We start from the raw sequence: 235,919 nt of genomic DNA, 5'->3' as shown, positions 1-235,919 counted from the left end.
TTAAGCCACAGTGTCCACAGTGGCAACTGACTTGTTAACACATTATTTGGATGCCTTTCTCTCTGTCTCACATCTCTATTTTCTTTTTTTTTTTTTTTTCCTTTTCCAAGACGGAGTTTTGCTCTGTTGTCCAGGGTGGAGTGCAATGACGCGATCTCAGTTCACTGCAACCTCCACCTCCCAGGTTCAAGCGATTCTCTTGCCTTGACCTCCCAAGTAGCTGGAATTACAGGTGCCTGCGACCACACCTGGCTAATTTTTTGTATTTTTAGTAGAGACGGGGTTTCACTGTATTGGCCAGGCTGGTCTCAAACTCCTGACCTCAGGCGATCCACCTATCTAGGCCTCCCAAAGTGCTGGGATTGCAGGCATGAGCCACTGTGCCCAGCCACATCTCTACTTTCTTGCCTGTGTTTCTTTACTTGTCAAATAAAACATCTGGGAAGTCTTGTCTAAAAGTCTGTTTTCTGGGGCTGCTCAAACTAAGACAAAAGACCCGAGACATGTGCTCCCCTTTCATAGTGTTTTGCTGTTGCTGAGAAGTAGTTTCCTAGCCAGGAACTACAGTTCCCATCCTCTTTACAATTGGTGGGGTCATGGGACTGAGTTATGGCCAATAGAGTATAGGTAAAGTGATGTTTGTCACATCTGAGCTTGATCGAAGGAAATTTCTTGCACTACCTTCCACTCTCTTCCTTATTCTGTCATTTGAATATCAACACAGAGCAATCTTGGAAGCCACGTATTGAAATTGGCAGAACCTCTCTCATCCTGGATCTCTGAATAACTGAATGGACCTATGAAAGTGAACTACCTGCTCCCACCCTAACAAATCACCACGATTGCTGCCAGATGGGCTTTATATGACTAAGAAGTCAACTCCTATTGTGTTAAACCATTAATATTTTGGAGCTTTGCTATTATAGCAGTCAGTGCTATTTGTGAGACACTATTTTCCAACCTTGTGTTAGAATGTTGGACAAGAAAAAGTGATCTCTGCCCTCATAAGACCCTACTTCCTTTCAAATGTATGAATAAGTGAAAGGAGAGCCAGGACAGTTAAATCCAACAAATTCTGAACTTGGAAACAGTTTAAACAAACATGGTGCCCTATGCCGTTATTACTTCAAGATGCCTTGGAAAGGGGAAAGTGTGAAATTGCTCCAGAGACAAATGTCAGAGGCCACATGAGAAACAGCACGGACTATGGAAGCAGGCTGCCTAGTTTGAATGCCAGCTTGGACACCTACTAGCCACCTGACCTTGGGCAAGTCACTGGTTAACCTCTCTGTGCTTCACTTTCTCTCTCCTACAAAAAGGGGATGGCAGTAGCCCTGTGGGGTTACTATCATTTAACATTTGGGAAGCACTTAGCACGGTGCCTGGTACACAATTAATAACAAACCTATAAATCCCAAGTTTTCCAAAGACCATCTTTGCCATGAAGTTTTTAAACTGTTTTCCACCATACAAGCATCTAACCTTCTGCTTCACTATTTATGAGAGCCTGTACCAAAGCGCAGAAATGACTTTAGCACTTTGGATGTCCTATCTTTGCAATATGACTTTGTCCCAGTACACACGAAGTTTTCAGAGTTTGATCTAATCTAGGGTCGGGGCACAGTGGCTCCTATTGGATTTAGGCTGTGTTAGTTTTAGGTGGATAATTAACCTTAGAAGGAATGATCACCTCTGGACTTTATTTGGTTTTTGTCCATAGGCCTGCATAGGAGGTTGCTTAACCCAGTTTTGAGACATTTGTGTGCATTTATTGATCTGTTTGATTTTTTGAGCCCAATATTATAGCAGACACTGTTTTCCAACCTTGTATTAGAATATTGGACAAGAAAAAAGTGATCTCTGCCCTCATAGACCCTATTTCCTTTCAAATGTATGAATAAGTGAAGGGAGAGCCAGGACAGTTAAAGATGAACCACTCGGCACATGGCCAGGGGGAATCTGGCTTTGCCTGAGCAGAGGGTCACTGCTGGCTTACAGAGAAACCAGCCGAGCTGATGGCAGTCTCAGGGCTGGAAAAACAGAAGTGGAGGCAAGATCCCATTGAGAAGGGAGGAGCAGAGAACTAAGCTTGACAAAGGGCCAGTTTTCTCAAGATACTTGGCATAATTTGAAGTTCCATGGAATAGGAGATAAAAAGATAATGCCACACCTTGAAGAGGCTCCAATAAATATATCAAGTATATGAGTTTCCTGTTACTACTGTAACAAAACTTAGTATCTTACAGTTTTGGAGGTCAGAAGTCTGAAGTGGGTCTCATTGGGCTTAAATCAAGATGTCAGCAGGGCTGAGTTCCTTTCTGGAGGCTCTGCTTCTACATTTAAAGAACCCTTGTGATGATATTGGCCCACCTGGATAATCAAGCAATACATTTCTCAATAAACCATGAGTTGAATAAGAAATCACAATAAAATTAGAATATATTTTGAACTGAATAACCGTGAAGTTACAATATATCAAGAAAAGGAATGCTTATAGGGAAATTTATAGCCTTTATCACATACAATGGAGAAGAGAGGCTGAAAAATCAATGACCTTAACTGCCTTAAAAGAAAAAAAAAAAAGCAAGAGAGGCCAGGCATGGTGGCTTACAGCTGTAATCTCAGCACTTTGGGAGGCCAAGGCAGGCAGATCACTTGAGGCCAGGAGTTCGAGACTGGCCTGAACAACATGGTGAAACTCCATCTCCACTAAAAAAAAAAAAAAAAAAAAAAAAAAAAAAAAAAAAAAAAAATTAGCTGGGTGCTGTGTGTCTAATGCCTATAATCCCAGCTACTCAGGAGGCTGAAGCAGGAGAATCACTTGAACCCAAGAGGCAGAGGTTACAATGAGCCGCAATCATGCCACTTCACTCCAGCCTGAGCGATAGAGCGAGACTCTGTCAAAAGAAAAAAAAAAGAGGAGAAGGAGAAGAAGAAAGAAAGAAAGAAAGAAGCTAGAGAAAGGCCAAAACTCAAAGAAAGTCAACAGAGCAGAAATCAATGAAATAATAAATGAATGTACAATAGAGAAAAACAGCAAAGCCAAGGTTGATTCTCTGAAAAGATTAATGAAATAAGTAAAATCCTGTCAATACTAATCAAGGAAAGTAGTAAACATAAATCACTAATATCAGCAATGAAAATACTAAATACCATATACTAAAAATGTCAAAGGATAAGATCATGAATGATTTTATATCAATAAATTTGAAAATTAGATAAAATGGACAAATTTCTTAAAAAATAAACTTACCAATATTGAAACTTGAAGGATCATAAAACCTGGATATTTCTCTAGCTATTTAAGAAACTCAGTCTGTTATCAAAAACTTTTCCACAAGTAAAACTCTAAACACAGGTGGCTTCACTGGTGAGGCCTTCCAAACATTTAAGAAAGAAAGAACGCTATTCTTGCACAGTATCTTCCAGAGACTAAGAAAAGAAGTAGCATATTCCAATTCATTTTATGAGCCATTAAAACCTTGAAACCAAACTTTTAGTGACATTAAGATAAAGAAAACTGTAGAATGATTTCTCTCACGAACACAAATGCAAAATATCCTAAAAAAAAAAAGTAATCAAGTTCAGCAATATGTAAAAAAATGTTATACGTAATAGCCAAGTGGGGTTTATTCCAGGAATGTAAGAGTAGTTCAACATTTAAAAATCAATTAAAGGAGTCCAGCGTGGTGGTGCACCACTGTAGCCCCAGCTACTTGGGAGGCTGAGGAGGGAGGATCACTTGAGCCTAGGAGGTGGAGCCTTCACTGAACTATGATCCCACAGCTGCACTCCAGCCTGGGCAATAGAGCAGGACCCAAGCAAGAGAGAAGGGAAGGGAAGGGGAGGGAAGGGAAGGGGAGGGGAGGGGAAGGGAGGGGACAGAAAAAGGAAAGAGAAAGAAGCGGGAGGCTGAGGCAGGAGAATGGCGTGAACCCCGGGGGGCGGAGCCTGCAGTGAGCCGAGATCGCACCACTGCACTCCAGCCTGGGTGAGAGCGAGACTCCGTCTCAAAAAAAAAAAAAAAAAAAAGAAAGAAAAAGAAAGAAAGAAAAAAAGAGAAAGAAAGGATAAGAGGAGTTTACCACATTAACATAAAAGGGAATCATATGAGTATCTTAGGTGCAGAAAAAATACTTGACAAAATGCAACACCCATTCATGATTTTTAAAAAATTTAGGCAACCCAGGAAGGAAGGAAAGTTCCTTAATATGGTTAATAATATTTAAAACAAAACAAAACACCAGCAAAAATTTTGCATAATGGAGAATTATTGAAAACTTTCCCTATCACCCTTCTACTCAATATTGTATTAATAGTTTGGCAGTAACTATTCAAGCTGAGCATACATCTGCTTCATGATGTATGGGGAAACCCTGCAGTGATGCATCCCTAAGTGCACGAAAAGACATGTAGTAAAATGTAATGTGAGTTCTAGCCAGTGCAGTAAGTCAAGAGGAAAGAGATTCCTAAGGATCTGAAAGGAAAAAGCAAAACTGACGTTATTCATATAAGATATAAGGATGCGCATAGGAAGGAAGCAATTCCAACTAATAAGACAATTCAGCAAGATCACTGGATTCAAGGTCAATATACAAAAACCAATTGTTTTTTTCAGATACCAGCAACAGACAAAAAATAAAGTTAAAATTATATTCACAGCAGCACTATCCTTAAGAGCCCAACTGAAGACTACAACGATCAGGAGGAAAGATAAAATGTGCTGCATACACAGTGTAGAGTGTGCAACGCTGAGAATGAATAAAGGGCAACTATACACAACATAGGTGAATCTCACACATAGCATCTCCAGTGAAAGAGGCCAAACACAGAATTGTATGTATGATATGATTCCGTCTGCATAAAGCTCAAAAATCAGCAGAATTAGTCTGTGTGTTAGAAGTCAAGATAATGGGTACCTTTGTGGGAAGGGGTTGTGCCAGCTTTGTTAACGTTTTGTTTCTTGATGTCGGTGCTGCTTATGTGGATGTGTTCATTTGATGATAATTAAGCCGTACATTTATTTAGAACATGTGACGTTCTATGTATATTTATTATACTTTAATTAAAAGTTCTTAAAATTGTATTTAAATTAAGACTTTCCCCAGGCGGAAGTCACAGACTTGAGCAGGATCGGGCTGCAGGCGCGAGGAGAGGCCGCCCTCTCTGGGTTCAGCGCTTCACCTGACCTTGGCCTCCTAGAGCAGAGGGCTGCTGCGGACAATGTCATTTGGGTTGAGTTTCCGAGAGGACCCAGGAGTGGTCCATTCTCTCGATGGAGACCCCTTTGGGAGGAAGAATCTGAGCATCCTTGAGAATTGTGTTCAAAACGTTGGGTATATGAGAGCGCGTGCTTTCCTGGGGAAGAGTCCACAGTTTTCACACTATGGACAGCCCTCGAATCCCTAAGCTTTTGTGTTTTTGAGATGTTTAGGAGCTGCTGGGCTAGATGAGGGTCCGGGGGTCAGAAATCTGCGTATAGCAACTCACCTGGGACCCCGCGCAGATCTCTCTCTGGGTTGTAAAGCTGCCAGACTAGTGCCTTCCGAAGCTGCTCAGGTTCCGGGGTGCTGGGCAGCGGGCGGGAGAGAGGCTCGTATCTTGCAGCCCTCCGGTCCCGGGGAGGGCACAAGCTGCTCGCTGGCTGCCCCACGGGAGGAGTGCGAGGAGTGGCGAGAGCTATCTGCCCTGGTGGGCGAACCTTTCCCAGGAGGCGCTGTTTGCTCCGGTGGGGTAAAGCCGGACGAGGCGCGAGAGTGGGGTGGGTGACGCGCGCCAGCCACGGAGAATGAGGCTCGCTCTCTGCGCCCCGCTGTGCGCGGGGGCCCTGGGTGAGTGAGCGCTGGGAGTCGAGGTGGGGCCGGTGCTGCAAGGTGCTCCGGGGAGGCACTGGGTGCCAGCAGCGGGTTGGTCACAGCGGGACCCTGCGCGACAACCGGACAGCCAGCGGGCCTGCGGGGCTGCGATGCACCCCTAAAAGTGCTTTCTCCACGCCGGCGCGCCTGACACTTAGGTCCTCGTAGAAACCCCATTGACTAGGGAGAGGATTGCAGACTATAACTAGCTGGCTAAATCCTGTCTGCGGCTTGATGTTGTACACACCCAGATGAGCCGAGAATGCTTTTCACATCTTTAAATGGTTGAAAGGGAAAGGCCAGGCGCGGTGGCTCAGGTCTGTAATCCCAACACTTGGGGAGGCCGAGGCGGTGTATCACCTGATGGCAGTTCCACACCAGCCTGGCCAACATGATGAAACCCCGCCTCTACTAAAAATACAAAAATTAGCCGGGTGTGGTGGCGGACGACTGTAGTCCCAGCTACTCGGGAGGCTGAGGCATGAGAATCTCTTGAACCCAGGAGAGGGAGGTTGCAGTGAGCCGAGATCACACCACTGCATTCCAGCCTGGGCCACAGAGTGAGACTCTGTCAAAAAAAAAAAAAAAAAAAGATTGAAGGGGAAATCAAAAGAGCAATATTATGTGACATGAAAATTATATAAAATTCAAATTTCAGCGTCCATAAATAAAATTTTATTAGAATGCAATCATGATCATTCGGTTAAATATTGTCTATATGACAGCTTTCAGGCTTGTCCAAGTCAAATATCCCTAAGTTTAAAACATTTTATTTGGGAAGCAAGAATTGAAATTCTAAGCATACACACAGACTGGGTGGTCTTCTATATGTCCAAAGGACAAAGAGAAGATTGGAGGTTTCATAGAAAAGGAGAAATATTCTTCTAGAAAGTTCATTGGCAAAAGTAAAATTTTGGAGAACTGGCAAGTCCTGACTAGTGAGGGACCATAACAGGTAAAATTAGCCTTAGAGTCACAGCAGGTTTCAGCAGCTGTTAACTACAGCTGGTCTCAGGTTACAGCAGGCAGTTTCAGCAGCCAGGCTTGCGAAGAATTTCACATGTGGAGCAATGCTATGTGCCCTGAGTGTTTTTTTTGCCCCTGACTTCTCACTGTATTTTAGTTGGGTATGACAAAAATAACCCACTTCTGTATGATCAACTTTCACAGGCTTCAAGGTCAGAGTTGAGTAGTTGCCACAGAGACTAAAATATTTACTCTTTAGCCCGTGACAGAATAAGTTCATGACCCCTGTACTAGAGGCTGTTGATCTCGTTTACAGTGAAAGAAATGGGGTTAGAGGAGAGAAGGGATTTTTTTCCCCCCTGGGGCTTAAGGGTTATTATTAAGTGAGGGGGAGGAGCAGGCAGGACACATGTCAGGTGTGCCTAAGGTCTAACCAGAAGGGTTTTTCTCGCCTCAAACTGGACAGTGCTTCCAGTACTTTTATCATACAACAGAGAGGTAGAGAGATGTAGGGAAAAAACAATCACCGTAGAATGAGATCCACCTGTCACTCACTGCTGTGTGACTCTGAGCTCTCCCTTGACATCTCTGAGCTGGTTTCATTCACTAATAATGCGTTTTCACAACAAACACACAATTACTGTGAAAATGAGATACTGTGTCTACTGGCATGCAGAGCTCTAGGCACAGGTGAGTTACACTGGTAAAAGTCTGCACATAAATGCAAGGGTCCCCTTCCTGTTTTGCGAGGGTGAGCTCCTCCAGGGCTCTTAGCGGGGTGATTTGAGGAAGGGAGTGATGCAAAGACAATGAACTCATGCATGTGAAGAGCCCTCCCTGGCTCAGCAACTGTTGGTTCTGTCCAGCCCTGGTTCTGTCATGTCTGAGGCTGTTGTAAATAATTTCTGGGGTAGGGTATCTTATGTGGGGTGAGGGGTGAAGGGCAGAGCAAGAGGAAGGCAGGAAGGGAAGGGGATGCTGTGGTGGCCCCTCCCTGGCTCAGCACGGCCATGTGGGGCCACATAGGGAGCTCTGCTGGGGCTAGGGAAAGCTGGAAGGCAGAGCACAGTTGTAATTCAACTGCAGTCACAAGGAAACCCAGAGTGCAGCCCCACTGGGATCGTTCCCAAATTCTTCTTGAATAGGGCTTGTGCTGTTTGTTCTTCCTCTGTCTCTTGTCCTGGCAATGTCAGGCTACGACCAAAAGTTCATTTTCCCAATTCACCCTGTGTTTACAAACTAGAGACAAGAGCTGCCCATTTCAGCCTCCTCATTCACCTTCCCTCCTTCTTGGCTGCTGGACCAGGCCAGAGTCTGGGATATGCTTTCTTCAAAGCTCAGTGTTCTAGTCAAATAAGAACTATTCTGGTGGCAAATGACAGAAAATGCAAAGTAGCTTGAAGAAAATAGACCAAAGGGAAGGGGGCAGTTATTAGTATGCCCTGCAAGAGCCAGGAGCCAAGGGCTCAGACAGCCTGTACCTCCACCTTGGCCTCCACCTCCTTTCTCAGCTTCTTGCCCTTGCTTAAGAACTTTCTCTATTCGGTGAGCATCAGCAGCTTTCCCGTTTCAGGATCAGTCTGAAATATTCACAGTGGGCTCTGATTACCTCTGCTTTAAATTGTCATATGGCCGGTGCTTTTAGTGAGTGACCTAGTCTAGGTTACTTGACTCTGGCTTAGCTTGCTTGCACATACTTTCTCTTTCTTTTAAAAATCATTTATTGGCCGGGCGCGGTGGCTCACGCCTGTAATCCCCGCACTTTGGGGAGCCAAGGTGGGTGGATCACGAGGTCAGGAGTTCAAGACCAGCCTGGCCAAGATGGTGAAACCCTGTCTCTACTAAAAATATAAAATTAGTCAGGCGTGGTGGCGGGTGCCTGCAATCCCAGCTACTCGGGAGGCTGAGGCAGGAGAATCGCTTGAACCTGGGAGGCAGAGGTTGCAGTGAGCCAAGATCATGCCACTGCACTCCAGCCTGGGCAACAGAGCAAGACTCTGTCTCAAAAACAAAAAACAATAAACAAACAAAACACAACAACAACAAAAGTCATTTCTTTTTTTTTTTTTTTTCTTTTTTATAGAGACAGGATCTGTCTCTGTCACCCAGGCTGGAGTGCAGTGGTGTGATCATAGCTCACTGCAACCTCAAACACCTAGGCTCAAGCAATCCTCCTATCTTACCCTCCTCAGTAGCTAGGACTACAGGTGTGCATCACCATGCCCAGCTAATTTAAAAAAATTTTTTTTATTATAATACTTTAAATTCTGAGATACAAGTGCAGAACGTGCAGGTTTGTTACATAGATATACACATGCCATGGTGGTTTGCTGCACCCATCAACCCGGTCATCTATATTAGCTATTTCTCCTAATGCTATCCCTCCCCTAGTCCCCCACCTCCCAACAGGCTCCAGTGTGTGCTGTTCCCCTCCCTGTGTCCATGCATTCTCATTGTTCAACTCCCATTTATAAGTGAGAACATGTGGTTTTGGCTTTCTGTTCCTGTGTTATTTTGCTGAGAATGATGGTTTCCAGCTTCATCCATGTCCCTGCAAAGAACATGAATTCATCCTTTTTTATGGCTGCATAATATTCCATGGTGTATATGTGCCACATTTTCTTAATCCAGTCTATCACTGATGGGCATTTGGGTTGGTTCCAAGTCTTTGCTCTTGTGAATAGTGCTGCAATAAATATATGTGTGCATGTGTCTTTATAGTAGAATGATTTATACTCCTTTGGGTATATACCCAGTAATGGGATTGCTGGGTCAAATGGTATTTCTGGTTCTAGAACCTTGAGGAATCACCACACTGTCTTCCACAATGGCTGAACTAATTGACACTCCCACCAACAGTGTAAAAGCATTCCTATTTCTCCACATCGTCTCCAGCATCTGTTGTTTCCTGACTTTTTAATGATTGCCATTCTAACTGGCGTGAGATGGTATCTCATTGTGGTTTTGATTTGCATTTCTCTAATGACCAGTGATGTTGAGCTTTTTTTCATATGTTTGTTGGCTGCATAAATGTCTTCTTTTAAGAAGTGTCTGTTCATATCCTTTGCCCACTTTTTGATGGGGTCGTTTGCTTTTTCTTGTAAATTTGTTTAAGTTCCTTGTAGATTCCGGATATTAATCCTTTGTCAGATGGATAGATTGCAAAAATTTTCTCCTATTCTGTAGGTTGCCTGTTCACTCTGATGATAGTTTCCTTTGGCCCAGCTATTTTTTTTTTTTTTTTTTTTTTTTGAGATGGAGTCTCACTCTGTCACCCAGGCTGGAGTGCAGTGACATGATCTTGGCTCGCTGCAACCTCCACCTCCCGGGTTCAAGCGATTCTCCTGCTTCAGCCTCCTGAGTAGCTGGGATTACAGGTGGGCACCACCACACCTGGCTAATTTTTATGTTTTTAGTAGAGCTGGGGTTTCACCATGTTGGTCAGTCTGTTCTCGATCTCCTGACCTCATAATCCACCCTCCTCAGCCTCCCAAAGTGCTGCGATTACAGACATGAGCCACCACACCTGGCAAGCCCAGCTAACTTTTAATTTTTTAAATTTTTGTAGAGATGGAGTCTCACCATCTTGCCCAGGCTAGTCTTGAACTCCTGGGCTCAAGTGATTCTTCTGCCTCAGCCTCCCAAAGTGTTGAGATTACAGGTGTTAGCCACTGCACCTGGCCTTTAAGTTATTTTTATTGAGTATGATTTACCTATAGTATAATACCATGCACTCAGTTAAAGTATACATATAGTTCAGTGAATCTTCGCAAATATAACTATTCACATAATTATCACCAAGATAAATGACATTTTCATCACCCCCAAAATGCCCCCAGTCATTCCTACTTTCTGCCACTATAGATAAGTTTTGTCCTTTCTAGGATTTCACCTAAGGGGAATCATACACTATATTGTGCTTTGGCTTTTTTTTTTTTTACTCAACATAATTATTTTGAGATTCATCCATGTTCTTGTATGTAGCATGCTTCATTGCTTTTTATTATTGGGTAGTACTCTATTGAATGGCTTTATCACAGCTTATTCACCCATTCACTTGTTGATGGATGTTTAGATTGTCTCCCATTTGGGGCTATTATGAATAAAGCTGCCATGAACATTAGTGGACAAGTCTTTGGGAGGACATGTATTTTCATTTCTTTTGGTTAAATATCTAGAATTACTGGGTTATACTGGTAAGTGTATGTTCAACTTGACTTTGAGTAGTTGTGCCATTTTACATTCCCACCAGCAGCATATAAGAGTTTCAGCTGCTCCATGTCCTGCTGGTGCTTGGTGGTTTCAGTCTTTTCACAGTTAGCCATTCTAATAGGTATGCATTCTAATAGGTATGTAGTGAAATCAATCTCTATGTGGTTTTAATTTACATTTCTCTGGGGACTCATGATGTGAGGCTCTTTCATGTTCTTATTGGCCATTCCTATATCCATATATAGTCTTTTATGATGTTTCTATGTGAAATTTTTCTCCATTTTTTTTAAATGATGGGAGGCTTCCTGGCTGTTACTCACACTTTTTTTTCTTTTTCTTTTTTTTCTTTCTTTTTTTGGAGATAGGTTCTCACTATGTTGCCCAGGCTGGAGAGCAGTGGCAAAATCATGGCTCACTGCAGTCTCGACCTCCTAGGCTCAAGAGATCCTCCCACCTAAGCCTCCTGAGTAGCTGGAACTAGAGGCACATGCCACCACACCTAGCTAGTTTTTTATTTTTTGTAGAGACAAGTCTCACTATGTTGCCCAGGCTGGTCTCAGACTCCTTGGGCTCAAACAATCCTCCGGCCTCAACCTCCCTAGCAGCTGGGATTGTAGGCACACAGTATGGCATCCAGCTACTCTGCACCTTTTATTTCTTTTCTTTTTTTTTTTTTTTTTTGACATAAGTACAGTGGTGACTGAAAATACTGACTTCCAAAAAAGGCCTTATCTTGACATTCCACACAAAGGCACATGGCCTGCATAATTCCATGCCGTCGGTTGTACTTCTTACCCTGTCTTGCCACTACTGAAGATGTTTTCAAGTAAATTTGAAGGGCTCTATTTGTCCCTTTCATCACTGGCATGGGATTCTGTGTAAGGTATCTTCTGTACTATTTCTTTTAATATTTCCTACCTATAGACAGTTAAAAGGCAGTATAGGTTTTGGAGTCAAACAGACCCAGATGGTTCAAATGTTAAGTTGAACTCCAGTTATTTAATTCCCTGACAGTTTTTTAAAAAAATCTCATCTCTAAAACAGGGTACAATAATAACTGTGAAAATTAGAGGGAAGAAACACTGCCTGACATATGGGAGCTCAGCCAAAAATGGTAGCTGTTATTGTTGTAAACTTCACCTTCTAGAGTTCATTTAAATAATGTTTTGCCTAAATACTACAGATTCATAAACAGCATTTTGCCTTTCTAGTGCTCTCTACACTAATTATTGCAGCTTCCAATGCCAGTGAACTAAAGTCACTGATTTTAATGCCCCCGCAATTAGTACCATGTAAGCTTTGAGTCACCGAAGTTAAGACACTGACTAGGATCTGAGGTTCCAAGATGGCAAAATAGGAATAGCTCCAGTCTACAGCTCCCAGCATGAGCTATGCAGAAGACAGGTGATTTCTGCATTTCCAACTGAGGTACCAGGTTCATCTCACTGGGCCTTGGTGGACAGTGGGTGCAGGACAGTGGGTGCAGCCCATGGAGCATGAGCTGAAGCAGGGTGAGACATCACCTCACCTGGGAAGTGCAAGGGGTTGAGGAATTCCTTTTCCTAGCCAAGGGAAGCCGTGACAGATGGTACTTGGAAAATTGGGTCACTCCCACTCTAATACTGCGCTTTTCCAACGGTCTTAGCAAACGGCACACCAGGAGATTATATCCTGCACCTGGCTCAGAGGGTCCCACACCAACGGAGCCTCGCTCATTGCTAGCACAGCAGTCCGAGATTGAACTGCAAGGCGGCAGTGAGGCTGGGGGAGGGGCGCCCCTCATTGCTGAGGCTTGAGTAGGTAAACAAAGTGGCCCAGAAGCTCGAACTGGGTGGAGCCCACTGCAGCTCAAAGAGGCCTGCCTGCCTCTGTAGACTCCACCTCTGGGGGCAGGGCACAGCTGAATAAAAGACAACAGAAACTTCTGCAGACTTAAATGTCCCTGTCTGACAGCTTTGAAGAGAGTAGTGGTTCTCCCAGCACGGAGTTTGAGATCTGAGAACAGACAGACTGCCTCCTCAAGTGGGTCCCTGACCCCCGAGTAGCCTAACTGGGAGGCACCTCCCAGTAGGGGCCGACTGACACCTCATATGGCTGGGTGCCCATCTGAGATGAAGCTTCCAGAGGAACAATCAGGCAGCAACATTTGCCATTCTGCAATATTTGCTGTTCTGCAGCCTCCACTGGTGATACCCAGGCAAAAAGGGTCTGGAGTGGACCTCCAGCAAACTCCAATGGACCTGCAGCTGAGGGTCCTGACTGTTAGAAGGAAAACTAACAAACAGAAAGGACATCCACACCAAAACCCCATCTGTACGTCACCATCATCAAAGACCAAAGGTAGATGAAACCACAAAGATGGGGAGAAACCAGAGCAGAAAAGCAGAAAATTCTAAAAATCAGAGCGCCCTTTCTCCTCCAAAGGAATGCAGCTCCCCACCAGCAATGGAATAAAGCTGGACAGAGAATGACTTTGATGAGTTCAGAGAACAAGGCTTCAGATGATTGGTAGTAATAAACTTCTCCAAGCTAAAGAAGGATGTTCAAACCCATTGCAAAGAAGCTAAAAACCTTGAAAAAAGGTTAGATGAATGGCTAACCAGAATAAACAGCATAGAGAAGACCTTAAATGACCTGATAGAGCTGAAAACCATGGCACGAGAACTACGTGACATATGCACCAGCTTCAGTAGCCGATTTGATCAAGTGGAAGAAAGGGTATCAGTGATTGAAGATCAAATGAATGAAATGAAGTGAGAACAGAAGTTTAGAGAAAAAAGAGTAAAAAGAAATGAACAAAGCCTCCAAGAAATATGGGACTATGTGAAAAGACCAAATCAATGTCTGATTGGTGTACCTGAAAGTGACAGGGAGAATGGAACCAAGTTGGAAAACACTCTTCAGGATATTATCCAGGAGAACTTCCCCAACCTAGCAAGGCAGGCCAACATTCAAATTCAGGAAATACAGAGAATGCCACAAAGATACTCCTCAAGAAAAGCATCTCCAAGACACATAATTGTCAGATTCAAGTTGAAATGAGGGAAAAAATGTTGAGGGCAGCCAGAGAGAAAGGTCAGGTTACCCAGAAAGGGAAGCCCATCAGACTAACAGCTGATCTCTCGGCAGAAACTCTACAAGCCAGAAGAGAGTGGGGGCCAATATTCAACATTCTTAAAGAAAAGGATTTTCAACCCAGAATTTCATATCCAGCCAAACTAAGCTTCCTAAGTGAAGGAGAAATAAAATCCTTTACAGACAAGCAAATGCTGAGAGCTTTTGTCAACACCAGGCCTGCCTTATAAGAGCTCCTGAAGGAAGCACTAAACATGGAAAGGAAAAAGCGGTACCAGCCACTGCAAAAACATGCCAAATTGTAAAGACCATCGAAGCTAGGAAGAAACTGCATCAACTAACAAGCAAAATAAGCAGCTAACATCGTAATGACAGGATGAAATTCACACATAACAATATGAACCTTAAATGTAAATGGGCTAAATGTTCCGATTAAAAGACACAGACTGGCAAATTGGATAAAGAGTCAAGACCCATCAGTATGCTGTATTCAGAAGACCCATCTCACATGCAGAGACACACATAGGCTTAAAATAAAGGGATGGAGGAAGATCGACCAAGCAAATGGGAAACAAAAACAAAGCAGTGGTTGCAATCCTAGTCTCTGATAAAACAGACTTTAAACCAACAAAGATCAAAAGAGACAAAGAAGGCCGTTACATAATGGTAAAGGGATCAATTCAACAAGAAGAGCTAACTATCCTAAATATATATGCACCCAATACAGGAGCACCCAGATTCATAAAGCAAGTCCTTAGAGACCTACAAAGAGACTTAGACTCCCACACAATAATAATGGGAGACTTTAACACCCCACTGTCAACATTAGACAGATCAACGAGACAGAAAGTTAACAAGGATATCCAGGAATTGAACTCAGCTCTGCACCAAGCAGACCTAATAGACATCTACAGAACTCTCCACCACAAATCAACAGAATTTACATTCTTCTCAGCACCACATCGCACTTATTCCAAAATTGACCACATAGTTGGAAGTAAAGCACTCCTCAGCAAATGTAAAAGAACAAAAATTATAACAAACTGTCTCTCAGACCACAGTGTAATCAAACTAGAACTCAGGATTAAGAAACTCACTCAAAACTGCTCAACTACATGGAAACAGAACAACCTGCTCCTGAATGACTACTGGGTACATAATGAAATGAAGGCAGAAATAAAGATGTTCTTTGAAACCAATGAGAACAAAGACACAATATACCAGAATCTCTGGGACATATTCAAAGCAGTGTGTAGAGGGAAATTTATAGCACTAAATGCCCACAAAAGAAAGCAGGAAAGACCTAAAATTGACACCCTAACATCACAATTAAAAGAACTAGAGAAGCAAGAGCAAACGCATTCAAAAGCTAGCAGATGGCAAGAAATAACTAAGATCAGAGCAGAACTGAAGGAGATAGAGACACAAAAAAACCCTTCAAAAAATCAATGAATCCAGGAGTTGGTTTTTTGAAAAGATCAACAAAATTGATAGACCACCAGCAAGACTAATAAAGAAGAAAAGAGAGAAGAATCAAATAGACGCAAAAAAAATGATAAAGGGGATATCACCACCAATCCCACAGAAATACAAACTACCGTCAGAGAATACTATAAACACCTCTACACAAATAAACTAGAAAATCTAGAAGAAATGGATAAATTCCTGGACACATACCCCTCCCAAGACTAAACCAGGAAGAAGTTGAATCTCTGAATAGACCAATAACAAGCTCTGAAATTGAGGCAATAATTAATAGCTTACTAACCAAAAAAAGTCCAGCACCAGATGGATTCACAGCCAAATTCTACCAGAGGTACAAAGAGGAGCTGGTACCATTCCTTCTGAAACTATTCCAGTCAATAGAAAAACAGGGAGTCCTCCGTAACTCGTTTTATAAGGCCAGCATCATCCTGATACCAAAGCCTGGCAAAGACACAACAAAAAAAGAGAATTTTAGACCAATATCCCTGATGAACATCAATGCAAAAATCCTCAATAAAATACTGGCAAACCGAATCCAGCAGCACATCAAAAAGCTTATCCACTATGATCAAGTGGGCTTCATCCCTGGTTTAACATACGCAGGTCAATAAACTAATCCATCATATAAACAGAACCAAAGACAAAAACCACATGATTTTCTCAATAGATGCAGAAAAGGCCTTTGACAAAATTCAGCAGCCCTTCATGCTAAAAACTCTCAATAAATTAGGTATTAATGGGATGTATCTCAAAATAATAAGAGCTATTTATGACAAACCCACAGCCAATATCATACTGAATGGGCAAAACTGGAAGCATTCCCTTTGAAAACTGGCGCAAGACAGGGATGCCCTCTCACCACTCCTATTCAACATAATTTGGAAGTTCTGGCCAGCGAAATCAGGCAGGAGAAAGAAATAAAGGGTATTCAATTAGGAAAAGAGGAAGTCAAATTCTCCCTGTTTGCAGATGACATGATTGTATATTTAGAAAACCCCATCGTCTCAGCCCAAAATCTCCTTAAGCTGATAAGCAACTTCAGCAAAGTCTCAGGATACAAAATCAATGTGCAAAAATCGCAAGCATTCGTATACACCAATAACAGACAAACAGAGAGCCAAATCATGAGTGAACTCCCATTCACAATTGCTTCAAAGAGAATAAAATACCTAGGAATCCAACTTACAAGGGATGTGAAGGACCTCTTCAAGAACTACAAACCACTACTCAATGAAATAAAAGAGGACACAAACAAATGGAAGAACATTCCATGCTCTTGGATAGGAAGAATCAATTTCGTGAAAATGGCCATACTGCCCAAGGTAATTTATAGATTCAATGCTATCCCCATCAAGCTACTAATGACTTGCTTCACAGAATTGGAAAAAACTAAAGTTCATATGGAACCAAAAAAGAGCCTGTATTGCCAAGACAATCCTAAGCCAAAAGAACAAAGCTGGAGGCATCCCGCTACCTGACTTCAAACTATACTACAAGGCTACAGTAACCAAAACAGCATGGTACTGGTACCAAAAGAGAGATATAGACCAGGCCGGGCGCGGTGGCTCAAGCCTGTAATCCTAGCACTTTGGGAGGCTGAGGTGGGCGGATCACGAGGTCAGGAGTTCGAGACCATCCTGGCCAACATAGTGAAACCCTGTCTCTACTAAAAATACAAAAAAATTAGCAGAGCGTGGTGGCGGGCGCCTGTAGTCCCAGCAACTCGGGAGGCTGAGGCAGGAGAATGGTGTGAACCCGGGAGGCAGAGCTTGCAGTGAGCCAGGATGGTGCCACTGCACTCCAGCCTGGGGGACAGAGCCAGACTCTGTCTCAAAAAAAAAAAAAAAAAAAAAAAAAAAAAAAAAAAAGAGATATATAGACCAATGGAACAGAACAGAGTCCTCAGAAATAATACCACACATCTACAACCATCTGATCTTTGACAAACCTGACAAAAACAAGCAATGGGGAAAGGATTCCCTATTTAATAAATGGTGCTGGGAAAACTGGCTAGCCATATGTAGAAAGCTGAAACTGGATCCCTTCTTTACACCTTATACAAACATTAATTCAAGATGGATTAAAGACTTAAATGTTAGACCTAAAACCATAAAAACCGTAGAAGAAAACCTAGGCAATACCATTCAGGACATAGGCATGGGCAAGGACTTCATGTCTAAAACACCAAAAGCAATGGCAACAAAAGCCAAAATTGACAAATGGGGTCTAATTAAACTAAAGAGCTTCTGCACAGCAAAAGAAACTACCATCAGAGTGAACAGGCAACCTACAGAATGGGAGAAAATTTTTGCAATATACCCATCTGACAAAGGGCTAATATCCAGATTCTGCAAAGAACTTAAACAAATTTACAAGAAAAAATCAAACAGCCCCATCAAAATGTGGGCAAAGGATATGAACAGACACATCTCAAAAGAAGACATTCATGCAGCCAACAGACACATGAACAAATGCTCATCATCACTGGCCAACAGAGAAATGCAAATCAAAACCACAGTGAGATACCATCTCACACCAGTTAGAATGGCCATCATTAAAAAGTCAGGAAACAACAGGTGCTGGAGAGGATGTGGAGAAATAGGAATATTTTTACACTGTTGGTGGGATTGTAAACTAGTTCAACCATTGTGGAAGACAGTGTGGTGATTCCTCAAGGATCTAGAACTAGAAATACCATTTGACCCAACCATCCCATTACTGGGTATATACCCAAAGGACTGTAAATCATGCTGCTATAAAAACATATACACACATATGTTTATTGTGACACTATTCACAATAGTAAAGACTTGGAACCAACCCAAATGTCCATCAATGATAGACTGGATTAAGAAAATGTGGCACATATACACCATGGAATACTATGCAGCCATAAAAAAGATGAGTTCATGTCATTTGTAGGGACATGGATGAAGCTGGAAACCATCATTCTGAGCAAACTATCGCAAGGACAGAAAACCAAACACCGCATGTTCTCACTCATAGGTGGGGATTGAACAATGAGAACACTTGGACACAGGATGGGAAACATCACACATCCGGGCCTGTTGTGGAGTGGGGGGAGGGGGGAGGGATAGCATTAGGAGATATACCTAATGTAACTGACGAGTTAATGGGTGCAGCACATCAACATGGCACATGTATACGTATGTAACAAACCTGCACGTTGTGCACATGTACCCTAGAACCTAAAGTATAATTAAAAAAAAAATGATACTGACTAAATCACTAGGCCCTACCTACGAGGTTAGGAAGCTTTCTTTCTTGCTTCCTTTTTGAGGCGAGATTCACATAACAAAATTTAACCATTCCAAAGTGTACAAATCAGTGGTATTTAGGGCATTGGAAATGTTGTACGACCACCACCTCTATCTAGTTCCAAAACATTTTCACCACCCTAAAAGAAAACCACATACCCATTAAACAGTCAGTACCCATTTTCATCACCCCCTAGCACATGTCAACCACCAATTAATTTCCTTCCTGTCTCTATAGATGTACCTAGTCTAGATATTCATATAAATGGAATCATATCGTGGGTAGCCTTTTGTGTCTGGCTCCTTTCACTTAAGTTGGAGTTTTTGAGGTTCATTTACACTGCAGCATGTAGCAGTACTTCATTCTTTTCATGACAGAATAATAGTCCATCATCTGGCTATTCCTCATTTTGTTCTTGCATTCATCTGTTGATGCACATTTGGGCTGTTTCCACTGTTCAGCTATTGTGAATAGTGCTGCTGTGAACATTCGTGTGCATGTGTTTCTTTGAGTCCCTGTTGTCAATTCTTTTGGATATATACCTAAAAGTGAAATTGCTGTACTATATGCTAATTCTATGTTTAACATTTGGTGGAATCTTTTGGCTTTTTTAGCTGAGGGGTGGGGCAGAATCAAGAAATGGGCCCAGAGAATTCATGTGAGCCAGGCAGCCTATGGAATTTGTGTGTACCCTTCTCAGCTGACCGTTTATCTTGTCTTTAACCTCTTCTGCCAGCACAGAAGAGTGAGTGCTGTGGGTCCCTTACACCTCTGGCTTCTCTCCCCTAGGGCTGTGCCTGGCCGCTCCTGAGAAAACTGGAAGATGGTGTGCCATGTCAGATCACGAGGCCACGAAGTGCACCAGTTTCCGAGACAATATGAAAAAAGTGTTTCCAGCAGATGGTCCCCTTGTCACCTGCATGGAGAGAATGTCTTCCCTTGAGTACATTAAGGCCATCACAGTTAAGTCACTGCTGCCTAAAACAGAGTGGAAGAAAGCCTATACTTTCATTTTGTTTTTCTGCACTTGCTGTTGTTTATTGCTTTCTCCCCACGGGAACCAGACCATGCTTTAGAGGAGAAAGAAACAAGCCAAAGATCTGAAAATGCAAGGACTGTGGGTAGAGAAAAATGTAGCTGCTCAACATTCATTGATAGCAAAAATCATAATCCTAATCATAATTAAACAACTAATAGAGAAGGCTTCAATCTCAGTAAAATACCTATGTCAAGCAAAGCTAGCATTACATTGAAAGAGAATCTATAAAGACTCAGAAATAAACAAGAAGCTCTAGTGTCAGTATTATTGCTAAACGTTTTTGGAAGTTAGTGCAATAAGATAAAAAATGCATATAAGATAGAAGAAACAAACAAAAACACTAATATTATCAGATGGTGGAATGCCTAGAAAATACAGTAGAATCAAGAGAAACGTTGCTATAATTATTTATTAATGAATACATTAGTTTGGCAAAAGATAAATATATCATAAAGTCGTTTTCATATACCAACAATTGTTAATTGTGAAAAAAAATCCCAAAATTGTTATCTCATTTACATTTAAAATAATAAAAAGAAAAATATTTCTGGAAAAATATTATATGAGAGATCTTCAAGGCTTTTACAAATATAATATAGGCTGGGTGTGGTGGCTAACACCTGTAATCCCAGCACTTTGGGAGGCCAAGACGGGTGGATCACTTGAGGCCAGGCACTCGAGACCAGCCTGGCCGACATGGTGAAACCCCATCTCTAGCCATTTAGAAAAATACAAAAATTAGCCTGGCATGGTGGCACACACCTGTAGTCCCAGCTACTTGGGAGTCTGAAGTAGGAGAACCTGGAGGCAGAGGTTGCAGTGAGCCAAGATTGTGCCACTACACTCTAGCATGGGCAACGGAGTGAGACTCTGTCTCAAAATAAATAAATAAATAAAATAATAAATAAAATATAAAACTCTGTAACAAGTGAATAATATTTATTAACAAATGAAAACATATGCTGTATTCCCAGATGGAAAGACTAAATATCACATACTTGCATACCCTCCCAAAGTTAACTCATAAATTTAGTATAAGTTTAATCAAAATACAGCCTTTTTAAAAGAGTCAATAAAATATTTATAAAGTCTTGAGAAAAAGTACATGCATGAAATTTTAAAGCTGTATTATGAAAAAGAAAAGTAGCAGGGGAGTGGCTGAGTCCTACCTAAAACTATACCATATTTAAATAACAGTGTTACACAGGACAGGATACTGGCACATATTTAGAAGACCCAGAAGAGAACAAAATTCAGATACATTGTCAGCTTTCTGTATATCCATTCAACTATCTAATTATCTACGTGATATGATATAGATGCAAACTGTGATAGGCACGAGGGTCCTAGGCTTAATAAATTTAGGTAAGATACAAGTAGATTTGTTCTTTAAATCAAATTAAATTGAATTTTTATTTGACAAATAATAATTGTACATGTTTATGGGGTAAATGTGGTGTTTTGATACATGTATACTAGATTTAGATAAGTATAATAAGGCAAACTTGCCAAACAAATGGCTGAGAAAGGAGTCTTTAGTTGGACAACTGGGTAGCCATTCAGAAAAAATAATCAAGTGAGCTTCTTAATCCATTCACCAAAATAAATTCCCAGCTTGACTCAACTTGATTAAAAGACATAGACATAACTAGATAAATTACAAAAGTAGACAAATTTGGAAATGTAAAAAATTTTAAACCGTGACAAAGAAATGTTTTTAAAAAGCCCTAAGCATGCCAAAAAAAAATCACATTAGCTATAACAAAACCACAAACTATATAAAGATGTCATTTAAACTTATAAGAAATGCTGAAGAATAAAAAAACTATAAACAAGCCATTTGCAGAAAAGACATTACAACTAGGAATATTAACAATAAAGGAAAAATGTTCATCCGTTTTAATAAACAAAGAAATGCAAATAAAACCATTCTAAAAGTAACAGTTTATATTTAGTAATGTAATGACATTTCTAAAGTGATAACACTTCTCACTGGTAGGTTTGCAGTGAAATTGGTATGCATTGCTATTGGCATTATAAATCATACATTTCTATATCATTTCTGGAAACCAATTCAGAAATATTCTGTAAAGGTCATAAAGATGTGCATAAATTTTCATCTATTTTTGTAACGTGTGTGTGTGTGTGTGTGTGTGTGTGTGTGTGTGTATGTGTTTATGGGAAGAGAGAGGGAGAGATTTGTTAGAGGAGTTTGACCTTATACAGTTGTGGGTGCTAGTTAAGCAGTCTCTATAAGACTGTTGTCTTTTCGCATCTGTTATTAGGGTTTGCAAAGGAGTCAGTCAGGTAAGAAAGATATACGTAAAGTGGAGGCCATAATCATGAGCTGGAGCCCACAGGATGGACTGAAACCCATGTCAATTCTCGCTGCTTCTCATCTTGATGGTGTTCACAAGGCCCAGCGGCCTTCTTGCCCTTTTACCTGTATACTGAATCTCTCCTTTTCTTAAGGTAATTCATGACAGTTTCTGATGCATGCATTTAATAGGGTCCTAACTTTATATACAAACACATAGATACAAATATACATATATATATATGAATATATAGTAAAATATTTATAAGACAAAGTGGGATGGGGGAAAAGGGAGGCATACAGAAACATAATAGTAAATTCAGAAAAACTCAAGTTGCTTTAAATGTCAATTAACAAATGAATAAAAAGAATGATTTCCATGATGGTTAGGGAAATGATCCAACCTCATTGTGGAGAAGAGGCTATGAAGTTGCTTGCTTCTTGAAGGAAGGGACTTTTGGCTGACAGATCCCTGCCAAGGGAATCCACATTTGAGAATGCCAAACCTGACTTCTTATGGATGGAAATATTCTACAATGCATTCACTCACGTACCCAACAAATGTTTATTGAACACCTACCTGTGCTAGGTGCTCCTCTAGGTGCTGGGATTGAGTAGGGAATAGAACTGACAAACATGCCTCCACCTTCATGGAGCTTACATTCCAAAGGGGAGGACAAACAATAAACAGAGTTTGTCACATGGTTGATAAGGGCTCAGAAGGAAAACAAAGTGGCATCCAGCATACATGAGGTGGTAGTTTGAAGACTGTGGTCAGGGAAGGCCTCACTGAGGAGATGACATTTGAGCAGTGACGTGATGGAGGTGAAGGAGGCTTGAGTCATGCAAGTGTCTATTGAGCAAGTGTCTCTGGCAGAGGGTTAGAGGAGTCTTTCTCAGAGGTGATGGGCATCATGCATGGTTTGATCCCTTCTCTTTCAGGCAAATGAAGCAGATGCTATGACCATTGATGGAGGTTTAGTGTTTGAGGCACGCCTGGCCCCCTACAGCCTTAAGCCCATCATGGCAGAAATCTTGAGTCAAAAGACAGTGTGTTCTCCCTGGGGACCAGTGTCTCTGGTCCGACACTGCAGCAATATTGGGTGTGGGTGGCAGGGGCCCTGTCAGCATTACACTTAGTAGGGAACAAAGTTGCTAGAGCTCTTTGGATTGAAGGAGGCTGTCTCTGATGCTAACTCCTGAGGGCTGGGAAATCGGCTCTTCCTGGGCGACTGTAAACTTTGCACATTTTGATAGAAACTCCACTGGTGCTGCTGGCTGTAGGGTATCTCCAGCCTGAGAGGTGAGTGCTGTCCGGAGTCCATTGCTCACCCAGTGGGGTCTCACCCATGGGAGGCCCCTCTCTGGAGACACACAGGACCTGACTGCCCCTTCCTTGTGCTAACCCTGCCTGGGCAACAGAACACGGGCCTGGGTTTATGGTGAGGAGAGGTTTGGGGGAGTCTAAGAATGAGGCTTTGCCTCTTTCTCATACTTGTCCATTAGTGTCATTGTGTCATCAGTGTGTGTGAGCACAGCTGGCCTCAGTCTGACTCTTGCAGGGCCCTGGCATATCCCTGGGATGCCCCTGCATCCTTCCTCTCACAGCTTTACTTCGTGTTTGAGCTGCAGGGAGAACTGCTGTTGGGAAAATGGGGAAAAGGAGAAAAGCCCTCAGGGAGAAGCAGTAACATCACAATGGCTGGGCGCTGAAGCTCTCCCTAAGTGCGCTCCACTCAGCAGGCCCTGTAATAGCTGGTGCCCTCGAGGATCCTGTCTCCACTGGCTTGGAGGGACTAGCAGAAAAAAGAACTAGTGTTTATTGCCTTGAAAAGGGACGGTGTTCTCTCTCCTGTCAAGGGCTTTTTTTCTTTTTCTACCCACTTGGAGGGGGATGGTGAGGTGCTAGCATCCCCAGAGTTCTACATGGTACGTGCTCCAGAAGATCAGTGACAATATGGCATCTTCCTTTGGCCCTTCCTCCTTTCTGCTCCTTTGCAGATCCACAAACCCATCATTATGTCATTGCCATGGTGAAGAGGGCACCAACTTCCAGCTGAGCCAGCTCCAAGGCAAGAAGTTCTGCCACATGGGCCTGGGCTGGTCTGCTGGATAGAACATCTCCATTAGGACACTGCTTCCCCCTAGCTGCCTTTGAAACCGATGAGCCAGCTGGGGCTGGGTGTGCCCAGGCAGGGCTCCTGCACTGGTCACCCACATGGGCTGTGCTGGAGTCACACTGTCACTGTGAAGTGCATGTGTCCACGGCCTCCAAGATGGAGTGAGGGTAACCTGCTTTAAACATGCACTGGCTGGGTGTGTGCACCAGGAACTCCTGGGAGCTGGCAGCTGAGTCTTCTCTGAGGAAAGGTGTCAGTCCCACCTTCCTCCTTATCCCTAGTCGCTTGGCTTGACAAGGGCCATCACTGAGGCCCACTAAGAAAAGCCACCTCCCTCCCAGCTTCCCAGAAAGGCTCACTGGGGATTCTAGACACACTGCTGGCACTCAGGCCTACATGCCTTAGGTGAGGGCTTGGGACATGGGCAAGGAAAGGGTGACTGGGCTGGCGCTAGGACTTTTTGTGTTCTCCAGGCTCCCTGTTCAGTTATGTTGAGGCACAGTAAGCCTAGGGTGATTTTTCAGCCCTTGAACGATGATGGCCAGATCTTTTTGAACTCTGCAAAAGTACATCTTTTTGAGTCCGGCCAACCTCTGCAGTGTTGATGTCTGACTGTGACAGGGACAAGTGATCGCAGGGACCTGAGAAGGGCTACAGCCTGGATCGCAGCTCTGGCCATGCTTTGCCCTTTCTGGGAGTGATCACTTGCCTCAGTGTCAGGTGCTACTGGACATCCATCTGGGCAGCTGTGCAGTGGCTGGTAGCCCACCTCCTACCCCCTTCTCGACAAGCTGTCCCAACTTTCCCAGAAGGCATATCCCATAAGCTATCACAGCCTCTGGATACACAAGGGGAGGTTGAGGGGGAGGCGTTTCTTGAGGTAAAGAAGGACTGTTGGGGTTTGGCTGACGTGCAAGTGTTCCTGCTGTGTTTAGAGTTCAGCCTGGCCCCTTCGAGCCTCCGTGTGGGTGAGTTAGCAGAGCTGTGTGCCACTGGGACTGAAGTCTTGGTTCACTGTAGGTCAGCAGCTCTCACACCCTGCAGCGGACAAGCTGGGGAACTTTCCTGTGGGTTCCATCACCCCATGAGTGTGATGCCTAAACCCATAGGGACCCTGGGCCACGCACTCCCTCCGGCATGGGCATTGCCAGCCACCTCCAGCAGGCTGCACTGGCTGGCCCCTGCACACCCACTTCCTCAGCCAGTCCTGGGAGGTGTGTGCAGATGCATGGGCTCTCAGTGAGGGCCACTCTCTTACACACCTGTACGACCTGGAGGCCCCAGCCAGCTCATGCCCTGGGGTCCATGTCTCTGTGTTGAGCAGCAGCGGCCAAGTTCTTCTCCAGCAGCTGCATCCCCTATGAGGACATGAAGAAGTTCCCCCGCCTGTGTCAACTGTGTGCAGGGAAAGGGACAGACAAGTGTGCCTGCTCCTCCCAAGAACCGTACTTTGGCTACGCAAGAGCCTTAAGTGAGTGAGACCCCACTGCTCTTCCTCCTCAGCCTGACGTTGGGGAGACAAAGACACAGAGAGTGAACAGGGCCCACCCCAGGCTACCTAGAGCATCGGTGAGAAGTCTGGGGTCCCAGGTGCCTCCCATGGCCAAGCCTTGCTCCTAACCATCCACAGAGCACTCTTCTGTGTGGGAGCCCCTGGCCTCCCCAGAGCTTGGGGTCTGCCCGTGTTACCCTCCTAGACAAGGGAATGCTGGGGAGACAGACTCATGTCTAGGACTCTCAGATCTACAGACATGGGTCTGGGCTTTCGGCAGAGCCAAAGGCCAGGAACTCCCAGCTCACAACTTTCTGCTGAGCTGCTTCTTGTGTGTGCCTCTCCCCATCTCCCTCTCAGCCCCCTTGCAGGCAACTCTGCACACTCCATGCTCCATAAGAGAAATAGCTACTACTCCAAAGCTATCCAAAGTTTATTAGTCTCCATGTAAAGGCTTTAAGCCTTTAGTTTCTTTGTTTTTTGTTTTTTGGTTTTTGTTTTTGTTTTTTTTATTTCAACCTGTTGCTTTTGGCTGCTTTCTAAGAAGAAAATGAGGGTCCTTCTTTCCCATCCTGCCTCCTCAGAGTTGTCTGTTTGGTGACTTCCAGGGATCCTGGCTGCTTTTGGCCTGGGCTTGGCTGTGGGGTTCAAAGGCCCTTCAGACAAAGCCGTCACCTCTGTGAGGACAGACTGATACTCAGGAACTCTGGGCAAAGCCCTGTGAGCCAGCAGTCCGGGCTGACCCTCAGAGGGGCTGCATGGGGGAGAAGTGAGGCCTGTGCCTGACTGTGGCTCTCCTGTCAGGTGTCTGAAGGATGGTGTGGACCCCACCCTAGCCAGAGGAGCTGGTTCTTTTTTTTTTTTTTTGAGATGGAGTCTCCCTCTGTCACCAGGCTGGCTTACTGCAACCTCCGCCTCCCGGGTTCAAGCGATTCTCCTGTCTTAGCCTCCCGAGTAGCTGGGACTACAGGCACATGCCACCACACCCAGCTAATTTTTGTATTTTTAGTAGAGAGAGAGTTTCACCATGTTGCCCAGGATGGTCTCGATCTCTTGACCTCGTGATCCACCCACTTCAGTCTCCTAAAGTGCTGGGATTACCGGCATAAGCCACCATCTCTAGATATAAGTTGCCTTATATCTAGAGATGGGTGAAGCTCATTAATGCCACAGGAGAGTTTCTTTTTTTTTTTTTTTTTTTTGAGATAGAGACTCGCTCTGTTGTCCAGGCTGGAGTGCAGTGGCGCAATCTCGGCTCACTGCAAGCTCCACCTCCCGGTTTCACGCCATTCTCCTCCCTCAGCCTCCTGAGTAGCTGGGACCACAGGCGCCCGCCACCTCACCCGGCTAATTTTTTGTATTTTTTTTTTTTAGTAGAGACAGGGTTTCACCGTGTTAGCCAGGATGGTCTCGATCTCCTGACCTCGTGATCCGCCCGCCTCGGCCTCCCAAAGTGCTGGGATTACAGGCGTGAGCCACCACGCCCGGCCTGACACAGGAGAGTTTCTATGCAAGCATTTCTGTTACAGTAATTCCCCCTTATCCATAGTATCACTTCACACAGTTGGACTTGTGGCCAACCAAGGTGCAAAAATGTTACATCACTACTCTTGCACCTTGGGGCCATTACTAAGTAAACTAAGAGTTACTGGAACACAAACCCTTTGATACCACAGTGGTGGGTTTGATCACTGAGAAGGCTACTAAGTAACTAACAGGCGGGTAACGTAGACAGAGTGGATACAGCGTTGACAAAGGGAGGATTCACATCCTGGGAGGGACAGAGCAGGACAGTGCAAGATTCTATCACACTATCAGAACAGCAGGCAATGTAACACTTGTGAATTGCTTATTCCTGGCACTTCCCATTTATGTAGCAGTGCCTTCACAAGAAGGGTGAGTGCCGTATAAGAAGATATTTTGAGAGAGAGGCCATATTCACTTAACTTTTATTACAGTATATTGTTATAATTGTTCGATTTTGGCTGGGCAGAGTGACTCAGGCCTGTAATCTCAGCACTTTGGGAGGCTGAGGCAGGAGAATCGCTTAAGCCCAGGAGTTGGAGGCTGCAGCGAGCTATGATCACGCCACTGCCCTCCAGCCTGGGCAACAAAGCAAGACCCTGTCTCGAAAAAAAATGGTTCTATTTTTATTAATTATTGTTGTTAATCTCTTACTGTGCCTAATTTATAAATCAGACTTTATCATAAGTATGTATGTATAGGTAAAAAAATACTGTATTAGGGTTTGGTACTATCTGTGATTTCTGGCATCCACTGTGGGTCTTAGAACATATTCCCCTTGAATAAGGTGGGACTGCTGTGTTTGTTCTTTCTTTAGTGCTCAGTTTGATTCATCTATAAATCTACTAAACAAATTTTATGAACATTTAAACAATACTTACCATCTAATAAAACAAGTTGTAATCAATTCTCTTAGTCATTGAAATTTCAAATTTAATCACATTCTCCTGAACATTTCATTATAAATGTCTCTCGACTTCTTCAGGCACCTTAAGCAAAACATACAAATTATTGTAAATATTTCAGAACTTATTGGCACATCTGCAATTAAATCTGTTACAAAAGCATTATTGCCATGGACAAAAATGTATTTCTTCTTCTTTTTTTTTTTTTTTTTTACATTTAAGAAAAAAACCCAAACTCTTTCAGAATTTTGGACAGTTAACCACAAACAAACAAAATATTTCAGACTAATTGAGTTTCCAGATTCTGGGTCTTATAACAAATTAAATTTCTATCAGATACAGAACATTCGAAACATTTGAAATACAGGTATATATTCACTGTGCGAAGCTCATTTTTATAATAAATGTCTGCTACCTGAGGAGAATTTTAGGTCCTCGCTTTTTACATGGGTCCCCGTTCCTTACAACCTAATGTCTTTCCTAACATGAAATTGACTTCAGTGTCCTTTGTTCCCTTGTTCAGTTATTCACAATTCACTGTCTCCTCATTATTACACATTGACTACAATTATTTCTCATTATTCCACTGGTTTGTTAGCATTTTGGCATTGATGCATGTCTTATTATCCACAATTTTAATTAGTGGGGTCACCTGTGGGTCTCATCAAATTATTATTATTACACATTGACTACAATTATTACTCATTATTACACTGGTTTGTTAGCATTTTGGCAATTGATGCATGTCTTATTATCCACAATTTTAATTAGTGGGGTCATCTATGGGTCTCATCAAGTTGTTCCAAATAATTATTATGTACTTTGGATGCTCAAGTTACCACATTTAATGATAGTGGCAGCATCTTCTATCTCCCCCTGACGTATTTCAAAACATCCTCACTTTATGGAAACAACAGATTGTCCCAGACCATCTTGATTTACCTTTGCCCAAAGTCGCTTGTGTGCTATTTTGTAAGATCTCTTCTTCTCTGGTAGGAGAATGCCATGAGACTATGACAATGAATGGGGACAGAGAGCCCTGGGCTGCTGCTGCCCCCCCTGGGCCTTTGAGTGGCCAAGGTGGAAAAGTGATTTCTTTCTGAAGCCATTAGGTCATATTGATTCTCTAAATTTAATTCTAACATTACTAAATCATTTTGAAATTTATCTTTTAATGTAAAGATTTAAAACGTATTTTCTCTAGAATTAAAATTGTAATCACTCACAGGAGCCCTGGTAACACTCTTTCTCTTTCAGTTTGAGATTTTATCAACCCCAAAGACCATCTGATGCAGGAGAATAGGGAATTAGGGTAATCAAGGGTTAAGGCATAAGCAATAGGGCAGCAGGTGTAGTCAGTTAGTTCTAGGCAAGATTAGGCAGCATATAGGCCACATCCTCGCTCCTGTGATAACAAGACTGTCTCCACTTCAGCCTCTAATTGGCCATGGGCCAGTCCTTCATAGGGTATAACCAATTGGAGGCTTCTAAACAGCACCTGGGGTGTTACCAAATTCTTTTTGCTTAATAAAAACCCTAAAGAACACTGTGATCAAGGCTCTTGAGCTGCTGGCTGGAGCCTGCTCCCACTCTGTGGAGTGTACTTTCACTTCAATCAATCTGCACTTTCATTGCTTCTTTCATTGCTTCATTCTCTTGTTGCTTCGTTTGTGCATTTTCTTCAATTCTTTGTTCAATGTGCCGAGAACCTGGACAACTCACAGTCAAGACTTTCCATCCAGTAACACATCTGTATTCGTTTTCTAGGACTGCTGTAGCAAAGTTCCATGAACTGGGTGGTTTAAGCAACATAAATGTCTTGTCCGGTACCTCTGGAGGCTAGAATTCCAAGATCATGATGTTGGCAGGGTTGGGTCCTCCTGAGAGCTGTGAGGAGAATCTGTTCCAGGCCACTCTCCTCGCTTCTGGTGGTTTGCTGCTGATCTGGTGTTGCTTGACTCACAGACACGTCACTCCAATCTCTGCCTTTATATTCACATGGCCTGTGTGCATGTCTTCTGTGTCCAAACTCCCCCTTTTCATGAGGACACCAGTCATATTGGATTAGGGGTCCACCCTATCCCAGTGTGACTGCATCTTAACTAATTACATTTTCAAGGTCCCTATTTCCAAATAAGGTCACATTCTGAGGTAATGTGGATTAGGACTTCAATATATGAATTTATTGAACCCACAACACTTTTCAATACCTAGACAATGGAATCAAAGAGCCTGTTTTCCTCATAGGGTCTTTCTGGTTCGTCTTTGTACCTACAGGTTACCCTGACTGGGCCCCTAGACCTCCTTCCATCTCTCAACCCTCTCACCTTTCCCCAGCAGGCTCTGCATCAAAGGGAATGTGGCCCCTTTAGTGGGGGACCTGGGCTGTCCTGGCATGGTAATGCGTCAGCCCCAGACTAGTTACCTTAAGTCTCTGAGTCTCAGTTTCCTCATCTGCAAAAAGGGATAATCATATTACTGGCCTCTCCAAGTTGTTGTGAGGATTAAATGCAACAGAGCCTGGAGAGCCTTCAGCAAGTCTTTGATGAGCTATGAGTGCACATTACACATTTGCTGTCACCATTCCTATTAGCAGAGCCAGGCAGTTGGAGGGCCCTGGGCCAGGCACACCACCCAGCCCTGTGTCTACCTGCAGTGAGATTGTGAACCAGCTGTTTCACTCCTGAGGACTCTAGTCCTTATCTGTATAAAATGTTTTTGGAAAAAAATTCTCTCTCAGTCCTCTTCAGGCCACATATTTGATGTTTCGGTGAGGGGCATGGGTCATCCTAACTATGGCTCCTGGCTCTCCTGTGTTAGGCTCACCTGGGCTTTCCTTCCCCAGAGAACCTGGCAAACAAGGCTGACAGGGACCAGTATGAGCTGCTTTGCCTGGACAACACCCGGAAGCCGGTAGTTGGATACAAGGACTGCCATTTGGCCTGAGTCCCTTCTCGTACTGTCATGGCCTGAAGTGTGGGTGGCAAGGAGGACTTGATCTGGAAGCTTCTCAACCAGGTCCAGGTATGCCCACCTGCCATCCTCCCCTCTGGCTTAGTGCTCCCTGCTTGGATTTGGAGGGAGGTTAACTTCCTTGCCTTCTTGTCACTCTGGAAGTCCTGGTATGTTCAGGGTACAGTGGGAGCCATGCCACATGTGATCCTCTTCACTGACAAGCTGCTCAGTCTGTATGTATTATATACAGTGGAGGAATAAAACCTCGTCTGGAACCACGAACCTGGTGGACTGAAGACTCTCTGCAGAAGTTCTTCTTGTCCCATTTAATTATTTTTCATTCTAAACGGGTCCTCAGGATGAGCTCACATGCCCCTCTTCCTCCACAAAGTCCTCCCCTGTCATCCCATGGCATGTGATCCTCCCCTCCTGACAACTCTGCCAATGCTCTCTCCTTAGCACTGGGGGATTCAGAGATGAACTAGGCAAAGACTTGTCTTGAGTCATTCACAGATGAGTGTGGGAGGCACATGAGTATGGATTCTTTTTTTTTTTTTTTTTTTTTTTTGAGACGGAGTCTCGCTCTGTCACCCAGGCTGGAGTGCAGTGGCGTGATCTCGGCTCACTGCAAGCTCCGCCTCCCGGGTTCACGCCATTCTCCTGCCTCAGCCTCTCCGAGTAGCTGGGACTACAGGCGCCCGCCACCACGCCCGGCTAATTTTTTGTATTTTTAGTAGAGACGGGGTTTCACCGTGGTCTCGATCTCCTGACCTCGTGATCCGCCTGCCTCGGCCTCCCAAAGTGGAGTATGGATTCTTACCCGATGGAATTGCACTACCTCATGGACATGGATGGTGTCCTTTGTGGAGGACAAAGGGACTGATTTGCAGGGTGTATCTGGGAAAGTTCCTGGGCCCTGGGGAGTAACTGTGTGCATCCTAAGGAGGGGGGTGGGGGTTGTCAGGGAGGGCAGCAGGTGACATTTCATGTAGAGTCGCTGCAAAAGCAAACACCAGCCAGCCACTTGAAAGAGCACGTGGGTAGGTGCTGCTGTGAGCTATGTCAGGAGTGGCTTTGGGCCAGTCAATAGGAGTCATAGGCAAAGAGCCCTTTGATTTTTGGAGGCCAGAAAGGGGAAGGGACCATTTGGTGTCCCACAGCTGGTCCTTCAGTGGCAGGCTTGGCGTAGGGAGAAGAGCTCAGGAAATCTGATCGCAGCCCATGGTGCTGGATCACCATCCTCTTCAGGATGGAGACCGCCACGGGTGCTTAGGCTGATCAGATGGCCTGAGGGTGAGGCAGCCTTTGCTGAACTGCCCCATGGGAACACAGAGCCGCAGTCCACAGTGGAAAGGGATGGATCAGGGGGGTGGCCCCTGGCAGTTTCCTTGAGGCCACACCAGGCAGACAAGCTGGGATCTGAGGAGAGCTTTCCCTTACCATGAGCCAGGGATGCTGGGGACCTTGGCCACTGTCTTCACCCTCAGCCACTCATATCTTGCTTTATGTTTCCCTTGTCTGTTTTGGGGTTTGTTTTACCTTTACCTCTATGCCATCCTCCTTCTTTCACCATCTCTTTTGTCCTTTGAACAGAAACATTTTGGAAAAGACAAGTCATCAGAATTTCAGCCCTTTGGCTCTGCTCACGAGACAGATCTGCTGTTTACTGATGCTGCCCGTGGGTTTTTAATGGTCCCACCTAAGATGGATGCCAAGCTGTACCTGGGATATGAGTATTTTTCTGCGACTCAGGACCCTAAAAGAGGTATGTAAGGTCCCGGGAGGGACCTGGCCAGCTTGGGCAGCAGGGTGGGGTGGGGCCATCATGGGAGGCTTTCCAGGTGCCTGCAAGCTTCACCCAAAGTTTATTGGCCTGCAGAACCCAAGGGAACTACTAACTGCATTGGGTTAATGAGGGGGTTTTCTGTGATTAGAAAAGGGCTTTGAAGGCCTTCATATTCTAGACAACTTGAAGTCATGATGGCCCTATCTCCTTTTTATTAGCTGGGGTCATCCCACCCAGGGTGGATCTATGCGACATGGAGTATAAAAATAGTCCGTCCTAAACTGAAGTGGGAACGTGGCCACTACCACCATCCAGAGGTTTCTGGGCTGGCCATCCACTGGATCTCTATGGTTTATTTCTTCCTTCTTTCCTTCTAGCTTTGCCCTCCATTTAGTCAACCAGTAGGTATTTGTATCTACAGAAGGGCAGCCACTGTATTAGACATGGGCATATGGTGGTGAGCAAAGGCACTGGGTGAGGGGAGAGCAAGCAGGCCCACCCAGAACAGAACTCGTAACTGCCAAGTGGGGCATGCTTCCTGGATGGGGAGCCCAGTCTTGCAAGAGAAAACCCCAGAAGGCCCTGAGCTGGGCTGGTGCTCAGAGAGGCCTCCCTGGGGAGGTGATGCCTGAGGAGCTGAAGTCAGAAGCAAGGGGAAGCTCTGTCTTCACTGATTTTTCTGAGAACTGAGTTTCCCATTTCTCCTGGAGGGTGAAAGGCAGGAATTAGCAGTGTCGTGGGAATGAGCCATGTCAGCTCTGCTGCTGCCAGTGAGGGCCTCATTGGACAGCCACTCTGCAGCACTAAGCTCCCAGACCCACCTGGCGCTTCCTTTGGATCCCTCCACCCCGCCTAGATGTGGAAGACTCCCGAGGGTGCGGTGGTGCGCAGTGCGCCACCATGAGGGCCAAGTGTGATGAGTGGAGTGCTGTGAGTGGTGGTGCCCTGGCGTGCACCATGGAGGAGATCCCAGAGGACTGCATCACTGCCATCACAGTTGGAGGGCCCTGCTTTTAAGGCTGGGCTCAGACACTCAGACACACAGCACTTCTGCCAAATCTGGCATTGAAGATCTCCTTCCCAAATGCCTCTTCCTCAGCCTCCAGGATAAGGACACCTGTTGTGTGCTGCCTCCCACCCACCCCACAGGCCCCTCCAGCTCTGGGCAGGGCAGAAACACAGAGCCAGTCCAAGAGCTGGACTCCTGGGGGGCTCAGCTCTGGAGTCCAGTTAGCTCGGGGGAGTGTCTTGCCTAGGAGTCCCAGGAAGTAGGGTGACATTCCAGGCTATGGTCAGGGCTACTGTGAATTGTGAAAGCACATCAACCTTTTCAATCCTTTAATTGTAAGTTTATTTTTTCTGGTTATAAAATATTACAATAAATAGATAAAAATAGGGCTGTAGTGAGCCATGGTCACACCATTGCACTCTAGCCTGGGTGACAGAACAAGACCCTGTCTCTAAAAAAATCAGAAATTAAAAATAAAATCATTCACAACATCGTCACTCAGAGATCATGTGATGATGATCTCTGAGTGACAAAGTTGTGAATGATTTTATTTATTTTATTTATTATGATCTCTGAGCGATGAAATTGTGTTGTTATTAACTTTATGAGCAGAACTATTTTTGTGATTAGGAAAAAATAAACTTATAAATAAAGAATGAAAATTTGACAAACTTAGAAGACTATGCAACCGTTTCATATTGTTTTGTTTAACTTGAGAAGACCCTCATCTTGGTAAACTTTCCCAGCACCAATTCCTAAGATTAAGATCTTGATGGTTATGTAGTCTCCTAAATGTGTCAATTGTAAGGATTAAGTAAATCTGAGTACTTATAACATTGCCTGGCATATAGTTAGCAGTACGTAAGTGTTAGCTGTTATTATTATTCAAAATCCCAGGGACAGTTGGTATATTTTCTTAAATAATGAAACACTCATTTAAATAATGGCTATGTAATATTCCACCAAGTATGTTGGCCTCCATTTAACCAACTTCTCAGTATTTATATTTGAGTTATTTCCAAATCCTTTGCTATTATAGACAATGTGGGATTGAAAAATCTTTGTATCTATAAATGCCTATATTGCTGAGTATATCTTCAATATTAATGGTAACTAATTTTTCTGGAGTTACTGTGTGCCAAGCATGTTTATGAGCTCTTAAACTGTATTACTCATTTAATCTTCATGATAAACCTATGGGGTATAATTTTTACCCAACTTATGGATGAAAAAAATGTAAATAGCATAGTATTGAGGGAAATGCGCTTTGGGGTAGACAGATCTTGGAGGCCATCTGGAATAGTGGTTACAAGGAATTAAATTGCCTAGGTTTAAGTCTTAGCGGCTGTTGATTGGACAAACTTAACCTCTCTGCTTTCATTTATAAAAGAGGGGAAATTCTAGTATCTAGCTTATTGAAGTTTGTGAGGAATATATGAGGTAATCACTGGGAAGTGTTTAGAAAGGAGCCTGGCACATAATAAGGCTTGGTAAGTTTTTGCTGCTGTAGTCGCTGTTTTTAAATTTCTAGAAGGGTAGTGAAAAGGTCAAAAGCAAAGAGCGTGTATGTGCATGTTTTTATCTTGGTGACCTTATCTATAAATATACATTTTTTACTCTATTAGAAAAATTAATTGATTAAAATAATAAGTGAATTATTAGTGTATTATCTAGAGAAATGAATTATTTATTGAAAATCTGTGTTGTGCCAGGCACTGAGTACAGTGCTAGTGGGTTTATGGGAACAAATTTGAACTCCATTATCTGGAAGAAACGTATCCCATAGAAACAGGTTAAATGCATTTCCTGAGTCTGGCCATGTTAATCGTTGAGTTGAGTGACTATAGTCACAAAGAAGGAGTGGTGAGGTCATGTCCAGGATGCAGCATGGGTCTCATCAGAGGACACAGAGATGTCCAGGGGGCATGACCTGGGTTGGAACTTGTTCCCAGGTCAACAGGCCAAGAGTATGTCCAGTTTTTTAAACCCTGTGTTTATATGGCAGAGCTTTGAGTGATCCACAATTGGTTAATCACAAGGATGTTTACATGAAGCCAATGAAATGAGAACCTCTGAGGGTCAGAGGACCAGGAGACAGCTATTGTGCTATTGGAGCTATTGGTTCTATTGATTTGTTTCTTAACTTCAGAAAGGAGAAGCTAATGCCATGAGCTTGGATGCAGGATTCATCGGCATAGCAAGCAAATGTGGTCTGGTGCCTGTCCTGGCAGAGAGCTACAGTAAGTGGAGGGGAGTGTCCGTCTGCATTTTTTCTGTCCACAGTTCCCCTGAGCTGTGGGCATAGAAAGATGAGGAAGTAACTTAGTTGAGTGTTGAGATAATAACTATTGTTGGAGTGTACAGGGCTACTAGAAAAAAAAATCTCCCTCTCCTGGAGCCAGAAACAATTAAGATATAGACAAAGGAATTAGGCAGAAAGAGATCAAAATAACACCTTTACTTCTGAGATTGTGATACTGGAGTGTGTGATGTAGAGCTGGCATGGGGCTGCAAGTTGCCCTTACCTTAAAGTTGCCCACTAGTTCAGGAAAACGGGTCTGATGGCTTATGCCATGACTAAGGGCAAAGGGAGACACCTTTTACCATAGGTGAGAAGACCCAAACAACTCTCTCCCCATTGTCTTCAAGAAAGAAAGAGGAGCTGAGCCACATGTGCTCATGATCCTTCACCCAGATGCACTGGGTGGTTGAGAAGGTGGGGCTGCAAGGTCATGTTCTTTAGTGGGGATCCATCCACATGGAAAAATGAAGCCGGCGTAAAAGAGGGTTTCCCTAATATCATTGATTTAGGGAAGAGACCTCAGATTTAGCAGAGACCTCATCTGCTACATTATCTTTCAAAACAAAACAACTCTGTGAGGTAAATAGTGGTATCTCCATTTTATAGCTGTAAAAACTGAGGCTTAGAAAAGATAAGTGATGGGTCGGGTGTGGTGGCTCATACCTGTAATCCCAGCACTTTGGGAGGCCAAGGTGGGTGGATCACGTGAGGTCAGGAGTTCGAGACCAGCCTGGCCAACATGGCGAAACCCTGTCTCTACTAAAAATACAAAAATTAGCTGGGCATGGCAGCAGGCGCCTGTAATCCCAGCTACAGGGAGGCTGAGGCAGGAGAATCGCTTGAACCTGGGAGGCGGAGGTTGCAGTGAGCTGAGATCGTGCCATTGCACTCCAGCCTGGGCAACAACAGCAAAACTCCATCTCAAAAAAAAAAAAAAGGATAAGTGATGTTTCCATTGTAGAATAAAGACTGAATCCAGATCTTTCTGACTCCCTGGACTGGGTTCTTTACCTCCCGTATAGCAAAAATAATGATTGCCTACCACAGTCTAAGACTCTGAAGGGAAGCAAGATATCAGGATGACTTATTACACAGCTAATGCAAAGGGATATGACCTCTCCCTCTCTTCCCCTTCAATGAGCACCTCCACTTTCTTTGCCTGCATCTGCTAGAGTACTGGGGAGATTTTGGAATGGAACCTATGTTCAAATACGAAAGAGCAGAAGAGGGTAAAATGGACTTGCAGAACCTTAACCCACTGATACCCAGTGATACCTTGCTCATATTATTATTGACTATTGAGACTGAGAAGCTCCTGACTTTGGATGGAGTAATGTGAGGGTTTAATGTCATGTACCTTGATTGTTTTTCTTTTTCTTTTTAGAGCAGTTTAGGTCTAAGTGTGTGAATTTACCCATGGAAGGTGAGTTAGAATCAGTAACACTGGCTCAAAGGTAAAGGCCCATTGTTGGGGAGAGGAAAGCTTAAAAACAAATAAAAATGACTGGAGGTGGAAAAAAATTCACAGTTAATGGTTAATATGCAAATCTATCCTGGGATGTAATAATACTATTTGCAGGGTACTTTATAGTTGGCAAAGGACTCCTGTTTGCACTATTCCTGTTCCCTCTTCTCAGCAACCCTGGAGTATGTGGGCATTGTTGTCTCATGTTATGGAGCTGGAGTCTGAGACTCAGGGACTGTGTGACTTGCCCAGGGCCACACAGCCAGGAGGCGGCTGCACCTGGGTTTGAGAAGAGGGGGAATGGCTGGAAACCCCAGGCCCTTCCTGGCACCACGCGCCTGAGCACATGCCGCCTGCCCATCTCTGTGTGAAGGTCCACACCGGGGCCCATTCCTGGCATTTCTGGGCTAAGTAGAGACCTCATGAGAGAAGGAGATTCATAGAGGCTGATAATGAAGATGAGGAGGAAAATAAAATCCACCTTTCAGCTTTTAGCCAGCTGGAGCTTGATTGCAGAGGAGTTGATCAGTCTTTAGAGTAGAAGACCACCACTAGGGGGCAAGTTTCTCCATTTTGTGCCTCCAGATAAGCAGAGAGGGTCTGTCTCTAGTACCTACTCCTGGAAAATGGATACAGCAGTGGTTCTCAGGTGTGGTCTCTGGACCAGCAGCATCAGCATCCCCTGGGAGTTTGTTGGGAACAAAAATTCTGGGGCTCCATCCTAGATCTGAGTCGGAAGCTCTGAGACTGGGGCTAGCAATCTATGTTTTAACAAATTTAACGCACATTATGGTTTGAAAACTGCTGTGATAGAGAATCCTGAAGTGAAAACCAAGTGCACACTTGGGTTTAGAGTTTCTTCTGAGGCAGGAGGGCTGGGGAAGGTGAGGAATTTGGAGCATCACAGCACAAGGAGCTGTGGTCTCTGTCCCCTGCTGAGCATTGGGTCATAGGACCCTGCACTGCCCACCCTGCACAAAGGCCACTGGAATGCAAAGTGGAGGCATCATTTCCCTGCTCACCTGCAGCAGCTCTCCTTCCTGTGTGGCAGGACCCCAGCCCAGGGATATGCTGTACCTCATCCCTCTCTGCTGCCATGGCTGAGAAGTCTTCTCTAAATTGTGTCTTCATCCCTAATCCTAAAGTCCAGCAAACAACCTTCTATCTGCTATGTATTCTATTCTGATCATTTATAATCAGAAACAACCCTAACTGCTTCAACAGTAGTTGACATTTTCAGAAACTGCAATGATACACAAATGTAGATCAACAAGCATGCTTAGAGGACAGTTTAGACACCGGCAGAGTGGCTGACTGTGATGGAGAAGGTGCCATCTGAGTAGAGAGGGGGAGGGTTAACCTTAGAGTCACACACACACACACACACACACCACACACACACACACACACACGCATGGAAAGGTGGATGACAATAATGAATCCCATAGGTACAGAAATAGTGGCATTGAAGGAAGGCACTATGACAGCATTTAGCTACCAGACTGGTGTCATGGACTGCAGTGTGGTAGACAAGGGCTTGCCATGGCCTCAGGAGAACCTGCTTCACTGGTTCTAGCATCACTGCTGGAAAGCCACCTCCCTAACCTGCCCTTCCCGTTCCTGACGTGCCTACGCTCATATCTGCACCTCTGATCCCCATCAGTCACTCTAGGAGGGCAGGAGGAGTTCCACTGCCACCATTTAACTAAAGAAAAATTTAGGCTCCTAGATGATAAGGACGTGTCTGAGGTCACTTAGGAAGGACAAGACAGACCTTCTACCTGCCACGTTGACTCCCAACTTCTCCAAGTTTGAATTTGTAGAGACCTGATCTACAACACAGAGGAAGGGTGTATATGTGGGGGAAGTGGGGAGTGGTGAGCCACATTATCTTCTAATTCTAAGAATTTATGATTCAAATCTTATTATTCTTTTCAGTTTGCAGTTCAAGCCTTACTCAACAAGCACAATTCAGTTATATAATATTGCGACTGGAATAAATGAAATATTCGTGGTATTCTCATTAGAATCAGGAGCAAGGCAAGAATACCCACTTTCACCAAAGATATTCAGCATTACATTGGAAGTAAATGCAGTAAGATAAGAAAAAGAGTTGGGTTTTTTAAATATTGGGAAAGAGAAGAGAGATTAAATTGTCATTATTAGAAAATATTATTGTAAACCTAGAAAATCAGAGACTTAACATTAAAAAATTACTCATTAAAGCTTTCTTTTGAACTTACATTCAACATAAAAACTTAAACAAGTGCATACTCATAATTACAAACATTTATAGAAATAAATGGGTTTTAATAGGGGAAAATGGGCCACAATAAAAATACTTACCAGCATAGATATGATACATCCATATACAATAAGATATAACTTAGATTCAGCCAAATAACAGAATGATGTAGCCATATCTATCACTACTGAATCAAAGAAGTGTCCACAATATATTATTGAGGAGGAATAAAGCAACTCACAGAAAATAATGCAGCAAGACTCTGTCTCAAAAAAAGAGAAAATAATACATAGCAAGAATGTATTGAACAAGTACAGTGTATGTAAATATATGTGGGTGCATGTATGTAGACATAGCTAGGGAGCAGTAGTGTTAGTCTGTTTGGCTCGGTACCTAATAATGATAGGTATCAGGAGGGTCCTCTACTAGAGTAACATGAGGGGTTCAAGATATTCCCTCTCCCCAGGGAGAGTGACAGGCAGGGGCTAGCAGCAGTAGCTCTTAAATATATTTTCAGAGTGCCCTGGAGGTATGAAAATAGTATCTTGGCACCCCTCCAACTAATATATGTATGTAAATATGTGTGTACAAACATATATATATAATTTATAATGTATATATTTATAAATATGTATACTTATATGTATATATGTATAAATACATAGTATATAAGTAAATATTATATGAATATATTTAAATGTATAGGATTTTTTTTTTTTTTCTGAAAGAGCAACTTGCTGCCAGCGAAATCTCCTCTGAGATGGTCTTGCTGTCTGCTTGAAAGGACAGACAGAGTGCATCACTGAGGGGTTAGTAAAGAAATGAAGCACTATTTTAAGCAGGAAGGGATTTAATACAGGGAATTAAGTGTTAACAAAAAGTGGACACTAGGTTCCTGGAATGACTCCCACCCATAGTGAAACAGAGCTGACTCCCTAGGAGACCTACTACCCGCAAGACCTCTACTACAACAGTGATTTCAAGACACATCCTGTAGCTGTGACCAAGGGATAGGAAGCCAGAATTGATAGTGGCTGTTGCTGCTGCATTTGCTATAATAGCTTCTAATCCTCTAGGAGGGAGAAGGGATACTAGAGATCTGGACAGAAAAGCCTAACATCTCCAAGACTTTATTTCCTAGCAGAAAAGAGGTGAGGGGGAAGGGAAAGACCTCTATGTGACTTCCACCTTCCAAATTTCACACATCCTAATTTACATTAAGAACACAGCTGCAAGGAAACATTGAAAGTGTGGTTTCCATATTTCCAGCCAAAAGAGGGACAGGATGGAAATGGAGAATACCAGCTCTAGCATAGCCACCATATAGAGATGGCATTTAACGGCCCGGTGCAGGAGGGCTGGCCAGATCTCACTGGATCGTACATTCTTCATCCTCCTTCCCCTTCTCTCCCTGAAAAAGAAGAAATTGCCTCTTGGTATTTCAATTTCTAGGCTATTATGTCATGGCTGTGGTTAAGAAATCAGATGCTGATGTCACCTGGAACTCTCTTTGAGGCAAGAAGTCCTGCCACACTGCAGTTGGCATTTCTGCAAGCTGGAACATCCCCATGGGCTTAATATACAATCAAACTGGGTCCTGTAAATGTGGTAAGTATGTTCTGGGAGGTGTTCTGGCAGTTCATTCCCTGTGCCTGTGCCTGGGAAAAGGAGAAATTCAGTTTGATGAATGGCAGAAAATGCCATAAATGGGTGGTGGGCTTAAGAGCTTGACAGAAATTGTGGGCGAGCCTCACATCTCCTTGAGCAGGTCCTCCTCTTTCTAATCCTTTTGCTTCTGAGGGGAATATCTTGGCCCAAAGGGCAGATCTCAGGGAAATAGCTCTATCCTTGGTGTCTCACAAATGGCTCAGGGAACAAACCTGGGTTCGCAAAGCAAGACTGGGCTGGATGTGTTGGTGCGCATGAGTGTGTTGTTTTCACATATAAACCGAAATGGCTGCCTTCTTAATTGGAAACCTTCCACCAGTAAGTCCTGGAGTGCTGTTTTTCATGTTCATCCTCATCTCTCCCATCCAAGCACTAACCAGGCCCGACCCTGCTTAGCTTCCAAGATCAGACAAGAGCAGGTGCATTCAGGGTGGTATGGCCGTAGACCATCCTCGTCTCTCTTAGATGCATTCATCATTTCAGCTATACGCATGCCACTACCTAGGAGGCTCCTGCCCCTCTGCTTTCTCCAACTCCCTGAAAATCCCAGCCCTGACTGAACCTTATTACCTGCTCTCTTTTTAACCTGAGCAGCTGAACACAGCTGGAGAGTGTCACAGGGCAGCAGAGCAGTTTGTGTCACTGGAATGCTTCAGGCACTGTCATTGGTGTGCCCCCAACATTTACAAGTGCCCCCACCACTTCTCTGCTCCACATGCCACATTTCCCAGTGATTCTCCTAATGTCCTAATTGTCAACACGCCTCAAACCCACACCATCTACCACCTTTCTCAGCAGACCATTTCACCTGCACCTGCAGGAGACAATGAAACCATCAGAGAAGTTTCCCTTAACAACTCCCTGCCAAAACTGTGGGCCTCCTGGGGGCTGCACCTCCCCACCTCCTCCCTCCCCAGCCAATCCCTCCACCTGCGCTGGGGTGTGGGTCACTCCCATGTTCCCTTCCATGGTCTCAACCCTCAGTTATTACTTCTCCTTCTGGTGTGTCCAACAATTTTTCTCAACAAGTAAACCCACCCAATGTTTCCCATCTTTAAAACTGCACCCCCCGACCCACCCAACATTCTCCTGCAGCTCCTGCCTTCCTTCCGTCCTTCTCTTTACGGTCAGAGTGATCAAATTGTGGTTGGAACCACTCCCCTTCCACTCACTCCTCAACTCCCTGTCACCTGGCTCCTCTGCCTCACTCCACAGGAAGGATTCTGGTCAAGCCACCAGTGGCCTCCATACTGCTCAGTTGGAAGGATGTGCTTCCGTTGCTTCCCCCATGACCTCTCAGCAGCATTTCCTCATATCGCCCTAAAATAATATCTCCTGGCTTTTATGAAAACACACTGGCTTGGTTTTTCTTCTACTCTCACAATGTCCCCATTTCCCAATCTAGTTAAGAAATGTTTGCGTTGCTAAATGAAACTCTTTCCCACTCTCAACAGAATCCCCAAGCACTCACATCCATGCCCACAGCCTTGATTGCCATCCAAAGGGGTGTTACACATACAAAGCTAGGCACGTGATAAGCACTAGGTAAATGCCTTTTATCTATCTCTGTGTTGATAATTGTCAAATTCTTATCCCCAGCACAGATCTCTCCTTAGCCTCCAGACATGTATGTATTGAACTGCCTATTTCACATCTCTGGACGGATATCTCAAAAGCACACTAAGCTCATCCTCTTCAAAACTGAATGCACCATCCCTGCTGAGCCTGGTCCTTTTCTAGAACTACCTGGCGTGCTGGAGGACCCTACAGTCCATCCCCTTGTGCCCGCTGGAAGCCTCATCCTCCACACAGCCATCCATCTCCAGGGGTGCCAATTTCTCCTCCTTCCACTCATCTCCCTCCCCTTTGTGCTCCTCTAGCCCCAGCTGCCCTCATTTCCCCTGAACTTCTCCAGGAGTCTGCCACCCGAACTCCACATCTGCTCTGTTTTCCATCCACCCTGTTGCCAGGCCAATCTTTGCAAAGTGCAGATATGACCATATCCAGCTTACTGCCCCTGGCCCAGCATTGTCTAAAACCCTTCAGAGACTTCTCATCTCTCTAAGGATAAAGAACAAAACTTATGACAGTAAAAGGGTCTGGACCCTGCCCCCCACTGCACTCACCACCATTTTCTTGGTGGTTTAGTCCTGATGGCCTCCATGAGGCTCTCTGTGCCGTGCCTCCACCCCACCCCAACACAGGCCTGTGCAGATGCTGGTCCCCTGTCTGGAGGGCTCTTCCCCTTCACCCTTCACTTGGGTAACTCCTACTCACTCTTCACGTCTCGGCTTAAACGTTCTCCCTGACCCCTAGGGCTGCAAGGGGCTCTTTTACTGTAGCTTCATGGAACCCTATAATTTTTTCCCAGAGCAAAGAGGGAAACATGAATTTACTGGTGTGGTTACTTGAGTTCTGACTATCGCCCTACAGGCTGCAGGTTTTCAAGAGGGCAGAGCCTGTGTCTGATTTCCTCATGGAGGTGCCCTGGAGCCCAGCACAAGGCTTGGCAGCTGTGCCTCTCTAGACTCTTCCTGGACTTGAAGCTGTGATGGCACACCTCGTGAAAAAGGGCAACGGCAGCAGAGCCCAGAAAACATGTGCTCCAGGTTCCGCGAGCCAGGACATCTCTTTTGTCCCCTCACTGTTAAACTCTGTGTCCATCTTTCGATGCCTCTGCCCTGTGCTGGGATGGAGTAGACCTCTGTGAGCTCACAGGCCCTTGATCCAACTTGAGTCAGTTCCCCTTTACTTAGCTCCAGCTGGAACCTTTTTTTTTATTTTTTTATTTTTTTTTTGAGACGGAGTCTTGCTCTGTCACCCAGGCTGGAGTATAGTGGTGCGATCTCGCTCACTGCAAGCTCCGCCTCCCAGGTTCATACCATTCTCCTGCCTCAGCCTCCCAAGTAGCTGGGACTACAGGCACCCGCCACCATGCCCGGCTGATTTTTTGTATTTTTAGTAGAGACAGGGTTTCACCATGTTAGCTGGGATGATCTCGATCTCCTGACCTCGTGATCCACCCGCCTCAGCCTCCCAAAGTGCTGGGATTACAGGCGTGAGCCGCCGCACCTGGCCCCTTTTTTTTTTTAATTCCATAAAGTCTTGCTTTTAATAATATGTTACAAATAACTGAATGTGTCTTTATCAGGCAATTTTGGGGACAGAATCTGAGGCTTTCTTGCTAACACAGGCAGGGAGGGCTGATCCTGACCTCTGGTTGTCCTTTCTCGCAGATAATTTCTTCAGTTGCAGTTGTGCCCCTGGGTCTAATCCGGATTCCCCTCTCTGTGCTCTGTGTGGTGGCAGGTGCAATCCTGCCCACACATGGGCTCACAACAGCCAGGAGAGGTACTACGGCTCCAGTGGGGCTTTCAGGCAAGTAGTGTCTGTGCACCACCTTTCTCTTTGCACCAACCCAGTACATTTCTTGTCCTCTCACTTTTTCCATCATCCCAGCATCTGGCTGCTGCATTTGGAAGGAGCCAGAATCTAGGAAACAGAACTACTGCAAACTTTGAATGGCTCCAATGACTCAAGTCCAGCTCTTCTCTAGGGCACTCTCCTGCAGACCCAGATGATTTAGGGCACCTTAGGGCACGTAGGGAGAAGCAAGAATGATGGCGGCAGAGTCACGACTGTAATTCTACTTTTGCCACTTTCTTATGTGTGATTGTGGACAAGTCAAGAATCCACCAGAGTCTTGGTTTAAAGTCACAGGAGGGACACCAGACACCTCACTTCTTACACTTGGCTGGTGAGTATATTTTAAAAATAGATATTCCTGGGCTCCTCCATCCATTCAAGAAATATTTATTGAGCACCTAATAGGTATTGTTCTAACTAGAGGTGTTACAGCAGTTAAGCTGTTACCAAACATGGGTTCTTGGGCTCTCAATGCAATAGAAATTGTCATAAGGCCAAGATAGTTTTCCCAGACAAGGCTTTGTTGGAGCTTATGCCCAGGAATGTGGGAGGCAACACAAGAGAGAGAGAATTTTCTGGCTGGCTCCCCAGAGGGCGTTGAAAAGGAAATTGTAAAGGGGCCGTGGTGAGAAAGGAGTGATGTCTAGGAATGTAGAGGCAGGGAACTTTTAGCACCTCCACAGTTTGATGACATGCTTCTTCATGCATCGCATGTCTTATAAGCATGTTACATCTCCACCCCCAGGTGTGATTTTTAGTATTATAATGAAGCTAAGGTTAAGGATCAGTCATTCTCCTGGCCTGCGTGCATGTGAGATAGTAAGATTTATCGTGGGAGCTGCTGCTTTTAGCTTCCTCAGGGTCTGGCAGTCAGCAGGTATGGCTCCTTGAGCAAGGTTTATGTTGCAAGGTCTGCAAGGTCTGGTTGGGGTCCCTGCCACCCATGGGGCCTCCCCTCTACCAGTTTGCAGTGAGGTCCTTGGTGGGGTATGGGGGGTACCAAGTCCTGTCCCTCCTCGTCTCAAAGCCACACATAACACCTGTCCCTCCCCTGCTCCCAGTCTTCTGGGGAAAGTAGGACAACAGCACATAAATAAAGGGCAGAATACTTTCCAACTGTAAGTGCTACTGAGGAACCAAGGGAGGCGATGCAGCAGCAACCAGTTTTAGAAATTTTAGAAAAGGTGGTCAGGGCAGGCCTCAGCAGGCAGAGGGGTCATGTGGGAATCAGGCCTGAGAAAACCTGGAGGAGGAGCAACCTAGGATGAAGGAACAGCAAGCACAAAGGCATGGGGGCAGGGCAAGTCATGCTGTGTGGAGGCCAGAGAAGAAGGTCTATAGATGAGGGCACAGAGAGAGAGGCACTGGCTGTCTTGGAGCCCTGTTGGCCTGGCTAAGGACATAGATTTAACTCTAGGTATTGTGGGCAGTGCTGGACCTTTGAGGAAGCAGGGCAGTGCTGTATGAATGAGTTATGTGAACAATGTATGAGGCTCTAGAAATTTCTCTGTTATTCATAGACAGCAGGGTATTCCACTACCAGAATACTTTGTCCTGCCCTCTCCAAAGTTTTCTCTCTTTCATAAGCCATGCATAAATTACATATTTTCACAGATCTACAACAACATATACTGTTATTACATTAAATCTGGATGAAATCGCTTAATTTTTCTTTACATCAGAAGGTGCTTTGGTGTTAGGCTTGATGATCTGTCTAGAACCACAGCTTCTTCCAAAATGAACATACACATAAAAAGCAGTCTTAGCTTCAAACCTCTCATTCTCCCCATCTCCTACCTGTCTTACCTGTCTTTTCACTTCCTTGAGTTTTGTTTGTTTGTTTGTTTGTTTTTTTAAGATGGAGTCTTGCTCTGTCACTTAGGCTGGAGTGTGGTGGTGCGATCTCGGCTCAATGAAACCTCTGCATCCTGGGTTGAAGCAGTTTTCCTGCCTCAGCCTCCCAAGTAGCTAGGATTACAGGTGCCCACCACCATGCCCAGCTAATTATTGTATTTTTAGTAGAGACAGGTTTTCACCATGTTGGCCAGGCTGGTCTCGAACTCCTAACCTCAGGTGACCCACCCGCCTCGGCCTCCCAAAGTGCTGGGACTACAGGTGTGAGCCACCACACCCGGCCCTTTAAGTTTCTTGACTCCTCTAGCCATTCACTCCTGCTGACCTGTGATCTATCGGTCCTGCACCTTTCCCCTTGGCCTTTTTTTCCATCCTTTCCTAGCATACATTTCACAATCAACCATGCCTGCACTTCCAGGCTGGCTGGCTTCCCTTTAAGTGATGAGGACCTTGTTAAATGAGCCATGTATCTCTAGTCCTCCCACTACCCCATTTCTCCTAGAAGACAATTCCATAATTTCTCCTCTCCTTAAGCCTCCAACACTTCTTCCCCCACCTTTCATACCTTTGTTTCCTATTTCTCCTAAGAAAAGAAATCGAAAGATAAATTCTACAACACCCCACTGCCATATCTACCCACATGCCAGCATTTGTGGCCCTACACACTGCCTTCCCTCCTCTTACTGGGGTGACCTGGCTGTCTCCTCGCTAAGTCCTGTCCTGCACCTGTTCAGGATTGTTGCCCTGGCAGTTCTCCCTTTTTCTGCGGCAGCGTCAAATCTTCTTCTCTACTAGATCATTTCCATCATCATACAAAACATGCTGCTATGTTTTTCCATCTGAAACACAAATAACTAAGTAAAACCTCCACCTCACTTTCCTCTCCCATTTCTCCTCTTCTTTTTACAACAAAATTCCTTAAAAGAGTTAAATATCTTTGCTGACTCAAATTTCTCTCCTTTAAATCTCCCCAGGACCCAGTTTAAGAATCTGTTCAGGCCCCAAACCCCCAGCATGCAGTTGGTTTTATTATTGTTTTTCAGTGATCTACAGAAAATATACCTCTTTATTGTCAGAGTATGGGCAGGCTACTCCCACCACTCCAACCCCCTTGGTACACCACCGACCGCTGTGGAGATGAAACTACACCAGTGACCTCTGTTGCTAAATCGAAAGGCCAGTTCTTGGTCCTTGTGTTGTTGCAGGATTTTTAAAGAATCAGCTTACACACTCTTTAATTTATTTTAATTCATGTTCCAGTGTTAATTGATCTACCAGCATCACTGGCAACCCCCATCACTTCCTCCTCTTGGATTTCTTCCTTGGCTTCCGGAATACCACACTCTCTTGGATTCTCCCCTCCCCCTCCTGACACTGCACCTCAGTCTCTTTTGCTGGTTCTGCCCACTTCCCCAGCCTCTACATGCTGGCATGACTCAGGGCTCTGTACTTGGAATTCTTCTCTCTGCCTGCCCATTCTCTTGGTGGTTTTATCTCTGTATGCTGACGATTCCCAAATTTACATTCTAGTTCTGACATTTTCCTGAAACCCCAGACTTGTAGATCCAGCTGCCTACTGGCTGTTTCCACTTGGATTTCTAACCACCATCTCAAACTTAAACGTCCAAAACTGAGCTCCTGAAACTCCATACACTCCCACCCAAATGCTACATCCTGTAGTCCACCTCATCTCAGTTAAGGGCAACTCTGTTTTTCATTTTGGAAAAAATGTCAATACCTTGCTGCTTTCTATGCCTGCCCTTGTTCTCTCACACCCCATATCTCGTCCATCACCAAATTATATTGGCTGTACCTTCTCAAGGTATCCAGAATCAATCTCTCTGCTCATCTCCACTGATACCATGCTGATCTAAACCACCATCTTCTCTCCCCACATTTTTATCATAGCCCCTTAACAGGTCTCCATGCATCTGTCTTGTCCCACTCTCCTCCACAACACATGAGCCGAAGTGATTCTGTTAAACCTAAAGCATTACATTAATACTTCTCTGCTCAAAGCCCACCAGTGATTTCCCATATCACTCAGAGTAAAAGTTAAGGTGGCTCTTTGATCTATAAGGTTCTTTGTAATCTAAGAGGCCTTCGCAACCTCATCTCCTACTTCTTTCCCCGTGCACTCTCTGTTCCAGTAGGCTTGGCATCTCAGCTGTTCCTCCAAGACCTCAGGCACACTCCTGCCCCGGGGACTTCGCACTTGCTCCTACCCCCATCTGGAGTGCTTGTCTTCCTCGGATCATCGTGACTAGTTTCCTCATTTTATTTAGGATTTCTCAGGGCAGACTTTCCTGGCCACTCTGTAATTTTAAACCTATAAACACACATGCTTGCACATACCCTTGCCAATACTTCATATCCCCCTTTCTTGCGTTATGTTTTCTTTAGCACTTATTACTCTCTAGCTTACTACATATTTTATCTACTTACCTTGCTTCATGTCTCTTCTTCTATAAAATGAACAAGGACCCCATTGTTTGTAAGTGAGAAAACCTCATGTGAAGCAGCTTACACCAAGGGCACTGTCTTGACAGGTGCTCTGGGTGCTCCCTCCTTGAAATGGCTGATACCTGAGCCTAGGAGGCCAACGAAAATGCTTTAAGGGTAGGGTTGCCACATACAATTCAGGATGTCCAGTTAAATTAGAATTCCAAATAGACAACACATGCTTTTTTAATATAAGGGGATACACCCTGCCTCTCCCGTCTGCTTGTCTTTCTCTGCACATCTGCCTCATTTTTCTTCTTCCCTGCAGGGTGGGTTTTGGTTTCTCAGGCTACCTGGAGGGAAATGTTTGCAACCAGCAGTCCCAATGTTGTTACAGTTCATCGGTTGTAAAGGAGCAGTCAAACAAAGACCATAGCGTATTCGTCCCAATGCTCAGGAAGGGGGATTGACACCACAGTCTGGGTGAAAGCTTCCTGTTCACACAACTCATGCAGTGAAGTCACATTGTAGGGTGACAGCTGCCTCCACTGTGACCACATGGATTGAGGCGGCCGGAGTGGGGGGAGTCGGTTCTCAAAAACGTAACAATGCTTGAGGGACCAAACAAGAACTGAATACACAAAGGGAATTTTGTTTTCCTAGATACAAAAATCACATTATAATGATGTAATAATGGTTTAAAGATGGTTTAAGTGCAAGAATGACAAATAAGTGGAAAAGAATTGAGGTCCAAGAGAGATTCATGGATACATTGCCATTAATTTGTAACAAAGGTGACATTTCAAATCACTGGGGAAAGAATGAACTTGAGAGGTCCAATAAAATATGTGCCAAGAACTGGCCCCTGTGTTCCCTGATGGGAGCACGTTTAATCATGAGTGAGTCCTGGATGCTGGATGGGCAAGGGTCCAGGAGAGTGGTGGGAAGGTGTGCTGATGGTGAGTGAGGATGATTTCTTTTAGGTATTTGTATGAGTGGGGAAGAGAAGCCCATTGCTGGAGAACAGGGTGGGATAAATGCAGGGTTTATTGTTTTTGTAAAATGAAATGACATATAAATGTGATGAAAAGAGCCCAGTGAACAGGGAAAGGTTCTAATTGAATAAGATAAAGTGTATAGCTGTAGCAGAAAGTTGCCGAGAGTGAGGGCAGGGTCCCTGGTGAGGACATGTTTGCTGGGAGGGAGACCTTCCCTCCTCTGTACCTGGACGGCAGAAGAGGGCACTGGAAGATGCAGGCTGGCAGATCTGTTGGAGGGATGCTGAGAAAAAGCCACATAATGATTTCTGTGTTTTCTCTGGGAAGCAGAAGCACAGGTCAGTGTATGAATGTTGTGGGGTAGGGGGATGTGGAGAGGCAGAAGTTTGTGGAAAGTGGGAAAATGTTTGCTCTACAGAGCAGGGAGGCAGCTGTCTAAAGCAGTGGTCCTCATGCTTGAGCACGGATCAGAATCTCCTGGATGTCTTGTTAAGGCACAGGTCCCTGGGCCCCACCTCCAGAGCCCCAGAATTTGCATTTCCAACAAGTTTCCAGCCAACACTGATGCTGCTGGTTCCTCACCTCCAACTTTGAGAACCATTAGTCTAGAGTAGAGAAAGGAAAGCAGGAACGCTGAGGTGAAGTTAAAGATCAGGAAGGTTTCTTTTTGTTTACCTACCTTGCCCTGAGATGCAGACACATCTAAGACAAGGGATCATGCTCATTCAGGACTGGGATTCTATGAAGGGGCATGAAGGAAAGAAATAGTGTGGTGGAGCTTAGGAAACGTGAATGGGAGTGATTGATCCTAGCTAGGTATAGAGGGACCTGAAGATAGGAGAGAAAACTGGAGAGGTGCTCCTGACAATTGCTAGCCATTTCCAACCAAGTGTCATAACACTGATTTTTGATGTGCTCAGCATTTCTTACAAAGAATGTACCTTGAACCCAGAGAAACATTTTTCATGGGATTAGGGGAACAAATGTATGGTGATATACATTCACTTCATTAATCCTGAGTAGACATAGGAGTGTGATAAAATTCCTGCAAAATCACCTTTCATGCTGATTTTAATCTCCGATATTGTGAGTTTGGATCCAATCGGAGAGTCATCCCTTGCATATCCCTGTTAACGGGAGAACACAAGCACCTCCTCTGGAGAGACTAATTAGTATTTAAAATAAGGACCCAAACAATGGTTATCCATAATAGAAATAAGTAAGCAGTTTTCTTTGTCCATGACGTTTTCCCCTCTAATTCCCAGGGATTGCATGGGCATTGCAGGTGTTGGCGTGGAAGTGTTGGGCATGTGGGGAAGGGGTATGAGGCTCAAAGTGTGTCCCTCTTGGTGTCTCCCTCCCACTCCTGTAGTATAGTAAAAGTCAGGTACTGTGATACTCCCAGCTTTGTTCTTTATGCTCAGGATTGTTTTGGCTATTTGGGGTCTTTAGTGATTCCATATAAATTTTACAATTTTTTTTCTACTTCCATGAAGAATGCCATTGTTATTTTGAAAGGGATTACATAAATTCTATAGATTGCTTTGTGTAGTATGGCCATTTTTACAATGTTAATTTTTCCAATCCATGAACATGAGATGTCTTCCCATTTATTTGTGTCCTCAATTTTCTTCATCACAGTTTTATAGTTTTTAGTGTAGAGATCCTTCACCCCCTTGATTAAGTTTATTCCTAGCTATCTTTTTTGGTAGCTATTGTAAATGGAATTATTTTCTTGATTTCTTTTTTAGTTTATTAATGGGTATAAAAATGATACTGATTTTTGTATGCTGATTTCATATTCTGCAACTTTACTAAATAGTTTATTAGCTCTAACTAATAGTTTTTTTGATGGAGTTTTTAGGGTTGTCTTTATATAGGATTATGACTCCTCCAATGATAATTTGACTTCCCTCTTTCCAAATTGGATGCCTTTTCCCTATTTTTTCTCCTTCCTAACTGCTGTTGCTAGTATTGCCAATACTAAGATGAATAGAAGTGGTGAAAGTGGGCATCCTTGATCTCTTCCTGATCTTAAAGGGAAAGGTTTCAGCTTTTCCTCATTCAGTATGATGTTAGCTATAGGTCTGTAATAGATAGTCTTTATTGTGTTGAGGTACATACTTTCTATACTTAATTTGTTTTTCTATACTTAATTTGTTGAGTTTTTATCATGAAGTAAGGTTGAATTTTATCAAATGCCTTTTTTGTGTCTATTCAAATAATCATATGGTTTTTGTCTTTTATTCTATTAATGTGGTGTATCTCATTTGTTGATTTATCTATGTTAAATCATCCTTGCATTTCTGGGATGAATCCCACTTGATTATAGTGAATGATCTTTTTAATGTGCCATTTGATTTCATTTACTAGCATCTTCTTGAAATTTTTGTATCTATATTCATTAAAGGTGTTGATCTGTAGTTTTCTTTTATTGTTGTGTCCTTGTCTGGTTTTGGAATCAGGATAATTCTGGCCTTACAAAATGAGTTTGAAAATATTCTCCCCTCTTCAATTTTCTGGAATAGTTGGAGGATAATTAATGTTACTTCTTCTTTGAATGTTTAGTGGAATTTAGCAGTGAAGCCATCGGGTCCTGGGCTTTTCTTTGATGGAAGATTTTTTATTACTGATTCAATTTTCTCACTTATTACTGTCTGTGCATATTTTCTATTTCTTCTTAATTTAATCTTGGTAGGTTTTATGTGTACGGTAATTTACCTATTTCTTCTATGTTATCAAATTTGTTGGCATATAATTATTCATAATAGTCTCTTATGATCTTTCATATTTCTGTGGTATCAGTTATAATGTCTCCTCTTTCATTTCTGATTTTATTCATTTGAATCTTCTCTTGTTTTCTTGATTTAGCTAAAGGTTTCTCAAGTTTGTTTACCTTTTCAAAAAACCAAATGTTTGTTTTGTTAATTTTTTTGAATTGTTTCTTTAATCTCTATTTCATTTATTTCTGCTCAGAGTTTTATTATTTTCTTCCTTCTACCAATTTCAGATTTAGTTTGTTCTTGTTTTTCTAGTTCCTTGAGGTGCACAGTTAGGTTGTTTATCAGAAATCTTCTTTCTTGATGTAGATGTTTATTGCTAAAAATTTCCCTCTTAGAACTGCTTTTGCTGTGTCTCACAGGTTTTAGTATGATGTGCTTCCATTCTCATTTGCCTTAAGGAATTTTTAAATTTTCCTTTTTAATTGCTTCATTGACTCACCAGTTGTTTAGAAGCATGATGTTTAATATATATGTAAAGATTCTGAAGTTTTTCTTACTGTTGATTTTTAGTTGTATACCATTGTGGTTAGAAAAAATACTTTGCATGATGTCTGTCTTCTTAAATTTGTTAAGACTTGTTTTGTGGCCTAATGTGATATATCCTGGAGAATGTCCCATGTGCAGTTGAGAAGAATGCATACTCTGCAGCTGTTGGATGGAATGTTCTGTAAATATCTTTTAGGCCCATTTGATCTATGATGCAATTAAAGTCTTTTTTCTTTTTGCTTACTTTTTGTCTAAATAATCTGTTCATTGTTGGAAGTTGAGTGTTGAAGTCCTCTATTATCACTGTATTACAGTTTGTCTCTCAATTTAGGTGTAATAATATTTGCTTTATATATTTGGGTGCTCCACTATTGGATGCATATCTACTTACAATCGTTATATCTTCTTGTTGAATTGTTCCCTTCATCATTATCATCATTATATAATGACCTTCTTTGTCTCTTTTTATAGGTTGTTTTTGTTGTCGTTGCTGTTGTTTGAGACAGGGTCTGGATGTGTCACCCATGCTGGAGTGCAGTGATACAATCTTGGCTCACTGCAACCTTTGCCTCCTGGGGTCAAGCCATCCTCCCACCTCAGCTTCCTGAGTAGCTGAGACTACAGATGCTTGCCACCAAGCTCAGTGAATTTTTTTGTATTTTTTGTGGAGACTGGGTTTCACCATGTTGCACAGGCTGATCTCAAACTCCTGAGCTCAAGCAATCTCCCTGCCTTGGCCTCCCAAAGTGCTGGGATTACAGGTATGAGCCACCATGCCTGGCCTCTTTTTACAATTTTTGGCTTAATGTCTGTTTTATCTGATGTAATATGGCTACTTCTGCTTGCTTCTGGTTTCTATTTGCGTGGAATATCTTTTTCCATCTTTTCACTTTCAGTCTATGTATGTCTTTAATAGTGAGATGAGTCTTTTGTAGAGAGCACATAGTTGAGTCTTATTTACTTAGCCACCCTATATCTTTTAATTTGAGAATGTAACCCGTTTACATTCAAAGGCTGTTATTAATAGATAAGAAGTTACTCCTGACATTTTTGTTAATTGTTTTCTGGTAGTTTTGTAGATTCTTTGTTTCTTTATTCCCTTTTTTTTTTTTGTTTACTGCTGTGGTTTGGTGGTTTTCTGTGGTTTCTCTTTCTTATTTGCGTATCTGTTGTAATTTATTTATTTGTGGTTACCATGGGGCTAATGTGAGTCTTGTAAGTATAATTGACAATTTTAAGCTGATAGCAACTTAACTTTGGCTGCATAAAAGTACTCATTTTCCCTCCCACAGTTAATATTTTTGTTGCCCTAATTTACTTCTTTATCTATGATGTGTTCCTCAGCCACTAATTGTAGTTGTTTTTTAACCATTTAACTTTAAATCTTCATACTAGAAGATTCAGTTTTACATAGCACCATTATACCACCATTATATCACTGAGTATTCTTAGTTTGATTTATGAAATTACTCCTACTGGTAAGTTTTATATTTTAATGTGTTTTTAATGACAGTAATTATCATCCTTTTGTTTCTTGTTGTAGCACTCCTTTAAACATTTCTTGTGAGGCTGGTCTTAGCGGTGATGAATTCTCTTAACTTTTGCTTGTCTGTGAAGGACTTTATTTCCTCTTCATTTCTGAGGGATAACTTTGTGGGACATAATATTCTTGGTTGACAGTTTTTTTTTTCCTCTCAGCACTTTGAATATGTCATGCCATTCTCTCCTGGTCTGCAAAGTTTCTGCTGAGAAATATGCTGATAGTCTGATAGGAATTCCCTTATATGTGACTTGACACTCTTCTCTTGTGGCTTTTAGAATTTTCTCTGTCTTTGACTTTTGACAGTTTGATTATAACATTCCTCAGAGAGAATCTTTTTGGGTTGAATCTAGTTGGAGACCTTTGGGTCTCCTGAATCTGGATGTTCATATCTCTTACTATATTTGAGAAGTTTTTAGCTATTATTTCATTAAATTGGTTTTCTGTGACTTTCTTAATCTCTTCTCATCTGATATTTCTTTTTTTTTTTTTTTTTTTTTTTTTGAGATGGAGTCTCACTCTGTCACCCAGGCTGGAGTGCAGTGGCATGATCTCAGCTCACTGCAAGCTCTGCCTCCTGGGTTCACATCATTCTCCTGCCTCAGCCTCTCCGAGTAGCTGGGACTATAGGCGCCCGCCACCATGCCCAGCTAATTTTTTTTTTTTTGTATTTTTAGTAGAGACGGGGTTTCACCGTGGTCTCAATCTCCTGACCTCGTGATCCACCCGCCTTGGCCTCCCAAAGTGCTGGGATTACAAGCATGAGCCACCGCGCCTGGCCCCTCATCTGATAGTTCTATAATGTGAATATCTGTTCACTGAATGGTGTCCTGTAAGTACCATAGGGTTTCTTCATTCCTTTTTATTCTTTTTTTTTTTCTCTCTGACTGGGTTACTTTAAAATAGCTATCTTCAAGTTCAGAACTTCTTTCTTTTGCTTGATTTAGTCTGTTGATGAAGCACTTAATTGTATTATTTTATTCATTGAATTTTTTCACTTCACAATATCTGTTTGGTTCTTTTATATGATATCTCTTTGTTGATTTTTTTCATTCAGATCATGAATTGTTTTCCTGATTTCATTGAATTGTTTGTCTGTGTTCTCTTGTATCCCACTGAGCTTCCTTAAGATCAATATTTTTAAATTTCTTTTCAGGTATTTTGTAAATTCCCCTTTCTTTGTGGCCTCTTACTGGACATTTATTGTGGTGTCATATTCTCTTGCTTTTTCATGTTTCTTGTGTCCCTACATTGATATCAGCACATCTAGCGAAATGAGCTCCTATCTCAAGCTCCTTATCTACCCAGTGAGCTACCAGATTGACTCTTCCAGTTCATTTAGTTGCCAGAGCTGAAGAACCCAGCAGAAGGCAGATCTTCTCTCCAGCCTAGAACTCAGTCCTAGAGAGGACAGGAAGGGCCTCTGGCTCATGAGCTTCCTACCCAGGAGTTTCTGGGGACAGGACCTCACTCCTTCTGGAAATGGCATTTTCACATTGAGTCCTATGTTCTCTCCTTGAAGTTTTCCCCCAGGAAGACATGAGCATGCCTATCCTTTATGCTGGGCTTCTGGAAGACTCTCCCCTGGAGTTTCACCTGCTACAAATCTTCAGACTCTGTTATCTAAAGCCCAGAGACTGCTGGCTATGATGGGCTTGTGGTTCTACCACCAATTTTTTATACCAGGAGAGTCAACCTTGCAGTCCTAAGTGGCACAGACCTGAGGCAGGAGCCTGAAGACCCTGGTCCAACAGGGGTCTTTCAATGGCACTGAGGGAGAGCTGTCAAGAACACCACCTCTGCTTTGTCCCAATTCTAAGAACTTGGAAAGAAAGCCAGAGCAGACAATTAATGTTTAACATTTCAATATATTTGGGATACTAATGGATCCCTTTGAAGATTAATAAAAGCCAGGAACTCTCGTTCTAGTAACACACACACAAGCATGCATACACACACACCTTTACATACAATTTTTGTACATTCATAGCTTCAGTTCAGTGATTCTTCTGTGACTTCACACTGCCTTTCCCTGAGTGGTAGAAGTATAGGGATGGAGATTTGTTGATCTGATTTTAAGTAGATGCTACCCTAGGGGGTTGGTAAGTCTTATTAAATTGTACATGTATACACTTTACATATATGTGTTTAAAAGGCCTATCTGTGAGGAATATTTAAAACAACTGAAAGAGCAAAATCATTCCATTGTAGAAACCAACAGTTAACACCAATTATTTGCAAATCTGTATAGGTCAGAGATTTACTTTGGACAGCTGAGAAACATGGTGAACTTCGATCTTCTTTTTCCATGGACCCTGAGGACATTAAACAAGGGAGTTTACTCTGGAGGCAGTAGAAGGATCAGTGATCAGTTTACTTTGGCCCTAGGAGCACTGGACTCTGTTCAGCTTAACCAGCCACCTCTCATGGGCCTATCTGAAAGTCTTGGGACTTGACCTGTCTTGGTGAAGGAGCAATGGGAAGTACAATCCTTAAATAACGTTGGAAGAAATTATGAATAACACTTTTCAAGAAAGTGTGTCATAGGACAGTGGGGACAGCTCAGGCTATTGAGTTCATAGTCCTAGATTCTAGCTTTCCATCTTGCTGGACAGCCTACCAGTCATGTCCTCCAGCTGAGCTCAGTTTTTGTCTCTGTAAAATCACATCTCTATACTAAGTGGTCTCTCAGGGTGTATTTTGCCAAAGGGCCCAGTAGCAATGGAGGGAGACATAAAGCAGTCACACAGAATAACTTCATTAGTTCACTGAGTGTGTATATGGTACGTAGTCTATGTTGGGTGTTCTGTAACTGTAAATGATAGTTGTCATCACCATCTATTGGTGTCATTACCATCTATTGGTCAGACAGAGCAAGCAGTCTAATAGCAATGTGAGCAATCTTCGGAATGACAAGGTAGACATTTGTACTCCTATTACTAATGAGAAAACAGAGCCTCAGAGTAGTTAAGTAACTTGTCCAGTATGATGCAGCTACTCAGTTGTCTAACATCCAAACCCAAGAGTCTTTGACTCCAATTCCATGCCCATTTTATTACTGCACAGATTGCATGTGACAATACTCAGTGAATGAATGGACAGGTGACTATTCATAGAAGGTGGGCACAGGGAACTAGTATACAGAGAAAAAGTCCTGCTAAGATCTGTCTGCTCTGTTCTCTGTGATGGACTGCCTAGGACTTAGTGGTCAGCATCCTTGCGGGGTCCTTGATGTAGTGGGACCTGAGGGGCTGGGCTCAGGAGCTGTGCACATGGAACTTAGAAGGGGAAGATATTGGTCAGCATATAAATAAAAATTAGAGGAAAAATGCTAAGGTGCTGGATACTGTACTAGGTGATTTACAGTAATTACTAATTTAGATCTCACAATAACTCTATGAAGCAGGCATTATCGAGAGGTGAAGCTGGCTGGGCTTCTGGGTTAGGTGGGGACTTGGAGAACTTTTCTGTCTAGCTAAAGGATTATAAATTCACCAATCACTGCTCTGTGTCTAGCTAAAGGTTTGTAAATGCATCAGTCAGCACTCTGTCAAAACGGACCAATCAGCACTCTATAAAATGGACCAATCAGCACTCTATAAAATGGACCAATCAGCTCTCTGTAAAATGGACCAATCAGCAGGATGTGGGTGGGGCCAAATAAGGGAATAAAAGCTGGCCATGCAAGCCAGCGGCGGCAACCCAGTCAGGTGCCCTTCCATGCCGTGGAAGGTTTATTCTTTTGCTGTTTGCAATAAATCTTGCTGCTGCTCACTCCTTGGGTCCACACTACGTTTATGAGCTGTAACAGTCATGATGAAGGTCTGCAGCTTCACTCCTGAAGTCAGTGGGACCATGAGCACCCCAGAAGGAAGAAACTCCAGACACGTCTGAACATCAGAAGGAACAAACTGGACACACCATCTTTAAGAACTGTAGCACTCACTGCGAGGGTCCGCAGCTTCATTCTTGAAGTCAGCGAGACCAGTGAACCCACCAATTCCAGACACATTATGATCTTCATTTTCTAGATGGGGAACTGGGGCACTGAGAGCTTAGGTGACTTGCCTAATTCACTGTCCAACCTGAAAGTCTTAGTGTATAGAAGTGAACGACCAAGCTACTGTAGCTTTAGTGGTGTCTTCAGTCAGGGAGAACCAGGGCCAGGATCTTCTCTTGTCCTAATTCGCGCAGTTATGATCCTGTCCTGTGTTTACTGAATGCCACTTCTACCAGCGCTATGTTCCTGCCTTGCAGTATGAAGATTATTTCCGAATTCAGATCTAGGAATAAACCCCACTTCTGGGGGCACATTCATCTATCAGAATTTATTCTTTTGTTTAAAATCCAAATTCTTTGACACCTGTTGTCTCAGCCCACTTTATGCCATGCTCTCAAAATTTCACAGCCTTCCTATCCATTCTCAAGCATCTACTATCTCACATGGGAGAGGGGCCTCTGGAGGAAGGGCCTGAAGCAGCTGCTGTGACACAGGCTGCCTGTTTCACAGTTTGGGGCACAAAACTCGTGTGTCCCCATCCCTGACTACTAACCTCCTTCCCATCTTTGCCGAGCCTGCCCAGGTGTCCTGTAAACAGTGTGTCAGGGAAGGCTAGCATTCCTGCACACCTGCCTTTGATCAGGGACCTTTGTTCCTTTACACATGAGAGCTCCCAGAGTGCGCTGGGCTCCAGGGTCAGTGGCCCTTCTAGCTGTCAGCCTGGGGGTCAAGTGGAGCTGGGTGAGGTTGAAAATATGGTGATGAGAAAAGGGGTTTCTTAGCAGGGTACATCTCTGTCTTAAAATGAGAACAGACAGCTCCTGGTCTGTCCCAGTTGTAGAAGAAGGACTGAGTTGAGGAAAAAGAGCCCGTGGCTTTGTAACATTGAACAATGCTGAATATCTCTGCTCCATTATTCTTCCATTCTTCACACAATCCTATCTGCCCTTCACAGTCCTGTAGAGGAGATGATTAAAAGGCTGGCTGCTCCCTTTCTTCTTTCATTTCCCTGCCTTTCTCTTGTTTCCATTTTCTTTCCTTCCTTAAAACCAAACAAACAACAACAACAAAAAACATGTATTTATTCTATTCTTGTTCCTTTGCTTGAGGTGGCTATGGGCAGCGGCTCCTGAGAGACTGGGGTGGAGCAGGCAGTGGGAGGATCAGGAGGTTGTTTACGTACAAGAGAAATGAGCAAAGAGCTGAAAATAGTGAGCACACTGGGACTGCGGTTTCTCATGGCCAGAGAAGGGAGCTGCACTTATGGGGAGGAAGACAGCTAGAATATCTGCAGTGCTGTTCAGTCAGAATCGAGGGATCAGTGTGAACTCATGGTTGTGTAAGGGTGTGGGACAGGTATAGATGTGTGTGTGTGTCTGTGTCCCCTAGCTCTGTCTGGAGAGCCTAGTATCAATGATACTGCAACAAGAATTACCACACCAGGCACCCAGAATTTGCTTTCTAAATACGGTTCTCCACTAAAAGGATACGTCCGTCACCTTAGAGAAGGAGATTCCAGAAATAGAGGTCCCAGAGCTGGTACAGGGAAGGTACAAGGTAGGCCTGAATGTGTTCTTCTATCAGAAAGTGAAGTGCTTAAAAAATGTTGAGGCTTGTAACAGATCCACAGGAGCCAGTTGGAAATGCTCCAATTGGCCACATGTGCAACAGTTTGAGCACTGAACTAGATAACGACAGTAACTGGCTATAACCCACCAAACAAAACAGGAACTCATGAGTCCATGCCGATAAAAACAAGTCATAGAAAAAACTAAACAGATGAAGAAAGGGAAGTTCTTCCTTACCTTAGAATGCTAATTAATAAGCATAGAAGAAGTGATATCTGAAAATCCTCATTTTGCAATCAATATAGTACTAATCCATTCTGTGAATCATTAAGAACACAGCATTGCATCTGTGACATTGCTGCCAAAAATGCACAGCCTGAGTCAAATCATGTGGTGACGCCACAAAAACCCAAATGGAGAAAGTTTCTTAAAAAAATACCTGTTAAATACAAAATCACACCATGAGAACACAGACCAGCCAAATCCAGAATGTTGGAAATTCCCAAGGACAAATGATCCAGTTTATTTGACAAGTATGCAACATAAAATTCTGCCAATTGTTTAGAGTGAAAGAGATTTAAGAGTTAAATGTAACATGTGGATCTTGTTTGGGATCCAGTTTGAACAACCTAACACTTTTTTAGACAACAAGGGTAATTGCTATATTGACTGAGTATTAGATGATAATAAGAAATAATTGTGCTGCAGTCCCAGCACTTTGGGATGCTAAGGCAGATGGATCACGAGGTCAGGAGTTCAAGACCAGCTTGGTCAAGATGGTGAAACCCCGTCTCTACTAAAAATACAAAAATTAGCCAGGCATGGTGGCAGGTGCCTATAACCCCAGTGACTCGGGAGGCTGACACAGAGAATTGCTTGAACCTGGCAGGCAGAGGTTGTAGTGAGCCAAGATCACACCACTGCACTCCAGCTTCAGTAACTGAGCAAGACTCCATCTCAAAAAAAAAAAGAAAGAAAGAATTGTGGAAAATTCCAAAAGCCAGAACACCTCTTCTCCTCCAAAGGATCACAACTCCTCACCAGCCAGGAACAAAACTGGACAGAGAATGAGTTTGACAAACTGACAGAAGTAGAAGCTTCAGAAAGTGGGTAATAACAAACCCCTCCGAGCTGAAGGAGCTAACCCAATGCAAGGAAGCTAAAAACCTTGAAAAAAGGTTAGAGGAATTGCTAACTACAATAATCAGTTTGAAGAAGAACATAAATAAGCTGATGGAGCTGAAAAACGGCACGAGAACTTTGTGAAGCATACACAAGTATCAGTAGCCGAATTGATCAGGCAGAAGAAAGGATATCAGAGATTGAAGATCAACTTAATGAAATAAAGCATGAAGACAAGAAGAGAAAAAAGAATGAAAAAGAACAAACAAAACCTCCAAGAAATATGGGACTATGTGAAAAGACCAAACCTATGTTTGATTGGTGTACCTGAAAGTGACAGGGAGAATGGAACCAAGCTGGAAAACACTCTTCAGGATATTATCCAGGAGAACTTCCCCAACCTAGCAAGACAGACCAACATTCCAATTCAGGAAATACAGAGAACACCACAAAGATACTCCTCAAAAAGACCAACCGCAAGACACATAATCGTCAGATTCACCAAGATTGAAATGAAGAAAAAATGTTAAGGGCAGCCAGAGAGAAAGGTTGGGTTACCCACAAAGGGAAGCCCATCAGACTAACAGCAGATCTCTTGGCAGAAACCCTGCAAGCCAGAAGAGAGTGGGGGGCCAATATTCAACATTCTTAAAGAAAGGAATTTTCAACCCAGAATTTCATATCCAGCCAAACTAAGCTTCCTAAGTGAAGGAGAAATAAAATACAGACAAGCAAATGCTGAGAGATTTTGTCACCACCAGGCCTGCCTTACAAGAGCTCCTAGAGGAAGCACTAAATATGGAAAGGAAAAACTGGTACCAACCACTGCAAAAACATAACAAATTGTAAAGACCATCAACACTATGAAGAAACTGCATCAACTAACAGGCAAAATAACCAGCTAGCATCATAATGACAGGATCAAATTTACACGTAACAATATTAACCTTAATGTAAACAGGCTAAGTGCCCCCCAGTTAAAAGACACAGACTGGCAAATTGGATAGAGTCAAGGCCCATCAGTGTGCTGTATTCAGGAGACCCATCTCACATGCAAAGACACACATAGGCTCAAAATAAAGGGATGAAAGAAGATTTACCAAACAAATGGAAAGCAAAAAAAAAAAAAAAAAAAAAAGCAGGGGTTACAATCTTAGTCTCTGATAAAACAGACTTTAAACCAACAAAGACAAAGAAGAGTATTACATGATGGTAAAAAGATCAATGCAACAAGAAGAGCTAATTATCCTAAATATATATGCACCCAATACAGGAACACCCAGATTCATAAAGCAAGTTCTTAGAGACCGACAAAGAGACTGAGACTCCCACACAATAATAGTGGGAGACTTTAATACCTCACTGTCAATATAAGGCAGATTAACGAGACAGAAAATTAATAAGGATATTCAGGACTTGAATTCAGCTCTAGACCAAGCAGACCTAATAGACATCTACAGAACTCTCCACCCCAAATCAATAGAATATACATTCTTCTCAGCACCACATTGCACTTATTCTAAAATTGAACACATAATCGAAAGTAAAACACTCCTCAGCAAATGCAAAAGAACAGAAATCATAACAGTCTCTCAGACCACAGTGCAATCAAATTAGAACTCAGAATTAAGAAACTCACTCAAAACTACACAACTACCTGGAAACTGAACAACCTGTTCCTGAATGACTACTGGGTAAATAATGAAATTAAGGCAGAAATAAATAAGTTCTTTGAAACTAATGAGAACAAAGACACAATGTACTAGAATCTCTGGGACACAGCTAAAGCAGGGTTTAGAGGGAAATTTATACCACTAAATGCCCACAGGAGAAAGCAGGAAAGATCTAAAATTGACACTGTAACATCACAATTAAAAGAACTAGAGAAGCAAGAGCAAACACATTCAAAAGCTAGCAGAAGACAAGAAATAACTAAGATCAGAGCAGAGCTGTGGGAGGTAGAGACACACACACAAAAAAAAAAAAACCTTAAAAAAATCAGTGAATCCAGGAGCTGGTTTTTTGAAAAGATTAACAAAATAGACTGCTAGCCAGACTATTAAAGAAGAAAAGAGAGAAGAATCAAAAAGACACAATAAAAAATGATAAAGGGGATATCATCACTGATCCCACAGAAATACAAACGACCATCAGAGAATACTATAAACATCTCTATGAAAATAAACTAGAAAATTTAGAAGAAATGGATAAATTCCTGGACACATACACCCTCCCAAGACTAAACCAGGAAGAAGTCAAATCCTTGCATAGACCAATAACAAGTTCTGAAATAGAAGCAGTAATTAATAGCTTACCAAGAAAAAATAGCCCAGGACCAGAAGGATTCACACCTGAATTCTACCAGAGGTACAAAGAAGAGCTGGTACCATTCCTTCTGAAACTATTCCAAACAATAGAAAAAGAGGGACTCCCCCCTAACTCATTTTATGAGGCCAGCATCATCCTGATACCAAAACCTGGCAGAGACACAACAAAAAAAGAAAATTTCAGGCCAATATCCCCAATGAACATCGATGAGAAAATCTTCAATAAAATACTGGCAAACTGAATCCAGCAGCACATCAAAAAGCTCATCCACCACGATCAAGTTGGCTTCATCCCTGGGATGCAAGGCTGGTTCAACATACGCAAATCAATAAGCATAATCCATCACATAAACAGAACCAATGACAAAAACCACATGATTATCTCAATAGATGCAGGAAAGGCCTTCAACAAAATTCAACACCCTTTCATGCTAAAAACTCTCGATAAACTAGGTATTGATGGAATGTATCTCAAAATAATAAGAGCTATTTATGACAAACCCACAGCCAATATCATACTGAATAGGCAAAAGCCAGATGCATTCCCTTTGAAAACTGGCACAAGACAAGGATGCCCTCTCTTACCACTCCTATTCAACATAGTATTGGAAGTTTTGGCCAGGGCAATCAGGCAAGAGAAAGAAATAAAGGGTATTCAAATAGGAAGAGAGGAAGTCAAATTCTCTCTGTTTGCAGATGACATGATTGTATATTCAGAAAACCCCATCGTCTCAGTCTAAAATCTCCTTAAGCTGATAAGCAACTTCAGCAAAGTCTCAGGATACAAAATCAATGTGCAAAAATCACAAGCATTCATATACACCGATAACAGGCAAACAGAGAGCCAAATCATGAGTGAACTCCCATTCACAATTGCTACAAAGAGAATAAAATACCTAGGAATACAACTTACAAGGGATGTGAAGGACCTCTTCAAGGAGAATGACAAACCACTGCTCCATTAAATAACAGAGGACACAAATGGAAAAACATTCCATGCTCATGGATAGGAAGAATCAATGTCGTTAAAATGGCCATACTGCCCAAAGTAATTTATAGATTCAATGCTATCCCCATCAAGCTACCATTAACTTTCTTCACAGAATTGGAAAAAACTACTTTAAATTTCACATGGAACCAAAAAAGAGCCCACATAGCCAAGACAATCCTAAGCAAAACGAACAAAGCTGGAGGCACCATGCTACCTGACTTCAAACTATACTACAAGGCTACAGTAACCAAAACAGCATGGTACTGGTACCAAAGCCGATATATAGACCAATGGAACAGAACAGAGGCCTCAAAAAATAACACCACACATCTACAACCATCTGATCTTTGACAAACCTAACAAAAACAAGCAATGAGGAAAGGATTCCCTATTTAATAAATGGTGCTAGGAAAACAGGCTAGCCATATGCAGAAAACTGAAACTGGACCCCTTCCTTACACCATATACAAAAATTAACTCAAGATGGATTAAAGACTTAAACGTAAGACCTAAAACCATAAAAACCCTAGAAGAAAACCTAGACAATACCATTCAGGACATAGGCATAGGCAAAGACTTCATGACTAAAACACCAAAAGCAATGGCAATAAAAGCCAAAATTGACAAATGGGATCTAATTAAAATAAAGAGCTTCTGCACAGCAAAAGAAGCTATCATCGGAGTGAACAGGCAACCTACAGAATGGGAGAAAATTTTTACAATCTATCCCTCTGACAAAGGGCTAATATCCAGAATCTACAGGGAACATAAACAAATTTCCAAGAAAAAAAAAACCCCATCAAAAAGTGGGCAAAGGATATGAACAACTATCAAAAAGTGGGCAAAGGATATGTCACAAAAGAAGACATTTAGGCAGCCAACAAACATAAGGAAAAAAAGCTCATCATCACTGGTCATTAGAGAAATGCAAATCAAAAGCACAATGAGATACCATCTCACGCCAGTTAGAATGGCAATCATTAAAAAGCCGGGAAACAACAGATGCTAGACAGGATGTGGAGAAATAGGAATGCTTTTACACTGTTGGTGAGAGTGTAAATTAGTTCAACCATTGTGGAAGACAGTGTGGCAATTCCTCAGGGATCTAGAACCAGAAATACCATTTGACCCAGCAATCCCATTACTGGGTATATACCCAAAGGATTATAAGTCATTCTACTATAAAGACACAAGCACATGTATGTTTATTGCAGCACTATTCACAATAGCAAAGACTTGGAACCAACCCAAATGCCCAACAATGATAGACTGGATAAAGAATATGTGGCACACATACACCATGGAATACTATGCAGCCATAAAAAAGGATGAGTTCCTGTCCTTTGCAGGGGCATGGATGAAGGTGAAAACCATCATTCTCAGCAAAGTAACACAGGAACAGAAAACCAGATACCACATGTTCTCACTCATAAGTGGGAGTTGAACAATGAGAACACATGGACACAGGGAGGGGAACATCACACACTGGGGCCTCTCAGGGGGTTGGGGGCTAAGGGAGGGATAGTATTAGGAGAAATACCTAATGTGGCATGATCTCAGCTCACTGCAACCTCTGCCTCCCGGGTTCAAGTGATTCTCGATTCTCATGCCTCAGCCTCCCAAGTAGGTAGGATTACAGGTACATGCCACCATGCCCAGCTAATTTTTGTATTTTTAGTATAGATGGGGTTTCACCATGTTGGCCAAGCTGGTCTCAAACTCCTGACCTTAAGTGATCCTCCCGCCTTGGCCTCCCAAAATGCTGGTATTACAGGCATGAGCCACCGTGCCCAGCCTCTTTTGCATTTTCTTTTTCAAACTTTAGAATTATGTTGTTAATTTACATGAAAAAACATTTGGAATTTGATTGGGAGTACATTGAATTTCTACATCAATTTGAGGAGAATTGTAATTTTTACAATATCAAGTCTTCCACTGCCTGTTGAAGATATAGTTTTCCATTTACTTTGAGTTTCTTAAAGTCTGGTACATAAAAGTTTTAGATGTCTTTTGATAGATTTAATCCTAGGCATTTGTTTTTCTTATGTTACTTTAGGTAGCATTTTTCATGTTTTTTTTTTTTTTTCAGTTTGAGTATAGAAATACAATTGACTTTCGTGTATTTACCTACCTTGATCCAGCTCTTTTTTTTTTTTTTTTGAGACAGGGTCTTACTCTGTCACCCAGGCTGGAGTGTAGTGGCGCAATCTTGGGTCACTGCAACCTCTGCCTCCCGGATTCAGGCGATTCTCCAACCTCAGCCTCCTGAGTAGCTGGGACTGCAGGCGTGCACCACCACACCTAGCTAATTTCTGTATTTTTAGTAGAGAAGGGGTTTCACTATGTTGGCCATGCTGGTCTCAAACTCCTGACCTCAGGTCATCTGCCTGCTTCAGTCTCCCAAAGTTCTGTGGTTATAGACTTGAGCCACCACACCCAGCTTTAACTCATGTATTCTAAGGTATACTGTAGTTTCTTCAGAATTTTATACACATACAATTTGTTATGCATAAAGATGAGAGTTTATTTTTTTCCTTTTCAATCCTTTTACTTACTATTTCTTTTTCTTGCCTGACTAAACTGGCCAGGGCCTCCAGTAAAAAGGTTGACTAGAAATGATAATAGTAAACATTCTGGTCTTATTACTGATCTCAACAAGAAAGCTTTATTCAGCATGCCACGCTAAGTATGATTTCTGTAGATTTTTATGGTACACAAATACTTGGTATCAGACTAAGTTTTGTCGAATAAGTTTGCTAAGAGGTTTTGTTATGAATGGATACTGAATTTTATTAAATGATGTTCCCGTACTGAGTGATAGGGTCATACCATTTTCCTTTATTATTCCACTAATATGATATATTACAGTGATTGATACTTGAAAAGATAGCTTACATTCCTGGAATAAATGCAATTTGGTAACTATTTATTAATCTTTTTTACATTTTGCTAGATTCTATTTACTAATCTTTTGTATGGAAATTTTGCATCTGTGTTCATAAAAGTTATTTTTTTTTATCTTTGTCATGATGTCTTTGTTAGTTTTTCCTTTCTAAGTATACATACTGTCCTCAAAACATTAGTTAAGGAGTGTTCCTACTTTTCTGTTCCTGGAGGAATATATTGGTGTAATCTTTTTTCTTTACTTAGAGACAGGGTCTCACTTTGTTGCCCAGGCTGGAATGCAGTGTCGTGATCTTGGCTCACTGCAGCCTTGAACTCCTGGGCTCAAGCAATCCTCCCACCTTAGCCTCTCGGGTAGCTGGCACTACAGGTGCATGCCACCGTGTCCAGCTGATTTAAATTTTTTGTAGAGATGAGTTCTCACTATATTGCCCAGGCTGGTCTTGAACTTGTGAGCTCAAGCGATCCTCCTGCCTCAGGCTTCCAAAGCCCTAGGATTACAGGCATGAGCCACCACCCCCACGCTGAAATTCTTCTTAAATGTTCGATGGAATTCATTCCACCTAGCCCTGGACTATTCTTCATGAGACAGGTATTTTTGTAGACTCCCCTGTGAAAAGAATGGAAACCTTGAGAATCTTCATTGTCCAAGGACTTCTGAGAGGTAGAACAGAGATAGAGAGAGAAGGAGAGAGAGAGCAAGAGCGAGTGAGCAGTGGTGTCATGTGGCATTTCAAAATGCCTGGCATTTTCCTAAGAGTACCCTGTCCAGTCCCCAACCCCCTGGTCATACGGCCCGACCCAGCGGGCTTGCAGGGTGACTGGTTTCGTGAATGTCGGTTCTCAGGCTGCCAGGCTGCTGCTTCTCAAGGATGATCCAGACTCAGAGAAGTCTCTGGTGTCAGGCGGAGGACACTGGGTCGGTGACAGGAGGAACTGCTCAAAACAGACAGAGGCTCTTTGTTTGCTTTGCTTCTGTGTCAATTGTGCAACATTTGGAAACAACAAATATTGGTTCAGAGGCCCACTGCTTTCTTACCCACCTCCTGCTGGTCAGCTTTTCCAACTTTCCTGCACGTACACACAAGTGCAGCTATTTCTTTAGGGGCCAACTCGTGGTTGAAATTTAAGAGTTTTGCCCTGTTTGCGGTGAAAGATTTGGTCTCTCTCACCTCCCTCCCTCTCTTTCCTCCCCAACTAAATATATAAAGAGAAGGTCAATATCAAGAAGGCAGCTGTGGTCTGGAGAAGGGCAAGATTTAGGAAGTTTGAGTTCAGGTCTCAGAGCTCCATGAATAAGGACCCATCATTTGACTGTAATGTCCACATCTGATAAATGGAGGTACTGATCTTATCTTGCAGGGCTGCCCCAATGATCTTGCCCCAGGACAGTGCCTCACACATACAAGGGGATAAAAACATGATATTTTCTTCCAGCTGAGCATAATCAAGCCAGTCCATGTCTTGCAGTTGGTACTCAGACCTCTCCCAGACTGACCAGCCCCTGTGCTGGCAAAGCCCTGGGGGCTGTGTGCTTTTGGAGAAATGGCAAGGCTGGGAGTCTCATGTCTGTCCCTCTCTCGGTGTGACCCCAGATGAGCTCCTTGGCCCCTGCATGTCCTGGTTTCCTGGGAGAGGCAGTGTCCCTGGTGGATGCATACACTCTGGAACCAGACTGCCTTCTTTTGTATTCTGACTTTGCAGCTGACCTTGAACAAGGTATCGTCCTCTCTGGTCCTCAGTTTCCTTGTCTCATCTGTAAGATGCAGATGCTAAAGCACCAAAGTCAGAGGGATATGGTAAGTGCTCAGTGAAGCTCCCAGTAAATCTCAGCCATCATTAACCTATTAAAAGGGACAGTGAATCTCCAACTCCAGAGCATCTCTGGTGTAGAATTAAAGAATATAAGTGAGAGCGCAGGTACAAGTGTCATAGACATGGAGCGCTGTAATGTTAACCTCTTACCTTCATATGCTCCTATAGACATATATAGGCATAGGCACCCCATACAGCTAGGGCCATGCAACATGTACACCCCAAAGCTGACCTCACCCCTGCCTACCCCATCCAAGGAATGGCAAGCACGAGGCTCTGCTGTTGTCCTCCTGAGCAAGAGCCAAGGCCCTGGCCTCTCCATCTAGGTGTGTGTAGATGATGTGGGAGCACCAGTTCTCTATGTCTTGTCTGAGCTTCCTTCATATCCCATGAGGCTGTGTACTTCCTTCCCAGCACCTGTCTTGGGCTTGGACTCAAAGGACCCCTTCTGAGGACAGGGCATAGAGTTGGCTGGTCTGGAGAGGACTCAGCCCGGCCAGTAGGTAGTTGCTCCCTGCTGAGGGGCTCTGGCTAGGCTATGGGCCTGTGGCTGGAGGAGTGGCCTCAGAGGGGTTTAGTCTATGAATGTAGATGGGCTCCAGGGAAGGAGAGTCACTGACCATCTTCTTTCCATGCCCTGTGTTGAGCTTCCCTGAGTTTGTGGCATGAGCTCAACCTTTGGTAACTAGACTTCCTGCTCTCTGGCAGACCCTGCAAGCTTGTTACAGGGCCTGTCCATGCATCAGCTGTATGTGTGCATGCTGCTCTGCCGGGTGCCTCCCAGTTAGCCTTGCCCCTGACTTTTCCTGCTCATCTCACATCCCTACCTCAAGGTCTCCAAATGAATCCAGACCACTGCCTAGAGCCTGCTGCAGGGCCAGTAGGAATATGGCCCTCATGCCAAAAGTCTTCTTTCCCTATGGCTCGAGCGCAAGGGGCCCATGGACGGGCAAGGGGGGAATGAGACAAGGCAGCAGTGGTCACTCTCCCTTGCTGGTGAGGCTGATGTGTTGGGAAAGCCAGACTTGACTTCTGTCCTCACTGTAAACAGAAAGCTTCTGCAGTGGACTCTAAAGTGGGAGGTGTGTAACCCCTTTGCATATGAGATAGTCTTTTGGAGTGTGGGAGAACATAACCTAACTTCCAGTTATATTTATTGTTATTGCAAAAGATTAACAAATTATCATTCATTCATATTGAATGTGTGAATTGGCCCTATCTCCCACCTGAGTCTGCAGTCACGACAGATGGAGCCTTTGAGGTGTCCTAAGGGAAGATGGGGATCACCTCACAATGCTATAGGTGAAGACGGGGGTGCCAACCCTGCCCTTTGTTTTGGCATTTTTATTTCCATACTTTGTGGTTTGTATGTGCCCAGTTAAACGGATGTACAGATTAGATAATCTGGCTTTAACTCCAACCTTCATGAGATGCACACATGCCTTAAAAAGATTCCTACAAAGAAACTAGAATTAGGAGATAATTCTGACAACACAAAAACAAATGAACAAAAATCAAACGCCTGACCTGACACGTCCACTAGGCTTGGTATGAGCTTGGTCAACTAAAACATGAGACAGAATGAATGACCATCTGGTCAGGTTGGATAAGAAGTAACTTTTGGCAAAATCTCTGAAGTCTGGATTTACACTTCGTGGAAGGAATCTTGACCTTTCCCCAAGTATATTATGCCTTGAGATAATAATCCTATATAAGGCCGCATAAGCAAAATGACATTTGAAAACGAGTTTCATCTTTAGCTCATCCTTTTACAAATTTCTATTCCTTGTGCATGATTGAAGTGTACACATTTTTTTAGTTAAAATATAAGCATACAGAAGGCACAAGTTCAATATTTTTCCTGATAAGGATGTGCAATTAAACCAGTTAGGAGACTCATCTACTAGAGGGGGACATGGTGGCCCCAGGCTGTAAGAACAGGCCACACCCTCCACTGGGCCGCTTGCTTTGTGCTAAGATGGCACTTTGTTCTGAGCCTCACAGTGTCTTGACCATGTTCTTATCGGAGGGAGTTCATCTTCCCCTATGACTCTGTCCCTAGTCTAAGGTGTCCCACAGGAAGCTTGAGGGCAGGAAGTTTTCCAGCCCAGGAGCCCGAGCTCAGCGGGGCAGGAAGAGGGAGCAGCTCCTCCACGGGGGACCTTTGAGAGCCCAGGAGCAGGATATCGAGGGACACCTGGTGGGGAGCAAAAGGTGCTGAGTCTGTCTTTGACCTTGAGCCCAGCTTGTTTGTCCTGCATCCTCTCCCAAAAGGGGTTTTGCCTGTCATTCTCCAGTTCTACTGTGGGGTCTGGGCGCAGTTCTTTGCCCTCTCCAGCCTCGGAGTCTTCCTCTGTGGACTGTGCAGATAGGACTGGTGGCACGGACCAGCTCGGCAGCCCTGGAGTCAGGAGCAGAGCCACCCAGCTCCCAGCCCGCCGTAGCCGCTCCTGGCACCGAGCGAGCCGCGATGACAATGGCTGCATTGTGCTTCATGTCCCTTCCCATCAGCATTTCTGTGCTGGACTCCTTCCACTCGCGGGTCGTCTCCAGAGCTCAGAAAATGAGGTGATCAGTGGGACGAGTAAGGAAGGGGGGTTGGGAGAGGGGCGATTGGGCAATCGGGCTGCACAAACACGGGAGGTCAAAGATTGCGCCAGCCGGCCCAGGCCGGGAATAAAGGGACGCGGGGCGTGGGAGGCTGCACAGAAGCGAGTCGGACTGTGCTCGCTGCTCAGCGCCGCACCCGGAGGATGAGGCTCGCCGTGGGAGCCCTGCTGGCCTGCGCCGTCTTGGGTGAGTGCGGGCGCGGGGAAGCACCGCAGAGTCGCTGGCCTGCGCGTTCCCTGCAACCCGGGCGGCCACCGCGCAGCCTGCATACACTCCGCGCTCAGGCTAGAAGCCTGGGTGTCTGGGTGCCTTTCCCTTGCCTCTCTACGCCCCACCCCTGGCCTCTGCTTGGGCTTCTAGACACCTTTCACTGCACTCACTGTCTCCTCCTGCTCCTTCTCTTTGTCTAGTAAATCTTGCAGCAGTGAAATACAATAAATCAGAGCACGTCTAAGCAGGTTATCAAAACCCTTTGATGCTGCTGCCTCTTGTCAAGTCCAAACTCCTTAGCACGGCATTCAAGACCTCCTGGGTCTGACCATTCCCCCTTTCAGAGTCTGATGTCCCCTGGGTGCCCTGGGAGCTGTAGATGTCCTGCCAAGGAGGCAGTGCCATCGAGCGGTCAGACCATGGGATTTGAAGCTAGACTTCTTGGATCCAAATCCTGGCCACCTCCTCACCAGGGAGGGGGTCATCACAGCACTTGCCTGGGAGGGTCAGCTGAGGGTCAGCGAGGTGGCGGATGACGGGTACCAGTGGCGGATGTTGCACACATCCTGCTATGGGGCAGTGGCTGACGCCTCACTCCCCGACCTCCTGAGGTGGGGCCCCCTTCATACTCTAACTTCTGCCTGCCATTCATGGGGCATTTGTCACACTGTTGGGGCTTCCACGTTTTGTTGTCTCTCCCCATAAGCTAGCAATTCCTTGAGAGAGAACCCCACGTTTCTTGCCTTTATCCCCGCACAGAGCACTTCACAGGCTGTGCAAGGTAATGCTCCACTGAGGACATATTCTCGCCTGTGGGAACTCTGGAGGCATGGCTTTGTGGAGGGGCTGCCACAGACTTATGTTGCCTCCTAGGATTTCCCATGGGCCAAGAGGGAAAATGGGGGTCGCTGGGGTGGCCATCCCTGGTGGCCCCTCCTCATGCATCCTGGAGAGCTGTGGGCCTCCTCTCCACAGGCTTTGTGGATCTTCTTCAGAGCCAGTGAATCAGCCTTGCTGTGGTGACCCACAAGGAGTGGAGATGACAGAGGGCCTTGGGGATAGGGCAAAAGCTCATGTGATAGGGATGCTGTCTCTGCAACCACATGGATTTTAATAGTTACCCATGGCTGGCTTCAGCTTTTTTTGTGAATGGCAGCCAAAAAGTGGTGAAAATGGAGGGATAGTTCAGTGGAGACAGAGGGGAGACTGTTGAATTTGTGGAGTTTTTAGTTATTCCTAAACAGAGAGCAACAGACAAGAGTTACAGACAAATTAATTCTTTTCGTTAATTTACCCTCAACTACTGGCCAAGAAGGGGTGTAACTCAGAATGTTTTCTTCTTTTGTGCCCTGAGTAGCAGACCCAGAGTCTGGAGACCCAGATTCTAGGCCTGGCTTGGCCAACAACAAGCAGGGTGACCTGAGTCTCACTCCCTCTTCTCAAAAAGATGGCAATTCCTCCCCCACTGGTTTTCCATAGTTGAGGTATCGAGCCAATGTGTTGGGGTAGCTGAAAACGCCCTGTGCATTCTGAGGCTTACGATCCATGGGGGACCAGGGGCCAGGACAGTGATGGGAGGAGACAAGGCGGATACAGAGGAGCAGATTGTCATCTCCAGCTGGGAGCTGAAGGCCATGCCTGCATCCCTCTGGCCAGCAGAGGGTGGTCAGTAGGAAACTGGCAGGCCATTAGGGAAACCTTCTGTTGGCCCAGTCTCAGAATGCAGTAGAACTTGTGCCCTGTAGCGTTCATGGACAGGAGTGAGAGGAGGACAGGACTGAGGGGATGTGGCTGTCAAGGCCTTTCTAGGGGCGATGCTGTCTCTCCCTCAGCACAGCGAGTGGGTCCCTTCCATCTCTGGCCTCTCTCCCCCAGGGCTGTGTCTGGCTGTCCCTGATAAAACTGTGAGATGGTGTGCAGTGTCGGAGCATGAGGCCACTAAGTGCCAGAGTTTCCGCGACCATATGAAAAGCGTCCTTCCATCCAATGGTCCCAGTGTTGCTTGTGTGAAGAAAACCTCCTACCTTGATTGCATCAGGGCCATTGCGGTAAGTCGCTGCTGCCTAAAAGGGAGTGGAAGAAAGCCGTGCTTTCTCTGTTTCCAGTCACTTTGGAACAATTCTTTACTCACAGGTAGGAGGCTGATATATGGGGCAGTCAACCTTGACTGTTATTAAAATCACTTCAAAAGTGGAAATGCGGAGGTTTTCTTTAATGTGTCTGGAAAGCAAAAGTCAAAAAGCACATTTGCTTTCCAGACAGAGTAGACGCAAGCGTGACTGTTTTGAGACACTAGGTTCTCTGAACTTGGCGACAATATAAGAATGCCTGCTATCAGGCTGGGCGTGGTGGCTCATGCCTGAAATCCTAGCACTTTGGGAAGCTGAGGCAGGTGGATCACCTGAGGTCAGGAGTTGGAGACCAGCCTGGCCAACATGGCGAAACCCCATCTCTACTAAAACATACAAAAATTAGCTGGGCATGGTGGTGTATGCCTGTAATCCCAGCTACTTGGGAGGCTGAGGCAGGAGAATTGCTTGAACCAGGCAGGCGGAGGTTGCAGTGAGCCAAGATCCTGCCACTGCACTCCAGCCTAGGTGACAGAGTGAGGCTCCATCTCAAAATAAATAAATAAATAAATAAATAAATAAATAAATAAATAAATAAGAATGCCCACTATCAAAATTATTATATAACCTTCTTTGGCAGCTTTTGATACACAACTGGGAAGATGAGTGATGCATGCAGGGGGAAGAGTAAAGTGTCCTAATTGCAGGTGACAGCTGATCCTTTTGTTCTTAGGTCTACAAAAATGCTCTTCATCCTTTCAACATTGCCCCTGCCCATCTGTACACGTCAGATCCCGTGCTGGGCAATGGGGCTGCAGTGGTGAATTAAACACATTGGTCCTTACCCTCAGGGAGCTCATGGCCTAGTCAGGAGAGCAGAAAAACACACAGATAAGTAAACAACTAATTCCAAAATGTGGGGATGTACAATGGAGGGAAAGAGGAGAGTGTTCTGACAGGGACTTACAGAAAAACCTGCTTTGTCCTGGGTGCTCAGAGACCATCTCTCTGAGAGAGATGTAATGAAGCTGAGACCCAAGGACTGAGCCTGGGTGGACTCCAGTGTAAAATACACCAGGCAGCAAACAAGAGCATATGCAAAGGGCCTGAGGCAGAGCAGAGTGGGCTTATTTAAGTTGCTAGCGGGAAGCCAGGTGTCAAAGATAAGCACAGCCAGATATTAGTTTAGGCAGTGACAATAGGTTTCATTCAGTAACTACTGACAGTGGGGGAAAGAGCTAGGCTCCATTATGATTTGTGCAGTGGTGATGTGAGCATTTTAAAGGGAGAATGAGGGAGGGGAGAACGCAGGGCTCTGTAGAGTCAGAGAAGTAAAAAGGTAGAAAGGGCTGGTCAGTGTAAGTGTGAGGAGGCCAGCTGTGTCTGATAGCTGGCAGTTCTCTTGATTAGGACTCTATTCTCCCACAGATACTGCGAGACAGACACTCTATCCATCCTGATGATTGTTTTGCAAAGGAATGGCTCTCAGTCCTTGAGAGAGATGCTTGTGAGTTTCAAGAGATACATATTCACAGTTTTAAGCCCTTTTTAGTAAATGCTCTTGGAAAGGGGGAGGTCAGGGGCCTATCATCAGTTGTGTGTTGACTGGAAGAAACAGGTACATTTTCCTGGCAGCACTGAGTTTTCTCAGGCAAGCACTTTAAGGGGAACCGGGGCCATCCTAGGGACACAGATTTGTTCTGCTAGGAGCCATGCCAGAGTCTGGGCAGGTCTCTTAGTGCAGGAGTTTGGACAAACTTGTCAAGTGTGGGAAATTCTACAGTTCTCAGCACAAAGCAAGCAGGAGGTTAGCCGAAGGGAAACGGTGGAAGAGGTAGACACATCCAGAGGGAGCCTGGCTTCCCTTGAGGAATCCGCGCTGGGGTTTTCCTCCTCTACCAGTGTCTTCCTGCTGGCTTCCCTTTGGCTTCCCTTCAGCCTTCTCTCTGTAGCTTTCCTTCTGCGTTTGGTTATCTTGACTTGTGAGAGCTTGCTTGATTATAATCCTGTCCCTCCTAGCCGGCGCAAGTTCCCCTGGGAACCCTGCAGCTCTAGTGCTGGACCCTGTGTTTTAGGCTTTAGCTCTTCAGCTCCCCGAGCCCCTGAGGTGTCAGTGATTTCTTGGTGTCTTGGCAAAGAAAGACCAGGTTCCTGACCACTCTCCCAACCCCACTGCACTGGGCAAAGCTCTTGTTTGTTTGCTTCATCAAAAAAAATTTTTTTTTTTATTATACTTTAAGTTCTAGGGTGCGTGTGCATAACGTGCAGGTTTATTACATATGTATACATGTGCCATGTTGGTGTGCTGCATCCTGTTTGCTTCATTTTTATTCAACAATGTGAGGACTGGGGAAGGGAAGGTGTTTGCAGATTAAACAAAACCACGAAGTGTGTTTCATACATAAGGTCTAGTTGTTGTGGAACAGAAAGGCCCATCATGTCTCTTAACTTTGTTTTGTATTGTGGTATATTAAAAATACGTTTTACAACCCAAATATCCATTGATGAGTGAATAGATAAATAAAATGTGGTAAACACAAATGATGAAATAGTTTTAGCCTTAAAAATAAATGAAACTCTGATATATGCTACACTGAGATGAACCTTGAAAACATAAGTGAAGCAAGCTAGATACAAAAGGACAAATATTGTAAGATTCCACTTTTATGAAGTATCTAGAATAGTCAAATTTATAGAAACAGAAAGTAGCATAATGACTTCCAGGGGCTGGGGTGGGGGAGAAATAGGAGGTAATTGTTTAATGTGTAAAGAGTTTCAGTTTCTGGAGACGGATGGAGGTGATGGTTATAAAACAATGTGAATGCATGTACTTAATGCCACTAAAATGTACACTTGAAAATGGTTAAAATTGGCCGGGCGCAGTGGCTCATGCCTGTAATCCCAGCACTTTGGGAGGCCAAGGCGGGCGGATCACCTGAGGTCAGGAGTTCGAGACCAGCCTGGCCAACATGGTGAAACCCCCATCTCTACTAAAAAAAAAAAAAAAAAATTAGCCGGGCATGATGGCAGGCGCCTTAATCCCAGCTACTTGAGAGGCAGAGGCAGGAGAATCGTTTGGACCGAGGAGACAGAGGTTGCAGTGAGCCGAGATTGAGCCATTACACTCAAGCCTGGGGGACAAGAGCGAGACTGCTGATATAGTTTGGCTTACAACATATTTTATTTCATTTAGAAATACTATTGCCTTATTACTTGATTGTAACACAACAAAGCTCATGGAACTATAGTTTCTGCTTTGTAATTTTTTTTTTTTGAGAGTCTTGCTCTGTCACCTAGGCTAGAGTGTAGTGGTGCAATCTTAGCTCACTGCAACCTCTGCGCCCCAGGTTCAAGCGATTCTCCCGCCTCAGCCTCCCAAGTGGCTGGTATTACAGGCATGTGCCACCAAGCCCAGATAATTTTTGTTTGTTTGTTTTGGTAGAGACGTGTTTCTACCATATTGGCTAGGCTGGTCTTGAACTCCTAACCTCAGGTGATCTGCTTGCCTCGGCTTCCCAAAGTGCTGGAATTACAAGGTACGCGCCACTGTACCCGGCCTGCTTTGTAATTTGATCAATAAGAAATCTTCATAGAGAACTGGCAAGGGCTTCTGGAAAAATCATTTTGATTAAAGACATTTAAAACAAAAAAGGAGTAAAACTATGTGTTTAAGTGTCTAAATAAAAGATGGTTGGGCTCATTTTAAGAATTTACATAAAAAGAAAATAAATTATAGATCTAGTAAGAAGGCAGCTATAATATTTCAAGGGACCTGTTGATGTAAAGGGCTTATAGAAGAACAAAGTCAAAAAGGAACATAACCTGAAGTAACAGTGTAATGATAAGAAATAAACCCGGACTGTCTGGACTCAAATCCCAGCTCCATGACTTACTGGCTACGTGGCCCAGGGAAGTGACTTAACCTTTCTGTGTCTCAGATTTCTCACTTGTAAAATGGAGATGAGATAGAAAGAGAGATGAGCTGCTCATGTGTTGGAGTAGACAATTATACCAGAGATGAGCAAAAATGGAAGTAATAATCAAGCTTTTGATCATTCAGTACATAGTATCACCAAGAAGCTAAACCCAGAGAAAGTGGCCAATCCCTCAGCAAAAGGGTCATGCAGTTTTATGGACCCAGGACAGGAAGGAAGAGCATTGAGTACCGAGTCAGAGTGAAGATGAATGTTTTCAGGGTTTCCATCTTCCCCTAGGAAAAAAAATCTCCACAGAAGCACCTGAAGAAGACCTCAAAGGAAGTCTCAGATTAAGAGGGCTCTGAGCAAAGGTCATGGGCTAGGAATGAAAACAGGTGTAAGAAGAGCGTGGCCACCCCAAGAGAGCTGTGTCCTCGGCAGCAGAGTCCCCTCCAGAGACCGCATTGCACTGGCTGTGCTATGAGTCTGGGGTGGCAAGGGCAGCTTTCTCCCACGGAGCCTGCCAGGTTAAGCCTTCATAATTGCCTACGGTAAAGTCACATAGGATTTTTGGCCAGGAGCTGGGCACCTCACCAGGGAAAACAGAAACACAATCCATCCCTCCCTCTATGCAGAAGGAATAGGAATTTGGTGGCTAAGTGCCCTTGCGAGGGAGACAGAGTCAATTGAAGCAGCAGGGCTGTGCATGGTCTAGTCAAGTTCTGGCCCTGGGTCCGTGGAGTCCTGGTAGCCACTCTCTACTTATGTGGGTTGAGGTGGGCCTTCCTTGGAAGTCAAGGCTTCATCCAGGACTGGCCTCTTCTCTTTCAGGCAAACGAAGCGGACGCTGTGACGTTGGATGCAGGTTTGGTGTATGATGCTTACCTGGCTCCTAATAACCTGAAGCCTGTGGTAGCAGAGTTCTATGGGTCAAAAGAGGGTAAGTTCTCCCTGGGACCCCAGGAAGGAGTTGTCATCTTTATTCTTTCTGCTGAGTGTTGTGTTTTACAGGCAGGTTTTGGATATCAGATATAATGAACATTCATCTTTGGAGAGTGAGTAGAGAATAAGGGACCCCGTCAGCCGCCACAGCCACACATCAAGGCCTCTGGGGGCTTTGGGCTGGCTGAGGGCTGGTGCTCCTAAAACTGACCCCTGGGCCAGGCGGATATGCTTACCAGAGAAACACAGCAGGCTGTGTGCAGCTTGACCCAAAGGCTACTGCGGTCTAGTGATATGCCTAGGGTCCCTGGAGGCCTCTGGAGCCATAGGTACCACTCACAGAGGAGAGGTCACTCTGGAGCACACACTCAGATGCCAGCAGTCCTGCAAGTCTTCTGAGATCAACCTGACTGTCCCTGGGCCTGTGCCAGGGGACAGGAAATACGGACCTCTGTTGCCACAGCTCCAGTTTCCTAGTGGCTAGGGTTGGTAGGTGTAGGCAGACACGCTGCAGGGCCAGGGGAGGCAAAGCATTCAGGACACATGTGTGTGTGGCCTTCTTGCCCCTGTTTGCCTGGAGGGGTAATATTACAAATATACCTTCTATGGTCTTCTCTCTCCCCTGCAAGCCTAGGAAGGCTTTCCTGATTCCCCCCTCCTTATCACCCAATCCAGTAAAAGCATGGCCTCTCTGCTCCCCTCCCTCCTCAAGAGTCTGGTGGTGATGAGCCATGTTTCCCTGCACCAGGCTGAGGGCCTTCCATTCACATTGTGCCTTTGCAGATCCACAGACTTTCTATTATGCTGTTGCTGTGGTGAAGAAGGATAGTGGCTTCCAGATGAACCAGCTTCGAGGCAAGAAGTCCTGCCACACAGGCCTAGGCAGGTCCGCTGGGTGGAACATCCCCATAGGCTTACTTTACTGTGACTTACCTGAGCCACGTAAACCTCTTGAGAAAGGTAAGCTGGCAGGAGTCTGGGTGCCCTCGAGTAGCTGCCTCTGCTCCAGATGCCCACACAGGCCGCACTAGGCAATCACCATCAGCAGACGTGGGATGAACTCAGGTGGGGGAAGGAGGTTAACGAACTTTAAACTGGCAGGTCTGCTGCACCAGCAGCACTTGGGAGGTGGAGCTCAGCTTTTTTCTGCTCTGAGCTCCCAGCACCCCAGCAGAGGCTGTTCTGATGAGTGAGGAAAGGGTGCAAGGCTCGGCAGAGGGTTTCAGTCTAGACGATGGTGGCTCTCTTGTCCACTTCTCTGGATTTCTTTCCTGGGGGTTTCTCTGGAGCCCTGCACCTCTCTAAGCAGTTCTCTCATGTCTGGGGCATGGATCCCAGAGGGGACCTCTCTCTGAGCTGTTCCAGCCTCTGACAAAGCAGGGAGAAGGTGCGCTGAGAAAGACCTGAGATAGGCCTTGGTTAATGGGAAGCATAGGCCTGTTTCCTCTGATGGATGGTGGCAAGACAGAGGTCAACTTGTTCCTATTAGAAATACTTGATCTTGATGAGTTAGCATAAGGCCAAGCTGGGACTGCATGTGCTGGTTTGGTTTTAGTCCCCTCTGTTCCCTGATGGGCCTGGGTGGGGTGATGCCATTGGCTGTGGCCAGCCTCACTCATGCTCTATTGTCCATTTCTCTGTGCTGAGCAGCAGTGGCCAATTTCTTCTCGGGCAGCTGTGTCCCTTGTGCAGATGGGACGGACTTCCCCCAGCTGTGTCAACTGTGTCCAGAGTGTGGCTGCTCCACCCTTAACCAATACTTCGGCTACTCAGGAGCCTTCAAGTGAGTGAGATGTCTGCTGCTCCATGGTGGCCAAAGTGCCAAATGTCCTCAGGGTGAGAGTTCTTTGCTGGTCCAAAGCCGAGCCCTGCCTGCCTACAGGGGCATCAAGGTGGCCTAATCCCCTCCCAGTGAGTCAGAAGCACAACCTGGGACTCCTAGGCCAAGCCAGCCCATGTTCCCTTTCATCTGACCCTGACAAGCAGGTCCTTTTCCTGGGGGCCCTTCCTTTCTCCCCAGAGCCCTCAAGCCTGGTCAGTCTCCTCTTGGTGGATCGGGCAGAGCCTGAAAGGACAATCATGCCTCTAGTGTCTGGGCCCACTATCCAGGGACTGGCCCTCTTCCCTCAATCTCAGCAGTGTTAACTGCTCAGCACACTGCCTATCTCCTGCCCGCATTACTGTCTCTATCTGGGAAGCTGATTTCTTGCTTTCTCTTTTTACCTTGATTATATCCTGAAGTTTTACAACCAGCCAAGGGCACATTTTCACCCTCAGGAGACACTATACCATTATCTTCTACTCCAGAAGTTTAAAAACTCTTTTCACATGAAAATATCTTCAGTTGCATTTTGCTTCTTTGGGTTATGAGGCTCTTTTTATCTCGTGTGAGCTCATTCCCCCATCTCAGCACTGCCCTGGAGGTCTGCACACCATGGTGTTGCTTCAGCTACGGGGCTGCACAGAGGCCTTCGCCAGGCTCTATCCTTGTGTGAGTGCTGGACAGTGTGATCAGACTCTGCAGGTGCAGGAGAAGGGCCTGCCCTGCAGGAGCCCTGCTGATGTGTTTCTTTGACCCAGGTGTCTGAAGGATGGTGCTGGGGATGTGGCCTTTGTCAAGCACTCGACTATATTTGGTAAGAATGGGACAAGAATCCACCAGGGCCCCTCCAAGTAGTGGGTGTTCTTCTTTCGTGTTCCCTTTTTCATGCTCAGTAGTTGGACATGAGCATACTGTATTTCTCCTTTATCATTGCCTGGGTTTCTACCTGTGCAGAGTTAGGCACCTACGGGGTCCCCGTCTGGATTCCTGGGCCTCTTTCCATCATTCAATCTGTCTACACAGTGCCTCTGCCTCTGGGGTAGTGTTGCTATAACCAAGGACTGGGGGTTGGTGCTGCTAAGGTCAGGCTCATGGTGGAATGAGGAGCAATCACTGCTGCATGGGCATCAGAAGGCTTTACCTGGCTGTGGGGTCTTGAGCAAGTCATTCTCCTGCATGTTCTCTGGCCTTCAGTAGTCACTCCAGGCCTCTCAGCTCATACTTTCTATGATCAATGGAATTTCAAGGATGGGCACCACAGCCCATGGCTCTCCTGTGTTAGGCTCACCTGGGCTTTCCCTCCCCAGAGAACTTGGCAAACAAGGCTGACAGGGACCAGTATGAGCTGCTTTGCCTGGACAACACCCGGAAGCCGGTAGATGAATACAGGGACTGCCACTTGGCCCAGGTCCCTTCTCACACCGTCGTGGCCCGAAGTATGGGTGGCAAGGAGGACTTGATCTGGGAGCTTCTCAACCAGGCCCAGGTATCCCCACCTGCCACCCTCCCCTCCAGCTTAGTGCTCCCTGCTTGGATTTGGGGGTTTTCCTCCTGGCCATCTTCTCACTCTGGAAGTCTGTGTGTTCAGGATACAGTGGGAGCCATGCCACATGTCATTAAGTTCTCTAAAATCTGGGACTCCTCACAGAGCAGCAGGGAGCCTGCTGTGGTGCTACCGTCTGCCGCCCTTGCCTTTCTGGCTGGTGACATTGAAGAGGCTCTGTATTGCTCTATTCCATTCCTTTCTACCTAAACCAGACCTTCAAGGCCCAAAGCTAAGCCCCTCCCCAAGGAGGCTTTCCATGACCCTCCCAGAAGTAAATGATCTCTCTCCCCAGGCCCCTCAGCCTGGCTGTGAGGGGGCTGCCTGCACAGCGGCTTTACTTCCCAAGAGCTGTGTGATTTGGGCTCAGCCAGCTTCCTCTTGCCCAGTCCTCCCATCTGTCCGCTGAGAGTTTGACTGGCAACCACACAGGGCAGCCTCTGGATTAGCCACATTTCTTGTTCTCACCGATGTCTCAACCCGTTCCGGGAGACAGGCACAGAAGCAGGTTCAGGGAAATCGCGGACCCACGAGGGCTACAGGCAGAGGAAGTGCTGGGTGAGCAGGAGCAGGTCCGACTGTCCTCTCTCCTGGCATCTTGAACTTTTTCATGTTGTTTCCTGCAGAGATTTGTTTTTTCTTCAGTCCCATTTCTCAGCCTCCTTTCTTCTCTGTTGCCATCCACTATTCTGTTTTTCTATGAACAGGAACATTTTGGCAAAGACAAATCAAAAGAATTCCAACTATTCGGCTCTCCTCATGGGAAGGACCTGCTGTTTAAGGACTCTGCCCATGGGTTTTTAAAAGTCCCCCCCAGGATGGATGCCAAGATGTACCTGGGCTATGAGTATGTCACTGCCATCCGGAATCTACGGGAAGGCACATGTGAGTACCTGGGAAGAACCAGGTGACCACAAGCCCTTGGGAAACCTAGTGAGCACAGGGGCCAGAGATTGAGTCTTTTCAGGGACCTGCACACCTCTCCTGATGCTCCTTTTTCTGACCTGTCTGTGAGCCCAGTGTTAGACTGATGCTGAATGGCATTAATCATTATGAGTGGCCTTGACAACACCACCGGCTTTAAAGGAAACCCACATTTAAAATGACGTGGGCTGGTTCAGTATTTCCTTTGCATCAATCAGGACTGCCTTACCTACTTTGTGAAGCCAATTAGCTTATCATGGAGTAAGTGAAATAGAACAAAATTGCTATATATTGCACATCTCCAGCCAGTCAACATGTACCATAATGAAGAGGCGCTCTAAGAGAGGTTGATCCCAGTCCTTAATTTCACTCAGTCACTGCGGTTTTGCTTGACCATTCATTTATTCAGCAGACATTTATTGAACATCTAGCCATATGCTCTGCTAGGTGCTGGACATAGGATGGCATGACAAATATATATTTGATTCTGTTGTCCTGGAAATTTCAAACTGGGGAGAAGATAAATGTTTAATGAATAGTCATGCTATTGGATGATGAATTACAAAATAAGAGATATGCTTAAAAGGGGAAAAATATGACAACAAAATACCATGGCCCTGTGAGAGTGCAAAACAAAGAAAAACAGGCCCTGGACTTGGGGTTAAGGCACAGCTTCCTTGAGGAAGTGACTCCAGCTCAGTCTGAAAGATGAGCAGATGTACATTTATTCATCAGACATTTATTATGCTGGCCATGTGCTAGCATTGCCCTAACCCTGAGGATGCCCCTGGTGAACAAGACAGGCAGAGCCCTTTCTCTGTTGGAGCTTCTGTTCTCCTGCAGAAAACCTGACAATAAGCAATGAACATATAAATAAGAACACCTCTAGTAGTTAAGTGCTATCTGAAAAACAAGAAGGAAAAAAACAGCCAGAGGTCATATAGTGCCCAGAGGCTGGAGAGGAAAGTTGGCTTCTCGGAAGACATAAAAAACTAAATTTAAATGAGAAGTCAACCAAGAGATTGTGCATTGACTTTGCTTTCTAAGGTGATTAATTCCTTGAATGGGGTCTGTGTGTTTATTGCTGGCAAATCCCAGCATTTGCATGAAGACAGTGAGTAGTGCTGATAAACACCAGCCAACAGCTAGGGCCGCTTTTGATCTTTGTTCTTTTTTTATGCCATAGGCCCAGAAGCCCCAACAGATCAATGCAAGCCTGTGAAGTGGTGTGCCCTGAGCCACCACGAGAGGCTCAAGTGTGATGAGTGGAGTGTTAACAGTGAAGGGAAAATAGAGTGTGTATCAGCAGAGACCACCGAAGACTGCATCGCCAAGATCATGGTATGTCACTCCAGCCTTCCTAGGGCAGCATCCCTGTCATTCTGCCTGCTGGCCCCCAAGACTGAGCTAGGGAGTGTTCCTGGGAATGATGCAAAAACCTGGCTCCCAGGAACCTTGCCCTGACTATGCGAGCACAGCCCCACTGGAGGTTCAGAATCTTTGAGCTTGTGGGACTACAGGTGCATGCCACCATGCCCGGCTAGGATACTCTTTTGATCAACAAAGCAAATTTGTACTTGCTTGGATCCTACCAGGTACTAAGGATCTTACCACAGTGATCATGGCACACCACTGGTCTCAGGACACCCACACCATGGTCCAGCCTCCCTAAGCAGGCACCACTCAGCCTGCCCTTTCACCATACACTCATACGAGGAGGAAACTGAGCCCTGTGGGCACCCTTCAGTCCCAGCTACTTTGGAGGCTGAGGCAGGAGGATTGCTTGAGCCCAGGAGTTCAGGGCTAGCAACTTAGCAGGACCTTGTCTCTAAAAACTTTTTTTTTTTTTTAAAGAAAGAATATTCCATGTTGGCTTACAGAGAATTTTTAAAATCCTGAATGATATAAAGAAGAAATAAAAAGTACTTATAATCATGTAATTCAGAGAAAATTCCCTTATTAGGATCATTTCATGTAGGTTGCTTGCTACCTTTTACTCACTCACAGTATCTAGTAAGCTTTTCCCATATCATAAATCATTCTTGTAAAACCTAATCTGGAGCTTCTGTGTTAGTGCACACATTGAGATGGGGGAGCATGGTTTGCCTAGAGAGAACATGAAGTGCCAAGCTCCACTCCCCCTCCTCCCCACATTTCTTGCCCTCTGTGTCTCTTCCATTTGGCTATTCTTGAGTTGGATCCTTTATAATAAATCAGCAAATATCTTGAAACAAAGATGCATATTATAAAGGCACTTGTACCTCTTGCCATTGTCAACTGATTTTTGCTGAAATATGTTAATTCTACTTTTTGAGCACTTATGAATAACCATGTATCTTCAGAACTATCTACCATGAAGCAAAAAGGGACCATCAACCTCATTATTTTATATTTCATACAATTTATAAATATCACTTTATACTATTTTAACATACATTCCATTTTAATCTTTGTCTGAGTCAAGACAAGAAAAACCAAACTAAGTTAAAGCAAAGCCCACAAATTCAAAACCTGAGTCTATACACATCTGTTAGCAGTTTGAGTGGCTGGGCTTCAATATTATACTCTGGATGTGATACAATAGATAAAGTTTTTACGTCTGTAAAAAAAAGGAAGAGCAAAAGACTCTTGGGAACATGTGAAATCTTAAATGAAGAAGATTAAGTACAACCAAATGGGAACATATTTTAAAAGGTTCTTCTTGGACATCGTAATTTGCTCTCCTATGAAGATGTCATCGTTTGGGCCTTTAATGTTGGAAATAGCTTACAGGTGTTGGGGCAGAAACCAAAGACCAACATTGCCATGTTCTGTGAGACCATATCCAAGTGGATGATTGCTGGATAGGTATGTTTCATGCATAACATTTAGTTCATAAAATTATATGCTACTTTAGGAGGTCCAGGGTCCGTGGATTAATGAAACAGAAGTAACCAATATCATTGCTAGTAAATAATTATTGGAAACAAAGTTGAAAGACATAGTTTATTTGGTCCCACACCTGTGACACATCGTCACTGTCAATGGGAAGCCACTGACCTGTCCCAATTTCCCAAGGTTGTTATTGTGGACACCATGGCTGCAGTAGAAAGCGAAGGTGAGTGTGGAAAACAGATTCCAGAGCGACCACTGCCTTCAGTTATTGCAGTAATCATGCTCATGAGTAGACACACAGGACTTCCAAAGGGAGTCATCGTCTTGCATAGAAACATCATTACTGGTATTACTGGGAAGGCAGAAAGGATTCCCAGACTGGAGGAGGAAGATGACTACATTGGATATTTACCTGTGGCCCATGTTCTAGAATTAAGCATTGAGTTTCTTTGTTTTTCTCATGGATGCCTGCTTGGCTACTCTTCACTCCAGACTTTAGTGGATCAGTCTTTAAAAGTAAAAAATCGGCTGGGCACTGTGGCATGCAGCTATAGTACTAGCTACTCAGGAGGCTGAGGTAGGAGGATTGCTTGAGCCCAGGAGTTTGAGTCCAGCCTGGGAAACATAGTGAGACACTATCTCAGAAAAATAAAAAATAAAAAATAAAAAAATTAAAACCGGAAGCAAAGAGTCTACTTCCAGGTTGAAACCAACACTGATGGCAGCCGTTCTGGAAATCATGGATCAGATCTACCAAAATGTCATGAATAAAGTGTATGAAATGAGTAGTCTTCAGCACAATCTGTTTATTCTGGCCTATAATTATAAAATGGAACACATTTCAAAAGAGCATAGTACTGGATTGTGTGACAGCTTTGTTTTCTGGAGATTGTGAAGCTTGCTAGGTGGAAATATTCAGCTTTTATTGTACAAAAGTGCTCCACTTTCTGCAACATGCAGCAAGTTCATGAATATCTTTTTGTTGTGGTCAGTGATACAGACTCACTGAACGTACAGGGGCTGGAACAATTACAGATGTGTGGATTACAATACTGGCAGAAGTGGGAGTCCCATTAGTTTGCTGTGAAATTAAATTAAAGAACTGGGAGGAAGGTGGATACTTTATTAATACTGAAACACCACATCCCAGAGGTGGAGTTCTTATTGGTGGCTAAAATGTGACAATGGGATGCTACAGAAATGAAGCAGAAACAAAAGCTGATTTCTTTGAAGATGGAAATGGACAGAAGTGGTTATGTCCTGGAGATGCTGAAGAGTTTTATGGTTGTTCACAGGTGATCGATCATAAAAAGGACCTTGTAAAACTACAGGCAGGAGACTATCTTTCCCTTGGGAAAGTAGTGCCAACTCTGAAGAATCTCCCAGTAATAGATGACGTTTGTGCATTTGCAAACAGTTAATTGTTCTTATGTCACTGGATTTGTTGTGCCAAATCAAAAGGAACTAACAGAACTAACTTGAAAGAAAGGACTTAAAGAACTTGGGAGGAGCTGTCTAACAGTTGTGAAACAGAAGATGAGGTGCAGTAGTCCCCCTTTATGTGAGGTTTCGCTTTCTTGGGTTATACCTACAGTCAACCGTGGTCCAAAAATGTTAAGATACTTCGAGAGAGAGAGAGAGAGAGCACATTGATATAACTTTTATTATAGTATAATTGTTGTTTTATTATTGTTGTTGTTAATCTCTTACTGTGCCTAATTTATGAACTTTATCACAGGCTTGTATGTTTAGGAAATACACATTGCATAGGGTTTCAGGTCCCAAGACTGGGGGTCTTGGAACATATCCCTTGAGGATAAGAGGGGACTACCATACTTAAAGTACTTTCTGCGGCTGCTATTTGAGCATGTCTGAAAAAGTTTGAAAATCCATTAAAAATTGGTTTGAGCCCTGACCCATGGATCCTGAAACTGGTCTGGTTTCGGGGGCCTTCAAGCTAAAACACAAAGAGTTTAATACACATTACCAGGCAGACTCTGAGCGAATGTGTGGAAGAAATGATTTTTCTCTTTTGGCATCAGTTTGCTACAGTGAGCTCAAATCAAATAGGAAATTATTTGAAATGCATGTTTCAAACTGTGAGGCAAGTTTGAAACATTCCTCATATTCAACCTAGACTTTTACTTCTTAAGACATAACCATTTTCAACAGACAGGATTAGTAAAATAGTAGGAGAGCAAACTTGTGTCTGTCTTTTTCCTTTTCCCCTCCTACAACTACCTTTACCACCTGTGACTGTATTGTCAGTTTAAGGAGTTTTCTGAATCACAGTGAGGAAGAAGATTTCTAAAACCTCAAGTTTCTAAACATGACCTATATGTTCAGTTTATGACTTTTTAAAGTTTGGATGTGTAGAGGGAGGTATTGAAATAATAATATAAAGTGACTGTTGGGGGGTGCTTTTTAACTTGCAGTATTAAAAAAATGCAAGGCTATTGATGTGAAATTACATACATTTCAAATGCTTATGAATCAAATCATTATTGAGGATAATATTTGTTGATGTGTAATTATTATCTTGCATGAATTGAGAGAAATAAATATGGCCATACTTACGTTTTAAAGAAAAAAATGATATTTTAATATTGATAAGTATTCCATAGCATGGATGTGCTTCCATTTATTTAGCTATTTCTCTGTCATTGAGCATTTAGTTTAATTTTCTTTTTGCAATTATAAATCACACCTGTTATTTTTGCCCACTTACACACTTTGTCCAAATAGTTGCCCACCAATCTGATTGTTTCTATGGTTTATTACTAGAAAGTATATTGCCAGGCCAAAGGGAAATCTTATAAACCTTGTTGAATCGAAGCATCTCTGAAATTTGGGGCTTATTAGAGCTGAGATTTAGAACATTTGAAAATATTTGACTCATTCATTAAACACGTTGTATGCATGAAACATGGAAATAGCACTCAGCCAAGGAGGCTGACATTAGAGGCTAGAGCCCCCCTTCAGAAGGTGCTGTGTTCCACAGCCACAGCCACGAGTCTCTGACTCCACTCGTCCATCTGCACATGAGAATTCTTGGTATCAGAAATGTGTTGTAGGAGTGTCTCTGGGACAGTGTGTCCTACGAGAGGGCAAGAGGACTGAATGTGGGTCTTTGCTCTTGAACTAGGCACCTGGAATTGATGATCAGTTCATGATGGTTGGGTGAAAATGAGAGTACATTTGATTTTCTCTGCTGAGTGTGCCTGGCTGATCCTTTGGGGGTTCAGTATCAGCACCTGCTGTCTCCCTGGCATTCATGTGCTGGGAAGGCTGCTTCAAGGAAACAGCTGGAAAAGTGGGTGGCACACGAAACAGCCTCTTTTCATCTGCTATGATTTGCTGTGTGTTTGCAGAATGGAGAAGCTGATGCCATGAGCTTGGATGGAGGGTTTGTCTACATAGCGGGCAAGTGTGGTCTGGTGCCTGTCTTGGCAGAAAACTACAATAGTAAGTGGTGGGGAGCACCTCTCTGTGTTTTCTTCCCTCGGGGCCATGGAGAGAGGAGATGGAAAAATCACAGCCTGATTCATACCACAGCTGCCATAAAGCTTTCCCTCTCTGAGCACCTCCTACTTTGCAAGCTCTGGGCTCCTTCATCTCAAATCCCCACAGTCATCTTGAAGGCAGGGAGTTACAGTACATTCCAGAAATGGGAAATGAAAGTTCTGCACTGGGAAGTCCTCACTAAAGATGACCCCATTGCAAAGGACACCTGGGATTTCTGGCAGTCTTCCAGATTCCAAAACTCACACTTCTCTCACTGCCCTGTTGCTAGGATTTAAATATAGTCGGCCAGCACTCCTCTGTGGGCTCAGTGCAGACAGAGCAGGAAACTTGACATTCACAGTTTGTGGATAAATTCTAGAGGCCAGGAGGTGAAATGGACTTGCATGATCCAGAGAGTCTGGACTTGTTGGGAATTGGTGACATGTATAGATAGTTTTCTCTGACTTTCTTTATTCTTAGCTGCAGCATAAAAAAAAAAGGCATGGTTTCCCAATCTGTAAATCAGGGTTTAACGCCTTCTTCATTTTCTTTCCTCCAGAAAACAGCCCTGATTGTGAGAATACACCAGAGGCAGGTGAGTTTAAATTGATAACCTCTGGAGTTAAAAGATAAATTCCCATTGTTTTGGGGAATTGGTTAGATTTAAAATTCAAGTATATAAGGTGCTGTAAGAGACCAATTTTTACAATGTGAGAGAATCATGGAAGGATAGTAATGGATAATGATGGTTATCCCTTTACACTTGCCATGGCTTGAACACAGGATTTTTCATTTAATGCTATAAGGTAGGTTTTGGCATCCTCTAAGGATACACAAGTGGACCCTAAGCTCAGGGAGTTTACAGACAGATCGTCTGGGATTATATATCTAGGAAGGGAAATCCAGGTCTTTCCCACTGATCCTCACCTTACATGACATGAGGCCTGCAAATTTTCAGATAAGAGTAAGCACCAACCAAGGAACTTTGCTTATTTGTTCCTTACAGGGCTCAATAGAGAGCCTCACACAGGCAGATATCAAGGAACATAAAATTATCTGACCTTCTAGCCAGGGCTGGGTCCAGGAACCCAGGCCAACCTGGCTCTCACCCAGGGCTCTGGGTAAGGGTACATCTGAAGAAACAGAGCAGGAGCAAGTCAGGAAGTCTTACACCAAGGCGAGCACTGGCCCCCTATGCTCAGGCCCCTGCAGGTCACATTCCAGACAGCCATTACTGTACAAGGCTGTCGTTGCCACTTCCACTGATTATAACCTCCCAGCCTCTCCCCATCACTTGGGGAGGTAAGCCCTTCAGCAGATATAGAAAAAGCCATTCTTATTCTATGGATAATAAAGATTCTGTTTTCTGTTGGAAACTGTAATCGGAATTAATTAAACTGGCAAACTGAAATCATAGGTTGATGTTCTATTTCTCATTTTAAGGACCAGTATATATTTGCTGCTGAAAATGGCAGCTGACTTGATATTGACATTTTCCATTTTGCATATTTATTTTGGTATAAAACTATATTCTCCTTACCAGAAAATGTTTGGCCCAATTTTTCTCTTTTGCTTATTGATCTTTTACTACTATATCTCAACACATGTTAATTTATGAAAGTTTGTGGTTACATTAGCTGTTTCAGTATCCATTCCTCTGATAGGACTCATTGGACGGTGAATTGCTGGCTTATAACTTCAGTGACTTTAGGCACTTAGGGAAGGGTTATACACACAGCCATTGATCTAATGATGGTGTTTTCACAATATTTTGTTTTTAAAGTTCAGATTAATCTCCTCCTGACAGAGTTCCTTGTACTTCCCCTCAGTCAGTTACTGGAAAGATCCTCTCAGGACACAATGACTGATTGAGGATATCTTTGCTTCCCTAGGGAAATTGATTGGAAGCAGACACCCAGAGGTGTTAATCCATCCTTTTCTGGTGTCTTTCTTGTAGGGTATTTTGCTGTAGCAGTGGTGAAATCAGCTTCTGACCTCACCTGGGACAATCTGAAAGGCAAGAAGTCCTGCCATACGGCAGTTGGCAGAACCGCTGGCTGGAACATCCCCATGGGCCTGCTCTACAATAAGATCAACCACTGCAGATTTGGTGAGTGAATATTGGGAAGGAGGGCTGGTGAGGGCCATGCCAGAAAGCAGGGTCCTGCCTTAGGGAAGAGGAGTGTGGCGTAAGATGCTGTGGGCTCTGGTTCTAGAGAAGTAGAATTTGGTCAAAGAACAGTAGAATTTGCTGTCCTCAAGGACATAGCAAGAAGGGCTGGGAGGGCTGGAACTGGGTTGCTGAGTTGGGATGGTTCATCTAGGTTGAACATAATGGCATGAGTGAATATACATTTATCTCTCATGAGAAAGACCAGAGGTGAGAAGTGCATGGCTGGTATGGTCATGAGAAACCCAGGCTCCTTCACACTTTCTGCTCCTCCATTCTGAGCATAAGACTTCCATCTTCAAGGTCACCCCATGGTTGCCATCGCATCCATGATCCAGGCAGCCCCAGTCACCAAGGTATTACAGCAAATGGAAGTTTATGCCACCTTTTTAGAGGAGCTCTCTAGGAAGTCTAACCAGTTATTTCAGCAAACTTCTCAATGCCCAGAACTTAGGTACATCACCATACCTAGCTGTAAAAAAGAAATGTAATCTTTCATATGGAAATGTCCCTACCCCAGATAAAACCAGATTTTTGTTACAAAGTACAAGGAGAAACAGATATTGGGTAGACAGGTAGCAATCCCTGCCACAAGGTTTTGTAGGGAATGTGAGTGTGGGGATCCCGGGTCTCTTTATGGTGTTGGCAATCTCACCAAGTCCCTGCCCAGCTCCTAGGACCCTTCTAAGCAGTAGAAATCACCTTATTTTCTATGTCCTCTGAATATCACCAGATATGAGCTTATTTCTACCCTGCTTAAACTTTTAAGTGTAAGTTCTCCCACAGACAGATGTTTTCCAGTGGTTTTGATTTACATTAGCTTCCTAAGTACTTTGTCCCTGCCACCTCCACATTTGGGCAACTCTTTAAAAAAGAAAAGGCCTCTAAATCTGGTTATTAACCAGGAAACCCTGTGGGGTTGGGGAAGTGGTGATGAGAGTATGTCTCTGTACCAGGGTGCTTTGTGACACCACTTAGACATGAAGCAAAGTGCAGCCAGGGTGACATTCAGAAAACTCAGGATCCCCACTGACAAAGGCACTACCTCTGCTCTCCTGAACCTCCTAGCACTTTTATGGCCACAGGAGAGCAGCTGAGCTGCAAAGAAAATTCCCCATCCCTTTCCTGAGGTTGGAGATGTAGCAAAGGCTCTTCTAATGAATGGCAGGGAATGGGAACATCTGAAAACAGGTGGCACAAGCTCAGGAAGCGAGACCTTTAGTCTTCATCCTTTTTCTGTTCCCTTTCATGACATTTTTCATTTCTTCTTTGTTTAGCGTAGTGATGACATCATTATTGTGCTCAAATAAATCCCCTCTGCCCTGAATTGTAATGGTCATTAACTCCTTTTCCCGGCCGGGCGCGGTGGCTCACGCTTGTAATCCCAGCACTTTGGGAGGCCGAGGCGGGCGGATCATGAGGTCAGGAGATCGAGACCACGGTGAAACCCCGTCTCTACTAAAAGTACAAAAAATTAGCCGGGCGTGGTGGCGGGCGCCTGTAGTCCCAGCTACTCGGAGAGGCTGAGGCAGGAGAATGGCGTGAACCCGGGAGGCGGAGCTTGCAGTGAGCCGAGATTGCGCCACTGCACTCCAGCCTGGGCGACAGAGCGAGACTCCGTCTCAAAAAAAAAAAAAAAAAAAAAAAAAAAAAAAACTCCTTTTCCCAATGTCAATGGGTTCCCCTTTCAAGCCTATAGCCTGGCAAGTCCTGGGTTGGTGGTGGCTGGTCACAGAATTGATGACATATTCTACTTATTCTGGGCCATGCAGCCCTGTTATCTCCTAAGTAAAAGCTGCTTGCATTGACTCAGGAAAAGCTGACTTCCTCTTGTCCTTCTGCGCAGATGAATTTTTCAGTGAAGGTTGTGCCCCTGGGTCTGAGAAAGACTCCAGTCTCTGTAAGCTGTGTATGGGCTCAGGCCCAAACCTGTGTGAACCCAACAACAAAGAGGGATACTACGGCTACACAGGGGCTTTCAGGTGAGTCTTTTAACCCTGAAACAAACTGAATAATATACAAGCCTTGGCCAGATTTCTTTTAGGAACTAAGGTAAGATTCTTAGGTTCCTATTCCGTTAGTGCTGCATGTATTAAGAGAGTAGATTTCACAACCAGATGTAGAGCCACATGGGGAGGGGCAGCCAGACTCCCCCAGGATGCTGACATGGCTGTCAAACACAGCAGAGACTTGTGTTTGGTACAGTTTAGCAGTTTTCAACTGGTGATGATTTGACCCGCAAGGGACATTTGGCAATGTTTGCAGATATTTTTTATTGTGACAATGTTGGGGTGGGGGAGGAAGTGCTCCTAGCATCTAACACGCAGAAGCCGCTAAACATCCACCAATGCACAGGATAGCACGGTACAACAAAGAATTATCCAGCCCCAAGTGTCACTAGTGCCTCGGCAATGATACCCTACTGTAGTTGGATAAACACTGAGTCGAGAGTTTGGCTCAAGCTTTTCCATGCACCTCTGGATAATCCAGAACAATACCCATCTGGAAATACAGAATAGTACATGATTCCTAAATTCCTAACTACAATTGTACTTTATGGAGTGCCTATCATTCATTTTCATAGAGACACCTGTGTACCTTGCTTTTTTTTTTTTTGGAGACAGGGTCTCTCTCTGTTGCCCAGGCTGGAGTATAGTGGCACACTCATGGTTCACTGCAGCCTCAACCTGCTGAGCTCAAGCAATCCTCCCACCTCAGCCTCCCTAGTAGCTGGGATTACAGGCATGCACCACCACACCCAGCTAATTTTTGTATTTTTTTGTAGAGACAGGGTTTTGCCATGTTGCCTAGGCTGGTCTCAAACTCCTGGACTCAAGCAATCCTCCTGTCTTGGCCTCCCAAAGTGCTGGCACTCACAGGCGTGGGCCACGTCTGGCCTACCTTACTACTTTTTAACTACCCATTCTGCTTTAGGCCTTCTGTTATCTGGTGGTTCATGAATCCATGAACTGCACAATGATGATGGTATTATAATTGAGCTTCCCAGTAATGCTGTAAAAAACAAAAGTCATTCCTCTTTTCCAGTTAGAGCCACTTTGTAAGTTAGATTAAGTACAATTCACATTCCCCAAGTTTCTAATTTCACAAAGTAGAACGTGTTGTTTTCACAAAGATTGAAGAATTTGAGGGACTTAAAATAGAGTTCCCCTTTGCATTTTTATACTTTATCTTTTTCTGGTGATGACATATGTTTGAGAATTATAGGTCATGAGAAAAGGCTCAAATAACATGTATGTATAAACATGCTTAAAATAAACATGTATAAAGGTTTCTTTTTCTAAACATGTCTTATAAAACTTAGCTATGAAGTAAAATGTACCAGACTGATAAAAAGACTCCAAACTCCAAAGAAAATAAAATTAAATCAATATGTGGCACAATAGGTACCCCGTCTTCTCAGCTAGCTACCCCCAAGACTCTTGAACCGATGCAGGAATAGGCAGGTTCTTTTCCTTGAAGCAAGGGGATTAAAGTACATGGAGAGCAGGATTGGGTCCATTGTCCAAAAGTCCAACCCACTCGGCTCATTGAGGAGGGCCTCGTGTAGACTTTGAAGTACACACTAGTTCATCATCTGTGTGGTATGCCCTTTCAAAGGACTGGAAGACAGTCAAAATTAAAATTAGAACCCTACTAACCAGAGTTTATTTTGTTATTATTTCTTTTCTGAAACTTCTTGGGGACTTGTAGCTTAGAGCTGTGTTACAACCCCCAATACCACACCCAGAGATATGTGGCCTGGGAGTTAGTAGAGTCAGGTGCCTTTATGCCAGGTTTTGCCATATTCTCTGCATTTCTCAAAAACAAAGACAAAAAACCCCACAACATAGCAAATGCTCCATAAATGTTAAAATTCTTTTTCAAAGGAATGAAGGACAGCACAAATTGCAATTTGTGATGGAGTTTCAATCTCTCACAAATGTTGCCTAGACATTCGCCTTGTACAAGAACCTGAAGGAACTGAGTTTTTCATTCATATGCTGGGGGAGGCATCACCTCACTGAAAATCAATTCCCTACCATCCTTGTTGATGTCAGGGAAATTATGTCATCTCTCAGAGAAACTGTACAAAAAATTAAGATTTAGTATGTGGAACTGAGATTGTAAAACTACAATCAATTCAGAGTGTTTTGTTTTTGTTCTCTGTATTCCTTACATTGCTTACTGTTAGAATGGAAGTTACAGTTGCTGTTTTCAGATGGCTGTCCTGAATCTATAAGGTAGCCCCCTGAATGACAGATAAGTCACTCTGACCACCTTTTTTTTTTCTCTCCCACTGTCTGGACCTCTGCAGGTGTCTGGTTGAGAAGGGAGATGTGGCCTTTGTGAAACACCAGACTGTCCTACAGAACACTGAGGGTAAGTGCACCTGCTCTTCTGTCCCCCTAGATCACTAGATCCTGGTCACTGGTATTCACTTGTTTTCAGGGATGCCTTTGTGGAAGTATTATGTACACTGTCAGACTTCAAAGCTCTGATTCTCAATCTGTCTGCTCAGTGAAGAGAGACATGTTCACCTGAGTGCGCAGAATGATCAGGATCATGGGGCCCCCAATGGCCCTAAATCCTCCCCAACGCACATTCCCACAGCTGCAAGCCTTGTGCTCCTTTCCCCTAAATACTTCAGTGCCTATTTCCTAAGAATAAGAGAATCTCTTGCATACCCACAGTACGATTACCAAGATCAGGATATTTTACATTATGTGGATTTAATAATCGTCACGTCCGCAGTCCACATTTAACTGTTGTCAGTTATCCCAGTAATGCCTTTTATAGCTATTTAGTGTATTTCTGGGTTGTGTCCATTGAGAAGGGCTAGAGGTAATGGCATACCAGCAGGAGTAAGCACCAAGATATTGGCTTGTAAGTACTCTTCTTTGCTAAAAGGAACCAGAACTCCTTGGACAAATAGCTGACTTCAGGGCTGGGGCAGGAAAAATACATGCTGAGCCTAGAACACACTGAAGTGCTCAAACAGTGATGGGACACTCAAAGCATACAAGAACCAGTTTGAAGGATCTCCTGTTGCCAAGTCTGGGAATTTTGAGCATTAAAATAAATAATGATAGCAGTAAGGGATAATAGCCCATTGAAAGAAATAAGAATGCATTAGGCAATACTGATTAAACAAATGAAGAAGGGAAAACTAATCAATGTGCAAGGAATGACAGAGTTAGAAAACTATCACTTGGCAACCAATATATTGATAACTGATTCAAGCAAGAATCATCAATGGGTGTTAACTTGTGGGTGAACACTGGACAGCCATAACATTAAAAACAAACAAAACAAAGCAAAACAAACATTGGCCAGAATGAGCGCTCCACACCTGACCCCTCAGTATCACTGAGTGCTAGCAGAGCCCACTGGAATTCAGGCTGTGAATACTTCCCTGCCTTCTCTCATGTTCATTGCCCCAACTCCTCACTTTTCCTGGGCAACTCATCCAGAATGAACCAGCTCAGCACCAGCCCCTCCAGGAAGCCTTCCCAGATGGCATACCCTGTCCTACAAGAAGACTCCTCTGTTCATATTGCCATTATGATTGAATTCACCACACTCTGTAATACACTTTGGCTACAGAAACTCTTTGAGCTCTTTTTCTTCCTCTTATATTCCCAGCACCTAGTGCAGCACATAGTACACAGCAGTTGCTAAGAATTTGTTTGAAGAAATATTGGGTTGACTAATTTTCCTTTCTTCCCTCATATTATTGCTTTTTCCTTTAAGGGAGTGTTACCCTAAGCTTGGCTCTTTGCCATCCTTGATTTCTTTTGGTACTTTTCTGAGTAGAGCTCCCTTCTCTAAGCTTTGACTCTCTTACTTTTTGCAATGACTCAAAAATTCTTCCCTCCTGAATAGAATTAAGATAGGAGGCCTGACATCCAATCTCAATTCCATTCCAGTCTATTTCCCAAGGTGTCACTTTTATGTAGAGTACATTGGCATTGCAATTGTATTTTTTTACGTGTGTATATGGATGTCCTCATATATTGTAGTTGTATATATACAATCCATATACAACTCAACTGTCCTCATCTTTCTGCCAACGTTCCCTCCTCTTCTCCCAGCCTCTACCCTTATAGAGAATCCTGCTATACTCCCTGCCCATCAGGCCTAGATTAAGTCTGTCAGTCAATATCTTATTTCTTCAACATGTGTCTTTTTTTAAACTAAATTTTATTGTTTGTATTTAAGGTAGACAACATGATTTTCAAGAGCCAAAGTAATTTTGATGTATTATAAGTTTGGGAACTACTGGTCTAATACCCCTGACTTAATATCACATTCCTGATAAATATTACTAAATATAGGTCACATCATGTCTGATTCATCATACTTATATTTTGTACCTTCTTACCTTCTTCTGTTATTAATTTATTGCTTTTTCAACTTATATTTTAGATTGAGGGTACATATGCAGGTTTGTTACGTTATACTGCATGATGCTGAGGTTTGCGGTATGATTGAACCTGTCACCCAGGTAGTGAGCATAGCACCCAACAGGTAGTTTTTCAACTCTTGCCCCCCTCTCTCCCTCCTCCAAAATCTTTCTTAAGTGCTATGGTATATACAAGAAGGAAGACACAGAAACACATGGGCTTTTTTTTTTTTTTTTTTTTTTTTTTTTGAGACGGAGTCTCACTTTGTTGCCAGTCTGGAGTGCAGTGGTGCGATCTCAGCTCACCACAACCGCCACCTCCCAGATTCAAGTGATTCTCCTGCCTCAGCCTCCCAAGTAGCTGGGACTACAGGTGTGCACCACCACGACCAGCTAATTTTTGTACTTTTAGTAGAGACAGGGTTTCACCATGTTGGCCAGGATGGTCTCCATCTCTTGACCTCATGATCCGCCCGCCTCAGCCTCTCAAAAAAAAAGTGCTGGGATTACAGGCGTGACTCACTGTGCCCAGCCCACATGGGCTCTTTTATCTCAATTTGTGTGTGTGTGCATATTGTAGGTGTGTGTAGGAAAAAGAATGTTAAAAATGTACCAATTTTGAAGGCGTAGACTATGAAATTACAAATGCTTCAATATTTTCTTCCCAATACTTATGTGGCATTTTACAAATTTTCATCAATAAACGTGTATTATTTTTATTGAAAAAGCATATTTTTAACATGCCCTTCTAGATGCCCTCCTAGCCAGACTGAATCACCTCCCATCTGATTTTTCTTAATTTTCTACCTTTAGGTTCTGGCTCATTCATTAACATCAATTTCCATTCATAAGTCCTCACAAACCCACCTTTCCTCTTGCCTGAGTGCCTCACATACCCTGCTGCCTGAGATGGTTCCAGAGGCGGTCTCCTCTCTCCATTAGAAACACCAGGCACACACCTGCCCCCAGTCTCGCCTGCACTCTCCTTTCCTCCCACAGAGAAGCATTCTTTTCTCCTCCTCTCATCCTACACACACTATAAGAGACAACCGAAGTCTTGCCTCCTCCAGCCAACTTCTTAATTCATTTGTTCTCAAAGCCCTGGTTTGAGCTCACACAGCATCTAGAGTGGTTTACAAAATATAAAATATTATTATCCCTGCCCTGAAATTTTTGTTTTGGTATGTGTGTTATGTTCCCCTCCAATAAGATTGTGCCTTGGAGAGGGCTGAGAACATAGTATCATAGATAAATAAATAAAATAACATAAAATAAAATAAAAATACATATACCCTTTGAACTAACTATTCCACTTCTATGTAAGCACAATTATATGCCAGTAACACTCATTTTAACACTACTGTAGTGGCAAAAAATTGTAAACTCCTCAAATGCCTATTAAAAGAGGAATGGTTTAAAGATACTATTATAGCCACACTATGAAATATAATTCAGTAGTTAAGAAGAACGAGCTTGATTTATATGTACTGACAAGAAGAATCTATAAGGTATGTAAACAGTTGAAAAAAAAAAAGCTACAGAGTTTTACATTTGTCAAGATCTAACACTAAACAAAATTAGAAATATGTGAAATCCATATGCACACGTAAAAAAATATGTATAATGAGTCGTGGATGGAAACTCGCAAATGTGATATTAAAGACTAGCACTACAAGACTGAGTGGGATTTGCAGAGTACAGGAAAGGAGGCTTTTAGTTAATATAGAGAGATATTCAAAAATTTGTGAGTGTGATCTCATGTATTAGTTATTCAGTTAAAGAAAGAAAATTAAATGAAAAATTCATTTTTAAAAAGGTTGCAATCCTGAATTATGGGAGAGAAATAAAAATTAGCAAAACATATTTGCAAAGTGCCTTAGGAGGAAGGAGCTGAAACCCTAAAAATGGGTGAGATTTTTTTTTCAGAGACAATACAGAAAAGAAGAGGCAAAGGGGCCGAGATGGGATACAGACCTGTGTCACACAGGCGTGTGCACATTCTCATTTAGAACTGAAACAAAGGAGTCAGAGTTAAAATTCTGGTGCAGATTCCAAAGGTGTTCTCTGAGGAAAAGTTCTTTTGTTTGGAGATGCCATGTGTTACAGCACAGAAATTGATCAACCTGGCTTAGAGCGTCACATTCTTCCTCTGCTGGAGCAAGAGGTACAGAAGGAATTGGAATTTAGTGGAATTGAAGATCTTTTTGAACAGCATCTGCAGAATGTAGTTCATTCTCACCTGGCTGGGTAGGGAAGGTTGGAAGGGGGTGGTCAATAATCATTCCTGGTCACTGTGAGTCTGGTATCACCTTGTAGACCACATGGGTGTCTCTTCCTGTCCACATCACTGTAACCCCAGTGTAGGCACTCCTGCTGGCCAGAAGGCCCAGGTTCTCTACACACCACTGAGTCAGTCCCATATCCCCAGTGGGGCACCTTGACCAAAGCCATCAGCTGAACCACCTTCTTCCTGTCCCTAGGAAATAACTCTGATCCGTGGGCTAAGAATCTGAAGAAAGAAGACTATAAGTTGCTGTGCCTCGATGGTTCCAGGGAATCTGTGTTGGAGTTTGAGAAATGCCACCTGGCCAGAGCCCCGAATCATGCTGTGGTCACACGTAAAGATAAGGAAGATTGTGTCCGCAAGGTGTTACTTAACCAGCAGGTATGGACCACCCAAGGCCTCCCACCTTTTCTTCCTAGATGGCTATAGGCTATTTGGGGGGAGTTTACAACAAAGTGCAGCCATGACTCCAGCACTTTCTTTTTGAAAACTAGAATTTCATGCATTGTGCATTTCATGCCATGCATTGTGGACTACAGTATCAGTGTTCAAATCTCAGCTCCACAGCTTCCTAGGTGTGCCATTTTGGGTATATTACATAACCTCTCTATGCCTCAGCTTCCTCATATATAAAATTGTAATAATAATATTTTTACCTACTTCACAGTTCGCATGAGTATTAAGTGAAGACATGCACCCAAACGGCATAGGAAAATGCCATTTCCTATAGGAAGTGCTCAAAACATATTAGCTGTGTAATTATGGAACTAGACCTCTCAGGCCTAGCTCTGCTTCTAGCTCCTGGTCACTGGTGTTTAGATCTGATCCATGTGCTCTTGGGACCAGGAATCTGCCTTTCTGCTCCCCCTGACCTTGTTCAGGGGTACTCTCATTTCCTCTACTCCTGTCCTTCCCGAAAATGAAGAAGACAGCTCCTGTTTCCCAGCGCTTGTTGATACGAGTCATCAAGAGTGGATTTCTGTTCCTCTTGCCTAGGCAGACTAAGCACTGTTCTCAACAATCTGAAAAACACAGGACCCTTGCTCTCGGAGAGCCTGTCCTCTGGGGGAACAACCACTCAGGGCCAGTCTTGTTGAAGACAGGGACTGCCTGAGTATTCTAATCCTAAAGGCCCCTCCACATACACACATCACCTTCCTTTTGGGCATAGCTGCCTGCTGTTGATTCACCATTACCTTTTTTTAAAAAAAAAAATAAGATAGAGTATATTTAGAAGTCCTTTTAAGGTACATGATGACAATAATGAGCATTTAACATACATTTCCTAGCTGCTATATGGAAGGTTCAACATTTTGCAGTCATCATTTCACTTACAACATTTGGAGATCTGGAAAAGTTGAGTGGCTTGCCCAAGAAAGGATTCAAAATGCAGTCAAACAAGAACTACCTCTGCCACTCCTCTGGGAGGGTTCACATTTAACATCTTCTTTGACAATAACGTCTGAAAGGACATGTTACTGTCCTCTCATTTCCTATAAGCAGCCCCCAATGAAGGGCAATGAAGTGGGGAAGAGAGGTCAGAGTAGGCAGGCATGGGTGTGGGCGGGAGGGACTTCTCAGAGAAAGGCGGGACCAGGGACCCTATAGATGATTTTGGGGGCATCATGAAAGCATGGAGCTGGGTCCTAAGTGGGTAAATGGCAGATAAAGGAGGTGGAAAATTCCCAAGGCATACTCTGTAGCTTCCCTTTTTCCCCAGGGCTGGTTCAGAGCTTTCAGACTCTTCTCATCCATGTGTTCCCAGCTGCTAAAGACCACAGGTCCTCACGGACTTTCTGTTCACTTGACAGCGCATATTTGGAAGCAATGTAACTGACTGCTCGGGCAACTTTTGTTTGTTCCGGTCCGAAACCAAGGACCTTCTGTTCAGAGATGACACAGTATGTTTGGCCCAACTTCATGACAGAAACACATATGAAAAATACTTAGGAGAAGAATATGTCAAGGCTGTTGGTAACCTGAGAAAATGCTCCACCTCACGTGAGTAGGAGGAACAGCATGGGGAAGTGGCAACCAAACACGGTGGTGAGTGCTGGGGTGGTGGGTACAGGAAGGGTAGGCTGTGGCCCTTGGGATAGCACAACATGGACAAAATGAAATGGTGAGTGAACAATCTAAGCCCGGCATGTATGACAGGCTAGGCTGTATGGGCAGATAGTGAGGGGATACAGGCTCAGAGCACTAAAGTAGTGAACTTATTGGGCATAGAGAATTCCATCTTATTTCTAAGAAAAGGACTAGGTTTATGTGCACATGCCATTGCTCTGCGGTAAACTTTTGATTAGAGTTGCCTTGTCCTATATGGTAGCCACCGGCAAAATGTGACTATTTAAATTTAAGTTAATTAAAATTAAACTAAATAAAAGATGTATTTCTTCAGTCCCACCTAGCTGCATTTCAAGTGCTCAACAGCCACATGTGGCTCCATACTGGTCAGCAAAGAGAATGTTTGTATCATCACAGAAAGCTCTTTCAGACAGCGCTGCTCTAGACAGCTTCAACAATGATAGGTTCTGGTAACCATAAAGTTGCCATGCATACTACTCATTTGGAACACCAGTTTCAGAGAACTGAAATAGAATAAAACACGCCTTTGCAGTATAACTATGTTGGGTATAACTGAGTCACCTGAAAAAGTTTGGAAGCTGGGGAAGAACATGTGGTGGTGTAGGGCAGTTAGTCTTTCCACAGGAGTATGCAGATAAGGGAGTCTTGATCCTTATTAAAAGGCTGATTCTCAGAGCCTTGAGATACTGATTTAGAAAGTCTGTGCTAGGTCAGGTATCCGCATTTTAAAAGTTGCCCCCATGTAATTCTGACGGAAGCAGCAATGTGCTTGTCTAGGTTCGCTATTGTGAGAATCAAGTTGATATTTACCTAACCTATATCCTCCACAAAAGGAGACGGTCGGGCTCTGCTCTTCTTTCCTCCATCCTTAGCCCACAGCACAGAAACTGGCACATTGCAGGTGCTTTTTGCTATGTCAGTTCCTCACCTGCTTAAAGAGGTCAGGGAGGACAGTCTTCCTGGGCGACTCCCGGCCTCACGAACTCAGATGTGTGAGCCTCGCCCATAAGAAACAAGGTGGGGAACCCCGTAGGGCAGGAAAATCATGTTACAGCTTTGGTGTGGGGCACTCCCCAGGATAGGCACAGGAGCTGTGCAGGCAAGTAGAAAAGAGCACTGGGAGAACGGCCCAGTTCACAGAAGAGGAGGCAGCAAGTCTGCACACTTTGTACTATGCTGAAATTGTTCAATCACTCAACAGTCCAGAAATAAATATAGGAAGATTTTGAAAATCCTACCTCTCTGCTCTGCTCCACAGCACTCCTGGAAGCCTGCACTTTCCGTGGACCTTAAAATCTCAGAGGTAGGGCTGCCACCAAGGTGAAGATGGGAGCGCAGATGATCCATGAGTTTGCCCTGGTTTCACTGGCCCAGGTGGTTTGTGCTAACCACGTCTGTCTTCACAGCTCTGTGTTGCCATGTGTGCTAAACAAAAAATAAAAATTATTATTGATTTTATATTTCAAAAACTCCATTCTTTCCTAAATATTTTCAACAAAAGGATTTCTTTATGCATTCTGCCTAAATACCTATGCAACTGAGCCCTTCCTTCTCAGCTCAAGATTTGTCTGGTCTTTCCCTAGAGCTTTGTGTGTGCCATGGCCACACCTCCTGGGTACAGTTCAAGGAGACATCTTTTCTAAAAGGGTCTGCGTGATCATTAAAATATAATCAAATGTATACTGGTGTGTGTGTGTGCACGCAAGCATGCGTATGTGTGTGTGTCATGCTAGGGAAGGGGCAGGAAGGAGGATGGAGAGTGAGTTACAGAGATCAAGTACTCAAGTGAGTACAGAAAGACTACAGAAGACTTACCTTTATTTTGGTATTTTAAATGAATTCCATCAGGCATAGCTGAGGTCCTGATTCTAACTAGTTGAAAAAAGTGAAACACTGACATCTTTTTTGCTGAAAAGCATTCCCTGAACCTGATGCCACAGCAGTTACTGCCCTGTCTCCTGCCCTTCTCAGCCCAGCTTCCTGTAAGGTGGAGGCTCACTTTTCTGTCTCACTTATTATTGGCTGAACACACAGAGTTTCGTCTTCTGCTTCACCAACTTACCTGAATGTACCCTGGCAAAAGTCACCATCTACCTTTCAACTGTTAAACCAATTCAGGTCTTCCATTCCTGAGCCCATTTCCTGCAGTTGATACAGTTGATCACTCCCTCCTCCTTGGAACTCTTTTCCTCAGTTTCTCTGACATGGCGGGTCTCTGCTTTGATTCCTACCTCTCTCTGTTCATTTGTAGTCTTCACTGTGGGCTCATCCTACTGGTCTGGAAACCTTAGGGAAATCTTCCTGGGGTTTTCTCTTGATCCGGTCAGTGCTCCTCTCACTTTGCAGGCCCTCCTTCAGTGATGCTCATGACTCCTAGGCATCTATGTCTATAGCTGTGACCCCAGCCTCCAGCAGTATCCCTGCACTTATACATCCTACTGTCTACCTGTGGGTCTATACTCGAGTCTTGCAGCAGTCAGAAACCCAACAAATCAAAAATTGATCATCCTGTTCTTCTTTCTCTTGCTTCCCTAAACCAACTGTTGTTATAATATATTCCATATCAGCTGAAGACATGGTCACCTACCCAATCACATAAGCCATAAATAGAGGGGTGAAATTTCAGTTCGCCATTTTCCCTCACACTACATCCAGCATCACCAAGTTCTGTTGATTTTGCTTTCTAAATAGCTTCAGTTGGCTCCTTTCTTTTCCTGACTCCTAACACAGCCTCATCTTATACTTAAATGCAGAACTGCAGATAAGGAGTATCTGGACACAACATTCCACACCTCTCTCAACTGTCTAGTATTCAAGAAAATAGGACTCTGGGTCCACTTTACAGTCCAGACCTGATATGGACCTTTTTACACACAGCCCTGCTTTCCTCTGAGCCTATCAACACTCTGCCTTATTTAATATTCACCTAAACTTACCCCAAATCCTATAACTCTGCCTTTCCCTTTGTTTGGTGAGATACCCCATGGCTCCCCTGGGATGCAGTCTATCTCATTGCAATGGATCAATAAACCTAATTTTATTACACTACAGGTATATTCCTGGAAGTCTTAGACAACTGGGCTAAAACAAAAATATTCAACATCCATTCTTAATTATTAAATTAATTACTAAAATAGGATAGACAGATGTTATTTGGCCATAATTTTATATACATGTAAACAAAAGCTAATATATACCTAATGAAGAAGCAGAAGCATTCCTACTAAAGTTAGGAACATGAAAAACATTGATTACTATCTATCTTATTTTACAGTGTTTTAGAACAGGTAGCCAATCCAATTATATAAGAAAAATAGGTTATAATATTTAAATAAATGCCAAAATTACTTTTATTTGTAAGTGATTATACACCTAGGAAATCCATGAGAACCAAATAATAATAAAGTATTACGGCCAGGCACAGCAGTTCATGCCTATAATCCCAGCATTTTGGGAGGCTGAGGTGGGTGGATCACCTGAGGTCAGGAGTTCAAGACCAACCTGGCCAACATGGCAAAACCCCATCTCTTCTAAAAATACAAAAATTAGCCTGGCTTGGTGGTGCACACCTGTAGTCCCAGCTACTCATGAGGCCGAAGCATGAGAAGTGCTTGATCCTGGGAGGCGGAGGTTGCAGTGAGCCAAGGTCGCACCAGAGCACTCCAGTCTGGTGACAGAGCAAGACTCTGGAAAATAATAAAAATAATAACAATAGGCAGGGCGTGGTGGCTCACACCTGTAATCCCAGCACTTTGGGAGCCAAGTCAGGTGGATCACCTGAGGTCAGGAGTTGGAGACCAGCCTGACAACATGGAGAAACCCCATCTCTACTTAAAATACAAAATTAGCCGGGCATAGTGGTGCATGCCTGTAATCCCAGCTACTCGGGAGGCTGAGGCGGGAGAATCACTTGAACCTGGGAGGCAGAGGTTGTGGTGAGCCGAGATCACACCATTGCACTCCAGCCTAGACAACAAGAGCGGAACTCTGTCTCAAAATAATAAAAATAACAATAATAATAAATAATGTGGTAAAAGTGGTAAAATAAAATTCAGTAAAGTGAAAGGGAATATTAAAATAAAAAATAACTTTCTTTTATACAAATAATAGTGAGTTAGGACAATAATAATTAACAAGAATAAATAAAATGTATCATTTAGTAAATTAATAAAAGCTACATTTAAACCACACTTATCAAAGTAAAAAATAATGTAAAGAAGACATATTGCTTTGGATAGGAAGACTCAGTATTGTAAAGATGTCAATTTTCCCTAAATTAATCAATATACAATTTTTTAACTTGACAAGATGATACTAATCCTCAACTAAAAAACAAAAGTGAGACAGATAAGAAAAATTCTGAGAAAAAAATAATGAGAGTGGATGAGCTCTTCCAGCTGTTAAAATGTATGATAAGCTCCTGAACCTTGGCCTTAGCAATGATTTTTTGGCTATCACATCAAAAGCCCAGGCCACAAAAGCAAAAATAAATAAATGGGACTACATCAAGCTGAAAAGCTTCTGCATAGCAAAGACAACAAGCAACAAAATGAAATGGCAACCTATGGATTGGAAAAAATATTTGCAAACTATATATCTAATAAGATACATCAAATTGATAAAGAACTCATACAACTCAATAGCAGGAAAACAAATGATCCCATTTAAAAATAGGCAAAAACCTGAAAAGACATTTCTCCAAGAAGAAAAATGGCCAAGATGGATATGAAAAGGTGTTCAACATCACTAATCATAAGGGAAATGTGAATTGAAACCATTATGAGATACTAGATAATAATAGGATGACTATTATCAAAAAGTCAAAAGATATTAATCATAAACGTGGATAAGGGTGAAGAGAACAGAGAACCTTTGTGCATTGTTAGTGAGAATGTATAGCCATTGTGGAAAACAGTATGGAGGTTTCTAAATAAACTGAAAATAGAGCTACATATGACCCAACAATCCCTCTTTAGGGGATATACCCAAATAAAATGAGATAACCACCTTGTATAGATAAATGCGATCCCATGTTCATTGCAGCATTGCAGCCAATATAGGGAAACAACCTAAATGCCTGTTGAAGAATGAATGGATAAAGAAACTGATATATATATATATATATATACAATGGAATATTATTCAGCCCTAAAAAGAATATCTTGCCATTTGCCATAACATGGATGAAACTGGAGGACATTAAGTGAAATGAGGCAGACACAGAAAGAAAAATATTACATGATTTCACTCATATGGGGAATCTAAAGAAAACACTCAAATACAGGTATAAAGAGATAACAAAACCTGAGGTGGAGGAGGGTGGAGAGATGTAGGTCAGAGGATACAAAGCAGCAGATAGGAGGGCTAGGCGCAGTGGCTCACTCCTGTAATCCCAGGACTTTGGAAGGCAGAGGTGGGCGGATTGCTTGAGTCTAGGAGTTTGAGACCAGCCTAGGCAACATGACAAAACCCTATCTCTGCAAAAAAAAAATCCCCCAAAAAACAAAAAAACAACAAACAAACAAAACACACACACACAAAATTAGCGAGGCGTGGTGGTGCCCATCTGTAGTCCCAGCTACTCAGGAGGATGGATTGAGCCTGGGAGGTCGAGGCTGCAGTGAGCAGTGATTTGATGGTGCCACTACACTCCAGCCTGGGGACAGGAGACCCCGTCTCAAACAAAACCAAGTAGCAGACATGTATGATGAACAAGCCTAGAGATCTAATGTACAACATAAGGACCACAGTATAGGTAATCAATTCTACTTTATTCGGGATTCCTCCTTCACTGTAGTAATCTTTTTTTTAAACTACATATGTATCTCATAACATGTTGTATACCTTAAATATATTCAACGAAGCTTATTTTAAAAAATGAAATGTATAATGATGACTGGAAAGGGTGGTAGTCACATGGAAATAATGAAGCAGAATAAAAGTTCCAGATATTAAATGCAAATGAGAATTTAGTACATGATAAAGCCGGCATTATACTCGGGGGGGACAGATAGGCTACTCACTGAAGTGTTTAGAAGCAAAGTGGCTGAAAATTTTGGCACGGAAGAAAATCTCGTGGACCTCCAACTTACCGGTTAAAGTAAAAACCTTCGAAACGTATAAAGGTTTAAATATAAAATTAAAATCGTAAAAACATTACTACGTTAACATATTTCTTATATAGTACTTAGAAAGATTTTCTAACATTCCACAAACCTAGTAGCAATTAAGGAAAATATTAATTGCAGATCATACAAAATTCAGAAGTCCTGTAAGACAAAAATAGACAAATAAAATGTGAAGATTTTTAAGAAAGAACAAAGGGCTAATCTATATTTTGAAATCAGTATAAAAAAACGAACGGATTTGAGACGTGAGCGCGGCCAGCTCTGCTGGGCCCTCCAGGCCCTCCGCCCGGTAAAACCCGGAGCCCTGGCCGCGGCTGCCCCACAGGGCCCATTCCTTGAAGCAGAGGCGAACCACTTTTCCTTCACCCGACCTGCCCGCTGCAGAGTCTCCCCGCCCAACCTTGCCAGGCTCAGACGAAGCTTCCGCCGACCCGCCTGGACGCAGCGCCCCTGGGTGGCGGCAGGTATGGCAGGGCGGGAAGCAGGGAGGCGGCCCCAACGCCGCGGAGGCCACCAGCGGGTGCAGAGGGCCAGGAAAGCGGGTCTGCGCGCAGGCTCAGCTGCCTCCGTAGGCCATGGAGCCGCGCAGATCCGGGTCTTAGGGTGGCCGCAATGTCCCAAGTGGACGACACCCACCTAGTCCCGAGAACAACCGACAAAGTCCTTAATGGGCCCAGAAGGTGAGGGGAATCCGGCAATGAGGGGTGGTAGGGTTAGCGGCCATCGCCCAGCTGGTCTTCTTTCTACCAGACGCTGGTGCTGGAAAAGAGAAGTGGAAGAATAACTTGCGCCATTAGGCCCATCGGAAAGGCCCACCACCCTTTGGGAAGATTATTGGCTGTTTATAGAAGGCCCCTGTATATCCTACGAAAAAACTGCTCTCAACTTCCCCCAGCCTTTTAAAAGAAAACATTTGCTACATGGAGCCGTCCTAGGTGTAAAGAGGTTGCGACTTATGATAGAGTTAGAAAATCACACATCTTGTAAATTCCCATTTGTTAAAAATAATAATAATAATAATAGGACATAAATGGCTTCTGGAGATGACTTTTTGCAGTGAAGTTGTTAGACCACCTCTGGAAGTGACAGCAGGAGCCACACATCCACGTTTATTAAGTGGGTTAGAGCAGGAATCCCCAACCCCTGGATCCAGGTTGCACACTCCTTATGAGACTCTGATAATGCCTCATGATCTGAGGTGGAACAGTTTCATCCTGAAACCATGCCCCTACCTTCTATGGAAAAATTGCCTTCCCTGAAACCAGTCCCTGGTGCCAAAGAGGTCGGGGACCACTGGGTTAGAGGACATGGGGCAGAAGACCTGAGAAGGAAGAGAGGACAGTTCTGTGCCACACTGGTCATATTTAGAAGACATTTTCATATTCCAACCATTGTTCTGTGTGTGCATTTTATTTCTCACGACTGTATATGCAGTTGACAATACTAAGTATTTTTTGATCTACCCTTTCTAGATGTTCTGAAATGCCTATGTTAAAATTAGAGTTAGTAAAATAACACATTTTGTAAATCTTTTTGTTAAAATTCATATGTAATGTTGTTTTGGTTGGGGTGGGGAGTGGCCAAACCACCTAATAATACACATTGTGTTTGTGCACTGGTTCAGGGGAGGAGAGAGGAAAGGAAGTGTAAGAGCTCTATGCCAATGTGCTTATAGTGAGGCAAGGTTAACCATTGTCTCATGCCTGGGCATTTTGTTTTACTTATCCGGGTATATTGTGTATCTAAAGGACAAATGAGTCCTGACTTTACAACATCTAGTCTTTCTAGATGTTAAAGAGGTTGCTAGTGTATAACAAAAGTAGTTAGTAAACTAATATATTTTGTACATTTCGTTTTAAGATTCCCAGGAAAGACTGTCTTCTGAAAATTTGAGCATTATTGCCCAGTGGGTTGATGGAGATGGGAAGGTGTAGGCCAGAATGTTCATATTTGGAAGACTCAGTCGCAACTGTTTTTACATGTGTTCACTTTATTCAAGACTTCTGTGCATATAGTGGACAAATTAACTTCTTACCTGAAACATCTTATCTATGTAGATGTTCAGAATTGCCTGATGTATGTTAAGTGTAGAGGTAGTAAAATATCAGCTTGTAAATATCTTTTTGCTAAAATTCTTGGGAAGTACTGTCTTTTGGAAGTGGAATTGTGAAGCCACCTCTGTAAGCAGTATAGTACTGTCTATACTTGTTCAATGGTTTAGAAATGGGAGGGAAGAAATTGCCAAAGGTAATATGCTAGTGTGTTCATACTTGGACGTTTTAGTTTATGGAAGAGAAGAGAAAAATTCTCTGACTACAATTGGTTTCATTGTAACTTTCCATCTGCTATTGGAATCAAGAACTGAAAACTTATCAGCAGGCAGCAGTCAGTATCGCATGTCCTTCCTCTGCATCCGTGCCCATGGAGCTCCTGATGGAGATGCGTGAGTACAGGGAAGCAACTAATCTCACCCCTCCTGCTCATTCCTGAGAATGGGAGTGCCAACTTCTGAGTGTGGGAGCTGTGCACATTTCTTTTGCCCAGGAAACATACTGAAGAAAAAAAGTCTGTTTTCTTAAACCTTCTTTCTTCCTTTCCCAACTTCACCACCGCGGCAGCCCTCTTCATTCACATGGCTCTGACCGAATATCCTCAGAGAGTTCAGACAGTTACGGTTGGAACTCTCCGTGTCTGGCTCTTCCTTCTTCCCTGCATCTTTAGTCCCCAGTCAGGAGGTCTAATGGTAATATCCAGTGATTTTTCTAAAGAGGAATCAGTGGTTATATTATACAAGGGGTGTGTGTGCGTGTTTTGGGTGGTGAATACAGAGCAGGGGTTCGGACCATAAGAAATAAGAGAAATGGAATGTGGCATGACTGCTGCCAGTTCTGATATTTTTGAAATTGGTAATTTAAAATAAAGTAGTTGGTTTACTTACTTAAGCCTCACATCTTAACCGTCGTTCCTTGATCTGGAGTTCCTATCGCCTACCTTTATCAATAAAAATGCCTTGAAAATGAATCCTACTATGTTAAAGCATACGGTTAAGTAGATAGAAGCCCAATTGCCTGGGATGAAGTCCCAAGTCTGCTCATTACTATATATCCTTGGGGAAATTACTCAACCATGCTTCAGTTTCCCCTCTGTAAAGTTAGAAAATGAGTCAATGTGAGAATTAAACAAATTAATACATTAGGCAGGGCGTGGTGGCTTGTGCCTGTAATCCCACCACTTTGGGGGGCTGAAGCAGGAGGATCGCTTGAGCCCAGGAGCTCAAGACCAGCCCTGGCAGCAGAGAGAGACTGTGTCTCTACAAAAATAAAAATAAAAAAACTACCTGGGCATGGTGTTCGTGCCTGTAGTCCCAGTTATTTGGGAGGCTGAAGCAGGAGGATCGCTTGAGCCCAAGAGTTCCAGGTTACAGTGAGCCATACTGTCACTGCACTCCAGCCTGGGCAACAGAGTGAGACCCTGCCTGAAAAAAAAATTAAAAGTATTCAGAATGATGCTTGGCATCAGGAAGTGTTCATTAACATTAGAAACTATCTTCATGCCCCACTGTCTTCCCCATACACCATAGTCTTGCTTCCATCCCCACACTGCCCCATCCCTTGCTTATCCCCTTGAGCTCAGACTCATTCAAAGCCCTGTCAAAGGAGCCTCTCTGCTACAGAAGATGCTACTGACCACTTATAGGACATATCTGTTTTACTCCTGTGCCACTGACTCTTCCTTCTTAGGCCTTTTTGTGGGTTCCTTTCCTCATTCTTCATGTTCTCCATGATTTTAATGACCACTTATTTATTCCTGACTCCCAAATGAAAATCTAGTGTATACTTGTGGAACTTTATGTGTTTACTCATCACTTGCTTGACATAAGCTTTTAGATTTCCCAGAAGCACCCGAAACTCAACATATAGAAAAGAGACAATTTTCATTCTGGCTACTCTTACATTAGATCCACAGCCCCAAGCCCCCTCCCGTTGAGGTCCCTAATTCATTTAATGGCTTTCTTATCTTCCTAGTCACCCACACCCACCACCTAGGATGCAGCATTGATAACAGTCCTTTTACTTAATTCACAATATCCAACTAATCATATCCTATGTATTTTAACTCTCAGACATCTCTCAAATTTGTGCTCTCGTTTTCATACCTATTTCTGTCTCTGTATTAGACTCTGAGCATCCTTTGCCTAAATATTGCATCTTTTGCCTAAATGCTCTCAGCTGGTCTCTCTGTCTGAAGTTTTGTTTTTTTTTTTTCTCTCAAGTCATAGTCCTCCATAGATCTGTCAATTATCTATGTCACCCCAAATGAAACTTCTTATTGCATTCTGGATAAACTCTTAAGTCTCTCAACATAGCACACAAAATCCCTTCTGGTCTGATTCCCGCCAACCTTTCTAGCTTCATCTCCTGTCACTCCTACTTAAATTACTGCTCTAATCAATTTTTATAGATTTTATAATTGATGATTTGGCATCCGTTGATCACTAGGCCAAACTAACAGCCAACATTGTTTACATTTCCCCTGTGGCCTGGCTTTTGAGGGTGTGCCTAAATCATATTGCAAATCTTCCTAATACAACCCTTAACATCTGTGTTTCACTTCTTGCCCAATCAAAAATGTCTCTATCTAGCTACTTGCTGACACATTAGTAATAAAGGCAGAGTCCCAGTTCCTTTTTTTTTTTTTTTCCTTTTTTGCAGGCAGGGTCTTGCTCTGTTGCCCAGGCTGGAGTGCAGTGCATGTGATCACAGCTCATGGTAACCTGGAATTCCTGGGCTCAAGCGCTCCTGCCTCAGTCTCCCAAGTGGCTGGGACTGCAGGCATATGCCACCATGCCTAGCTAATTATTTTTTAATTAAAGAAAATGTTTTTTGCAGAGACGGGGCCTCACTATGTTGCCCAGGCTGGTCTTGAATTCTTGGCCTCAAGCAATCCTCCTGCCTTGGCCTCCCAAAGTGCTGGGATTAATAGCTGTGAGTCACCGGGTCCAACCTCAGTTCCTCTCTTTTTCCTTGTCCCTGTGCACGGTGAGGTTTTGTGTGGCCCTGAGTGGTATCAAGCTAAACAACAAGCAGAGAGGGAGGCTCTAAAAGAAAATAATATTTATTCAGGAATAGGCATTGCAATGGGAATACGCATGCCATAGTCAACTATGTGCATATTCAGGGAGGTGTAAAGGAAGACAAATATTTTTAAAGAAAAAATGAGTCAGATTCCATAATTGTTTTGAGATAATTATCCTCGGCTACAAGGGCCAAATGGCAAGGATGGCATCAGTACTAGGTTGGACAGGCAGTTGCTGGGTAGCTGTCCTCACAGACGTATTTTTTTGTGTGTAAGGTTGCAATGACCTTTGTGCAAGGCTGTGGTTTTTGCAGTCTTTTGTGACAGTTTTTGTCATCAGGCATGGGTGCATGAGAACCCTCCCTCCATGGCCTTTCACCAGCTCCATTTTTCTGATTAAAAAAGAAAAATACAAGTGACTCCATTTTGATTCTGACAACTTTTTCAATGGCAATGTGGAACATTTAATAAACTTTTTTCAATCTTTCAATGACACTGACATCTTCATATCTCTACTCAGCCATACAATTAAATTAAATAATGTGTACATTTTAAAACAATGACACCTGTTTAATGACAGAGACTGTGAACTGGGACCCTCTAGGCTGGCCACTTTTGGTGCTTTACTTGGGCCACAAGTTTTTGAATGCTTTCCATTACCTACGGAAAATTTCAAAAGTGGAAAATTTCCTATAAAAATCTGCCTTCATTGCTTCTCTTGAAAACTGGAAGAACTGGCCACCCAGGTCCCACAACACCTACCTGGCTGAATAGGTTCGGCCCCACTTTCAGCGGAAATAACTTCTGCAGTTTTCAACAACCCCAGCTCTCATGAGCGTAGATTTTCCTGGTTGCTTCCTTTAATGCAGACATTTGAGTTTGCAGCCCTAGACTGACAGTGTAGGGGCACTGAATTAGTTAGGTTTCCCACGTACATCATTTCCTATACTCATTTTCTTCTGCACAGCACCTCTTTTTCCTTTAACCACTCGCAGATGCTAACTCATTCTTCAGGACTCAATTCGAATTTCCAGAACCTTTTCTCTGAACTCATGATGGACTCCGCGTCCTATTATGTATTCCCACATCGCTCCGTACATCCATCTGTCACATCCCTTGCCACATTAAATTCTGATTAAATGTTTGTAGGATGCTTGAGTTCTTCACAAGTCTCACGTCACTTAGCGACGGTCGGGAAATCCTCAGTGGTAGTTTCGGGAACCATTCATTCATTTTATTGATTTCATCATTCTTTCAACAGTCATAACGTAGGTGACGGCGACTGACTCATATCTTAAAAGATGTGTGTGTCCCTCGACAAATAACCTGTCTGCCCCATCGTTCTGTAGGAGGACGGAGTCCCAGAGAACTACAACTCCCATCAGGCACTTGGGGATCGCCACGGCTAAGGGAGAGACTGTGGCATAGAAACCACCATTAGCGTGAGGCTCTTCTGCCCGCGCCTGCGCAGAGTGCAGGGCCACGTCGCTTTTGCGGTATCGGGAACCACGCGTCTCATCCATGGCTTCCGCGGACTTGCGCAGGGTGGCAGATGGCGGCGGTGCTGGGGGCACCTTCCAGCCCTACCTGGATTCCTTGCGGCAGGAGCTGCAGCAGACGGACCCAACGCTGTTGTCAGTAGTGGTGGCGGTTCTTGCGGTGCTGCTGACGCTAGGTAAAAGGCGGCCGATAGTTATGGCGGGTTCCGGGCGGGCAGAGGTCCGGGCTTTGGCTGCACTGCTGCAGGCCGGGGACGCGGGGCTGAGAGGGCGCCTTGAGGGCATCAGGAGGGTGAGACCCACCCAGTCTACACCCTACCCTCTCGCCTGAAACAGCGGCAGCAGCTGGGCGTTAAGGGGGATCCCGGGCAACCCCCGGATTTACGTCCTGGTCCTTGGGGCGCGGATTGCTCTTCGTCATCTGCCCTATTAAGTTGGAGCGCGCTGTTCCTCGCCTTCCGCTGTTCTCACTGCAAAGACTCTGGGTCTTGACACCAACTTTCAGCCTCCGGTGTTTGCGTGCGGGCGCTGGGATACCAAGGTAGTGATATAGCACTTGAGTCCCCAGTCCGAGTAAGGACTGCAAAGAAAAGTTGACAGTTGACAGTGCCTGGCTCTCAGTGGGTCCCTAACAACAGCAATAGTAACCATTATGATAAAAGTTAATTCCAGGTGAATGAGGTGTTTCGTCACAGACTTCTGTGAATTTCCCCACCCCAGCCATGCACATATACTGATTGCCACGGCGTAATTTCTGTTGTTTTTCTCTGTCTATTCCACAGTTTTCTGGAAGTTAATCCGGAGCAGAAGGAGCAGTCAGAGAGCTGTTCTTCTTGTTGGCCTTTGTGATTCCGGGAAAACGTTGCTCTTTGTTAGGGTAAATGATTTCATTTACACCCCTGTTAAGCTTAATAGAAAATTTTATAGCATCCCAGTATTCCTGTCATGTCATGGTTTATTTTGTAAAAGAAGCTGATGCTGTTAAATTTGGGAGTTAATTCTTGACTTACTTGGGAGAACAAAAAGACTCGTAGAAACCCATAATTGAGAAATATTGATCATTTCTCTTTTTCTGTTTGCCCTTGCCAGATGCTGATATTTAGTCTTTATCACATTTAAGGGTTTTATTTAATTAGTTTCATTGCAGAATAGCAGGAGGCATAGAAGCCAGTGTCCTACAGTTTATAATTCCTTGGTTAACAAATTCTTATGAGAGTTTATCAAAGACACTTTTTCACAGGATGATCCTTCTTTGACATAGTGGGCTAGTTAGGCTTCTTTTTACTAATATTTATTTTTAATACATTTAGTATTTTAACTGTGTTTTAATGCGGTGAATAGGAGAGGTTTTCTGCTTTTTAACTCATCTTTTTGAGAGTATAAATTATTTCCCTTCCATTAAAGAAATATCTCAATTTTTTTTTTTTTTTTTGAGGCAGTGCCTGAGTAGCTAGGACTACAGGCGTGCAACACTACGCCTGGCTAATTTTTTATATTTTTTGTAGAGATGAGATTTTGCCATGTTGCCCAGACTTCAAGTCATTTTTGATGGTTAAAAATTTTTATAGAAGCTTGGCATATTTGGCCACTAACTGTCTTTTGAGAATAATGTTTTTATTCCATTGAGGAGTAAAATATGCAATTAATTAGATTTTTTTCTACAGGTAAAAAAATCAATATGGTCTTTTTCACCTGTTGCAAGCAGCATTCATTTACTTAACCTTACACCTGGGAGACTTAGAATACTATAACTCAATTTAGGTTTGCTATTAAAATGTTGAATATCACCCATCTGTTTTTTTTTACAGTTGTTAACAGGCCTTTATAGAGACACTCAGACATCCATTACTGACAGCTGTGCTGTATACAGAGTCAACAATAACAGGGTAAGATGTTGGTGGAGTTTTGGAGTCTGATAGTCTTACTTTACTGTGGTGTGTCAGTTAAGGACATTTTTAGGATGAGTTCATCTGAGGATGTAAGTACCATTTGTAGCTTATTTTATGGAGAAACATATTCTTTGTGACAAATTCTGCTCTTGACAATCTGTACAGTAGATTTAATCATGCCCTCCTCTGCATTGCTGTACCTTAGTACAGTAATGTTATATCACATTTTATTCTTATTTTTTGTTTCTGTGTCTTCTTTCCAACTTTACAATGAGTTCTTAAGAGTGGGCATTAAACCTTTTAAGTTTTGAATAGCTAATATATGCACATGGGACAAAAATTCAAAAGGTTAGAAAGGATATTTGGTGAAAAGTAATTTTTCCTTTCCTTTCCCCACTACCTAGTCTTCTCCTTAGAAGCAGTGACTTACTTTTTTTGTGTGTAGTCTGCTGGATGTTCTGTGCATATACAAACATGTCTGTATATCCTTTATTTATTTTTTTTTTTAAATGCCGTTCTGCCCATTTTTTTTTCATACGGCTGATACAACTTGGGCTTTTCTTCTCCTACATTTGTATACATAGTACCATCTGGTTGGTTTATGAGCTGCATAGTACTCCACTCTGTTGCTCTACCATAAAATTAAATTCTTACTTAATCAGGACTGTGTTAATAGACATTTAGTTTTGTTATAACCTTTGTTTTTACAAACAGTGCTGCAATGGATATCTTAGAGTATATATGAGTGTATTTCAAATATAAGGAATCATGGGGCCTGGCTTGGTGACTCATGCCTGTAATCCCAGCGCTTTGGGAGACCGAGGTAGGCAGATCACTTGAGGTCAGGAGTTCAAGACCAGCCTGGCCAACATGATGAAATCCTGTCTCTACTAAAAATACAAAAATTAGCCGGGTGTGGTGTGGGCACCTGTAATCCCAGCTACTCAGGAGGCTGAGGCATGAGAATCACTTGAACCCGGGAGGTGGAGGTAGCAGTGAGCCAAGATTGCACCACTGCACTCCAGCCTGGGCAATAGAGCGAGACTAAGTCTCAAAAAAAAAAAAAAAAAAAAAAAAACAAATATAAGAAATCATGGGAAAGACATTTTACATACCTCTGTAACTTCAGAATGTAGACAGTGACTACCAAACTGATTGTAATGCGTAATAAGTTGGTTGGTTGGTTGGTTTTTGAGACAGGAGTCTCACTCTGTTGCCCAGGCTGGAGTGCAGTGGCGTGATCTTGGCTCACTGCAACCTCTGTCTCCCGAGTTGAAGCGATTCTCCTGCCTCAGCCTCCTGAGTAGCTGGGATTACAGGCGCCCACCACCATGCCTGGCTAATTTTTGTATTTTTAGTAGAGATGGGGTTTCACCATGTTGGCCAGGCTGGTCTTGAACTCCTGACCTCAAGTGATCCGCCCACCTTGGCTTCCCAAAGTGCTGGGATTACAGGCGTGAGCCACTGCACCCAGCCATGTAATAAGTTTTGGTGAGTGAGTGGAGTGAGGGCTGGTTGGAGGGTGTGGATGGATGGATAGAAGGATGAATTAGAATTGTGGTTTGAGACCTTTTCTTCTTCTCTCTGTCTTCTTTCCCCTTTCTCATGCCTCCAGAATTAAAGATTGTAAAGAAAGATAAAGGGACATGTTTTTAAATATCTTAGAGATCTCTTTGTTTTTTTTTTCGATGATGACACTCTTTGTGGCCCAGACCTTTTTAAACTCCTAAGGATTCAGATTTTGAAATTCCAGGTTTGGAAGATCATCTAGTACCTGCACTAGATTTTTAACTTAGGATATTCCAGGATATGCTTTAAATCTGTACCTTCTAATATGTAGCCACTGGCCACATGTGACTGTTGAGCACCTAAACTGGGACTAGTCCAAATTGAGGCATGCTGTAAGTGTGAAGTACACACTAGATCTTGAAGACTTAGTATGGGGAAAAAAAGAACGTAAAGTATCATTAATTTCTTTTTTTATTACATTTTAAAAGATAATATTTTGGATATATTAGATTAAATAACTATTAAAATTAATTTTACCAATTTCTTTTTACTTTTTTATTATGGTTACTGGAATATTTAAAATTACATATGTGGCTTCTGTTATTCTATATTTCTACTATATTTCTATTCTATCAATATTTCTACTGAATATATAGAGCATTTTTCCCTTCCATCTTCACTCTTTCTCCTACCCCCTTACGTTTTCGATCTAATCTCTTTAGATAGTAATGTACCTAGTAATGTGTCTTCCGAATTGCTTAGGGTGTGTGGTGTAGTGCTGCTTTTGAAATGGAGCAGTTAAGTCCCAACCTGGGATCTCCAGACTCTTAACAGTACTTAAAAAAAAAAGAGAGGGACTAATAAAAAACATATTTGTCTATAAAGAAATGCACAGGCTATGTGAAAGGTAAGGTCATAATAAACTCAGCTGGAATTGTGTTAAATCTGTACAGGATACTGATTGCCTGCTTCTGAATTGTGGGTATGGTTGGCTGTGGATAATGTAGAACATCCAAGAAATGATGGTCTGCTGCATGTACCAGGCCACATCTGAGAGTCTGATTGTTGAGCACAGCCACATTTACACTGAGTTATTCACCATTCCAGGCCTTGAACTTATATTCAAGAATGGCAGCCTGGCATGGTGAATAGAACTTATTAGGGTGCATCGTAGATTTGCTCAGTAGGGGCTCAAGAATTGACACAAATACTGATGGAGCTGGAACAAATAAATGATGTGTCTGGAAGATAAATATTTAAATAATTAGATTAATGGTGGAAATGATAAAAGTGTACTTTGTTATAAAGATTGGAGATCCCAGTAAGAGTAATATGCTCTATGAAAAATTGTAGGTTCTTATATTACATTATTAGTTTATGAGTACTTGTTATCGTTTTCACATTTTTGCTGATACTCATACTGTACTCCTGCTTTGCTGTACTCACACTGGTTTATCTCCCAAGCCTCAGGTAGATCACGCTTCCCTGACTCCCCCAGACAGGTTTCTCCTGTACCCTCAAAACATTTATCAACGTTCTCATTTTATATTTATGTGTAATTTTACATTACGTTCACCTTTCTCATAAATTTTGCTAGATCAGGAACCGTGTCTTTGGCCACTGTTACATCCCCAGAATGTTGACTAGTGTTTTATGAGTAGAAGATGCTCTGTGAACATTTGTTTGGTTAATTAATTAGGTACCAGTTTGGTAGCCAAAATATGATACTGAAGGTTTATATTGTGAATGTGGAACTGTATTGAAACATTAATGTTATTGCTGCCATCCCCAGGGCAATAGTCTGACCTTGATTGACCTCCCCGGCCATGAGACTTTGAGGCTTCAGTTCTTAGAGCGGTTTAAGTCTTCAGCCAGGTAAGAAGGAAAGAAGTGAAGTGGGCTTGTCTAGGTCTGTATCTGTATATCAAAGCCACTCATGTGATTTGCTCTGGTGGTGTTTGGGAGGCAGCATGGTATCCTGTGGTAGACCTTGAGGTGACCTTGGGGTCAGCCAGTTCTGGGTTGCAAGTCCACCTTCACGGGGATGATGAGGATTTTATGGGATTAAAATGCTTAAAAAGTGTTTTTTAGTGTTTAGGAAATGTTAACCCTTCTTGTCATTGTTACTAAATGTTTGCATTTATTCTGAAGATGAATTTAATAATGTATATGACTATTAAAATCTGAAAAAAGAATTTTAAAGCCGGGATGAATCCTAGAAGTTATTAAATGCCAACATCATATATATATATATATATAGTGGTTTTTTTTTTTTTTTTTTTTGAGACGGAGTCTCACTCTGTTGTCCTGGCTGGAGTGCAGTGGCATGATCTCGGCTCACTGCAACCTCCACCTCCTGGGTTCAAGCGATTCTCCTGCCTCAGCCTCCTGAGTAGCTGGGATTACAGGCACGCGCCACCACACCCTGCTAATTTTTTATATTTTTAGTAGAGACGGGGTTTCATTATGTTGGCCAGGCTGGTCTCGAACTCCTGACCTCATGATCTGCTGGCCTCGGCCTCCCAAAGTGCTGGGATTACAGGCGTGAGCCACTGCGCCTGGCCCATATATATTCTCAAATTACCTAAAATTGATGTTTCAAGAAGTACAGAACAGTATTTCTATATTTCTTTTAGTGTGTGCTGTGGTGTTACTGACTCTTAAGTTCTTCCCTAAAAAGTCTTATGCTGCAGTTTCAGATGCTTCTTTTTTGGTCTCTAACGTTAATAAGAACTGAAGAGGAAAATCAATATGCCACATTTCACTGATTTGAAGACACATTTTAATATCTCTGAATTTGGAATATATCTTATAGTTGATGGTGTCATAGTTTAATTGGCAGTATTTTCTCTTAGCAGTCCCTAAAATAATGTCTTTAATTGGCAGCATTTTAGTTTTGATGGAATGAAGTAGTAGATTCTTTCCCTTTTATTGAAGATGTCTAGACTGAAATTTCATTATTGCATCTTTGCCCACAAGATGGTGGTGATGAACAATTTGTCACAGATAAGAAAATTCCTTGGACAATTGAGACAAATCTAGAACTGGTAAATTTTGCCATAATTGGGTTTTTATTTCCAAGTAAATTTTCTTTTTCTATTGCCAGTTCTAAATATTTTATGATTTGCAGTATAACTACTCTGTGATTCATGTATTTTGGGTAAATAAAACATGCAAAATATGAAGATAAAACTTAGTTCAAATAAATTATAATCATGATAACATGCAAGTTGAAAAGACGTTTACTATATTGGTATGTGACTTTTTTTTAATCCTACTTTCTGGCTTCGCCAAGTTTCCCTAGTGGCTATTTTCCCTCTCCTGATTTGAACATATGCTGTTGCTGTTCTTATCATGGTTCCCCTCCCCGACTTTTTAAACATTGCTTATTTGATTGTCTGAAACCAATAATATCAGTTTCCTTTTCCTGAACCTTAAACACTTTAACTTTGATCTTCCTCACATCTTCCTTTTATTTATGCTCCTTTTTAACCCCCATCCATACTTTTTTTTCCTCTTACATTCCAGTGATGAGAATTACCAGGATGCTTATGGTCTTTTGCTCCCCATTGCTTGAATTTTACTTCTTCCCTGTAGATTCAGTTTTCCCTCGCTGAGTATACGTTTTAGAAGTGTTTCCAGAGAGGGTGATGAGTAGTCAAATGTTTTCAGTCTTTATTCATTTGTAACTCTATTTGGCCAGCATTTTGGAATGTCTCTTTTAGCTGAGTGCAGAGTCCTGGGTGGCAGCCGCATCACTCCCGACCTCATCCATCTGTTGCAGATGAGAATGCTGATGCCAGTCAGTCTAATTGTCATTTCACTGTAGTAAGTCTGCCCGATTTGACCTTCTATCCAGGGATAGATTTTTTTCTGTTCAAGGATGGATTTAGCTTTATCATTCTTGGAATTCAGCTGTACTATTCCAGACCAAAGATTCTCCTCAGTTTTGGAAAATTCTCACCATCGTTTCTCCAGATAGTGCTGTTTTCCCATTATCATTTCTCACACTCTGGAATTCTTATGAATGTTATTGAACCTTATTGTTTTTGCCTTTCTTGTTTCCTATTGTATCTTCCAGATCTTTCTACTTCGCATATTGTAAGATTCCCTCAGATTTGTTTTCTAGTTTATTACACTCTTTTCAGCTGAGCATGATCTCTGCTTAACTTTTCCATTGATATATTAATATCATTTACTATATTTGTCTAAAATACTTACCTTTTCAAACCAGCCTATTTCTTTTTATACTATTCTATTTTTTATTGTAGTTTGTAGTATTTTCTTAAATAATTTTAAACATTTACTTTATAGATAGCTTTATTATCTTAGTTTTGGGGTGCTGATTATTCTCTTTGGGGTACCAGTTATTCTCCCTCATAATTATTTTCTTCTGTGCCTCGTAATTTTTGCTCCAGAACCTTTCTTCAAGAGCAACACATCGTTGATATTGTGGTTGTTTTTCTTTAATCCTGTAGGATATATAAGCCTTGCTCCATAAGGAGCTCACAGTTCCTTCTGTTGGGGCCATAGGGCCTCAATAAGTCTGGCCCAATGTTTATGTAAACCTTTCCCCGTGGGGGTCTTATACCTGGAGAGAGTATAAATTCATACCCTATATCTGTGCGAGGCAGTGGAGGCCTGCTGTTTCTAAGGGAACTTTTTTTTGCAAGCCCCGACCTCCCTGAGACTATTTTAAGTTGTAGGCTTTGTGCAGGGCATTCAGTTCTAGCTCCCCAGCTGCATGTTGGCCATTGCATGTCTCTTATCTCCACCTGGGCATTCAAACCCTTGCCCATAAGGCTTGTATTTTTTTTTTTTTTTTTTGAGATGGAGTCTCGCTGTGTTGCCCAGGCTGGAGTGCAGTGGCGCAATCTCGGCTCGCTGCAAGCTCCGCCTCCCAGGTTCACGCCATTCTCCTGCCTCAGCCTCCTGAGTAGCTGGGACTACAGGCACCCGCCACTACACCAGGCTAATTTTTTGTATTTTTAGGAGAGACGGGGTTTCGCCGTGTTAGCCAGGATGGTCTCGATCTCCTGACCTCGTGATCCGCCCGCCTCGGCTTCTCAAAGTGCTGGGATTACAGGCGTGAGCCACCGCGCCTGGCCGTATTTTGTTTTTGTTTTTTTGTTTTCTTTGAGATGGAGTTTCGCTTTGTCGCCCAGGCTGGAGTGCAGTGGCGTGATCTCAGTTCACTGCAACCTTCGCCTTCTGGGTTCAACTAACTCTTCTGCTTCAGCCTCTCAAGTAGCTGGGATTACAGGTTTCCGCCACCATATCTGGCTAATTGTTATATTTTTAGGAGAGACTGGGTTTCATCATGTTGCCCAGGCTCGTCTCGAACTCCTGACCTCAAGTGATCCGTCCGTCTCAGCCCCGCAAAGTGCTGGGATTACAGGCGTGAGCCACCGCACCTGGCCCCCGACCTGTTGTCTGCAGTTTCCCTGGGCTGCTGCACTTTAGCTTTGATATCTCTTTGTTTCTGTCACATGAGGAGTCCCACTATGGCTGCCCTAATTCGAGCCCTACCTGGTCACTGTGCTTCTAGTTCAAGCGCCCTCTAAGATTGCTTTGTCTTCCATTTAGGCACCAATATTCTTCATAAGACAGAAAAGCATGAACTGCACAGGTCATTGTGTCACGCCTCACTGTCTGACTCGGTTCTCCTTCATTTCCCCATCTCCCTGTGTACCAGCTTACCTTGACTTCACCAGGGAATGTGTTTCACGTATTTGTGTCTTGAACATACTATAGGCTGAGTATCCCTTATCCAAAATGCTTGGAACCAGAAGTGTTTTGGATTTTAGATTTTGGATTTTTGGATTGGGGATACTCAACCTGTACTTTCCAGACAGTCTGTGCCCCAATTTTTGGTCTAGCTAAGCTTCAACTCAACTGTTACATTCTCCTTAAAGTTGCCTTTCAGCTGGTCTCATTTTAATGATCTTTCTCTTTATTCCTGTTACACATGTGCATAGTTCTGTCTTGGCATTTATCATATGGTTCTCTATATGATGATTTGTCTTGGAGGACAGGCATCATTTCTTACTGTCTTTTTTCAGCTTCAGTCATTGATACACAGTAGCACTCAATAGTTCCTTGTTAAATGAGGATTTATGTTATATGATAACATATGCACAGACCTGCATGTGTATCTGCTGAGTGTTAATCACCAAGATTGACTTTGAAGAAGTTCAAGATAGTTTTTCAAGATAATGATGTCCTGTTACATGTTCACATGCCAGTTTTTCTTGTTTTCTCCCTCCAGGGCTATTGTGTTTGTTGTGGATAGTGCAGCATTCCAGCGAGAGGTGAAAGATGTGGCTGAGTTTCTGTATCAAGTCCTCATTGACAGTATGGGTCTGAAGAACACACCATCATTCTTAATAGCCTGCAATAAGCAAGGTGCCATCATGTTTTCTTGCAATAATAATTGAGTTTTTGGGGGATTGCTGCTACTAAGAATTATTTCCATTATTTATAGTTGTTATTATTGAGGAGGAGATATAATTGCTGTAAAGAACTATAAATTGAAGGATTTTTAATCTTAAAATTTATTTCTACTCCTACCTTTTCACCAGTCTTCTAACCAGAAGACCAAGGAATGATAACCAAGTGACTGCTAACTGATTTTTCTTTGATATGGTGTTTTTTCTGATTATAAATTATTTTACTTTACCAAGTTAAGTTCATCAGATTGACAATATGTGATATCAGATGCACAGTTTTGGAGGGTGGAGTCTCTGCTTTCAAACAAGTTTACTGTACAGCACTTTTATCAAGGGGAGTTTGCTGAAGTTGTTTTCTTTTAACCTGATAACCATTGAAAACTTTCTAGTAATCCCCAATAAAACTGGGCTTCAGTTCTGTTACCTGTACAATAAGATAGACTGGTGGATCTGTTCAGGTCTCTTTCAGATCTGAAATTCTGATTCCATGAAGAGTCCAAGGCATTTCTCAGAAGTGACCAGATAATATTGATAATGCCTTATTGGGAATGCAGTTATTAGCATCATTACCTGACCTCTTTATTTCCCTGATTGAGTATAAGGAAGGGAGTTACTGTTTATTTGCCATGGGCTTTGTGCCAAACCAGAGCTTGTTTCTTACCTTTAATACCCTTAATGCTTTAAACATACTGTCTTAGGATCAACTGGAAACATGCTAAGTTTACTTTAAAATGACAGGGAATTGTCTTTTGGCATGTGAAGGCACTTCTCATAATCACAGCACTGGTAGGTTTTCTTTCTGTTAAACTGAGTAAACTTATGTGTGTTTTGAATTGAGAGGTCTGTAAGCTGTGGAGAACTTTAGTGAAAGCTAAAGTCAGTTTTAGGGTCATCAGCATAATATGTTTATAAGCATTATCTTGGGAAAGCCCCTAGTGCAAGTATAAAGCTTACTTTGATAGAGAAGGAACTAGTGATAAAAGGTCTTTTTTTAAAAAAAGAGAAAAGAAACTTACTGGTTTAAATAGGGATTTTCCTTCTGTGTAAGAAGTCTTGGGGAAAAAACTCATTCTCGTTTAAACTACAACAGTGTCTTTATTTCTTTACAGATATTGCAATGGCAAAATCAGCAAAGTTAATTCAACAGCAGCTGGAGAAAGAACTGTAAGTGTGAAAGAGGCCTGTTGGTTAATTATATATCTTAACACTTAGACTGTAAGCAGCATATTCATGTTTCGTTTGGTTTTATGTGATTATCACAATTATAGACTGAAGATTAGTGTGATAAATGTTTGTTAAATAATTTACAAAATAATGGAATCACAAAAACTTACAAGGGTGCTTATAGATATTTTAAAATTTCATGGAAAGAAGATTTTTTTGAAACCATAAACTTAATTTATTTTACCATTGTTACTAAATCATTTATGGTTGAAAGGTTTTAGAAGCTAAAAGTTTACATTCCAACTTGAGAACGGTGTTATTTCAGTGAGTGGAAGTGTTTGTTCACCACTCAATAATGCCTGTGAAGTGGTATTTAAGGATGCATATAAATAATAAAAACTGAGAATCAGGAAAAAAGAAATTAAAACATTTAAAAGCCACTTTGGAAATTATTGTTGACAGAATAAGAACAGAACACTGAGGAAGACTGCAACTCTTTGATACTATATTGTAGCTTCTTAGATTGTTAAAATACTTGGCAATATTATATATCCTGCTTTGAGTGTTTCAAAGTTTGTAAATTGAGCTATAAGCTTTTGAATTTTAAGGCATCTAGCATGTCTTCTGCGTTATGCCAATTTGTAAGAGCTAGCCAAAAGCTGGCATAGAAGAAATGATCAACGTTTATAGTAAAGCAAGTTATGTTTTCTTTTTTTTTTTTTTTTATTATACTTTAGGGTTTTAGGGTACATGTGCACAATGTGCAGGTTTGTTACATATGTATCCATGTGCCATGTTGATTTCCTGCACCCATTAACTCGTCATTTAGCATTAGGTGTATCTCCTAATGCTGTCCCTCCCCCCTCCCCCCACCCCACAACAGTCCCCGGAGTGTGATGTTCCCCTTCCTGTGTCCATGAGTTCTCATTGTTCAATTCCCACCTATGAGTGAGAACATGCGGTGTTTGGTTTTTTGTCCTTGCGATAGTTTACTGAGAATGATGGTTTCCAGTTTCATCCATGTCCCTACAAAGGACACGAACTCATCATTTTTTATGGCTGCATAGTATTCCATGGTGTATATGTGCCACATTTTCTTAATCCAGTCTATCGTTGTTGGACATTTGGGTTGGTTCCAACTCTTTGCTATTGTGAATAGTGCCGCAATAAACATATGTGTGCATGTGTCTTTATAGCAGCATGATTTATAGTCCTTTGGGTATATACCCAGTAATGGGATGGCTGGGTCAAATGGTATTTCTAGTTCTAGATCCCTGAGGAATCGCCACACTGACTTCCACAATGGTTGAACTAGTTTACAGTCCCACCAACAGTGTAAAAGTGTTCCTATTTCTCCACATCCTCTCCAGCACCTGTTGTTTCCTGATCTTTTAATGATGGCCATTCTAACTGGTGTGAGATGGTATCTCACTGTGGTTTTGATTTGCATTTCTCTGATGGCCAGTGATGAGGAGCATTTCTTCATGTGTTTTTTGGCTGCATAAATGTCTTCTTTTGAGAAGTGTCTGTTCATGTCCTCTGCCCACTTTTTGATGGGGTTGTTTGTTTTTTTCTTGTAAATTTGTTTGAGTTCATTGTAGATTCTGGATATTAGCCCTTTGTCAGATGAGTAGGTTGCAAAAATTTTCTCCCATTGTGTAGGTTGCCTGTTCACTCTGATGATAGTTTCTTTTGCTGTGCAGAAGCTCTTTAGTTTAATGAGATCCCATTTGTCGATTTTGGCTTTTGTTGCCATTGCTTTTGGTGTTTTAGACATGAAGTCCTTGCCCACGCCTATGTCCTGAATGGTATTGCCTAGGTTTTCTTGTAGGATTTTAATGGTTTTAGGTCTAACATATAAGTCTTTAATCCATCTTGAATTAATTTTTGTATAAGGTGTAAGGAAGGGATCCAGTTGCAGCTTTCTACATATGGCTAGCCAGTTTTCCCAGCACCATTTATTAAATAGGGAATCCTTTCCCCATTTCTTGTTTTTGTCAGGTTTGTCAAAGATCAGATAGTTGTAGCTATGCGGCATCATTTCTGAGGGCTCTGTTCTGTTCCATTGATCTATGTCTCTGTTGTGGTACCAGTACCATGCTGTTTTGGTTACTGTAGCCTTGTAGTAGAGTTTAAAGTCAGGTAGCGTGATGCCTCCAGCTTTGTTCTTTTGGCTTAGGATTGACTTGGCGATGCGGGCTCTTTTTTGGTTCCATATGAACTTTAAAGTAGTTTTTTCCAATTCTGTGAAGAAAGTCATTGGTAGCTTGATGGGGATGGCATTGAATCTATAAATTACCTTGGGCAGTATGGCCATTTTCACAATATTGATTCTTCCAACCCATGAGCATGGAATGTTCTTCCATTTGTTTGTATCCTCTTTTATTTCATTGAGCAGTGGTTTGTAGTTCTCCTTGAAGAGGTCCTTCACATCCCTTGTAAGTTGGATTCCTAGGTATTTTATTCTCTTTGAAGCAATTGTGAATGGGAGTTCACTCATGATTTGGCTCTCTGTTTGTCTGTGATTGGTGTACAAGAATGCTTGTGATTTTTGTACATTAATTTTGTATCCTGAGACTTTGCTGAAGTTGCTAATCAGCTTAAGGAGATTTTGGGCTGAGACAATGGGATTTTCTAGATATACAATCATGTCATCTGCAAACAGGGACAATTTGACTTCCTCTTTTCCTAATTGAATACCCTTTATTTCCTTCTCCTGCCTGATTGCTCTGGCCAGAACTTCCAGCACTATGTTGAATAGGAGCGGTGAGAGAGGGCATCCCTGTCTTGTGCCAGTTTTCAGAGGGAATGCTTCCAGTTTTTGCCCATTCAGTATGATATTGGCTGTGGGTTTGTTGTAGATAGCTCTTATTATTTTGAGATACGTCCCATCAATACCTAATTTATTGAGAGTTTTTAGCATGAAGGGTTGTTGAATTTTGTCAAAGGCCTTTTCTGCATCTATTGAGATAATCATGTGGTTTTTGTCTTTGGTTCTGTTTATATGCTGGATTACATTTATTGATTTGCGTATGTTGAACCAGCCTTGCATCCCAGGGATGAAGCCCACTTGATCATGGTGGATAAGCTTTTTGATGTGCTGCTGGATTCGGTTTGCCAGTATTTTATTGAGGATTTTTGCATCAATGTTCATCAAGGATATTGGTCTGAAATTCTCTTTTTTGGTTATGTCTCTGCCAGGTTTTGGTATCAGGACGATGCTGGCTTCGTAAAATGTGTTAGGGAGGATTCCCTCTTTTTCTATCGATTGGAATAGTTTCAGAAGGAATGGTACCAGTTCCTCCTTGTACCTCTGGTAGAATTCAGCTGTGAATCCATCAGGTCCTGGACTCTTTTTGGTTGGTAAGCTATTGATTATTGCCACAATTTCAGAACCTGTTATTGGTCTATTCAGAGATTCAACTTCTTCCTGGTTTAGTCTTGGGAGGGTGTATTTGTCGAGGAATTTATCCATTTCTTCTAGATTTTCTAGTTTATTTGCATAGAGGTGTTTGTAGTATTCTCTGATGGTAGATTGTATTTCTGTGGGATCGGTGGTGATATCCCCTTTTTTGTTTTTTATTGCATCTATTTGATTCTTCTCTCTTTTCTTCTTTATTAGTCTTGCTAGCGGTCCATCAATTTTGTTGATCTTTTCAAAAAACCAGCTCCTGGATTGATTAATTTTTTGAAGGGTTTTTTGTGTCTCTATTTCCTTCAGTTCTGCTCTGATTTTAGTTATTTCTAGTCTTCTGCTAGCTTTTGAATGTGTTTGCTCTTGCTTTTCTAGTTCTTTTAATTGTGATGTTAGGGTGTCAATTTTGGATCTTTCCTGCTTTCTCTTGTGGGCATTTAGTGCTATAAATTTCCCTCTACACACTGCTTTGAACATGTCCCAGAGATTCTGGTATGTTGTGTCTTTGTTCTCGTTGGTTTCAAAGAACATCTTTATTTCTGCCTTCATTTCATTATGTACCCAATAGTCATTCAGGAGCAGGTTGTTCAGTTTCCATGTAGTTGAGCAGTTTTGACTGAGTTTCTTAATCCTGAGTTCTAGTTTGATTGCACTGTGGTCTGAGAGACAGTTTGTTATAATCTCTGTTCTTTTACATTTGCTGAGAAGAGCTTTACTTCCAACTATGTGGTCAGTTTTGGAATAGGTGTGGTGTGGTGCTGAAAAAAATGTATATTCTGTTGATTTGGGGTGGAGAGTTCTGTAGATGTCTATTAGGTCCACTTTATGTAGAGCTGAGTTCAATTCCTGGATATCCTTGTTAACTTTCTGTCTCGTTGATCTGTCTAATGCTGACAGTGGGGTGTTAAAATCTCCCATTATTATCGTGTGGGAGTTTAAGTCCCTTTGTAGGTCACTGAGGACTTGCTTTATGAATCTGGGTGCTCCTGTGTTGGGTGCATATATATTTAGGATAGTTAGCTCTTCTTGTTGAATTGATCCCTTTACCATTATGTAATGGCCTTCTTTGTCTCTTTTGATCTTTGTTGGTTTAAAGTCTATTTTATCAGAGACTAGGATTGCAACCCCTGCCTTTTTTTGTTTTCCAGTTGCTTGATAGATCTTCCTCCATCCCTTTATTTTGAGTCTATGTGTGTCTCTGCACGTGAGATGGGTTTCCTGAATACAGCACACTGATGGGTCCTGACTCCTTATCCAGTTTGCCAGTCTGTGTCTTTTGATTGGAGCATTTAGCCCATTTACATTTAACGTGAATATTGTTATGTGTGAATCTGATCCTGTCATTATGATGTTAGTTGGTTATTTTGCTCGTTAGTTGCTATAGTTTCTTCCTAGCCTCGATGGTCTTTACAATTTGGCATGTTTTTGCAGTGGCTGGTACCGGTTGTTCCTTTCCATGTTTAGTGCTTCCTTCAGGAGCTCTTTTAGGGCAGGCCTGGTGGTGACAAAATCACTCAGCGTTTGCTTGTCTGTAAAGTATTTTATTTCTCCTTCACTTATGAAGCTTAGTTTGGCGGGATAGGAGATTCTGGGTTGAAAATTCTTTTCTTTAAGAATGTTGAATATCGGCCCCCACTCTCTTCTGGCTTGTAGAGTTTCTGCTGAGAGATCAGCTGTTAGTCTGATGGGCTTCCCTTTGTGGGTAACCCGACCTTTCTCTCTGGCTGCCCTTAACATTTTTTCCTTCATTTCAACTTTGGTGAATCTGACAATTATGTGTCTTGGAGTTGCCCTTCTCGAGGAGTATCTTTGTGGCGTTCTCTGTATTTCCTGAATCTGAATGCTGGCCTGCCTTGCTAGATTGGGGAAGTTCTCCTGGATAATATCTTGCAGAGTGTTTTCCAACTTGGTTCCATTCTCCCCATCATTTTCAGGTACACCAATCAGACGTAGGTTTGGTCTTTTCACATAGTCCCAAATTTCTTGGAGGCTTTGTTCATTTCTTTTTATTCTTTTTTCTCTAAACTTCCCTTCTCTCTTCATTTCATTCATTTCATCTTCTATGAGCGATACCCTTTCTTCCAGTTGATCGCATCTGCTACTGAGGCTTCTGCATTCTTCGCGTAGTTCTCGAAACTTGGCTTTCAGCTCCATCATCTCCTTTAAGCCCTTCTCTCCATTGGTTATTCTAGTTATCCATTCTTCTAATTTTTTTTCTAAGTTTTTAACTTCTTTGCTATTGTTTTGAATTTCCTCTCGTAGCTCAGAGTAGTTTGATCGTCTGAAGCCTTCTTCTCTCAACTCATCAAAGTCATCCTCCATCCAGCTTTGTTCCGTTGCTGGTGAGGAACTGCGTTCCTTTGGAGGAGGAGAGGTGCTCTGTTTTTTAGAGTTTCCAGTTTTTTTGGTCTGTTTTTTCCCCATCTTTGTGGTTTTGTCTACTTTTTGTCTTCGATGATGATGATGTACAGATGGGTTTTTGGTGTGGATGTCCTTTCTGTTTGTTAATTTTCCTTCTACCAGACAAGACCCTCAGCTGCAGGTCTGTTGGAGTTTACTAGAGGTCCACTCCAGACCCTGTTTGGCTGGGTGTCAGCACCGGTGGCTGCAGAACAGCAGATTTTCGTGAGACCACAAATTCAGCTGTCTGATAGTTCCTCTGAAAGTTTTGTCTCAGAGGAGTACCCGGTTGAATGAGGTGTCAGTCTGTCCCTACTGGGGGGTGCCTCCCAGTTAGGCTGCTCAGGGGTGAGGGACCCACTTTAGGAGGCAGTCTGTCCGTTCTCAGATCTCCAGCTGTGTGCTGGGAGAACCACTACTCTCTTCAAAGCTGTCAGTCAGACAGGGACATTTAAGGCTGTGGAGGTTCTCGCTGAGTTTTTGGTTGTCTGTGCCCTGTCCCCAGAGGTGGAGCCTACAGAGGCACTCAGGCCTCCTTGAGCTGTGGTGGACTCCACCCAGTTCGAGCTTCCTGGCTGCTTCGTTTACTTAAGCAAGCCTGGGCAATGGCGGGCGCCCCTCCCCCAGCCTCATTGCTGCCTTGCAGCGTGATCTCAGACTGCTGTGCTAGCAATCAGCAAGACTCTGTGGGCATGGGACCCTCCGAGCCAGGTGCGGGACACAATCTCCTAGTGTGCCGTTTTCCAGGCCCGTTGGAAAAGCGCAGTATTAGGACGGGACTGACCCGATATTCCAGGTGCCGTCTGTTTCCTCTTTCTTTGACTAGGAAAGGGAACTCCCTGACCCCTTGCGCTTCCCGAGTGAGGCAATGCCTCGCCCTGCTTCGGCTCGCGCACAGTGCGCTTCACCGACTGTCCTGAACCCACTGTTAGGCACTCCCTAGTGAGATGAAACCAGTACCTCAAGCAGAAATGCAGAAATCACCCGTCTTCTGTGTCGCTGGGGCTGGGAGCTGGAGACCGGAGCTGTTCCTATTCGGCCATCTTGGCTCCACCCCCGCAAGTTATGTTTTCTTATTGCTTTTGTGTAAGGCCTTGAAAAGGATCTGATGAGGAAAAACTGTATAAATTCAACTTTTAAAACCTTTTCTCCCCACCATGATTTACTGACTCCCTTATTCATTTAAGAAGCACCTGTAGTGCATCCAGTGGATGCCAAGACTGCAGTCGGGAGCAGCTGTAGGAGGAAATGTGTTCCTATACTCAGGAGCTTAAAATCTAGTAGAATGTAGTCAGCTTCGGGCATTGGCAAACTTCTGCCTGGGCCTGCAAGCCAAGAGTAAATCGACATTTTTAAAGGGCAGGTAAAAAACAGAAGAAAAATATGCGACAAAATATTTAATTTCTGGCTCTTTGCAGAACAATTTTGCCGGCCCTGCCTATGCCATTTTTAGTGGTTCCTTTCCTGTCTGGAGCTGCGAGTTTATCACCCTGTCCTCCTGTGCTCTTGATGCTCAGTCTCTTGGATTGTATCTGTTGTTGCCATTAGGTTAATAAGGACATTGGAACAATTGGATGGTTGGGTTTTTCTAAAAATTCTCTTGCAATTGTTGGGAATTGTTTTGGGGAAGCCAAAGCTGTCATAATGTTATTTGTGAATCAGTCTTGGGTTATTTTTAACAGTATAGTCCAAGTCTTCCATGGTTAAAACACATGTTTTCCATAGGCTGTTTGCTTTCCACTCTATAGACTTAGAGAAAAACAATACAGAAGGCAATGCTTTCCTAAAAGGCAGTGAAACAAAATGTTGAAAAGTTGTAAAGGTTAACATCAGTTAAAATTAGGAATCTGGCTAATTTTAATCTCAGATTTATGAGAATTAGGCCCTGTTAGCTTAGAGGCATTTCATAGTCTCTGAATAACACGGTATATTATATTTACATGGCCTTGTGGCAAAAGCTGAATACATACTTTACTTTTTTTCCTTAAAAAATTTTTATTGTAAAATATCTTACATATAATAGTATATATGTCACACGCATTAAGCTTAAAAAATATTAAGATGAATACCTATGTACTCACCACCATGCCTAGAAGGCCCCTGTTTCTCCCCAAAAGCTTTTCCCTCAAGAGGTCAGCAATATCCAGTTTTGTATTGTTTTTTAAAAATACTTTTATAGCGTGTGTGTGTGTGTGTGTTCGTTCCTAAACAAGGTATTGCTTAGTTTTGCCTGTGGATTCTTCACTAATTTTGAAGCAACTTTACAGAACAAGAAATGCTTTTTTTTTTTTGTAAGAAAGAAGATTGGCAGCATGTATTCCTCTGCTTCTGGATAGCAGAAAGGGGAAGGGGAGGCCGGCAAATGAGTGTTGCTTATGCACCCTTTATTAGGGCCAGCAGGTGGCAGTAAGGGGACTTACATTGGGAAGGTTTTGGTGGTTAAAGAGGTTGGATAATACTAATTGTACCCTAGTTAGATATGAGAATCTGGAGTTTGTGGATTTCTAAACTCCATATCCAAATAGACTCAAGATAAAAATACATACCCTATCTACCCACACTTAACTTTCAGAAACGTATGTTTTTATAACACTTAAAGCATGTATTTTAAAAATATATTTTTAAACGGTATCATTCAGGAGATCCTCTTAGAAGGGGGCCCTGGGCTGAAAAAGTTGGTATGACCTGGTCTACTGCTGACCTGCCCTCTAGCCCTGTGAGGTCCAACCCCCCCACCCCGCCCCACCTACCTCACCTCTCTGTCCAAGGGAGGGACTTATACATGCAAAGGATTATTCAACAATCTTTTTTTTTTTTTTTTATTATACTTTAGGTTTTAGGGTACATGTGCACAATGTGCAGGTTTGTTACATATGTATCCATGTGCCATGTTGATTTCCTGCACCCATTAACTCGTCATTTAGCATTAGGTATATCTCCTAATGCTGTCCCTCCCCCCTCCCCCAACCCCACAACAGTCCCCGGAGTGTGATGTTCCCCTTCCTGTGTCCATGAGTTCTCATTGTTCAATTCCCACCTATGAGTGTGAACATGCGGTGTTTGGTTTTTTGTCCTTGCGATAGTTTACTGAGAATGATGTTTTCCAGTTTCATCCATGTCCCTACAAAGGACACGAACTCATCATTTTTTATGGCTGCATAGTATTCCATGGTGTATATGTGCCACATTTTCTTAATCCAGTCTATCGTTGTTGGACATTTGGGTTGGTTCCAACTCTTTGCTATTGTGAATAGTGCCGCAATAAACATACGTGTGCATGTGTCTTTATAGCAGCATGATTTATAGTCCTTTGGGTATATACCCAGTAATGGGATGGCTGGGTCAAATGGTATTTCTAGTTCTAGATCCCTGAGGAATCGCCACACTGACTTCCACAATGGTTGAACTAGTTTACAGTCCCACCAACAGTGTAAAAGTGTTCCTATTTCTCCACATCCTCTCCAGCACCTGTTGTTTCCTGATTTTTTAATGATTGCCATTCTAACTGGTGTGAGATGGTATCTCACTGTGGTTTTGATTTGCATTTCTCTGATGGCCAGTGATGATGAGCATTTTTTCATGTGTTTTTTGGCTGCATAAATGTCTTCTTTTGAGAAGTATCTGTTCGTGTCCTTTGCCCACTTTTTGATGGGGTTGTTTTTTTCTTGTAAATTTGTTTGAGTTCATTGTAGATTCTGGATATTAGCCTTTTATCAGATGAGTAGGTTGCAAAAATTTTCTCCCATTCTGTAGGTTGCCTGTTCACTCTGATGGTAGTTTCTTTTGCTGTGCAGAAGCTCTTTAGTTTAATGAGATCCCATTTGTCAATTTTGGCTTTTGTTGCCATTGCTTTTGGTGTTCAACAATCTTAATAGCATAATTGGCAATTCTATGGTTAAGTTTTAAATGAGTGCTGAAATGTTTAGAAACTAACATGATTTAATTGCTGTATAAAAATTTTGCCTCCCGACTTGTTTCCTTTTGCCTCACAGCAACACCTTACGAGTTACCCGTTCTGCTGCCCCCAGCACACTGGACAGTTCCAGCACTGCCCCTGCTCAGCTGGGGAAGAAAGGCAAAGAGTTTGAATTCTCACAGTTGCCCCTCAAAGTGGAGTTCCTGGAGTGCAGTGCCAAGGGTGGAAGAGGGGACGCGGGCTCTGCTGACATCCAGGACTTGGAGAAATGGCTGGCTAAAATTGGCTGAGAGGCAGCTCCAAAGCACAAGACCCGGATGTGTGTGACACACAGTTTTGGAAAAAGGGCTGTGGTAGTCTGGAGTTGATAAGGAAGGAGTACAAGATGTGGTTAGAAACATTTCCTTGTTCTGGAAACAAAGTACTGTTGAAACCAGCTTGGAATTTTTTTTTTTTTTTTTTTTTAAAGTTCAGTTCTCCCTTATGGCTGCCTTTCAAACAAGTACCTTTTATCTGATGCCTGTATCTTCCCTTTGTTAAGGTGTAACTTGATGTAGGGTCAAGGTTTTTGTGACAACAAGCAGACTCCACACAGAGAGGATATGATGAGAATATGGCCATCACCTGAAAAGTTTTCTTATCTTCTGTGCTTTGGTCTCTTTCTCCTGGAAACAAACCCGCCTATGTATGAAGCTAGTTGATTTCCAGTTGCACTATTTCCATTTGCCTCTGAAGTTCACAGGCAATACATTGTCTAGTCCTTTGCGAATTTCTCTGATTTGTGGGCACAGTTACAAAGTTTCCCCACATGTGAAGACAGGTACAAAATAGCAGAGCCAAGCAGACAGTGGGTCTGTTCTTCATTAGCTCCGTGACTTGTCCACACTCCAGTCTTAGCACTTATGTTTCAAAAGCTTGTCACAAACCCTTGGAGTCTTTCCCAGATAATAGAACTGGAAATGGTAAATCCCCTAATGCCAAGGGTCTAGTGTGTTTTTAGTGGCTATACTGGGAAGTGTATGGAGATTTAGGTGCTGCTCTGCTGTTCTGGATGGCTGAAGGCTCCTGGGCCATCTTCATGTGCTGCTTGAAGAGCTCATATTTTGTACTCCTGGCTAGAATGCTGTGAGGAACAAATACAAAGTGAAAAAAGTTCTCTAGATTTCTGAAGTGCATATTCATTGATGCCAAGAAAAAAAAAGTTGCCTTTTTGAAGTTACGTTCTTTGCTATCTTCTTAAACATAAGGCTTTTTTGAATGATTAGTATATTTCGTGGTAAAAAAAAAAACAGCCTGTCTGGCTCAAAGCAATTAAATAGAATGTAATGGTGAGTACAAATGAGTGCACATGTCAGGACTCAGGTCTAACTCCTTGTTTCCTGAGCCTAAAGATTGCAACATATACAGGAACACACTCTCCTATTCCTACCCCACACACTCAGGGACAAGCCCAACTAAAGCTTACAAGACCAGGGTGGCTCTGTCCAGGTGAGAAGCCAGTTATGGAACAGTGCATTAAGAGCAATGGTAGGCGAGGCCCACAGTTCTCTGGAGCATGCGGCAGGGGCACCCCACCTGACCTTGAGGATCAGGGGGAGTCAAAGGATAAAGCATGGGCCTGATGACATCTGAGGGAGTGTGATCCTCCATGTACGGCCTCTGCCTGCTGTCTCACATGTCCCTTCTGGTGGGTCACTTGGGCTCTGGGAGTACATGTCACCTCAGACCATCTGGCAGAAATACTCCAGGCTCCCACCCCAAAGCACGTGTCAGCCTTGCTGCTGGAGCACGAAGACAATGTAAATGAAATGTGAAATGGAGGAGTTGTGAGACCCTGACCCTGAGTCCTTACTTGAAAGCTGCTGCTGGTGTTCTGAGTGTCTTTTGGACTCTTATTTCTTGCCCTTTTCCTTATTAGGCAAGCAGTAACTTAGGAAGTAGGTAAGAGCAATGAATGTGACATGCTTATGTAATCAATGTAGGAGCTTATGGGAATAGAAGTCAGTGGCTTGATGCTTCTGTTAGAGGCATGTGTCCCTCTCAGCCTCTTTTCTTTTTTTCTGGTTAATAATCTTACTTTATTGGAGGAAGCAGCACACCAGAAAAAGTGACTGAAGAAGGGCTCCAAGTTTGAGTTTGATTCAAGGCCTAAAGAAGGTCTTCCAAAAAAGGAAAATTCTGTCTGGAACAGTGGTCTCAAATGTTAGTGGGCATCAGAATTACCTGTGATGCTTGTTAAGCTGATTTGAGGACTCTACTCTCAAACAGTTTGATTCAATAGCAAGTCTGGTATTGCCTCAGGAATCTGCATGCTTAACAAGTCTTTTGTCAGTCGCATGGCACCCCTAGAGATGATCTGGCCTGGAGTGTCACGTGTGCCTTTACTCTTGTTTTTAAAGTCTCTTGGAGCACACACCGTGCTGAGTTTTTTCTGACAGGGTCACGTCAGCAGGCATGGGAACTCTGACCTTGCTTCTTACTCCTGTACTAGTAGCAGGCATTCCGTTCTTGTGGCTTTGGGCCAGGATGAGGTCACGGTGACTAGTCTTTGGGAACTGGGAAGGGTTTTGATGGGAGGTCAAATCTGCTGTCTCCACTCAGGTGGTGCCCTCTTGTGGCCCTGAGGGCATTTGACTAAAGTAGGCCCATTTCGTGAGATGGGCAGGTGTGGCCAGAGTAGAAGGAAGGGTGTCAGGTCATGGAGACGGGACAACTAGGCACGACTGTATGACATAGATGAGACATTTGAGCTTGAAACACCTTGGGAACATGGCAGTGTATGGGCACTGAGACCTCCTAGGACAGCAGCTGCCTAATGCAAATGACCCTGTTCCCTGCTAAGACTGCAGTGAGATGCCGTCGTGGAGGGGCAGCTGTGATGAGTGAGCCCCTCCTTGGGGTTCTCTGGGGCACTCTGTTGGTGAATATGTCCACTTCTGGAATGGAATCTCCCAGTGGGTATGGACACGGGCAGACCCAGAGGGGTCTAGGCACTGCACCGTTTCTTCCTTTGGCTCCTCTCCAGCCCGGGCCTTGGTAGCCTCTCCACTACCAGGTGCCTGACAGTCCACTGGGGGTTCCTAATCAACAGAGCTGCTGTTGGTGGGGAGTCCCTGGGGTTTGTCACTTCCCACTGCCTCTGTCTCAGTGCCTCCTGGGCTGTCAGTGTTCCCCTGTGGTCCTGCCTTGTATGAAGTGCTGGCCATGCTCTGTTGACTTAGATCATTTCAGCCAGTCTATGCTTTTTCTTGTTTTTGAAGTTTCGGGTTCAGCACAATTGTCAAAGCTTCAGTTGGCTCATGCCTGTCCTTACCTGAAGGCCATCAGTGGCAATTAAGATGCCTATCTCTTTATCTCATCCCTTCACACATTTAAGGAAAGGTGATCACCACACCTACCTTCATTTAAATGCGCAGGAAAATCCCACTTCCCTTCAACTGTAAACCTGGAGAAACTTGACTGCTCACAAGAGCCTTGTACACATTTATCCATTGGGTAAAGGCCACGCCTTGCAGCAGACCATGGAAATACTAAACAAAACGCAATTCCTGCTTTAGAGGCTAGTAGCCCCGTTCTGAGGTTAAGAGATGTGCTCTTTCAGTGTGGTTTCCCTGCTCTCTCAGTAGTGTGAGCTCCATCACTGCTGCACTTGACTCCTAAGTGCTGTGTGGGCTTGTGGTCAGCTGCCAGCCATGCAGCCCCAACAGGACTGCCACTTTTCCACTGGCCTCTGAAATGCCAGTGTTCCCATGATGCTGATGTGTGAGGCACATGGCCATGTTCTGTTCACTTGAATATTGTTTTCAAGGGTTTTTTTTTGTTTTTTTGAGACAGAGTCTCACTCTATCGCCCAGGCTGGAGTGCAGTGGTGCCGTCTCGGCTCACTGCAACCTCTGCCTCCCGGGTTCAAGTGATTCTTCTACCTTAGCCTCCCCAAGTAGCTGGGATTACAGGCATGTGGCACCACACCTGGCTAATTTTTCGTATTTTTAGTAGAGATGGGGTTTCACCATGTTGGCCAGTCTGTTCTCAAACTCCTGGCCTCAGTGATCCGTCCACTTTGGCCTCCCAAAGTGCTGGGATTACAGGCATAAGCCACCATGCCCAGCCTGTGTTTCAAGTGTTGAAATCATTTTGTTTCAAAAAGTTTTTTTTTTAATTTGAGTTTAGCACGCAGTGACCTCCACTCTTATACACTGATAAGGAGAACCATGCTGAGCAGCGTCGCTGAATGCCACACCGTGCACTCTAGGCAGGATGTTCACCACAGCTCTGCCATCCTCCCATCCATGGCTGAGGAATCCCAACAGCACTTCCTTAGTCCGCCAAAGGTAGGAACTGCTGGACAGCTGTGAATGCCGTCCCCAGTGAGATCACTCGCTTCCCTGTAGTGTGAAGTCGTGTCACCGTGAATTCTTGGGGAATGACTGCTTGTGTTGGAACCGCTTCACTCGAGCCTTAGTCTGGCCCATGCAAGCACCTCCTTACTGGCCCTCAGCCCTCTGTCTTGCCATATCCCCTGTACCTGCTCTGCCTCACATTTTACAACTGGCAGCCAGAAAAAGTAAGGCTTAGTGGGCAGGGACATCTTCTTCCTGTCTCTTCTAATCAAAGATGGCTTCCTTGAGGTGGCAGCAGATTGGAGGGTGTTCTGGAACCTTTATAAGCTTTAAAAGGAAAGGTAATTAGTGAAGTTGGACTTGAAGAAGAGTGAGATTCCCAGGCTAGGGCAATTTACCTAATCTTGGCCTTTGTTCCTCTTTGGATTGGTCCCAGAACTGTGCTGGCTTTCTGAGCATCTTTAGTCTGGAGATAACTGAGACCTGGAGGGGCCACTCAGGGATGTTCCTGACTGGTGTGGGGTGGGGCTGGGGATGGAATATGGCAGCTAGATGTTGTCAAAGGTCATTATAGTTCACCTTAAGTTCTTGCCTTTAAATGGCTTTCTGAAAATCACCAGAAGCATGAGAGATCCCATCCCTGTACGCTCTCCCCCCCCTTCCTAATCCCCTAGCCATGGCAAGCAGAGAGTGGGGATGAAGGAATATATCGTACCCCTGACTCTCAGTTCTGCCTGAAGGCTCCCTTCCCAACAGCCTTTCAGCAGAATGGACATTAGGGGAATGCGTGTGGATTTACTCTCATGAGTGTGTCCCATCTTTCCCCCTTCGGGGTTGGTGGACAGCCCAACTCCACCAGTAGGAGGAAGAAGCAAAGCAGCCAAGGGCTTTAGGTAGGGGACATACCACCCAGGCATGAGAAGGACTCTGTGGAGCACACACTTGAGGAACTCTGTTTTTGAATCCCCCATTTATAACTGCACCACTTAAACATAGACAAGAAGCTTTGTTTTGAGAATTAGGACAGTTTATTGTTTGACCAACATGCTGAGTCTTTTCCACATTTTACACAGTTTAATGTGAAATCAACATGGGGGCTATGTCTTCTGAGCCCATAACAGATGGAATTGCCACCCTCTGTGCTCCTCACAGCCAATCACTTTAAAGGGATGGGTGAGGGGAAAGTGAGGGGAGAAGTGGACACACACCGCGAGATGCAGGCTGGCCTTCGATGCTACGGAGGCTTCCCACCTCCTGAAGGAACCATATAAACCCCTGCTGCAAGGATTTCCTGATGAAACCACACGCTGCTGGGAGTGCCAACCAGACAGGGGTCTGGAGTCCAAGGAGTTTGCACATTGAGATCCCAAGGTTTTGGAACACCTAAATAGTTCATGTCAAACAAAAATTCAAAGAGTGTCCTGATCTGTGTGGGTGCCCATGATAATCAGAGTAGACTTGGAGACTGGCCCTTGTGCAGTAGAGGAGCCCAAAATACCACCAATATTCTAACTCATATGCTGGGAGGAACCTAGTGTTCTAACCAAAGAGTAGAGATGGTTTGAGGAACACACCCATGCACAGCAGTCCTTGCTGTGTAATAAATATGGAGTCACATTTGTTCACACACAGGGCAGCAATGGATGAGAAATGGAAACTTCACTAGTTCTGATCACTCCTAACTTGCCAGGTGATCCTAATAAGCAAGTCACCCTTCTCCTTCCTGGTTTTCCTGCCTGTAGACAGGAAGAGTTGTGAGAGCTCTGCTTCACACAGCTGTGACAAGGTGACAATGCCTCACATTCTTTGGGGAGAGGTAGTTCGGAAACGAGTGGGCACACAATCTGCTTGGTTGATGCACACAGACATCTTTCTGTTCAGCTGTCCCTCAAATGGCTCAGACACGCCTCACTGTCCTTGGCTACCTGGTCCCATCTCATCCTGACATCCTCACCTGCCTTCCATCTTGTGAAGGAATGAGGCTGCTCTACCTGCAGGATGCCGAAGCCAGGAGGGCCATCCCTTTATTGTCACAACTGGAATCCCAGGGCAGGGCCTCCCAGCACTGGCTAGCCACCAGGATGATGCAGACGTTGCACCTCAGATGTGTCTGCACTCTTAACTACCACCATTTCAATCCTTGTTTCTGTTGCCAGAGATACTGAAACTGGTCTGGCCATTGCTCCCCTCAGACCTGGGACTATGACTGAATGTTTAAGGATGACAACAAGAAGAGAGCAGCAATAGATAGCAAGGAGGCCTCTGACCAAGGGAAACTGCTGCCAACAGCTACCAAGCCAACTAGCCTTGGATCACACAACTGCAGCCATGGTGCTCAGGATTCTAATGTCACACCTTCATGTTGATGTATGTATGATCACCCAGCAAGTTAAGAGTGATCAGAATCAATGTGTTTCCACTTGTAAATAGGCTGTTTGCTTTTTCCATCTTACACTCAATTTTCCTGATGCCTGCAGAACAGGAGCTTTGTTGACAGCTTTTAAGATTCACCCCCCTCACCCCCACCATCCCAAAAAAGAAGGCCAAGGGGATCCTGCTAATCTGCCAGGTCAGGTCTAGTCTTTGGGGAGAGGGACTGAATTGCTCAATTGAGAACATTTCCTCAAAGGAATCCTCCAATTTGCCCTCTGCTAACCCAACTGGATTCAGCAAAGATGCAATGCCCTTGCCAGGGTGCTGAGGCAATGCCATGACATCTTCTTCAAGAGCACCTAACAGTTTATTATGGAACCTTAACTCTGTGCCAACTCTACCTGCAAGCAAGGGGACAGGGATGGTGCCTGCTCAAGACAATAATCAGGGAACCAACAACTTCTGAAAAAGGTCTGGCTGCCTTTCCACACCTCAGGAAGGGAGGGGTGGAAACCGCACCTGCGGAAGGGAGCGCCATGGAACCGCTGAGATGGAAGGATGGGATGAAGCCACCTTCAGCCTCAGAGGCCAAGGGGCTGGGGAGAACCCAAACTCAGAGGATGTTGTGTGCATGCTAGGAAAGGCAGGACTCACTAAGGCCCTGTCAAACCAAATGCTATCTTTTACTGCTGCTCTAGGCCAGGATGGAAAAACAGTCCATGGTGCCTTGGATGTGTGTGCCCATGAGAAGGGAACTAGTTTCTACTGTTTTATGGGATGTTTTTCAAAAAAGCTAATCTTTAGTGCCAAGAAAATAAAAATCTACCATACGTTCATTCACTGAGACCCAGTGCAGATCCCTGTAAATAGGGCGGTCTCAGAGGCCACAGGTGATGGCCCTCACTGCCAACCAGGCAGGACACTGTCATGTGGACTCCTGTAAATTCTCTCGAGGTAAGTAAGCACTCTTCCAACAAGCACCACTTGGGGGTGTACCCATGGTGGGGGGACACTGGCCCACACAGGCATGCACACCCGTGCATATAAAGTACATAGAGAAATGGTGGAGATATTCCCGTGGGCTATGTTTGCCTGTAGTTTAACACAACTATGCATTATTTTATTGATGGCAAGACAATCACAAGTTATTTGACAATATTAAGTATTTCTTATTTCAACACGTTGCAGTACTTTTGAATTTCCAAAACTTATCACAATGCAAGTTCCAACTTGAGAGCAGGAGAAACAAGAATATACATTGAGCACATGTATCTCCGTGAGGATGTGTTTGTGGAGGGTGTATACACAAGTCTATCTCTATATATAATTATGTACACACATATAAAAACTAAACACATGACATCTGAGACACGTTCAAACATTGGTCTTTGCCTTTTGCAAGAGGTGCTCAGTGGGATCCTGCTTCCTCTCTTCTTCACCTGAAGATAAATTCCTTGCTAGAGATGAGCTCTGGCATACAGCCTCCTAGGCAGAGGGTGTGTGGCAGGCCCACTGCACAAATATCAGTCCTGCCAGATTCTGCTGCACTTACTGCCTGCCATTTCAGATTAATTTCTGAGAAGTTTCAAAATTCATTCCAACAACCTTGTGGAGTTCAGCCCACCATACCCCAGATGGTCATTCATCCCATCTATGACATGCCCAGCAGCAGCCTGGAGGGAGAGCCAATGACAGCAGGGAGGGTGGGGTTTACATTATGGCCAGACTCACTGCCCATTGCACCTGGCTCTGTGCAGGCTCAGGGCAGTGAGTCTGAGTCTATTTGGAATGTTAGCCAAGTAGGTTATATCATTTAGTGGGAAGAGAGAGTTCTCTTCAGAGACTTTGCAGATTCTCAGGACTAAGCCATTCTCAGGAATGAATAAAAAATGGAAGAGATGGCTCTCTGGGGGCAAGTCCTAGTGCCCTAGGCAGCCTTCTGGAGACCCCACCTGAACCATACCCTCAGGTGACCACAGCACAGCTGCAATAGCCACAAAGATATGTCCACAAAGACTTCAACTGTGCCATGCCAGTGGGGTGAAAACATAGCAACAAATCAGCTTTTCCAGAAAGCACTCAACAATATTAGCAGCCGAGGCTCTAAGAACATGGATCTTTCAAGGTGGTGGTTCTGCAGACAACCCCCCCTCTCCCCAATCACAGAGGATCAACTCCAGGTGGTCCAGCTTCCCTGACATCCAGGGGAAAGGCTTCAGGATGGCACGCTGCCCAACATCACACACTGAATTTCTTAGACTTGGCCCAGGCATGCGTATTGACTGCTGGGTGGGCTGGTTGAAATATTTTCAGAACTACACATGGCACCCCAGTCTATAAACCATGCACCATGCAGCTGCAATTGCCAACAGCACCCTGTCCTTCTGATGGCCTCTTGCTCTGCCAGTCCCTGAGGGCACAGAGAACACAAGGTTTCCTGTGCCCTCAACCCCCTTCAAGGCTTTTCAGGGAAGGAGAAAGAGACGTGGGAGCAGTTCCCCTGGGGGCTGCTGCCGGGCTGCCTAGATCCCACAGACCTTGGTCTCAGCTCCACACAAGGTTGACGACCCACTCTGGCCATGGAAGGACAGAGTCAGAGCTACCTTTTCAGAGGCTGATGTGTTCAACCAATGTTTGATTTAACCAGAGTAGGGCCTGGAGAGTGGGGCCAGATGGCCCCAGACGGAAGCCTAATTAATTTGCTCAGTTAATTGTTTTAATTTATTGGGCTGGGGATGGGAGGAAGGCAGAGGTGATGAACGGTTCAAAGAGAACAGGAAGGAGGAGGTGTGTGGAAAAGGTTCTCTATAAGTTTACAAATATACAAAAACAAAAACATCTTTCAAATAAAAATGACTACATTTTTATCTGGCAAAAAATTGTATACACATGATTTAAATTTTTTTTAAATTTTAACAGTTTTTGGCAATCTTAATAAAGTACAATATATTACAACCAAACCAAAAAATAGTTGTTTAAGTAACAGCTGTTAAGAGTGATGTGATCCCTGATGCCCAGCCTCCCTCCCCATCCCACCCTACTCCTAGAGACAGAGAGAAAAGAAAAATCCTCCCATCTTGATAACTCAGTTCCCTCCCCCCTTAGGAAGCTAGCCAATAGGAAGCAACACAACAAGCAAGGAGTGTCATGGGAAGCCGCAGGTCGGCTCTGCATTAGCAGGAGCAGCCGCCCTCGCTGGCCGGGGGCTCCTGGGGTTTGTCCAGCTTGATGTCGATCACTGCAGGGGGACGTGCTAAGGAAGATGACTCTCTCAGACAAGCTGCCACCCCACTCAGCGCTGTGCACTGTACCCTTTGGCTACTGCTCTGTTTCTCTGCAAACACCTAGGGACTTGGCTTTTGGTTTGGCTGGGCTAGGAAGGATGCAATACCAACTCCCACCTTGCCTCCTCTTCCCTTCACCCGTCCACTTCCCCCAGCGCCTGTCCACCCAAGCAAAGCCTGTCTTGCCTGGGCCATGGGATCACCATCTATACCAAGGCCAGGGAGTCCCTTTCCCAGAAGCCTTCCCTTGACCAGTGCTCAAATGCCAGCTCCCAGCCCTGGCCTCAGCCCAGTTACCTGTCAGCCCCACTCAAAGTGCAATGGAGATGAAGAGCCTGCTGGGTTCACATGTCAAAGCACAGGGGTATGTGGGCCTTGCCTAATTGGCAGCAGGAGCAAACCCCTCAAGCTTTAGTCAGAACACATCACTTAGATCCTGAGGATGGTTATTGTGAGAAGCCACATCCATGGGGCCTAAGCACAGCCCCCTTGCCAGCCTTTTCCACTGGTGCCCTCAGGGGCTATGGGATAGAGAAGCACTTAGCAGAACCACCAGAGGGACTGGTTCCAAATGCACAGCCAGGCTGGCCCTCTGCCTTCCTCATCAGGCTCAAAACCAACACTATTTGAGATTTTAGCCTTGCATCAAACCAGACCTAATTATAGCTGAGGATCAGGCCCTTTGATACCTCACAGAATTGCTTTTCCTGGACAGGGATTGCCTTAAGACAGGGGTGTGTGGGGTGTGGTGGTATAAGAAACACTGTTTTGGAACTTCTTGCTGGCATCCTAAGGATGCTTTTGTGGCTCCTATTTGAGGACAACAGGAGAGGTTCTTTCGTTTTAAGTATTATGAAAAGCCATGCTTCTCCTGAAGTTCACATTTTCTTTCCTTGCCTTGGCTGTGAGGATGCTCAGAGCCAACTTTTTGGCCACCTCTAACAACCATGCAGCCATGGCATATATTTTGAATATGACTTTATCTCTGACTTTTCTTTGCTTTTCCTAGCTTTATTTTCCCTATCTGTGTGTACACACATACACATACAACTTTATCTTGTGTGTATGTGTATGTGTGTGTACACAAATACACATACAACTTTATCTTGTGTGTATGTATGTATATGTATCTTATACCATGGCAGCCTATAAATGAGTACATAGATAATAAGCCAGTGCCTTCCTTCCCACTGCAGCCCACCTTTTGTTCTCTCTACTCCAGTCAAGCAACCTGCTTCTCTACTGCCTATCATTTTCGGCAAACCCACTGCCAGGAATGCCCTGCTGTTTCTCTCTGCCAGCTGCAGTTCTATGGCCCATGCCGGCAGCGCAGTCCCATTCTGTACTGCTGGCCTGGGCACAGGCCTCCTTGACATCTCCTGGTCATCTCTGAGGGCCCCTCTGAGCCCAGCCAGCTCTCTCTCAGCATGGTGGCTTCCCAAAGCCAGCTCTGGTGACAATCATGTCACACTCTGCTACAGAAACAAAGCGTCCATGGATTTCTCACTCTGGCATTTAAGGCCTCCCCATTTAAGGTCACCCCAACCACCTGTTGACGCTAGCTCATCCCCTTCCCTCGATCACACACCAAGGCTCTTACCAACCAGATTTTCCCCGCTTTAAACACGTCCTATGCTTTCCTTTTTTCCTTTGTTCATGCTGTTCTTTCCTTCTAGAAGTGATGCTCCCTCCTCCACACCCAGCCTTCCTCCCCATCTCCACCTGTAAAAATGTCCTCATTCCTTGGTCCAGGGTGCACGCATTAGTGACCTCTCCTGCTGAGTGCTTACTCTGTGCTGAGCACTATAACTGCACTACCTCACTTCCACATTAGACCTCATGCAGTGGGGAGTAAAAGAGCCACCTTCCAGCTGGGAAGCTGAGGTGCCCAGGTACAAACCCAAGGCTATCTTGACCCCAGCCTTCTACTTTCAATGACCTGGCTGTGCTAGGTCCCTTGTGGACTGGCTTCTCAAACTCAATACTACTGACATTTTAGGCCAGGCAATTCCTTGTTATGAGGGCGTCCTGTGCACATAGGATGTTCAGAAGCATCCCTGATCACTATCTATGAGATGCCGGTTAAACCCCATTCCCTCTCCCCCAATTTATGGTGAGCCAAAACGTCTGAAGACATTGCCAAATGTCCCCTGTGGGGAGGGGAGGGACGGGCTATCAGTCCTGGTTGAGAACTAGTGGTATAGCTTGAAAGTTGGCCACTGTTATAGCATTGCGTTCTGCCCAGTATTGAAGTCACCTACTACCACTAAAAAAATCTCATGCACAATTTGAGTCACAATACTTTTGTACACTGCACAGCAATAGTTCTCAAATGGATTGCATCAAACTTTTCTGGGATATTTGTTAAAAATACGTCTCACTGGGTCCTACCTTGGTAGATGTGGGGATGGGCCCCAGATGTGTGTTTTTAACAAGTTCTTTGGAGAGTCCCCATGCACAGACATCCAGGAAACCAATTCTACTGATGCTTCTAGAACAGCACTGTCCAAACAACTTTCTCCGATGATGGAAATATTCTGTATTTGCACTGTCCAAGATGTCACCATTAGCAACACGGGCAACTGGGTACTTGAAAGGATGCTAGTGCAAGTGAGGAAATAAACTTTTAATTCAACTGAATTTTAACTAATTTAAGTCGGAACAGCCACATGTGGCTGCAGAATTGGAGAGCACAGGCCCAGCTCTTCGGCTAGGAGCTTTCCCACAGGCTCTCATTTAATGACACCTCCTTCCTTGTTACGCCACATGCTGCTGAAATGCAGTGCTCAGGGGCTGCCTGCTGATTGAGAGGATAGGGAAGAATGACTGGACCCACGTCTAAATAATGCCCCAGAAGGGGAAACTCATGGTTTCTCACAAGCCTCAAGAGGTTAGCTCTGTGCCTTTCTGGCAGGCATGGCCAGAGCACACCCGCCTCTTCCCTCTGGGTCAAGTGTGGCCCATCACGGGCCACATTCAGTGCCCACTGTCCTTTCTCCCTGGTTCCTGGAACAATGATGGGTGGGCCCAGCCAGCCTGTTACAAACTTACCCCCTACTTCCCAATCCCAGCGCCTCTGACGCTACTGCAGCACAATCCTGTCTGTATCTGGAATGTCAGAGCACACCACAGCCCCATCAGAGAGTGCAACAGGGCTGTGGAATCCAATCATTTGGATGTGGTTCCAGCTCTGAATTAAGGAGCTGGGAGGCCTTGCGCATGCTCTGTCTGGTTTGCGGCGTCACTGTCCTCACCTGCTTAGAGCCACTTCATGAAGTGCCCACACGACTGCTGTTCCTTTGCGTAAGCCAGCCTTGTTCAGAAACAGTCCGGGGCCCATGCGATGGAGGCATACTGTATTTGGGTAGAAAGTGGGGGTTGGGGGTTGTGTATGTAGAACCAGTAAGGGGCTTATGGCTCTACCATTTGGTGGCCCCTTGGCCCCTACTTTGTTGAGAGAGCAGACCAGTGGAGGGTGCTGCTGAGCAGAAGTGTTGGCCAGAGCGGCCCTGAGGGGGGCCTCCTGTCTAGAACGTGAAAAAGAGGTGCAGCAGCCCCCCATCTAGACCTGCAAGCAGCAGACGGAAACCTCAAGCCACACGTTCACCAAGTCCTGAGCCGAGCAAGTGAGGCCAAGTGTGAACAGTTTATACAGCGCCACAAAGCAGTGCTTCTGTGTGGCTGCTCTCAATGTGGAACACAATTATGAACAGGACCCCAAAGCACACACCTTCAAAACACCTGGATTTGGACTGTGAGTAAGCAGAAATGCCAGCACCCCACCCCAAAAGAAGCGGAACGACGGCTGCCTCTGCCTGGTCCCTCTGGGACCTCTGGTGGTCCCTCTAGCACCTGCCTCGTGAGAGGCCCAGCAAGCTGGCTCCTGGGCAGAAGTGAGAGGATGGGGGTACATCTACCCAGATGAGGGGACCCCTTAGCTAGAAAAAGGGACACAGGCCACATCACCCTGTGCAGTCTGTTTGCAACCTGCCATGTATCCTTTCTCCCAAGGGGCCCAAAGGTCAGTGGTAGCCGGATGAAATGCTAGGCATACCAGGACGATGACGAGCTCACTGTCACCCTGCACTCAGCCCAGTCTGACCTGATTGTGGGCCCAGCCTGGAGCCCTCAACAGCGCAACTCTGGGAGAATGTGAATGAAACGATCACCACTCACCCCGGCCAGTATGCCACACCTTGGGAGCTGGTGGGATGGAGAGCGGGCAGCGCAACCCTTCCCCTCGCTGGCAGGCACAGCGGAGATCACCTGCACCTTGTCTGCCCCTCTCCTTTGGTCCTGCTCCTATATTTGCCCTTCAGGTTGGCTTCTGTATGTTCCTGGAACCTTGAAGGAGTCCCATGTGACAGGTGATTCCATAGGGGCTCTCTCCTGAGCTCTGGAGCCTGGCTCTGCTGCTGAGAGCCATGGGGTGCCCTCGTTTAAGTTTCTGAGCCTCAGTTTCCTCATCTGTGATTGGAGTCTCATAACTGACCAACCAGGAGATACTCCTCAAACCCCCTCCTCTCGGCCACTGCTTGTCCTCTGGTGACACACAGACCATGGGACTGCTGGGGCACCTGCTCCTTGGTGAGCCTTCCTGACCCCCCCGGGGGGTGGGTCTCAGCTCCTTGAGCAAGGCTGGAGAGGCCTAGCTTCCCTCCAGGCCTGTGTCAGCCTCCCCCTTGCTGCAGCCCTGAGACTCCTGGTGTCCTGCCCGCCCTGCCCCAGCAGCTCCATGAGGCCTCCAACATTAAGCTGTGTGCTGCTTTCGCTTTTGATTCTCATCAGCCCAAAGGTGCCCTTCCATCTTCCCAGGGCCCTTCTCTGATCTGTCAGGGATGTCTACCCTCAGAGGCCTGTGGGATCAGTGGGGGATGCTGGAGAGCTGCTGTGCAGGGACAGGTCCACTCTAAAGGATGCCAGCCAGGGATCTGCATGCTTGGTTTCTGGTGGCTTACTCAGGCAGGGACATCTGACTAGATGCAGGGGAGGCCCAGGTGTGGGCAATGCCTTCCCCTGCTGAAACAGTTTTCATCTGATTCTCTCAAATGCCCTTAGAGGGACAGTGTCCCACATGGAATAGGGCTGGATATGGAGGAAGCAAGCCTGAGTGTGAATCCTAACTCTGTAACTTACATGCTGTGTGACACTGGGCAAACCAGACTACCTCTCTGAACCTCAGTTTCAGCATCTAGCTGTCTCTTCAGGTTGGGGCTGGTTTGTGGGTGATGTGCAACTGTCCCACAGATCAGTGGGGAGCCTCAGGGGCTGTTCAGGGCTGGGCAGAGAAGGCGGGCGGGACAAGGTGGGGGCATCTGTCTGAAGGGGGAAGCTGTCTCGAGTAGACTGAACCACATTGAGATCATATCCCCAGCGACAGAGACTTTCTTGCGGTGGAGACTCTGCCTGTGTTCATGAAACCCATACCCATGCTCACTGTAAAGAAGGGCAAAGTCGCTGTTTCTCACTCCCCACCCCACGGCATCAATCTGTGCACACCCCTTTGGTAACTTCCTGCTATTCTGGAAGAAGAAGTAGATGGTTAGAGCCAGACAGGGGCTCCAAACCATGGGGTTCAGCTGCATCCCACCTAGAGGAGGCCCCGTGCCATTCGCGGCAGACCAGGGAAGGCTGGGCGGGAACTGGGCGAGTGTCTGTCCACTGCACTAACATATTCAGTGAATAAATGGCTCCTATACATCTTTTCACTCACTTGTCAAAGGAAAAGGATACTCCCTTCTTTGCTTTTCTCCTGGACATTCTCCATTCCAGGTAGAGCTGATGCCACACGTCGAAAAAGCTGGAAAGATGAAGAAATGCAGTGTAAACCCCAACCCTGGCCCTCCCCTCTGCTCCTCACTGCACCTGCACCCTCTCCCCTCTTCCCCTCCCAACCTGCAGCTTTACTCTCCCATCTGCCCAGCGGATGGTGCCCTCAAAGGTAGCGGCTGTGCCTATGTTCTCTCTCCCCCGCCTCTCACAGCATTGGGTCTGGGCAGGCCTCAGTAGCTTGTGGAAGGAAGGAACGAAGCTGTGGCCTCTCACCCAAGCAGACTGGCCACAGGGTCACTGGGGTGAGCTTAAGTCATGGCAGTGACTGCAAGGGACTTCCTCTGGTGCAGAAAATGGTTTGGGCCTCTGGGTGACAGGCCTTAAGGTGGGCTTCTGCACACAGCCCTCATGGGGACCAGGCATAGGGAACCAATTTGCCCTTGAGATGAATGACTCTGCTCGGGGCGCCCTGTAGGTCCGGCGCCAAGGCAGCGAACAGCAGGGCCAGGGCCGCATGGGCACAGTGGCGAGGCTTCTCTGAGAGTGCGAGGGATGCAGGAGTGTGAATGCAGTCTTGTGGGCTTGTTTGGATGTGTAGGAGTGTGAGTTGTTTATTGTGTGTAGGAGTGCGTGTACAGTGTATGTGTTTTATCTGTAGGACTGCGTGGAGAATGTGTGTGTTGTGAGTGGTGCGTGTGAGTAGCTGCATGTGTGTTTGTGTAAGCATATGGGGGAATGTTTGAGTGTGGTGTGTGTGAATGTGTGGCATCTTTGTGTGTGTGTTTGTGTAAGTGTGGGGGGAATGTGTGTATAGTGTGTGTCCTTGGTAAGGTGTGTGTCTGCGTACATGTGGGTTTTCTGTGTGTGTGTGTGTGTCGGGGCAGGTGTGGGTGGCAGGCGACAGGTGGCAAGTGGCAGATGGGGTGCTGGCAGAGATGGAATCTTGGAGGTGACAAGTACAAGGCAGAAGTATGAGGCACAGAAGACTCTGAACTGCTATGCTCTGAATGCTGGTCCCCCTGCAAATTCCTATGTTGAAACAGAATCTCCAATGTGACAGTGTAAAGAGGTGGGGCTTTAGGAGGTGCTTAGTCAGGAGGGTAGAGTCCTCATGAACAGGATGAGTGCCCTTATGAACGAGGCCCAAGGGAGCCTGTCTGCCCCTTCCACCTTGTGAGGATACAGCAGGAAGGTGCCATCTAGGAGGAAATGGGCCCTCACCAGATACTGAATCTGCCTGCACCTTGACCATGGAGTTCCCAGCTTCCAGAGCTGTGAGCAATACATTTGTATTGTTTATATGCTACCCCGCCTATAGTGATTTGTTACAGTAGCCTGAAAGGACTAACCCAGGAGCACTCCCCGCTCTCCTCACAAATATGAATTGCAGGAACTGGGTGGGCTCTGGGCTCATACCCTCCACTGCATGAGCTCTCTGAAGACAGGGTGAGTTTTATTCACAGCCTCACCCCAGAGCCCAGCCCCAACCGAGCACCCGGGCTGGGTGACAGGGCTAAAGGCCATGAGGGCCCAAGCAGGGAAGCTGCTGGTGGGCCCAGCATGGTGTGAGACTCTTGTGGGCGGGCTGCAGAGGAGGCTCTGCGGTGGGGTAGCCATTAGTAGGCAAGGGTAAAAGGGCCTGGGCCAGCCTTCCTGAGCTTTCCTTCATGGCATTGGCCCTGGGCGGCTCTGATCTGCCTGTCTGGCTCTCAAAACAGTCACAGCCTCTACTAGTGGCCAAAATGCCACTAGGGATTTTGAAGGGTGCTCTAGGATCAGGTATGTGTTTCTAGGGTCAGGCATGGGTTTCTGCGAGTGGATATGCCCACATTTAGATCCAGGAGTCTGCACTGCATGGAGACTCCTCTGAGCCACACAAGGTTCGAAACTGACCACATTTAACTCCTGCTAAACCACTGCATGGGTTCCAGAGCACTCTGGGGGTGGAGGCATCAGTGCCTCCCTGACCCTGACTGCTGAGGCAGATGCTACCTGCCCTATGGACCTCCTGGTGCTGCCCTCCCTCTGCTTCCCTGCTTCCCATGACTTTAGGGCTCCCAAAGAGCAGCAGCCCAGTCTCTCCTGCATGCCCGCAGGGAGCAGGAAGGACCATGACAGCTTCAGCCCCACACCAAGGGAGGCTGGGAACAGATGGGAGTGAGTGAAGCCCTGCTGAGGACACTCTAGTTAGGGTGGGGCACTGAGTCCTGGAGCTTTGGGGCCCCCAGTGTCACATAGTGTCCCTTCCACCCTTCTTGTCTCTTCTTGTCACTCTGCCAGCCCACCTTCCTCACTGCCACCAGCACTGTCCACATAGGGCAAACCTTCACTGCATCCAGAAGGCCAGTGCTGTATACACAGCTTGCCGAAGGTTCCCAGCAATGCTGGGGTGGCAGGGCAGAAGCGACCGCCAGGCCAACCACACTCCTCACCCAGAGTCCCCTCCCCACACCTCGGGCACCCTGCAGCCACACCTTTGCTGCTCCCCTGCTTGACATGCCCTCCCTCCTCACCACCTCTCCAGGTCCTTCTCATCCCCAACGGCAGGAGTTCTTAACCTTTCCGTGAGCCAAGGACCCCTCTGGCAATCTGATGAAGCCTATGGACTCCTTTGAAGTATGTGAAATCAATTACATAGGATGGTAAAGGGAACTACTGAGTACTGAAATAAACTTCATCGACATTTGTGCTTCCTTATGAACACACTGAACAGCGAGAACTAGCAAGAGATCTAATAACTACTGTGACACTGAAACACTGATGCATGTAAAGTTCAAGATACCTGCAACATTATGAGGTGATGGGAAGGCATCTGTGATTTCTATTGGTGGTAAAGCCATAGGCACTGCTAATATGACTGAGTGTCATTGCCTACATTCATCATTGAAGGACAAATCAGACATCCTTCAGTGCTATGGACGGGTTAGTGGTTAGTGAAGATAAAGGTGCAATGTTTTCCAGCCCTGTCTGCTGACATGCTAAATTCCATCCATGGACTACTCAGGGGCCCTCATGCTGCAAGGCTTGGCCCTAACTCCACCGCCTCGACCTCCTGTGAGTTCCAACCACACCATGGTGGGCTCTTTTCTCCAGGCCTGAGTTGCCCTCCACAGCCCTAAGCACTTGCTAAGTGCAAGGCATGAACCCCAAATGCTGATCAGATTGAATTTTCCTGCACCTGTCATCTGAAGTGGGGTGAGGGGCTAGGGAACCACTGCTTCCCTCAGCCTCCTGGAAGCTGGTGGCTGGACACTCTCAGGGCCTGCTACGCAGGCCATGACTGGCCACTGCTATGGTGGCTGGTGACTTACGTTCTCCAGATGCCGTGCCCGGAGTGGTCCCTCCCTCTCTTGGGCTTTACCAGCTCCGGAAATTAGCTCTCCCCTCCCTGGGCGCATCTATGGGTGTTCTGGTTGGCTGCCCCGATCCCATCACCAGCCCTTCAGGGCAAGGCAGGTCTGAGCCTGCAGCTGAACACAGGGCCACACTGTGCCAGGCCCCGTGCCAGGTGTGTCCTCACCTGCTTCACGTTGTAGCCGGTCTTCGCACTGGTCTCAATGAACATGACGCTCAGTTCTTTGGCACGCTGCTCCCCCTCCTCAATAGTTATCTGCCTAGAGATGAGGGGAAGGGGGGAAATCAGCTCAGCAGAGGAGCAGCCCCTGGCAAAGATGAGGAGGGACCCGCCCAGCAGGGCAAAGGGAACCCACCGGGCCCTTGGTCAGCCCTGAAGACAGGCTCTGATCCCAGGGGTCCCTCCCGGGCACCAACCAGTCTCTCTAGCACAAAGCAGGCACCACTTTGTGCTAGGGAACAGCACGACACTATCCGCTTCCCCCACTCCTTCCTTCGTGTCTTCTCAGCTTCAAAGCAGGCCCTGGGGTAGGGCTGCCCCATACCTGCCTTTCCCAGTAGTCACTACTACAGAGCGTGTGCTTATGAAGAGATTCAAGCCAGGCAGTGCCACTGTAGGTGGTATCATCAGTCGCATTTTCCCTGTGAGAACGCTAATGGTAGAAGTGTCTCCCCCAGGGCCACAAAGCTACTTAGCAGAGAGGGCTCCACAATGGGGCAGGCAGAAGTGGGTGAGGGTATGAAGGGCCTGGGTACTCTTTGTACTGGGATTTGAGCCCAGTTTCCCTTACTTTAAGGACAGAACTCTAGTAAAGCAGGCTCTAATTCAGATGATTCCTCAGGTGGTCAAGGGACACTGCAGGAAGCCTGCACTGCTTGCTGGAGTCCATGGCCTGTCACTTTATCTGCCCAAGTCAGGGTCATGTGAAATGAGTGGACAATGTACACACATGGCACCTCAGTTCTCCCTGTGCATGGAAGGCAGCGTGGAGGAGCCTCTTCAGAGAAAGCTTCATGCCAGACGCAGCCACAGACCAGGCTAAGCAGGCTACGGCTGTAGGTTTGTGGTCTGAATGCTCTGCATGCTCACACCCAGGGCCCAGGGTGTTCACAGCCCCACGCACACTGGTGCAGACACTTCACAGGCACAGACAGTTCACGGTGCACACACTGGGGCCTAGGGGACTGCTGTGTCTGGGGCAGTGCTGTGGCCATGGCAGGGCCTTAGACCATTCACTGCTGGGCCAGCCAGGTGCACAGGGCTCTGTGGAGACAGCACACGGAGGAGTGCCCCACCCCTGCCTGGTGGTGGCAGACACGGCTTCACAGATGAGACACCCAAGGGTGAGAGTCTACCAGGTGTCCTCAAAGCTCCTAGTGTCTCAAGGGACCTTTTCCAGATGCATGGTCAGAAGCACAGACACACCACGCATGCATCCCAGAGCTCCCTGTCCAGCAGTTACAGAGGAGTGGAGGGTGGCACCCTGCACCTGTGTGCCCTTGCACCTACCTCTTATCAGCCAGGTCCGTCTTGTTGCCCACCAGCATGATGATAACATCACTGCCCCTCTCTGTCCTGACGTCGTCGATCCACTTAGAGGTCTGTTGGAAGGAGTTGAGATCTGGAGGCAGAAAGTGAGGATAAACTGAAAGCCAGGGCCAGCCACCAGTGGGAGATGGGAAGGGGAGGTGTGAGCCGGGAGCAGGAGGGAGGGTGAGCATGTGCTCTCAGATACCCAGGGAGGGGTGTGAGCTCAGTCAACACAGATCAGCTGGGTAGGGTCTTTCAGAGGGAACCGGGCCCTGCCCTGCGGCCCTGGGGAGCCACTTGCACTGTTCAGCCGCCCTTTGTGGGAGAGGAATCACCCCATCTGGAAGATCACGGTGTCATGATTTGCTACATGGAATAGTGGCTTTAGGGGCCCACCTGAGAGTCAGACCTGACTCTGGGGATTCAGAGTGGAGAGTGAGAACTGGGTCACACGTGTGTGTGCATACACAGACACGCGCACGCGCGACTTGGCAAGTTTGGAAACAGTGAGGGGTGGGCAGAGGAGGACACAGCAGCCTCCAGGGAAGGGAGGGCCCTACTGAGTGGTGCCCCCACCATGGGAGCTCAGGAGAGTTTGGGGAAGGCCAGAGGAGTTTCTGAAGAGAACCCTCAGGCTCTGCAGGTGAGAGGAGGGGAAAGGTGGCCCCGGGACTAGTCAGGGGAGCCAAGTGCACTCGAAAATCCAGGAGAGACAAGGACACTTCTGGGCAGCCTGACCCCCCTCAGCTGCCATGATAGGCCTTGCAGGGCAGAGCAGCTATAAGGCAATACCCACCACTCGGCAGCCTGCACACCCAAGGGGAGGGGAGGCAGCTGTCCTCAGAAGCCTCAGTTTCACACAGCCTGGTGTCCCTTCTGATGCGCCTCAGGCCACGTGAACCCAGGCCCTTGTGGGCCCAGCTCCCACCTGCACTCAGGTGTGGAGGGGGCCTGTGGTCAGAAGAGAGGTGGACAGAGGGGGTGGGCAGAGCCAGGGCAGCAGGCTGGGCGGCGGGGGCATGCACCAGCGCGGGGGCATGCATGCTTCCTTGTGTGATTTTTAAGGCTGTGGACAGCACCTAGGGCGTCCGCCCACTTCAGGGTAACCACAGCCCTGAGGGCTTATCAGGTGTGTTCCATTACAAGAGCCTTGCAGGTCTGGCCTCTGCATCGGCCCCCCACCCCCACCTCTGGCCCTGTGCGCCCTTGAGGCTGTGCAGTCCTGTTAAGAACACCTGCCCTGGCCTGAAGAGCCACAGTATTGGAGAAGGATTACCAGCCTACTGCGCTTCCAGACCCCCTTGCCTACCTTCCCAGGGAGTCCTGCACCCACAGCTGCTGGGCCGGGGTTGGCCTAGGGACCAGCATCTTCTCCCACGGTGACACACATATAAAAGTAGCTCCTTAGGGAGCTTTCTGACAGCCAGGAGAGGGAGGGTGCAGAAAGGCTGGAGCAGGGCCAACCTTGTGAGCATCTGCTCACACCACATGCTGGCCCCCGCTCTGAGCAGGGCCAACCTGGCCCTATAAACCCTTGCTGGTTGCAGGAGGGTGGGGAGCAGTAGAAAACATGTTGGTGTTCAAAGGCAACTCACCACTGCTCCCTGCCTTTCTGCATTCAGGGAGCAATCGCACAAACATGCATACGCACACATACACATACACACAGGCCTGGCCAGGGTCACACCTGGGCCCTGGACCCCCTATGAGCCACCCTCCCTTAGGAGCAGACCCTCACTCACTTGTGATGTCGTACACCACCACAGCCACTGTGGAGTCCCGGATGTAGCTGGGGATCAGGCTGCGGAACCTCTCCTGACCAGCTGTGTCCCAGAGCTGCAGTCGCACCTGTCTCAGGGAGGGCAGGACCACGGGCAGAGGGGTCAGTGGGGCAGTGAGGTCCTCCTAGTCCGGGGGACTGGGAGAGCCGGGCTCTGCAATGCTGGCATCACCAGCTCCAGCCCCCAGTGTCGGCAGGTGCTCTCAGTGGTGCCCAGTTAAGGGTCCTAGGGGATAAGCCCAAAGGAACCCCCCGGTCCCTCCCAGTCCTAATATTAGATGCTCACCGTGCGGTCCTCTAAGTACATGGTTTTTGACAAGAAGTCAATCCCAATGGTTGCCTGTTAGAGAAAAGCACAGAATGGTCAAAACCAAAAGGTCTCATGCAAAGGCGCAAAAGCCTGGTGACCACAGGTGGTGGCATAACCAGCAAGAGGGGACACTCATGTCAAGTCTAACGTGGCCATGCTCTGTCCCCCCTGCCCCTCCACCCACCACTCAGTGGCTCTCTCACTGAGGGATCAAGCTGAGGAAAGATGAGGGTTGCCTTTATAGGGTGAGATCCTCTCTGGAGAGGGAAAGTGCTTCGGGAACGGTGAGAGCGCAGTGGTGAGGAGGCCTCCCCAGGAGCAGGGCCACTCAGGCCACTCAACGCACATATCCTGCCCTCCCCACCTGGGCTTCCTGCCTCATTCCCCTCACGGCCTAACCTGCAGCTTCCAAAGCCTCTTCCCTCTGCCCTAAAGCATGGGCCTGGGCTCAACACTGACCTCGGGAGGGTGGGAGGCAGGGGGCAGGAGCAGGCAGCCTGCTGCTGTGTGGGGGCAAACAGCAGCATGGCTTTTCTCAGGTGCGGGTGCTGCAGACCACCCAGAGTGGCCTCTCGCTGGGAGGCCCCACTGGCTCTGTTCTCCCCAAGCCAAAACGTTGGAAGCTGTCACTACCTCCCCTGTGCCACACCTATGCCTTTCTGCCTGGCACCTGCGAGAGGCAGCCAGCCTTGTGGCCAGATGGCCAGGACCCACCACTCACTTGCTGTGTGGCCTTGGGCAGGCCACCAACCTCTCTGGGCCTCACATGCACCCGGTACCTGTCAGTAGGACTGAGATGCTGTCGATGTACAATGGAGATCTCACTGCTATGTAATCAATAATAACAAAGACTTGGACACAGCCCGAATGTCCAGGGCACTGAACAAGCATAGTGTGGTATATCCATGTGATTACAACCCTTGGCAGCTATTAACGATCACATTCTTGAAAAATTATTTAAGGATTTGGGGAAATGGTCATCCAGTTAAAAAAACAAACAAACAAAAAACAGGTTATAAAACATCATGTGGCGAGTGATCCCAATTAGATTAACTCAAGTAGATCTATGAGTATTTTTCATGTTTTCTTAGACACTGAAGTAAAGGGAATCTGCTAACATGTTAATAGCATCATGGTCTGAATAGTGACAGAGCATTTTGTTTCCTTCATTACACTCCTTCATTACACTTTTCTCTACTTTCCACAATGAACATATAACAGTTCTAAAATAAGAAAAAGTCCTTTGAAATAAAGTTTGATAAATAAGTTTATGTGGAATGCCATGATTTTTGACTGCAAAAAAAACACAACCAAAAGAAGCCCAAGAAAATAGAAAAGGTCATGTCTCCAGGCCCCCCAGGCTGAATGCAAAGGTATGCACCAATGTGTGTGCACAAGTGTGCATGTTTACATAGTCACACTCCCAACTCATTCCACAAAGGACTGAGGGTGGCTGTACCCTCCTGGAAGCTTGCCTTATAACACAAAGAAATGGAGGATCATTCTATGCTCTGGATGCTAGAATGTGGGTACTAGACAAACACCTTAGATACAACCCAATCAATCCCTTACTTTGGAGATGAAAGAATAGACCAAGAGGGCTAAAGGACATGCGTAGTGTGACTTCACTCATCAGTAGCAGGGCTGGGAAGATCAGAGCTCCAAACTTGGCAGCACCTGGGCTCTTTCCAGCCCAGCTTCGCATAGTGTAGCCACCGAGGGACAAATCTGCAATGACCAGTGCTTGTGGATGCAGACTTTTTCCTTCACAGGTATATGTTAGATTGACAGTCCTTGTCTTCCGATTCCCTTATGGAGAAATGTGCCTAGCAGGTAGAAGTCTCTCAACTCCTCAATGCTCAACAGGCTCCCCAGGAGTGACATGCTCCTTTTGTAGGGTCACCTTTGAACTAAAACCAGGTGCACGAGCTTAGGACTGGTGGCAGGGACTGCTGGTTGTCCCCAGTATGTAGTTTCCCTTTCTATAGTAACAGAATTCTGGGTGTGCAGATGGACTCAGGGCTGCCCCAAATAAAGACCATATTTCCCAGCCTTCTTTGCAGCTGGGTGGCTACGTTCTGGTTAATGGGATGTGAAGGTGATGTAGGTATCTTTGGGGACAGGTCCTCTGTGGGTAGGGAGGACCCACAGCTGCTCCCTTTCCCACTGTCCGGTGGGGATGAGTCATAGTGGCCCATCCAGATGAGGATGACAGAGGAGTGATGACATCAACGAAGCCTGACTCCCTGACCCTGAGGAGCTACTTCAGCAGCGCTGGACTGCTCAGATTGTTCTATTTTGTTTAAGCCACTGTTATTTTGGGTTTCTGTTAACATAGCCTAATTAACAAGCAAAGAACCATGGAGAAACATATCTCTCAAAGGTAGGTACCCAATGGTAATGCTACTGATAACTGTAATGATGACCACCCCATCACAGCTCACATGTCACGAGGCACTTCTGCTTCCACAAAGGGCAGAGAAGTCACCAAATGAAACAAGGAATTGTGCCACTTGGATGAAGTCCCAGCAAAGCTCAACCCAGTGGCCTCCATAATCATAAACACCATTACCGAACATCCACATACTTTCTCTCACATCCCATAACACACTGACCAGAGGCAGCAACGAGGAACCTGAACGAGGCCAACATCCCATCTTCTCCAGCTCTCTCTTAATTCCCACTTCCAGCTTCCCCATCAGAGAAACCTCTGGTCCCTTAACTGTCCACTCTCCCAGACCTGTTCTAGCCACACTCTCCATCTGACCAGGCCACTGAGCCACTGAAGAACTTCCGTAGCTGTGGAGATGGCGCCAAAGCATAGGCATTGTCTCTGGGTGTAACTGAGCCCTCAGCTCTGCTCAAAAACATATTCCTAAGTTTTGCTTTCAATAATGGCTGAGTGGCTTGTATCAAACAAACCCTCCAACAGAAAACTATTTTAATATCTGGAAAAATACAAGAAATAACAATTTGCAAGCACTGAAGAATGATCAAAAGCAGGACGAGACAGGGCGCAGTGGCTCATGTCTGTAATCCCAGCACTTTGAAAGACCAAGGCAGGAGGATCACTTGAGCCCAGGAGTTTGAAAGCAGCCTAGGTAACATAGTGAGACTTTGCCTCTACAAAAGATAAAAAATAAAAATTAATCAGGTGTGGTGGTGCCCGCCTGTAGTCCCAGCTACTTGTGAGGCTGAGGGGAAGAATCGCTTGAGGCTGGTGGGGCTGAGGATGCAGTGAGCCATGATGACACTACTGTACTCCAGGCTGGTCAACAGAGCAAGATCCTGGCTCAAAAGAAAAAAAAAAGTAGGTAGGGGTTACAACCACTCAAGGAATGGAAGAGAATTAGGTAGATTCTACATTAAATCAATTTGCCTCCTGATGAAACTCCCCAGTCCCACCAAATTAAAAGAACTTCAAAAACACCTCAGACTCCACTGAAACACCAGAAAGGCTGGCTTTGGGAGGAACAAGATCATCTCAGGACTGAGGGTTACACCAGAGGACTAAGAGAAAACCAAAATTAATCTATCGCTATGGTCTGAATGTGTCCTCTGTAACCTCAAATTCAAATGCTGAAACTTAATCCTCAATGTGATCATATTAAAAGGCACATCCTTTGGGGAAAGGATTAAGTCATGAGGATTCTGACCTCTTGAATGGGATTAGTACCCTTATAAAAGAGGCTTAAGGGAGCACCCTGGCTCCCCTCTGCCATGTGAGGACACAGTGTTCGTCCCTTCCACCGAGGACACAGCATAAAGGTGATTTTTTGAAGCAGAGAGCAAGTCCTCACCAGATGCAGAATCTGCTGGAGCCTTGATCTTGGAAGGCAATCCCAGACTCCTGAACTGTGAGCAATAAATGCCAATTGCTTATACGTTACCCAGTCTATTTTGTTATAGCAGCCTGAATGGATGAAGACATCTGTCTTAACAAGGTCCATGCATGATAACTAACCATTCCCTAAATAATTGTCTATTAAGATAGGCATTTATCTTAATCATTTAATTGCCTATTAAGATAAAACAACACTCTTCAGAGGAAGGTAACAAAATCCAAGACTATAACTTATTATTCATGAGGTCCACTGTACAATAAAAAAGGACTAGAAATGCGAAGAAACAGAAAATTCAAGCCATAATCAAGGGAAAAAACTCAACAGACCCCTACATGACCCAAATGTTGAATTAGTAGACAAAGACTTTAAAACTCTTATAAATAGGTAAAAAAAAACTAAAAAATAAATACAATGAGTGACTGTCAAGAGATTTATGAAAATTCTAAAACAAAACAAAATGGAACTTTTAACACTAAAAACTATAATATCTGAAATATCAAGTGATCTGACATATATGCAATAAGAGGCCGGGCGTGGTGGCTCATGCCTGTAATCCTAGCACTCTGGGAGGCCTAGGCAAGCAGATCACCTGAGGTCAGGTGTTTGAGACCAGCCTGGCCAACACAGTGAAATCCCATCTCTACCAAAAATACAAAAATTAGCCAGGTATCTTGGCGGACGCCTGTAATCCCAGCTACTTAGGAGGCTGAGGCAGGAGACTCGCTTGAATCTGGGAGGCAGAGGGTGCAGTGAGCTGAGATCGCACCACTGCACTCCAGCCTGGGCAACAGAGCGAGACTCTGTCCCCCAAAAAATAATGAAACAAAAAATGCAATTAGAGTCTCAGAAGGACAGCAGAAACAGATGCAGGCAAAAAACATCTTGAGAATAGCCCCCAACTTCCCCCAATTTAATTAGAAACATCAACCCACGGTTCCAAGAAGTTCAGTGAACCTAAAACAGGATAAACCTGTAAAAAACCAAACCAAGGTATGTCATAGTCAAATTGCTAAAAATAAAAAATAGAGAGAAAACCAGAATAGCAGCCAGAAAACAGAACACATTACATACAAGGAAACAATGGTAAGAATTATAGTTGATTTACCATCAGAAACAACGGAAGACAGAAGACAAGGGAACAACATCTCGAAACTGCTTAAAAAATAAAACAAGTCACACACAAAAAACCCTGTCAGCCTAGAATTCTATAGCTGGTGAAAATTTTCTTCAAAAATGAAGACAAAACATAAACATTTTCACATAAGGGAAAGTCACATAATTTGTCACTAGCATGCACTCATTATAAGAGATGCTTTAGGCTAAAGAGAAATTTTGTAGATGGAAATTAGAATCTTTAAGGCTGGAATACAAGTGCACCAGAAATGGCAAATCTATGGGCAAATATAAAAAACACGCTACTTGTCCTTGATTGCTTCCTATCACAGTAACAATGACATCCACAGTAACAACAACTAAACATCTCAGCACTTAGCCATTTCCCAGCTCTTGTACTAACTGCTTTAAATACATTACTTAATTTAATCTGGACAATAAATCTGTGCGATGAGTTAGGCTCTTCTGTATTCTGTGTCACTGCTAAGAAAATGGAATACAAGAGATGCTAAGTGACTTGTCAAATGTCCACAGCTGAGACTGCAGTCAAGATTCAAAAGGTATTTGCAAAGTTGTCTACATATGTCCAGCCTTATCCCCACATGCCTCCAGGCTCTGAGTATTTGTTATTTCTCCCGTTTAAAGAAAGCCTCTTCCTAGGCCCTCTTGGCCCTGGCCTTCTCTGGATGATGCTTTCTCAGCCATCTCCTTTCTCTTCTGTATCTCAGTCTCTCATTCTCTACTCACTCGTTCCTTTCATCCAAGAAACATTCTCAAGATTCTCACATCTTTGAGTGGAAAAATCCCTCATTTTCACTAAGTTGCTCTCTAGCCATCTGCCAATCTCTCACCTCTTCTGAATGGGCTTGCTTCTTGGAAAAGGACTTCAAACCTACTGTACCCATTTCCTCTATGCCCACCCATTTCTCAACTAGGTCAGTCTGGTTTCTGTCCCTCTGCCCATAGCTCTTGCTATGGTCACCAGTAGCCATTTGATTATCAGATCATGAGGACTCTATATAGGCCAGACTCAACACACTTGACCCTGCCTCTTCTACGGCATTTGTTTCTTCTTTGCTTTCCATGACTTTACTTGTTTCTGGCTTTCCCTGCCTCTCTAATTGCTGTTCCTTACTGTTCTCTTGTAGGATCTTCTTCCTTTCTTTCCCTAAAATGTTGGCATTTCCACTGTTTTGTTTCAGGGGGGATCTCATTTACTTTCGATGCTTCAAATACGATATATTGATCAGTTCCCAATCTATAACCCAGGCCTTACCCCTGTTCTGAGCCCCAAATCTATGCATCCAGCTACTTACTACAAATCCCACTTAATTATCCACTAGACAGCTGACTAAATATATAGTATGTTCTAAAAAGAGCCTATCATCTTCCTCCAAACCTGCTTCTGCTATTTTTCCTATTTCAATAAATGGCACCTTGATCATCCAGGGCACACAAGCCTCTGGAAGCCTGAAAGCCCTCCTGAGTTGCTCCTCTTCACTTGCTGTCTGTTCCCTCACATCAAATGAATACTGAACTGGTTACTTGGCCTCCTAAGGGCTCTCAACCAGCCCCCTTTTTCTCCATCCCCAACACCACTGCCCTAGTTTAGACACTGAACTTCTTTTACCTAAATAACACCAACAGCTTCCTGACTATCCCTCATGCTTTCCACTGTAATTAATCTTTCATGTAGCAGGCAGGATGTCTTAGTCCATTTTCTGCTGCTGTAACAGAATACCACAGACTGGATAATTTATTTTAAAAAGAAATTTACTTATCACAATTCTGGAAGCTGAGAAGTCCAAGAACATGGCACCGGTGTCTGGGGAGGGCCTTTGTGCTGTATCATCCATGTCAGAAGGTGGAAGGGAAAGGGAACACACACAACAGAGAGAAAAAGGGGCCCAAACTCCCATGGTACCACCCACTCCTGCAATAACTGCATTAATCCATACCTAATCACCTCTTAAAGGCTCCACTTTTTTTTTTTTTTTAAAGCAGCTGCACCTTCTAGGATCACCTCTTAATACCGTCACAATGGCAATTAAATTTCAATGTGAGTTTTGGTGGTGACATTGAAACCATTGCACAGGGTTATTTTTCTGAAATATTAATATGATCATATTAATATGATCTACTGCCTCTAAGAAATAGCTCAAACACTTCAAGCTGGCCTATAATGCTGTTCAGGGCCTGCCCCTGGCATTCTATGGACTCATTCCCTCCTTGCCCAGCCTGCACTTTATACTTTAGAAATAATATTCTGTACAGTACTCCTCATAAACAAGTTCCTTTGTGTGTCTGGGCCTTTTCTAATACTGTTCCCTTCTCTGGAATGCTCTTCTACATGGTTTATACTTATTCAGAATTCAAGATTCAGCTCCTCTACAAATCATTTTCTGGGCCCTCAGGTTGGTCCAGGGCCCCTCATTTAACACGTTCTCTGTTAAACTGTAAAGATCTCATACTGATCAATCTCTCCCACTGGCCAGTGATTCAATGATTCTCAATATGTAGCCCACGAGTCACGTGCATCAGAATCACATCAGGAGCTTGTTAAACATGTTGATTCCTGAGCTCCACTCAGACAGACAGAATCACAATCTCTGGGAATCAGAATTCCAGACAAGCCCTCAGATAACTCATTTGTGCAGTAAAGTCTGCAAACTGCCTTCTATTGTAATCAGAGTCTGGGGAGGTTGTGATGTCCAGGAGTGGCAGATGCCCTGTACAGGGTGAGAGACAAGAGGGAGATGCTTATGCATGAGAAGGTGCTATTCACAGAAAGCAAGGCTTACTCGGAACCAAGGTCACACAGTCAGTAGTGTCAGAATCAGTTTCCCTGAGTGCAAAGTCCCTACTCTTGACTATTCAGTTGTACTCCCTCTCCTTCCTGAAATCCCTTCATTTTTGAACCTGTCATGCACCCTGAAGCTGTCACTGAATATTCCTGGGGTCACATACTATCTGGCTACCTATTGTCATAATCTTATGGTCATCAGCCATAATAGTTCAGCAGAGCCCACTTAAGGTGAAGTTCGTTTGCCAGAAGAGAAAAGTCAGCTCTCTAAGGACAGAATAGAAACAAGAACTTTTAAAAGGGCCTTGGCTTGGCCTCAGTTACCAGAAAATTTCTAGCTCTTTGACATCATCTATTTGCCTCAAATAAGGCACAAACAGTCTTACTGGTTGAGAAATTAGAGAACAATCTGCAAAGTTACTACAGCAGCCAGAAAGTGTAGAAAATCCTAGAAGTGACAAAGATACAGAGAGGTGACCCCAAATTCTCCATATAAATGCTACCCAAATCTCTGACTGACCCAAGCAGACCCTAAGCAGCCTACCTAAGACTGAAAACAAAATAAAACAGACAAACAAAAAAATCTGAACATAACTTTCAGTTGCTGCCTACCACGGTGGGGAGAATTGAGAATTTGGGTCCAGACAATTTAGCTGCCCACTAAAGCCAAGAGTACTCTTCACAGGAACAAACAGAATCCACAGTTTTAACATAATGTATAACCCAAAATTACTAGTCATATGAATAAGAAAATGTGAGCCATATTCAAGAAAAAAGAGATTAAATGGAGACTAACTCTGAGGTACCCAGATGTTGAAAATAGCAGGCAAGTATTTAAAAATAGTTCATATAACTATGCTCAAATATAAAAATAAGCTCATAATAAAGGCACAGATTTAAAAATCTCAACAGAGAAACTAAAACTCTAAGTAAAGAACCAAATACAAACTTAGAACTGAAAAATACATCTGAAACAACAGATTCAAAAAGAGAAATGAAATAGTCAGTGAACTTGAAAATAGATCATATAAATTATCCAAAAGGAAGCATAAAGAGGAAAAAAGTTGAGAAAAATTTCATAAACAGAGCCTCAAACAGCTTAACATATGTTTAATTGGAGTCCCAGAAGTAGAGGAGATGGAGAATTGGACAAAAAAACTAAAGAAATAATGGTGAAAAGTTTTCTGAGTGCAAAATGAGACACATTTACAGATTCAAAAACTCATCCAACTCCAAGCATTACATTAAAAAAATAAAGAAACAAAATCACATGTCTATTCATATCAGAGTCTAACTGCTAAAAATCAAAGATAAAGAAAAATCTTGACAGCAGCCAGAGGAAAATGACACACCCCATGCAAGGAAGTAACAGGGATGACGGCTGGCATATTGGAAAAAAATGAAAGCTAGAAAACGGTGGAATGACACAAAGTGTTCAAGAAAAAAAAAAGTGGCAACAGAATTCTAAATCCAGCAAAAATACTCTTCAAAAGTATGAAAAAATAAAAATATTTTTCAAGCAGAACTTCACTACAAGAAATGTTAAAGGCTGACAGGAAAATATACTAATGGAAACTAGACTTCTCTGGAAGAAATTGAGAGCATCAGAAATGGTAAATACATGCATGGGTAAATGCAGGACATTGTTTGTTTTAGATAAAAGTGATGGCTTCAGTATACCCTGAGGTGTGAAGCCACACAGTTTCTTCAGAAAAACAAAAATGATTCAGGACCAGTGGACTGTGAATTGCCTGTAGAGAACAGGATGGAGCCAAAGAACTGATAAACGACCAAAGAAGAGGCGCTTCCATGTAGCTGGGACTTTAGAAAGATAACCCTGGTTGAAGGATAGTGAATGGGATGAAGGCAAGGGAGACAAAACGGAACCTGCTGCAAAGGCCTGGACAGGTGAAGAAGTGTGGACAGAAAAGAGCAGGGTGAGAAGGAAGGAGGACACATGAATGATATCAATAAGCAGAAGCAGGACTCCATGGGTGCGAAAGATGCAGGGAGGCTGGGTGACTAAGATAAGGTACTGTTAACAAGAAAAGGGGGGAGTGGCTTGCACGGCTGGGAACACTAACTACACTTTGCAGATAAGCCAGAGCCACACAGAAGTGAAGTGACTTGCCTGAGGTTCCATAGCAAGTCAGCGAGGTCACAGGAACTAACTTGCATCTTCTCTGATGATAAATCATGGGCTTTGGGTGATGAAATAAAAGACGACCTTCATGGGCTGACTCCTTTGGAGCACATCCCAGCTAGGGTAGCCACTAAAGGATGGCCCAAGGTGCTGCTTCTCTGGAAGCAACTGCAACCACACCACTAGAACTAATGAGAAATGACCACACTTGGGTGTCATTCATGCCACCTCCGTGGAGAGCCACAAAGTTAGATCTACACTGATGGGCATTCTCCTCGTCACAGGGAATGAGCATGGTCCAGGCGTGGTCTTGTGAGGCAGCTGGGCTTACCAGCCAATCCAAGATTGCCAAGTATCAAAGCCAATGGTGCTCCTGGGGTTCCTGGGGCTGCTGTGCTCTGTCTAAGAGCTGTGTCTACCACTGTTCTGCTGGGTACTCTAGTCTCAGACTTGTGCCAAATCAAATCCTCAGAGACCACGGGCCTAGGCTGCTTTGTGCACACTCTCCAGAATGGTTTTAGCAGCAAGTGAGCCAGATTACGCTGGCATTGCACTTTGGAGGTCTGTGAGGGTCTTTATCACAAATCATCATGTGCGGAAAGTCTCTAGCTTGCTGGTAACACTGTCACTAGATGCCCTACCTGCCAAGCCATTACATATACCTCTTTGTAAGCTGGGGCAGAGAAACCCTTGATATTTTTCTTTTTTTTTTTTTTTTGAGACAGGGTCTCACTCTGTTGCCCAGGCTGGAGTGCAGTGGCATGAACACAGATCCCTGTAGCCTCGACCTCCTTGGCACAAGCAATTCTCCTGCCTCAGCCTCCCAAGTAGTTGGAACTACAGGCGTGTGCTACCACGCCCAGCTAGTTAAAAAAATAGTTTTCTTTTGTAGAGATGGGGATCTCACCATGTTGTCCAGGCTGGTCTCGAACTCCAGGGCACAAGTGATCCTTCCGCTTCAGCCTCCCAAAGAGCTGGGATTACAGGCGTGAGTCACCATGCCTGGCAAACCCTTGATTCTAAACCTGACCACTCTCCCTGCCTTACTGCGTGACCTTGTTCAAGTGTTAGCAATATCTGGCTCAAAATGCAAGCCTGGGAGCATTTTGCCATTAGTATGTGGGAACCATGCATGGTATTTCCTTTCCCTCCAGCCACCAGGAAACTCGAAGGTAAATGCTGAGCTCCATACAGTATTTCTGCTATAGCTATCTCCGCTACCCTCTATTCCTTTCTGATGCTAGTTTTTCCTCCTCTGCATCTGTAGTACAGTCATCGTATCTGTGGCTCCTACTTTGGAGGGATATGGGGACATCAGACAAAAAGAACAACTAGCCACCCAGGTAGGCCATATCCTCCTGAAAAAGGCCCCAGCAACCTTGGTGATTTCCTGTGACCTGCCACAGGGTACACTTCATCTCAAAGGTCACCACAGGCCACAGTGTGTACTGATGGGAAGGTGGGTATGAGTGTGTGTAGGCAGACACGTGGATGAGTGGGGATACATGTGTATGTAATTATGTATTTATTTGCATGTAGAAGTATGTGTATGTGGGTATGAGAGCATGGGGGTAGGGAGGGAGTCATTTCTTCTTTGAAGATAAAGCCCAGATCCATGGTATGCACACAGCCCAGCAATGTCAGGCAGCTGAGGTGAAGAGGACGCTCCACAGGCCCTTGGGATGGGGCGCATATGTCTGCCGGCAAATCTAGAATGCCTGTCAGTGCTCCCCGGGACAGACCATAGCCAGCCCCACAGGAGCTACCAGGCACCCTGCCCCAGGGGAATGGCCATGCAGCTGGCAGAGTGCCCCACTCAAACATATTTGGATGGGGCAATATGCCAAGGGAGCCCCAGTCTGGTTTTGGTGACCTCTGTCAGTGTTGGCAGGGTCTGAGTGCTCTGCCAACACCGACACTGGATTGGGAGTGTCCTGGGAAAATGGCTTAGCTTCCCTGGCCTTTGGCTTCTTCAGCTCTAATACATGAAAAGTCACAGCTTCCTTTAAGGACTGCTGGATCAAATGAGTTAAAGTGAAGATAGTGCATACTCTGTGATATGCCGCGTAAACAAAAATTATGAATTATTAGTGACCGACTAACCTAGAGATTTAAGAGAAGCTGCAGAACCCACCCCATGGAGACTCTCCAGCAATGTTTCTCAGTGTGATTATGTGAAACACAGCTCCATGAGACCATCTTTGGAACAAAAGTAAATGGTGATCAAGTATTTCTGGGAAAGGCTACATATTCTAGCCCTGAGTAGACAACCTCTTTAGTAAAGCCTTTCATAAGGCACACTGGCATATAAAAGGCTCTGATGAGTTCTGCACTGAAGAAACACGAACCCAATGTTTCCCCAGCTTCTTTGCCCTAGGAACCTTCGTGGTTGCAATCCCTATAAACATTCCAATAACCGAGTATTCCCAGAGCCTCAGGAAAGGCTGACCTTCAGAGAGGTGGGTTCTAAAGGAGACTACTTCCCTCTTCTAGCTTGCCATGGAGTCTTGGTCAAAGCATTCTTTCTCTCAACTTCATTTTCTCTTGTGAGGTACGAAGCAAATTATTTTTGCTGGTAACTATTTTACAGGGATGTAAACACAGGATATCAACACAACATGAGCAGCAGGCCTGACCTTGGGGAGTTTCCTGCCAGCCAGTCCACGATCCCTATGAACCTCTTCTCCCTCCTCGGCTGTGCTGGGTACACCTCCTGCACTGCACCATGTCCTCTCAGAAGGCTGAGCTGCACTCTGCTGGGATTAGATTGCTCCAAACCCGGCAATGCTTATTTATTCCTTTAATGTCTTTGTGCTTACAAACAGCACTGTATATGAGAAATGGCAGGCACTTCATTTTACACAAAATGTGAGGAATCTTATGAGCACGGATTTCATAGCTGAATCCACATTTATCTTCTTCTGAACATGGTATTAAACAGTATCTACAGGGGTTCAGACATACAGTGGAGAATGACAGAACATTACACGCTTCCTTCTGCACAGAAGCTTCCATTGGTCCAGCTGATCCTGGAGGAAACAGACGTTTCCTGAGCCACTTGTTGAATTCTTCTTTGCTATGTGCATTTATTATGAAATACAATTTTGTTTCCACATTCTGACAAGACACAGTAATAAAGTCTGCAATGGAAATCTGCATGGTAATTTGCATAAATTGACTGAAGATTCTCTTCTCAGGAAAAGAAATAATGAAAAGGCATGTATGTGCGTCTTCTTTTAGCCTTGGCCAGGCCTGGGCCCAGGGCTGGGGAAGCATCCATAAGTGGCAGAAAGCAGCTGGGCATGACAAGCCTTTGACAATGAAGTTGCTGTTTGTGCTCTGCACCACTAACCATTAAATGAAAGTATCAGGGTAAAGTCATGCAAATTAGCTTGCAAATGAGCCTGCTGAAACTTCAGGTTCCAGACTGGCAAGTGGGTGCTTTGGAGAGATGAGACAGCAGTCTCTGGCAAATAGGCTGGGCATGTCCTTGCCAGAAGTGCAGTAATGCGCCCTGGGGGAGGGGATGTTGGCTCAGAAGGCCACAGTACAGGTACCTGCATTCTTCCAGATACCTCAGTTTCAAAGTCTGTATGGTCCTGGAGGCCACTTTTCTCCCAATGGACAGTGGCCTGTACTTTAGTCACCACCCAATTTAAATATGTGATTGTTCTTTTATTTCCTGACTGTAGTCTGAAAACAACATACACCTTCAAACTTTAAATAAGGTTAAATTTCATCAATATCAGTGGGTCCCTTCAAAAGCTACCCATAATGTGCAAGGTTGTGTGTCCTGAAGCTCCCTGAGAGGCCTCCCAAAGGGTGACAAATGGATTCATGTGTGCCAGCCCTCCTCTCAACTCTTATAGCAAAAGATACTCCAGGTGTTGGACTTTTGAGGGCATCTAAGAACTTACTTATGGTAACCTACAAAATGAATTAGGAAAGATTACTAAAGCCTGGAGTAGAGAACTGCATCCTGAGTCCATTCCACTTATTAAATGTATCAGGAGCTACTGGTGGGCTCACCCAGTACCCACTGGCAACCTCCTACTCCATCGCTTGACTACTTTAGACTATAAAAGCTAAATTTGGCTTTCCCAGCCTCTCTAGAGGCTAAGGGTAATGGTGTGACTCAATTCTGGCCAATAAGACACAGGAAGCAGTCTGTGGAGGGGGGAGGGGTTCCAGGGAAGCTCTTGCTTTTTCTGCCTTGAATGTGGATGTGATGTCTGGAGCAGCAACAGCCAGCACACACGAAGATGAGAACCCACAGGCCATGATGGCAGAATGGAAAAAGCAATAGTCCAGGGGCCTGATGGTAGCACCACTTAGTGTGCCAACCACATGACTTCTTGCACCTACAAAATTAAAACTCTCCTTCATTTATGCCACTGTTCATCAGCTTTCTGTACTAGAAGGAGACTACATTTCTAATTTGCATGTGCTGACAAAGAAGTGGACAGGAGGACATAGGAGAGGAGGGAGAGAAAGGAAGGATGTTAGAGCCTGGGCAGTGTGGTTGGCACACTGAGTGGTGGTACATCAGGCCCCTGGACTATTGCTTATTCTGTTCTGCTGTCGTGGCCCATAGATTCTCATCTTTGTGCGGACTGTCTGTTGCTGCTCCAGACATCACATCCACATTCAAGGCAGAAAAAGCAAGCAAGAGCTTCCCTGGAATCCTTCCCCCACAGCAGACTGCTGCTTGTGTCTTATTGGCCAGAATTGAGTCACACCATTACCCTTAGCCTCTAGAGAGGCTGGGAAAGCCAAATTTAGCTTTTACAGTCTCTAATCAAGCGAGGGAGTAGGAGGTTGCCAATGGGTACTGGGTGAGCCCACCAGTAGCTCCTGATATATTTAATAAGTGGAATGGACTCAGGATGCAGTTCTCTGCTCCAGGCTTTAGTAATCTTTCCTAATTCATTTTGTAGGTTACCATAAGTAAGTGCTTAGATACCCTCAAAAGTCCAACACCTGGAGCATCTTTTGCCGGGTCAATGTTCAGAGGGAACACCTGGATGACTTGCGGTACCCCAGTGGGTCTCTGAGGCAGGGTCATCTTGCCAGAGTGACTGGCATTCAGATTTCATGACATAAGAGTGTCACCTCATATTGTGACCCCAGAACATAATGTCTGCAAAAATGAAACTCTATTAATATAAAAAATATCCTCATGTTGCTAGGGTTAACCGAGGACTGCAGTCCAGTGCTCTGCCCGAAGTCTATGGGGTTGAGCATCATTTGGCAGAGCTGCAAAGCACAGCACGAGTGCACATGCAGGGATGGTCGGGACACTGTGGAAAGTTATCATTTGTTTCACATTATCATTATCATCTTGGTTTGTTGCAGGGTTTCTGTATAGTAATGCACATTTGTATCAACAGTGGTTTTGGCCCATAATTTTCCATCACTTCGACTTTAATACCTATATGAGCCATAGTTCAAATACAAATTAATTACACTCCTACTTCCAAAGTTTAAGGCCACTGGTTTAGGTGATAGAGGGGCTAAATTCCATCTGAATAATTTCCAGGTTAAAAAAAAGAGTAATACTAAGAAACCGAAAAGCTTGGCCAGGGTCTCCCAGCGAAGTGGGACTTGAACCTGGGGCTTAAACCTAGGCCTCTTTTCGAAGGGAAAAAAAAAAAAAAAAGGACTGAGGCATAGGGGACATGCTGAATCCTTCTCCTTGGCGTGTGCCCTCACTCTGACCACCTCTACCAGGGCAGAAGATCCTGTTCCATCTCCCCCAGGTGCTGGGAACACATGGCATTTTAGATTCTGTGGGTAAAAGATCCCTTCTTCTGGCACTCTGCCTCCGTTCTACATTCCATTAGAGAAAACGCACCCATTTTTAGGGCTTTAGGAATCTAGATTTGCCCGTCTCTCACAGGCTGGCCTGATAGAACAGCCATTTGCAAGCATTTTGGCTGTTTGATCATTACCTCCCACTGGACTCTTCCTTTTCCTTTGTATTGATGGCACCGATATTCTTCCAGCATTTCTAGACAGAAACCTGGGGCGCATTCAGGCCTCTTCCTCTTCTGTATGTAACCCCCAGACACACTGTTTGCTGGCCCCTTCCACTACCTGTGCTATCTGTCCTAGGCCCCTTGCTCACCTCCCACACAGCCCTGCATGGTTCCTCCCTTGCCCCTGCCCTCCCTGCCCTTCCACACACAGCTGTATCTGAGTCTGTGTGCCCCGCCTCAGCTGCCACCCCTGGTCCCGGCCCAGCCCCTCCAGGCCTGCCTCCCACAAACTCCGTATCTTTGATCCCGTCAGTGTCCGGGTCAGGAGCCCTCCATGGCGCACTCTTCCTACCCAGGGATCCCAACCCGCCCTCGGGCCTTCCACAGTCCCAGTCACTGGGGCCAACTCACCCACCAGGCACGAGGGGCACAGAGCCTAGTGCCCATAAGACATGTAAGGGCCAAGGAAAATGTTTCCATTTTAATTTCTCTTAAGATCAGGAGAAGAAATGACTATAATTATAATGAACCCAGCCTGAATTACATTCATCTCTATACCAATGTAGCTGTAAAAATATAATTCTTAACATTTTTTTTAAAGGAAGAGACCTGTATTCGTTTCCTAGGCCTGCCATAACAAAGTACCGCAGACTGGATGGCTTCGACTACAGTCATTTCCTCACAGCTCTGGAGGCTGGAGGCTGGAGTCCGAGACTGAGGTGTAGGCACAATTGGCTTCTTCCGAGGCCCTCCCTGGCTTACAGATGGCTGTCCCTTCCTGTGTCCTCACATTGTCTTTCTCTGTGAATGTCAATGTCCTCATCTCCTCTTCTTATAAGGACACCAGTCATATTGAACTAGGACCACCCTAATAATCTCATTTTACTTCTATAGAGACCCTATCTTCATCTACAGTCCCATTCTGCGATACTTGGGGCCAGGACTTCGACACAGGAATTTTGAGGAGACACAATTCAGCCTATGTTAGGGCCCATGAAGCGAAATGCCTGAGGCCCATGAAAGCCAAAATGCAGCCCTGCCAACAGCCCACTCACTCACAGGCCCCACTACTGCCCTCCACTCCGACACGCAGAGCTTTTCAGCATCTTAGTACTTACTGCATTTTTTTAACCTGGAAATTAATCAGATGGAATTTAACCCCTGTATCATCTAGATCAGTGGCCTACTTTAGAGGTAGGAATGTGGCAAATATGTATGCATGTATTTATTAATTGATTGACTGATTGAAATAGGGTCTTGCTCTGTCACCCAGGCTGGAGTGCAGTGGCATGATCATGGCTCACTGCAGCCTTGACCTCACAGGCTCAAGCAATCCCCGCATCTCAGCCTCCTGAGGAGCTGGGACCACAGGCTCATGCCACTATATACAACTAATTTTTAAAAAATTTATAAAAACAGGATTTCGTTATCTTGACCAGACTGGTCTTGAATTCCTGGCCTCAAGCAATCCTCTGGCCTTGGCCTCCCAAAGTGCTGGGATTACAGGTGTGAACCCCCACCCTCGGCTGTAAATTTATATTTAAACCGTAGCTCACGTAGGTCTTAAAGTCTAGGTGATGGAAAATTACACCAAGAAAAAAGTGCTCAGTAACCTCAGAATCTTGCCCGAAGTCTTACAGGTGTCTCTTTTCATGCCCCTTTTCTATTCCTGGGTTGGGGGTGGGTGTCAGGGTCCAGTGTCCATGACTGTGTGGGTGTGTCCACAGGGAACCTCCTGGCTTGAACCCCGCTCAGGTCTGTTTTCATCACTGGGCCCTACCTCACCCACACCAGCAAAGACAGTGCGGGGCCTTTTTAGGCTCGAGTCTCTGTTTGTTAAGGTCATGCTGCCAAGGCTGGCAACCCCCTGGGCCACCTGAGAATGTGCTGACCTGGAAAGAGATGGCAGAGCACCAAATACCATGTTGAATAAAGCACAGCCTTCCATGCACCGTGACCTCTCCTGTTTGCCCCCTCCCTAAACCCCCTCCCTAAGTGCTGCGTGTGGAGCTCCGCTCCTCTCAGAAGGGCACGATCACTGGGGAGGGGCAGGTTCTGGTTTACGGGCTGAGCAGCCAGATGAGTGGCCTGCAGACACAATGGCCAGGCCCCAGGAAACACTCATATTTATTTCATTACATCAACTTACAAAATGTTACACAAAGAAATGATCTGGAGACACCTTGTGAGAATAAAAAGACATGCTGCCAAGAAAGGATCCCGGGGGAAATGGCCTCACCAGGTCGAGATGCTGGGCAGGAGGCACGTGAAGGGCCGGAGGGGCTGGGAGCCTGCAGGGGTTATGCTGGGGGGTGCGGTGGTGCCCAAGCTGAGGAACAGGCCAGAAGGTCCAGTCCCCACTAGGATCAGACTGGGAGGTGCTAGGATTTTGGAGTGAGTTGAAATTTGAAGATACGATTAATTAAGGATCTTGAGATGAAAAATCATCCAGAATTTAGGGTGGGTCCTTAAATCCAATGACTGTCCTCATAAGAAGAGGTGAGGACACAGAGAGACAGGAGGCCTGCTGAAGACAGAGGTGGAAAGTGGAGTGATGCAGCCACTAGCCAAGCAAGACCCGGGGGCACTGAAAGCTGGGGGAAGGATTCTCTCCCAGCGCCTTCAGAGAACAAGGCCCTCCGTGCCTTGATTTTGGACTTCAACCTCCAGAACAGGAAGAAAATAAACTTCTGTTGTTTTAAGGCACTCTGCGGCAATTTGTTAAGGCAGCCCCAGGAGGAGAGAGAGGAAAGCCTCAGGGCGGAGGAGCAGGAATGCAGTGAGGATCACCAGTGAGGCCAGAGCATCTCAGGTGACCCCTTGGCCTGGGAGGGCGAGGAGGAAGCCACTCTGTTCCCAGGCTCTGTGGGACCCAGGAAAGGATCCAGCAGAGGCAGAGCTTCACAGGCCTCCAGAAATGCTCCTCCACTCTGTGAGTGTGTCCTCCTGAGAGCAGCTGGGTGAGCTCTGGCAGGCCAGGGACCTGCTCCCAGGGACAGCCCATTAGGTCAGTGGTTTCCTAATTTGTGCCATGGTGTGAGGCCCAGGGATGAGCCAGTGGGCTCTAAGTGCATCACAATCACTGCTGAGGCTTTAAGCATGCTAATACCCGAGCCAGCCCGTGAATCTCCCAAAAGGTGATGCTAACAGACAGCCAGGAGTGATAGAGGGCCCCTGAGAGACCCCAGAAGAGTGCTGCTACCAAATCCTCCCCCTCCATCCCCAGCAGCCACCTGCAGAAGCTGAGCCCTTCCACGCTGGCGTGAGTGCAGGTTTCACCAAGGTGGCTCACAGACCAGGCCTGCAGGTATGTTTCATTTGGCCTGCAGAAGGGGAAGGGGGCTGGCCCCAAAGACAGCCAAGTCTCATGACAATGCACATACTGGAAGGTTTTTTTCTATCATAAATTTTGAAAGTAGTTACTTAGTTGGGGTTTTATATGAGAGAACCACTGCAGACATGAATCTCATCTGGCCGTGACTCTTGTTTTTTTACTTCTTCAAGTGAGTGGATTTAGATGAGGTGATGGGCAGGGTGTTGAGAGGCCAGAGAGTACATGTGTCGTGAGAACATGTGTGTGTGTGTGTCTCTGTGTGTGTGTGTGTGTGTGTGTGTGTTTGGGGGTGAGGAGGTAAGTATGAGGCAAGAGGAGGTACAAGACCTGCTCCCCTGAGGCATCTCACGGGGCCTCCCAGGTGGACAAAAAGTCTTGAGAGGTCTGTAGAACCCAGCTCTGCACACCCAGATCCTCATGCCAGCCCCTCAGGGTCTCCTGCATGTTCAGCTTTAGACCGAGAAAGAACTCACCAGCTGTCACTGAGGATAGGGTTAAACACCCCCCTCCCTGTCCTTCATGCCCTGGCTGATTCTGTGGCCAGATTCTGTGGCCAGGCAACTTTCTTCTGCCTCTCCAAACATAGAGTAGGCATTTGACAAACATCTTTTGTCAGAATGAGTGAACGAGAGGGGAGTAGTGGGGCCAGAGACAGAAAGTGTGGGAGGGAAAGAGGGAAGGAGGGGTAGATTCAGTTCCTAGGAACTGTCTGGGCACCTCAGCCAATCAAGGCAGGGCAGCTCTGCCAGGTTGTACTGCTGGAAGGATGTCTGAAGGGGTGGTGGGGAGTGATTGCTGTGCAGGGGCACAACTTGGAGTGAGGTAAGCTGAACCCCCAAAGACCCTGGGGATCTTGTCTACTTCTCAAATGCCTCTGCCACCATGTTAGGAAAAACAAACAAAATAACATTTCCCCTTCTCCATCTCCAGAGAATTCATTAAAATGAGCCTCTGTATACACAGAATTGGAGCCCTGGTCTCCCAGCCTAATTACCATTTTTAAGAGCACTGGGAAAGGAATTCCACCTGCTGCAATATTGAAAAAAAAAAAAAAAAAAAAACAGAAAGCCTGTCCTCTCTGAGGTTTCTGTCCTCTTGTTACCACATTGGGTCCTTGAGGCCTCTTGATCTGTGGGTTTAAAACCCGAGGCCAACCCTCCATGCTGTTTTTTTTTTTTTTTTTTTTTTGTGCCAGCAGGCACTGGTGATACCAATATGGTCAGGCCCTGTGCTAGACTCATGAATGCAGTAGTGGGTCCCAGAGGGTCCTGGCCTCAGGCCAAGCACAGAGCCCAGCTCAGAGCCAGAAGCACACAGGAGCTACTGCACAGCTGAGAGGCTAAACCAGCCCTGAGGATGATGCTATAGGAGAGATGGTCATGGAGGGGACGGAGGATGAAAGGGCCTTGCTGCTCAGACCAAATATGTGCTCTGGGCCTTGATGCATCCAGAGAATTCTCGCAGCAGAGAAGAGAGGAAAGGGCATTCCGGCAGAGGCAATGACATGAGTCAAAGTGTGGAGGCGTAACAGTGTCACTCCAAGGGCAGCAGAAGCAGGGAAGTCGGCTGGACCACAGGATGGGGGACAAGCAGTAGGCAATGGGAGATGACACTGAACATGGAGGTAGGGCGAGATTTTGAGGAACTTGAATGACATGGGGAGGAGATGAGGCTTTGATCCATACTAATGGGACCCACTGCACAGGCCTGGGGGCCCCCTTTGTCACCCACCACTGCCAAGAACACCAACCAACCAAGAGTCTCACTGTTTTCAATGGGACACTAACAAGAAGCATGATACGTAACTTAATAGTAAAAAATCAAAATAATATATGAGATCATTCATACACACACATGCATGCACAAAAATAAATGAATACCAAGTCAGACTTCAGAACTAAGTCTGTTGCAGCTGTCATCTTGAATTCAAACCGATCCAGTAGAACTCCCCTCATTAGGAGGACAGGCTTGGTGCTACAAAGCCCTGGCCCAGAGAGGATACAACAAAGACAAAGTGTGACCAAGGTGAACATCCCACAGTCCACGCCTGAGGATGTGCACATCAGCCAGGGCCCCTCTCCCAGAGCCTCTGTCAATTCCTGTGGTCAGTTTCACCAAGTCCACTGGCTAGCCAGTATTTCAGACCATAGCAGAGTAGAAGCAGAGGTAAAGTAAAAATTGAGACCACAGCAAAGAGTAAAAATTAGAGACAGGCAGACAGAGGGGCTGTATTTAAGGCAAGGAGGATAACTGGTCCAGAGGGAGACAGACAGACTAAAAAGTAGACACAGAACTGCAATCTGCAGTAAGCTGTGCTCCACATACTCTGTAAATCCAGAAAGGTGGAGGGACATCTTAGAACAGCAGTCCCCACTGCGTTCTATAAATGTTTGTCCTTTGAAAACTCAATGACCAAGGGATTCCATGATCAAATACATCTGAGAGATCCTACACACTATATCCCTCTTTCAGTAAATCAAAACTATACACTGATATAGTCAGGCTCAGAGAAGCCCTACAGCACAGCAGTAGATTTACTTTTGTTCACCCAGTGTTCCTTAAATCTGTACTGTACAAGCTCTGAACCCACTAAACCCTCCCCAACTTTTTTTCAAGTAACACCTACCAACACCTCTTAGAATTAGTATCTCACAGAATCCACTGGTGTAGAAAAATGCATTATCATTTGTCCTTAAGGAAGAAAACGGCACCTTTTTTCTTTAAAAGAGTTGAAATGATTAAGTTTGGTGCCTTTTGCAAAAAGCTATAATTGCATGGAAAATTCATTTTACTTGCACAAACCTTCCTACTCACCAGTGGTGCCAGGAAAGTGACATGTTATTACCCGCCAAGAGCTTGGCCTTCAGGGCACCTGGAACCACCTCTGGGCCTCTGGTTGACCCCAGACTACCCCTCCAGGGCCAGGAGCTGCAGAGGTCACTTCATCCAGCCTCTTGCCCATGTAGGGCAGGGCAAGCTCATCACACCAGCCTCTCCAGGGAAGGAAGTACCTCAGCAAACGTGTGTGTGGGGGGGGTGGGGGGGGGGCAGAGAGAAGGTCCCAGCAAACACAACCATTACAACCATGCATGAGGCACAAGTTTGCCTAACACTCTCATTTTTCATCTTGTTCCTCTTCCACATGATGACTCCCCTGAATAACCAAACACTATTATGGTTTAGATCTGCCTGTGAGGAACAAGAGAACACAGACTCTCTCTATTTTTAGAATTTTCCTCTGGAAAATGTTCCCTTTACCAAGGGGTGGATTTTCAGAGGGGCTCAAGCTCTTTACAGGGATGGGGCCAGTATAGAGGTGGGAAGCTCCTCCATAGCGAAATGACACCCTGGGAACCCAGGGCCATTCCACTCCCATCCCAGCTCAGCAAGTTTCAAAGAGAGGCCAGCCACTGCCAGGTGATATGGAGGGTGAGCACCCAGGACCTCACCTGGTATGTGTTGTCGAAGCTGTCGTACATGAACCTCGTAATCAGAGACGTCTTCCCGACTGCAAAACAACAAGGAGAGAGGTGTTCAGTCATGGCATCTGAGCTAGGCTCTTCTAAACACACTGCATTTGAAGAAAACAGATAACAAAACCAAAAAGCACAGAGGAAAGGCCGAGTTGCAGAAATACAGAAGTGGGAGATAGGCCCTTGCCAGGGACCTTGCGGTGAGGCCACCGAGTCTCTATACCAGGTGGGCTGAGGGCTGTTCCTGCCAGGCACCAGGGTTTTGCCAAGGAGGAGGTGTCCCACTGCTCCAAGAATTTCCACTACCCAAATCCAGGTCTTCCTTGACCCAGGAGAACCCAGCTGATGCAAGAACCATCTATAAAAAATCAGGGCAAGTGGGTGCAAAACAGGAGGCTCCTCTCGTACTTGCTCATATACACCTTGTTGTTGGTCATACACTGGGATGGAAGCCTGCCCTTTATTTCCTGTTAATTCAGCCTGAAGATTGGTGGGGACAGTGGCTTTCTAAGGAACCAGGGGCGGGGAGGCAAATGTCATTTCCCCATGTCTCTCACAGACAGGACTATTCTTTGTATATCTGACTGTCCAGCTCATTGCAAGATGTTTAGCATACCTGGAACCCCGCTAGGTAAATGCCAGGAGGATCCCCAGTCATTGTGATAACTGTGGACTCACTCACACATCTGCAAATGCCCTGTAGGGGCAGTGACACCCCAACTGAGAACAACTGGCACAGCTGAGAGAAATCAGGACATCTCCTGGGAATCCTACAAATGCTGCTAATTTCCCAAACTGTAGAATTTGGCTTCTGACCTCACCCTGTGCAACTCCCCTGGGGCCTGGCAGTGACGGAAATGCCAACTGCTGCATTTCTAACCATCTGGGGTGGGGGAAGAGGGCAGCCAAGGGACATTCATTAGGACGGGCCCTGCACGATGCTTCTCTGTACTGTCCTATCATGTCTCTGCCATGGCCCTGGGTGGCTCAGTAGGGAATCTGCCCAGCTGTGCTGGCTCAGAGCCCTCTCTGCACTGGGCTTCAGGAGGACAGGTAATGCTGGCAGGCAAAGCAAAAGCACCCTTGCCCTCCCATTTCCCAGGCTGGCAGGACATCCACAAGCTGTGCCTGGTGGGGTGGCTGGTCACTCCCCGGAGGGAGCAGGACAAGCCAACAGGACCCCTTGGCAAAGGCCCTTTACCAGCTTTGAGGCCTCAACAGTGCACCACATAACAGACAAGTGCAGTCAGCTCCCAGCAGCCAGGATTTGCTAGGGGAAAGATGATCTCCTACCCAGAAGGAGCATCTGACTGACTGTGTTTGGGCTAAATTCAGAAGATCTCATCTTTAACCCAGATTTGGTTAGCTGGATTGAAATCTTATTGGGGTACTTTTCAGCTGTGTCACCTTGAGGTGATCACCATCCCAGGACCTCAGTTCCTCATTTGAAAATGGGTATACTAACATCGAAGACTTCAGGGGGCTGTAGTAAGAATTAAATCAGGTAAAAAGTACAAGGCACATGGGAAATGCTTAAAAGTGGAAGGAGGCAGCAGGTAACTGAGCTAGGTAAGGCAGTTTCCAGAATATCAAATGGAAAAAACATATGTATCACCATCACCCCCAGCCCTCAACCCTGGGCAGCACTCAAGTCATCCCCATTTCACACAATGGGCAATTAGGTGGCAGCTCCTGGCCCAGGGTAAGAGCTGAGTGGGGCTGGGATGTGGCTGCCGGACCAGGTGCTCAGTTCCTATCCAGGTCCTCCTTGATAGGTCATGCTGGGTTCAGGATTCTGCCAGGTCAGAATTCTGCCCTTGTTGGAGAACACTGACCACCACGCCAACTCTGGGTGGTCGGTGCCAGAAGTGAATTGTAGGGTACTAGCTGGTGTCAGAACAGCCCCATTTTTAAAACAACATTTCTGGGGTGAGCAGAAATGTGCCCAACATCTCTTCTAATTTTACCTGGAAGCAGCTTTTTCTAAACTTCTGATAGAAACAAGGCTATAAAGAGCATTCTGACTGCTTTAAATCTCCCCTTAAATTTCACATGAAGATAAGAAGTAGGGGGCCTCCCACATCTGGAGGATCAGCTCTGAGGCCATGATGTCCCAGGCACCTGGCTGAGGACCACAGAGGGGAAAGTGGGGCAACCCTGAACTAGCAAGAGGCAGATACATTGGGGAAAACACGGCATCCTCCTTTTTGAGAGGGAGTGGAAAGTTACTGCCTCCTTGGGAAGAGAGGCATCCCAGGGCACGCTGGTCACTTCCCTAGGCAGCGACGCTCTGCATCCTGCACCTTAGGGAAACGGGCGTGCATCAAGGATCAGGGTGGGGAGATGGACGGGAAGACACTGAGTCTCTTCTCCCCGGGGCCTCCAAGCACAGAGAGGAGAGAACGCAGAATCCCAAAAAGCCACTAAGGGCACAGAAAGTTCATGGAGTAGCTGAGAACTTGGAAATCCCTGCAACACCTTCTAATGCCAAGGTGCCTCTCCGTGAGACACCAGCCACTGGCAGTGGATTAGTACTGGCTCACAGGTCTAGGTGGCAGGAAAACAACCCCCAAAAGTTTTTTACTGGGACTGTGCAGGAGGAGCTTTTAGGTGTGGGGTCCTGGCCAGAGCCGATATTTTCTATGCATTCCCACAGTCACTATAATAGGCAACACATGACCCCAGCATTTACAGAGCATGTTCCAGGCACATAGTAGGGGCTGAATCAGGCACAGAATTGACATGAGAACAGCAAACAGAGGAGACATGGCACCTGCCCACTGAAGCTTGCAGCAACACTGGGCACCACACCTCCCAGCCCTCAACTCTGGGTGGCACTAATGTCATCCACATTTCACACAATGGGCAGTAAGGTGACAGCTCCTGCACCAGGGTCACAGCTGAGTGGGGCTGGGATGTGGCTGCATGACCAGGTGCTCAGTTCTTATCCGGGTACTCCCTGATAGAGCATGCTGGGTTCAGGATTCTGCCAGGTCATTATTGCCACTGCTGTGGCGCTCCAGGGAACAGCCCGTCCCAGGCCAAGTCTGGAACTGGGGGCCTTTCCCCACTTGGGAGGGGCTTGATCCAATCTGAAAGGTCAGAAACTGGTCACTGAGGTGCCCTGAAAGTGCTTTGTGGGGCATAAGGAGGGCTCAGAAAGTGAGGGTTTTAACATCTGCGGCCCAGAACCCCAACTCAGGCTTGAAATGGATGAGGGACTCATTCTTGCTTTGCTGCAAAAGGCAATGACTTTACACTACTCCTCTAGGCTCATTTTTCTCATTTCTTGGAGCTGAAGCCTTCTTCCCCACCTCAGAGCCCGCTAAGACTACCCATGTCCTCGTCACACCTGCCAGGGTAATGTGTGTTACACCCCTGCAGCGGTATCCGAGACCCTTGTCCTCCATGCTTTGTCTTTGGGGAAGTGTCTGCAGACCTGAGGCAGAGCTTATTAAAAGCAGCTCCTCTTGGCCATTTCTGCTCAGCCTCTGCCCATGGTGTCACATAAAGGAGCTGGGTGGGTAAGGGGTTGTGCTGTGCTAAGCCCCTCTCCCCTCTAAAGGGCAAAGACCCCTTCCTCAGCCCACACCTGCCCTCAACAACTGCCCGGGGTGGAAGGTGCTAGAACCTGCAAATGGCGAGCTTGCATACTGCATCTACCTGGCTACTTTCTCAGTCTCCTAACCATAAGGGGTGGGCAGAACCCATCCCCAGCCACCTGACCAGGCACTCCCACTCAGCCTGAGAGGAGCAGTAGCACAGGTCATCCCAGCAGGCCTGCAGGCAGGCAGGTGGAAGAGCCAGGAGCTCCTCCTGTGTCCCCCTGCCTCACAACAGCTGCCGGAGTTCCTGCAGGAGCTGTCCTCCCGCCAGCTCTGTTCTCAAGGTCACACTGCTGTGCTTCTACCGCAGCTCTCGGACACCACTGCAGCGAAGTGGAGCTTTTCCTGAGGACAAAGATTCAGCTCCACTGGCAGGTTTTATTAAAAATAAGCAGGCAAATCATTATTGAGCTTTTTTATTTTCTCTCTGCTCATGGCTCAGCAATGTTTTTGTAATCTTCTGGTAGTTTAGTCCCACATGATTAAGCAGGAAGATGCATTTCTCCTTTTTCAACCAAATGAGGGTGAGAAAATTCATTACTGAGCATTTACCAGGAGGTGCTAGAAAGAAGAAGAGGAAACTCAAACTCTTACTGGCCTCTATTTGGCAGCAGATGAGAATTTGGCACTTTATTTAGGTTCTCTCATTTAATCCTCATCACAATCCAATGAGTTAGTTATTATTCCAAGGTCACAGAGCTGGGAAGTGGTGGAGCTGGGATAGGAGCACAGATCTGAGCCAGAGTCGATGCCTCATCACTCTGCTGTGCTGGTTTATGTAAAGGTCTGACAGCAGCAAAGCGGCAGATCCCAAAGGCAGGGGTGCAGGTGGCCGGGCAGTCAGGACGCCTGCAAGGAGGACGCAGGGCAGCCACAGGGCTGGGAAAGGCTGTGGGTGGAGGTGAAGGGGAATTCCACACAGAGGGAACAATGTGCGCAAAGGCACAGAGGCAGGGAGAGAAAACACTCATGAGAAGAAACAGGAGGCAACGGTCTAGGATGCTATGGGGGACACACTTGGAGGCCCCTCAGACTGAGGTTCATCTCAGGGCCAGTGATGCTAGACAGTGTGTGAGGAGGAGTGAGTGGTAAACACTGTTCATGGAAGCTCCATGTGGCTGTCAGGTTGATTTAAGCCAAACCCATCTCTGGGGCCAGTTGTGGAGGGAGGGAGGGGCAGACAGAGAGAAGCACGAAGGCAGGGGCAGGGGCCAGATGGCACAGGCCATGTCAGCCACATGGAGGAGCATGGATTCTCGCCCAAGGGCAGTGGGAGCTTCAGAAAGGATTTCCAGCAGAACGATGGTGTGAACAGGTGTGGTAGTTCATAATTTCCATAGTGGGCTCGTAAAATATTTCCCATCCCATGTGCTCTTCTTACAATCTAACCCTGACATTCCATCATGGGGTGAATCCGGGCAAGCCTGTGACTATGGCAGAAATGGCCCTGTGGGAATCCCAAGGCTAGCTTAGAAAGAACAGCACAGCTTCTGCCTGGAGTGCGCTCACACTGACACACTCTGGAAGCCAGCCCTGCAACCCAGCGACCATGCTGTGAGGAAGCCCAAGAAAGCCTACAGGAGGGAGACACGCATGCAGCAACCAGCTGGGGCCCCCGGCCAACAGCAACCAGCAGACCTGTGAGTGAGCGAGCCTTCAAGTGACTCCAGCCGGCAGACTTCAAGCCGCCTTCAATGCTGCATGGAACAAAGCCACACCTTCCCTACCAGATCCTACTCAAACTACAAATTCATGAGCAATGTAAATATTCTTATTGTCTTGAGCCACTAAGTTTTGGGGTGGTTTGTTACACAGCATTAGGTAATCAGAGCAATAGACCTGTGCTTTAGAAAGAAGAAAACTTGTTAGTCCATTCTCACACTGCTATGAAGAAATACGTGAGACCGGGTCATTTATAAAGGAAACAGGTTTAATTGACTCACAGTTCCCCATTGCTGGGAAAGCCTCAGGAAACTTACAATCACGGCAGAAGGCAAAGGAGAAACAGGCACCTTCTTCACAGGGCAGTGGGACGGAGTGAGTGCAAGCAGGGGAATGTCAGATGCTTATAAAACCATCAGATCTCACGAGCCCTCACTATCATGAGAACAGCATGGGGGGAACCGCCCCCATGATCCAATCACCTCCACCTGGTCCCGTCCTTGACATGTGAGGATTATGGGGATTACAGTTCGAGGTAAGATTTGGGTGGGGACACTCTGCTACAGAATGGCCTACAGAAGCCAGACTAGGGGCAGAAATCTTGCCAGAGATGGAGGATCTCAGTGAACAATGCAGAGGTGGTGGGGCTGGAGAGAATGGGGAAGAGAGCAGGAGAAAGGACCAGTGACTGGTCAGATTCAGAGAGGAGCCCAGAACTCCTCCCTGTGACCTGGGTTCATGACCATTAGATGCTAGAGCTATTCCCTGAGCCCAAGCCAACTGGACAAGGAACACACACCAAGCAATCACCTTGGATTCAGTCACTCACAAAAGCCTTCTTTATAATTGTCAGATCAAAAGCACAAATGCCAGCACTGCATTCAGAAAAAACAATTAACAATAATCATTCAATCCCTTGAGCTAAAGATGTAAGCTTATTTTTCACTACTGGCATGAGCATGAAACAGTTATTTTCTTACCCTAGTGAGAACTACTGGCCCAGGGGTCTTGCACATCCATGGGGATGTCCAGAGGAGCTTGGTCCCATGTACCCTGGAAATCCCACCAGTGCAGGCTGCACTGGATGCTGGCCCTTCACAATCAGCTACCACTGCCTACCTGGACCTCACCAACGGGGGCCATTCACTCCACCAGTGCCCCATGGACCCCACGCCCCCATCTCACTGGCAGGTCCCAGGTAAACAGATTCTTGTACCTTCTGGTGGTTTCTAGGTAGCTGCAGAGGCCAGTGAGTCTTCTCCAGCCACTCAGCAAACACCCACTGGGGCTCATTGTGTGCCAGTCCTGTTCAGGGCACAGAATTTGTAGTGACAAAGCAGATGCACCTCTGGCCTCAAGCAGTCCATATCCAGTGGTGAAGCGAGACCCAGATCCAAATACTAAAATGCCAGGCAATACGGGAAGGGTCTCCTGAGAGGCCCATGCAAGGAAAGGCCACTCTGCTGGGGAAATCACAGTAACCTCTTGAAAGAGGCACCATTTGGGCTGAGCCTCGATTGATGCAGATGAGGGGGTCACAGTGAACAACATTCCCGGGGAAGGGACTGGATGAAACCACAGTCATGTGAGGCTGAGATTCCTCTGCTTAAAATCATTTGCCCACATTTCTCCACAGCTGCCATGTGATGCCAAATCCACCCACGGCTTTGGGGTCAGTGGCTATGAGGACTTCTGGTCTTGTCTTGTGCCCACATCACAGGCTGAAAGCTGAGTGGGCAGTAAGTCCCCAGACTCTTCCACTGACACTGCCTCCCTCCACGAAGGACAGCTCTTCTCCCTGTCACCTCCACAGCGGGTGTGGGTGTGAGTGGAGAGGCTGCTGTAAGGGCCAGAAACTGGGAAGAGCGGGAGGCAGCGCACAGACATTAGCCAGAGACTGCATGGAGGGTTTGCCAGGACCTGGCAGAAGGTGTACCACCCACTAGCTAGCCCCTCGCAGAGCCAAGCCAGAACCCTGGCCCACAGTCTGCTCTCAGCTGTGCATCCACACTTACCACACACACCAGCTCCTCAGAGCTCCTGGCCAAACAGTGGGATCCTGATCCTCCTGGGGTCCACAGAGCTGGGCTCAGGGCCTAGGGCCCCAGGAGTTCTGGGAGGAGAGGGCAGGCAGGACAGATGTGGCATAACTCACTGCCATTTCTAGGCCACCTTGGTGGGCTGCCCACCTCTCAGATGCTTGTGTTTTCAGGAAATCAGTCCCTGTGCCAGGAAAAGAATCTCTGCATCCCCGGCCCACAGCCCCCAGCAGCCAGGCCCATTTCAGATAATGTCTGCAGCTTTCAGAAGGTAGTCCTCAGGGCTGAAAAGGCAAGTCTGCTTCCTTATTGTGCAGACCAGTAACCCAGTCCTAGCAGAGACCCGGCTGACTCAGCCATCCCATCAGCTCAGTTTCTAGAACAGAAGTGGGAATTGCTGGTATAAATGCTAGGAAGGACCTGCAGAGGGACTTGGCCCTTGCCTTGCAGCTGGGAAGGAGGCCAGGCTACCCACATCCCTGCTGCAAAGGGCCCTTGCGGGGAGGCCTCCACCATCCCTGTAACCTCTGCTCATAGTCTACCATTCCTGGCCTGACTGTGAGGTGCGGCCCTCCAGGCCCTGTGGTAACAAGTAAAACAGAGACACCAGCTATATCCATCTGAACCTTGTTTCCTTTGGCTCTGTTTTCACCAAACAGAAGGTCCAGCCCCATTCTTCCTCAAAGGTGGGTAGGCTTGGGAGCTGGGCTACCTGCTCCACACCCTACCCTGCCACCCTGGACTCCAAAAGGCAGCCCCCAAACTGGGCACGCATCTTTGGCAGCTCCCACCAGAGCCCTGAGGGGCTGGCTGGCTCACCGTAGGCTAAATGAGGAAACACGTGAAAAACCCCATTTCAAACCATCCCCCAAAAGACTCAGATGGTAATTAAGAAATATGCAAAGCTCTTCATTGGACATTTTAATTAAGTGTGTTAATTCCCTCTGCCAGAGGACGCTCAGCCACCTGGGCCTCACTCAGGGATCCAGAGAAGATGGAAAGGGGAGGGTAGAGGGGAGGGAGGAGTCGAGAGAAGGTGACGGAGGGAGGGGTTAGCCAGACAGCGGTGCAGGCTGGTCTGGCCCAGGCCCTTCTCCTGCACCAGCTAGGAGGTGGACCAATGCCTGACCCTCTCACTTCTCCACTGAGTGCCCCGTCTCACTATCCTGCACCCACCCCATCTCCTCTATCCAAGCAGGGGGCCCAGTAAGCCTGCCCACCACAGCAAGAAGGAACAGGGCGAGTGCATCCTAAAGGATCCCATCCACATAACAGTACATGGACAAAGGCAGAAAAAGGAAAGGCAAATAAAGGTCCCTTGTGATCAAGAAAACTAAGATTCTAGACAGGAGTGTTCCCAGGATGGCTGGTCCTCCAGCTCCTCCTGAACACTTTCAGCAGCTCTGTGGTTGCTGGGGACATGATGGTCTGCTGGGGCTCCACAGGGTGACTGGCTGGAGACTGGAAGATTTAGTCTCAGTTTTCCTTCCTATACCAACACCCTGGACCTCCTCCTGCTTTTTTTCCCCAGAGGCTCCACCTTTAACACAAAGAGGCAAATTCCAGAGAAACATGCTGCCAGCACAGCTGGGCTGGGAGAGGCCCCATCCTCAGGTACCTGACCAAAGCCCCAGCCGCCACAGAGGAGGGCTCGGCCTCCTCTCCTGCCCTGCAAAAGGTGCTATCATCTTTGGTTTTCTTCTTTTCCTCTCTAGCTTCTTCTCTTCCTGCCTCTACCCCAAGGTTTACTGAGGTACAATTAACAAACAAAAAAAGTATATGCTCAAGGTGTAAAATGTGATGTTTTAATACACAGAGAGTTGACCCTTGAAGAAGGCAAGAGTTGGGGCACTGATACCCTGCATAGTCAAAAATCCTCATACGACTTTTCAGTCCCCCAAAACTTAACTATTATAATAGCCTACTGTTGACCAAAGTCTTCCTGATAACATAAACAGTTGATTAACAGGTATTTTGTGTGTTATATGTATTATATACTCTAACCTTAAGATAAGCTAGAGAAAAGAAAATGTTATTAAAATCATATGGAAGAGAAAATAGATTTACTGTTCATTAAGTGAAAGTTGATCATCATAAAGGTCTTCATCTTCATTGTCTTTACATTGAATAGGCTGAAGAGAAGGAGGAAGGGAAAGGGTTGGTCTTGCTGTCTCAAAAATGGCAGAGAAGAGGTGAAAGAGGTGGACAGGGAGGCAGGATAGGCAGGCACACTGGTGTGAATTTTATTGAAAAATATCTACCTTTAAGTGGATATGCATAGTTCAAACCCATCTTGTTCAAGGGTCATCTATCTATCTATCTATCTATCTATCTATAGTCATACTTTGCTTAATGACAGGGATAAGTTCTGAGCAATGCATCATTAGATGACTCTGCCGTAGTGCAAACATCATAAAGTATGCTTCCCAAACCTAGATGGTACAGCCTACTACACACCTAGGCTATAATGGTACCCTATTGCTTCTAGGCTACAAACCTGCACAGCACATTATTGCAGTGAATACTGTAGGCAATTGTAACTCAGTGGTATTTGTGTATCCAAACATATCTAAACAGCAAAAGTATAGTAAGAGTATGGTAAAAAACGTAAAACATGAACAGAGCCATAGGACTGGAAGTTGTTCTGGGTGAGTCAGTCAGTGAGTGGTGAATAAGTGTGAAAACCTATGACATTACACTACAATAGACCGTACATTTAGGCTACACTAGGTCTATTTAAAAATATTTTCCTTTCTTTAATAATAAATTAACCTTAGCTCACTACAACTTTTTTTACTTTATAAACTTTTTAATTTAACATTTTGAGTCTTTTGTAATAACACTTAGCTTAAAATACATACATTGTACAGCTATGCAAAAATTATTTCTTTTTATCTTTATATGTTTTTGTCTATTAATGTTTTTACCTTTTAAACTTTTTTTGTTAAAAACTAAGACACAAGCATACACATTAGCCTAGGCCTGCACGGGGTCAGGATCACCAATATTGCTGTCTTCCACCTCTCCATCTCCCACCAGAAGGTCTTCAAGGGCAGTAACACACATGGCGCTGTCATTTCCTGCTATAACATTACTGCTTTCTGGAATTCCTCCTGAAGGACCTGCCTGAGGCTGTTTTACAGTTACCTTTTAAAAAAAATAAGTAGAAGGTGTACACTCTAAAAATAACAACATAAAGTATAGCATAGGCAATACTAGGCAACAGGAATTTTTGAGCTCCATTATAATCTTACGGGACAACCTTCATACCAAAACATTTGTCGTTAACCAAAACATTGCTATGCAGCACATGACTATATATTCATTGTGAAATGATTACCACAATCAAGCTAATTTAACATATTTATTACTTGACATAGTTACGTGTTTGTGTGTGTGTGTGTGTGCGTGTGTGTGTTAAGAATACTTAAGATCTACTCGACAAGACATAGACAAACACTGCATGATCTCACTTATATGTGGAAACTAAAAAAGTAGAACGCATATAAGCAGAGGGTAGAAGGGTGGTTACCAGGGGTCAGAGGTGGGGAAATGCTGATTAGAGGGTACAAATTTGCAGTTATAAGAGAAGTAAGTTCTGGAGACCCACTATACAGCATGGTGACTCCAGTTAACAATACTATATACTTGATATTTCCAGCTTTTCTTCTTCACTTTCCAAAGCCCCCAGGCCCAGCCTGCACACCAGTCTTGGCCTCAGCCCTTCCATACTACCGCAGAGCCTCATGAGTTCTCAGGACACTGCAAATCATCCCTGCCTTGGGGCTTATAAACTAAGAGTCCATACCTGACTTGAGATTTCCTCTTGTCCCCCAGCCTGAAGCAGACACTCAGGGCACTAGGGACAATCCATCTCCCTACCTGCTACAGCCAAGTCTGCTGTGAGGACTAATGACTTGGGGTACACTGCCCACAGAATGCATCCCATTACCTTACCCTAAGAAATGTTGGAGCCAAGAGTCAACCCCAGCTTCAAAATCAGGCAGAGGAGAACCGAACGCACTGGTGTGGAGGGAGAGGCAATACTATCTGGCATGCGACTACTGTGCACAAGGAGTACTTGTACTTATGACTCATGAAAATAAGATTTGAAAATATAATTATTTAAAATAGTATCAGAATAAAGTAGCTACATATCAATAACAATGAATAGCCTCCCAATCCCTCTGAATACCCCTACTGTGTTTGGGGAAGTCCAAAACCATTCTCCCCAGTGTAGGAACCTCCTTTGCAGCTATTTTGTAGGCAAATAACTGAGGTTTCTCCCAACAGATGTTCACATAAGACTCTACCAGATTCAGCTGACATGAATCTGGTGAGACAGAGAATTCCCTCTGGATTCTAAATTCAGGGGCAGCCATGACATGCGTTTCAACATTGGCACCTGCCAGAACACAGCATAGGAGCTGTGTCTCCCCCTGGACCAGTCCTATATGACTCAGGCTGCTGCTCCAAGCCCAGATCTCTGACCCTCCCAAGGATTCCATGAACTTTCCAATCATTCCTCTAATACATTCACTGTTTGCTCAAATCTGCTGGATAGAGAGAGTTTCTCTCTCTTATTCACAACTACAAATGCTGAGAGATAAAATATAAGGCAAAAGTTATGCAAGCTAAAAAGAGAAAGCTGGACCACAAATTTGCTTACAAAAAAATATCTTGAAAAATCTTTCCTAATTATTGAAGTTAGACTAAGAAATGTCTAAGCTCCCTGACAGTCAAAGGGGAAAAAAAGAAGCACGACCAAAGGTAAGATTCACAGTGTTCAGGAGATAAAACTATATCAATTGCCAATATTGAGCTTTTTATAAGAGGTGGGCAGCAGAAAGTTCTCAAAAAGAGTCTGGAGTGCAGAAATTTTGTTGCCACTTAAAGGGCAAGTCTACACATTTATACAATCAACTGGATGAACATCCCAGATGAAAATCAAGGCTGATAACCAGACCACGCAACACTGCCTGCCCAGACTGATGTTCCCTACAAACAAATGAATACACACACACACAAAAAAAGGTCCCAAGACTTTAGCTCTGGTCAAAATGGAGTAACAGGGACCAGATTTAGCCTCTAACCTGAAACAACCAAAAGACAGACAAGATATATGAAACAACAATTTTCAAGCCACAGGATATTAGGCAATGATGACCCCAGATATATATGAAACAAAGGAGGGGAGCCCCACAGATTACTGCCCTCAGAAAATTCCAGGCCACAGCACAGGGAGTGGGGACCCAGGTGAAACCCACTGGACACCCTAGGTTGAGAGGATAGGGCTGAGGCTCAGAGAAAACACAGCAGCTAGAGTTCAGAAGATGGAATACCAGAGAGGAGGGAGATGCAGAAAGGGAACTGCAGAGACCTGCAAAGGGTTTCCCTCAAGCCTTCAGCTGAGCACTGATCAGCAAATGTGTATGAGGAAACTACTTGAGAGTGGGGAAGACCGCCCAAATGGACTAGAGGAAACAGTGCTTGGCATCCACACCAGGCTGGAGACAGTGCTCATGCCTAGCAGCCTGAGTGGAAAGTCTCATCATTCACGGGATGCTGGGGAGAGTCCTCAGAAGGGCTGGGCCTCATAGTGGGTACAATTAGCCATACACTGAGCCCTACTCTGGCCACAGCTAGCAAATCTTAAGAATATTTATGGGAACAGAAAAACTATCCACACACAACATGGCAAAAATCATAATGTCTGGTATTCAGTAAAAAATTACGAGGCATGTAAAAAAGCAAGAAAACAGACTCATAAAGAACAGAAAAAACAATCAACTGAAACCAACCCCAAACTGACAGAGATGTTATAATTAGCAGATAAAGATATTAAGAAATAATTATTATATATTATAACTGTTATGTAATATATATTATATATAACTTAGTTATTATATATTAGATATAACTTAGTTATTACATATAGTATATATGTTATGTACTATATCTTACTATAATAATATGTAGTATAATATGTTTAAGAAGTTACATAGGGGTAAAAAACAGATTTTCAAAGACACAAATCAAACTTCCAGAGGTAACAACTACACTGGCTGACATGATTAGACAGATTAGATGTTGCAGAAAAAAAGATCAATGAACCTGAAGACAGTAATAAAAATTACCTAAAGTGAAACACGGTGAAAAAAAATGACAATAAATGATAAGAACACCAGTAAGCTCTACAATAATGTCAAGTGGTCTAACATCCATGTAATTGGAGTCTTCAAAGGATGAAGGGAGAGGCAGTGACAGAAAAAATATTTGAAGAAATGACTGAAAATACTCCAAAATTAAAGAAAACTATACATTCACAGATTCAAAAATCCCAAGCACAGGAAACATAAAGGAAACTACAGCAAGGCATATCATAGTCAAATTGCATAGTCAGTGATAAAAAAAAATCATAAAAGTAGTCAGAGAAAAAAAGACACATTATTACAGAGAAACAAACATAAAAAGGACAGTAGATTTCTCCTCAGAAACAATGCAAGCAAGAAGGCAATGGTGCAATATCTATAAAGTACTGAAAGAAAAAAAACCTGTTACCCTAGAATTCTATGTCCAGGGACAACATCTTTCAAAAACAAAGGTGAGATAAAGACTTTTTCAAACATACAAAAGCTGACAGAATTCATCACCAGCAGACCTTCACAACAAGAAATGTTAAAGAAAGTCCTTCAGGAAGAAGTGAAATGAAACCAGATGGAAATGCAGATTTATACAATGGAATGATGAACATAGGAAATGGTCACTACATGGGTATGTAAGATCTTTCTCTTATTATTTGAGTCTCTTTAAAAGATAATTGAGTATTTAAACAAAATTAGCAACAATATACTAGATCACAGACCTAAGAAAACATAGAGAAATATCTGTTACCCTGTCAGATGCTATGCAAACCGGGAGAAAATGAAGTGCCACGTTTGAAATACTAAAAGAAAAATATTGTCAACACAGAATTCTATACCTAGCAAAAATCTTTCAAAAATGAAGGTGAAATAAAGGCATATGTTGAGACAATTCACTGCTAGTAGATCAATAGTACAAGAAAGAAAGCTCTTTGGGCAGAAGGAGCAGGATACCCACACATTCACACTTACATCACATGTGGTCAGCATGTGCACTAAAGTCTGACAGACCTGGGTTTTAATCCTGGCTCTGCCACTCATTTCTTGTGTGATCTTCAGTTAGTTCCTATTCTCTCTGAGGCTCAGCTTTCTTCATACATCCAATAAGGACAAAAATGCCTATCTCACAGAATTGTTACGAATTCTATGAAAGCAGTAACAAGTTAAAATTCAGGGAATCTGGGTGAAAGGCATATGTAAAGTCTTTGTATAATCCTAAAAGTGTGTCAAAATAAAAAGTTAAAGAAAAAATAATTATTTTAATTACATGCACACATCCATGTTTCTTAGATTCCTAGCACATCCAGAAAATGGCTTGTTCTGACTAATTAAACATTCTGGTCAGCATGAAATTTTCCTCAGGAACTAGAATATAACTGTACTCGGCATCAACTCAGGCTTCACGAAGCACCAAGACTTAGCCGGGCACTGGAGAACTGCTATGCGCCCTTCTAATCACAGGCCAGGAGACAGAGAAAGCCTGCATCAATCAATTCAATGGCCAGGGTCCATGTGTAACCACCATGTCTGCACATGCACAGAGAGGCATGCAAGTATACATATACACACATGCTCAACTCAGCAGGCACCAGAGGCCCTGGTATGGTAGGAACTCTTTAGTTCCCCGGTGTCTTAGCTATGAGGACTGACAGTCAAGGGCAACACCTTCAGGGTTACTTGAAAACCACCTGAGATCTGACCAAACAGCTTGTGTAGACTGCATACCTCCATGGTCAGCTCACTCATGTTCTGAATCCTCTCTGCCTTGCTGAGCCTTCTCACATACACTTGGCAGCTTCAAAAAAGGAGCAGGATCTTTCCTCCTGGACCTAAGAGCAGCACCAGCACCAGCTAGCTTTGAGTGCTAGCCATCCTCTTCTTATAGCTCAGAGAACAGGAGTCATAGCTTCCCTGGAGGCTAGACTGGAGCAGGCAGAATATAGTCTATTTCATTTAGTTTGAGGCTCAACCCAACTCTGGCCAGACCCTACACAGGCCAATCCTGCCTGTGCATTTGAGCAGTTGCATGGATGCTGTGAAGAATTAATTCACAGTGAGTGTGAATTCACAGCATAGTTGTAGAGGAGGAAGTTAAATTTCCTCCACCGTCTGATCTTTGACAAGGCTAGTATTAATGTAATTTGGTAGCTTATTTAACTGACAGAAGTCTTGGCCCATCCAACCAGCATGGAGTTTGGCAAAGTAATGTATATGCTTTAATATCCAAGGCTTATACACCCAAGGCTTAACTGCTGGTAGTGTTGATGTTAAAAGACTCAGTAATAGGAAAAGAAGGCTGAGGCAGGGAGAATGAGTAGACAGAGTACTGAGAGCAAAGCTTGTGTTTCCCAGGTTGTCAGCTGAGATCCAGTCAGAGGGTCTGTGACAAGGCCAATGGGCCCACAACCCCCAACAATGATGACACAGCTGTGGCCTGGCCATGACACAAAGCTTGCTCATGCAAGTGGAAGGAGGCCTCTAGACTGCAGGCTGATGTAGGCAAGGCATCATCCCGGATGCCTGCCCCCTTCTCAGAGGAACCCTTGGCCTTGGCAGCCATAGTGCTGACCTGCTAACCCAGGAGGCCCTGTGGTCTCCATGAACATAGGGAGATGTCCCTGCACTTCTGCAGCCCCAGCTTCTCTTCCTGTCCTTCCATACACCCTCACACAGCCTGCTCACTGCTGCTCAACCTTTCTGCTTTGCCAAGGAGGAGGGCACAGGCCCAGCCCCTGCCCCTGCCCCTGCAGAGCCAGGTGGTGAGGGGAGCACAAGGGGCAGAGTGAACTTCTAGACCTCTCATTCAGTCACAGAAAGAACCCTCCTCCTGCCCCCAGAAGGACTCAATGTCACCTGCTCAAGATTGATTCAAGTGTAGGGATGGCCTTTCCAGTGAAATTTAGAGATGAAGACCACTGACTCTGGAGTGCAAAATGCACTTAGACACCAAGGACCCTGGACCCAGGAGTAGGCACAGGACCACCCAGCAGGCCAGGAGGCCCACTGTGTCTCTAGCCCTTATGGACTGAGACTGCTGGTCAGGCATCAGGATCAACAGAGGGCCAGGTTGGGGGATAGATCAAGGGGAGCTGGGTCAAGGTCCACATATCCCCCACTGGAGTTGAATGCTTGGGCACGAGGGCAAGGAGATGGTGGCCAGGCTCACCTGTCCCCATGCTGCAAGCTCTTGGTCCCTAAGGTTAGCCCTTCTCAAAAGCAGCATTACAGATGAGCCATAGAGGAGACTGGAGCTGATCTTATCAGGGGAGATGCGAAGAGGGGCCACAGAAGAGGGACCACTTGCCCAGGATCATACAGCACCAGGGTCATGGCCAGACACTATCTCTTTCGGTGCACAGCCAAGGGCTTGACCTCAGAGACTGCTCTTCTTACTCCTGCTTTTGCCACTAATCTGAGCCCAGAAGGCTTACCAATGTGTCCCCGTGTCATGAGGCCCAAATGGAAACACACAACATGGGAAGTGCGAAGAAGCAGCAGAGAGTGAACCACACTAAGGTCTGGAGGCCCAGCTTCTAGAAGGATCACAGATGATCAGAGTGACCTCAGAAAACCACATCATGTCAAGAAGGGCCTAGAGAATGTGTGGTCTAGCCCTGCATGCCACAGAGGAAAAACCTGAGGCCTAGAAAGGAGGGTTTACTCAGAACACAAAGACAGAACAGGAAGAAAGAACAATAGCAGATCAAGAACCAGGGCCTGACCCCAGTGAGTGCTTCACAGGTTGGACCAGGCTGGCTACTTAACCTAGGGCAGGTCTCAGCTCCTCCTGGACACTCCAATGCCTTATGTGTAAAATGAGGCCATCTCAGGCGTCACCTTCCTCTAAAATCTTCATCCCATCTGTATTAGTTATCTGTTGCTTTTAGCAAATACCAGGAATTCAGTGGCTTAAAACAATATATTAATACATTTATTATGTCACAGTTTCCATGGGTCAGGAGTCTGGACATGACTTCACTGGATCCTCTGTGCTCAGCATGTCACAAGGATGTAATCAAGGTGTCAGCTGGGCTACATTTCTTTCTGGATCAGGGAGACATTTTCCAACTTTGCTTGTTGACAGAATTTGGTTCCTTGTGGTTGTAGGACTTTCCCCCCACTGGCTGCTCTTATTTCCTGAAGGCCACTCACAACCCTTGCCACATGACCCCCCTCACAGGCCCTCTCTCAGCACAGCAGCTTACTTCTTCAAGGCCAGCAAGAGGAGTCTCATAAAGAAACATAATCATGGGAGGGACTATCCCATCACCTTTGAACCTTTGCCATATAACATAACCCGACTGAAGGAATGCCACCCATCACCTTTGCCACACTATATTTGCTACAAGCAAGTCACAAATTCCATCTGCACTCCGGGGAGGAGCCTATGCAAGGGTGTGACGCACCTGGGGTCACCTTAGGCTGTGTCTACCACACCGTCTCACAGTCAGGTTCCTAAGAGGTGCAGCCTTTACTTGTTACTCCACCTCTGCCTTTTCTCCCACTGTGGTGAACTGGGCTGATCATCTGGAACAAAACCTCACAGGTCTCTGCCTTGTGACTAAAGCGCTCCTAGCTGGCCCCCTAGCAGACGCTGAGTCCTGCCTGTGTGCTTCACTGGGCATTTGCATGCCGCTCTATCCAGTTCTCCCACATCACACCCAGCCCTCCCACAGGCAGAGGTGGAAGGACCAGCAGACACAGCTGCCCAGACCACAACTCCAGCTGAGAGTGGTCTTCTTGCTACATGATGGAGGCAGGAGAGGAGCTGAGTTCTTCTGGCCCAACATCTGCGGTGCTATCCTCTTCTGACGAAGATGGGTGAGAGTCAGGGTCAGGTGGCTAGCTAGGTACCTCTTCAGGTCTCCAGTTCACTTCTAATCTGGGCAGCAGCCTGCAGTGTTTGGGTTGAATGTAGGGGAGGGAGGGAAGGGTTGAATGTAGGGGAGGGAGGGGAATTTAATGAATCAGAATCAGGGGAGAATTTCCAGATCTTGGTGCTACAAGTAGCATTTGTTAATATCCTTAAAATAATTTGGGAGTGGTTTCTCCCCCAGAAGAAAACCTTTGGAGGTTTTCTCTGTTCACAGAAGTGCAGAACCAAACAAAGATCACTAGTGCCAAGACCTGACTCTACTGGCAGCAGCCCAGAGACAGTCTGGGAACTGCAGGGTCACGGTGGGGCAGAGCCAGACAGCCTTGGGGAGGAAGAGACAAAGCTCAGTCTGCTCCTCAAAGCCAGTGCTGGCGGCACAGAGGCAGTGTGCTGGAAAAAGCCCTCCCTCAACCTCCAAGGCAAGGTAACAGCCTTTCTCTCTTCTCATTCCTCCTGCTTTGCTGGGCTGGAGCTCCTAATCTTGTCCTCCACACAAACACAGAACTGGTCACATTGTCCTGTGCCCCCACACTCATCAGTGGCTCCATGGGAACCTCCAGCCTTTAATTAAATTTGGTCAGGACCCTGGGATGGACAGCACCCCGCCTGGAGCTTGACCCACCCTGGCTCCGAAGGGCCCTGTGCGTGGCCAACAAGCCCCCGTCTGTGTCTGGTAGGAAGCAGTGTCTGTGAGCCTCTCCCTTCGGTCTCAGCACTTCTATGGATCTCTCTTCCCCAGTGCCCCTTGCTTCCCCTGTTTGCCCTCTTAGCCCTCCCCCTTTACTGGACAGGGAAAGAAACAAGAAATGTGTTCTAAGTGCCTCACTTACTGTTTAGTCTATGCAGTGTTTATTCCCCCCACTCACAGACAGGGTCAGAAGAGAACATTTTCTCTTCCTTTCTCAGAAATAGCACAGCCACTCCCAGAGAGAAAGGTTTTCCTTGTCTCTAGGGACTTGTCTCTGGTGCACAGGCCAAAGTTGCAGCTCTCCAATCCTGAACCAGAATGGTCCTCCTCCTGCCTGCCCCAGGGCTGGGGGAAACGGAGGGACCAGAAGAGGCTGGAACAGGTCAAAGCTGGGCTGAGTTGTCTGTGGCCCAGCCTTCCAAACCAGTTTTTCTCTGGGCCAGCTGCTTCAGGCAGAAGAGCCATCTCTGCTGAGCACCAAGATGAGGGGGCAGCTCTCCTTACCCACCCTGAACTCATAGACAACCTGGCACTGCTCAAAGAGGCCAAGGGTGGTGACTGAAAAATGCTGTAATCATTGATGCTCTAAAATTAGGATTACTCCATGCACCAGCTACACTGGCAAAGGAATACCCAGGTGGTGCTCAGTAACCTCCAGTGGGCACCGCCTGTGCAGAAGAACAGGAAAGGCAGGGAGCGAAAGTCATCAGGCCTTTAGAGGGTGGGGTTTCAAGCCTTAAAGTAGATCATGAGCTGACCCATGAGCAGGGGGCTGCACCAATTGACCTGAACAGGCTGCCCTCTCTGGGTTAGGGGAGGATTCAAAATGGCAGTCCCTGCCTCTACTCTAGCCCCCTGGCTTTCAGCCTTAGCTTTTTGTGCATCCAGCTTAAGATGGGTCTCAGTTCTCCAAGGAATGGAAAAGGGCAATCCCTTCCACAATGCTGCTCTCTCTCAAGTCCTTGGGGACTCCGGAGCTTGCTGGGGTGATGGAACCCAGCAGACAGGCATTGGGGAAAATATCCAAGAAAGCAAAAGAAGTGATCAAGTGTCCACTGGAAGAGAAGTCCAGTGAGACAGGGAGGGACAGGAGGCTGCATAACAGGGCCAGGGGGCCTCATATAACTAATGACCAGAGGACGGGGGTGCTCACACACCCAGTGCCCAGAGGACAGGACACAAACACACCTAATGACAGAGAATGGAGGACTCACATACCCAGTGCCCAAAGGACAGGGGGGCTTAGATATCCCAATAACCAGAGGGATGGGGGGCTCACACACCAATGATCAGAGGACGGGGGACTCACACACCAATGATCAGAGGACAGGGGATTCACACACCAACAATCAGAGGACGGGCACTCACACACCAATGATCAGAGGACGGGGGATTCACACACCAAATAACCAGAAAACGGGGGGCTTATATATCCCAATAACCAGAGGATGGGGGGCTCACACACCAATGATCAGAGGACGGGGGATTCACACACCAATGATCAGAGGACGGATTCACACACCAAATAACCAGAAAACGGGGGGCTTATATATCCCAATAACCAGAGGATGGGGGGCTCACACACCAATGATCAGAGGACGGGGGATTCACACACCAAATAACCAGAAAACGGGGGGCTTATATATCCCAATAACCAGAGGATGGGGGGCTCACACACCAATGATCAGAGGACGGGGGATTCACACACCAACAATCAGAGGACGGGGGATTCACACACCAAATAACCAGAAAACGGGGGGCTTATATATCCCAATAACCAGAGGATGGGGGGCTCACACACCAATGATCAGAGGACGGGGGATTCACACACCAACGATCAGAGGACGGGGGATTCACACACCAACGATCAGAGGACGGGGGATTCACACACCAAATAACCAGAAAACAGAGGGCTTATATATCCCAATAACCAGAGGATGGGGGGCTCACACACCAATGATCAGAGGACGGGGGACTCACACACCCAATGACCAGAGGATGGGGGACTCACACACCCAATAGCCAGAGGATGGGGGACTCACACACCCAATGGCCAGAGGATGGGGGACTCACACATCCAATGGCCAGAGGATGGGGGACTCACACATCCAATGACCAGAGGACGGGGGACTCACACACCCAATGGCCAGAGGATGGGGGACTCACACATCCAGTGGCCAGAGGATGGGGGACTCACACATCCAGTGGCCAGAGGATGGGCTGCTCACACACTAATGATCAGAGGACGGGAACTCACATACCCAATGACCAGAGGACGGGGGACTCATACATCCAATGACCAGAGGATAGGGGAGCTCACACACCCAATGGCCAGTTTCTTGTCATATGCCACATCCAACCTGAGCAGGTAGCAGAGGGGGAGGAGTCCGGAAGGGCTGCCAGCAGTCCCGCAGAACACCCATGGAAGGCCAGAGCAGTCAGGGAACCCAGGGCACTGTGGAGATAGGATGGACAGGGTAGCTGAAAGGGGCTAGCTTTGGTCCATCTGCGTACAGTGTGGCCTTGCAGAGAGAGACAATAGTCCCTCCCCTACAATCCTTCATTGTTCCTGAGGCCTCATTCTAAGAGAAAGAATCAAGAAAATATACATCTGCAGTGGAGCTGAGCTTCAGAACTGGAAGGAAGCTTAAGTTTACAAGCCCTCTCTATAAATTCCATCCTCGGAATGTTTCTGTTCTGACGTAGTTCAGCCACCTGGATCTCCTGCCTCCAATCAGACCACATTCTGCCTTCACCTTCTAATCCATGAGCATGTCCCTCTGGGTCAAAACTCCCCAGTGGATCCCCACTGCCTGCAGGGAGGTCCTCCAGGGCCTGACCCTGCTGACTCCTCCAGGCTCAACCCCTTCTCCCACCACTATTTCCCCACCCGCATCAGAATCCCACCATCCTGAACCACACCCAATTCCCCAGAAGCCCCAAGCCTTTCACTGCCTGGGCACAGTCAGGCCCTCTGCCCTCAGTGCCTCCCCTTGTTTGCTGGTGAGTTTCTGCTCACTATGCAAAACCTCCTCCGGAAAGCCTTCCCTGACCCCTCCAAGCACATCATGCCCATAGCCTTGCTTGTGTATGTAATATTAATCTTAATACTGGCTGAGATTTGTTGCCTGCTTATTGTGGGCCAAGTACTGCCGACCTCACCCGCCTGAGGGCATGTAACCCCAGCGCTGCAAAGCCTCTGCCCTTATACTCCACCCTGGCTGAGCTCCTTAGGGGAAGTAACAGAGCTGTGAAGATGAGGTGCTCTTCCCCTGAGCAGCTCTGGTGGCCCCAGAGGAGCAGGCATGGTGAGTCTGTCCCACTTTTTGCCAGCCTGTCTCTGAGCAGGGATGGGGAGCTGGGGAAAACACTGGCCAGGGAGTCAAAGGGTCCTTCCATCCGTGTAAAAGCCTTCACCTGGCAGACCTTAGCTTTCTTTATAAAACGGGATGAGCAGCTCTTCCTGCCAGATCACGAGGATGTGGACCCCACAGTTCACAATATAGAAATGATCAATGATTCTCAAAACCTTGCACCCTACTTCTGCAAGGAGGGAGGAGATGGAGATTGCTGTTACTATTTCATTAACAAAATTACCTATCACCTGAGCTTTTATCATGCGAGCTTTAATCACATGCCATGTATAGATGCACCTGATCTTCCTGGAACCCCAACAAGGTAATGATCACCCTCCTGCACAGGTGAGGAAAATAAGCGCAGGTGGTGCCACTGCATACCAACACCATCCATTCAGCAGAGGGGTGGGCTGAGGTGGAAGCCCAGGACGCAGGAGGACCAACATGGTGATAGGGTGGGGGTGGGAGCTGGGGCCGGGTCTCTAAGCCCTCCTTGGTCTGCTGGGGACACCATATACCCCTCTTGGCTCTGCCCTTTCTCTGCCCTCCCAGCTTACCCCTCCCACCAGGCTGTGGAAAGGGGTGCCCCTGGGTTAGGAGCACCTGGAAGGTGTCACCTGCCCTGTCGTCCTCATCATGGTTCCTCTCTGTGTGGAAGACACACCTCCTGGAAGCAGAAGTGCAGGATAGCCCCATCCCTGTTGCTTGGCAACCAGAGCCAAGCACATTTTCAGGAGAGGGGAGCCAGCATGCCCCTTCCCCACACTGTGCCCCCAGGGAGGGTTGCACTCAGGTGTAGGTGGGCCAGGAATGCCTCCCAGGAGAGGAGGTGGTAGGCTGGAGAGGATCCTGCATGTGGGACCCGGGGCAGTTCTGGGGGCAATAGTCGGCAGAGCCCCTGATCCCACACCTCACTCCTGCAGCCCCTCTCACCAGCAGCACGCTCGTCTCCAGGCTGGGAGTGTTATCGGCTTGGCCTCATACTCAGAGCTGGCACTGAACTGCAGAACCAGAGTTAGAGCTCCACTGGCCCAAGGGGTCACCCAGCCCAGTAGCCTTGAGGGGATACACGGAGAAAGCCAGAGATGGGCTGGGGCTTATCCAACATACAGCCAGCCAGCGGCAGACCAGGGATAGAATCAGGGTCTCCAGGTCCCTGGTATCTCCAAGCCAGGAGGGAGGATGTGGCCAGGAAAGGGTTACCCCAGAGTAGGTGGGAATCAGCCATTTAGTTTAATTGGTTCTTCCCTGGTTAGTAATTAGTTCTCAGCTAGAACCATGGCAGTGGGATGAGGGCTGACTTGGGAGGGATTTAGCTGCCCCCATAGGCTCTATCAACTCCCTTCAAGGCACCCCAAATAAGCAGTTCATTCCACGGAAGAACAGGGTGCCTGCTGTGCAACACCAGCTCCAGCAGCTCCCACACGGAGACCCTGCTTCCCTCCTCCCTGCTCAGGGCCCCGCAGGTTCCTCTTTAGCAAAGAGCTTGGCACAAACACTCCCCACGAGTCAGGCACAGCAGACCTCGTGTCCAGAAGACCTCAGTGTTCTTCTGTTTCCTCCGCTCCAGTCCTGGGCCAGAGCCTGCCTTTGAGGCAAGAGGTCTGACGGTCCACTGTGTTTCTCACAGTGACCTGGGTCTGAATTCTAATTCTGCCACACTCATAGTGAGTCCTTGGGCAGGGCCAGCTCTCTCTGAGCCTCTGCCTCCTGACCCACAAAACAGGGATGATCCCACATCCATCACAGGGTGGCTGGGAAGATAAAAAGTGCCCTGTGTGGAGCCTCCGGCATAGTGGATGTTCAATAAATGCCACGTGAGTGAACTCATGTGAGGAAGGATACAGGCTGCCATTCTTTTTATGCATTTCCTGGAATTAATCTTTGCTTTGAAAGCTCTATTCTGCCCTCAGGGGTGAGGTGTTATCTGCCTCCTCAGGACTTGGCCCTGTCCCTTAGGTATGTCAGCCCCTTGGGACAGGTGATGGCTGGCCCAGAGCATGTGATCTGGTCACCTGGACTCCCTCTGGCCTTGTTACCAAGAGATTGGAATAAATAAGTTTTTCTACTGAAAATAAATCACTTTATTAAAATGCTAAATTATGTATATCAGTCAATATTTATTTTTTAAAAAGATCTTACTTTGTTTAGGGCAAAAGTTATGAAAATAATGAAAACAATTTTGAAATCTCAAGCCCCAAGATATGGTAAAGAACATCCTAGGAGTCCTTAGGAGTTGTGAGTCTTCATCTTTTCCTTCCCTTGTTCTAGGAAACAAAGCCTGGCCTGGCATTCCAAGTTCCCAGGGGCTTCCAGTCCCCAGGCCCTGCTTGGAGCCCCCATTTCCTGGCAGCCTGTCTTTCCGCCCTAACAAAAGCTGTCCATCTCAGGGCGTGTCTGGTACTTCTCCCTGGCAACCTCCACCAGGGCTCCCCCGGCTTCTCTTCCCTGTGGTGAGAAATGGAAAGGAATGGCAGATGCAGAGAAAATGCCCAGCAGCTTTCCCAGTAGTCCACCCCGAATGTTTACGAATTCTGCTGTTCTACCTAGCCTTCTCTCACCTTCCCTGGTGGTTCTGTCCAATAATTTCCCAAAATTATCCACATTGAAACCAGACAGCCCTACGCATTCAACGGCTGATGCATTCGGCAACAATGGATGACTTGGGTGGGGAGGACAGGGGAAGTCTGCAGCCTGGATGGGATACAAATGTTACCACCCTTGGGCCTGTCCCCGGCGAGTTTGCAAAGTTTGCAATGTCGGGGCAACACCTATAAAGATAAATATTCATAGACTGATTTTAGGGATAGAATAAGGAACAAAAGGACAATAAGGTTATTTTGTTTTATTTATTTATTTATTTAGGGACGGAGTTTCGCTCTGTTGCCCAGGGTGGAGTGCAGTGGTGCCATCTCGGCTCACTGAAACCTCCGCCTCCCGGGTTCAAGTGATTCTCCTGCCTCAGCTTCCCAAGTAGCTGGGATTATAGGCATGCGCCACCATGCCTGGCTAATGTTTGTATTTCTTAGTAGAGACAGGATTTTGCCATGTTGGCCAGGCTGGTCTCGAACTCCTAACCTCAAGTGATCTACCCACCTTGCCACCTCGGTCTCCCAAAGTGCTGGGATTACAGGCGTGAGCCACCACGGCCAGCCTTATTTTGTTATAATTTAATGTGATTCATTATAACCTGGGGGCTGCAAATGATAATGATAATCAGATCATGCAAAAGACAGTAATTATTACCTCTACGCAGCCAGAACATATCCTAAGTTTCTTTTTTCTTTGCTGGCAAGTTCTCTTGCTATGCATCATCAGATTAAAGGTGGTACCTTCCTCTTATACCAAGTACAGGTTAATTCTCATCCTGGTGTCTCTCTCACTCACATCTCTTTAAACAAATAAAAAAGCAAAGGTTCTGGGTCTGTACCTAACCTCCACAAAGGTGCCCCTTCTTATGCTAGCCACTGAGGAAAGGAGAAAAATTGGGAGGAGAGAAATCAAGAGAAGGAAGCTAAGGCTCAGGGCAACAGGGTGATTTCTTCCAGATCTCAAAGTGAGCTCTGGCAAGCTGAGGTCTGGTGTGTCCCTTTCCACCTCTGGTGGCCTGGTTGTTCTCATGTATCTCTTCAGAGACTAGGAATGAGGAACTGCTCCCAACAACTTCAGGTTTTTTGAGATGAATTGTGAGTTGGGCATGACCAAGGTTAAATGATCCAGCTGGGCGCCATGGCTCACACCCATAATCCCAGCACTCTGGGAGGCTGAGGTGGGCAGATCACTTGAGGTCAGAAGTTTGAGACCAGCCTGGCCAACATGGTGAAACCCTATCTCTACTAAAAATACAAAAATTAGCCAGGCGTGTTGGTGTGGGCCTGTAGTCCCAGTTACTCGGGAGGCTGAGGCACAAGAATCGCTTGAACCCGGGAGGCAGAGGTTGCAGTAAGCCAAGATTGTACCACTGTACTCCAGCCTGGGAGACAGAGGAAGACTCCATCTCAAAAAAAAAAAAAAAAAAAAAGAAAGAAAGAAAAAAGTTAAATGATTCAATCCTTCAGAAAAGATTCTTAGATACTGCTGGTAAAAAATCTGGCTTGAAAAAGCAGCAGGTGTCGGGAATTTGAATTAGGAATCCTATTTCAAAGCCACCTCAACTTCCTTCACTTTTAATCTACTGATGGGCCATCAGCAAATCTCACACAGCAAGGATAATCTCATCATTTTCAAATCAAGATACTTAATAAGCACAAACCACCTGCAGGTGGGGAGGGGTGAAATGATGACTAAGACATAGTCCTCAGAAGATGCTTAAAATTCAATTACGGTTTTTGTACCTGAAAAAGTTAACATTTTAAAATCCTTAGCTAACAGAGACAACAGAAGACAGGTAATGGGGAAGCATATGATTGTATTTAAGAAATGTTCAGAGAAAACCAAAGCTATGCCACGGTGTGTGGTCAGGTGGGCTAATAGCCCAGGGGAGCAGGAGTCGAAGTAAGCACCTGAGAGCAGGTAAGTCTGGAAATTGGTGGGAGGAGCAAACTTGCTAGGTGGGGCTGCTGGCGTATCTACAAGGCCGATGAAGGGCTCCCTGCAGGAGGGCAGGTGTTCCATGGTGTGGCTAGTGGGAGGGCAGGGGTCAGGATGGGTCAGGCTGTGGGCAGAGGAGTAAGCCTTCCAGGCAGTGGGGGCCACTGGGTGATTATTAACCCTTAACCACAGAGGAATGGGCTGAAAGTGCAGGGACAGCCCCAACTCAGTACCACCAAGCCAGATACCTGAGAGTCACCCTTGTCCTCCTGAACCTCCACCTCATACACTTTCTACAGGGCAGAGCAGAAGAACAGGCAAGGCCCTCTGGGTAGGGTTGGCTCGTTCCAAGACCTACTTTCTACATACAGCCCAAAGACGAAGTAGTAGTAGCCTACTGCCTATAGAAGCATCCCTTGCTAGCCTACGGAAGCTGCCTCTGACACCAGCCCCCAGAGGCGGGTCAGGCGTCCCCTGCTCTAGGCCCCAGTAGCAGCTGTTCTTCTCTCATCATGGCTCTCATAGACCTTTACTGTAATTATATCCACAAATGTCTGTGCTCCCAGTGGACTATAAGTTCCAGGAGGGCAAGAATATGCTCAAAGAACAAATAAATAAACAGATAATGGAGGGAGGACAGGAGAGAGAAGGAGCGGGAAGGAAGGATACATGAACAAATGACTAAACAACTGAACAACAAAAAGGCAGCTGCTGCAGGGTCGCTTCATTGCACAGCTCCAAGGAATGCTATTCACATTATGCTCAACATGGACAGCACCTCCAGCAGCACAATACCAGGGGCAGGGCAGGCGGGTGGCTGGTCGGAGCGAGAAACTGGCCTGTGCTGGCCTCAGCTAGGAAAGCAGACAGAGCTTTTGCATCTCCATCCAGTCTTCCTGCTTTCGCTGGAAGAGTCTTGGGGAAGGGGAGGTCAGAAGAAGACAGTGCACAGCAGACACATCCCTGACACTCCCTTCCCACCACACACACGGAGATGTGCCAAGTGAGGCCTAAAAGCCGACAGAATGCCATTAGAGCTTACGAGGAAGACATGGGTCCCACAGGCCCACTCTCCCCTCCTCAAACACCTGCTCCTGCTTGTCTTCTCGGACGCCATCAAATGCCCCAGTCGGGACTGGTATATGTCGCCCCCCCATGTCTCCTACCACTGCCATCAGCATAGGGGCATACCCAGTAGGCCCAGAGAGCCATCTGGCAGCAGTGGGACTCCTCAGCCTCCCTGCCACAAGGAAATCTCTCACCCTGGGTCCACAGCACCCTCCCCACAATCCCAGCCTGTGCCAGCCTGACAGTGTCAGCCAGCCTGTATTCCACAGGCCAGGGGGACAGCTGCCAGGAGGGGGGCTCTTTCACTGGCTTGAGGTATTTCCTCCAGAGTGGCTTCTCAAGGGCCTCCCATTCAAACCAGTTCCCTGGTATCTTCAAAGACCTGATGTCCACCTGGGATTATCTGGCCCAGGGTGTGCTCCACACCCTGGTCCATGTACGCCACTCTTCTTGGGAATCCATTGCCCTTGCCCACCAGCCTAGAGAAATGCCACCATTATGCTAGGCACAGGAAATAAGATAAAGCCACATCCCTCCAGCTCCTTCCCCTGGCCCGTCTCCAGGGCACTCGGCTCATATCGGCAAGCCCATGCTGCTCTGAAAGACTCTGCTGAGCTCAGCTGGCCCATGTCCCCCGTGTACAGAAGGTAAAGGACCTCCGAGGTCATATAAAAAGAGCGAGCCAGGGCCAGCGTGAGGGCCAGCCCTTAGGAGGCTCTCTCCACTGCACAGGCTGCAGAGAATGCTGGCACAAATGACCAACAGATGCAAAACTGTGCAGGCAAGGTAGAAGAAGCGGCTGTGGAGGTGACTCCCCATCCCATAAGGCTTAGAGATGCACATACATGTCCCCTACCTAACTCAAAAGCTCTGTAAAACCTAAAACAACCCACTAACGATGCAACACAGTGGAAGCAGGCTTTTCAGGGCCTTAGGACTCCCTGACAGAAGGCACCAGGGTGGCCAGTAGCCCATCTCACTGATAGCAGTGACTCTCTAATGGCCATGTTCCAAGGGCCCACAACCCTGCTCCTTACCAACTACTCAGCATTCCTACCAGTCACAAGCCCCAGCTATAAGCCTGGCTGGACAGAAGCAACCCTTACTCCCTCTTGGGGAGGCTCCCCAGTTGTTGGCTTCCCCAATTCAAGGTCATCTTACTTCACAATGACACGCTAGTGAAAAATACTGGACTGGAAACGAGAGGTGGGGCTCCAGCCCAGAAGCATTAGCAACTCACAATGGGACTCTGGGACTCTGGGACTCTGGGCAAGGCCTCCCTGTTCCCTGGGGCTCAGACTTCCCATTTGAACATATGGGAGAGGTGGTGGGTTCATTTCTTAGGCTTCAGCTCTCATTTCTGTGATTTTGGGAGCAAAGGGGGTCTGTGGAGCCCAGCAGGGGCCTCCGTTCATCAGGGATTCTGAAGGAGCCCAGATGTTCCCTCAAACTCACCAGAGACACTTTCTTCACCAAACTCCAGTCCTTTCTGAAGCTTGTGCAGACTTAGAATAAACAAATGTTTGCTGAGAACCTACCAGGGTCCAGGCACTTTGAGAGGCACTCAAGAAACATGAAGTAAGAGAATTGTCTTCAAGCAACCATTTTTCAGAGACAGAAAGTGAGTCACAGAGAGGCCTCAAATTTTACTAAAGACAACACAGCTAAGAATTCAATCCCCAGGCTGCCTGATCCCTGCAGGTTATCTCCCAGGGCTCCAGGCCCGGTGAGACTAGCACTGGGATGTGAATACCACCCAAATCCCTTCCAGACACAGGGTACGGTCAGCTCTATGAAACTGGGATCTATTAAAAACAGGCAATCAGAATCCAGGGCAAACGCTGGCTGGCTGAGTGGATCTTCTTCTGAAATGCCCAGCCTGTTCCCCAAACCCATCTCCATACTGGGCCTGGACACTACCTTCTAACGTCCTTCTCTGAACCATCCATCCATTGCCTAATGATACTCATTAGGCAATGAGTATCAGCAGACAGGAGCCAGCCACGTGACCTCCATAACCCTCATTTACACACAGCACAGTAGCACTATTGCTGGGCCCACCCAGTCCTCCCACAGCTGCCTTTCTTTTGGCCCCCCTTGTCAGAGAGGCACCAACCCAGGTGAACAGGATTGGTCTGCAGAGGCAGAGCTGGGTTCCTGCCCGGCAAGGACAGCCTTTTCCCACAGCAGAGCTGAACAGAGCTCAGTTTGTCTCACTGCAGCCCCATGCGAGAGGCCTCTGGAGGGATGCTCTGAAAGCCACTCCTTCCTACAGGTGGCAGAGGGGTCCCTGCCCTTCCCGCCTCTAGGGACCAACCTGGTTTTCAGAGACGTTTTCCTGGGAGGGAGCCGGGCAGCGGAGAAGCAGTCTCCCCCTCCCCCAGCTCTGGCCGACTGCCAGGGTGACCTCCCCTCCCCCAAGAAGGGCGGTGAGCTGGGAGGTGGGGGTGGGAAGAATCCACCGATGCTCTCAGGAGGAGTACTGGGAAGCAAGGCAGGGCGTGTCGCCTGGGCCTTTCTCTGCCCAGAGCCAGACTTCACAGCCTCTTGGTGTGAGGTGCCCCTGTATCATTCCCCAAATCGCCTCGAGTTGGGGTAGCCCTCACTGTAATTGCCCAGATCCCTGAGCAGCAAGGAGACTAACAAGCGCCGAAGAAGGGCAGCGGGTCTAGAACCTTCTGTGCCCAGTCGGACGTGAGCCTGGGAAGGTAGGCGCCCCATTCCCCCATGGCCTGCACTCGCTCTTTCGAGCAGAGACAGGTGTCGGTCTTTTCTCCCCCGGTGGCGGCTGTTTGTCCCAGGCCCTGGACGTGCCCTTTCGCATGGTTCCCAGCAAGTTCCGCAGGGAACACCCCTCCAGTGCAGCGGAGTGGGGCCCGGCCAGACCCCAGCTTCGCTTCGTTCTCCAAGGTGGGGGCCCGTCGCTTTCCCCACCCCCGCCAACACCCAGCCACCTGCGCGGTCGCCCGCAGCCGGTGCCGCAGTGTGAGCTAGCCGGCGAGCCCGGGCCCTTTTCGCCCTGGCCCGCGCCGCGGAGCCAGCCGCCGCCTTCCGGGCCCCCTGCGGCGCCGCACCTGCACCCACACCCCGGGCCCCCCACCCAGAGCCCACCCTCACCTCCACCCCGGGCCCCAGCGCCTCCTCCGTCCTCACCCTTGGCCCCTCCCCAGCCCGACCCCGCCCCGACCTCCCCATCCCTGTCCCTCTCCTCTACCCTCGCACGGAGGGGCCTTTCCGAGCCGGGGCCGGGGGTCCCAAGGGGGTGGGCGATTGGGCGGCGGGGGTCGACTCGGCGACAAGCCAAGAGATTAAGCCGGGTACTTACCGCTCTGCTCCCCCAAGAACACCAACTTGAATTTTCTCAGTGGATTCCCAAAATCTCCCCCTGCGGACATGGTGCTGGCAGCTGGGGCCGGGAGAGGAGGAGGAGGAAAAAGCGAAGGAGCAGGGAGGGGAGAGGAGGAGGGCGAGGGGAGGCGGCCGGCGGTGCGGGAGCCGGAGGGGGAAGGGCTGGCTGCGCGCGTCCCTGACTCCCCAGCTGCGTCCCGGCCCCGGCCTGCGGCTGCGTGTCCGGCTGCGGAGGAGGAGGAGGAGAGGGAGGAGGAGGCGGAGGAAGGCTGGGGCTGGGCTGCTGCGGGCTGCACTGGCTGCGGTGCGAGGGGCGCGCTCTTTACGCCCGAGGCGCGGCGCTGGGAGAGAGGCGCGGGCGGAGCGGGGCGCGAGGGACGGCGCGCGGGGCGGAGGAGCGCTCTCCAGAGCCGCGCCAGTCGGCCCCCTCCCGCCTGCCTCCTCCGCCGGCGCCTGCGCTCTGCGCGCTCCCCAGCCTCTGATGTCATGCGGGGCCCGCGGCGCTGCGGGGCTGGGGGGCGTGCGCCCGCCCACCCGAGCCCGCACCCGGGCAGGAGAAAACCTACTCGCCGTACCCCTGAGAGCACCCCGAGGGGGACCGTCTCTCGCTGCCCCGCTGCGTCTGTCTTCCCCACTCTACCCCTCTTTTGAATCCAGAAAATGACAGAAATTGTCAGGGGACATTTGTTTCTGGTCTTTTAAACCTAGATGCCAGTCCCTTCCTCCACCTCGCGAGACACCGATGCACAGCGCAGTCGTCCGACAGGGCGGAAAGGAACGAAGGTGGGGGAGAGCCAGGGTGTGGCGAGGCGCGTCAGGGCAGGCAGACCTAGGGAAACCTGGCGTACTTGGCGCAAATGGGGCTCGACTCTTGCCCCCTGTGGCTTCTAGCCCTCCCTCCCCTCTCAAGGCCTAGACCCTTTATTTGGGCGGCCTCTTATGGAGTCTGTGGGTGCCCCCGCAGACCTGGCCAGCGAGAGAGGAGCTGCCAATATAGGGCGCGCCTACCTCAAACCAGCTGTTCGTTTGGATCATTTGATGTTAAATCCTAACCTGCCCCATGGGAGAGAAGGAACGGTGACACTCTGAATGCCAGTGCCACTATCTCCAGGACAGTGCCCTGCGTTTCTTGATCCCGGGGTCGCCAGGCTGACAATGCCACTCCCCACCCTGGCGATTAGGTGTATCTGGACAATGAGCTATCTGAGGACATGTGGGCGACCTCTCCTTGGCCTCTACTCGCCTGGTCCATCGAGGCACACAGACCAAGTTGTGAGTGGGTGAGAGCAAAGAGCAGACGCCAAGCGCTAGAAACACTCCCAGGACAGCCCGAGCCTAAGGCATGCTGGTTAATTGAGGTTTTACAAAGCTGTCCCTTACTGTTCTGCCACAGCGCGGTCTTGTTCATTTATGGCTGTTCAGTGAGCATTTATTTGAGATAATAATCTGCATGTCGGTGAACACGATGGTGTGTGCACGCATGTGTTATACAAAGAGAAAGAGGAATGAGACACAACCTTCACCTCCAGATTTCTCGTGGACACTTGTTACCCCCTTTTTGACTTATGGGGCTTGCTTGGGCAAGCATGTCTGTCTCCGTGGTGTGCTCACCTCGAATCCCTTTCCTATTTCTTGTTAAAAACCTGACCACAAGTTCCATAAAAGCAGTAGTTGAAGCTCCACCACTGCATCCCAAGGACAAAGCTCAGAGTTTAAGAAATAGTTGTTGAATGTTTGAATGAACATCCAGAACTCAAATCAAAATAACTGTCCTATTGTCATAATCACCTTTAGTTTGGAACCCCAGGGATTGTAAGTCATCACCTAGAATATCTGCCCCATTGTGGCTGGCACCAGGCTCAGGGTAACCCTCCAGACACTCACCCACTTCTCTGGGGCTCCTGCTCTCTTAGGAGACCATATCCAGCTTGGGGCTGAAGAAAGCTCTAGAAGGAGAGGAGACTCCCAAGTCACAGTCCTTCCCGTCTCTATAAGTGATCCCTCCAAAGAAGGGCCAGGGAGCTACTGGCCAAGGTACCCAGCCATGCAACACTCCTCCAACCTGCACCTTCTCCTAACATCTAGTGCTATCTCCCTGTACCCTCTCATCCTGACCTGAGGAGATAATCGGTGGCAAGACAAAACAGCTGAGATGTGCCAGAAAAGGCACCATCTTTTGGGTAAGCCTAGGCAAGTCCTGTACCTCCTTTGATCATCTGGTCCTGTACATGTAAGGTGGTATGGCAGTAGGGGAGGGAGGGCTGGGGCAGGGCCCCTCTGGGCACCTGTAAGCCTCCAAGTCATCCCATATGCTTACCAGGTCCAGCTGGGCTGACTATGGTCCAGCTTACTTAGGGGTACTCTGTCATAATTCTTCCAGTTCAAATAACAAAAACCCGGCTCCGACTACTGGGCTCAAGTAGCTGGAGCAGATACTGGCATTGCTCTCAGAATGCAGTCATCATGCTGTGGAAATGAGAGCCTTAGAGACTCCAAGTTTGCTCTGCTCCAAGTCTCTCTCCTCCAACTATCATTGCTTATCTCCCTTGATTTTGGGTCTTGTCCTTAACCTGCCCTAAAGCAGACAGACTTTCTCCAGGTGGAAAATGTGGCCGCTGAACATCAGCTTGGCAACCTCACCAGAAAGAGTTTCTTCCATATAATAGCATCTGTGTGTTCCATTTAAAAAAATTCTTTAAATCTTCCTATTTAGTATGTGCTGTGTATATGTAAGTTACAAAGAAAACCTATCACTCTGAGTGCCATTTACCCTCTACGCAGCTGGAGGGCTCAAATATTACTGTACTTTTCAGGCCCCCGGGTGTTTTCTTCTCCTTCCTCCCTCCCCAACTTGGAAATCCAGAATCTTGGCTTTTCTTTGAGTTTTATCACATTGGATGTGTCCTTCACAATACTTTGTTTTGTTTTGCATCTTTTGAATCTTATATAAGGTATCAAACTGTGTTTTCTGTCGTGACTTGCATGTTTCTTAACACAAAAGTATTCTCAACAATACTTTTCTGAGATCCATTTGTTAATTCATGTAGCAGCAGTTCTTTCATTTTCACTGCTGGTTAGTATTCTACTTATGCCCCAATTTTTAAATGATTTTCAGTAAAATGTGTCATTTAAAATTTTTATTTTATTTTATTTTATTATTGTTGTTATTATTTTTGAGATGGAGTCTCGGTCTGTCACCAGGCTGGAGTGTAGTGGCGCCATCACGGCTCACTGCAACCTCTCCGCCTCCCGGGTTCAAGCAATTCACCTGCCTCAGCCTCCCGAGTAGCTGGTACTATAGCCACGCACCACCATGTCCAGCCAATTTTTTTATTTTTAGTAGAGCCGAGGTTTCACCATGTTGACCAGAATGGTCTCAATCTCTTAACCTCGTGATCCGCCCGCATCAGCCTCCCAAAGTGCTGGGATTACAGGTGTGAGCCACCATGCCTGGCCTTTTTTTATTATTATTATTTTAAATAATTTTATACTCACATAGAGGTTATAAAAAACAGTACAGGGAGTTTCTATGTATCCTGCACCAAGCTACCCCAGTGATAACATCTTACATAACCACATTGATTAGTAAAACCAGGAAATTAACATTGGAAAATGCACTCAGTTTTGTTTCTGCTATTAACAAACAATGCTGCCATCAACATTCTTTACATGTCTCTTGATGCCCCTGTGAAGTTTTTCTAAGATATGTGTCAGTAGGTAAATTGTGGTATAAAAACAAGTGTGTGCTTAATTTTGTGCCAAACTATTTTTCAAAGATGTTTGTTAGATCATATAGCACTACAGCATCATCTATATTTTTCATTTTCTTCAAGATCTTGGTTTTCCTCAGCCCTTTGCTGTTATATATATATATATATTTATATGTATATATTTAAATTAAATTTTTGAGATCATTGTAGATTCACAACAGGAAAAAAAAAAAGACAGATCTGTATATCCTTTATCTAGTTTTCACCAAGAGTAAGATCTTGTAGAACTATATACTACAATATCATAATGTGGATACTGACATTAAGACAGTCAAGGCACGGAACAGAAACATTCTGTACCTTGACACACAAAGAGCCCTCATGTTCCCCTTTTTATAGCCATGCCCACTTTCCTCCCACCCTCAACCCCTTCCTAACCTCTGGCAACCACTAATCTGTTGTTCTTCATTTCAATAAATGTGTTATTTCAAGAATCTTATATAAGTGGCATTACATGGTATATCACCCTTTGGGTTTGTTTTTTTTCACTCCACCTGGCTGGAGCACTCAAATATTACAGTACTTTTGAGGCCCTCAGGTGTTTCTGCCCCTCCCTCTCTCCCCAGCTTGGAAATCCAGAACCATGGCTTTTCTTTGAGTTTTTATCACATTTGGATGTGTCCTGCAACAATACTTTCTTGTTTTACATCTTTTGAATTTTATATAATGTCTCAAACTGTATATTCTGTCTTATGACTTGCATTTTTCTTAACATTATGTTCCTGAGATCCATCTGTTGATTCATATAGCAGCAGTTCTTTCATTTTCCCTGCTGGTTACTATTCCACTGCATGTCCTATTTTTTTTTCACATAATTCTATGGAGATTCACCCAGGTTATTGTTTGTGGCAATAGTTAGCTCCCTTTTACTGCTGAGTAGCATTCAATAGTATGGACGTACAGTTTGTTTAACCACTCACCTGTGGAAAGGCATCTGAATTATTTCCAGTTTGGGGCCATTACAGCTAAAGCTGTTATGAACTATTATGTAGAGATTTTTGTGGGAAAGGAAGTTTTTATTTCTCCAGGATAAATGCCCAGGAGCACACTTGCTGGGTCATATGCATGTTTGTTTTTTAAAGGAACTGCCAGACTTTTCCAGAGTGGCTCTACCACTTTCCACTCCCCGCCAGCAATGGATGAGTGATCCAGCCTCTTCCCACCCTCACCAGCATTTGCTGTTGTCAATATTTTAAGCCATTCTGAGAGGAATGTAGTAATATCTCATTGTGGGTGTTTTTAATCTACATTTCCAATGACTAATGATGTTCAACATATTTTCATGTGCTTAATTGCCATCTATATATCCTCTTAATGAAATGTTTGTTCGTGTCTTTTGTCCATTTTTAAATTAGATTGTTTTCTTTACTGTTAAGTTTTGAGAGTTCTTTATGTATTCTAGATACTAGTTCTTTGTCAGATATGTGATTTACAAATATTTTTCCCACTCTGCTGGAGTGCAGTGGCACAATCATGGCTCACTGCAACCTCAAACTACTGGGCTCAAGTGATCCTCCTGCCTCAGCCTCTTAAGTAGCTATGACCACAGAGGTGCGCCAGCACACCCAGCTAATTTTTAAATTTTGTTTTTATAAAGACAAGATCTTGCTATGTTACCTAAGCTGCTCTTGAACTCCTGGCCTCGAGCAACCCTACCACCTCAGCCTCCCTAAGTGCTGGGATTACAGGCATGAGCCACCACTCCAAGCAATTTTACAAGGTCTCTTTCAAAGCAAAAGTTTTTGAGTTTGATGAAGTCTAATTTACTGGTATTTTCTTTTATGAATTGTGCCTTTCGGTGTCATGTCTAAGAACACTTTACTAAGCCCTAAGTCCCAAAAATGTTTTCCTATGTTTTTTGAAAAATTTTTAAAAATAGTTTTATGTCTTCCATTTATGTTCATGGTCCATTTTGAGTTAAATTTGTATGAGGTGTAAGACTTAGGCTGGAGGGGTTTTTTTGTTGTTTGTTTTCAGTTTTTTGCCCATGGATGTCCAGTTGTTACAGCACCACTTGTTGAAAAGATTATATTTTCTCTATTGAATTGCTCTTGCACCTTTGTCAAAAATTTGTTGGTCCTCATTACTGTGGGGTGGTGGTGGAAGTCCAGCCTTCCCACATGGTCTATGCTGACATTGCAGGTGGGAGGCCTTGGTACTGCCCACTAGAGGCAAAAGTCCTGGCTCCCATCTTGACCTTCTGTGATACCCCCATCCCAGGCAAAGAGTTGGGGCACCTTGATATAGCCTGGTGATGCTACAAGTCTATATTCATCACTTAGACTTTGCTGGCTAAGTAGGTGTAGGGTGGGAACAGCATAGTTTTTTCTGTGGTGTTTGGCTGGAGTAAAACAAACCCTTCCTGGTCCTTTGACTGGAGAGATCAAGCTTTTATTGGGGCTTGATTTGGGCCTGTGCTTGTTGATGTGTCTGGGTTGCCACCATCTTCGGCTCCAAGACCCAGATATATATGAAGTAAAAAGAAAACCCAAAAAGCTCATCACTGTTTCATTCCTTGGGTCCCGGGGTCTCTAACTGGTTCTGCCTTCTTTTCTCCACCTTTCAGAGTTTTCTCATGTTTGTTTTATTCACAGTATCCAGAGTACTCAGTTATATTTAATAGGAGGAATAGGGAAGAGTATCCCTACTTCATCTTTCCACACACACATTTTAATATACACTTATATTTAAACGTAACATACAGGCATAAAAGTCAACAAGTCACAAGTGTACACCTTAATGAATTTCAATAGAATGAATGAACATATCCTGGTAACCACCACTCAGGTCAAGAAAAAGAATGTTACCAATACCCCAGAAATCTCCATCATACCCCTCCCAGTCATTACACTGCATTTTCCACAAAGGAAATAACTCTTCAGATACATCAGCATAGATTGGTTTTGCCCATATTTGAATTTTAGATGAGTTGAGTCAAACAATATGTGCTCTTTGGAATCTCTTTCATTCAGTATTGGGTTTGTAAGATTCAGCCATAGTATTGCATGTAGCCAAAGTAAATTCATTTTCACTGCTGCATAGTGTTTTATTGTATGAATACATCATGGTTTATTTGTCCATTCTACCGTGGAAAAATATTTAGGTTGTTTCCAGTGTTTGGTTATTACAAATTTTGCTGTTATGAAAATCTTGTACATGTTTTTGGTGAGCATATGTACATGTTTCTTCTGGGTACACCTAAGTGTGGGGTTGTTGAAGCATGTATTTTTTCAGATTTAGTAGGTATTTCCAGCTTTCCAAAGTGGTCATATAAAGCATTAGTTGTATGTAAGAGTTCCAGTGTTTCATATCCTTGCCAATACTTGCTATTTTATCAGTCTTTTAATTTTAGATATTTTGGTAGATTTGTAGTGATATCTCACAGTAGTCTTAATCTGCATATCTCTGACAACTAGTAGTGTTGAGCACCTTATTTTATGTTTATTATCCATTTAGATATTCTCATAAGGAAGTGTTTGTTCAAGTATTTTCCCATTTTTCTATTGGGTTTTCTAGTCTTTTCTTATTGCCATGCAGAGTACATTATGTTTTCTGGTATTTTTAATAATATGTATGACAAGAATCTTTTTAAAATCTGGATTGCCTTTTTACTTTCTTAATAATATCTTTTGATGAACAGATCCTTTTTTAAATGTAGTCAAATGTATTGTTTCCTTTATTGTTAGGACTTTTTGTGTCCTGTTTAAAAAACTTTTGCCCACTCCAAGATCATGCAAATATTTTACTTCGTTTAGTAGAAGTTACATTGTATTACCTTTCATATTCAGGTTACAGAACACCTGAAATTGATCCGCTTTTTACCATAAGGATATCTACTTGATGCAGCAACATTTATCAGATTTTTATCATCCTTTTCCGAAAAGGTACTGCAGTTGTACCTTTTTCATAAACCAAGTGACTGTGAGTGGTCTGTTTCTGGACTTCTTTTCTGTTAAGTCTGTTTCACTTTCACTGGGCCAACACCACACTCTCTAAATTACTATAGCTATGTTGTAAGCAGAGTAAATTAATCTTCAAAAATTGTCTTGTTTCTTTTTTATATTTTCCAAATATATTTGTGAAGCAGAGTCTCAATTTCCAAAGACACACACATACACACATAATACAAACTCCTCTGAGAGGGTTTGGATTGAAATTTCATGGAATCTATAGATCAGATTGGAGAAAGTTGACATCTTTACGACATTGAGTGTCTCAACCCATGAACACAGTATTTGCTTCCACTTATTTATATCTTTAATTTGCCCCAGTGATGTTTTATAATTTTATGTAGAGGCTTTATCATGGATTGATCTTATTGATCTTATCCAGTAACATGTTAAATTCACTTATTTATTGTAGTAGTAGTAGATTCCTTTTGGATTTTCTATGTATACAATCATGTCATATGATCAGTTTTTAAAATTTTAGTCATTCTAATAGATGTATAGTGGTATCTCATTGTGATTTTAAATTACATTTTCCCAATGAGTAATGATATTAAGCATCTTTTCATGTATTTATTAGCCATCTATATATCTTATTTGATTGTAGTTACAGTTTAAAAACTTTGCCAATTCATTTTTAGTTATTTGCTTTCTTATTGTTTGGTTTTGAAGTTTTTTTTTTTGTTTGTTTGTTTGTTTTTTCTGAGACAGGGTCTCGCTTTGTCGCCCAGGCTGGAGCACAGTGGTGCAATCTGGGCTCACTGCAGCCTTTGCCTCCCAGGCTCAAGTGATCCCCCCACCTCAACCTCCCAACTAGCTGGGACTATAGGTGCATGCCACCATGCCCAGGTAATTTTTATATTTTTTGTAGAGACGACATCTCACTATGTTGCCCAGGCTGGTCTCAAACTCCTGGGCTCCAGCCATCCGCCCACCTCAGCCTCCCAAAGGGCTGGGATTATAGGCATGAGCCACTCACTGAGCCCAGCTGAGAATTCTTTAATATATTCTGCTCACAAATCCTTTTGGGGAAGTGTTATGGTTTCACCAGTTTTCTGGAACAGTGTGTAGAATTGGCATTACTGTTTTTAAAAATTTGGTAGGATTAACCAAGGAAGCCATTTCGTTCTTCTCTTTGTGGGAAGGTTTTTTAAATATGTTAAATTTCTTCAATAGATATTAGACTCTTTAGGTTATCTATTATTTTCTTAAGGTAGTCTTGGCAGCTTATGTCTATCAAGGGATTTCTCTGTTTAAGATGTATAATTTATTGATGTATAGCTGTTCAAATATTACCTGGTTATCCTTTTAATATGTATAGAACCTGTAGTGATATCACTTCTCTTCTTCCAGATACTGGTAATTGGTGTATTTTTCTTTTTTTCTCTCAATATTCTGTCTAGAAGTTTATTGGTTTTACTGATTATCTCAAAGAATAAACTTTTGGTTTTCTTGATTTTCTCTATTATTTTCTCTTTTATTGATTTCTGTTCCTGTTTTTATTATTTCCTTTATTCTCTTTACTCTGGGTCTAATTTGTTCTTCTTTTTCTACTTTCTTATAGTGGAGGCTGGTTTATTGATTTAAAACTTCCTTCTTTTCTTTTTTTTTTTTATTTTTATTTTTATTTTTTTTTAATTATACTTTAGGGTTTTAGGGTACATGTGCACAATGTGCAGGTTTGTTACATATGTATCCATGTGCCATGTTGATTTCCTGTACCCATTAACTCGTCATTTAGCATTAGGTGTATCTCCTAATGCTGTCCCTCCCCCCTCCCCCCACCCCACAACAGTCCCCGGAGTGTGATGTTCCCCTTCCTGTGTCCGTCAGTTCTCATTGTTCAATTCCCACCTATGAGTGAGAACATGCGGTGTTTGGTTTTTTGTCCTTGCGATAGTTTACTGAGAATGATGTTTTCCAGTTTCATCCATGTCCCTACAAAGGACACGAACTCATCATTTTTTATGGCTGCATAGTATTCCATGGTATATATGTGCCACATTTTCTTAATCCAGTCTATCGTTGTTGGACATTTGGGTTGGTTCCAAGTCTTTGCTATTGTGAATAGTGCCGCAATAAACATACGTGTGCATGTGTCTTTATAGCAGCATGATTTATAGTCCTTTGGGTATATACCCAGTAATGGGATGGCTGGGTCAAATGGTATTTCTAGTTCGAGATCCCTGAGGAATCGCCACACTGACTTCCACAATGGTTGAACTAGTTTACAGTCCCACCAACAGTGTAAAAGTGTTCCTATTTCTCCACATCCTCTCCAGCACCTGTTGTTTCCTGATTTTTTAATGATGGCCATTCTAACTGGTGTGAGATGGTATCTCACTGTGGTTTTGATTTGCATTTCTCTGATGGCCAGTGATGTTGAGCATTTCTTCATGTGTTTTTTGGCTGCATAAATGTCTTCTTTTGAGAAGTGTCTGTTCATGTCCTCTGCCCACTTTTTGATGGGGTTGTTTGTTTTTTTCTTGTAAATTTGTTTGAGTTCATTGTAGATTCTGGATATTAGCCCTTTGTCAGATGAGTAGGTTGCAAAAATTTTCTCCCATTGTGTAGGTTGCCTGTTCACTCTGATGATAGTTTCTTTTGCTGTGCAGAAGCTCTTTAGTTTAATGAGATCCCATTTGTCGATTTTGGCTTTTGTTGCCATTGCTTTTGGTGTTTTAGACATGAAGTCCTTGCCCACGCCTATGTCCTGAATGGTATTGCCTAGGTTTTCTTGTAGGATTTTAATGGTTTTAGGTCTAACATATAAGTCTTTAATCCATCTTGAATTAATTTTTGTATAAGGTGTAAGGAAGGGATCCGGTTGCAGCTTTCTACATATGGCTAGCCAGTTTTCCCAGCACCATTTATTAAATAGGGAATCCTTTCCCCATTTCTTGTTTTTGTCAGGTTTGTCAAAGATCAGATAGTTGTAGCTATGCGGCATCATTTCTGAGGGCTCTGTTCTGTTCCATTGATCTATGTCTCTGTTGTGGTACCAGTACCATGCTGTTTTGGTTACTGTAGCCTTGTAGTAGAGTTTAAAGTCAGGTAGCGTGATGCCTCCAGCTTTGTTCTTTTGGCTTAGGATTGACTTGGCGATGCGGGCTCTTTTTTGGTTCCATATGAACTTTAAAGTAGTTTTTTCCAATTCTGTGAAGAAAGTCATTGGTAGCTTGATGGGGATGGCATTGAATCTATAAATTACCTTGGGCAGGATGGCCATTTTCACGATATTGATTCTTCCAACCCATGAGCATGGAATGTTCTTCCATTTGTTTGTATCCTCTTTTATTTCATTGAGCAGTGGTTTGTAGTTCTCCTTGAAGAGGTCTTTCACATCCCTTGTAAGTTGGATTCCTAGGTATTTTATTCTCTTTGAAGCAATTGTGAATGGGAGTTCACTCATGATTTGGCTCTCTGTTTGTCTGTTATTGGTGTACAAGAATACTTGTGATTTTTGTACATTAATTTTGTATCCTGAGACTTTGCTGAAGTTGCTAATCAGCTTAAGGAGATTTTGGGCTGAGACAATGGGGTTTTCTAGATATACAATCATGTCATCTGCAAACAGGGACAATTTGACTTCCTCTTTTCCTAATTGAATACCCTTTATTTCCTTCTCCTGCCTGATTGCTCTGGCCAGAACTTCCAGCACTATGTTGAATAGGAGCGGTGAGAGAGGGCATCCCTGTCTTGTGCCAGTTTTCAGAGGGAATGCTTCCAGTTTTTGCCCATTCAGTATGATATTGGCTGTGGGTTTGTCATAGATAGCTGTTATTATTTTGAGATATGTCCCATCAATACCTAATTTATTGAGAGTTTTTAGCATGAAGCGTTGTTGAATTTTGTCAAAGGCCTTTTCTGCATCTATTGAGATAATCATGTGGTTTTTGTCTTTGGTTCTGTTTATATGCTGGATTGCATTTATTGATTTGCGTATGTTGAACCAGCCTTGCATCCCAGGGATGAAGCCCACTTGATCATGGTGGATAAGCTTTTTGATGTGCTGCTGGATTCGGTTTGCCAGTATTTTATTGAGGATTTTTGCATCAATGTTCATCAAGGATATTGGTCTGAAATTCTCTTTTTTGGTTGAGTCTCTGCCAGGTTTTGGTATCAGGACGATGCTGGCTTCGTAAAATGTGTTAGGGAGGATTCCCTCTTTTTCTATCGATTGGAATAGTTTCAGAAGGAATGGTACCAGTTCCTCCTTGTACCTCTGGTAGAATTCAGCTGTGAATCCATCGGGTCCTGGACTCTTTTTGGTTGGTAAGTTATTGATTATTGCCACAATTTCAGAACCTGTTATTGGTCTATTCAGAGATTCAACTTCTTCCTGGTTTAGTCTTGGGAGGGTGTATTTGTCAAGGAATTTATCCATTTCTTCTAGATTTTCTAGTTTATTTGCATAGAGGTGTTTGTAGTATTCTCTGATGGTAGATTGTATTTCTGTGGGATCGGTGGTGATATCCCCTTTTTCGCTTTTTATTGCATCTATTTGATTCTTCTCTCTTTTCTTCTTTATTAGTCTTGCTAGCGGTCCATCAATTTTGTTGATCTTTTCAAAAAACCAGCTCCTGGATTCATTAATTTTTTGAAGGGTTTTTTGTGTCTCTATTTCCTTCAGTTCTGCTCTGATTTTAGTTATTTCTAGCCTTCTGCTAGCTTTTGAATGTGTTTGCTCTTGCTTTTCTAGTTCTTTTAATTGTGATGTTAGGGTGTCAATTTTGGATCTTTCCTGCTTTCTCTTGTGGGCATTTAGTGCTATAAATTTCCCTCTACACACTGCTTTGAACGTGTCCCAGAGATTCTGGTATGTTGTGTCTTTGTTCTCGTTGGTTTCAAAGAACATCTTTATTTCTGCCTTCATTTCATTATGTACCCAATAGTCATTCAGGAGCAGGTTGTTCAGTTTCCATGTAGATGAGTGGTTTTGAGTGAGTTTCTTAATCCTGAGTTCTAGTTTGATTGCACTGTGGTCTGAGAGACAGTTTGTTATAATTTCTGTTCTTTTACATTTGCTGAGGAGAGCTTTACTTCCAACTATGTGGTCAATTTTGGAATAGGTGTGGTGTGGTGCTGAAAAAAATGTATATTCTGTTGACTTGGGGTGGAGAGTTCTGTAGATGTCTATTAGGTCCACTTTATGTAGAGCTGAGTTCAATTCCTGGATATCCTTGTTAACTTTCTGTCTCGTTGATCTGTCTAATGCTGACAGTGGGGTGTTAAAATCTCCCATTATTATTGTGTGGGAGTTTAAGTCCCTTTGTAGGTCACTCAGGACTTGCTTTATGAATCTGGGTGCTCCTGTGTTGGGTGCATATATATTTAGGATAGTTAGCTCTTCTTGTTGAATTGATCCCTTTACCATTATGTAATGGCCTTCTTTGTCTCTTTTGATCTTTGTTGGTTTAAAGTCTATTTTATCAGAGACTAGGATTGCAACCCCTGCCTTTTTTTGATTTCCAGTTGCTTGATAGATCTTCCTCCATCCCTTTATTTTGAGTCTATGTGTGTCTCTGCACGTGAGATGGGTTTCCTGAATACAGCACACTGATGGGTCCTGACTCCTTATCCAGTTTGCCAGTCTGTGTCTTTTGATTGGAGCATTTAGCCCATTTACATTTAACGTGAATATTGTTATGTGTGAATCTGATCCTGTCATTATGATGTTAGTTGGTTATTTTGCTCATTAGTTGCTATAGTTTCTTCCTAGCCTCGATGGTCTTTACAATTTGGCATGTTTTTGCAGGGGCTGGTACCGGTTGTTCCTTTCCATGTTTAGTGCTTCCTTCAGGAGCTCTTTTAGGGCAGGCCTGGTGGTAACAAAATCAATCAGCGTTTGCTTATCTGTAAAGTATTTTATTTCTCCTTCACTTATGAAGCTTAGTTTGGTGGGATAGGAGATTCTGGGTTGAAAATTCTTTTCTTTAAGAATGGTGAATATCGGCCCCCACTCTCTTCTGGCTTGTAGAGTTTCTGCTGAGAGATCAGCTGTTAGTCTGATGGGCTTCCCTTTGTGGGTAACCTGACCTTTCTCTCTGGCTGCCCTTAACATTTTTTCCTTCATTTCAACTTTGGTGAATCTGACAATTATGTGTCTTGGAGTTGCCCTTCTCGAGGAGTATCTTTGTGGCGTTCTCTGTATTTCCTGAATCTGAATGCTGGCCTGCCTTGCTAGATTGGGGAAGTTCTCCTGGATAATATCTTGCAGAGTGTTTTCCAACTTGGTTCCATTCTCCCCATCATTTTCAGGTACACCAATCAGACGTAGGTTTGGTCTTTTCACATAGTCCCAAATTTCTTGGAGGCTTTGTTCATTTCTTTTTATTCTTTTTTCTCTAAACTTCCCTTCTCTCTTCATTTCATTCATTTCATCTTCCATCAGCGATACCCTTTCTTCCAGTTGATCGCATCTGCTACTGAGGCTTCTGCAATCTTCGCGTAGTTCTCGAAACTTGGCTTTCAGCTCCATCAGCTCCTTGAAGCCCTTCTCTCCATTGGTTATTCTAGTTATCCATTCTTCTAATTTTTTTTCAAAGTTTTTAACTTCTTTGCTATTGTTTTGAATTTCCTCTCGTAGCTCAGAGTAGTTTGATCGTCTGAAGCCTTCTTCTCTCAACTCATCAAAGTCATCCTCCATCCAGCTTTGTTCCGTTGCTGGTGAGGAACTGCGTTCTTTTGGAGGACGAGAGGTGCTCTGTTTTTTAGAGTTTCCAGTTTTTGTGCTCTGTTTTTTCCCCATCTTTGTGGTTTTATCTACTTTTTGTCTTTGATGATGGTGATGTACAGATGGGTTTTTGGTGTGGATGTCCTTTCTGTTTGTTAGTTTTCCTTCTACCAGACAGGACCCTCAGCTGCAGGTCTGTTGGAGTTTACTAGAGGTCCACTCCAGACCCTGTTTGGCTGGGTGTCAGCAGCGGTGGCTGCAGAGCAGCGGATTTTCGTGAGACCACAAATTCAGCTGTCTGATAGTTCCTCTGAAAGTTTTGTCTCAGAGGAGTACCCGGTTGAATGAGGTGTCAGTCTGTCCCTACTGGGGGGGGGTGCCTCCCAGTTAGGCTGCTCAGGGGTGAGGGACCCACTTTAGGAGGCAGTCTGTCCGTTCTCAGATCTCCAGCTGCATGCTGGGGGAACCACTACTCTCTTCAAAGCTGTCAGTCAGACAGGGACATTTAAGTCTGTGGAGGTTCTTGCTGAGTTTTTGTTTATCTGTGCCCTGTCCCCAGAGGTGGAGCCTACAGAGGCAGGCAGGCCTCCTTGAGCTGTGGTGGGCTCCACCCAGTTCGAGCTTCCTGGCTGCTTTGTTTACCTAAGCAAGCCTGGGCAATGGCGGGCGCCCCTCCCCCAGCCTCGCTGCCGCCTTGCAGCTTGATCTCAGACTGCTGTGCTAGCAATCAGCAAGACTCTGTGGGCATAGGACCCTCCGAGCCAGGTGCGGGACACAATCTCCTAGTGTGCCGTTTTCCAGGCCGGTTGGAAAAGCGCAGTATTAGGACGGGACTGACCCGATATTCCAGGTGCCGTCTGTTTCCCCTTTCTTTGAATAGGAAAGGGAACTCCCTGACCCCTTGCGCTTCCCGAGTGAGGCAATGCCTTGCCCTGCTTCGGCTCGCGCACAGTGCGCTTCACCGACTGTCCTGCACCCACTGTTAGGCACTCCCTAGTGAGATGAAACCGGTACCTCAAGCAGAATTGCAGAAATCACCCGTCTTCTGTGTCGCTGGGGCTGGGAGCTGGAGACGGGAGCTGTTCCTATTCGGCCATCTTGGCTCCACCCCAACTTCTTTCTTTTCTAATATGCATATTTATTGCCCTAAATTACGTTCCAAGTATTAGCTGCATCCCACCAGTTTTAATATGTTGTATTTTCATTTTAATTCAGTTCACAATCTTTTCTAATTTTCATTTTGATTTATTCTTCTATCTATGGTGGTTATTTTTTTAGAACAGTGTTATTTATTTTACAAGCATTTGGAGATGTTTAAGAAATAGTTTGTTATTACTTCTGATTTGATTTCATTGTGATCAGACACCAAAGTTTGCGATTTATATCCCTTAAATTTATTCAGGCTTGCTTTATGTCCCTGAATATGGTCCATCTTGGTAAATATTCTGTGTACATTTGAATAGACTGTGTATTCTGTTGTTGTTAGGTGAAATGTTATACAAATATAAATTAGATCAAGTTGGCTGATTGTATTGTTTAAGTCTTGTATGTTCTCACTGATTTTCTACTTCTATTACTTACTGAGAGAGGGATTTGGAAATCACCAGTTATCATTGTGGACTTGTCTATTTCTCCTTGCCATTCTATCAATTTGGCTTCATGTGCTTGAAACTTTGGTATTAGCTGCATAAAGGTGTAGAACTTTTATGCTCTCTTGATAAATTTGATGCAGGGCAGGAGAGCCCAAAAGGGGAGCTTAGCCCGTGAGGGTTCTTGGCTTTGCCCAGGAAAGAATTCAAGGGCAAGCCAGAGGTAGAAGAAAACAGCTTTATTGAACAGGCAGTGATACAGCTCCAGTGGTGTTAGAGCTCCATGACTGGTCCTGCAGAACAGGGCTGTCCCAAAGGCAGAGTAGCAGCTCAGGGCAGTTTTGCAGTCATATTTATACCCATTCCTAATTGGATGCAGATTAAGGGGTGGTTTATGCAGGGAAGGGGTAGTAACTTTTGAATCACTGGGTGCCATGGAAAGGGGTGATAACTCCCGGGTGTTGCCATGGCAACAGTAAATTGACATGGCACACTGGTGGGTGAGTCTGATTGAAAGCTGCTTTCACCAGGGTTATGTTTTAGCTAGTCCTCAATCTGGTCCGGTGTCGAGCCCTCTGAAGTTGAGTCCCACTTCCTACCTAAAATTGACCCCTATATCGTTATAAAATGACCCTTCTTATCTCTGGTAATGTTATTTCCTTAAATTTCATTTTGATATAAATACAGTCACTACAGTTAACTTTTTCTAGTTTTAGTATAGTATATTTTCCAATCTTTCCCTTTTTAAGCTATTTATATAATTTTTCTGAAAGCGTGTTTCTTGCAGGCGGTATATATTAATATTTGGGTCTTGCTTTTTTTTGTCTAAACTGACAATATCTGCCTTCAATTAGAATGGTTAGAAAATTTACATTTAATGTGATTATTGATAGTATTGGTTTTAATTAAATTTATCAGTTGCTATTTTTTTCCCATTTGTCTAATCTGTTCTTTGTTCCTTTCTTCCTCAATTTCTACCTTCTATTGGATTGAGCATTTTTTTATGATTGTGTTTTATCTCCTTTGTTGGCTTGTTAGCTATAATGCTTTGTGGTGTTATTTTGGGGGTTACAATCGGGTTTATGTATGCACCTTTGATTTAGCATAGCCTACCTTCATATACTATCATACCACTTTACCTATAGTACGAGATCCTTACAACAGTATACATTAGATTCATGAGAGAAATGTAGACAAATGTAAAGGTATAATATTAAATCATAACTGCATCCAATTACTGTAGTACATACTGTACTACTGTAATAATTTCATAGCTACCTCTGTTGCCATTGCAGTGATTTCAAGTGTTGTATTTGCCTAAAATACCATGTGATGCTAATCATATAATCATATAAATATACTAATAATATTGTCAGTTTATGGCCTAAAAGATTAAATTGAATTTGTGATCAGAATATTTTCAATATTTTACATTTATCAAAAAATAATTTCAACTAGATATGCATAAAATTAGTTTTGGCCAGGTGCGGTGGCTAAAGCCTGTAATCCCAGCACTTTGGGAGGCTGAGGTAGGCGGATCACAAAGTCAGGAGATCGAGACCATCCTGGCTAACACAGTGAAACCCCCCGTCTCTACTAAAAATACAAAAAATTAGCCGGGCGTGGTGGTGGGCGCCTGTAGTCCCAGCTACTCGGGAGGCTGAGGCAGGAGAATGGCTTGAATCCGGGAGGCGGAGCTTGCAGTGAGGCGAGATCATGCCACTGCACTCCAGCCTGAGCGACAGAGTGAGATTCCGTCTCAAAAAAAAAAAAGAAAAATTAGTTTCTAACAATGGAAGATGCTGCAGCAATGTTAAGTAAATAATCTATACTTAAAGTTTAAAACTAGAGACTGATATTTCAAGATTTTTTTAAACAAATGTTAGTCAGATATTCAATAATCAGAGATGAAAATGTCAGTGGGGTTTAAGTTTTCTTACTGGTATTACATTGCATGTGAATCATCTTAATTTGAAATGTCAAGGAAAGAATAAAGCTTACTTATGACCTACCTAGTTAGGTTCAAGAATTTCTTTTTTCTTTTTTTTTTTTTCTTTTTTTTTTTTGAGGCAGAGTCTCACTCTGTTGCCGAGGCTGGAATGCAGTGGCGCCATCTCAGCACACTGCAACCTCCACCTCCCGGGTTCAAGCGATTCTCCTGCCTCAGCCTCCCAAATAGCTGGGTTTACAGGCATGTGCCACCACACCCTGCTAATTTTCAAGAATTTATTTTGAAAGTGCAACCTTTCATAATATGTACAAAATAACAATAGTGATTTGACACATTTTTCTAAAATGAATCAATATGCACAAGATTTTAATTGTAATTGCTACCATTATGTAAACTGACTGCAAAGACTGTAAGAAAAGTTTGAAGAATACTTTTTAATGTTGATAAATTTGGAACTGCCTTTTAATTTATATAATACTCCTTTGATGTGATTTAATAATACTGAGTTGACATAGGTTATTGAATTTTCTTAATTTAGATCTAATTTTGAAACCAATATGCTTTTGCTTTAAAGTCAAATGATTCTTCTGAAAAAGATGAACTGGTTTTGTCAGTATGAATGCAAATATTAAAAGAAAAGTATAATATTGAAGGAAAATATTTTAGTACTGAATTCAGTTATTAAAACACTTTAATGTATATTTGAAACAATTTAAATATGTGAATCTACTCTTATCTATAAATTCTATGAAAATATTGCATCCAAATTGAAATGTGTTATAAATGTAAAACTACACACTGGACTTCTAAGACTTCATATGAAAAAACTGTAAAATACCTCTTTAGTAATTTCTTATATATTTGTTACATATTGAAAAATAATAATTTAGTTTTATCGGGTTAAATGAAATATATTATTAAAATTAATTTCACCTGCTTCTTTTACTCCTTCTTTTTTTTTTTTTTTTTTTGAGACAGAGTCTCGCTCTGTCGCCCAGGCTGGAGTGCTGTGGTGCGATCTTGGCTCACTGCAAGTTCTGCCTCCCCGGTTCATGCCATTCTCCTGCCTCAGCCTCCTGGTAGCTGGGACTATGGGCGCCCGCCACCATGCCCAGCTAATTTTTTGTATTTTTAGTACAGACAGGGCTTCACCATGTTAGCCAGGATGGTCTCGATCTCCTAACCTTGTGATCCGCCTGCCTCGGCCTCCCAAAGTGCTGGGATTACGGGCATGAGCCACCGCGCCTGGCCCTTTTACTCTTTCTAATGTAACTACTAAAAAGTGTAAAATTGCATACATGGTTCACATTATGCCATTCTGTAGAGTCAAGATTCATTTAGGTTTACTTATATAGTTACCAATTTGTTGTTCTACCTTCTTTCCTGCATCACCAGCTTTCTTCTGGGACCAATTTCATTTTGCCTAATAAGATCTTTAAATGTTACTGTGGAGTTGTCAGTGGTGAATTTTCTCAGTTAAAAAAAAATCTTTATTTTGCCTTTATTTTTGAAAGATATTGCTGGGCATAAAATTCAAAGTTGCAGTTATTTTCTTTCAATGCTTTGTAAATATTTCATTGTTTTCTGACTTTCATTGTTTTTGTTGAGAAGTCAGCCTTTAGTCTAACTGTTGCTCCTTTAAGGGGGAATCTGTCTTTTATTCTCTGGCTGCTATAAGATTTTCTCTTTACCTTGGTTTTGGAAATTTGATGTGCCTGGGTATGTTTTTCTTTCAGTTTCCCTGGTTAGAGTTCTTAGAGCTTCTTGAATACGTGGCTTGATATTTTTCATCAGTGTTGGAAAATTCTCAGATGTTCAGATGTTATCTTTCTTTTTTTTTTTTTTGTGAGACGGGCAACTCTGTCTCACTCTGTTGCCCAGGCTGGAGTGCCGTGGTGTGATCTTGGCTCACTGCAACCTCTGCCTCCCAGGTTCAAGCGATTCTTCTGCCTCAGCCTCCCCATGAACTGGGATTACAGGCGCCTGCCACCACGCCCAACTAATTGTTGTATTTTTAGTAGAGATGGGGTTTCACCATGTTGGACAGGCTGGTCTTGAACTCCTAACCTCAGGTGATCCACCCGCCTTGGCTTCCCAAAGCGCTGGGATTACAGGCATGAGTCACCATGTCCAGCTGTCAGACATTATCTTTTAAACTATTTCTTCCTCACCACTCTCTCCCGTCTCTCTTTCTGGGACTATAATTACAGACATGTTAGACCTTACTGTATCCCATATATCTCTTATTTTCCATTCTTTTGTGATTTTATGCTCCGTTATGAATATTTTCTTCCGATTAACCTTCCAATTTACTAATTTTTTTCTTTAGCTATGTTTAATCTTTTAAAAATTCATCCAATAAGCTCCTAATTATTATAAGGTCTCGTATGTCTGTATATTTGTTTTTAAGTCTACTATATTCTCTTAAAAATATACCCTTTTTAATGGTTTTCTTTTATCTCAAAACTTTTCCAACTTATTTTTTTAATCTCATTAAATTTAGCAAGCATTATTTTAAAGTGTGTATCCAGTACCTTGACTATCTTGAATCCTTACTGGTTTGTTTCCTTTGTGGGTTGGTTTGGCGTTTTTGTTTTGGGGGTGTTTTTTCTTCCTTTTCATTTATGTTGTCTTGTTTCCTCAAGTGTCTGATTATTTTTATTATCTGAGGAACATTGTATTTGAAAAATTGTTTGTATAGAAATAACTTGAGTCCTAGGAAGTTGTTTTCCTTCTCTAGGGAGGATTTACATTTGTTTATGCCAGGCACCAGGGAATCCTAGCAAACTGGTATTGCTTTAATCCAATTCCAGAGACTGAGCTGATTTGAGGCTGAAATCTCTGTGAGAACTGGTCTGTTGCAGTCCAATCTTATTACTATGCTGCAATTATTTGGGTTCTCATCCTAACACTAGGCTATTTCCCTTGATGAGTCCTAGACTCTGACTTTTTACCCCACTCCTTTGAGACCGTCTAAAACACTCATCAGGCTCTCCACTAACTCCTCCAGAATTAATAAATGCTTCCAAGGTAGAAGGAGTCTAAATGTTGAGCTCACCTTTTTGGATTCCTTTTTTATTTTTTTGAAGCTACAGGCCCACTAGTTCTTTACTACCTTGTTATCTCTCTAGTATCTTCAAGTATATATTTTTAAAAACTGTTCCTAATTTTTCTTGATATCCTGAATGAATGACCTATTCTTTCAAAAAAAGCACAGGGTTCTTTTTTATGCCTTCTTGTTCCTTCTTCATTTTACTAATATTCTCTTTTACATCCTTGAAGGTATTTCTAATATTTATTGTGCTTATTTTCCACTGTTGGCCTGTGATAAACATTTTATTCAGTTTGTTGTATAGCTTTTATAGCTCCTCAGGTGTCTACTGATTTTGGCTTGTGAAATTGTGTTTCCCTGGTGATTATGAGATTCTCAGTCTGATCATGGATAAGGGATATGACTAAAGTCTGCCCCTCCTGGTGAATATGAAGAGAGGAGTGGGGATGAGCCCCAGGATGGAGAGCCTCAGGTATTGCAGAGCTGCTGCTCCACATTCCTTTTGTTTTCATTTCACAGGGAAATGTCTTTAGTTAGGGATTCCTCTTTAAATTTTTTGAAAAATGCAGCACTGAGAGGAGACAGAAATCTCTGGAATGGTCAGCCACCATACATGGTGATATGGTTTGGCTCTGTGTCCCCACCCAAATCTCATCATGTAGCTCCCATAGTTCCCACATGTTATGGGAGGGACCTGGTGGGAGATGATTGAATCATGGGGGCGGGTCTTTCCCCTGCTGTTCTCATGATAAGGAATGGGTCTCATGAGATCTGATGATTTTAAAAATGGGAGTTACCCTGCACAAGCCCTCTCTTTGCCTGCTGCCATCCACGTAGGATGTGACTTGCCTGGCTCCCCAGCCATGTGGAACTGTAAGTCCAATAGGCCTCTTTCTTTTGTAAATTGCCCATTCTCGGGTATGTCTTTATCAGCAGCGTGAAAACAGACTAATACACATGAAAAGGTCATCCACTGTCCTTGAGATGCTCATCCGCCATCCTTGGAGGTTTAGAGGAGAATAGGATGGAAGAGTCAATGTCCTATGACACTCGGTCAGCTTGCGTTTGCTTTTCTCAGAATCTCAATCCAGCACGGCTCTGATATTACCGAGGAATTCCTGAGCGGCATGAATTCTTGCTGCTGATTTCTTTCTTACAGTAGCAGAGGCCACTAGTGACCTTCCCTGGAAAATATGGGAGAGAGGAATGAGCAGAATGTAAAATCTCTACACTATCCTTTCTTCTTACCTCTCAGACTGTTAATTTTTCACATTAGTTCATCCCAGCTTTAGTCTCTCCAAGGGTTAGTCAGTTTTAATATTAGTTCCTCCATCTTACTTCCATAATTTCTTTATCATTGAATTTTTGGGAGACAACCAGAAGACAACGTTAGTTCACTATATTGTGAGGCACTCTCCTCTTTCTC

At 44.9% G+C, this 235,919-nt stretch overlaps 3 protein-coding genes, 3 long non-coding RNA genes and 1 pseudogene across 11 annotated transcripts; 4 read left to right on the top strand and 3 right to left on the bottom strand.

The window, feature by feature from the left end:
* Positions 1-69,420: 69,420 nt before the first annotated feature.
* On the top strand, positions 69,421-104,773 carry TF (transferrin). 3 transcript variants are annotated; one of them, XM_055295390.2, is made up of 17 exons: positions 69,421-72,751; positions 74,651-74,823; positions 79,593-79,701; positions 80,487-80,663; positions 81,354-81,486; positions 82,284-82,339; positions 82,833-83,011; positions 83,776-83,953; positions 85,179-85,333; positions 90,238-90,331; positions 90,930-90,965; positions 92,328-92,480; positions 94,387-94,522; positions 96,856-96,920; positions 101,424-101,608; positions 103,039-103,228; positions 104,574-104,773. In XM_055295390.2, the coding sequence occupies exons 1-17, from the start codon at positions 72,709-72,711 to the stop codon at positions 104,606-104,608; spliced, it is 2,097 nt and encodes a 698-aa protein (XP_055151365.1). In that variant the 5' UTR covers positions 69,421-72,708; the 3' UTR covers positions 104,609-104,773. The 3 variants fall into 3 exon arrangements, with proteins under 3 accessions (XP_055151365.1, XP_055151366.1, XP_063466797.1); XM_055295391.2 differs by having other exon boundaries at positions 72,597-72,751; positions 90,238-90,335; positions 90,937-90,965; XM_063610727.1 differs by lacking the exons at positions 69,421-72,751; positions 74,651-74,823 and adding an exon at positions 75,709-76,351.
* LOC129491288 (fatty acid CoA ligase Acsl3-like) lies at positions 85,863-89,112 on the top strand (annotated as a pseudogene).
* LOC134731548 (uncharacterized) lies at positions 100,685-104,686 on the bottom strand. Its single transcript, XR_010113909.1, has 2 exons — positions 104,554-104,686; positions 100,685-101,092 (listed from the first exon to the last, which is right to left on the bottom strand). It is a non-coding gene; the product is annotated as an uncharacterized lncRNA (long non-coding RNA).
* A 1,815-nt stretch (positions 104,774-106,588) lies between the features above and the next one.
* Positions 106,589-115,835, bottom strand: LOC129491298 (uncharacterized). Its single transcript, XR_010113910.1, has 4 exons — positions 115,282-115,835; positions 112,781-112,918; positions 110,080-110,202; positions 106,589-108,392 (listed from the first exon to the last, which is right to left on the bottom strand). It is a non-coding gene; the product is annotated as an uncharacterized lncRNA (long non-coding RNA).
* A 155-nt stretch (positions 115,836-115,990) lies between these two features.
* On the top strand, positions 115,991-146,441 carry SRPRB (SRP receptor subunit beta). Of its 3 annotated transcripts, none has more exons than XM_055295400.2 (7): positions 115,991-116,194; positions 116,801-116,895; positions 117,827-117,904; positions 121,209-121,291; positions 125,685-125,821; positions 126,975-127,029; positions 136,837-137,922. In XM_055295400.2, exons 1-7 carry the CDS (start codon positions 116,041-116,043, stop codon positions 137,048-137,050), a joined length of 816 nt encoding a protein of 271 aa, XP_055151375.1. In that variant the 5' UTR covers positions 115,991-116,040; the 3' UTR covers positions 137,051-137,922. The 3 variants fall into 3 exon arrangements, with proteins under 3 accessions (XP_055151375.1, XP_055151377.2, XP_063466800.1); XM_055295402.2 differs by lacking the exon at positions 136,837-137,922 and adding an exon at positions 143,257-146,441 and having other exon boundaries at positions 116,008-116,194; XM_063610730.1 differs by lacking the exon at positions 136,837-137,922 and adding an exon at positions 140,931-141,088 and having other exon boundaries at positions 116,041-116,194.
* RAB6B (RAB6B, member RAS oncogene family) lies at positions 142,106-213,972 on the bottom strand. Of its 2 annotated transcripts, XM_055295411.2 has the most exons (8): positions 213,486-213,972; positions 182,170-182,228; positions 159,481-159,534; positions 159,157-159,262; positions 157,394-157,505; positions 156,050-156,143; positions 152,491-152,557; positions 142,106-146,711 (listed from the first exon to the last, which is right to left on the bottom strand). In XM_055295411.2, the coding sequence occupies exons 1-8, from the start codon at positions 213,553-213,555 to the stop codon at positions 146,647-146,649; spliced, it is 627 nt and encodes a 208-aa protein (XP_055151386.1). In that variant the 5' UTR covers positions 213,556-213,972; the 3' UTR covers positions 142,106-146,646. The 2 variants fall into 2 exon arrangements, with proteins under 2 accessions (XP_055151386.1, XP_055151387.1); XM_055295412.2 differs by lacking the exons at positions 156,050-156,143; positions 157,394-157,505; positions 159,157-159,262 and having other exon boundaries at positions 213,486-213,898.
* On the top strand, positions 157,504-172,560 carry LOC134731549 (uncharacterized). Its single transcript, XR_010113911.1, has 2 exons — positions 157,504-170,867; positions 171,999-172,560. It is a non-coding gene; the product is annotated as an uncharacterized lncRNA (long non-coding RNA).
* Positions 213,973-235,919: the final 21,947 nt, after the last annotated feature.

Source organism: Symphalangus syndactylus, chromosome 10 (genome assembly GCF_028878055.3).
Source record: "Symphalangus syndactylus isolate Jambi chromosome 10, NHGRI_mSymSyn1-v2.1_pri, whole genome shotgun sequence".
NCBI lineage: Eukaryota > Metazoa > Chordata > Mammalia > Primates > Hylobatidae > Symphalangus > Symphalangus syndactylus.
This window is presented reverse-complemented; position numbering and strand designations above follow the sequence as displayed.

Bases quoted from the DNA above. Each gene is read 5' to 3' on its own strand.
- SRPRB (XM_055295400.2), top strand. From the start codon at position 116,041: ATGGCTTCCGCGGACTTGCGCAGGGTGGCAGATGGCGGCGGTGCTGGG. The intron at 117,905-121,208 runs GTAAGATGTTGG...TGCCATCCCCAG, and splicing joins ACAGAGTCAACAATAACAGG to GGCAATAGTCTGACCTTGAT. The intron at 125,822-126,974 runs GTGCCATCATGT...ATTTCTTTACAG, and splicing joins AATAGCCTGCAATAAGCAAG to ATATTGCAATGGCAAAATCA.
- TF (XM_055295390.2), top strand. From the start codon at position 72,709: ATGAGGCTCGCCGTGGGAGCCCTGCTGGCCTGCGCCGTCTTGG. The intron at 85,334-90,237 runs GTATGTCACTCC...GTGTGTTTGCAG, and splicing joins ACTGCATCGCCAAGATCATG to AATGGAGAAGCTGATGCCAT. The intron at 94,523-96,855 runs GTGAGTCTTTTA...GGACCTCTGCAG, and splicing joins GGCTACACAGGGGCTTTCAG to GTGTCTGGTTGAGAAGGGAG.
- RAB6B (XM_055295411.2), bottom strand. From the start codon at position 213,555: ATGTCCGCAGGGGGAGATTTTGGGAATCCACTGAGAAAATTCAAGTTG. The intron at 159,535-182,169 runs GTGAGGTCCTGG...TTTCTCTAACAG, and splicing joins GCTTCGACAACACATACCAG to GCAACCATTGGGATTGACTT. The intron at 156,144-157,393 runs GTAGGTGCAAGG...CCTCATCTCTAG, and splicing joins ACGGACCTGGCTGATAAGAG to GCAGATAACTATTGAGGAGG.